Genomic DNA, 233,016 nt, shown 5'->3' on the forward strand with positions numbered 1-233,016 from the left:
AGAATCTGAAACAGGCTCCAGGCTCTGGGCTGACAGCCCAGAGCCCGACGCGGGGCTCGAACCCACAGACCACGAGATCATGACCTGAGCCGAAGTCGGACGCTTAACCGACTGAGCCACCCAGGCGCCCCAATAATTGCATTCTTTCTGAAGGTTCAAATTTAATCCCATTTGGCCAGTGGGAGATCCCTTCAAAACCGGTTCAATTGACCTTTGGAACACTCCTGTCAGTCTTCCTTGCTTTCTGTAATAAACTGCCCCACTTAGATTTCGGGATCAGCCCTTTCTCTAAGGAGCCCTGTTCCTTTTTGTGAGGAGTCATATTATGAGGTCAAGATCTGGGTGCTGCTTGTACTGACTGCTCCTACGGGCCACTGCTTCCGGGTCCTTCCAGTGGACACAGCTGGGAAATTTTTTTTTTTGGAATCATGAATTCATATTGATGTTTCCCAAACATTATAGAATTTTCTTAATTTCTTGGAGTTTATTCTTTTATCTCTTTGCTCTCATTTTTGTTTTGTATTTCCTCTTTTCTTCACAACAGGCAGTGTATGACACGCGGTGTTCTGCATCCTGCCCCTGTCATTTTCTCCTTCCTTGAGATCACTCCAGATCTGTCCATGGAGATCTTCCTCATTCTTCTTTTCTGGCTCAACGGCCCTTTCATTTTTTTTTTTTTTTTCTTTAACAGATTTTAAACATACACAGAATTCGGAGGGGATAGTGAATGAACCTTTCTGTGCCTATCACTGGGCCTCAACAATTGCCAATGTGCCGGTAATCCAGAACAGAAGGCCGTGCGGGTGGGACGAGGGTTGGGAGCTTTCAGACCAGTGACTAAGCGGGCAGGAACCACCTCTCCATCCCTGTCCCTCCAGTCACCTGGGCACTTGGGGCACAAGGTGGCTGACCACTCTGTCTCCACTCACAAGGAGAACAAGGAGACACGAGTGGTCTTGGCCCCCAACGTGTGCTCAGCCGTTACAAGGCACGGAGAAAGGAGTGATGAACGCCCAGGGGAGACCGGGAAGGAAGGCCTGAGCTGCATGTTAGTGCCTCATGTGCAGAGGTGGGGATGGTCAAAGGGCAGTGGAGAAAAGGAGCTGGAGGCCTCGGGAGGCTGGGAGTGGTGACAAGGCCACTGGTGTCCTTCCCTTGCCACACCGAAGGGGGACTCTTAGGGGGAAAGCAGGGGCCACGCGACCTGGCGAGAGTCCTGTGATGAGGGGGTGGAGGAGGAGGTGGCCAGATGGAACCTGGATGGGAGCGGGAGAGACGGAGAAAACATACAGACGAGGTCAGAGCAATCTGCCACAAGAGGGACGAGGGCCGGAACTAAGCAGGAGTGATGGCGACAGAGAAGGGGTTTCCGAAGTGGCCCAACACATGTGGGGACAGCACAGGATCTCAGGTGTAGAGCTCTTGGCCCAGGACAGATCATAAGGTCGTGCTCCTAGAAGCACAGGAAGAAGGCAGGGATGCCTGGGTGGGTGGGAGAGCTCGGTTGACCAGGCTGAGTTCTCTGCGAGCAGGGGCAAACCAGGCAGAAACCACTTGGTGCCTAGTGCCTGTGACACCGTTTCCACAGAAAGAAACTGGTCATTTGACCCCGTGCCACCCTCAGTGGGACTAAGGTGGGCAGGCACTAATCTTGTTTTACAATAAGAGTAACGTTCAGAGGGATTAGAGACCTTGATCCAACTCACAAGGCTTCCGGGGGGCTACCCTGGGGCTGCCCAACTCATTGGGCGAGTGGTCATTACTGCTCAATGGGAGGGCAGTGGGTGCCCAGAGGACAGCAAAGGGCCATGACCTTGGAGTTGTTTTTTTTTTTTTTTATCAGCTGTGGAGTTTCTGTCCTTGGTCTAAAGCAAGAAGGCACTGGACAGGCCAGCAACACGCACTTGCAGGGTCCCTCACAGTTTATAAAGCTCTTGCGTAAATCAGCTCACGGACTCCTCACAATCACCTTACAAAGCTTTATTACGGTGATTTGACAGAGGGGACTCACAGAGACAATGGCCCAAGACACACCAACCAACACACAACTTCAAGTTTAACCCAGGATCCGGGGCAGAGGGGCCGAGTCTGCGTCCAGTGCCACTCCCATTGTGCCACACAGCCTCCCGCGCGAGCCCCAGAGCCCCCACACTACGGAGGTGCCCCTGCTGGAGGCTGCAGGGCAGCCAGCCTTCAGAGACCCTCTTGGGACTCAGGGCACAGCAGCTCCTCTCCGGGGTCGCGAAGTCCCAGCAAAGGACGGGAGGGGGACAACGGACCTCCCTTGGTGCCCAAGTGTGTGTGGCTGGGGGGAGGGGGGAAGGGACCAATGTGAGTCCACTTTTCTTTTGGGGACGGCAGGGCAGGATCGCCACACTCCTTTGGTCATGCAACAGTTACCAGGTGCACTTTGAGGACCATCGTTCTAAAGCTCTGCCCGTGCCACAGAAGCAACCCGGCTCTTCACGGCCCGGCTTCCCTCTCCGACACGTAGCCCTTCCGCTGGACCGGAGAGCTGCCAAACAGCAAGAAAGGCAAGCGAATTTCCTCCCGGCTTTCGGGCTGACGGCGGCTGGGAAATCTGTTTTGGCCCCAAGAGGAGCCCGGCGGCCGCTGGCGCTGCCCAGATGCTGCTGTGGGGCAGAGATAACAGGCACAGGAAAGGTGGGGTGGCAGGGTCCTCCCAGGAGCCTGGCTCGCACGTAAACAATGAGCTGCCGCCGGCCAGCGCAGGAGGTGAGTCATGTCCCGCGCCGCGAGGAGCCTGCTGGCCGCGCTCGGCTGGCACTGAAGGACCGGGGCAACCTTGGCCAGGCGCTGAGGCCCCTCTGGCTGTGTGGGTTGGGGATCAAACCCAGGCCTTCTGGTAACCGGCTGACTTCAAAAGCCTGGGTGTGTCCAAAGAGTGGTCCGAGAGGGCTCAGTTGCCCCCAAGGGAGCAGAGGCCTCGGCTCTCGTCTGATAACCAGCCGGGTTTCAGGATCAGGGCAGCAGACAGCCGGGACACGGGGCCTCCCCTAGCGCCACAGGCTTCGGCCACTCCGTTACCTACCCTGAGGTAATAACCCCAACAGGGAAAAGGAGAGGACACTTGGAACTTCCACATGTGCCTGAAAACGGACCACAGCAGAGGCCACTGCATCCAAGATGCTGAGATGTAAGAACACAGCACTTTTAACAGGGCACCAGACCCCAAGCGGTGTGCGGACGCTCTCCGGAGCACCCGACTCCTCTGCGGCAATGTCCTTTTCCTGGCCGGGATGACACACGGAGGCTCCTCTTGGGGTGGCGTCGCGGGAGCAGATCCCAGTCCTGAAACATACAAAGCAGCACCTCTGTGCCGCGTCGGTCCCTGGGTTGCGCACTCTCATCAAGTCCTGGAGCGGCCCCTCCCCTCGATGGAAGGGAGAGTGTCCGAGCCACCCGGGCTGCTCCCTCGGGTCACTGCTTGGCCTTTTTCACGATGGTGCCCACGGCCGAGATCACCGTGGTCTTGGAGCCGCTGGCACTGGTGGTCACCGTGACGACGGCTGGCAGGGTGGCCGTGGTGGTGAGGATGGTTGGCTGGGCTATCGTTGTCACCGGAATGGCCGAATCCCACTTGCTCTTTCTCTTCTGGGCATCTGGAGGAAGGCAAGGGATGAGTCAGGATCAAGACAGACCAAAGAGCGACGCTGCCTTTTCTAGCAGGCGGCGGTCAGAGCTTCGGGGCCGCCTGCCACGGAAGTGCGAGGGGCAGCCGGTGAACCGGGGACCCCACCCCAGGCTCCCGAGAGGCCTCACAAACTCTGGGGTCAGGAAAGAAGCACAGCAAGGTGGAACCTGGGCCCAGATCCCCGTGGCCTCTGCTCCCCCAAACGAGGCAGCCTGCTACCTGCAACCGCTGTGCTGGCCGTGGTGGTGGTGGTGGCCGTGGCGTTGGTCGTGGTACCTTTCTTGGTGCCTGTCACAAACTCGATCTGGAGGGGGAAGAGGAAAGAGAGAAAACCCGTGCCAAGCTGTTTATCCGCATCCTCTGCCAGCGTCTGCTCCCGGGCGGCAGAGTCTGGCACCATACACAGGAGGCACTGGGAGGCAGCCCTGTCGTGCTGTCTGAGGGAGGGAGAGGCGTTGGAGGGACTTCTACCATTTCGAGGAGAGCCCTCCAAACTGACACGGAATGCTCCCGGTATCTCCAAGTTTCTGCACGTGCAGGGCACCCCGGCCCGCCACTGCGCCCGGCACCCGGGATGGAGGCGCACCCACCCGCACGGGAGAAGTGCAGCTTTGGTCCCCAGGCGCCGCAGACACGTCCCACACTAAGCCTGGGGTTTGGAATGGGGAGGGAAAGAGAGAGAGGGGCAGTTCACCAAGCGCTAAGAACGACAAGACCCGATCGCCCCTGCACCGGCTTCCAGAGGGCTGGCAGCCTTTCTGCTCAGGGGTCAGGGGCACATCCTGGAGGGCACAGCTGCTGCAGGAGGTCAGACCAAACCAAGGATGGGCAGAGCTGGTGCCCCGAGGCCCAGTGTTCTGTCTCGGAGACTGCTCACAAAGGGCACAAGTCTCATTTAGTCTCAGAGCCAAATTTCCGTTCCCCAAAGGATCCAGAACATGCTGCTTGGGAAGAAGTGGTGCTCAGAGCCCTAAAATGAGGGGTCACCCGGCCACCAGACATGGGACCTGCAAGGAAGCACTGAGGCGGACTGTGCAGATCCGATCTGGGGGCCAAGTAAGTACTCTTGGAAGGAATACACCTCTCAGGGAGGACACTGATGACACTAAAGAGAAAGCCACCGGGGCTCTGCAGCTGGAAGGGAGAGGCCAAGGAGGACATCGCGCAGCAAACCACAAGACCCCAAGAAACCAAATGGAAGTAACCGAGAGGCACCTTCAAGCTGAAGGTGGGGGGTGGTGGGAAACGACACCCTAGACACCTGCCTTTTCCTTCAGGGCCCTTGTCCACCACTTACTTTGGTTCGCTCCTTTTTGGCCTTTTCCAGTTTGTCCATCTCGATCTTCTGGGCTTTAGCTACAGAGACCAGAGAAGTTGTAACAAAAGCAGCCCTGGGACAGCTCCCACGTGAAGAGACACTCTAGGCGGAGGGACCCCACAACAGCACTTGTCACGCCCCCACCCCCGCACGCAGGTGGCCTCGAGGCCGCACAGTCTCACCGTCCTTTTGTGACCAGCAAAGGGAAGCGGCCTTAGAGCTACAGAGCAGAGGCCTCAGATGTAAAGGACCTTGTCTGGAGGGGTGAGCTGCCCCTGAGCCCTAGCTGACTGTCACTGTGCGGGGACGGGGACGCAGGCCCAGGGTGGAATACCTTCCCACTGACCAAGAGCAGCTGCGTTACGGATTTGAGGTAAAACGTTGGCAACTGATTCAAGTTAAAACGAGATAAGACGTGTGGGCCAAACGCAACACATCTTCAGGCCAGACCTGGCCCATGGGCTGCCGATTCAGATCTGTCTTCTGAGGGCCCGGACTCTGTAATTCCTCCCAGTTCTCCCTACTGGGACCCTTGAGAAAATGCTTTCTCACCGGCTTCAGAAGACTCCGTCCCCCTGCCTGGGACACGGTCTGCATCTGCCAGACTGGCCTCTGTACGTCTTCAAACCTCATCTTGAACACGGCCCCCACAGCAAGGCCGTCCCACCCCTTCGGCTGGCTAGATGGCCCTGCCTGGGCGCTGTCCCCCAACAATGCTCACTGCTAGGACCGCTCTGCCTTCTGTGCCGCATCATAAGCCTCCTGAGTCAGAGCGGGTCTGTCTTGTTCAACGCTGTATACCTACCTCCTCCGACACGGCCTGACACAGTGGGGACCCTGAAATACATGTTGGCTGACTGACTGGATGAACAGACAGGATAGATGGATGGACGGCCACCTACCTAATGCCTCATAGTAGGAGTCCTCGGACCAGCCATGGGGGTCAAACATATCCTGAGAAAGAAAGAGTTAATGCTGCAGCCAGCAAGGGTCACTGGATGACCAATGGTTTAGAAACCCAAGTCCCTTCTCCCCGAATCTTTCCATGGATTTTCCTGGCCTGGACTCCCCCTGCTCTAAGGGCATAGGGACTCAGATGTTATCCTGGGTTTCTAGCCAAAGGGGTGGCCAATTTGCTCTTGGGACTTTGAAGCAGGGACGAACCTGTTGACGGGCTGTGCCATCAGAGCACAGCCAAGTCCACTCTCACTGATCAGTTGGGGCTTGGGGCCGGGTCTGTCACCGCAATCTCTCCCCGGACTATTCCAGAGCAGTGGGGACTCCCAACAAGGGAGCGGGGAACCATGCTCTTCAGCCAGCACTGCCGCTACACGGGCCTTTCAGCAGCTCCAGGCTGAATCCAGCGAGGTGAGCACAGGGCCCTGGGTATCCTCCCCTCAACCCTCAGCCTCTGCACACGGGACGTACCTTTGGGTAGTTGGTGCCGAGCTCGTCAATTGCACAGAACTGGATCAGCTTCTCATAGATGCTGAAAGAAAAATGCCAGAAGGCACTGAGCAGGCCCTAGTCCCGTGGCCTGTGTGGCACCTGATTTTGAGAGGCCAGAACGGTCTAGTTCCTGGGCTCAGACGAACCCTTTAAACCCAGCTGGATTGTTGTAAACAGGCTTCCCGACAGAACGGGAAACGTCCACTGGCCTGACACGAAGTCACTCGTAGTCCTCCCCACTCCCAGAGAGATGGACCGTTAGCCAGGACGGGTATGGTGTCCAGGTAAGGGCCGTGGGCTTTTTTTTGTTTTTGTTTTTGGTCTTATCTAGACATCTGACCCTCAGTTTGTGTGGCCGGGTTGGGCCCACATAAGGGCCGGGGCACGTCCTTGAGGTCACCACCATACCAGACTTTCCCAGGTGCACCACCTGCTCAGACCCTGGACAGAGTAAGACCCAGACACAGCTCTGCTCGCAAAACCGGTGATCTGTACGCAGAATCAGTGACATTCTGGAAGTGAAAGAGGAACCCACGGGAATTGCCTAGTCCAATTCCCTCATTATAGAGATGAGGAAACTGAGACGTTGTGAGGCTGTGTGCCTTAGGAGTAGGGCGGGCAAGAGAACCCGGCCAGGCCTCCTCCAGCCCAGCTCAGGTCTCTCAGCATCCACTCCACACCCTGGCTTCCGTGTTACTGCAGTCTGGGCGATGGCCCCTTTGGACAGAGGGGGGATCTTAGCCGAGCCTCACCCTGCCACCTCCATGGGGCATCCCAGTCCCCAGTCCAACATCAGCGACTCAACTGACCCTGCAGGCCCACGGGAAACTCACCTGGGGTTCCGAAATTCTTTCTTCCTTTGGATAATGTAATTCATATCCATTCCCTCCTTTACCTTCCGCTCATAAAGCTTCTGGATCTTGTCCTAGGCGGAGAAACAGAAGGGCACTTATGACGCCACCCCCCCACCGACAAGCCCAGTCTGTGGTCACACGTGCTGTGTGGGGACACTTGGTCACAGGAGACCCACAGAGCCATGCGCAGCCCTACTCCAGCCACACTGTCTTTCTCCACCCAGCCTGTGACCGGCGCGGAGCGCAAATAAGACAGACTGAGATCAGTCTGTTTTTGTTTTGCTTTCTCCCTCTGGATGGCTGGCAGAGGGGGTGGTAAAAGGTCGAGGAAGAGAAACCGTGGACAAGACAACGAACGTATCCCCACCTGTGAATCAGCTCCTGAATCATCCAAAGAGGATTCAGGCAAAGAGTGGATGGGCAGGGGCTCCATGCTGGTTTTGAATTTAAACACCGGGTCAAGTCCTCAGTGGGAGACCTGGGAAGGCTAAGTTCTTGCGGAGGAAGGCAGGAGTAGAGTTTTTTGGATTTGGTCTCATAAGCTTCCTACGGTGTCCCTTGTAGGGAGGCTCACAGATGGCCAGTCCCCACCACTTTATGAAGAGGCACTGTCAGGGGTCAAGAGCTCATCTCATTAGAACTCCCCCCGCCCCCAAAACCCCTGCTCTCTGGCTCTCAACCGGCAATAGGAGGGTCACCTGGCAGGAATGCAGACCAGTCCCACAGGTATCTCAAGGCCCACAGATGATCCCTGCAGCAGATGGCCTCCACACTTTCCAGCGCGTGAAGAGGCCCCAGACACCCGAGTCTCAGGACAGAGCCACCTGTGAGGTGGACCAGTCTTACCCAGCAAGGCTGGTGCTGGCCCAGGGCAAGGTCTCTCTGCAGCCTCCCCCACTAGCGGCGGCTAAAGGCACAGACTCTCCAGAAGGAAAACATTTGGGGCACTCTTCACCTGCGACAGGAGGTGGGCAGGGCCGGAGGTCCTGTGTGACGCCCTTTGGGAACATCAGGAGAGGTGATCCACTCCCTTTGTCAGAAGGCTGAATCTTTCTGCCGAGACTGGCCAGAGGAAGCACTGAAGTGCAGAGAGAGGTTTGTAATACATTTACCACGGAAGAGACAACCAAGAGCCACAAACTTCAACGTTATCTCTTCGAGGGCAAAGGGAGGCTTTCCACAGAAGACCTGGCAAATGGAGGGTGACCTGTATCTTACAGATTACTTTTCTGGGTTTTCTGGGCCATCAGATGGGTTCTCCCATTTCAAGTCAACTAAAACGTTCACTTGATGTCGTGGTTTCCACGATTAGGAGAATCTAAAAATGAGAAATACACTGAACTTGAAGGCTGAGCCAGCCGGTTGTCTCTGTCTGGCAGATGGCCAGACTGTCCTTACAGGCTGCAGCTTGTTGCCTGGCAGGGAGGGGAGATGCTATCCTGGGGGGGGGGGGGGTGTGTGTGTGGACAACTCAGCAAAGGAAGGAGACTTCTGGGAAAGGAAGAGAATCTGTACTGTGCCCCCAACCCCGACTCTGGCCCTGCCCAGCCAGCTGCATTCCAGAGCCCCGGGTCCCCTTAGTCATCTATCCGTCAGGATGGTGCCATGGGCCTGTGGTGTGGCCAGAGGCACCAGCAGAATCTGTGGGATGAGAGGTAGAGCAGGTGGACCCGATGCCACTAGTGGGCAGCCCTGGGTGTCTGCCCTATGGTCTGTTGCAAAGTTCCACACACAGGGGAACCCCCAGAGGACAAGGGGAAACAATCATAGGGGCTGAAAAGGAGGTGCAAACCCCAGGGCCCCCCCCCCCCCCCTGAGGTCCTGCTCTCAACGGAGTAACTGCACGAAATAGTCTATCTCCTTGGGATTTCAGAACTTCAGGCCACGTCTGTCTGCGATTCTGTCAGACAAGCTGGTGAACTGCCACGTCAGGAATAGGAGCACAGGAATCTCAGGCACAGAAATGCTTGTGTTTTGGTGTTTCTACATTGTTTATCTTACATTTTAATGGTCCCTCAGTTTCTTGGCAAAGGTCCCCACTGGCTCAGCTGGGTTGCATGGAAGGTACCTTATTTTCTCTGCCTCGGCTTCAGACCTGAGGGCGAGCTAGGGGGTCCCAGCTAGAACAGCATCAGGTGATGAGGCAGAGGGTGGCGGTGGGGAAGAGCAAACTCCTGATGGCAGGCTAAGAGAGGTAACCAGGACTGCACGCTCCTGCCCGCCTGGCTGTTTCTTTTACGGAAGGGCTCTTAAAGTCGGACCAAACGAGACACTTGACCCAGGCTTTCTCATCTACACAGGCCTCATCAGCCGAGCTCTGTACTTACTTGTAAGTGATTTGAACATCTGCCAGGGGGTTCAGGTGGGATCTTGATTTCATCAGGCGACATGTTCCGGACTCTTTCAGAAAAGGAGGCTGTGGGAGGACAGAGAGAGAAAAATTCTGTGAGTGTGGATGTCAGGGGATGGCTGCGGGCGGGGGAAGGATCAGGGCCAGACATGAAGTTTAAAAAGGAAAAAAAAAAAAAAAAAGGGCACATACGTTTTCCAGGAGAGATAAAGGCTATGAAACGGTACAATGGTGTTCCCAGTGGCCTCTCTGCGGGTGCCATCTGAGTTGAGATCAAATGACCAGAAGGAGCCAGCATGTGCCAACCCGGGGGAAGAGGGGAGCCCAGCAGTTAACTTTGAAGGAAAGGGTACGTGCAGGGTGTGCTGGTAAATGTTTAACAGCCAGCTGGGGGGTGGGAGGTGAGGAGGGGAAGAGCTGTGATCTACAGTGTCTGCCAGATTCCGGGGTATTCGTTCTCTCGTCGCTGGACCGAGGCCCAGGTGGGGAGAGCATCACTGGCTCACGGAGTGAGCCAGCTCCAGCCCGCCCGGTTGTGTTCCTACAACACCATCCCAGGATTCTGGAAACTCGCAGAGTTGCTTGGTATGTCATCCTTCTCACCTTAGGCCATCCGACCCAAGATACAGGAGAAACAGAGTTCAGGGTTCCCTAGGCTCTGGGATTCAAAGCATTCAAAACCGCCCTGCGCATAAATATTTCAAACATTACCTGCTGCTTATTAGCTTAGTCTTTTAAAAACAAACCAATCAACTCTCTTTTGGTCCGCCTAGTTCTTGGGAACAAAGGGCCTGATTCTGATGTGAGGAACCACAACTCCCGAGGGCTAGTTCCCTCAGCAATCGGCCACTGCCCACCCAAGTTTCCCACTCTCCGCTCCCTTCCCTGTAGCCTCTGGCCACCCTGGGCCCGCAGAGTGTGCTCTGGGTCACTCAGACAATGCACTGTTTGTTGTAAGATTCTGTCTGCGCTCTTGAAAACATTCTCTCATGAAAAGGAGCATACAATGAGAGAACAGCAGGCGGAGTGGGGTGGGGCAGGATGAAGGGAAAGAATGAACAAACCAGCACCAAGAACACCCAGCAAGTACTTACGGGGTACCCACTGTGTGCCAGGCCCGGGGCCATACTATCTCTCAGCCCTGAGTGGCTGCCGGGACGGCGTGATGAGAGCCTAGCACAGCCTTCGCCTTCTTTTCTACCGGGGCTGGGTTAATGTTTTCTTAGCAGATAAGGTACTCTGATCTCCACTGAGTTGTGCTGTTACTACGAAGAACTCAGTGCCGAGAAGGGCTGAGGGTATGGCTCCACGGGCTTTGCCAGTCTCAACTGCTGCGAAACACCCTGCACTGAGGCTGGGGCGGAGTCTCATAACGCGCTACGCGTGCAGACTCCCACAGCCGGCAGTGGGTTCTCACTGGACGTGCCCGGAGAACAGAGCGCTAGGCGTGCCATTTTGGGTGAAGGCCCGAGGACCGACACGGGGCGACATGTCCTGCTGTGGACCCGGGACACCAGTGCGGCCTAGGAGCGGTTTCCGCCAGGGGCCTACGTGCTCCTCTTTGCCCAGCACCTTCTGTCTCCTGACGCCCGCAGCGATGGTGGCGCCCATTATCTGGCTGGAGTTCAAGTCTCGTCCTGGCTTCTCCCTCGTCTCAGCCTGAGGCTCATGCAGGCTGCAGAGGCCAGCTCAGAGTGGAATGAGCTGGGGTGAGCTGGCCCTCGTTATTTCCGGACGGCAGAAGCAAGGAGGGCCTGGGCAGGCTTTGGGCACAAGAAGGGGTGGAGAATGTATGTGTGCATGTGATGGAGAGACAAAGAATGCCCTTTGGCATTTGCCAGGAAAGGCTTTTGGAAAAACAGGGTGTGACACTGTTGCCACAGCAACCCAACCACACTAGGACTCAAACAGTATATAGTGTGACAGGGCCCCTCCTGAGCTCCCCGGTTAGAACAAAAGAACTCCTCCGCAGTAACTGGCAAGTGAAGGGATATAGTCAGAGAATTAGATAAACGTTTTCCCACAGCGTCCTTCACTGACTTCAGGAGCCATCCTTCAGCGACTCTTTCCTAAGTCCCAGGATGATCTAAAGTAGACGACATCAACCCCACATACATATGGTGATGTGGGCGGCCACAAGGCCTCAAACCATGCTCCCAGGAAATCCATGGAGAAAGGTGCCCAGGCCCTTGGGGGCAGCTCCCAGTACTGTGGCTGCCCGTGGGGTCTACTGGGGGCATTCTAGAAGGGCAGCCGTACTCAGGATCTGAGAAGTCTACCTCGGTGACTCACCCCGTGCACATCCAAGCCAAAAACGGTCATGGTATCCGTGACGGCCAGGTACGAATCTGAGCAGGACCAGCTAGTCGGCTGGGCTTACGTAATGGTGGGGAGAGAAGAAGTGCCTGGGGGGTACTGTAGGGAGGGCTGTAGGGAGGGGAGGGGGCAGTGGAGTGCGCTCTAGTTCACCAGAGACACGGAGAAGCCGACTGGATTACCGCCTCAGGCCACAGTTCCAGGCATGACGAGGGGGCATCCATTGGCTGCCTGGAGGGGACAGACTGGCCACGTGTGCTCAGTGCTGTCAAGCGGCCACAGTGTCGGAGGAACCCGAGTCAGGTGCTCTGCTTTCATTCGCTCCATTAAACGGGGGCCACCTAGGGGCCCCTTGGTGGTTCAGTCAGTTAAGTATCCGACTCTTGGTTTCGGCTCAGGTCATGATCTCACGGTTCGTGAGTTTGAGCCTTGCATCGGGCTCTGGGCTGATGGCACACAGCTTGCTTGGGATCCTCTCTCCCTCTCTCTGTCCCTCCCCTGCTCACTCTCTCTCTCAAAATAGATAAATACACTTAAAAAAAAATAATAATAAAAAAAATAAAGGGATGCCTGGGTGCCTCAGTCAGTTAAGCATCTGACTTCGGCTCAGGTCATGATCTCACTGCTCTTGAGTTCGAGCCCTGAATCGAACTCTGCTCGGAGCCTGGAGCCTGCTTCGGATTCTGTCTCTGTCTCTCTGCCCCTTCCCTGCTCGTGCTCTGTCTCTCTCAAATAGAAAATAAAACACATAAAAATTTGTTTTTAATTGCAAAAAAGAAAACAAAACCTGGAGCCACCTACATATAGGAAAATGCTTCCCATACCAGGGGAGCAACCCGAGAGTCCTATCTCCAGAGGCGTTTTATTAACAAAAGGAGCTGAGTTCAGGCAGACCTCAACGACTACCTCCTGAGTGAGAAACAGTAGGAGCAAACGAGACTATGAGCCTCCAATACCTACTGTGGTGCACAGATTAAATTGTGGCGGTAAATCCTACAAGAAAATAATGTATTTAGCGATAACACGAAATTACGGATACGCTCAATCACACAGAAGGATCTCAAAACCATATGGGAAGCGGAGGAAGCCAGACAAAAAGTAAGATGGCACTTTCATTTCTGTCAGTGGTTCTCAACTGAGGGCAATTACGTTCCCCCCAGTCCCCAAGGGGACATTAGGCAATGTCTAGAAACGTTTTTCCTTGTCACATGTGGCAGAGGGAGGGGAGTGCCACTGGCATCCAGAAGGCCGAGGATGCTAAAACACCGTGTAAAACACAGGCCAGGCCCCCACAACAAGGAATTATCCGGTCCAAAAGGTCAATAGTGCTAAGGCTGAGAAATCCTGCTCTTTATGAAATTCTAAAAAAGGCAAAACTGTAGTGAAGAAGGTACAACACTGCTTGCCAGAGGCCCAGGGAGGAAATCGTCTGTGAGGAGAGGTATAAGGAACATTTTGGAGCGAAGGAAATTAATTGTTTTAAACAGTAATTAGTCAACGAATTTTTAAGTAAGCTCTAGGCCCAGTGTGGGACTTGAAGTCATGACTCGGAGATCAAGGGTCATACGCTCCACTGACCAATCCAGCCAGGCGTCCCTGGAGTGACAGAAGTGTTTCATGGGGCTTCTGGGTGGCTCAGTTGGTTAAGAGTCCAACTTCAGTTTAGGTCATGATCTTCTAGTTCGTGGGTTCGAGCCCCACATTGGGCTCTCTGCTGTCAGTGCAGAGCTGCTTCAGATCCTTTGTCCTTCTCTCTGCCCCTCCCTTGCTCTCATGCACTCTTCCCTCTCAAAAACAAATATTAAAAAAAAAAAAAACCAACTTTACAAAGAAGTGGATCTTAAAAAATTCTTTTAATGTTTATTTATTTAAAAAAAATTTTTTTTAATGTTTATTTATTTTTGAGACAGAGAGAGAGCATGAGCAGGGGAGGGGCAGAGAGAGAGGGAGGCACAGAAGCTGAAGGAGGCTTCAGGCTCTGAGCTGTCAGCACAGAGCCCGACATGGGGCTCGAACTCACGAACTGTGAGATCATGACCTGAGCCGAAGTCGGACGCTTAACTGACTGAGCCACCCAGGCGCCCCTTAATGTTTATTTTTGAGAGAGAGAGAGCGCGTGAGTGAGCACGCACAAGGGGGAGGGAGGGGCAGAGAAGAGAGGGAGACACAGAATCTGAAGCAGGCTCCAGGCTTTGAGCTGTCAGCACAGAGCCCGATGTGGGGCTTGAACTCACAAACAGCAAGATCATGGCCTGAGTCAAAGTTGGATGCTCAAAAGACTGAGCTGCCCAGGCACCCCTGTACAGAAGTGTTTTACAGTTTATAGGTGTTAGAGTTGATAGTTTATAGGTGACTACACGGATCTGTCAAAGTTGATCAAATGGCACCCTAAAAATTGGCAAACCTCACCCTATGTAAGCTACACCTCAACAAAACTATTTTCACAAAACGGCAAGGAGAGAAAAGGTGGAAGTTGGGGCGGAGGTGGCTGATGTGCCCCCCAGTTCCACTGATTGCCGAGCACTGTGGGCAGAGCTCACTGCTGCATTGGGCTCCCGGCTGCTCTGACCCCACAGCCCCCTAGCCCCCATTTCTTGGTAGTTTACAGCAGGGACTGGTAAGACCAGGAAGGAACAGGAGACTGAGGCTCCGATCCATACATGCCCCTGTGCATTACCCACTGGGACGAGACTGTGCTCTGCTTCCTCTGTTTGCAAAGCCAGCTGGCACGTCCCCTACACGGCCATTTTCTAAGCAGTGAACTCTGAGGTCTAGGAAAATTCTGGGTTTTATAGGATTTGAAAGACTCCTACTGTGTTCATCACACAGAACACTCAGGGCTAAAGGCAGAATCCTGCTGAGGGTTGAGGCTGCTTATTGAGGGTTCCTTCCTACCCAATCCTTGCTCAGAGAACAAATGTAATGGGGTAATTTTCATCCTTTTAGTTAGGAACACAGGACAGGTTTCCACCTCCTATATCCCGTGAGAGGATCCTGTCCAAAAAAAGGATGGGCTCGAGGGCCTGCAGGCCACAAAGCCTCCATCTGGAAGCACAGGGGAAGGTTCCGTAGGCTGCCTTTGAAGCAGAACCCCTGCTCTGTGTAGATTAACAGAGCAGGCAGGGAGAGATGGTCACAGTTAACCACATGGAGGGAGGGTCGCCCTCTCCATGACGTTTGGACAGGCTGTGGCAGAGCTGTTACAAAGTCTGTGACCAAACTGACAGAGTCGAGGTACTTTCTAAAAAAGGATTAAGAGACCAGAGTTAGCATAGGGACTGGGATGCCACTTTTCGGAAACAGAACTGCCCTGGCCCACAAGCCAAAAGGGTCTTGGACTCTGGGGCTACGAGGCATGTTCCCTCCTGGGGACAGAGCAAAGTGCCAGCAGAGGCCACATATTTGCTTCTTGAGTACATGAATATGCCAGCAAAGCGGGGAGGGGGCGTACAAGGACAGAGGACAAGCCTAGGGCACAACTGGAACGAGCTCCCAGCTGAAAGGGGCCCTAAATCCATCTTGAAAACATTGGCAACTGACCACAGCCCAGTGAAATGCACCATGAATATGATTTTCAAAGAAGAATTGTTCCCTGGGCGTCTTACTCAGACATCTTAGGAAATGTCAAAGGCCCTGAGAGAGCACACGAAGAGACCAGGCTCTCAGCAGAACGGCTGCCTTGGCTGAAGCAGAGAGAAGCCCCATGCAGGGGTAGGCCCTGCATGGCTGGAAGCCAGTTTGCTCCGGGCAAGGCTCAGAAATCCGCCTCCGAGCCTCCCCCTGGGGTACTCACCAACTAATTCCTGAGGATCTCGCTTTTCTACTTCTGGGTTATCCTGCAGAAGAGAAATAAATACAAGGAGGTAAGCCCGGGGCTCCTGACCCACACAGTTACTTTCTTCACTGAAACCACTCAGGATTTTAAGGGAGGAGAAAAGGTAAAAGCAACACAAAGAACCTAAGAGTGAGCCGATGCTTTGGCGGCCTTCTGGGACCCCTGAACCTATTCCCCCTTTATGAGAGCAGCCAAGATGCTCTGGATGCCTGCTTCAGGCTCTCCTCCGCGGCCCCCAGTGGGGACCAATATCCCCCAATGCCAAGGAGAGCCAATGCCAGCCTTCGTCACCTGTACACCTGGACCCTGCCCGCCGTCTCCCCTGGGGCCTGGTCAGCCATCCCAGGACACTGCCACCCCTACCCAGTACTGAGGAAGCAAGAGGTGGCAACTTTGTAACATGAGAATCCCAAGACCAAAGCACAAAAGACTACCTGCTCCCAAGAGATTTTTCTTACTTTCAGTCTAAGGAAAAAAGAGAGACTTTATCGTAACGGGCCAGCTCGTGGAACCCTGGAGCAGGCATGTACTGTGCCTTTAACAAGCGACTGAACCAGGCCCCCAGAAAGGCCCTAGCACGGAGGCAGCTTCTCTCTTGGCTCACCTCTTGGCTCTTTACAATGGCTTTGTATCTCTCCAAAGAAAAGCGTTCTCTGATCCTTAGTGCAAACTTCCGCCCTGCAACGCCCACTTCTACACGTCCTTCAGTGCTGGCCGAGTGCAGAAACTTAAGAGCAAAGGTTTCTTATCAGACATTTTGCTGGACTTGCTCTGTATTTCACTGCTCAGAGTAAGTGCTTCATTTAAACCTGATCACCCTGGAGAAGGCGAAGGTCCCAGCCTCTGCAACAAGCCTGGGCAGGGTGGGGAGGAAGGCCGACCCTTGATTCCACTGCCCCAAATGTCCAACGGCAACAACATACCTGTCTTCCCCGTCTCTGGGGAAACCTGGCCCCTCACACACGCTCAGATCAGGGGCCTCAAGTGCACGATATGCTAATGATCACAGTGGCAGAAACTGCGCTCGGGGGAAGCTAAAGGACCTCATTTCTTTTCTCTTTGGTTGGTGGGGGAGGAGGTGTCTAAGACAGTAACGACTCTGGAACAAAATGGGCACATGGAGTCAGCAGCAGGGCTCTGGGTACTTTACTTCCGGGAAGAAATGTTACAGCAAGTTAACATTTCAGAAAGGAAGATGCCAGAAGCCCTCCCATGCAATGGCTCTGTGCTAAGAATGGTAGTTCTTAGCCCCCTTCCCCAAAAAGTCTCTCCTGATTCTGGGAAAGGCCCAAACCCCCTCGCTCTTCTGAACACTGCAGCTATTCATTCGACCGAAACAGGCATAGCGTCCAGGCCAGGCTGCTTAGCAACCTGTCTCCTCCAGCTACTCGCCCCCTGCCAGTCAGGTGGGCAAAGAGGAGGCAGGCCTGAGCTAGGAACAGAAGGGTTGGGAGGCCGCCTGGAAGACTGCCATGCCGAATTCAGGTTGGTCATCAATCAGCTGCTCTACAGAGAGTGCCCGTCTCCAGGGGCCCCACAACAATCCCTTTGTAGCAGTGACTCCGGAGGAACCAATGTTAAAAGAGTGTGGCGGCAACAAAACGTGGGGCTGTAAAAGGTCCTTAAATTTTCCCTCTAGGGGACAGCTTTCTGGGTACTAATTGTGGGAAAACATCAATTGGGTACATCCTACCTCCCCTCCGTGGCCAGTTGGCTGGTCATCCAAGGACTGACCGTTAACTATTCAAAGGCTCCCTGGGGGCTCCTTCCCAAAGCACCGCAGGGCGCCAGCCCCTCAGCCAGCCCGGCCGAGGAAGGAGGCACGATATCCACGATATCCACGTGGGAATGCTACTGGGGCTACTCCAGAGGCACAGGAAGTTAGTCACCAAACACGAAGTGTCTCTTGTAAGAGGAAAATACTTGTTTACCCGAAGGCTCCTGGGGCAGGGTGAAAGGCTGTCAGCCACTGCGGCCTCCTAAAGCTTGTGCCCCCAGCAATGGGAGGGACGGGGATTCCCACGTTTCACAAGGTTCTTGCCTGGCTGAGCTGAGGCTGCTGAGGCAGGTCTCAGGGAGAAAACCAAAGATGGAGCAAAGTCACCGGCGGGGAGGTATCCCTTCATCTCTCAGACTTTCCTTTTTTGGCTTAGTTCCTCATTCCTCAAATCGATCATTTTACACAAATACAAAAAGGAATAAAGTTGATGGTGGGTTTCAACTTGCTAACTAGTCTAGTCTTTTGCTTTTTTAATGTTACAACACGCATGTGCGCATGCACACACATACACGGATGGGGTGTGTCCAGAGTGTACCTGGAGCCCCACGGAGCTATGGGCTCTTACTCAATCCCAGACTCAACATCCCCAGGGACAAGCCCCTCCCCGCAGTGGAATTCAGCCCCATGATCCCTCCAAACAAAGTGCCAACCTATGAACCATCGATCTAACTCAAGTGCAAGATTCTCTGGCCTTAAGAGAATCAAGTGTATAAAGTGACAACATAAATGAGCCACCACAGACTGGAAGCCATGTAGTTCTGCACAAAGTTCTCCTGGAAAGACTTTGGAAACTGTGGTTGTTCAGATCCCTCCTCCATGTCACAGACACTGGTGGGACTCCTAAGGCCCCAGACGATGAGACCACGGGAATCTGTGCCTCCTGGTGGCCACATCTTGTTAGGCTTTAGAATATAATTCTTCTTTCCTCAGACACAAATAAGCCAGGTTGTGAGCCTGCTGAGCTCCCGGACACATGTCACTGTGCAAAGGTGCCCCCAAAGAAGAAAGCCAACAAGCCAGGTTCTTCTGGATCCTAAAGCAGTTTAACCCCACATCCTGCCCTGAGCATGAGAAGGAGGCTTGATTAAGCTCCACAATAAAGGGCCTGGAGCCACAGTCTCACGGGTTCTTCAAAGGGGGATGATTCCAGGACTTCAAACAATGCTGAAGGAAGGTCAGCAAGGAAGGAGAGTTCGGGTGTCTGGTGAGACCACGGAGGATGGCTGTCAAATACCCCAAAGATGCATAAATTTCAGGACCATTTACGCTCAACTGTCCATTGAGGCAAGTTTCATCCAATCAAAGCAGCCTCAGGGGAAGACAGGACTGAGGGCAAAGGTGGTCCACACTTGAGATGAAGACCCAGAGAGGCACCCTCCTACCAGACATGCCTCAGATACCAGGAATTCAGTACAAAACGAACCAAACACCCATGCTAGTTACCCTGGCAGCCAGCCAAGAAAACCATTTGATGAAGCATTTAAGACAGAGCTAAGGAGAGAGACGGAAGGTCCACATTATTAAACTGCCAGCCGTTCAAGACAGCAGTTTTAAAAAATTGGCTATAGGTTCTCACTATGCCCTTAAGGAGGCAGGAAGGGAACAGTTAGGATATAAGTAAAAAGCAACAAGAAACCACTGTTCCTTTTCTTGCCCCAAAGCGGTGTTTTGGAACGCACAGGGGGTGCCTGTCTTGACTTGTATGAATCCAACCCTCTGGCCTCCAGGTGGATATTCCCAGTTGGTTTAAGTCATGAACTCAGCCAGATCTATGCGCCAGACTATAGTCTGAGTCAGCTGGGAGGCATGGAACCCACAGCCCCACAGCCCAGAGACCTGGACAGACCTGTATACAGGAGAGCTTGGCCCCCAGACTCAGCAGGCCGAGAGGTTTCCCCCCAGTTCACTAGGCAGGCAAAAACAAAGCATCTCACCTAGCAGCTCCTGGGAGAAAAGGCCAGGTAAACACTTCAGCGTTCCAGTTCAAGTCCAATTAAGACAAAAAGAAAAATGAAACAAAATGCACAGCTTCTGAAGAAGCCACGTGAGACCACGGGAAAGGCACGAAAGGAGGGCTGAGCTGGTCAAAGAAACAAATGCTGAGGCAAGGCCTCACCTCCCGACTGTCCACACCCATCCAGCCTCCCCAGGCTTCACCTGAGCCTAAAGCCTCACTAGGGCGCAGGACATGAAGTGGCCTTGACCGGCCAGGGATGGCCCCGAAGAACAATGATCTGAACCTGCCAATTTTGGTTCCTTAATCAATTATGTCTGAGACCTGTAAGAACGCAGCAGCCACAACAGGGGCCTTGTTCTCAGGGACTGTAGAGTCTGGAATGTGGTTCCCCTGCAGAGAATACAAAAAAGTCCAGCCATCCAGAAACTATGACTGGAGCAGAGGAAGGAAGTAGAAACAATATGGCTCCATGACACGGGATAAGCTGCCATTTGAGCTGGGAGGATTTGCTCAGCAGAGAAGTACCAGATCCTGGTAGAGAGAATGGAGATTTATTTACAGCCAACAACACTTCATCAATCCTTCCCGAGCCAGCCCCACAAAGCACGCTCAAAGGTCCAGCGTCCAACTGGAGACAAAGCAATGTGGCCTCCAGCAGCTGGATTCTGCCAAATCTAAATGTTGCTTTTTTTACCCCAGCTTTGGAAGCATCAGGCACAGAGGAAGTACTCTGAACAGAGGGCAGAGGGCAGTCTCTCCGTGCTGCTGGGGGAAGAACACTACGGACTACGTTTTCTGATAGATGATGTAATCCTACATCTTAAAAGCAGGTGGCAGCTGGGGAGACAGATTAATAAAACAACGCCTTCTAAATCTTCTCTTCTCTCAGACCTGGCACTTCCCAAGTAGTTATTAAGTCTTAGTGAGATCTCACTTAAAAATGACTCCTTGGGGCGCCTGGGTGGCGCAGTCGGTTAAGCGTCCGACTTCAGCCAGGTCACGATCTCGCGGTCCGTGAGTTCGAGCCCCGCGTCAGGCTCTGGGCTGATGGCTCGGAGCCTGGAGCCTGTTTCCGATTCTGTGTCTCCCTCTCTCTCTGCCCCTCCTCCGTTCATGCTCTGTCTCTGTCCCAAAAATAAATTAAAAAAAAAAAAAAAATTTAAAAAAAAAAAAATTTAAAAAAAAAAAAAAAAAAAAAAAAAAAAAAAAAAATGACTCCTCACTGGGGCGCCTGGGTGGTTCAGTCAGTTAAGTCTGACTCTCGATTTCGGGTTAGGTCATGATCTCATGGTTCACGAGTCCGAGCCCCGTGGCAGGCTCTGCACTGAGAGTGCAGAGCCTGCTTGGGAACCTCTCTCCCTCCTTCTCTTTCTCTGCCTCTCTCTGTCTCAGAATAAATAAAACTTAAAAAAAAAAAAGTTTCCTTACTGTGGCCTGAGGCCCTGGGAGACTCCCAACAGGCCCTTTCAGCCTCCTTCTCCTCCTAGCACAGAGCCGGAGCAGGGCCCAGGTAAAGGCCCTCCCTGGAACACCTCCTCCCCACTGTTGCTGAAAGTAAGCCCTATTCAGACCTCAGTCCTCGGCTCAAGGAAGCCTTTATCTGCCCCACCCGCACCGGGCCAATGAGGACCTCGCTCTATTCTGGGCTCTTACTCACGGTCTTAGTTATCACTGTGTCCCTGCACCTGCAGGTTAATGCCCTGCCCACAACAGGTGCTCAAACACTGATGAAACGTGCGTGTGTGCGCGCGCGCGCACGCGCACACACACACACACGTACAAAGACATACTCTCCTTTCTAAGTGGCCAGTGGTCCATTTTTCAGCCCAGGTTAGGTGTTTCACAGTCACCTTCAGCTGCAGTGCGGTCCCCCTAGACTCCAGTTAGGCCCCAGTCAGCTCCAACATGCAACTCAATGTCGGAAAGGGAGGCAGCAGGACAGGAACTAAGAAGGGGCCAGATGTGTGATACAAGGCTGATGACAGGCAGAAGGAAGAAGGTGGTGGGGGCATCAATACTGAATTAAAAAACCCTTAAATCTAGCTTGTCGCTCCGAATCCTGAAACAAAAGACAGAATTACTGTAGAGTTAGTCCGTTTATTTGTTCCACAAATAATCGATTGAGCCTTTATTACGTACCAGGCAACGGGCCAAACACTGGGGATACGATGTGAGCACAACCCGATCTTGGGGAGAAATCCTGGGTGTTCCGCTAAGTACTTCAACGAAACATCACTTCACTGTCATCACAGCCCCATGAAGTGTGAGTGGACAACGCTGCGGCTTCAGATACGACTAGTGGGCCCAGGAAGCCCCCCTGACGGCATCAAACTGACACACGCGTGGGAGTCAGCTCAGGTGCTGAGAAAGCAGCAACGCTGGGACTTTTGTCAAAACACCTCCAAGCTGCAGGAAAAAAGTTACTGTGGTTTGACAGACAAGGGTGGGGCATGCTGAGGGCTGCCAGTAATCCCCGGGCTCAGCAGAAGTCACCGAGCCCCACGCTGCAAGGAGATAGCCCTCCATGGCACGGATGCCCAGCGTCCGTGCCCTGTTTTACCCCACACCACACACAGGGGAGCCTTTGAGAAAGCCGGTCGCCAGCACGTTTCCTTTAGTTGTATCCTGTTGGCCAGGACTGGGTCACTGCCACGGCACACTGCCTACCTGGGGATGGAGACACTCAATTTATCAGAAAAATGGGTGCAAGTTGGCGGGGTCACTTTGGATCCAACAGACTCACCTTCACCCCCAGCTCACCGATGGGAAAGACTCAGTTCCCCAAGCAGAAGTTTCTACAGGAAAGGGTGAAAGAGGCACCCGCTCAGACAAATGAAGCCAGCCCTAGAACTGGCCTTGTAGACTGAAGAAAAGGGGGAACGGTTTCTTCTGAAACATCGAGCTCAACAAAGCCGACATTGCTGTGTGGTGTGACGCTCGGCCACGTGAAACCAACCAGACTTCGATGTCAACGCGAGGCTCTGGCCAGCAGCCATCTCCAAAGGGGAGCCTTTGTTATCGGACTATCCCAAGTGTAATCTCACATTTGAGTCAAGATGTGAAGATTCTGGGTTTGTTGAAAGTCACAGAAGATGTTCAGAGAGGGCCATTCCATTCCTCTCTTAACACCTAGGGTGTCTGGGTAGGCTTGTGCTTAGGCACAGAGGTCACCTCACATCAAGACTTTGAATTAAGCCTTCAGTGGCGGGCCAGGGTGCACTTTTTTCTGAAAGGTTTTCCACAAAAACAGTGTCTCTGTGCTTCAGGTTGTTATCTGGGGGCAGGGGTGGGAGGATTTGGAGCCAGCCAAGACAAAGGGAAACAGCTTTGTGAGGCTGGGGACAGAAAAGTGAAGTCTTTGTGACACATAACAGGGCCACCAAATCACAACAGCACTATCCTGCTTGAGAGGTCAGCCACCAAACTGAGGTGTGAGATTAAGATATAAGGCAAAAGTTACTGAGATATCAGAAAGCCAGGAGATTAGAAATGCAAACTGGTCTCCATCCACACACTGGCAGGAACAGGAATGAACCATCTACGGGGCTAAAAGGAAAGCCAGTATCTTTCAGGCACTGCTTAGAAAAAATGTACCTAGCTCCAAAGTTAGGAATGCAAATGAGCAAAATTCTACTGAACACTGAACCCAGAAATTGCACGGCAGTATTTCAGGAGACAAGGATCAGAACACAGAAGGAAGGTGGGAAGTGCTGGATCCCGAAGGGCGGGTAGCTTGCTTTCTGCATCAGAGAATTTTTCAAAAAGATAAATCTTGACTAGGGAAGGAGGCACCCAGCCACACCTTGGTTAGTAATCCATGGCATGTGGGCCCGAAGGGGAGAATGATGCTGGGGCTTGCATGGCCGAAGGCGGGCCGACCGGGCATGCGCAGGCCCCGGCTGCAGAACCACAAGGAGCGGGGTGAGGCTGCTGGGAGTCTGATCCTCAGGTGACTAGGAGCGAGTGCAGTCAAGAGGGCCTGCTGGCAGTTCGGTGGAGCCAAGAGGGGAGGGGAGGGCAGAGGGAGACTAATGGCCGTTCCCCTCTGCCGGAGATCACTTGCAGCGATTCCCTTTCCACCAGCAGTGTTCGGCTTAAGATGCAGCCAGGCCTTCTTTGGAAGGCAGCTCGACACAGGACGTAGCTTGGAATTCTTTCAGTCTGGACAACAAAAGAGCTACTTCCGTAGCGTGCACCCTCCCCCTCTCCCAACCTCAGTCGCGTCTGCTTCTTATATCAGGTCACCACTTAGAACCACAGACCCCGGCTGGGAGCGTGTACTGGGGGGTGTTCTCCTCAGCATGGAAATTCTGTTGTCTCCCACCTGCGCAAGGGCGACCCTAGCCTGATTAAAGAAGGCCATTTGGCCATTCATTGGGACGAGAACGAGGAAACGTGAAATGTTAAGAAGGCTTGAGCATTCTCAGCAGTTCAGAGGTCACATTACAACTTCCAGCAAGAAGAGTGGATGGCTCCCAATCCAGCAATGGTCAAGGGCCATTTCCTTCTCTGGTCCTGGGTGAGTCATGCTGTAACTTTTTTTTTCTAATCAGCACTCAAAAGCATTATGGGGTACATATGGGAGGCAGAACGCGGGAGAAGGTAGGATGACAAAACCAAGATGGAGGGACCAAGTACACATTCTCGTTCACACACCCTAAACAAGAGAACTCACTAAAAACTAACATACGTTATCCAAAACTCCCAGTAACCCCACGAGGCAGATGTTAATTATTCCCACCTTACAGATGACTAAACCGAGGCAAAGCACAACAAAGCAGCTTCTTGCCCAGGAAGTGGCAATGCTGGGACCCAAACCCAAGTCTATCTGACTCTAAAGCCTAGTTATAACTGCTTCCCAACTTCTGATCTCCTTCTCAACTAAGAGGCAGCAGATAATGACAGTTTCTAGGAAGCCTCTGGTTCAACCACCGGGGAAGCCAACATCAAAGACCAAGAAGGAAAAAGACCTCTTCAGGGATGACTCTGTAGCAGGTCACAGGGCAAACGAAGTGTTAAGCTCTCAACTTAAGGGGAAGACAGCCGCAAGTTATTTTAACTATAACGATCAGGGCCAACAGCTCCAGAGGCCCTACTGCTCCAGTGAGTAATGTCTGAGTTGATCTGAATGGAACAACTGGTCCTGAAAACTTAATCATACAACCAAGTGGGTGCCACCACCCTTGTCCTTAGCCTAGGGACTTCCTGGGTGCTGACAGAAGGAATGCTACCAAATCCTGACTACCACTAAGCCCTCATCCCGTACTGGGTGAACAATCGTGATGACTGTAATGGGAACTCATTATTCCTTCTGACCCACGTAAAGAGCACGGCATGTATTCCGTCCACCAGAGTCTAACTGGAAAGAAACCGCTTACATGGTATTTTATTCAATAATAGCTACAAATACTTTTATTGCTACTCTAATGTACTATCTCTTATTTTATTCTATCTAGCTCCACGGGAATTGATGTGAAAAAGTGGGCTGATGGGGTGCCTGGGTGGCTCAGTCAGTTGAATGTCCAACTTGTGATATTGGATCGGGTTGTGATCTCAGTCGTGAAATCAAGCCCTACGTCAGGCTCCGCGTGGGGCCTGCTTGGGATCCTCTCTGCTCCTCCCCTGCTCGTGCTCTCTCAAAATAAGTAAACATAAAAAAAAAAAAAAAAAAAAGAAAGTGTAGGGGTCCCTGGGTGGCTCAGTCGGTTAAGCTACCGACTTTGGCTCAGATCATGATCTCGTGGTTCTTGAGTTCGAGCCCTGCATCGGGCTCTGTGCTAACAGCTCAGAGAATGGAGCCTGCTTCGGATTCTCTCTGCCCCTCACCCACTCACACTCTCTCTCTTGCTCTCTCTCTCAGAAGTAAATTAGCTTTAAAAAAAAAGAGTGTTTTAATGACTGGTCTCACTTCTAGAAAAAAAGTTGGTGGATCGCAACCTTTCCTTACTATTCCCGTTTAAAGGCATTTAGAAAATTACAAAAAAACAAAACCCTTTTTCTTGTAGCAGTTTCACTGAGATATAACTCACATCCCACACAATTTTTAAGTGGTTAGCTTTTTTAAAAAAGGTTTTTTAAAAAATATTTATTTTTGAGAGAGAAAGCATGCGCATATGAGCAGGGGAGGGGCAGAGAGAGGGAGACAGAAGATCTGAAGCTAGCTCCACGCTGTGAGCACACAGCCCCATGGGGGCTCAAACTTACAAACTGACTGTGAGATCATGACCTGAGCTAAAATCAAGAGTCGGCAGCTTAACTGACTGAGCCATCTAGGTGACCCTTTAAGTGTTTAGTTTTTTGTTTTTTTTTTTAATTTTCAAAGTATTTATGTATGTATGTATTTATTTGGGAGAGACAGAGACAGCACAAGTAGGGGAGAGGCAGAGACAGAAAGGAAGAGAGAATCTCAAGCAAGCTCCAAGCTGTCAGCACAGAGCCTGACATAGGGCTCGAACCCACGGAACCATGAGATCATGACCTGAGCTGAACTGTGAGTTGGACGCTCAACCACCTGAGCCACGCAGGCACCCCTAAGTGTTTAGCTTTTAATTTTCAGTTATGTCCTGCTATTATAATTGCTCAGACTGTAACAACACAGAAAACATTTAATATTCAGATAGAAATATATGTACGCTATCATACAGACAAACAAAAAGATGGAAGAAGGAAAATAGGACACCTGTTAGAGGACTGTGGAATTAGATGACTTTTTTTTCAAAATATTCAATTCTTGCTATTATAATAATTTGACAATAAAATCAAAACAAACCCCTGATAAGGTAACCACCAGAAAAACAGTACCATGCAATTCTTTCCAAGTCAAAGAACTCTAAGAAAAAGCCCAAGTTTTTGCTCTAACAGATAACCTTCGGTGTACCATCCTGAAAAATAATTCTCAGTAGACCATTCCACAAGTGTGGGTTCTCCCAGAGCTCACCCAGCAAAGGCACACGATGACCCATGCGTGAAGGCTACAAAGGGACTCGTGGATCCTTAAGCACACCATACAATCCGCCCCTCTGGGTGTCCTTCATGATGAACAGAACCCTATGTTGCTTGCTTATGAAAAGCCTGAGCATCTCCCTCTCTGATTTCAAAGTCCTGGAGGTAGAGTGAACACGCTCAAAGCCCAAATGGGAAAACGTGTGCTGTGGCAGTCCTGAAGAAGCTGGCACATGTTCCAGAGCCTCTTTCCTTACATGGTTGATACAGAGAATCGAGGGTTTCAACCGGAAGCGCTGCCCACGTGCAACTGCCGGCAGGCTCCTGAAAGTTCTCCGAAAAAAATCAGTGGTCTGTAACGAATTCGTCGGAAACAAGCTCCCTGGGCAGTTTTCAGTCCGCAGGCGTAGCATTCTGAAACTTGCAAAGATCAGTAACAATGCTGGGTAGGGGGAGAGGCTGGAGAAGAGAAGCAGTGGGAGATTACGGAGTCAGCTCTACCCCAAAGCAAATCCTTCCTCTAGACTGCAAGCCAATTAATAACACTTGGCGACTGACACTTGACCTTCTTAAAGGAATTCAAGTGTGTTATGTACAGTCACCAAAGGTGAGACCCACTTACTTGGCCAAGCCAAGGTCTCTGGGGAGGGTAAGTAAGGACTCATCAAGTCCCTTTGCTCTGGAACTCAGAGACGATCTACCAACACAGTCCCTAAACTGCCATCAAGGCACCCCCAGGGAGCTACAGGAAATTCACAAAGGTGCACACAACATGAAATTTCAAGGAAAACACAGCATTACTCAACATCTATCAGATACCACACAAATTCATGTGTATTTTTTCAAGTGGCTATCAAATTCTGAGGATTGTCGTGTTGATTCTTTAGAGCTAATTGTTAGGTATTTCTTTTGGCCTACGAGTTCGTTCTTTCTTTTTTTTTTTAAAGATTTATTTATAAGTAATGTCTACACCCAACATGGGGCTTGAACTCATAAACCAGAGATCAAGAATCACACGCTCCACTGACTGAGCCAGCGGGGCACCCCTGGCCTAGGAGTTCTGTGAAAAATTCCTGAGACGCCAAGGGTGCTACGAACTGAGAAAATGTGACAACTTCTGACATACGGGATGAGGACATCTGACCCGACTCAGTTTTGCCTAAAAGGCCAAGGAGTGCCAACAACTGCATTTTAGATTGTGAAAAACACGGCCTTATGCATCCTTTCTTGCAGCTATCCCATCACCTGGTAAAGCGGGCATCAGAGATGAGCCGAGGGCAGCCGAAGCTATGTGCCTGTGGTCCCACAGCTGGAGGGAAGCCAAGCCTGTGCTCGACCCAGGTCTTCTGAGTCCAAGTCCACTAGCCTGGCTCGAAGGTGTGAACTCACATTTCTGCACTAATTTCGGGGTCCAAGAATCTTAAAAATGTTTTGTCTTAACTAGGATTATGCATGCACATCTTTTAAAAAATGCCGGAACCATTTCTCCCCCACCCGATGCCACCTTCTTGACCCAGAGAGGCTATTTTGTTTTGACAGATGTTTGCTCTTTGGGCCAAGAGGATTCCTTCCCTGGGTCAAAGCTGGGACTGCAACACCTCAGGGAGGCCAGCAATCCCACCCCACATAGCGAAGCCAGCCCTCCCAGTTAGCTGGCAACGGGCTGCTCCAGCTTTCCCGTGCCAGGTCATCAATGCCCGTGTTTGTTTTCAGAGGAAGGGTGTGTCAGAGACAGTAAGCCAGTGGAAATACCTTCAGCCACAGGAACTGTGGGAGTGGGGAAAAAAATAAACAAGGGAAAACGTTCCAGGGCAACCGAGGTAGAACACAGACAAAGGAGAGTGGGAAAAGGAAGCCCATATGCCAAGGGCAAACAGATGGAGGAAACACTTAAGCCATCTGGCACCCCTGTCCCTGCATTAAAGAGCTGAACAGAGGTCTGCCACTTCCGCTCTGACTTTTTCTAGGACAGCAGTGCCACCTTCTGTTGAGTAGTCAGATCTGAGTCGGGCTGAGTCGGGTTGCTTACTGAGGAGGTAAGACCAGAAAATTGAAGTTAGAGGAAAAGACATGACGGAACAGAAGTGTCGAAGCATTCTGCCTCCCATGGAATGCTCAGCCACCATCTTTTCTCTAGTTAAGGGCAAACTCAGCCACCCAGAGCTCAATCCCTCCTCCTCAGGTGGATGGATCGGGACCAAAGGCTCTCTCTAGAGGTGAGTCTGGAGTTATCATTTCTTTTCTTCTTTAAGTAGGCTTTACACCCAGCACAGAGCCCAACACGGGGCTTGAACTCATGATCCTGAGATCAAGACCTGAGCTGAGATCAAGAGTTGGATGCTTACCTGAGACTGAGCCACCCAGGCACCCCGGGAGTTATCACTTCTTACTCAACCCCCCAAATATGGGACTTTGCATTCAGAGGTATCCCCAAACATCAGAGTGATAAAAATTAGGGCAATTTCCAGTCTTTGTACTCTACACTTGTACCTTCTAAAGGTGGCAGACAATAAGTTAGGGAACACTCAACTTGGCTTATCCGTAATACTCAAGCCAGGAAACTGTTTGGGGGGTTAGTCTAATCCCCAACCCCCAAATTTCTTTAGGACGTTCTTCACAAATGCTTTCTTAAAATTTGTCTTGAAAAAGGTCCAGAAACAGGGAGCTCACTACCTTAAAAAGCAGCTTAGCCCATGTTTGGTCAGAGATGACAAAAAGTTCTTCATGTGAAGACAAACGCGGTCCCTGTAATTCTTCTGTATGTTGCTTCAAGTTCAGCACGTGGCTTCCACCTCCCGTCCCTCTAGCAGACCTCCAAACAACAGATAACAATGCAGGCTCCTCCCTGGTTGCCTCTCCCAGCTCCCAGCTTTCATGTGATGTGGTTTCCAGTCCCCTCACCTTCATGATCGCTCTCCTCTGAGTGCATTCCAGTTTCTAAATGTGGAATTCGATATTCCCACACAAGCCCAATGACAGGGTGACCAGCCTGGGAAGCAAGCATAGGTCACTGCAACGAACGCTCCTGAACATGGACATGCCAACACTATTACCAACTCAGGTTTACTCAGTTAACTCACGTAAAATGAATGAGGCAGATTTTCTGAAGATGCCTGTTTTTGGGGCGCCTGCGTGGCTCAGTTGGTTAAGCGACTGACTCTCGATTTCGGCTCAGGCCACGCTCTCACAGTTTGTGAGTTCAAGCCCCGTGTTGGGCTCTGTGCAGACAGTGCAGAGCCTGCTTCGGATTCTCTGTCTCCTCTTTCTGCCCCTCCCTCACACTCTCTCTCTCTCTCTCTCTCTCTCTCAAAAAATAAATGTTAAAAAAAAAAAAAAAAGGCCTATTTCCCAGGTGGCAAACTCTGAGGTTAAGGGACTTCTCCAAGGAGAGCTGGAATTCAGATTCAGGTCTATGACTCCAGAACCTTAACTTCCACCCCAGAGGGGCTGTCTTGTCTTACTCTGGATACGCTACCCCCCTCACGGCAGCTCAAGGTCCCGCAGGGCTGACAGCTCACTGGACACTTACAGAGCAGTGGAAATAGTCACCAAACAACTACTTAGTATGACTGACCCAAAATTCTGGCTTCTGAAGAAGAGTGGTTTTTAAAGTTGATCTGTGGACCCCTGGAGGTCTGTAAGGTCAAAACTACTTTCCTAGTACTAAGACATCACTTGCCTTTTTCACTGTTCTACACTGGCAGGAGCAATGGGGGGCAACTGCTGGCCTTTTAGAACAAATCAAGGCAGCTGCACTGAGTTTTGGCCGTAGGGACACTCAGTTACCAAAAAAGCCAATTTCACTTAAAAATATCATTGGTGCTGGGGTGCCTGGGTGGCTTAGTCGGTTAAGCCTCTGACTTCGGCTCAGGTCATGACCTCACGGTTCCTGAGTTCAAGCCCCACATCAGGCTCCGTGCTGTCAGGGCAGAGCCCGCCTCGGATTCTCTGTCCCCTCTCTCTGCCCCTTCCCCGCTGGTTCTCTCCCTCTCTCTCAAAATAAATACAGTTTAAAAAATATATATATATACATATAGCCTTGGGGAAGCAGTAAAAATGATTCGCCTTATTAAGTCTTGACCTTTGAGTACAAATTTAATTATTATTATTTTTTTGCATTTTGTGTGATGACATGAGAGGTCACATAAACACCTCTGCTGCTCACTGAGGTCCAATGGTTACCTCAAGGAAAAGCACTTAAGTGAGGGAGTTACAAGCTGATCTAGTTGCTTTCTTCACAGAATGCCATTTTTACTTGAAAGAATGACGGTGCTTAGTCAGATTTGAGTAACTGGCAGACGGTTCCTAAAAAAATGAAGCAATTCAAGATCTCAGGTAAAAACTAGCATCTTAGAAAATGTATACATCCCCACTGGGAGCAGACAGCTTTCCAATACTTAAAGGCTTGTCTGATAAGATAGGTAATGTCATTAACAAATATAATTTTTTGGATATTGTAAGACAAAATGCGTCACTGGAGATCTCAGTGAACCAACACTTTCCACGTCACCAGTGCCGGAGGATGCAATACCAGTGTGGCCAAAAGAGCCACTGAGAGTGCGAGGCAGACCCGTGGAGGTTAACGAAGCAGACGACAGAAAGTTCACTGAGAAGGGTTCACATCCTACAGTGCAACTAATTTTTAGGAAACCACTGCCTGTTGAGTTCTGATCTAGTATCAAAGAAGAAGATTCACAATCACCTAAAGGGCTATTAAGATACTTGTCCTCTTTCTAACGCCCTGTGTGTGAAGCCAGATTTTCTTTAACTACTTCAACCAAAACAACGCACTGCAATAGACTGAACGCAGAAGCACTTAAGAGAACCTAGCTGGCTGTCCGTTAAACTGGATGTTAGACCTTTAGAAGACCCAATGCCTGTCTTTGTGTTTTTAGTTTCAGTTTCTTTGGTTTCAGCAATATTTTTTGTTAAAATGTGACTTGTATTAACATGTAATGGATTTAATTATTTTAAAATAATAAATATCTGGGGCACCTGGGTGGCTCAGTTAAGTGTCCGACTTGGTTTTGGCTCAAGTCACGATCTCACAATTTGTGAGTTCGAGCCCTACATCCGGCTCTGTGCTGACAGTGTGGACCTGCTTGGGATTCTCTCTCTTCCTCTCTGTCCCTTCCCCGCTCACTTTATGTCTCTCAAAATAAATAAATAAACCTCAAAAAAATATTTAAGGGGCGCCTGGATGGCTCAGTTGGTTAAGTGTCCCACTTCGGCTCAGGTCATGATCTCGCGGTCTGTGAGTTCGAGCCCCGCATCAGGCTCTTTGCTGACAGCTCAGAGCCTGGATGCTGCTTTGGATTCTGTGTCTGCCTCTCTCTCTGCCCCTGTCTCACTCACGCTCTGTCTCTGTCTCTCTCAAAAATAAACATTAAAGGGGCGCCTGGGTGGCTCAGTCGGTTAAGCGCCCGACTTCAGCTCGGGTCATGATCTCATAGTCCGTGAGTTCGAGCCCGCGTCGGGCTCTGTGCTGACAGCTCAGAGCCTGGAGCTTGTTTCAGATTCTGTGTCTCCCTCTCTCTGACCCTCCCCCGTTCATGCTCTGTCTCTCTCTGTCTCAAAAATAAATAAACGTTAAAAAAAAATTAAAAAAAAAATAAAATAAAATAAACATTAAAAAAATATTTAAAAATTTTCTCAAGTTAAAAAAAAAAATGTTATTTTTGAGAGAGAGAGAGACAGAGCACGAGTGAGGCAGGGGCAGAAACAGGGGCAGACACAGAATCCAAAGCACCATCCAGGTTCCAAGCTGTTGTCACAGAGCCTGACGTGGGGCTCGAACCCATGGACCACGAGATCATGACCTGAGCCGAAGTCGGACACTTAACTGAATGAGCCACCCAGGCACCCCAAATGTTTCTCAATTTTAAATGAAGTGATACTCTTTGGGATCCTCAGCTTTTAATTATGTAAAGGCACCAAAATGTTTTGAGAACTGCTGTAGTAAAAAATCAAAAGCAGATTTTAAAAAGCCAAGGCAGTCGGGGTGCCTGGTGGCTCAGTCGGTTAAGCATCTGAATCTTGATTTCAGCTCAGGTTATGACCTCACAGTTCATAGTTAAGGCCTTGTCGGGCTCCGCACTGAGAGTGCAGAATCTGCTTGGATTCTCTCTCCCCTTCTCCCTTTGCCCCCGCCCCCCTCACTTGCACTCTCTCTCTCAAAATAAATAAAAAAGAAAAAAGAAAAAAAAAGGCCAAGGCAGGAAGGAGTGCCATCTGGTGGAAAAGACAGTTATGACATCAATCCATTCACAACCAAAATAAATGACACCCCTAATCCATCCTGGTGACCTATTCTTATTGTTAGAAATTTCACATACCGAAGGCAGAAATATTCAAAATTCAAGTTGTGGAAGATAAAAATATTGTTAAAAGCCAATTAAATGCGCCAGAAAAGATCCGGAGTAGAGGGAGGGTTGGGAGGCGTTTGAGGTCTAGGCCACTACCTCAAGATAGTCTGATGCCAGTTCAGGGCAAGAGAGGAAGCCAATGCCAGGACTAAGGCATGGGAGCACAGAAGACTCATGCTGGGGACTGTTTCTAGTCCTTGGAGATGCCACTAACACTCATGATTTTTGGACTTGAGGATCTCTGAGCGGGAGAGCTCTGTCTGACCCCTTCCACACTCAGCCTCCAAAAGAACTATGTCAAGTTACTGTGAGAGTAGGTTCTGTCCTGTTCTCCAAGGGCTCCCTAAGAACAAAAACTGTCTCAGAAAGCTTTTCATTCTACAACCAGACTAAAAGTTCAAATGACTGAATGAAATACAGTAAAGCACATCAGTCAAGGGGTTAAGTATAAACGTGTCTTTCCAACCTTCATGTGGTTCCAAGAAAGACTGAGCAGAAGACACATCAACAAACTTCCCAATTCTGTCCCCCTCACCCCCAGCCCTGGCTGTTCTTCCTCATTCCCAGGGGATTTGCTGTTTTTTCCAGAAGGGCTGACAGTAAAGTACCTGCACCTTTCTCTCCAGCCAACTTCCCCAGGAGGCCTTTGAGCCTTTTGCCTCCGTTCCCTTCACACTGAAGCCCCAGCACTTGGCAGCTCCTCGGGTTCACTTCACGCGTGGGCTCTAAGGCCCACACACTCCCGACTACTAAGACAGAAGATTCCTGCTACTACTGGCCATTTTCCTTCTGCGAGCCCAAGCAGAGGTATGGCCACCTGTGATCCAGGCCACATGTCCACCCTCCTGCTCGTAGTGCTTGCGTGAGTTAAGCCTGGGTTCCTTACTTGGCACAGAAAGGAGTGACATTTGCTGTGCCTAGGGCTCAATATTCTCTTCTTTCTGCATGCTGATGCCCAAACTTCCTTTCCTGGTGAAATGTGTTATCTGCATCATCCACAGCTTTTCACGGGGTTTATTCCAATGGTCGCCACAGTTCTATCCAAACACAGAACCAGTTCAAATTTGAACTGTATTTTTGGACATACTACCATTTTGATTACAATTTGGGACCATTTTCTAGAGTTTCACTACGTTGCCTTGAAGGCTTCAGTTGGTTTCAAAGCAGTTTTTAATCACAAAAGTCGGCCCGTATTTCCCAGGCCTAGAGTGATGGAACTAAGACTTCCTCTTTGAAAGAGAAATGTTTCCTAAAGACTGCGTTCTTAACAAGCACAGTTATACTGATGCCCAGTGCATAGCACAGTAAGCCTACTTGCAGGGGACGGGGGCATGAGATCTTAACCATCATCACAATAGGTCAGGGAGCATGACAGGAAATGTCTTTAATTACTCTCAGCTGCTACTGGGAAGGAACTATCAGAAGGATACACCTGAAAGACCATTCTGTTTACCCAAGAGTGGATGGGTACCAGCCGGAGGAAGTAAGAGTTAGGTGCAGCTTCTCCAACAGCTGGGGAGACCTCACTTTGACCTAGATGACTAAAGAGTACAAAGGGCAGCCCTTAGGGCTTCCTGATTCTAGAAATATTCCCACGTCTAACCCACCTGCAGGGACAGTGACCCCACCAAGCTCACCTGGCTGTAGAGCACAGCCAGGTGGCTATACTCAGCCAGGCCTCTCCCCTTTCTAGTCTGGAGATAAGGCACTATCTGTGCTTCTGGAAATCCAAACTGCCTCAGGACTTCCTCATTCCATGGTGACCTCCAGGCTTCTTTAGAAAGCTAGTTTCATCCCAGAAAATTTACACGTGGTTGCAGGGTGTGTTAGTGGGACCAACCTTGACCAGACACAGGAACTGAGACATAATGTTACAATGCCTTGTTCACATCCAGCCACCCCACCACAGCCAACACCAAATACCTTTGGGTCATCAGCCTCAGGTTTTTCAGTCTCTGAATCGTCATCTTCCTACAAGACAAAGAATTTAGAGGATTAAGCTTAAAGGAGTGGGCCTTAGGGTTCTCACATGCATAACTAGGGGCTGGAGTAACTTACCCAGCCTGGGCCATCCCACCAAGAACCCCTCCCCTGCCCTATGACCCAGAACTAGAGAAAGAGAAGGGGAGAAGGAGATGTTCCGGGGGTGGGGAGGGAGGACATTAGCAGCTCAAAGTCGTTACTCCAGCAGTGCCACAGTCTACAGCGATGAAAATGCCTGAGATTAAAAATCACATATATAAAAATGGAAAAAGGCGGTCATGTTTCAGAAAAGAAGACCAGGCCCCACAGGATAAAAAGGGCATAGTGTTTTCAATGAAGTATCAATTATTTAAAACCAGGAACGTGAACCTTTCTTCCTTCTTTGACTTTCACACACACAAATATATTGGACTCAGATCTACCGTGACATTGTTCACGGTCGGAGTGCCATGACCCACGTATAACTACACCCCGGCACTCCAGCCCAGGAACATTCACAGCTACATGAACAGCAGGAAGACAGGCATCAAATGACCAGGGCAAGTGACCCAGGGAAGGACTAAAGAGCAACAGCCAGCCTTTCCTGGGTCTCAGCTGAGCAGACCCTGCCTCCATCCAGGCTCTCACAGAACTGCCACTGACCCGTTCTCCCCAGTCTTGTTCCTGATCCAAACAGCTTGCCTGACACAAAGCACCATGTGAACAAGGCATTCTCCAAAGCGTGCACTGGCCTCACACAAGCTAGCCCACCATTCCACTGAATGCCAGTGAAGGTCAACGATCAGCTACCCTATTAGGTAGCTATATCCACATCTGCTTCCAGAACACCCCAATGCACAAAAGCCTTTTAAGTTAACACCCAGGAAAAAAAATTAAGTTTCATTTGAAATTGCTTTTTTCAATCGAGCTACACCTTAACCCAAGCATAAATAGCGCCCTGGATGTTAACATAAACATCACCCGCGAGACTTGAACAGATTATACTGATGAGTTTGAGACTGAATTGTCCTGTCAGGTGCCAGTGAGTCCAAGGGTTTAAATGCAATCTCCATGATTTCCTTAAAATGAAATCAGTCACACCAAATAATCAGAGAAGTAGCTCAGCCAAAGACAATCACATTTTAGAACGTCTATATTGGAATTTGATGAGAGGACTTTACTAGAATATGAAATAAAGTGTAAATATGATGAAAATTCTAAGCAAAGCCAATGTGGAACAACACTTCAGAAACACATCATGCAAAATTATTGAAGAAAACAGTTATGGTGTTAAGCCAGTATGTGTGCATGTAAGAAAGTCAGGAAAAGAAAACAATTTGCAAAGCTTTTCTAAACAATTTTAGTCAATTCTGAATCATCAGCATTAATGGTGGGGCTAAGGGCACGAAAATATCTTCCAAAAGAGCATCAAATACAAAACGCATTTTTGTTTCATTAGAAAGCATTTTAACGCTAACAATTACATATCAATGCATAAGAAAGCTTTCAAACAAATAATAAAGTACACTGTTTCAATTGACGGTGTTGCTAAAGAGCCAGACTCTATATCCAGATTTCACTTAGTATATCTTTGTGCTAAGCCCCCGCTTGAACCCTTGTTTTCTCTCTACTTTTAAATTCTGGCTCATGAGGTTCAGGTGATAGTATATCGACAGGCTTTCCCGTTCATTAAGACAGCTTTCTTTGTTGCCAGCACATATTAAACGTCAGGCAAGATTTGTGCTCAAGAACCAAAGGCACTCTGATAAAAAGTGCCAAGTAAGATGTCAAGAAAGAAGTTCAGAAGGATCAAACCAAAAATAAAAAGCTAAACAGTTTTCCTTCCTAATCTTTTTAATAAGCTGAAAGATTTAAACCAAGATTAAAAATAACACAGAGGTTTTTGCAGATATAAATAACAAATCAGTTAGGAGGAATGTGTTGTCACAAATGGAATAAATTATCTTAGCAAAGAAAATGAACATGAAACATTCTTTGATATCTGGGTTAAACAGAATAGTCCACTGTCTTTTCCCCCCAATTTCAATTCAAAAGTTAATACAAAATGGTCCAGATGAAAACAAATTTCGTTTTCAGTTTTCAACTGATACCAAACAAAAAAAGGTGGGGAGGAGGGGAAGAGGGGGAAATGTCGTTGGCCATGGAATGGAACACTGTTGGTCCAGTTCAGAAAGTTTCTGACAAATGAAATGGTGCTTTGAACAACTCTGGATTTGGGAAGAGACTGACTTACCGACTGTTTGCTATTCTCATCCTCCTCTTCTTCATAACCATCTTCATCACCTCCAAGGCGAGAAAAGTCATCCTCTCCATAGGCCTCAGATACTAATCCACCTTTTTCCTCTGAAAGAGGGAAAAAGAAAAATGAATAAATGCATACAAAAATGAAAGACAACCTTTCAGTGGTTTGAATGGCCAGAACTATCTCTGAAGATCAAAGGGGAGCCTAAATCTCCCGTGAATAGGCCCAGAAACTGCCTTCGGAAAGAGCACAATAGATAAAGTCATTAAAAGAACATGGAAGAAAACCAACTACTAAATCCTTTCTCTCATGCTTTTCTTTTTTTAAGTTTATTTATTTTGAGAGTCAGGGTGGAGGAGGGGCAGAGGGAGAGAACCCCAGGCAGGCTTTGTGCTGTCAGCGCAGAGCCTGATGCAGGGCTCAAGCTCATGAACCATGAGATCGTGACCTGAACTGAAACCAAGAGTTGGATCCTTAACCGACTGAGCCACCCAGGCACCGCCTTTCTCTCATGCTTCTAATCCACCTCGTATGCCAACTGAAGGCTTCTCTTCTCTGAACTATTACTGCACATTGTTTAAAAACCTCTTTATCTTAATTTTTTTTTAATTTATTTTTTCTTTAGGGTGAGAGACAGCAAGGGAGGGGCAGAAGGAGAGAGAATCTTAAGCTTACACAGGGCTCGAGCTTATGACCCTGATATCATGACCTGAGCTGAAATCAAGAGTAGATGCTTAACCGACTGAGCCACTCAGGGGCCTGGAAAACCTTTTTTTTTTTTTAATTAAAAAAAATTTTTTTAATGTTTTTATTTATTTTTGAGACAGAGAGACAGAGCATGAGCAGGGGAGGGGCAGAGAGAGGGAGACACAGAATCCGAAGCAGGCTCCAGGCTCTGAGCTGTCAGCACAGAGCCCGATGCGGGGCTCGAACCCACGTACCATGAGATCATGACCTGAGTTGAAGTCGGGTGCTTAACCGAGCCACCCAGGCGCCCCTGGAAAACCTCTTTTGATATGTGTATCTCTACCTTGTATCCGAGGCACCAGAACTTGTCTTCTTATACAAGATAAAGACTCTGTTGCCGTCATTTTTGTGTTCTCCTTTAGGAACAGGAATTTTAACTGGGGGCACTGAGAGGGGTTCCCAATCATACCTACTTGAGAAGCAAAGTCTTCTATGTTTAAACCAAAACAAGCAACAACAAGAAAAATACAAAATGCTACAATTACTGGGAAACCACCAGAGAACCTCTTGACTGGAAGAGGGCATGCAAAACTGAGAGTAGCTAACCTCCAGATGAGGAAAGGAAGTCCCAGATATGTTAGGTAGCTTGCTGCCCTTTCTATGATGCCAAAGAAATCTGTTCCCATTTCCTAACATTGTGATTCTCAACCTGAGTAGGGCAACAAAATCACTGATGGGCTTCAACAGCCTACAAAGTACTGGAATCACTGAAGAGTATTAAAAAGCTACAAAATACCCAGATTCTACCCCAAATCTACAAATTACTCTCGCCAGCGAGACCAGATTTTTAAAAGCTCCAATATGAGTCTAGGGCACATTCCTAATGCAAAGTTATAAACTTAACAAGACACAACCTTTACCACCCTCCACGTACGTTCTACGCATCGCTCCCCCCATTACACAACGAGCCCAGAAGGAACAGGTGGTGGATCCGTAGCTTTGGATCCTCTCCATCTTTCGTCCATCCCTATGCCCAACACGATGCCCGGCATGGAGAAGACTTTCATTAAGTTACGGCAGAATAACCGAATCAACGGAAGGAGATGGTCCATTCTTACTCCAGGGCGTCCACGCTGTCCCAACCAGGGTCTCGATCGCGCTTCGGGGCTCCGGGGCCCGATACCTGGGGCACAATGACCATCTCTTTCCCTCCCGCCCTGCTAGGTGAGCAGCTTTCCGAGCAAGACACCTGATTCTCCCCTTCCAGCTCCCTACTCAGGCCTCACCAGCCGCGCTGCCCGCTGTTTCGACGCCAGCCTCGCCGTCGGACTCGGGCTCTGAATCTTCCGCGTAAACTGCCAGAGACGACAGAACATTCTTCTTCCCCGCCATCTTACTCCCGGCGCGCCTCAGTCTTATGACTCAAAGAAGCCGACTTCCGTGCGGAAAGGCGACTTTTTCCTATTCCAGGAGAACCCGCGCCGGTTCCTGACCAGAAACCAATCAAAACGGCCGTTTCTGGGCCTGGCCCCGCCCCTCCCGCCAGGCTGCCGTGACATCATCACTGCGCGACGGATGTAAGGTTGTGTGGGTTTTAGCTGACCCTGAATCCCCAGCCTTTTGGCTTCTCAGAGTTTGGGGTGGCATATGGGGGTCTTCGAGTAGTTCCCGACCAGCGGGCAACAGCGGCCCGGCAAGAGTCCTTCGTTCCGGGGTGGCCCACCGCCAGCTCTGATATCTTGGGGTGAAGAGAGGGAGGGTTCGGCTGGGGAAGGGAGAAAAGAGCTAACGGGGGTTTAGAGGAAGAAAAGCGATGAGCTCTCCTCCAGGAGGAGGTGGGAAGAAGGGGTCAGGGTAGAGTGGCCGTGATAGCAGCACTTATAAAAGGAGCAGAAGGTGGATCTTAGAAAAACAATTCCATCTTCTCCAAAGGATTCCAAAGACATTTGCGTTTCTTCTCGTGATCTGATTTCTAGCTCCGTGCCATACCGCGGCATAGCATAGTTCAATGTTTTTTATTTTCCTCAGCATAGAAGTGGACATGTTAATTGCCCAGGAATATGTTGCTTGAGGGTGTTCACCTGGAGCTATGTTACTTGGAAATAATATACCGCTTGAGAGTAATAAAGCAAATTTTACTTAGAGAAAAACAAGCAGTATTTTAAAAGCAGAACAGGGGGTTTTCATCGCAACCATATGCCTTAACTTTTGGCCACTGTCTGTCGCTAAGATGAGCACCCACCCTTCTTTTGACCCTGAACGTCGAGTCCGGAGCACGTTGAAGAAGGTCTTTGGGTTTGACTCTTTTAAGACACCATTACAGGAGAGTGCGACCATGGCTGTAGTGAAAGGTAACATTGCTAAAACTACCTGTGTTTACATTTGTGCTGGCTATACTGTAGCATTGCCATGGAGGGTACCAACACTCTTTCTGACCCTTCCTACCTCCCCACTCTTGGTCCATAATTATTGCTGGAAATCTTGTAGATTTGTCACTTAAAACTTGCGGTTTTATTGGTAGAATCACCCAGCTGTTCTGGTTCTTACATTTCATAGCTAGAGCTGCAGATTGTCTTTGAAAGCAGTTCATAGATTTCAGTTCATGTTCGTTTGTGTGTAGGCAGTAGTGGGAGTGGCAGGAGTGGCCTAATCCAGTCTTTGACCTTCTAAGCCCTTCGTTGAAGATTGAGTGGTCTCCGTCCCAAATAGGGAAGGAAGGAGTAATAATATTATAAATCTGATACATATTGACAATGGAGGTTATCAAGAGGGTAGTAACAATGTAACATTAATTACATTGTAACGTTTATAAACAAGTCTTTTTTTAATTTTTAAAAATGTTTTATTTATTTTTGAGAGAGAGAGAGCCAGTGGGGGAGGGGCAGAGAAAGAGGGAGACACAGAATCTGAAGCAGGTTCCAGGCTCTGAGCTGTCAGTACAGAGCCTGATGCGGGGCTCGAACCCACAAACTGTGACCTGAGCCAAAGTTGGACGCTTAACTGACTGAGCCACCCAGGCGTCCCTATGCAAAAGTCTTCTAAGTGATGTGGCTTCCATGTCTCCACAGGCATACCCACTCCATCTAGAAGTATTCAACTTTCATGGCTGTTTAATTCAATCATCCATATCCCAACAGACTCAGACTTTTCACCCTTATGGTTGTCATTGCCATTACTAGAAATGGTTTGTGCCCATTTCCAAATCTCTCTGGATCTCTGCCCTTAGCACAAGAAGGATGGGAAGGAAATTAGCATTATTACCTTTACATGTGCCCCTCTGCTAGGCGCTTTCCCTACGGTCTCATTTAGTTTTCAGCAGCCTTGACAAGGAAAAAGATAAAAGGCAGGAAGCATTTAGATATCATTATCTTGTATTTTTTCAGGTGACAAGGATGTGTTTGTGTGCATGCCCACAGGGGCAGGAAAATCCCTCTGCTATCAGCTTCCTGCTGTGTTGGCCAAAGGCATCACCATTGTAATCTCTCCACTCATTGCTTTGATTCAGGTGAGCCTTAGGGGGATGAAGATAGTAACCCAAAAAGTTTAGGGGAAGGTGGGCCTTTTTGTTTGTTTGGCTTTGGTTTTTGTTTTGTTTTGTTTTCCAGCTGGGAATGTCATGTCTCATTTGTTTGGTCTTTGGCCTTTTATTTCCTTTGATTTGCCTATTTCCCTTTCTATATCGGGTTTCTGAATTGTCCAAATGTGTCATCATCGCCACTAGTGCATATCACTCTGGCAGGTTATGAATGAGTTTTCTGTATTTTGATGGCCCAGAGTCTCTCCTTTGTTACCTTTCACCCAGAGGAGTGTGGAGATGTTATCTGTATACACATAGACACTGTGTCATGTACACACATGGGCACTCTTGACAGGATAGAAGATGCAGACGGGCAGAGAGCTAAAATGATATAAACTGATTGGGATGTTGTCAGCATCTGCTCTGCCCCTCTGGCTATATTTAAGGCTTGCAGATGGGCTGATAGAATCAGAAATGAGGAAGTGTGGCTATGTGGTTAAGAGTCATCCACCATGAAGAGAAACGGAATAACAGTGCTTCGTGAGTTTCACGAGGTCTCAGGCTTTGTGCTAAGTGCCTTAGGCGCATTCACTTCACCTCTGCAGTGTAAAATTTCACTTAATGCTAACAACTATCCTATTAGATAGTTACCAGTTTTACAAGAGGGAGGGATGGGGAGAGAGAGAGAGAGAACTGAGTCTCAGAGGCTAAGAGCCAGTCAAAGAGCATGTGGCGATTAAGTGAGCCAGGTCTGTCTGTCTCCAGAGCCTGTGCTGTCACCCACTTCACCCTCTGAAATTTTTGTATGCAGAGAGAAGACCTTGGAGGTTGGGGGGAGGGCATTTATGGCTGGGAGATGCCCAGCGAGTCAAGATGACATTTACCACTGTGTCCTCCGCTCTGTGGCCTGTTTCCCTTCTACCCTCAGGACCAGGTGGACCACTTGCTGGCCCTGAAGGTACGAGTGAGTTCTCTGAACTCAAAGCTCTCAGCACAGGAAAAGAAGGAGCTGCTCTCGGACCTGGAGCAAGAAAAGCCACAGACCAAACTTCTGTACATCACACCGGAGATGGCGGCTTCGGCCTCCTTCCAGCCTACCCTGAACTCACTGCTGTCCCGCCACCTGCTCTCCTACCTGGTGGTGGATGAAGCTCATTGCGTTTCCCAGTGGGGGCATGACTTCCGTCCTGACTACTTGCGTCTGGGTACCCTCCGTTCCCGCCTGGCACATGCCCCGTGTGTGGCTCTGACTGCCACAGCCACCCCGCAGGTCCAAGAGGATGTGTTTGCTGCCCTGCACCTGAAGCAACCGGTTGCCACTTTCAAGACTCCCTGCTTTCGGGCCAACCTCTTCTATGATGTGCAGTTCAAAGAACTGCTTTCTGATCCCTATGGAAACCTGAAGGACTTCTGTCTTAAGGCTCTTGGACAGAAGACTGCTAAAGGGGTGAGGGCCCTGAGGGCGGGGGGGCGGGGGCGAGAGGGGGGCCAAGATGCCTCGAGAGCAGCGAGCTGGTATCTTGCAGTGTAGAGGTGGATGTTGGTTTTCTAGGACCTTTGCTTTTTCTCGCCGCTTTAGCCAGAACTAGCTGCCGCCTCTTAAAACTTGCACTCTGAGAGTTGTTCCTTTGGTTTCCTGGCATTATTCCTCTTAATGGAGTCCCCTTGTCCTGACATTCTCCTGTGGGAGGTGAGCAGCCAACCCTGAGTGAGGCCTTTGCAGACCTATCCAAGGCTTCAGGACAAGAAGCAGAGGAGTTAGATGGGTTATGGTTTTGAGCTGCTTGATTACAAAGTGGCAGAGCCCTGCTGGTGGCCTGCCTCAGAGGAGCCTGTGAGACTGACATGAGAAGGAGGGAAACCTTCTTCTTCTTCTTTTTTTAATGTTTATTTATTTTTGAGAGAGAGAGAGAGAGAGAAGGGGAAGGACAGAGGGGGGGGAGAAAGAGAATCCCAAGCAGTCTCTGTGAAGCAGGCTCTGAGGGGCTCGAACTCACGAACTGTGAGATCATGACCTGAGCTGAAATCAAGAGTCAGACGCTTAACCAACTGAGTCACCCAGACACTCCAGAGCAAAAGCTTCTTTGAAAGCAGTCCGCAATGTAATGGGCAGATTGTTCTTTCTTCTCAGTGCTCACTGTCTTCCCATGTCTCCTCATCCAGTCGCTCTCTGGCTGCGGCATTGTCTACTGCAGGACCAGAGAGGCTTGCGAACAGCTGGCAACAGAGCTCAGTTACAGGGGTGTGAATGCCAAGGCATACCACGCAGGTAAGGGGCGCCTGGGCCACGTGCTCCTCTTCCCTCTCAGAGGCCTCTCAGTGGGTCTCTTGTTCTTTAAAGATCCTGGATAATCAGATGGTCCGTCATCTTTTTCCAGATACCCAGACAGAGCTAAAGCAATTCGCTTCCGTCCACAAAAAGGAGTCTAGACACAAATAAGATCTAAAATGAGGACTGTGACTCCTGAAGTCCTTTTCTCACCCTGAGCCCTCCCAGCAGCAAGTGATGAGTTTTTGTAAGTCTAGGTATTGGTGTTGTAGAGAGAGCACAGGTTTTAAAGGCCAGTGGACTGAGGTTTGAATCTTGGCTTAACACTTACTGAGCGCTGTGTGCCACACAGCTGGTAAGTGATGGACTGAAGGCGTGTGTGCAGCACCCAGGGCAGGGTCAAGCCCAAGGTAGATCCCAAGGAAGATGTGGGTTCCCTCTGACACCTTGCCCTCATTTACAGGGCTGAAGCCTTCTGAGAGAACATTGGTGCAGAACGACTGGATGGAGGAGAAGGTTCCTGTCATTGTTGCAACCATTAGTTTTGGAATGGGAGTGGATAAAGCCAATGTCAGGTGAGTGATGGTTCTTGCCTTTCTTTCCCAGTCAAGGCCCTGGCTCTGGTGGGTTGCCTGGTGCTGTGCCTCAAGGAGCAAGTCCATAGGCTCCTTCTAGGGCCCCAGGAGAGAGTGCCTGGTGCACAGCCCACACGGTGACAGGTGCTGTGCAGCCTACTCCCAGGTGACTGCATCGCAGGGTTCTGTCATCCCCCAGGAGAGGGCAGCACACAGGCCATCAGGCCCATCCGTAACGCAGCATGTGCATCTGGCACATGGTCCCTGTGAGGGGGTGGAATGAACTGTCTTAAGCTGCTCCCTGTGGGATATCAAAGTCAGTGTCTTATTCCCAGCCTTCCTTGTTACTGCTTTTTGACAGTCTAGAAGAGATGGGTGGGCCTCACCCCACCCAGCCTTCTAGTACCACCCTGGCAACTCTTGGGAAGTCTTTATCTCTAGCCCCCCCCATCTTCCAGAGACATTTTGCGCTACAGCCTAAAGCCGTCTGCTCTCATTAACACCAACAATAATGCTTTGTATGATGTACAGAGCACTTGGGCATACATGATCTCATTAAGACTCACAGGGACTCTGAGTTGGTCAGTGGAGGAATGAGTCTGTGCGCTTACATTTGAGAGAACACAGGCTTTGGAATCTGAGTTTGGACCCTGGGGCTGCGGTGGCTTGTTGGGGGCCAGCTTTGAAGTCAGACACCCGTAGGCCCAAATCTTAACCCCTGCTGTCCCCTTGCTATTTCACCTTGTATACATTTTCCTGAATCTCAAGTTCATTGTCTATAAAACAGGGTTACCTCACCTTATAGTAACTGTAAAATTAAATGAGACAAATAGATAAACTGGCTCATAGTAGGTGTTTAATAATGTCATCCCTTTCTCTCTTCAAAGAGGTTAAAGGATTACTCGAGGTTGGGCAGCTCATTAGTGGCCTACTCTTGTTGCTTTAAGCCCCAGTGCTTTTGCCTCTGGGCCTCTGTGAGTGTTTTTGGTTTCTCATGTGCTGGAATTGCCCCCCTTAACTCTGCTGTGGCCTCTAACCTGAGCCGTTCCATGGCCGGGAGGCCTGCTGATGGGGTGCAGGGGTCTTGGCCACATTTACTTGGAAGCTGCTAGCCTCCCTGCTCCTGGTCACTGTGGAGAGCTCTTCCCCTCGTCTCTTCTGCCACAGCTCATGCCGCTCATCCCTTTGGATCCTACAGGTTTGTTGCCCACTGGAATATTGCCAAGTCTATGGCTGGGTACTACCAAGAGTCCGGCCGGGCTGGCAGGGACGGGAAGCCTTCCTGCTGCCGTCTCTATTACTCCAGGAATGACAGGGACCAAGTCAGTTTTCTGATCAGAAAGGAAGTCGCAAAACTCCAGGTAGGTCCTGGGCAGCCTGGACCCTTTTCATCCAAACCCCCCTCTCTCCAGTTTCATGTAGCTTATTTTTGAACCCAGGTAGAGCTTGTGTAAGCTACAGGGGTGCTCCTGGGGTTAGAAGGTATAGCGGGGGGGGGGGGGGGGATGGTATACTGGTGAATAGACAGCTTGCAACAGCTGGGTTAGACCTTTCCATTTATATACGCAGTCTTTTGTGTGCCCGTTATTTTGCATAGTCAAGATCAATCCTGCTTTAATTAGCATCGTTACACAAGCATTTTCCCATATTGTTGAAAGTTCTTTGTTTTTGTTCTCAGTTGTTTTGTTTTGTTTTACGGGTTGTACATGTTTTGCACAGAGCCTAGAAATAGATCCAAGTACATAAGTGAGCTTGATGTATGAGAGGTGGCATTATAAATCAACAGGAGAAGGATGAACTGTTGAATGACTGGTGCTGGAAAAAGATAAGATCAGATACTTATTTCCTCTACCATACACATATAAGTTACGGGTGGATTAAAGAATTCAAAAAAAAGCTGTAAAATTGGGGGAAAATATCTTTGTTTCTTTGACAAAGGGAAGAGCATGTCAAGATTTTAAAAGTGGAGACTGTGAAGGAAGATGTGATCTGTTTGACTCAATTCAAACAAAAAATTTCCATATAACGAGGGATACCACTAACAAAGTGAAAAAAATGATCCATTGTCGGGGAAGAGATTTGCAATATACATAATTGACTGAATACACAGAGAAGTCCTACAGGTAAATCTGTAAAAGGCAGACAACTGCAGAGCAAAAAATGTGAATTTCACAAAAAAAGAGGAAACCAGGGTATCTAACAAAGGTATAAAGACTCGCTCAACCTCCCTTAGGAATCAGAGAAGTGCGAAGGAGATGAGCTGTCACTTTATGCCTGTCACACTGGCAAAAACGTACAGCATCTGTATAATCACTGCGGGCCAGGATGTGGGGAAAGGGGAACGCATGATGTCAGGAAGATGAACTGGTATGGCTGCTTTGAAGAGAGACAAGGTGATACCTATAGCGAGAGGGTACTGGTGCTCTGTGAGTCAGTAATTCCACTTCTAGGTAGACAAGTTGTCATGTGTACAAGGATGTACGTGTACGAGGCCATACAGGGATGTTTGCTGCAACTCCCGCATAATGAACTCTTTCTTCCTCCTTAGGGTATGGGATAAATAGGCTTAGTGACACAGTGGAATAGGCTAGAGCAGTTGAAAATGACACAGTAAATCTGCATTAATCAACATGCATAAAGTCACCCAAAGCATAATTTGTGAGGCTACAAATGGCTACATGTAGACTTTCCTCATAAGAACGGTGGGACCCAAGTACTTCTGTCTGATGTCTACCAAATGACAGTAAGAGGACAAAAATATATATAAACCCACAGGGACAAGGGGAACAAAAGACAAGATACCAGCAGGTAGAAATATCAACAGATGTCTGTCTAGAAAACCCCAGACTCTACTGGAAATCTATTAGAATTCATAAGGAAACCTGGCAAAGTGGCTGAATGAAAGGGAAATACTTTAAAAAGCCTAGCTTTTCTCCACATTACCATGAATACCTAGGAGTGGAAATGAAAAAATATTTTGTTTGCAAAAATGAAACTTATAAAATACCTAGAAGTAAATGTTACAGGCCGTTAACAAGAGACATTTTTTTTTTTTAAAGCTTCTCATGTGCTTTTGATGTATAGCCAGGGAGGAGGACTACTGATTTGAAGGAAACTGGTATCTCATTGAAAGAAAACAAGCTCTGAGCAGGTATCAAAAGTGAGTGAGAAGTATAAAGCTGTCAGTTCTCCTCACAGTTAATATAAATGAAGTTCCAGTTGAAATCCCAAAAGACTTCTGTTGGGAAGTAGAATCTTAGAATTCGTATGAAAGAATAAGAGCCCAAGAACAGCCAGGAAAAGTCTTAAGAGCAAGAATGGTGAAGGCGACGAGCTTAACCCAGTGTCAGAACATGCTGGGATGCGGCTATAACCAAATCCACGTAGTAGACTAAAGCAGTAGCACAGACAAGAGAATTAGACCTAAGTCCCAGAATGGGGCGCCTGGGTGGCTCAGTTGGTTAAGCGTCTGAGTCTTGATTGCAGCTCAGGTCGTGATCTTACAGTTTGTGGGTTTGAACCCCGTGTGCTGACAGTTCAGAGCTTGCTTGGGATTCTCTCTCCCTCTCTCTTTACCCCTCCCCCACTCACATGCTCTGTCTCTCAAATAAATAAACTTAAAAAAAAATTACTTTTATGTTTGACACAGTTTTCCTTCCTTCCTTCCTTTCTGTAGAGAGAGCAAGCCAGCAGGGGAGAGGAGCAGAGGGAGAGATAGTCTTAAGGAAGCTCCATGCTCAGCACGGAGCCTGATGCAGGGCTCATTCCCACGATCATACCTGAGCTGAAATCAACCGCCACATGCTCAGCCAACTAAGCCACCCAGGTACCCTGCATCCGACTCGACTTCAGTTCAGGTCATGATCTAAGGGTTGTGGGATCAAGCCCTGCATCAGGCTCCATGCTGAGTGCGAAGCCTGCTTAAGATTCTCTCTCTCACTCCCTCTGCCCCTCTTCCCCACTTGTGCACTCTCTCTCTAAAAAAAAAAAAAAAAAAGGGGGCGCCTGGGTGGCGCAGTCGGTTGAGCGTCCGACTTCAGCCAGGTCACGATCTCGCGCTCCGTGAGTTCGAGCCCCGCGTCGGGCTCTGGGCTGATGGCTCGGAGCCTGGAGCCTGTTTCCGATTCTGTGTCTCCCTCTCTCTCTGCCCCTCCCCCGTTCATGCTCTGTCTCTCTCTGTCCCAAAAATAAATAAAAAACGTTGAAAAAAAAAATTAAAAAAAAAAAATTAATGTTAAAGATGAAAGAAATGAGTCCCAAAACATGTGAGAGTTTAATATTTGATGAAGCCGATAGTTCAGTTTAATGGAAAACAAAGGGATCGTCTAGTGGGTGGTGCTGACATCCCTCTGGAGTAAAATAAAAGTGCTCCATTTGGCACCTTATATAGAAGGCAGATTAAGGACCTACATGTAAAAAATAAACAATATTTTACAAGAGATTTTATTCCAGTGTGTAACCTTAGGCTTGAAATAGTTTTGTACTGAAAATTAGAAACTCAGAAATCTATCTTAAAAAAAAAGTATTTTAATTGAAGTTCTTGAACTTCTGTAAATCCTCAACCCATGAAAAAGAATGTATGTGGCAAAAGATACCATAAACAAAGCCCGTAGATAAACAGATCTGGAAAACTAGTTACTGTAAAACCCATACCAGAGGTTGAAGTTGAGGATAAATGGAGAGCTTTCGCCAACTAACAGGAAGAAGCAAAGTGTATGAAAGCAAGTTCCCAGAAAAGCTCAGCCAAACGGCACGTCCAGAGATGTTCAAATTCAATAATAATCAGGTAAATGCAAATTAAAGTGACACACTTGTGAAAGGGCTCTAACACTTGTTGCTTGGGGCATGTGCAGGAGAGGGCTTGCACTTTGCCAGGAGAAAAAGGAAGTGTTTGCAGTCTTGGGGGAAGCACTCTAGGAGTATTATTACTCTTTAACATACAGGTACCCTTGACCCCAGATACCCTGTTTCTGGGATCAGATCACCTGAAATAAAAGTGGCAATGCACAGGCTCATGTGCTCAAGGGCCTGTGTGGTAGCATTGGTCATGAGGACTGCAGCTGGGGAACAAATTAAATACCCAGCCACAAGCAGTGATGAAATTATAGTACGTGCTCACTATGGGGCCATAGACATAGCTGAGGGCCCAGGAGAGCTTGTATCTTGCTTTAAAAAAAACAACAACGTTTCCCATGCACCCCAGTGTTTACAGCAGCAATGTTTACAGTCAACAATAGCCAAAGTGTGGCCCAAATGTCCACTGACTGATGAATGGATAAAGAAGATGTATTTTTTATTTTTTATTTAAAAAATTTTTTCTTAACGTTTATTCATTTTTTGATAGAGAAAGACACAGAGCTTGAGTGGGGGAGGGACAGAGAGAGAAGGAGACACAGAATCCGAAGCAAGCCCCAGGCTCTGAACTGACAGGACAGAGCCTGACGCAGGTCTCGAACTCATGGACTGTGAGATCATGACCTGAGCTGAAGTCGGACGCTTAACCGACTGAGCCACCCAGGCGCCCCAGAAGATGTGGTATTTATATACAGTGGAATATTACTCGGAAATCAAAAATAATAAATCTTGCCATTTACAACAACGTGGATGGAACTAGGGTGTATTATGCGAAGCGAAATCAGTCAGAGAAAGATAAATGCCATATGATTTCACTCACACGTGGAATTTAAGAAATACAACAGATGAACATAGGGGAAGGGAAGGAAAAATAAGATAAAAAGAGAGAGGGAGGCCATGAGAATCTTAAATACGGAAAACAAACAGGGTTGCTGGAGAGGTGCTGGGTAGGGGGATGGGCTGAATAGAAGATGGGCATTAAGGAGGGCACTTGGGATGAGCGCTGGGTGTTACATGTTAGTGATGAATCACTAAATTCTACTCCTGAAACCATTATTACACTCTGTGTCAAGTAAGTTATATTTAAATAAATTTTTTTTAAAATTTGTGAAAACAAACCCCATTATAAATAATAGTAAAATGTTGAAACTACTATTAAAAAGCAAAAAAAAAAAAAAAATCACTTTAAGTAAATCATGTTTATGATTTGGCATTGTAGATTTGCTTATTCTGTATCTGCTCTGTTGAAATGTAAATTCCATGAGCGCAGGGACCTTTAGTTTCCTGTGTATCTGTAATGCCCAGGTCAGTGCTGGGAACATGGTAAATGCATGATAAATGTTTTTTGAATAGATAAATAAATGAATAAATGGGGAGGGAAGGTGAATGCAAGTAGGGATTGGGAAGGAAGGGGCTTTGCAAGGACCAAGAATGATACTTTGCCATGAACAAAGGGGGTGTGATTAACTTGTCCCTTTTATCTGAAATTCAAATTAGACAAGGAAAAGATTTAATAAGGTGATTGGGTATAAGGTATTTATTTAAAACTTACGCAGTGAGTTATAAGAACTCAGACTAGACTCATTATTAAGACATTTGAGTCAAAGAGAAGATCAGAAAGCTCCCAGAGAGGTGATATGTGGAGGACTGGGGGCCAGAACAGCACCAGTTTTCTCCATCATAATTCCAGAAATGAGAAACTATGAGGCAGTGTCTTCCAACCTAGAAAATAAGCTGTTTCCAACCTAGAATTTCCTACTCAGCCAGCCAGTTTAGTGTGAAGGCAGGTTAAAGACATTTTCAACTTCCGGTTTGCTAAGCAGAGGCTAGAAGTGTTTGTTTTTAGAAGCTCTGGGAATGGAAGGGTGTTGATAATGGCGGGGCGGGGGGGGGTGTTACGGAAGTGCTCAGATTCTCAAGGCTGTGTAGGGATTTAACTGCCACCATATCAAGCAGAAAGGCAAACACCAAGACCACCAAGAAGCATCCGCAGCGTGCAAAATCCAACATGTTCTCCATGTCTGATCAGTCACAGACTCAGAAATTCAAAGAGGCCTTCAACGTGATTGATCAGAACAGAGATGGTTTCATTGTCAAGGAAGATTTGCATGATATGCTTGCCTCCCTGGGGAAGAATCCAACTGATGAGTATCTGGATGCCATGATGAATGAGGTTCCAGGGCCCATAAATTTCACCACGTTCCTGACTGTATTCGGTGAAAAGTTAAATGGCTCAGATCCAGAAGAAATGCTTTTGCTTGCTTTGATGAAGAAGTGACTGGCACCAGCTGGAATTACCTGAGGGCTGCAGACAATGCTGGGAGGCTGGGTTATAGGTGTGGAAGTGGAGTAGCTACACGGAGGAGCACCTGTGGACAAGAAGGGACATCCCAATTCCACTGAGTTCATGCCCATCCTTAAACACGGAGCCAAAGACAAGGATGACTGAAAAGAACTTCAGGTTCCAGCCAAACGTTCCTTGTTGCCACTTTGGGTATTTCTGAGACTTTCTCTTGGAGCCCGTTACATGCTCTTAGCTTTGCAGCTTTTATCTTTCTTGTTGTATTTATTCTCAGCCATTTTGGACACATGTATCTCTATAATCAGATGGGAATTGGGACTTTATATGATTTTCAGAATAGAAAATAGGGTGGTTTAACTTACCAGCTCCCTTCTCCCAAATAACTGCAGTCTACACACAGTCAGTATATGTTTTCAGAAAAAGTTATTTGCTCAATTTTTTCTGAACCATAGACTTTATGATTAAGGGGGAAAAAAAACATTTTCCGACACAAGATTTCAAGAAGCTCCCTCCTGTGGAGAAGCTACTGAAGGATGTCCCCCACCACAGAGGCAGTAATTGGAGAGGGAAAGATAGAGATCTGACCCCCAGCGAGTCAAGAGGAATGTCCTGGAACGACACTGAAGGGCAGTCTCAGTTGTGCTCCAGACCTAGAGGACAGCAGTTCGGGTTGAATCAGGGGGGACAAAAGGGCTCCAGGGGAGGAGTTTCTTAAAATAGAAGTGGAACTTACCATCTATGACCCTGTCGACATGCAGTTTTCATTATAGCACAACATCTGGGGGTGAAGTAGTAATATACTAAAATCTAAAAAATGAAACAGCTATTAATTTTAGGGAACAAAGTTGTACGAGAAAGGATATGTGATCATGGAAAATGTAAAAATGTAAATGGTTTAGCTCTGATCAATGTTGCCATAGTTTCCTCACTGTAGGGAAAATTAAGAAGAAATTGTGATATAAACAGATTGGCAGAATGAAAGAAGTACACGTATTTGTGTGCATTTGGGAGGTGGGGATGATCCACCTTCCAGAAGCAGAGAGTCAATAGATCTCAGATATCAGTATCTGTTTTATTTTCTTTACTTTTTGGGTTTTTTTTTCTGTAGTTTAAAAAATTTCACATTTTTTTTGAAAGGAATCTTTGACAAATAGACATGTACAAAAAGGCAAATGATGCACAATCCCAACACAAGAGATCACTTCTTTTTAATTTTTTTAATGTTTATTTTTGAGAGAGAGAGAGTGCACGCGCACGCACATGAATGGGGGAGGGGCAGAGAGAGTGGGAGACACAGAATCCGAAGCCGTCTCTAGGCTCTGTGCTGTCAGCATAGAGCCCGACATGGGGCTTGAACTCACGAACCGTGAGATCATGACCGGAGCTGAAGTCAGATGTTTAACATACTGAGCCACCAGGTGCCCAGAGATCACTTATAACACTGTAGTATTCATCCTTCCATACACACATAGATGTGTGTTCCTTCAAATCTAAGTACGCACACTTGTGTGTGTATTTACTACTAAATTTACTATTATAAATAGTGGATTGTATTGGGGCGCCTGGCTGACTTAGGTCCGTAGAGCATGTGACTGTTGATCTTGGGGATGTGAGTTCGAGCCCCTTTGAGTGTAGAGATTACTTAAAAATAAAATCTTTAAAAAAATTCAGATCATGTTACACAGTGGTTTCCAAATGCCAGTCTCTGGGCCCTTTGCATGAGAACCACCTGAGCAGTTTTTGAAAATAAACTCCCAAAAGCTCCAGTTTCAGAAAGTTCAATTTAGGTCTGGGTGTGGGCCCTACATGAGGGGCACCTGGGTGGCTCAGTCGGTTAAGCATCCACCTTCGTTCGGCTCAGGTCATGATCTAACGGTTCATGGGTTTGAGCCCCACGTCAGGCTCTGTGCCAACAGCTCAGAGCCTGGAGCCTGCTTTGGATTCTACGTCTCCCTCTCTCTCTGCCCCTCCCCTGCTCATGCTCTGTCTTTGTCTCTCTCAAAAATAAATAAACGTTTTAAAAAAAAAAAATTACCTGGGTGATTCTGATGCATGGTCAGGTTTGGGGACACCATGTTGTAAGTGACCTTTTTACTGTCATTTGATATTTTTCTCCCTCATCATCTTTTAGGCTGCAAGGTACGTCAATTATGTAAGACTTTTGCTAAGTGGTCGTTTCTTGTCTCCAGGAAAAGAGAGGGAGCAAAGCATCTGATAAAGCTGCTGTCTTGGCCTTTGATGCCCTGGTGGCCTTCTGTGAAGAATTGGGGTGAGTGACTTATTTCATATGTGGAGCCATGTGTTAGTGAGCTCGTTCCTCCCCCAGCACCTACTAGTTAACCAGCTAATGTAGGGCAGCTCTTGGGCGACTAAGGCACCTCTACCTGCTGAAGGCGACTGTGAGGGGTGTTGCCCATCAGGCAGCCTGGAAGTCAGTACCCTTCCCAGGAAGGCCCCAGAAACTGGCAGTGTGACGACATTATTTTCCACTTCTGGCGTGGCTGGTCCCATGGGTGGCTCAGTCATGAATCATGTGACTGGTCCTGTGCCATTAGCATGTGATCACCATTTGCCACTGGACCACTGAGTAGGGGTCACTCTTCTCCTGGACCCAAACAGAGCCGCATGGCCCAGCTTCTGTCTTGGGGGTGGATAATAAGCTTGAATAGAAGTCAGCTCTTCTGTCGTAATGCCAGCCCACCCACTTGGAATCCACTTCTGTATCTTATCTGTATGTGCTGGTGGTGGAGGAATGAAAGAGCCTGATGGCTGCTCAGTGACAGGCAGGTTGTGGCAGGACAGGTTTTGGACACAAGGGACACCCAGGAAGATTCTGGACAAGCTGGGAGCACTTTGCATGTGTGCAGCTCTTTGGTCAGACCTTGTTGGAAAATCCTGTGAGGTAGATGAGGCAGAAGGGACTGCTTCAGACTTTGAAATGAACAGACTGGTACCCAGTGAGGTCACAGTCATAGAGCTCACAGTAGACAGATACCACTAATCCTGGTATTTGATTTTTAGTGACATGCACATTTCATATACAAATCCCATCTTGGTTTCTGCAAGACTAGATTCTCGAAGCATGGAGCTGATTAGGTACATAGAACTGGTATCTAACAGATGTTTGGGGCTCTCCTCTGGAAATCAGAGAGGTACTTGCCTGGGCCACATGTTTTGATTCCCATACCCTCCGACTCACCGAAGAGTTGGTGGCTCCCGGACTGAGTCTCTCGTTGGGCCTCTGTGGCACAGCCGTGCCCAGCAGAGGTGGTTGGCCCCCTTGCCCACAGCGATCACTACCAGAGTCCTTCTCAGGCACTAGTACAGGGAGTTGTTAAACTAGGCTCTCTCGGGCTCCTTGAAGAAAGCACTCGTAATGAAAAGGCCGAGTGTCCTTGCTAATTGTCAGAGTCCCTTCTGCTGGAAAGAACCCTGCTGGGTTCTTTCCGGGGATGAGTTGGAGGCTCTGTAGGGCTGCCTGGAGGGTCAGCTCTGCCGTATCCCTCTGGGCTGCGGCAGCCCACCAGACAGCAGGACAGGTCCTCCTGGGGGCTCTGCCTTTATGTCTCCTGTGTCACACTCGGGAGTTGGGGCCCCTTAGTGCCCCAGGGGGTCTGGGCATCAGTGCGCTTCCTGCTGCGTCACGTGCGGCCTCATCTCCCCTACCTTGTTTGCCGTGTGCGAGGGTTCCGGATTCTAGGACTTCCCAGGATGGCATAAACAATGCTGGTGTAGCTGAATGTGGAATTGCTCTTTGAGTAAAAAGGAACATTTCATTACTACATAAATGGTGTATCGCCCCTTCTCCACCACATATTCGCTCCTTTTCTAAGAATAGTCCCAGTGTGTGGTTAAAGTTGAAGCAGCTGTTTGCTAAGGGAGGGCACCTGGCAGCAAGGGGCAGGCCACTATGGTGGCTCTGGCGGAGGCAGGTACATTTCTACAAAAGTGCCGTTGTAGGGTCTGGGGTGCACGGGCAGCTCTGGGACCAACAGAAAAGACACTCAGTATGAATGGGGTCAAGGTGGGGCATCCAGCGGTTTTCCTCTCTTTGCGTGCAGCTAGTTTGTCTGCACTGTGGCCGTGAAGTGTATCTGTTCCTTCGTGACCGCGCCCTGTACCTTTTAGTGTTGAAATGAACAGTAATTAGGTTTGAAGCAACTTCCAGCTAAGAGGCCTTTCTGTACCTTGTCTGAGACAGAATAGCTTTGTGTTTAGGCCTCAGTTGAATTGGGCTCTGTCCATCTGGGGGCTGTGGTCTAGGGGAGCCAACAGCCCAGCACCCTTCTGTTCATCCATTTGTTTGCTCGTTTATTCATTCATTCATTCATTTATTCAACCAGCAAATATTGTTTGAAATGGACTGTATGTGAGACACATCGGATATGGGCATACAATGGTGAGCAGAAACCCATCACCTGCTTTTGTGGTGTTCGGTCCAGTGGGGAAGGCAGGCACTTATCAGATAATATGAGTTAACAAATTAATTAATTACATTAATAAAAGTGTATAATTGCAGACTCTGAAAAGGCTTTGAAGAAAACGTACATGGTGTTTCGAGAGTATCTAACAGGTGGTCCCCTTCTTGGCCTCCAGAAAGTCAGGTCACAACTCTTCACACTGGTTGATGTTCTCAAGCGGAGGGAGAAAACCAAATACAATGGCAAACACAATGAGAAACAGGATCGTGGTGATGAATAAAATGATCACTACCAGGCCTCCCTGGTCCCAGGGGTTCTGCCAGAACTCATCATTCCAGATGTCCTGCTTTGTCATCAGTTTGTCCATGTGAACCTGGAAAAGAGGGGGACAGAGTCCTTGAGTGCAGGGGCTTCTCCCAGAGACTGTCTCTGTATTTTGAACAGCCCTGGTGTGAGCCAGAACTTGACCATCCCTGAGATCTACTCAGCTAGGATCTAAAATGCACCGCTGCAGATCCTTGCTGTTTTCCCTGCCTCAATTGCCAAACATTTGGGGAGAATTTTGAGAGATCGGCATAGGAGTTGAGGGGTGGACTGACTCCAGCTGAGGCCTCGGTAAACTCCCTTGGAGTCAGGTGGAAACAGAACCAGCTAATCTTGAAACAGCTAAAGTCGGCAGGCTGCAGGCCTATAGCCAGTTGGAGGGAGTAATGGTGAGAAGGCAGGCGTCACTACCTGATTCTGCTGTTAACACTCCTGTGTCCTAAGAGTGGGCCGATCAGGGTAATCCTTCAGGCCCTGCACTTTGGGGGCCGAGCCACGCCCTGACTCAAAGAAGCAACTCTTGGGAGGAAAAGGTGTTGGCATTGTCGAGTGTCCCTGATCAGACCTCATCGCAGTCACCAGAGCGAACAAAGGTGGGCCAGGGCCTGTTGCCTAGCAACTGTGTTCCTCTGCCTTCCATACTTACCTCTTCAGCTGCGTTCTGTTCTTTTGTGATGTCGTTTTGGGGGTTGCTCAGGGTACCTATGTTCTGGCGTCCTCAGAGAAGTCAGGCTTGGGGTAGGGTGGAGAAGGAGACCGGATCCAGGACCTTTGCCTCAAGCCACCGTCCGCCTCACCCGTGGCTGGGTCTTGCCTCTCTCTCCTCTCTGTCCAGCTGCTGACCTGTAGACCGGGAGGCCCCCACCAGAGCGCAGGAAGCCCAGGACTCCGGGAAGCCCTGGGCTGGAGCCGCACACAGGCTTTTCCCTGCGGTGCTAGGGTGCTGGTGAATGATTAACAAGCCTCCGGCTGGTGCCTCCTGGAGCCAGTTTTTTTGTGGAGGTGTTTACCACCATTAAGGCCTCAGGGTCCTGGAGGCTTAATTTCTCCCTAGTGCCTTTGCTCGCCTCCCAGGCATGACCTCAGCTGCTGCATGGGCAGCTAGAAAGTGGGAATGGGAACCTGGTAGCCACCATTTATTCCATAAAAGATAGGCTTCAAGTGCCTGGTGTGGCCAGGAACTGCGCGTGTCAGTTGTGAACCAAGGGAGGCAGGTCCTGCCTGCCCAGATTTCCATTCTAGCACACTGGTCCTCAGCCTTGCTCATTAGAATCATCTGGGAGCTTTTCTAAATACCTGTGCCCAGGCCCTCCCTGGTACCACTTCTTTCCGTCTGGGCACGTCAGAGCCCGGGTCTCTGTAAAGCTTGCCAGGCGATTCTAACGTACACCCAGGGTTGGAGGAGACAGATGACAAGGAAGTTCAGTAAAGTCCTTTTTACCTATCATGGTCCTACCTGATGCTTCGAGTTTCCCTCCTTAAAACTTACTGACTCATGCCTTTGATTGCTGAGCGCTCCCAGCCAGCAGGCTGGTCGCTAGCACACCCACGTACTTCCTCCTTCAGTTAAGTTGGATGCTTGTCAGGAGCCAGTAGTTTGTTCCCAAACCTGTTTGTGGCATTTGTACTTGTTATTGATATTACATAATTGCATTTGACATTACATAAAACAAGAAAATGGAGCAACAGTAATAGTTGAAACCCCAGTTTTACAGCTGGGGAACAGGCACAGAGGTTAAGCAACATGCCCAAGGTCATACGGCTAAGAAGTAACTGTGTTGGGATTTAAACCCAGCTGTTCAGCTCAGCTGCAGGGTCTGTACTCTGAAGCTCTGTGCTGCACCTCAAAGGGAGTGGAGGGAGAGCGTTATTTCTAGAAGCATCTATTTGACCACTTGGAATGACTTTGGAATCACTCAGTATTTCTGTCAAAACAGATGTGGCAAGACACATGGAAACGTTTTGTAAAAATCCAGGATTTCACACTCCGATTTCTTTGTGGATGTCTTTAAGTTCTTGTTCTGCTTTACAGTAACCACAGTTAGCAAATAGACAATTTAGGAACTCTGGCCGGCAAACCCACACTCAGAGAAAAGACCTTGGCCCTACATCAAAAAGATTGGCCAAGGAATGTGCATGTATATGTTTCTATTTAAAATGAGATGTGTGGGGAATGTATGTGTCACGTACACAGAAGTTGCTTTAGCCAACTCAGTCAATTGCTGGCCCTGATCGGAAGATTCTACAGAAATGAGTATCACAAAGGGAACGATATGGAAAGAGGTGGAAGGCGCTGGAGTATATGTGGCATAGCCTGACCTGGGGGCTGAAGGAAACCCTATGGGAGTGAGGTTTAGGTCAAGATGTGAAGACTACATAAGAGGTAGGATTAGGACGCAGTGTTTCATGGCAGGCAGCGGGTCCCGAGGAGGGTGAGGAACCTTTAAGAACAAAATTAATTTGTCTTCCGTTTTGTGTGGTCTGGATTTGTGTTACCGGCATGCAAATATGTCCTGAAGACTTTTTATTGTAGGTTGCTCTCAAATGTTAATGCTTGAGAAAACAGATTTAGGGGAAGAGTGTTTTATGTGCTCTCTGCCAGTTTTTGGTAATGAGATTCTTGCCCTGGCGGTTCTGTGGTTTCTGATAAGGCAGAATATACAGACGGTAAAATGCACAGATCTCCAGTGCAGACCTTTGGAGGAACTGAGAGACTACTGTGGAGGGGAGGCCTGAAGAGGCTGGGAAACCAGTGCGGCAGTGAGCGCAGGCAGACGTCGAGGGGAGATCGTTGCAGGGCGGCTGGTGGCAGGAATGGAGGCCTGTGATAGCCAGATGCTCTCTAGGGCTCAGACAGCCTACTGGCCTCCCGTTCCGTGGCCACCATGGCTATACCTCTCTGTCCTTTCCCACAATGGGAAGATTGCTGCTTCCTCTCCATGCCTTTCTTTCCGAGAAGACCTCTGCTGGGAGGGTGCCAGGCTGCTGTCACTCTGGAACAGATGTGGTTTGTTGAGCCCAATGGGATGGAAACCTGCCCAGGACTGCTGTGGGGAGCCATTAGTGGCAGGGCTCAGCGTGAACCAGTTTGATGCCTACTGGGATCCATCATATTTGGACTCAGCTGTTAAGCTATTGGTGCCTGGACTGAAAAGGGCAGTGGTTTCCCATCTAGTCCCTCCCGCCTTCCCTGTTTTTCTTCTGGGAGGGAGACCTAGTTGGGCCCCACCCTAGCTCTTACCTCTTGGGCTCGACCCACTCACCGGGAGATGATTTTAGCACACTTTAGGGTGTGGGATCTAGGATTGGTTGATGGAGGATAATGGGATCAGCCCCTTATCTGCCCCTGCAGGGGCTCTGCAGCTGGATGGGCTGTGCTGGGCTGGGCCCAGAGGCTGGCTCTGCCATTTTTAGCTGGTTGAACTTAGGCAAGTTGCATATTGTTGCTAGGGCCCAATTTCCTCATCTCCAAAATGGGGATAATGATGGTATCTCTGGCATTGAGGCTGTTGTGATGATACGGAATCACCTGCGTGAAAACACTTTAGGTGGTGGGGGGGCACACAGAAGCCCTCAGTAAATTTCCACTCACTCGATCCTCACCACCACCTTCCTCATCATCGTTATCAACGGTATCATTGTAATTCTGAATCCCCTTCTCGTAGGGTGGTGTGGGGTGGAGGGTGCCGGTTCTTGAATTTCTTTTCTTTTGTATGGAAGAACTTCCTCTCTGCTTCTTCAACCTAAACCAAACCCGTCAGACAAGTCAGTGGACACCAGGAAGTGAAACCAGCCAGCCAGTTTCTCTCACCTGCCTGCCAGCTGGAGATGGGGGGAGGGGCAGGGGCAGGGGCAGAGCCTGGCATCCCCCTCTCCGCTCCCTGGTTTTTGTATAGACGGGGCCGTGCCCCTAGGCAGCCAGAGCACAGGCTGGCAGGGCAAGATGACGGAGGCATGTAAAAACTGCAGACCTCTGTGCGGAAGGAGGGGGAGGTACTACGGGAGCTTTCTGCCTCCCCTACCCTAATTCCTGGGGTCCATGCCCCTCTTGTTTAGAGGAGCAGATCAGGACTAGCATATGCTCCGCGCCGTGCCAAGCACTCCCTATAGGTCACCTTAGTTTATCCTCATAAGCTCACCCGAGGAGGCAGCTACCGGGATTGGCTGCGACCCACAGGGGAGGAAACGCGGCTCTGGGAGGTCGAGTCACTAACCTATGTTCACGCAGCTGGTGAATGGCAGGGTGAGGATTTGGGGCCAGACAGCCTGGGACACAATGGGGGAAAGGACAGAGGGGTTGGGATGCAGGTTATAGGCAATAGTAGAGGCCTGACTTCTCTTACTCTAGAAGTTTGGAAAGACCCAGGGGCCTGAGCCTGTGGGTGTGGGGTGTTCAGGCTAAAGTAAATGGCAGCCGAAGCTGTTGAGTGGCGTTTCTGAGCCTAGCACCTGGGCAAACGCTGCCCCATCACTGTAGAGGGGGCACCTGTAGCCAGAGTTTGGTAGCAGCCAGTGCTGATGGATTTTCACCCTCTCCTTCCCCTGGTTCCCTCTTGCGTGGCATTCCTTCCTGTGTTTTTCCAGCGTTCGTGGGCACAGGGAGAATAGAGGCCTGGCAAGGACAGTCACTGGCCACACCCCTGGAATTCTGGCACCTTGCCCTTCAGAAGCACAGAGCCCAGGCCAGGGAGTCTGGCGCCACAGAAACACAACCAGAAAGCTTTTACTGAGATAGAAACGGGCAAATACCGGAATAGAATACTGACGTGCTCCCCTCCGGTGGGAAGCTTGGGGTCCAGCAGCTGTTGCACAGAGCCCCTCTGATTGGCCTGCTCCTCTGGGCTGGCTCCCCACCGCTGCAGGCTGTTCTCCTTCCAGGTATGGGGCCCCCACTTCTGTGTTTTGTTAGAAAGTGCAAGTTGGGAAAGAATTTCCTCAGGTTTTAAACAGGTGACTCCTCCTTGGCACCCAGCATTCACTGGCAGGTGAGAGTTTGGTGGCCGTACCAGCCCTTGTTTCCTTGATAAGGCTGCGGGTGTCGGGTTCCCGGGCAGGGCCAGGCTGGCACGCGGGATCCTGGCTTGGCAGCCTCCTCTCCAGCTTCTCCTCCTCGTCTCTGTCCCTCACGGTGGGCTCACGGGCCGCACTTGGACCTTCCTGCCTCTGCGCTCAGGGCAGCAGCAGTCCCTGCAGCAGCAGCAGCAGGCGATCAGCAGCAGCACCAGCACGGTGGCTGGGGGGTTAGGAGAGAGAAGCAGAGAGCACGGGAAGCTCAGGCAGGGAAGAGAAAGAACACACGCCTTACTTCTAAATGAAGCCCTCCAGAGGTGTGCGGAAAGGGCCTTTAGCCAGAGATCTGGCTTCGTCAGAAATACTTGAGAGTCTGGCAAGAGGTGTCGACTGTCCCCGTGCCAGCCGCTAGGCACTGACCTCCCTGTCATGCCGCCTCTGCTGCCCTGAGCTTCTCTCCCTTCACCCCTGGTTGGGATTTGGGGTTGCCTCTGCACCCCATCAGCAAATTGTCAAGGATTCGGGAAATCCTCTGGCTCCCCCCCAGGGACATCTGCCTCTCCTCTGTCTGGGGGACACCCAGCCACCTCGGCCAGTGCTCTGGCCAGCACTGTGGTCTCACCTTTCCCGGATGCCAGGAAGAACCAGGGGCGCTGGGGAGAACGTGAGAGCCTCAGCTTACCTGTGAAAAGGAGGATGACCGAGAAGGCCGCGATCTCCACAGGCTCGGCCTGGGGCAGCTTCTGCAGCTTGAGCAGCAGCTTCTCGCCCATGGAGCGCATCTCCTGCACAAAGTTGGCGGCTGCCATGGTGCATCGGGCTCCTGCCGGGCTCCTGCCGGGCCTCACTGAGATGGGGCTGGGAGTCCCCACCCACCTGCAGCCAGTGGAACGAGTTAGTCGGGTCTCACCCCTGTACCCCCGGTGGCTCATGACGGGGGAGGGAGCCATCAGGGCCCTCCACCCAGTGGTGGCCCTCAGCCCCCACCCGCCTGGCACCACCCGGACTGAGGGAGGCTGGTGATGGCAGGGAGCCTGAGGCCCTGCCGCCGGGGGCTGCGTGGCACTGCCAGACACAGGAGAGGTCTGCCAGCTGGCCACGGTTGGCCAAGGTTTCCGACCTCGAGGTGGGGTGGCTTCACTGTTCTACTCCCGGGTTTGCTGAGCGCCTTGGGCTGGCACAGCTCCCCTCGTGACTCCTGGGTCCTTCAGGACTTTGGTGCCTCCCCTGGGTTCCCAGTGGGGAGACCGGGCTTTAGGATTCCAGCCTGGTGCTCTTGCCTTTCATCATATGTGGGGCAGAAGGAGTCAGGCTTGTCCTCGAGTGGGCACATGGGGCTCCTGGCAGGGGTCAGCTGGGTGAGAACTAACTGGGGGAGGTGGTCTGAGCCCCTCCAGGGCCCTCCACTTCTCCCATCAGCTCAGTTTCTTTACTCATATGGTATTCTTTGAAGAGGCAGAGATGATGCCGTGTACCCCGCAGTTTTTCCCCAAGGAGGCCTCTCGGGACGGGATCACACATCCCATGGCTGGTTTACCAGGCCCTCCTCTGCTGGCTCAGACCTGCTCCTCTGGCCTGACCAGGAGAGTCCCTTGTGTCCCCACCCTCGCCCCAGGTATGTAGCAACTCAGCCTTCCAGGTGATGACTGAGAGCCTCTTCCTGTCTAAGGGTGCCCAATAGGCTGACGGTGAAGGTCCAGGCTGAGTCTGAGAGTTGGGCCAGCTGTACATCAGGAGTTTCTTTCCCCTTCTGCCTCCCCTGTGGGCATGAGGGAGCCAGTGCCTCTTCAGGGATGGACCAGGGACAGCCTGGTGCCAACCCAGCCTGAACTTGTTCACCAAGGCAGCTCTAATCCAAGGGAGCGTAACAGGTGGCCAAGGTCTTGTGCCAGACCTCAGGATCTAATTACTGCCGCCTTGTCCTGGGTCTCAGCCAGGCAGGTTCTTCCGAGATGACTGCAGTTTTGGAAGCTGGTCACTCCTGGTACTATCGCCACAGTATAGCTGTCTTGGAACTGCTTTGAAGGTCATCTGCTTGAACCCCCTTACCCTGTACCTGGCTCTCTGCACTCCCTCTGGTGTGCAGCCTTTGCTTGAGCCCCCTCTGGGTGAGATGGGGAGTCCCATCTGCTACGGCAGCTTGCCCTGTTCCTCCTTGGAGCAGCGCTGATCATTGGAAGGTGGAACCCCCTCCTGACCTCGTTGGTCCTGCCTGTGGTCACACAGGATGCTTCTACCCCACCTTCTGCCTCATAGTCCTTCCGGACCTGGATGGCAGCTGGCATGTGCCTCCTATGTCTCCTCTTCCACAAGGTCGCCTGCACCCCGTGGAGCATTGGATCATCCTGGATTTGAATGCCTGCCCCTTTCTGCTTTCATGACGTGGACGCGTCACTTTGTCTCTTTGAGTCTGTTTCTTTTCCTCATCTTACATAAGATGAGATAGCCATCCTTCAAGGCTGTTGGGAGGATTGACACCCGGAAGCACAGCGGCAGGAAGCACAGATCCTGGCACACGTTTGTGCTCAGCAGGTGGGCTTCCCCTCTTGCGGTGTGTGTCTGTGGAGAGGGGGGGTCTGGCCACCATAGGAAGCCTTTGGGGACAGTCACACCCCCACCCTGTACACTGTCAAAGACCCTCCCCAAACACCTTGGGGAGTTTCGTCTGTGTCTTTCATTCCCAGGATATCTGTGGTGTGTAAGGTAAAGGAAGGTGGGGGGGCGGGAGGGGGCAAGCTGGAGATGGGAGCTGTATTTTAAGCAATGTTGGGGGGAGCCGGCAGATGATGGGTCCATGGAGGATTAGAGGGCTTCCTGTCAGAAGTGGGAGTCTCCTGTTATAGCCTTCTGTCTTCTCTTATGCCCCATCCCGGGGTTAGCACATTTCCGTAATGGCGATCAAGATCCCAGTTTTCAAGTATACAAAGAGGCAAGAGATCCTAGAATCCCATGCGTCATTCATTCCTGCCTCCCTTTACATATGGGAAACAGTGATTCCTCTGAGGTTGCACAGCAGGATGAGGGCCTAGCCAGGCTCCCCTACTTCCCCATGCTGTCTCTTGATGGAGACCTGTCTCAGGCAGCCTGCTCTGTGGCTCGCAAGGTTAAGTCAGCCCACGGAGCAGCTTTCTGAGGACACTGCCCTCGCGGTGGGCCCAGTGCAGGGACGAGGGCCCCAGAACTCTTTGAACGCAGGTGTGCTCTGCACGATCAGCCCCATTCCACGCTCAGGAGTCTGGGGCACTGTCTTTATTCAGGCACATCACTCACGAGGCCAGGGCCACACCTGTTCTTTGGGAACCACATGTGACTTGTTGCCAAAGGGACAGATGGCACGTGTCTGTCTCAGGTTCACCAAACTCCTTCCCGAGCATGGTGCCCCTCTTCTCTGGTCACACTGAACAGCACCCCCCTTCTTTGACCGGCGAAGCTGGTTTGCACAAGGAGGGCGGTCCCCTCTCGTTCCGGAGCCTCTCTGCTCATCCACTTCCCGTTTCCAGGAGAATATTCCTCCGCATTCCTGGAGGAGGGAACAGAAGTGCCAGCCAAGGCCCTGGGGGAGAGTCTGCACAGGGCTCAGGAGTTGGGCTCCTCTTCTCCTCTCCGTCTACACTTGGTCTGGCTTTTTCAGCCTGTTTGGCCCCGTGCCTGCATTGCCTAATGTAGCACCAGAGACTCCTTGAAAGAGGAAGCGGGCGGAGGCCAGCCGGGCAGCAGGAGCTTTGTCACTTGTGCTTCCACATCCAAAGCCCCGGGGAGGGGTTATAGAGGGGAGGCCTCCGCCTGTGAGCGAGAAGTGGTGTGGGGACCCTGTCGGTCTGAGGGGTGTGATCTCCAGAGCAGGGAGAGGGCAGGTGGAGCCGAGGTTGCTCTGCCGTACGGGAAAGGTGGACTTTGTCGATCAGAAGCTTCGGCTCTGAAGTCGGCCATCCTCCGGGTGTTGTGTACTGGGGATGCTGCAGTCACACCCAGGGGCCCAGGCCCCGCTCCGGGAGGAGTGCCCGTCCACACAGAGGCAGGCCGTATGGCTGCGGACAGATGGCATCATGCTCCTGCGCCCAGGGTGCCTCTGGTGAACTGAATTGGCAAGCTGTACCAGCCCTGGGGTCTCACCCAGGGCTGCCCACTGCTTCCGTCCGTCTGTGAACTGGAATGGAGCCACCGGGCACTGATGTTCTGCCCCAAAGGCTGAAGGGGAACGCCCTTTGTTTTCCAGTTGATGTTTTGCCATTTCCAGCTTGGGCTTGAGCAGAAGAAGCCTTAGTGGGGACCGTGGGAGCTGGAGGGGCCTTGTGCTCCTAAGAGGGAGGAGGCACATTCCAGCAGGTCCCAGGCGCTCTTCCCAGTGGGCTATTTAAAGCGAGGCCCAGGGGGTGCCTGACGCCTGGTGCCCAATATAACCAGCAGTCGTCAGGTGACCCTGCGGCATGTTCCTTGGCCATTGCCCTGTAGGGAGTACGTGTTCCCAGCTGTGGTCTGGGGAAAGCGGGTACTCTGAGGCTGGCTGCCTCTTATCCCTTTTACTTTCCCAGGTTTGCAGGGAAGCCCAGAGGGGTACTGATAATTGTACGTATCAGTACGTATATACTGATATTGTATATATCTTTCTGGTCTATCTCACTCTGCCAGACTCCTTCCAAAACTGTACTTCCTGCCTGTGAATCAGGGAAATCCTAGTCCCTCCCGGCCCTTGCTCTGGAGTACTTTGGTCAGAGGCAGCCAAGCAAGTGACTTCCCACGGCCCCAGGAAGAGAGAGCAACCTTGGCTGCCTGCATGGCCCTTCCTGGAGCCTGTGAAGGGTGCTCTGTGGCTGGAATGGCAGCCAGTGGAGGAGGGAAAGTGAGCCGGGCAGAGATGAAGGCTGGAGGGGCTGGAGGGACCAGAAAACGTTCCTTTGTGTGGCATCTCCTGCCACAGGGAGCCTTGTGACAGGGCACACGGGTGACCTGCAGGCCAGACAACTGCCATTTGGTACTGAAGCTTCCCTGTTTCCTCCTTGCAAAACTGATACTTCAACTCCAGAGGCCCCTTGTGGAAGAGAACAGGCGGCTGGCGGGTGTGTTTGTGACTGATAAGTGGTGTATCGGTGGCTCAGGGCCCCAAGGGTTTCTTGCTCTGCCCCTGTCATTTTGTCATGGAGAGTTGTAGCCACCCTTGCTCCACAGGGCATTGTCTTGTTTGAGAAACAGCTGTCATGAGGCAAACTGATGGTTGTGGCAGATTTTCGGCGTCTGGGGGCCTGACCAGCAAGGCAGAGATGTCCACTGTGCACGGACCGCATCAGGCCTTCAGACGATGCCCTTTTCTGCCTTGGCTCCAAGTTGCCGTGGGAAGTAGCTGCTTGAACCCAGAGCAGTCCTGCTTTCCAGGACCGGAGGAGGCACCTCCGGCTGCTAGCGATGGTTCCTGTAGCCCCAGAAGCTAGGTATCACCCTCCCGTTCCAGCTCAGGGCCTGGGTTCAGGGGACCCCATCCACGTATGTCCTGTGGCCGCAGGGACTCTGATCCCCGCCCGCACGCCTGCCTGGGCCGTCTTACAGATCAGAGCCCTGGGCTCACCACTGTGCCCATCCCTTACCCAGTCCTGTCTGCTGCCTCCAACACAGGCCAGCGCCTGTCCCCTCTCTGCCTTGCATGGCCATCTTTGCAGGGCATTAGCCTCTCCAGCCACCGACTCAGGCCAAATCTCACAGACTCTGCTGAGCCAAGAACACTTGGACTGATTCTTGGTTTCCACTTTTCCCTGGATTGTTTTTCTTTCCTAGTAGATACTAGTTTGTTTGCTTTGGGGAAACATCTGGGGGGCGGGGAAGGGAGACTTTAGCCCTAGTGTGAGGACAAGTAGGCAGGAGGAGCAGGCAGCCTCCGTTCATGGGGCCCTGCCCAAGGGGGCTGCTCCCGGGGCTGCTGGAGAGCCATGCTGGGGTCAGCATTCCAATGGCGTGTCACAGGGCCACATACCGGGTGGGTCCTTCACCGGCCTCAGTTTCACCATCGCCTCCTCCCCCACCCCACCTTGGGTTCAGGGTCAGGCCCTCATGCTTCTGGCACAGCATTTGGAGAGACCTGGGGGGTCGTGGGATTCTAAATGGACCCAGGGAGGAGCACCCGGGCTTGGCTCTGAGCTAGGAACACCTGGCAACGAGCGGGCCAAGCCCCTCTCAAGGGGTGGCAGCTGCCACTCTGATGCAGGACACAGATGGGCAGAGCTGCTGTGGATCCTGCCACATCCTGAGGGGCACGAAGTGGCGGGGCAGACCCTGCCCTGAGCCTCCTCCACTGGGAGAAAGCAGGGACAGAGGGCTCTGCCTTGATTCTGGGAAAAAGGGAGGCCCAGAGAGCAGACAGCCCTTCTCTCCCAGGCCAGGACAGCCAAATCCCTTGTTTAAGCCCCCTGAATAGAAAAAGCTTAAACTAACTTGCAGAGTAAGCAGGCGCTCGGGGCCCCTCTGCCTGCTCAGCAAGCAGGGAGGAAAGCACTCTGAGCAGAGAGCTGCAGCCTCAGCCTGTGTCCCTCCAGTGCTGGATCCCCGCAAAAGAAGGGAGAGCCCAGATTGAAATGGGGCTGTCTGGAGACTGACCGAGTGCACCCCCACGAGCCCCTGTGATCGTGCTAGATTGTGGCTCTCCACCCTTGGGGCAGGGGGCCCTGGCTGGCCCCCTCACCCAAAATCTGTGGCCGGCACCACTCACCTGGGAGCTCAGGTGTTGGGTTGAGGGGCAACCGCGGATGCTGGGGAGCCCGGCAGCCTCCCTTGCCTGGCTTCGCCCGGCCACCACCTCTTCCTTCCTTCTCGGATGCCTCTTTCCTGACCCGCTGCTGGGCGCCTTCCTCAGAGGAGTGGAGCTCCTGGCTGCTGACAGCCAGCTGCTGTCTCGGCCTCAGCTTTTTTGTTGTTGGTCGTCCTGGAGATCCAAGTGTCAAATTACAAGGGGCGGCCACTGAAGCAGGGGAGCCAGTGCCACCGCTGCCCCTGCCCTGCCCCTGCCCAGCCGAGTGAATCCCTGCTGGGACCTCCGAGGGTGGCTTCAGACTCCTCTGTGGTTGCCCTGCCCCTGGGAGGTCTGCAAGGGCGAACCCGTCTCTTCTGTGCCTCCTCTTCCTCTCCTCTCCCTCCTGGCGGGTGTGTGCTAAGCCGTCGTGGGCTGGGCCTGGGCGGAGAGCTGATAAAAGAGGTCGGCTCTCTTTTTCCCTGGCAAAGATGCCCTCTGGGAGGCTCCACCTGAGCCGTGGAGTGAGGAGGGAGGGACGCCCCACAGCGCTCAAGTTCTTTGGCTCCCTCCCTACCCTCAGGAGGGGTTTGAGCCCATCCGCCTGACCAGCCAACCTGTCTCTCTCGAGACTCCCTGGCTGGTCCCACCCTCTGGCCCCTCCTAGGAAGTAAATAGTTGGGGGAGCAGCCGGACCACCCACGAGGCCAGGCCCTTGGGGAGGAACTTAGGGGTGACTTGAGAATGGCCTGCTTGCCGGGGGAAGTGTCTGGTGCTCCTCCACCCCAGGAGGGAGGACGCTGCCGATGTCCTTCTTTCCAGAGTGCTGGAGCTGTCTCTTCATTCCTGGCCCCGGCCTGGCCTGGCCCTGGCCGTCAGGGACCGGCTCCAGAGCTCAGTGGCTGGCAGGACCCTTTGACATTTGGTTGGTTGTGCCACCCCAGCAGACCAGGCTGTGCCCGGAGCAGGACAGGAGCAGGACAGGAGCTGACCCCAGCCCGCATCTGTGAGCTCTCAATGGAGCCCTTTGAGTGTGAGCACAAAACCCCAGTGAGTCTGGGCTTGAGGGAGGGGGGGGGGGGGAAGGAAGCCAACCGTGTAGCCACACCACTTGGGTGCCGGAGCCTCCCAGAGGCTGGACAGGCGGCCACTGTGCAGATGCACAGACTAGCAGTGGAAGGAGTCGCATGTTGGTTTTAGGAGTGGCAGGAACAGTGCCCCCTGGTGGCTGCCTGGGCCTCCTTGCCATCTGCTGCCTTCAAAGCTGCCTTCTCTGAACAAGGCAGCCAGACCTCACTCCCTAGGATCTGTGTAACATCAGCTCTCATTCCTGGTGCCTGTCCCTTAGGGTCTCAGCTCCTCAAAGTGTTTCTTGCGGTGCTCACGTCGAGAGGCATTCTGGCTGGAGGGTGACACCACCTATTCTTGTCCTCGGGACATGGTGCCTGGACAGCCCTGCCTCTGCTGCCCAATCTCTCGTGCTCTCCCACCTCATGCTACATTCCCGTGGCAAGACTGGCCCTTTGCAAGGGCCATGATTAGATCTGCACCCTACCCCCCACCCTGGGGGCCTCTGCACCTGTCTCAAGGACCAACTGTGCCCCCCTCCTGGGAGTCAGGGACAGCTGGAGTCTGGCACCCCAGCAGCGGGCTCATGGCAGTGGAGTTGAGGCGCCGGGCGATGTGACGAGACTCCTGCCAAGGCTGGTCTCCCCTTGCCCTCGGCGGCGACCAGCATACCATGGCAGCCCTCGGTGCTGCTGGTTCCAGCTCTTGAGCGGTCCCCCAGCCCAAGACTGCGTACGCAGGCACGGTCTTCTTGGGGATAAGGGAGAGGCCGTCAAGAGATGGCAGAGCAGAGTGCTGAGGCTGGTCCCTCCCTCCCCCACCTCCGGGCAAGGGCGAAGGTGCTAAAAAGAACCCTTGTTGTGTGTGCCAGGCCCCACGCCCCACGCCCCGGCCATGGAGCCGGCGCTCTTGCCGCGTTTCACGGCCAAGGACGTGTAGGCTTTGGGAAGTCAGATGCTTTCCCTAAGGAGGCAGCCTCAGCGGCAGAGTCAGCATCTGTACCCAGAGCTGGAGCTATTCCCGGGGCACCCCGCTGCCAGAGGACAGAGCACAGAGCGGGAGGCCGGGACCGAGGGGAGGAACCCATAGAGAAGCAGGACGGAGTGCGGGTCACACCCTGTCTTCTCCGGATTCCCCCATATGTTACACGACCTTGGGAACACTTCACCTCATTGTCCTCATCCGTAAAACGGGCAACCAAACGGTGCCTTGCTTGTCAGGCTCGCACGAGAGGAGGCGTACGAGATGCTGAGTGTGGTGCCCAGCACGTAGCGCTCCTCAGACAGAGTTTAGGGAGCGGGCGAGCGAACACTGGCCTGTCTGGGTCCCTCACCCCTTGCCTCTGTTGTGCTGCCTCTGCCAGGTGCCGCCATGCTGCCATCGCCAAGTACTTTGGGGATGCGCCTCCTGCCTGCACCAAGGGCTGTGACCACTGCCGGAACCCCGTGGCCCTGCGGAAGCAGCTGGAGGCCTTGGAGCACAGAAGCAGCTGGAGCAAGACTTGCATCGGGCCTTCCCAGGGGAATGGCTTTGACCCTGAGCTGTATGAGGGAGGCCGCCGGGGCTATGGGGGCTTCAGCAGGTGAGGGGCCGTGGAGTCAGGGGCTCCCAACCCACTGCAGATAGGCTGGCATTCTCCTCCTCGTGCCAAGGCCAGACCAGAGGCGCCCCAATGCCGTAGTTCACCCCTTGCCCCTGGGGGCCGTGGTGGAGCCAGGAGCTTGATGCTGCTGCCGGAGGCCAGGCCCTCGGAGACAACCAGCGCCCCGCCAGAGAGGCGTGACAGGAGGGCAGAGCCCAGGCCCAGGGCTGCTCACGCCTAGTCTGTCCCCTAGGTATGACGAAGGGTCTGGAGGCAGTGGGGACGAGGGCAGAGACGAGGCCCACAAGCGGGAATGGAATCTCTTCTACCAAAGACAGATGAGCCTACGCAAGGTGAAGGGGATGGGGGCCTGATGGTGTTCAGTGGCCCCCCGTTCACACTCTTTCGGCCCCTACCCTGGTGCTGGATGGGGGGCCATCCTGCAGCCAAGCAAGATGCCTCATAGGCCCTTCATGTCACCTTCCAGGGCAAAGACCCCAAGATAGAAGACTTCGTACCTCCAGGTCAGTACCAAAGTGTCCTCGGGGACTTTGGGGCTGTTCCCAGGGTGTAGATGCCTCACGGTGGGCTGGGGACTCCGCAAAGCAGAAAGTAGAGTGCAGTGACCCACCCCTCTTCCCCACAGATGAGGACTGTCCCCTGAAAGAGGCTTCCAGCAAGAAGATCCCCAGGCTCACTGTGAAGGTAAGAGGTGGGCAACTCTGTCCCCCAGACTCCTCCCCCAACCTTAAGGCTTAAGTGACAAAATTCCTTCCCCTGTGTAGGCCCGTGAGCACTGCCTGGGGCTTCTGGAAGAGGCTCTGAGCAGTAATCGCCAGGTCACAGGGACCGCCAATGGGTGAGTGTCTCAGGTCACGGGGGCCTAGGAGGCTTCTCCGAGCCCTTGTTCCTTTGCAGACCACAAGAGCCCCCATCCCTCCTGGCTTACTTGGGTACCCCGTCCCCGGATCGTGATGCATCCTGCTCCCAGTGGCAGCAGGTCTCACTGCCCCACCAGGGGGCAGGCTTAGCTAGGACTAAGGGGCTGCTAGCGCCTGCTGAAGGGCAGTAAGCCACAGGGTGCCCAGAGTCCGGGTTGGAATCCCTGTGCCCAAGGCCAGTCCCACCAGGCCGTGAAGCCATCTCCAGGGTCCCCAGATGGAATCCAGCAGGAGCTCAACAGAGAGAGGGCTCAGGCCCCCCTGACGCCTTATGCTTCTTCTTTTTTTTTTTTTTTTAACGTTTATTTATTTTTGAGACAGAGAGAGACAGAGCATGAACGGGGGAGGGTCAGAGAGAGAGGGAGACACAGAATCTGAAACAGGCTCCAGGCTCCGAGCCGTCAGCACAGAGCCCGACGCGGGGCTCGAACTCACGGACCGTGAGATCATGACCTGAGCCGAAGTCGGACGCTTAACCGACTGAGCCACCCAGGCGCCCCACCTTATGCTTATTCTTACCCTCAGACCCGATCTCCAGCCCAGGGCTGTGGAGCTGGAATATGAGATGTTCCGAAATGCCAAGGTGGCCAACCTGTACAAGGCCAGCGTGCTAAAGAAGGTGGGCCCAGGCAGGGTGTGCTTATGGGCTAGGGTGGGAGAGGCGGCCCCTCTACCTTCCCAGGCTGTCTGCCTGCCCCCTGCAAGGCAGCCACATACACAGGGGAGCCTGACCTCCCGTCTTTGCCAGCTGAAGATGTTTCTAGCCAACCCCTTGAGGACTAGAACTTGTCCAGTGTCCAGTGACCTTCAGCCACAGGCCCCAGAATCTCACCTGTGGAAAGCCTGGGTTGGGGCTTTCAGGAGCTAGTGGGTGCCACGGCATCCCTACCTGTCCATGACTCAGGTGGCCGAGATCCACAGAGCCTCCAAGGAGGGGCAGCTCTATGACATGGGAGGCGACACCAGAAGTCACAATGCCCAGGCCCAGCCCCCAGAGCCCACCGAGTATGACATCCGGCCGGCCTCCCAAGTGTACTCGGTGAGTGGTGTCCTGGCATCCACCCCAAACCTGGGTCTGGGAAAGGGGAAAGGCATCACTTCCCCTTGTCCTCAGCCACAGTATGGCCACTGGCCCTCTCTGGGCGCCGTAGCCCCGGCCCTAGGCACCCTGGGGCAGGCCCTCCAGCCTCCCTGCCCTCCCAGCTGTACCTCTGCAGCCCCCACAGATCTTCTCTCATCAGCCTGACCCCCTAGCAGTGTCCTGCCTGGTTTCTCCCTCCTCCGCTCCCAAGAGCCATTCCAGACCAGCCCGTGAGTGTCCTCGAGGACCTGGTGGTCAGAACCCTCTCTCCTCTTCTTCACAGCCGAAACCCAAGCGGGTGGGAGCTGGTTTTCCCAGAGGCTCCTGCCCATTCCAGACGGCCACTGAGCTGATGGAGAAGATGCGGGCCGAGAAGCAAGCCCCCCAGCCTGTGCTGGGAGGTGAGCGGGAGCTCCCCAGCCAGCCCCGCAGCCTCCAGAGTGAGGACTGCAGTGAGTGCCTCCCGAGGCCCAGAGGAGAGGCCCCTGGAAGCAGTGCTCATTGTGGGGGGTCCTCCCCTGAGAAGAAGGCGACAAGTCCCTCTAAGGGCGGTCCCCTTGCCAAGGCCCGGGCCAGCAAGAAACAGCAGCTCCTAGCCGCAGCAGCCCTCAAAGATTCTCAGAACATCGCCCGCTTCTGCCAAAGGGCCAAGAGCCCGTCTCCCCTCACCTCAGCACCAGGGACAGGAGGTGCCAGCCTTTCCTGTGAGGGAATGCGGGGACCCCCAGCAGTCCCAGAGAAGTGTGCAGGGGAAGATGGAGCCCTGGGGTGTTTGGCTGCATCCCCCCAGACCAAGGAGTGCACCAGTGAGAGGTCAAGGTAAGGGCTCTGATAGTTCTGAAATTCTTTGGAATCTCTTTTGCTAACTGGATCTCTGAAGCCCTGGCCAGGGTGTGCTCTGCTGGGCCAGCTGAGCTGAGGGTGCAGCTGGTGCCTGGAGCCTTTGACGCCTGCTGTCCTCCCTGGCCAGGGCCTGCCCACCCAGAAACCAGGGGTCCCCTGAAGGCCAGCCCACCCCCACGAAGGAGACACGCACGGGCAAGCGGCCCAGAACCCAGCAGGTACTGACAGGGATGAGGCCACAGGGGAGGAGGCCTGTAGACTAGGCTGGTGTCTGCTCTGTTCTCCCGATTAGGGGTTTGGGGAAAATTCCCTCTTTTTACATCCCAGAGTTAGATGGGCTGGACTGGAGGGAGCCAGCGGATGCTGAGGCCCAGTCTTCCAGAAGGAGGGGAGGGGCTGTGACAGGGAGCCCGAGAGTGATGCTCCATTTGGGTCCTGCACAGGAGAGCCCAGAGAACCAGGCTCAGAAGAGGCCTTGCCTCTCAGCCAACGCCTCCATCTTAGCTGAAGCCGAGGACAGCATCTTGGCCAGCAATCAGAACACCTTGAACCCTACAGCCCGAGGCTCCTGTCCTCTCCCAGTCCCTGGCATCTCCCTCAAGGAGGCTGCAAATGTTGTGGTCAAATGCTTGACCCCTTTCTACAAGGAGGGCAAGTTTGCATCCAAGGTAGGGTAGGTGGGTGGATTCTGCCCTCTCCTGGGCCTGGGATACCTGGGCGCAGGACAGGTCCTACCTATAGCCAGGACAAAGCGGGGCGGAAGCAGGCTAGGTCCTAAGGCCGGCTGCCTGCTTCCCTGGGTCCGCCTTGCCCTTGGGTCATGGCTATGGGCCACTGGTGGGGGCAGGGCAGGGGTCTGCACCCTTTGCTCCTGTCACCTTCCGCCTCCAGGAATTGTTTAAAGCCTTCGCCCGCCACCTCTCACACTCGCTGACTCAGAAGACTCCTCCCAGAAAGAGCGGTGAGTGCCTGCATCACCAGGCCAGGGAATTTGCGGGGCTCGGTGGTGGGGAGGGGACTGGCCCTCATGTTCCCCTTCTCAAATCTGTAGTAAAGGAAGAGGCCCAGCATTTCATCAAGCAGTTTTTCCATGGCCGGGCCCGGTGCGAGAGTGAAGCTGATTGGCACGGCCTGTGTGACCCACAGAGATGACCGGCTGCTGCCCACTAGGGCCAGAGTGCTCCCCCGGCCTCAACCGGGAGCCAACCTGGGCCTCGCTCAGGAATGGGAAGGTGGAAAGCCTGCAGCCATCAGGAGCATCCTCTTTGCTCAGGGTCCCTCCCCCCTCCAACCATGCTTGCTTTGGAGATGGCCCCAGACGCCTCCTAAATCAAGGTCGGAGGCCAGAGGCCAGCCACCTTTCTGCTTGCAAAATCTGAGGTCTTCTTCCTCCTAGCCTCCCTTCCTCTCTTGGCTGGGTTTTCTGAGCCAGATCCCCAGGTTAGGAGGTAGTGGGGCCGTGTGGCTGCTGCCAGGGGAACAGGAGGAAGGCGTGGTCCCTCCACCTCTCATTCTTAACAAGTGAAGCCCACCCGTCCGAGGCGTTGGCCCCTTCAGGTCCTGGGCCACTCCCCCCTTCCCTTGCGAGGCCAGCCTCCAGGCTGGCCCTGGGTGCAGAGCGCAGGAGAAGGGCAGCCTCCGCACCCTGCGCTCTGCTCAGTTCCTGGTCGGGAAGGCCGGGCCGGACTGAGACGTACCTGAGAAATAAAAGTCCTGTTGGTTTTGACACCCCTCCCCCGCCAAACACAAACACAGCCTTTTTCTCTTGGGAGTTTTATTTCCTCAGCATTTGCTTCTCCCAGGCCTGGGATCGTTCTGGTGTTGAGCCAGGGCCTGGCGCCATACGGGCATCTCCCCCAGGGTAGGCAGCATCAGCTGCCCAAGCGAGTTCCTGCAGCCCCCACTCCGGGAACCCCCAGGGGGGAGTCTTGCTACTCTCTTTCCCAGTTGATGTCACCATAGTAGCTCCTGCCTCATGGCCTCCACGTGGGCCAGGAGCTCCGTGCTGCGGGAGGTTCCAGAACAGCCGGGGGTGGGGGGGTGGAGTCCAAACCAAAATGGCCTGATGGCACCCAAGGGAGACCTTCCCAGTCAGACTTGGATGTGGGAGGGGCCCCTTCCTCGTCTCCTCCCCTCTCCCCACCTTCTTGGGTGAGGCCAGCCGTTAGTTGGAAGCAGTGCCGCTGTCCTTCAGGAAGGCGATGGTGTGTTTCAGCTCCTGGGCCTGCCGGGGCACAGGCACATGAGGACAGGGCTCCCCGCTCTGCACCCCCACCCCACGCCAGGCCTGGGTCACGCGTGCGCCGCCTTCCCAGGATGTCGTCGGAGGCCCTGGCCGCTCACCTTCACCAGCTCAAACCAGATGGTCTGGGGGTTGTCGGCAGAGCCGTAGTTGAGTTCCAGGCCAGGGGGCCCATCGCTCTCCAGGGGGCTCAGCAGGTGGAGTCTCTGCAGGTCCTTCAGGGCGATGGAGCAGTACAGTTTCTGGGGGCAGTAGAGACAGCAGAGCTTGGACCCTCTCAGGGGAGGGGTCACCGTGGATGGTGGGAGAGTGGCGCAAGGTGCTCAGGCCAGCACCAGGGCGGGAGCCTGGCCCACCTGGGAGCTGGGGTCCATGAGGATGAGGTGCTGGCGGTTGAGTCCCAGGAGGCTGGGTCCGGGCAGGGCCAGTTGACTGACCCGCAACACCACATAGACGGTGTAGCCAAAGAAGGGCAGCTGGCTCACAGCCTCTGGGAAGGGAGGGGCCGGGATAGCAGTTCTGGTCACTGTGGCCCTGGGACCTGCCCGACGGCCTCCAGGTTGGATGAGCAGGGCAGGGCAGGTAGAGAAGCTGCCCTGCACCTTCACCCCTTCCCTTCACGGTCTCCTGCTCCGGCCCTCGCAACCCCCAGGGCCCCAGACCCACCAATGAAGCTGATCTGTGCTTCTTGGGAGCTGCATGCTTGCATCCACCTCAGCTCCTGTTCCATCAGGTTCTTTATGGTTGACATGCTCACTTGCCGTTGCAGCGGCTTTGGCAAGTAAGCCAACAGGTCTTGCCTACGACACAGACTGGTCAGTCGAGGCTGGGTATACAGCAGGTGCTAAATAAACGAGCAAGGCTACTACAGGCAGGTGAGGCTGGGAATCCGGTCTTACGAATGACGTATGGGCCCTGCCCTTGAGGAGCTTGGGATGGGGAAGTCAGGTGTACACAGCCTCCACTACTCCAGGCCCATCACATTGAGGCCAGGAAGGGTACAGGTTGAGCGGCCTTGACCTTGGAGGATTGGGTGGGGGGCCGAAGGAGAGGCCCTTGGGTGCATGCTGAGGTGGGCCTCAGCACCAGCAGGGGCAAGGGGTGACGGGAGGTGTGGGGCCACCCTCACACTCACTCTGACAGCCGGTCCTCTTGGGTCTGGCTGCGGTGCTGCAGGGCGGCCAGCCTGGCCAGTTGAGTGTTTGCCTGGGGACTGACCAACAGCTTCCCCTGGAGATAGTCCCGCAGCACCTGAGGAGGGACAGCAGTGAGGGGAGGGGACAGCTGTGCCTCAAAACCCCCACTTGGTGGTGGCTCCTGGGGCTCGAGCTCGGTCCTGTCACCATCTCTTCTTCGGGGGAGGGAGGCTTGGAGGTCCCTCACCCCGGCAGGGGCTCGCTTGCAAGTTGCTGCCCGGGGCTGGGTGGGGGGCCCGGGGCCAGGGGTGGCAGCTGACCTGCTTGTAGTGGCTGGTGATGTAGGTGGGGTGATCGAAGTGCAGCTGGGTCTCCCAGCTGAGCCGCCAGCTGTGTAGGCTCACGTCCTGATCCAACACGCTGTTGAGGTACTCGTGGGGCCACAGGGGCCTCACCAGCTCGCCTGAGTGGGGAACCCAGGTCCACAGCTTGCCCTGCCATCCAGGGTCAACCCTGCCCCCGCAGGCCTGCCAGCCCCAGCGTGGGAACCTGCCTCACTCACGGGCACACAGCTGGCAGGTAAGCCACCTCCTGGAATCCAGCCTGCCCCCCCCCCCCCCATTTCTCCCCAGGCAAGGGACTCACCTTCCTTTTTGATGAGGAAGAGGGCGAATTCCTGCATTTCCTGGGGGTCAGTGATGCCCATCTGCCGGCACAGCTCCTCCAGCACTTCTGCTGCCACCTGGGCACAGAGACAGGGCCATGGTGGGGGACGAGACTTGGGGGGGCGGTCCCGATGCCACAGCTTTCCCATCTCCTCCAGCCCTTCTTCTTCAGCAGCCCCATGCTCACCGTGAAAGTCTGGATACTGGTTTTGTAATCCAGACCCCCTGGCAAGTGAATGAGAAGCGGGCGGACTGCTTGCCCTTTCTGCCAAGACAGATTGCAGGGTCAGTCTTCCAGTGGCCAGAGGTCCCAACTTCCTGTCCCCCACCAGGGAGTCCCAAAATGCCCAGCCACCTGTACCCCCTTCCCCCCCCCGCCCAGTACCAGGAAAGCCTGAATTTCACCCGGAGAGGGCAGCCGCCGGCGCCCCCCATATTTGACCGTGTGCTGGAGGTGCTCCTGGCTTTTCTGGGCCAGCTCTGCAGAGGGGAGGCAGGCTGGGGTCACAGGCATCTCCAAACCCCTCGCCAAGCTGTTGAGACCCCAGGCTGGAAGTCCCTCCCATAGGCACCTTGGCTTGGGCCTGACTCCTGCAGAAACTTGGTCACATAGGGCATCAGCGTGGTTGACGGGGGGAAGAAGCCTGCGAGGAGGCTGAGGAAGCTCCAGCCACGAGCACAGTGTTCCCTGCAGGGCAGAGAGCCTGGGCTTCAGGCTGGCCAGATCCCGGCCTCAGCACCGGGCTGTCCTCCCTGCTCCCCCCGGCTCAGCATACTCACCGCTGAGGGTGTCCTGTGACCTGTTTGATGACTTGGCAGTAAATCTCATCCCTGAGGTTCTCCTCCCGACACAGCTGTGGGGGCAGGGTGGCATGGGGTCTAAAGTCAGGGAGAAATCCTGCTAACGGCCACGGGCAGGCGGCCAGCTCTTGGTCTTTGTCACAGCTTGTGCCCGAGTGGTCACTTTCTAAATCACTGTTTTCATCTGCTTATGGGCTATGCTCGGCCCTGTCTTCTCTGCTGGCTCCCCTTATCCTTGACCTCTAGGGAACACCGTGCCCTCGGGCCTCTGTCTACGTGCCCTGATGATCTCAGCTGCTCCCACCTGCTGTCTGCTGGTGCCTGCCTCCAGCCTAAACTTCTCCCTTGAACCCAGGCCCCCTGCTTGGAAGAGTGGACCCCAGATTTCACATGCCCAAAACATTCCTGCACCAGCCCAGACCTGCTCCTCCCTCGGGCCTTCCTATTGAAGATGGTCACTGCTCTGCCCAGGGCCTCGGTGACACCCTTGGCCCCTCTCTGTCACACCCCCCATATAATTCATAGCAAACCCTGTTGCTCTGAGCCTTTTCCCCTCTGCTGCTACCTGTGGGCTCGGCCAGCAGCACTGCCCTCACCTGGTGATCGTGGCCATAACCTCCTCTGGCCCTTACACCCCCCTGGGAGGGGTGGCAAACAGCCAGAGCCATCTCAAAGTGTAAGCCAGTCCCTCTGCAACCTCCTCGAGTGCCCCTCCTCTTGAGAAATCAGAGTGCCAGTAGTAGCCTACGATGGCCTGCCATGACCTGGACCTGCCACCCCTCCCAGGCCTTATCCTCCACCCTGACCTGGCTCGCTGGGCTCCAGCCATGCTGGCTTTGCTGGTGCTAGAGACTCGCCCTGATCTGGACCGTCACCCCTGCCCCTCTCTCCGCCTGCATGTGTTGCCCGGATGCACACGTGCCTCTCTCCCCGGCTTCCCTCAGATCGCTGCTCCGGTGTCACCTTGTCACCAAGCCTCTGCATTGTAGCATCCCCTTCCCTTCTGTGTCATTCCCCACGGCACTTTGAACTCTTGGATACATTGTGTCATGGTTTTGCGACTGTCCTCTCTCACCAGATTGTAAGCTCTGCGAGGACCTGGCCTGCTTGGTTCACAGCCATGCCCCCAGCATGTAATGGGGACTCAGTAAATTTTGGATCATTTGAAAGACTAGTGGCCAAGGGAAAGGGGAATTCACTCAGGCCCGGGCATGAAGACCGGAACAGACCCTCGGGCACACGGTACCCGCCCCCCACCCCCTACCAGCTTTCAGCACACAAGCTTTTGCTTACCCTCAGCAGCTCGTAAAGGAGCTCCGACTCATTCTTGCCCCGGGGCTTGGGCTGGTCCTGCATGAACTGCATCAGAACTGCAGGCAGGAGGAGAAGCTGGTGAGCTGGGTGGGGGGCCTGGCCCTGGCTCCTGTCACCAGACAGGGCTTTCCCCATCGTCTCCTGCCTTGCTCTCGAAAATGCACGGGAGCCAGGCAGAGCAGAGCAATCTCCACATCAGCGATGAGGAGACAGGGCTCTGAGAGAGAGGGGTGCCGTGGGCACCTGTGGCTGCATACGGCCCAGAGCCAGCTGGACATACTGCAGCCTGTCCAGACCATACACGACCCACCACTCCTTAGGTGTGCGTAGAAGGAGGTGAGGGCTCTGAGGTACAGTAACCACCAGTGAGCTTCCCTGAGTTGACAAACTCGAGGAGGGAAGGAGACCTGGCCCCTAGGTCCAAGGCACCACGGATATGGGGACCCAGGATGCTGTGGCCACTCACCCTGGAAGCTTTCCACAGCCTGCCTGTTGGCATCCTCATCACTGAGGCTGATGAGCGATTCTTGTATGGGAGCCTGCGGCCGAAGAGACTGGGTTGGGGGTCTGTGGGGGCCAGAGGGCAGATCCGCTGGCCCGACCCCTCCCCACCTGTCCCCCTCACCTTGGTGTACTGCACCAGGCTGGCCATGGCCTTCTTAGCATCTCCATGTGTCTGGTGCAGCCTGAGGGGGCAGAGGGGAGGACAGCCCTGCTTGCTTGCCCCCCCTTCCCCCCATCGCAGGCTGTGTAGGGCGAGTGCTAAAAGCACGGGCCTGGTGGCTCTGAGCAGGAAGGCCTACTTCAGGGAGACTGAGGATGGGCAAGCAGAAGGGTGGGCCCGGGGCACTCACAAGGTCTGAGGCTTACGGAAGTGGTTCAGGGCAAATTCCTGCATGGTGTAGTTGTGGGATTCCGTGGACAGAGAGAGGCAGGCCGCAGAGTGGGTCGAGCTGGTGGCCTCAGAGTTGTCACTGTGTGTCCGGCTCCGGGGGTGGGCATGGCGCTGGGAACACAGGACGTCTCATGCCACCCGAGTGCCCACGGGCCTGTCCAGAGGCCATGCCCGGCCCCCACCCAGCCCAACCCAGGGAGAGCAGCTGGAGGGAGCACACCACCAGGAGGGTCAAGAGGTGTTTACTGAGCATCTTCTAGGGGACCACTCCAACACTGCGAGGGAACACAAAGGCCATACGGCCCAGGCCCTGCCCGCAAGGAGCTCACAGCCTTGCTGAGGAGACCAGGCAAGAAATTGGGAGAGGGCAGAGGGGCAGCATCAGACCAAGCACCACCCGCCAGGCGGCAGGTGGACCTGGCCACTCAGGGGCAATCAAGCCCTTTGCTTCCTCGACTCCTAGTTAGGCGTCGCCTTCCCCCGCCCCCTCCCCCCAATCTTCCTCACCTCCGTGGCCCTCTCCCACCGAGCCAGCCCTGGCTCTCCGTGCTGCAGCTGACTCATGTGCCGGCCACTCCTCTCTGGCGAAAAGGAAAAGTCTGGAGCAGCAGCTGGCTGAACCATGTTGGTGGGAAAGAGTCCAGAACGGCCCCCGGTGGAGCCGAACTGCCAACCTGGAAGGCACCCAAGCATGGTGGCTCGCCCGCCTGGCCCCTCTGCCCCTCAGAGGCTCTGCCATGGGCTGCCCTCCCTGTGCCAGCCACCCTGCTTGCCCCCCAAGGATACCGGGCTCCAGAGCGGCCACTGGCAGCAGCTTGATGAGGTCCCCACGGTGGAAGCTGAGGAGGCTGTGGTCATCGGTGATGTAGCTTCGCAGGGCGATGACATAGCCAGAGTCCTGCAGGCAAGAGGGCGGGCAGGTAAGGGAGCCAGGCTGCCTGTAGCCCCGGTCCTGCCCGCCTCACCAGCTCCCCCCTGTTGGCCTCGCCCGCCACCCACCCGGCACTCCAGAGTTCCGAGGACCCCTGGTGGCCTGAGGGAGCTCGACTGACCAGCCCCTGCCCCCACCCAGCCCCCTGCCCAGCTTGCGCTTGCCTTCTTGAGCTCACTCAGGAACAGCTCAATCGTGGCCTTGATGGCACCTGCCCGGGCCGTGTGCAACACCAGCTGCTCAGCCTTTAGTGACAGCTCCAGAGTGGAGCTGCCCAGGCACTCCACGCCCAGCACCTCAGCAAAGCTGTGCACAGGTGGAGGCATGAGCTGGGAGCCCTCTCACCCCTGGGGCCATCCACAGCCCAGCCCCCAGCCCAGGTTCACCTGTATGAGCAGAGAGTCTTCAGCTGGTTGAGGTGGACGCTGGGGCCTTGGGTCACCTTGAGCAGCCTCAGCCCCCGGTGGGACACGCCCAGCAGCTGCACGTCATTGCTACTTTCACCCTGCCCGGAAGGAAGGTGACAGGCTCCCGGTTCCCCACCGCCATCCAAGATGCCCCGGGGGGTCCTTCCATTGAGCCCACCCCACCCCCAGCTCTCATCCCTGCCACAAAGGCCCACGCAGGCCACGCTAGGAGCCAGCCCTACATTCAGCCTCACTGACCGAGACAGGGAAGATTCGGGAGAAATAATTGGCCCAGTTGTCCCGAGCGGCCACCACGATACGCTTCTTGACGTTGTCCTCGGTGGTACTGAGCGAATCTAGGCCCACCTCCAGGTCTCCTGTGGGCAGGAACGGCCCGAGACTGTCCTCAGGCTCCTTCACAGGGGGACCCCAGAGTTTGCTCCCCCCCGCCCCCAGCTCTTCAGCTCCCCAACTCCAGGGTCCCTGGACCCTACCCAGTAGCTCTCTCATTTTGTGCCGCTCATCCTGGGAGATCCGGATGCAGGACTCGGCAAAGGTGTCCCTCAGGATCTGGGGGGCAGAGCCAAATGGTCACCACCAGATCCCAAAGCCAGAGCTCACCGTGGAAGCAGCCACATGCGGAGGAAAAGCTAAAGAGCCCCGTGGGCATGGGTGGAGCAGGGAGGGACGTGGGGCTTCTGAGCCCAGGGCCGCCTCCGCCTGGAGCTCCCACTCGCCTCCCCACGGCCACCTGCATGAGCGGGCTGCTGTTCCTCAGTCACCGAGATAAATTCCCCCTGAAGGAACAGAACCTGGGGGAGGCGGGGAGGCTGCTCTGGAATTGGGGGGAAGAGCTAGGGTCCTGGGAGCACTCAGCGGTGGCAAAGAAGCAGCGGGGAGCGTCTGCCGGGTGCCGGAGCCCATGTTGGGGACTATATACGCTTGATTTTGCATCCTCCTTACAGGCCAGTAGCGGTCCTTACTCTTAGGGATGTTAAATAAAGGCAGGGCTCGAAACACAGCACCTGCCCCATTAGTACTGCTGTTCTCCTGCCTCTTGCACTGACGGTAACCTGGCCCAGACGCAGGAGCAGTCTGTCTGTCCATGTTGCAGGTGGCCCGGGCCCTCACCTGCTCACAGAGGAGCCGGAGGCAGTAGGGATGGCTGAAGTTTTCCCGGGGGTAGAACACCTGTCGGAAAGCACGGGGATGGAAAAGAGTTGGCAACGGTGCCCCTCTTTGGCCCCCCGCTTCCTCTCAGACCCAGAAGGAAAACCAGGCCTGAGGAGGTGGGTTGTGGGGAGGCAGCCCCAGTGTTCGTGTGTGGGGAGACGCTGGGCCCCCGCCCACCACCTGCCACCCCTCCGCAGCGGCCAACCCCCCACCCCCCGCGCCCACCTCCTTGCGTAGGAACAGCCTCCAGGGCGCACCGATGTAGGAGAAACACACGCTGCCAGAGGGCACGAGCAGCTGGGTGGAGACCCCCTGGTCCCCCATGGGCTCCATCAAGCCTGGCAGAGGGAAGGGCCAGAGAGCTTCAGGCGAGGAGCTGCCAGAGCCCGAATGGCAGGGATGTGGGGACAGAAGACCCTCACCTCCCTGGGGCCCTGCGAGGGCTCTGCCCACTCGACCTCTGCTGCCTCCGTCCTGCCCATGTCCCATTTCCTGCCTCCGTCTCCAGCCCTCCTCTTCCCTGCTGTCCTTCACCAGGTCAGCAGGGCCACTAAATTCCTGATGGAGCAGCCAGGTTTGTACTGAGGACACCACCCTGTGACAGTCCCTCAGGGCCACATGGGCCCCAGGAGTGCCCGGGCCCCGCCCTGGACGGGAATGAGGAAGCTGGGGCTCCAAAGTCCCGAAGCCTGAGCACCCCGAGCGGCCGACCTCAGCCATGAGTGCTGACAGGCCGCTGGGAACCCAGCCGTCTCAACGAAGCCCACCACCGAGGGACAAGAGGTTCCTCACCATGGGGCTCTGCTGAAAGGGTCCCTGGTTCCCCAGGCAGTGGGGGCGGTGGAGGAGGTGGGGGTGCATGGGCAGTGGGCGGAGTCTGGCCAAACAGACCCTGGTCCTCTTGGATGGAGTCGGAGGGCCCAAGCTGTGTTGGGACCTTGGGTCGAGGGGCCACAGGTGGCGGGGGGCCCTTCTTTGGGCTGGGGGACAGCACCTGGAGAAGGCACAGAGAATTTGCACAGCTGGCTCTAGGGGTGAGGCTAAATTTACCCCAGAGAGCCTTGGACTCCCAAGGTGAGAAGCCATGCCCTGGACAGGATAGGGCCTCACCGATGTGGATGTGTGGGCACCACTGATCCCCAACTTAGCCAGAGCCTCATCCTTGGGATTGTTTTTCTTCATGAAAGACGTTGGGGGCCTCCTGAGAGAAGGAAGAGGTCACGAGTCCACAGGGTGACTCCCTGGGGAGTGGCCAGCCCTGGTCACCCCCGGGACCCACCTGGATGGCTGCACTGGCACAGGAACAGGGCCCGGGCGGCTCTGGTACATGCGGATGATGTTGCGGATCTCCCTGCTGGGCTCTGCCCGCCGTCGGGGCGCGGGGTCCGAGCTGCGGACCAGGTCTCTGTCCTGCGCGGGCTCCGGATCACCACCAGGCCCCGCCTCCTGGGCCGGCTCAGCCTCAGCCTCTCGTGCGGCTTTGGCCCCGCCTCGTGCCAGTGGCTTCTTCACTATGGGAGGAGGAGGAGGGGATGGCACTGGCCAGGAGGAGAAGGAACAGGTGAGACCCTGTGCACACCCACAGGGCGGGCCCTGCCCACCCCCCACCCCCCCCCCCCCCCGTATTCCCCACCACCTGCTCTGGGCTCTTCCTCGTCCTGTTCCTCGTCCTGCTCCTCCTCCTGGGGGATCTGTATCTTGGCCGGCGGCTTCACTGTCTTCACCTTGATCTGCTGCTGCCCTGAAAGCGCCCCAGATGGCCCTATTACTCTCCACCTGGCCAGCCCATCAGCCTCCTGGACAGGCTACATTGACGCAGGGGAGCAGAATGTGCCCCACACGCCCTGGACAGGCTGGGGCGGACGGGTCTGTGCACAGGCCTGCCACCTCGAGCGCCCTCACCCAGTTTCTGGAAAAAGTCCTGTTTCTGCTGGAAGCTCTTGGGCCTCCGGGGCTTGTCTCGGGGCTCCTGGGAGATCTCCTGTGGGCGGGAAGGGGGAGTGAAGGAGCAGCCTGGCCAGCCAAGTGGCCACTCTCCCAGCACCTGCACTCCCACCCCATCTCTGGGGCCAGGGCCCCGGGCATCTTCTCATCTTCCTGCTCCCGTGGGGTCTCCCGGCCAGTCCTGGAGCCCGCTGTCTCCACCCCAGGCCGTGCCACCTGCCTGGCCTCAGCTCTTCACCCTCAGGCAAGCACCCACCGATTCTGGCTCCTCCCGTGGAGCCAGGGGCTTCTTGGGCTTGGGGGTGACGGCTGGAGGTGAGGTCGGGGCAGCAGCTCCACGGGTCTGGGCCTCTGCCTGACGCTGACGCTGATGCGTCTGCTGCTCCAGCGACAGGGTCATGGCCTGGGTGGTCATCTGCTGGGCCTGAAGAGGGAGGGGGCAGTGGGCCCGGTGAGAGCCGCTCTGGCTCTGCCCCGCGGACCTGTCCCCACGAGGCAATCTGCGGGCCCTGCCCACCCTCACCAGGATCAGCGCCTGCTGGTTGATGAAGTTCTGCTGCTGGGCCGCCAGCTGCCTCGGGTCCACACTGGGAAGCAGGGGCTGCGGCTGCGGCTGCTGCGGCACCACCATGGCTGCAAGTGGCATACAAGTGCCAAGCTTGCTCGCGGCCCTCCGCCCACCGTCCCCTCCGGGACCCTGGTCGGACCTCCCTTCCTCCGGCTCCTACCCGAGAAGGGACCCGGGACTCCACCTTACCTGGCATGGCAGGGACTGCGCCCACCGCCGGCATCATGGGCATGGCTGCAGGCATCATGGCCGGCTGGTATCCGGGCATCTGCATCATCCCTGGGTAAACTGAGGGCACAGGGCTTTCCCAGGTCGATTCCTGTCTAGGCCCAACGACCACCTCCCTCTAGCCCCAGACAACAAGAAGAGCAGGGGCCACGGGTGCTTCCTGCGGGGTCCCAGGCCATGCTTGCCTGGGGAGACCCCGGATAGGTGCTCAGCCCTGCACTCACCCATGGGGTAGCTGCCTTGCTGCATGGGCCCAATGGCGCCCCCTCCCTTCATGCGGCTGCTCAGAGCCCAGCCTTGCTCCAGATCCTGAAGGGACAAAGGCCATAGGCCGTGGGGTCAGAACTGGAGCCCTGGGAGAGATGGGAGAGGCATCGGAGTGGGGCAGGGGCGGGTGGGGGTCGGGTGTGTGTGTGCAGAACACTCACGCTGCGGCCTGGGGAGAGGACCGGCTCGAAGAGGTGGTCCAGGAAGCCGTCCAGACTCCCTGAGACCTGAGACTCGGCTGTGGGGCCAGAGGCGGGTTAGTGTCACTCTAGGGTATGGGGCTTCCTGCACCCCCATTCCCATCACGTGCCAACCTTACTGTGTCCATTCTTGCCTTACCTGTGTGGCTCCTGCTGGACAGTGTTGGGGGCGGACCCGGAGGTGGATCTGGGGGCAGTGAGGGGGCCTGGATGCCAGGGGCGGGGGGGATGTCCTCAGGTCTGCAGGAGACAGTGGGCCCAGCTAAGGGGGTGCCTCGGATGGGGGTGGTGCCCCGGCTGAGGCAAGGGATAGAAGCCGCTGTGGGGGGTCATCCCCGTGTGGTGGGAGAAGGTTAGGTTGGAGGGGGGCTGGCCCTGTAGCAGGTCCTATGAACCCCAGGGTGTGATGGGGTAGCTACGGGGGGTCACCTATGACAGATCTGAGACAGGAACAGGCTGGGGACAGGGGCGCTGGGCGGCACCTACAAGCCACGGGGGGCAATGGGGTAGCTGCGAGGACTGACGGGGTCCCCCGGGTCCTCAGTCTGGCCGATGAGGTCCAGCACGAAGTCACAGCCAGCCAAATCCTGCCAGGAATCCCTGGAGTGCAGTGACACAGACCAGCCACGGGGGGGCACCTCCAGGCCTCTGGGAAGGACAGAGGCAGCGGTCGGCCAGGAAGACGACCCCCCCAGGGAAAGGGCAAGGACCTGAGTGCGGGCCAAGCGGAGGTGGCTGGCGGAACCTGGGTTAGGAACTGGTTTCCTCAGACGGCTCTCCTTCATTTGCACCTCACAGCCTTCTACCTCTACATCGGCTCTGATGTGCTCATTTATTTATGGAGCCCACTTACCCCTCCATGTCCCCACCCCCACCCAGCCTCACTCCCCGGGGGAGCAGGCTCTGGCCCTGGGTTTGCAGGAGGCACCTGGCGGGACACAGGAGGATGGGACAGTGGTCAGCGTTGGCCACACTCCCCACCCCGGGCCCCAGTACCTGCTCTGCAGAATAGACCCAGCGAACCGCTCTCCCGTGGTCCAGGACTCCACCTCGGCTGAGTAGCACTCCTCTGCAGGGACAAGGGGTGGGGGGCCCGCGTGAGCGGCAGCAGGTCCTCCCTGACAGGAAGGGGCTGCTGTCCCCACGGGGCTTCCAGGAGCAGGACAGAAGGGAGATCAGGGTCACAGGAGGTGCCGCTGGAGAGCGGAAGGTGAGCATCACCATTGAACGTAAAGACGTCCAGTGCCATGCGGCCCCGCCGCCGTCCCGCTGTCCACTCGAGCTGGGTGGGCGGGTGGGCGCGTGCCATCCCGGGGGCCAGCCGCGTCTGCTCCAGGGCCCCCAGGAGCTTGTGCTGGCACAGTGCTGCCATGCCTGTGGGGGCCTGGTCGGACACAAACCTGTGGGGACAGCACGCGGCTGCTGTGGGGATGGGCAGCCCACCGACCCCGGTCACTGGGCCCCCGCGTGGCAGGCCCCTTACTTGAGCAGCGGCTTCTGCAGGGTGGGCATTGGGGGAAAGGCGCTGAGCAGCATGGCCATGAGGGCCCAGCTGCGCTGGCTCTGCTGCTCGTCCGGGTTGTGCCAGATCTGGGCCACGAGCTGGCTGAAGATCTCGTCCCGCAGCCCTGGTCGGCGCTGCCCCTGTCGCACCAGGTATTCGCCCATGGTCTGCTCCTGCCAGGAGGGCAGGGACCCGTCCCCCAGGAGCCGCAGCAGCTGTAGACACAGAGCGGGGACGAGTGCAGGATGTGCAGACCTCCCTTGTGCTCAGCCAGCACTTGGAGCCAGGGCCCGTCTCACCCCGTCCCCTCCCCGATGTGCCACTCACCACCTTGTTGATATCCAGGGCATGCTGAGGGTTCTCCCCGACCAGCCGGGTCAGGGGCTTGGTCAGTGGCTGCCCAGGGTGGGGCAGGGATGGCTCCTGCAAGCAAGGAGGGTGACAGTGCCTGAGCAGGTGCTGGTCTGTGCTGACCTGCTGGAGACAGCCCCCGGCAGAGCCCGGAGGAGCGAGCGCCCTCAGGGCGGAGGGGGCCCGGCAGGAAAACCACCTGCAACGTGCATCTTAATTGTTCTTTCTGGTTAGAAAATTGACACCCATGCATGCAGGAAACTCAGAAAACATGGAAAAGGATAAAGAATAAAAAAACACCATTAATATTTCACTGCTCGTCGTGACCACAGCTGACATTTTAGTCTGTCTTACTTTCTATGCATAGATAACACACATCACCCTCCCACACCTGTTATCACTGTCAACAAGATTGGGATCATACTCCGTGTGCAGTTTCGAATCCTGTTTCGTATCCAACACTGCAGCCCAGACGTTTGCCTCGTCATTACACACGCTTTAACCAGAGGACCTCAACGGGAGTGGCGGGGGGGGGGGGGGGGGATGCCACAGGGGTAACAAAGGTGAGGCATCCTGGATCTAAGTGACACTAGAGGGCTAGGCGTTTAGGTTCAACGGATAGTCTCCTAGAAGTGCAGCCACACCCATCACTCCCATGACAGAAGAGGTTGGGTGTGTTGCAGGGGAGAAGGAAGAAGAGACACAGCCCCTGCCTGGCAGGGCTAACATCTGGGGAGCCGTGGGGGTCAGCCGGGAAGAGCCGAGGCCTGGGGACCCACCTGAAAGCTAATGGATATGAAGCTGGAGAACGGAAACTGGTCAATGTCGGGGGGGAGGGTCAGCTTGGGCCGGACAGGCACTTCCGGGGGCATCGACTCCGTGATGCTATCAGCCAAAACATGTTGACGGCCTGGGGACAGCACGGGAGGCGTCGAAATACCAGGTCAGGCACCGGGCTGTGGCACCGCCTCCCCCACTCACCATCAGCCCCCAGCCCCCGGGGCAGAGGGAGCTCAGGGAAGCCAAATGCATCACAGGGAGGGACCGTGGGGTCAGAGCCACCACACTGCAGACAGACCGGGTGGGGAGAGGGGTCACGGCAAGAGTGACACTAATCAAAACTCACCTTCTGCCGCCTTCAGCATGACGGCCAGCTCAGCCGGGATCTCCAAGCGTCCCAGCTCCTGGCACAGAGGAGCAATTGACAAAGTGCTAAGGGAGGGGCTACGGGGACCCAGCATCCCTCCTCACCCCCAGGACTGTAAACGTCTCCAAAGACCGAGGGTTCTGGTCCTTGACACAAATAAGACCCCAGGAGCCCACGGAGGGAAAATAGGGCAGCCCAGGGCTCTTCTTAGGGGGTGCGTAGGATGCCCCTGAGAGGTAGGAGCCACGGTGGCTCAGCTGGGACCCCACACTCTCCCTTGAGCCACGCCAGGTTCAGTGGGTTCATAATCCAGCAGACACTCTCAAGCTTCCAGTCCACCTACCATTCCTGGCGCTTTCTCGGAGGTCCTCCTGCTGTGCCAACCACGCCAACGCCCAAGCTGCTCGGGGAGACGCAGGAGATGCTGGGTTCCCGGGGAGGAGCCTCCTCAAACCTCCCGGCAGCTCCTCCCTACCTCGGCAGTTCAGCTGCCCCCGCCAGCCCCCAGCAGAGAAACAAGCACAGACCCCAAGGGGCGGCCACCTGCCACCAGCCCTCCAGGGCCCTCACCAGCCTTAGTGCTGTGGGCGTCACTGCCCGTCTGCCAGGGCACTGAGGAGAGGGCAGGAAGGAATGATCCCAGGGGACAAAGTCCATCCAGGGAGGGGCCCCAGGGGAGCAGTATGTGGACACTGACCTTTGAGCTTTTTTATGGCCCTCACATTGGAATCATCAGGCAAAAGAGGGGAGCTGGCAGGCCCTAAGGAAGGCCTGGAGGGGATAGGAAGGCACCCCAGACGGACAGGGGAGAGTCAGACTCTGGAGGACGGGCAGGGATAAAGGAAGCGACCTCCAGGAGGCACCGGCCTACAGCAGGCAGTGGGGAATGGGAAGAGCCGGACCAGCAAGGCGGCCTAACTTCTACCCCGAGCTGCCCCACCCAAAAGCTGTACCTGCCGTCTCTGCCACCTCCAGAGCAAGGGACGGGCCACCAGCAGGATGGTGTTCAGCTGTCCCAGAGCCGCCCGCCGCCGGAGGTACCGCTTCCTAGAGGCCGGTGGGGGTGGGGGAGGAGGGCGTGGTGAGGAGTCCAAACTTAGTCCAGTACCTGAATCCCCCAGCCAAGACATGAACGTAAACACTGACCCCGGGCCAGCGCCCCCCCACCCCAGGTGCTTAACAGAAGCAGCAGGGAAGGGACAGGACACTTTGAAAGGACAGGTGCATTGAGCAGGCGTTCAGCGAAGGAGATTAAGGTCTTAGACAGCAGAGCCGACCACTGGGCTCACTTCCCTCCTGTTTAGTCCTTGCGGTCATGAGGAAGTTACTTTCCCTCTCTGTTTTATCCCTACCATCTGCAAAATGAGGATTCGTGTAATACCTGCCCCACCACAAGATTAATTGAATCAACCGACATGTTGAGAAGAGTCTGACATATTTTTATTTAAGAACTTCTAAAAACGAAAAAAAAATACTATCACTGGAAATCCAATAAGACATCACAGAAGAGATTGTGTCTTTGAGAATTTTCCAGATATAAGAAAGACCAGACTCTTCAGTAAAGGAGTCACAAGCAGGATTAACATTAAAAAGTAAAAAAATGTGGGGCGCCTGGGTGGCTCGATCGGCTAAGCGTCTGACATCGGCTCAGGTTATGATCTCGCGGTTTGTTGAGTTCGAGCCCTGCATCGGGCTCTGTGCCGACCGCTCAGAGCCTGGAGCCTGCTTCGGATTCTGTGGCTCCCTCTCTCTCTCTGCCCCTCCCCTGCTTATGCTCTGTCTCTCTCTGTCTCAAAAATAAATAAAACATTAAAAAAAATCTTTGTAAATAAAAAAATGTACAGTTTTGAGGTGCCCAGCTGGTTCCGTCTGGTAGAGCATCTTGGGGTCATGAGTTTAAGCCCCATGTTGGGGGTAGAGTTTACTTAAAAAAAAAAAAAAATAGGAGGCACCTGGCTGGCTCAGTCGGTGGAGGGTGTGACTCTTGATCTCAGAGTTGTGAGTTCGAGCCCCATGTTGGGTGTGGAGATTACTTAAAAATAAAATCTTAAGAAATAAAATAAATGTATAGTTTTGGGGCCTCAAAGAACACTATCAAGAAAGTGAAAAGGCAACCCACAGACCAGGCAGGGGAACGTTTGCAAATCACAGATTTGATAAGGGTTTAATATCCAGGATTTATAAAGAACTCCTACAACTCAGCAAGACAAACTGTACAATCAAAAGGCAGACAGAAGACTTGACTAGACATCTCTCCAAGAAGATACACAACTGGCCGAAAAACGAGATGTTCAACCTCGTTTGTCATTAGGGAAATGCAAATCAAAACCACAATGAGATACCGTTTCACGCCCAGTAGGATGGCTCTAATTTAAAAAGTGGAAAATAGGGGCGCGTGGGTGGCTCAGTCAGCTAAGCGTCCGACTTCAGCTCAGGTCATGATCTCGTGGTTCATGGGTCTGAACCCCGCACTGGGCTCTGTGCTGACAGCTCAGAGCCTGGAGCCTGCTTCGGATTCTGTCTCCCTCTCCTCTGCCCCTCCCCTGCTCGTGCTCTCTTTCTCTCTCAAAAATAAATAAATAAACTTTATAAATAAACAGTGTGAAATAAACATCAGCAAAGCTGTAGAGAAACCGTAACCCTGGCTCATGCTGCTGGAACAGGAAACGGGGCAGCCGCCATGGAAAACAGCTCCTCAAAACACGAAACATAGAATTACCACGTGATCCGGCAATTCCACTCCTTTCAATTCCCAAAGAATTGAAAGCAGAGACCTGAACAGATACTCGCACGCTCACGTTCCGAGCAGCCTTCCTCACAGTCGCCAAAAAGTGGAAACAGTCCAAATGACCACTGACGGATGAGCGGATACACAAGGTGTGGTCTGTGCGCACGATAGAACATTATTCGTCCATAAAAAAGAAATGAAGTTTTGTGGCTCAGGCGGTTAAGCAGCTGACTCTTGATATCAGCTCAGGTCGTGATCTCACTGTTGATGGGTTCAAGGTCCACACTGGGCTCCACACTGACAAGCAGGGAGCATGCTTGGGATTCTCTCTCTCTCCCTCCCTCTCTGCCCCTCCCATGCTCACACACTCTCTCTCTCTCAAAATAAATAAATTAATTTAAAAGAAAAAAAAAAACGAAATGAGGGGCACCTGGGTGGCTTAGTCGGTTGAGTGTCCAACTTCAGCTCAGGTCATGATCTCACCGACTGTGAGTTCGAGCCCCTCATCAGGCTCTGTGCTGACAGCTCAGAGCCTGGAGCCTGCTTCGGATTCTGCATCTCCCTCTCTCTCTGCCCCTCTCCTGCTCACGCTCTCTCTCTCAAAAATAAAAACTTCTTTAAAGATTTAAAAAACATGAAGTTCTGATACCGGCTACGACCTGGATGAACCTTGCAAACATTATAGTTAGAGCAGTGGGCCAGGTGTAAAAGGAAATACTGTATGAGTCAATTTCCATGTAATATCTAGAACAGGCAAGTTGGTAGAGACAGAAAGTAGACTGGTTACTAGGGACTGGGGGAAAGGCAAGCGGGGAATAATTGCATAAGAGATGCAAAGTTTCTGTCGGTGATGAAAACATTTTTGGAAATGGATAGCGCTGATGGGTGCCCTGCCTCGGAAGGCTTCCCTGGTGTCCACGGCACTGCCCTTACTTTGTCTCAGCACTTTCACACCACCTTTGGGGTGCCTGGTGGCTGGTTTACCGTCTGCACCTGATTCCCCAGTGAGCCTGGTAGGCACTATCTCTGCCTTGATCCCTGTGTCCCCGTGCCTGGCTGGGGCTGGTGGGGAGGGCGGGTGGTGATGGAGGAGGTCAACCAACAGCTGTTGGGTGAACGAGCAAAGACAGGCTGTGAAAGTGAATGGGAGTTAATTATGTGAGAAGGGGGAGGGAGTGTTATAGGATCAAGAAACCCAAAGAGCCTGGAGTATAAAACTCTGACCTAGAGGCTGGAGAGGCAGGCAGGGCCTCACACAGCCTGATTCGTGCTTTTATTTTATTTAAAAATTTTTTTAATATTTATTTATTTTTGAGAGAGAGGCAGAGACAGAGACAGAGTGTGAGCAGGGGAGGGGCAGAGAGAGATAGAGGAAGACACAGAATCTGAAGCAGTCTCCAGGCTCCGAGCCGGCAGCACAGAGCCCGACGTGGGGCTCGAACCCATGAACAGTGAGATCATGACCTGAGCTGAAGTCGGACGCTTAACCGACCGAGCCACCCAGGCGCCCCCCGATTCATGCTTTTAAAAGAGCATTTTTGCAGCGGAGTGAAGAACAGACTAAAAAACACTCAAGGAGTCAAGACTGCAGTTTTGGGTGGCCTTAGCAGGTAGTGGGCTTCTTGTGAGTAGGGGCATTCAAGCAGAGGTTGCAGGGGTATGGGCGGGGACTGCCCTGGGGCAGATAGACTTGCCGTGAGGCCCTACCCCTCCCACACCCTGCCCCACCAACTGAGAAGCCCCCCTGCCCCCTGCTCATCCCACCCCTGCAGACCTGGCCTGGAGCCCTCGCACGCGCGCCTGCATCCGCGGCAGGAGGAGGAGGCGGAGGCGCTGGCGAGAGATGCAGGCGCGCTGGCTGCGGCGCAGGGCAAGCAGGGCCTGGGAGCGTCGCCGGGCCCAGTGCCACTCCAGCTGCCGCCAGCCGGACTCCCGCAGCAGGACCTGGGGGCAAAGGGGAGGGCTCGGGCAGCCAGGGCCCACCCTGCTCTTCTCCTGAGGCCTCCGCCTCCTCCCTTCCAGCAGGACAACCCATTCTTGTGGGGAGCCCAGGACACCTGCCACCCAGGCCCACTCCAAATCCCGAGGTTGTCCCCGAACACTCCTCTCCCTTTCCAGCCACGCCTGCCTCTCTGCACACGTGCACCCACCTGGGTGGCTCCCAGGTGACAGAGGGGCGACTCAGCCCCCAGCACCTGACTCAGGATGGCGCCACACCTCTCCCGGTCTGAGGACTCTCCCTGCCCCTCTGTCCCCAGGGCCCGGAACCTGCCCCTCAGATGGAGAGCTGAGGTCAGAACAAGCACAGCGAGGACCTCCCTCCACCCTTGTTCGACCATCCCCCCGCCCCTCAGAGTCTACTTAGTCCCTAAGTCATTCAACAGCGATTTGGAAACAACCTACTCTGTGCCAGGCACCCAGCAGGGTTTTGCTGTATGGAGGAGGGACAGATGGAGGCTTGGTGGTGGTGGTGGTGGTGGTGGGGTAATGAACAGGGAAGGAGAGAGGGATGGAGGGAGAGAAGGAGAAAGAACAGCTCGAGGAAGAGGATAGAAGCCAGGCCTAAGGTCCCTAAGAAAGTGGGTCCATCTCCGCCCCAAAGGAACCCCGGCTGTGAACCAGCCGTCCCTGTGGGTCTGGGCCCGGAGGTCCCCGGGCCCTTGGCCGCCCCCATCCTGGGGCCCTACCTGGCCAAGAAAGCCTGGAAGGGCACACGCACAGGGAAGTTGGCACTGCGGGTACACACTGCCTCCAGGATGCCTGCCTGGAGCAGCTGCTCTGCCACATGTTCTACATCAAAGAGACCCGGAAGCTGTGGCCGTGGGAAAGAGCCAATGAAAGCTGGGGTTTAAAGCTGCAGGGGCCACTGAGAAAGGCGGGGCAGGTGGATGGGAAGGCTCCAGGGCCATGCACGGGGTGGAGGGGAGCTCACCTTTCCCGGGTTGGGGTTGAGGCACTGGATGAAATAGACATGGCTCCTGATGGGAGGAAAGGGGGTCATTTGGGCATAGACCAGCCCCCCTCCATTCAACTCCCTGGGGTCTCCTATGGGGGGCACTGTTCTCACCTGCCCAGCTGGGCTAGGAGGTCCTCCAGAGAATGCTGGAAGCGAGACGCCAGTGTGGGTTTGCCTCGCCCACCCCGGGACCGGGACTCTGCTTCCTGGAACAGGCTGCCCACCAGCTGCAGGGCAAGAGGAGGCTGAGCTGGCTTGCCCCCCAGGCCTCTCCATAGCCCTGCCCGTGCCCCGTCCCCACGGAGCTGCTGGGGTGGGCCTGCGCCCCTGTCCCTGCGGAGCTGGAGTGGGCCTGTGCCCTGTCTTTGCAGAACTGGGGGCAGGGAGCAGTCCGTAGCATCCAGACCCTGGAGAGCTCAGCCCATGGTCCAGAGTGCCAGGGGCTGCCCCTTGGGCAAGAGTGTCCAGGGCAGAGTGGGGGCCACAGTGTGGAGGGGTGGGGGCCCAGAGAAGGCTGGCAGGGACACCTGGAGCTGGCTCTGAGCAAGCATTTCCACCACGGCAGGGTCAAGATGATCCCGGTTTCTGTCCACAAACTTGTGAACCTGCAAGAGACAATGTGGAGAGCGGAGGGGAAACCAAGGAGGGAGGCTGGGGTGGAGGCTGGGGTCTTGGTGACGTAACCCAGCCTCTCCCCACTGAGCTAAAGGGCCTCCTTTGTCTCTTCAACTAGAGCCTCTGGGAAAACTGGAAATCCCCAGGCAAATGAATGGACCTGGGCTCTTATCTCACACCAGACATAGAAATTACCCCAAAATGAATGGATGGATCAAAGACTTAAATTTAAGAGGAGCCTGGGTGGCTCAGTCGGTTAAGCGCCAGACTCTTGATTTCAGCTCAGGCCATGATCTCACGGTTTGTGAGTTCGAGCCCCACGTCGGGCTCTGTGCTGACAGCGTGGATCGTGCTTGGGATTCGCTCTCTCCTTTTCTCTCTGCCCCTTCCCCCGCTTGCTCTCTCTCAAAATAAGTAAGTAAAATTAAAAAAAAAAAACAAGATCTAAATGTAAGACCTAGAACTCCTAGAACTATAAAACTCTTAGAAGAAAACACAGGGAGAAGCTTCCTGACATTGGACTTGGCAATGATTTGCTGAATAGGACACCAAAAGCACAGGCAAGAAAAAAAAAATAGATGCACTGGATTTCATCAAAATTAAAAACTTTTGTGGGGCACCTGGCTGGCTCAGTCGGTGGAGCATATGACTCTTAATCTCGGGGTTGTGAGTTCAAGCCCCATGTCGGGTTTAGAGATGACTTTAAATAATTAATTAATTTAGAAACTAAAACTTTCGTGCATCAAAAGACATTTTTGTTTTATTTATTTATTCTTATTTGAGAGACAGAGTGCATACATGCATGTGCAAGGCAGGGAGAAGGGGCAGAGGTGGAAAGAGAGAGAGACTCTTAAGCAGACTCCACGATCAGTGCAGCTCCGACGCAGGCCTTGATCTCAAGACCCTGGGATCATGATCTGAGTGGAAATCAAGAGTCAGACGCTCAATGGACTAAGCCAGCCAGGTGCCCCTCAAAAGATAACAGAACAGGGGCGCCTGGGTGGCACAGTCGGTTAAGCGTCCGACTTCAGCCAGGTCACGATCTCGCGGTCCGTGAGTTCGAGCCCCGCGTCAGGCTCTGGGCTGATGGCTCGGAGCCTGGAGCCTGCTTCCGATTCTGTGTCTCCCTCTCTCTCTGCCCCTCCCCCGTTCATGCTCTGTCTCTGTCCCAAAAATAAATAAAAAACGTTGAAAAAAAAATTTAAAAAAAAAGATAACAGAACAAAAAGACAACCCGCAGAGTAGGGGAAAATATCATGTGTCAGATAAGGAATTAATATCCGGATTATATAAAGAACTCCTACACCCAACAACAACGGCTCAATTCAAAAATGGGCAAAGGACTTGAATAGATACTTCTCCAGATGAGACACACAACTGGCCAAGAAGCACATGAAAAGATTCTCATCATGAGCCATTAGGGAAACATGAATCAAAACCACAGTGAGGCACCATTTCACACCCACTAGGAGGACTATCATTTTAAAAAATGGAAAATAAGGGGGCACCAGGTGACTCAGTTGGTTAAGCATCTGACTCTTGATTTCAGCTCAGGTCATGATCTCACAGTTTGTGAGTTCGAGTCCTGCGTCCGGCTCTGTGATGACAGTGTGGAGCCTGCTTGGGATTCTCTCTCTCTCTCTCTCTCTCTCTCTCTCTCTCTCTCTCTCTGCCCCTCCCCAGCTCAAGCTCACGCTCTCTTTCAAAACAAATAAATAAACTTAAAAAAATAAAAAATTTAAAAATGGAAAATAACAAGTTCTGGCAAGGACAGAAACTGAAGCTCTTACGCGCTGCTCATGGGAATATGAAATGGTGCAGCCATTGAGGAAGACAGTTTGGCGGCTCCTTGAAAAAAAGTAAACCTAGAACTACTTTTGACCCAGGTCTTCCACTCCTAGGTGGAATTCTCCAAGAGAATTGGAAGCAGAGACTCGAATAGAGACTCGCACAGCCGTGCGTTATTCGCAGAAGCCAAAAAAGCCGAAACTCAAGTATCCATCAACTGATGAACAGATACATGAAATGTGGTCCATCCATACAACGGATTATTATTCAGCCATGGAAAGGAAGGAAATCAGACACGTGCTACAATATAGATGAACCTTGGGAAAATATCATACTTAGTGCAATAAGTCAGACACAAAAGGACTGTGTGTGTGTGTGTGTGTGTGCACGCACACACACACACGCACTAAGATCTCACTTATCTGGAACAATTCTGTTCCATTGATGGCTCTGTTCCTTATCAACACCATACTCTTTCAATGACTATGTTTTAATATCGGGTAGAGCAAATTCCTCCCTAACCTTCTGCTTTTCATTATTTTATTGGCTATTCTCATGCAATGCTTTTCCAGGTAACACTTCAGAATAATTTTGTCAAAATTCGTTCCTCTTCATCCCATAAGAACCCGACTGGGGTATTGTCTGGAATTGTATTGCTTTTCTAGATTAACTGAGAAAGGAGGAACAGTATTGGGGCTCCCCACCAGCAATGTGGTTTGACCCTCTTTTTTCAGATTTTCTTTTGTGAGTTTCAATACAGTTTGTGGTTTTTCTCTATTCAATCTCCCTGTGTTTCTTTTTTTTCCCCAGACATGATTGGTTTTTTGGGGGGTGGTGGGGAGAGGTATAATTGACATAAGTCAACTCTTGGATAGTGTTTTCTTCTACAACCAAAGCATGTCACTTCCTCCAGGAAGCCTTCCCTGACTTGCCCTACTTCAAACAAGTCACATGGTCCTACCTTTTATATACCAGGCCCCTACCCAGCCTCCGTGAAACTCAGAAGGGGGAAAGGAGGGTGCCTTTGGTGGGCACCTAGCAGCTGCCTGACCATTTCCACATTATTGCATTCAATCCTCACAACAATGTTATAGGACAGATTCCCACTCCCATTTTACAGCTGAGAGAATGAAGGCTCAGAAGGAGGAGCAGAGGGACGCCTGGGCGGCTCAGTCTGTTAAGTGTCTGACTTCAGCTCAGGTCATGAAATCACGGTTCATGGGTTCGGGCCCTGCGTCGGACTTGGTGCTGACCGCTCAGAGCCTGGAGCCTCCTTCGGGTTCTGTGTCTCCCTCCCTCTCTGCCCCTCCCCTGCTTGTGCTCTGTCTCTCAAAAATAAATAAACATTACAAAAAAAAAAAAAAAAAAAAAGGAGAAGCAGACAGCCTGAGGTTATCAGAGCCAGGTCCCACACGCCTGCTCTGCCCTTCCTGGTCTTAAGGTTCCCAAGGCCTCCACTGCCTCCACCCCATCGTGCTCAGCCTGAGGTAAGTAAGTCACGCTCAGAACCGTGTAGCATTGGGGCGCCTGGGTGACTCAGTCAGTTGACTGTTGGACTTCTGGTTTGGGCTCAGGTAACGATCTCACGGTTCCTGAGTTCCGTGACTTCAAGCCCTGCATCAGGCTTGGGATTCTCTTTCCCTTTCTCTCTGCCCCTCCCTGTCTAAATAAATAAACGAATAAATAAACTTCAAAAAAATATTTTTTTAAAAAAGAAAACACTGCGTAGCGCCGAGGGCACAGGTAGAAACCTAACAGTCAAACCCTCGAAGGGGCCTCCCCTCACCTGCTCCTATTACCTGTCTGGTGACTCAGTTCTGGGGAGCAGACACCACTGATTCACACGGGAGTCTGTCTCTGATTTACCCTGATACCTGGTAGGTGACGGTCCCAGCGTAATGCCTCACGGTGAAGATAGGAAGGGGCAGCTGGGGCTTGGCATAGCAGGGGTGACTGCCATGGTGATAGTGGCACTTCTGGAGGAAGGCGTGGTCTGTGGCCTGATAAGGGGGATGAGGTTTCCTCAGGCCTTTGCACGTGACGTCGCCCTGCCTGGACTGTGCATCCCTTCCGGGTCCATCAGTTATTTGTGGAATGGCTGTACCACAGCCCTGAGGCTTGCCCTCTACCAGCTGGAGGCCCTGAGGGACCCCTACAAGCCCCACATAGGCCCTGTGCAGTCGCCACCACCCTGCCCCTTCTGCAGCAAGGACTTGAAGAACCCCAGAGAGGTCAGGTATCTTGCTCAAGGTCACCCAGAGACAGGATTTGAACCTAGTTTGCCCACTGCCTTCCCAAGCTCTGCTGAGAGGCTATAGGCAGGGTTTCTGGACCCCATCACCTTTTTGCTCCTCTGGGAGACCCTGATGGCCTTGGCCTGGCCACTAGGGCCCCCACCTTGTCCTTACCACTGGGGGCTCACCTGGGACAGCCATGTCTGGGCATCCAGGATACTCAGGAGGCTGTGGGGCTGGTCTATGAGGAGGTCCAGGCAGGTCTCCCTCACAGGCTGGGGAACGGGCACCCAGGGCAGCAACTCTCGCTGACAGGCCTCCTGGGAACAGCCAGCACTGGGCCAGTCACAGGGCATGCCCACATTCATGGGGGAGCTCATCGGAGCCAGAGCAGGGGTGGCTCTCCCATTGTACAGATGAGTAAAATGAGGCCCAGGAAGGCTGAGATGGCCCACAGCAGGGGGTGCTTTGGGGCAGGGCTCTCAGTTCAGCGCCCTTGGTTTCCCAAGGATGGCCTCTGCTCTGGGAATGCCTGGGTGCCCCCTCCCACCACCAGGCCCAGCTCCTCTTACCTCCTCCTGGGCCAGCAGCGTCTGCCTGGCGAAGAGCTGCAGGCGCTCGCTGGCAAGGTTATTGCACAGCTGTTCCAGGCCATTCACCCGCAGGGCCTAGGGGCATGTGGGCAGTGAGGTGGGCACCCACACGAGGTGGGAGCATGGGGCAGGTGCCGTGAGGGCCGGTGCTGCACATGGGCCTGGTGTCCTTCATTCTCCTCCCAGAACTCAGGGAGGAGTGGTGCCCGGGGGCTGATGCTGCAGCCTCCAGGGTCAAGTCCAAAGGCCTAGGCACAGAGTGTGCCCGCGCCTCAGTCCACACCCTTCCCTCTGCCTCAGCACAACTGTGAGCCTCCAGGCCTCTGGTCACAGCCATCCTGTGGCCTGGAAGGTGCCTTTTCCTATGGCCCAGTAGCTCGCTGGCTCTCAGAATCCCACATCCTCATAAGCAGGGCCCCAGGCTGCTGCCTCCAAGAAACCTTCCAGCATTCCTCCCATAAGGATTACAGACTCCTTCCTCTGTGCCCCCCAGCACTTCACTCACAAGCCCGGAAGAGGCCCCGCTCCACGCAGCTTTGTACAGAGAGCCCTGCCACACTCTAACACACACACAAGAACCCACACTTGCCACAAACATCCCCTGCTCAGAGAGGGCATGGTCCCCCAGGGCATGCTGGAGAGGAGAGAGCAGGAGCAGAGAACAGTGCCCGACCAGCGAAAGAGGCCACCTCCTCTTGCCCAAGCCCCCTCCTCCCTGCTTATGAAAACTCAGGGCCATTCAGGGCACTGTCCCTTTTCCTGCTCCTCTTGGTGCACAGGAGGTGAGACCCATCCTAGGGCCTGTGCCTTCCCGGCTGCCTTAGAGGCTCCTGTGAGACTCAGCAAGGCCAAGCAGGACAGAACTCTCCAGAAGCGATATCAGGGCTGGACCGAGCAGGGCAGAAAGGCCACACCCATGGATTATGTCCTGTCTCGTGGCTAGGCAGGCAAGAGCTCACGAGTGCCACCCTCAGGGAGAGCTGACCCCAGAAATGATCAGGATGAGGTGGGCACCCGGTCCTGGGCCCCACCCCAAGGGGTGACCTCAAAGCCATAGACGTCCACGACGGTGACGGTGTCCATGCTCTCTCCCTCCCCGGGTGGTGCCAGCTGCGCGTTGGTCCTCCCCAGAAGCCAAGTGAAAAGCCGTGAATACAGGGCCTTGGCCAGGGCGTCCCTGTGGGCGTGGTGAGTGAGCCAGTGCAGTAGCGAGCTGCGCCCGGCTATGGCTCTCTCCCACCCCTGGGGCCACCTGGCATCAATGGCGCTTTCCACCGGCAAAGATCTGCAGACCCAGCCATAGGCTGTCTCCTGGAGGGCAGGGGAGGTAGGTATATGCAGAACATCAGGTCTGAGGCTGACACGGGCCCACGCCAAGCCTGCGGGTGGTGGGGGTTGGCCCTGCCTCCTGAGGAGCCCCAGGGCTCACCGTGACCTTCCTGGTGACAGCTCCCTCCAGGCGCTCTGGTGGCACCAGCAGCAGCCGGGCTGCCGTGTGGATCTCGGCCCAGCTGGACACAGCAGCCACCTCCTGGGACTCCCGCTGGACAGAGAAGGGAGGGAACAGGAACAGCTCTGCGGGGGAATGGCCACATCCCACAGGTAGCTCCGGGCAGGTAGGAGCCGACTCTGGAGCCTGGGGACCCTGAGTGCGAATCCTAATTTTACTTCCTCACTAGCTGGCTGGCTCTGGCAAGATTCTTTTCCTCTCTGAGCCTCCACTGTCTTATTGTTAAAGGGGAAACAACGACCCTAAGTTCCAGCGTTGTTGTGAGAACCGAATTAGAAAACAGATAGAGGGGCGCCTGGGTGGCTCAGTCAGTTAAGCGTCTGACTTCAGCTCAGGTCACGATCTCACGGTCCATGGGTTCAAGCCCCATGAGGGGCTCTGTGCTGACAGCTGGGAGCCTGGAGCCTGCTTTGGATTCTGTGTCTCCGTGGCTCTCTGCCCCTCCCCCGCTCATGCTGTGTCTGTCCTTCTCTCTCTTTCTCTCTCTCTCAAAAATAAACATTCCCCTAAAACCAAGAGCACACTGTATATTAATCAATAAATTATATTAAAATAAATAAGCATTTAAAAACAATTAGAGGGGCGCCTGGGTGGCGCAGTCGGTTAAGCGTCCGACTTCAGCCAGGTCACGATCTCGCGGTCCGTGAGTTCGAGCCCCGCGTCGGGCTCTGGGCTGATGGCTCGGAGCCTGGAGCCTGTTTCCGATTCTGTGTCTCCCTCTCTCTCTGCCCCTCCCCCGTTCATGCTCTGTCTCTCTCTGTCCCAAAAATAAATAAAAAACGTTGAAAAAAAAAAAATTAAAAACAATTAGAAAAAGAAAACAAATATATAAAGTGATTTAGTTGGAGCCAGGTACATAGGAGCTACTCAGTTAGTGCAGGTCTCCCTTTCCAGGGTGGCAGCTTGGTGGCACTGGCATAGACGACCCAGGTCTCTGTTCTCGCATCTACACAACGAACCCGCCTGCTTCCCAGGGCAGCCGTGAGGCCTGGAGGGAGGCCCACAGGTATTCGGTATCATGGCTGCCCTGACCGTGCAGACAAGCCGCGTCCAGATGGGCCTCTGGCCACAGCGGGGGCCCACCTCTGAAGAGGAGAAGCAGACGTTGCCCAGCTGCAGGATGGCGGCCAGCATGGCCCAGGCTGCGGTCAGCTCCTCAGGGCGCGTGACCAGCACCTGCAGGGCCTTCAGAAGTCCTTCGAAGTCCTGGGCATCATCCTTGCCCTGGAGCCTGCAGGCCTGGCCCTGCAGAGCACAGCAGGGGTGAGGGAGCAGGGGTGAGGGAGCAGGGGTGAGGGGGCAGGGCCTGACCGCCCATAGCTTCCCTCCACTCCAGCCACTCCTTAGACCCCTGCTCCCAGACCTTTCCCCAGGCAAGCCCCACCCCCACCTGGTTCAGGTAGTAGTAGGTCTCCGGCCCTTGTAGGGAGAGCTGCTCCCGTGCCACAGGGTCCAGCCCCGCCAGCAACTCGTAAAAAACATGGAAGCTCCGCTCAGCCTGGGCCTTGGGGAGAAGGACTGGCTTAGGGAGAGCAGGGCTCTGGTCCTGTGCCTCAGGGGAGCAAGGACAAGTCCTGGGAAAGGCAGGGATGCAGGGTGGGGGGCAAGGGGGTTAGCAACCACACTCCCTGCATGGCCCCTCTCCCTCTCCCACTCTGGGAAGCTGGAGAGAGGCGAGCAGCAGCACAGGTCTTACCTGAAACACGACCCTCGAGGCCTCCAGCAGATAATGTGACACAGAAGCTCCCACGATGACCCCACTGTGGGCACGGAACAGTGGGCAGGGGGTGCCCAGGGTGCATGTGACCCAGGGGCCCTGCTCAGAACGGGACCCACTATGGGCTGGACCCAAGGGCAGCAGCCTCTGGTTCCCAGTAAAGGGAACCGATCGTGGGTGCCCCCCTGTGCCCACCAGGAACCCCTTAACTCACCGCTGCAGGCAGAGACGCAAGACCTGGCCGAAGCGACTGGCGTTTGCATTGAGGACTGTTTTGGCGTGGCCAAAGCTGCGAAGCATCAGCAGCACACCGTCCAGCTGCATGGGGGAGGGGCACTCAAGTATCCCCAGGAGTGGTAGCCGCGTCCATGATCAGGCGTCTCAGCTGAGGATACTTTGTGCCTAGGGGCTGTGCTCGTCCTTGGAGAGGGTCAGTCCCACCCCACCTCACCCTGCCCTCCAGGAGGCAATGCCTGGGGCTGCCCCCAAGGAGAAGCCAGAGGCCTGAAGACCGCCCACCTGGCCCAAAGGAGAAGGATGGTTCCTCTTGGACCCTGGGAAATGCCCGGCTGCCTATCACCTGACATCTTCTGTCCCTTGTTTGCTCCTGCTCCACGCTGCTTAGGAATTGCACAATCTTTTTGGCAGCTTCTGTCTTCCCTGAGCCACTGTGCCCACTGTGGGAGGGAGGGGCTGACAGGGTTTTCAGGAAGGAGCACATAAGACACCCCATGGAGCCCAGGAACTGGGGCATGCCCACCCGAAAGTGATTCCCACCCCCCGGAAATGTGGAAAGGTAGACCCAGGGCATGGAGACCAAGGAGAAGGATGATGCCAAGAGGCCACAGCCAAGGGGCACGTGCGGTGACTTCAGCCAGGAGCACAGCCCTCACAAAGTCCAGCGGTGCCACCCAGCGGGGCACCAGGCCAGCAGCTTCCAATGCAGACCCCACGTCCCTGCCTCCCAGCCCTCAGAGTGGCCCGTGGGTTCAGCAGGGCCCCACTGCTCACCCGAGGAGAATGCATGTGCCCTGCCCAGTGCTCTGAGACAGGCGATAGGCTGACGCCACGATGGCGAAGATGTGTCTGAGGGAAGAGGGTGGGAGCAAATGAGGTTGCCTGAGATGGGCATTTGGGCCCTCCTACATGTAGGCAGGACATGCCCTCGGTCCCCAGGATCTCAATCAGTGGCACATGCTGGGGCTTAGCCGCCCAGGGGGTGAGCAGAGGGTTGACGGGGGCAAAGGCACGTACGGGGTGGTGTTAAGGGCCTTCTTGGGGTGGTAGCTGGCCAGGACCTCAGCTGAGAAGAGAGGCAGGGGCCGGCGGGGGTTCAGGGAGAGCAGAAAGGGTCCCCCAAAGGTCTGGGGAAAAAAACAGATGCTGTCGTCACAGCATGTAGGAAGCAGGGGCTACAAATGGAGTGGGGCTGCTGTGCTCCCCAGCCCAGCCCCCCAGCCCCCCGGCTCTGCAGGTCCCCAGAGAGGGTTCAGCACCCAGCCCAGGGAGGAGAAGGAAGGAGAAGTTCTGGAAGTGCCAGAGAGCCCTCTGATCCCAGGGGACAGGCAATCCCAGCCCACCCACCCTCCCCAGGTGCCCCCGTACGTAGATTCGGCCCAGATGAAACCTCTTCTTGAGGCACAGCAGCACAGAGCTGTTACACACTGGTCTGTGGGGACAGCAGGAGGGAGAGGCAGGGAATGGGGGTGGGGTGGGCAGAAGGAGGTCTTAGGTTAGCACTGTAACCGGATGGAGAGATACTTTGGGCAAGTCGTGCATCCTCCCTGAGCCCCCGACCATAACACAGGGGTGTGGCTGCTCAGTGAGTTACCCGCTCCGTGGGGGCTACAAGCAGGACCAGGCCGCTGACCCAGAGGGCGGCTTTGTGCCACTTAGAGAACCTGATTTTCACCCCTCACCCGCCTCTTCCCGCGGGAAGACCTTTTGTAAGTTACAATACCATCTAAGGATACAATTTATAAAAATGGAGGTAGGGGTGACAAATGAGGAACTCTGACCCAGACAGGACAGGTTTGGAATTGCGCCTGCTCACCGCAGCCGAGCCAGGTCGTCCGTGTCTTCCAGGCCTTCCGCAAGGCTCCTGCCCTCCGCTCCCAGGGAGGGCGGTACCTCCAGGCCCGGCCCGAGGCTCAGCTCCAGGTCCCTCTCCAGCGCCTCCTCAGCCTCATCTTCTGGCACCCACCGCCCCCTCGGAGGCCCGCAGGGGCCCGGGCTTCTCTCCCACCACAGGTGGGTCTCCAAGGTGAGTCGAGGCAGCAGCGCGTCGTCGGTGTCAAGTCCGGGGTCCTCGCGGGGTTCCGAGCTCTGAGTCCAGTGGACCGGAGCCTCGGCCTCCAAGGTTTCCGGCCCCGCTTCACTGCTGGAGCCGCTCTCGTCCAGTGGGGGCTCGTCGCGGGGAGCAGGGCCGAGGAGAGAGCCCCGGCGGGGCCCGGCCACACTTTCTCCACTCGCCCTGCGCCCCTCCCTGTCCCCCGAAGCCCCTTCACAAGGCCAAACGCGTCCCCCCCGGGCTGGGGCGTCCGCGGACGCTTCCTCTGAGCTCCGACTGCTCGACTCCCTCCCGGTCCTGTGCCTCCTGGGGAACACGACCGCGAACTTGGGATCCGGAGTCCGGTCCTCATCCTCAGAAGGGTCCTCGGGAGCTGGGCTCTTCGAAGGCTGTGGGGAGCTCGAGCCGCCGCCAGGGGGAGGCCTGGGCCGCGCCCCCAGTCTCGCTACGCCCGCCAGGCGCAGCGCGAGACGGCGCCTCGCTCCCGGCCTGCGGCCCCGCCCCCCGGCCGCCCGCGACCCCGCCCCCCGGCCCTCGCCCTCGGGCCGCCGCAGCCGCAGCCAAAGCCACCGCAGCAGACCCAGGGCGCGCGCCACGCGCCGCAGCCGCTCTTTAAGGCCGGCGCGGCGGGGAGCCGAAGCGGCGGCCTGGGGAGCGGGGCCTGCCGGGGATTTCGCGCGGAGCCTGCGGAGCGCCACGAGGGCGGCCAGCGGCGCTGGGTCCCGGGGCCCGTCTCCCCCTCCAGCCCCAGATTCGCTCTCACCTGCCGCCACTTGCACCTCCCCCACCGCCTTTCCGACCTGGAGGCGCCGAGTCCCGGAGGCCTCGGCTCTTCCCGGCTCGGCGCCCTGCGACCCAGCCTCCGGCCGCGCCTCGCTGTTTCTTGTGTCCCGGGCCAGCCCGGGGTCCCGAGAAGCCCTCGAGCTCCGGGGGACGCACTCTGGGCTGCCCTCGAGGGGGCTGGGGGCCTTGGGTTTTTTGCCCGGCCTAGTCTCTTCGGCTTCGGTGGCCTGGCTCGCCGTTCCTGGGGCTGTCCGTGGGCCCCCTCCAGGTCCGGCCCCCTCCAGACTCGATTCCGTGTCTGTCCCGGAATCCTCCTTCTCTCCCTGGGGTCCCACCCCCGACGGCCCTTCCCGGCTCCGGGGTTCAGCGCTGCCCCCGCCGTCGCTGCTGGGGCGTTCGCCGGGTTCCAGCTCTGGCTCCGACTCGGTTTGGGTGTCTCCCGGGACCGTGTCCTTTTGCTCCGGCTTGGGTCGCAGCTCTGGGGCCCCAGTGCTCTGGCTGTCGCTCTCCTGGGCCTCGCGGGCTTCGCTGTCCGGGCAAGAGCTGCCCCCGTCTCCACCCGACGTGTCCCCATGCAGGCTCCGAGTCTCCCGGCAGCCCTGCCGAGCCGAGGGTCCCCGCCCTTTTCCTCTCCTCCTGCGGCGGCAGAGCTCACTCGTTGTCCCTTCTCGGGAGAGACTCTCTTCCTCCAGGCGCCCGCCACGGTCCTCCCGGGGCTCGCGGCTCTCCTTAGATCCGCGTCCCCGACGCCGCGCACTGCCTAGTCTCCCCTGGGCCTCTGCTGGCGGCCCAGCCCCTGACCGTCTGCAGCCGCCGTTCTGCTCTGCGGTGGGCTTCCGGCGGCCAGCGTGGGTCCTGTGGCTTCCCGCAGTGACCGGTTCCAAGACCGGTCTGGTCCTTCGGGCCTTACCTCGACCCTGTCCGCTTTCCTGGCTGGGTGCGCAGTGGGCGCTGCCCGACCGGGACTCCTGCTCTGCTGCGACCGGCCTCCTGGGGCCCTCCTGGCGCTGGGACGCTTTGCCCTTGCTCCCACCCATGGCGGGCCCAGTGAAGAGGGGCTTCTCGGAGTCTCTGTCCTCGCCCTGAAGACCTTAGCCCGCAGTGCCCTCAGCTCTTGGCAGCACCCACACCCGTTCTGCTCTGGCTCTACTGGCAGTCTACCCCCTGGGGGCTCCAGCCTTACTCAAGAGCATTAATTATGCAGTTGGCAGCGGGGTCCTGACCCCTTAGACCAACAAAGGAGTGGAGGCCGCCCAGGAAAGAGGAGACGCTTCAGCATCAAAGGCCGAGGACGGGGCAACTGTGCCACCTGGGAGGCACTGCCAGCCAGGCCAGCCTGGCACTGTGCCAAGCTGCAGGGACCCACGTGCTCTGCTCCCCTTTCACTGCTTGCCCCCCTTTCAATGAGCCTGTCTGGATCATCATCCTGGGGACTCTAAGGGATACCCACTCTCCTTCCTTCGTCCCCTTGGCCTCAATAGTATCAGCAAAGAGCTAACACTTCAGGGCTTATTATATGCCAGCCACTGTTTTAAACACTTTACTATGGAGTCATTTAATTCTTGGAAGCATGCTAAGAGGTGGGTGCCCTAAGGATTCCCGTTTTATGGCTGATGCGACTGAGGCACACAGCCAAGTGTCAGTGGTGGTCAGAGGTGGGACGCCAACCCAGGCAGTCTGGCTCCCAAGGCCCGCTGGAGAACAGGTGTGAGGGGCTACCATCAGCAGTAAACTTTACTTTCGTTGGCCCATTACAACGTATCTGATGTATCTCCAATCTCTTGCCTTCCTGGTGCCCTCCTCTCTGCCCTATTGATCCAGGCCGGGGCCTGTAGCTCACTCAGTTGTGTGGGTGTGGCCAGCTGTCTTCCCAGAGCCTTCCAGGGAGAGGGGACTCTCCCTCCAAGCCCAGCTTTCACCTCTGGCTCCCACTTTCCCCATTCTTTCCTTCACCTGCTTTGCTCCTCCAGTCTGTGTGAGTCCTCCTCTGACCATGCTCCACTCTCCCTCCCTCCCTCCGGAACCGTCTCCTCCTCTCCTGGCCCCTACCACCAGCCACCGTAACTTGGTAACTTTCACCTCCTTTGGTTGGGTGTTAAGGTGCCGAGCGATTTTACAGACTCTCATTTAATCCTTACCACCCTCTGAGGCAGGCCCTATGATTATGCCCTGTTTTATAGGTAAGTAAACTAGAGCACAAGAGTGAGGTCATCTGCCCAAGGTCACAGGTGAAGCCAGTGTTTGAGGACTGGGTCTGCCTGACTTCCAAGTCTAAGTGAACACTTAAGTCTCCCACCTGTCGATGTCGAAGACCCTCAGATCCAAGTCTGTAGACCATGTGCCCAGCTGCCTGTGGTACATCGGCAGGGCCTTTGGTGTCAGCAGTGACCTCTGCCACTCACCTTCTCCATCTGGCAGTGGCCCTGGTCAACCCAACCCCTCAGTATCTCCATTTGGCCACTATGGCCACCTCCCCCTGGACAGGAGCTGCAGGGCCCTCCAACCTCCCTCCATGCCGGCTGAGCTTCCATTAATCCACTTTCTAGACAGTGCCAAACTCTTCCACTTGTGCACACCTATCAATAAAAATTGTTGATCTCACACTCCCAATAGAATATTTTCCTAGAACCAAAACAGGCGAACAACCAACATTAGTTAATACTTTGTAGCCCAAAGTACTTAAGGCAATGCTCATCCTGAATGAGGGCAGAGGTAAATCCATTTTCAGAGTCTTGATACTTGTGTGTGTGTGTGTGTGTGTGTGTGTGTGTGTGTGTGTGTGTGTGTAGCTGTCCAGCTCTCTAGAAAGACTGAGGACCGAGTGCCAGTCCAGGATATACACAAGGCTTAATTTCTTTTATGATAAAAATAAAGATCCTGTGCATTCTAACATGTTCTCCCTGACCCTGAGAGAGGGTCACCCCCGTCATGAAACCCTGAACCTCGTGGACTCCCATGAACCTCACAACAGATCGTGAGGGGATACTCTTATCATCCCGTTCCCCCAGAAAAAACTGGGATGCAGAACAGGAAGGCAATGTGCCTGTCACACGAGTGGAACTTGCTGGGATTTAAACTACAGTGGTCTTTGGAAGAATGAACTTCATAATGGAACTTCTGTGCTCAAAGCCCTTCAGATGCTTCCAGTCTCAGGATCAAGTTCAGACTGTCTTGCAGGGTACGCAGCACTCCCCACTGTCTGTAGCTTTGCCTTCTTATCTACCCAGCATCCCTTCTTCACTGCTTCTGCGACCATGGTCTGTGTTCCTCTTCCCTTTGGGGCAACTACTCCCCCTCTTCCTTGTGGCTTTTGGGACTCCTGTCTCAGTAAGTGCCACCCTCACCCCCACTTCTAAGGAGAACAGGAGAGCTGGAGTGACCCAAGTTACACAATCCAGATTCTTGAGCTGCACATGCTTGGCGGGAGGGTGATGGGTAGGGTTCTCCCATGGCGTATCCATCCAGGGACCTGGGCCTGGACTCCTCTTCTGCCCTGTGCGCTAATCCATGTCCTTCCAACAGGCCACGTGGGTTCCTGGTGGCACATAGCAGTGCCCTTACCCTCGCCAGGCTCTAGGAGGTCCCAGTCTGGCCCCGGCCACTGGGTGGTCTCATTTTTTGGCACACTTCCTGCCAACTACCCTCAACTCTTAACACAATCCCACAGCAGGCCAACCAGTTCAAGTGCTCCTGCCCCTCTATCCTCTGTGTAGAACGGAGCACCCAGCCCATTCCTGGTCATGTCCCTGTCCCAGCTTAACATCACCTTCCCAGGCGCATCTCTCACAGGCCCCCGGCTTGCCTGCATCCTAAGATTTCCTGCCCTTGTTAGTATGGTGAGCCTCAGAGGGCAGGGACCACATTATCTTGGCCACCTCTGACCCCAAGCGCCTGGCATATAATAGGTACTCAACAAAGACAGGTGAATGAAGTAGAATCAAGTAGACTCAACCCCCTGGCTTATGAAGACCATAACAGTGGTCTGATCCAGCCCCTCATCTGGGGGTAAGAGCTTTCACTTCTGGGAACTGCCTCTGACCTCAGCAGCACCCCACAGTCGTTCCCTGAAGTCTGGAAGAAGCCACCAGGTCTGAGGTACTGTGAGTGTCTCCCCCTTCTGACAGCAAGCAAAGGCCGGTCAAAGGGGACTCCCTCTGCCCCCGACCCTGGGATGCAGCCATGCACCCTCAGGGTGGTTAACTCTGGCCGTTCGTTTCCAAAGACAGAAGACATAGTGTTCAGATACGAACAGACACAGTTTGCTCTGACTCAACAGCTTAAAAAACTAACTCTCCGGAGTACCAGCCTGGTCCAGCAACTGGACCCCAGGGGCAAAGGCAAGGGACCGCTACCAATCATTTGTGTCTATGTAGAAAATTTCTGCACAATTAAAAAAGTCAGTCATTGGACCAGTCCAGTGAAGAGGTAATAAGGTGTTTATTAAAAACTTTTTCACCCAGAGGCAGTTAAAATTTATAATTTAAAACCCAGCCCACTACAAAAAGGGGAGGGAGAAAAAACTGTGCAACATTGACAAAAGAACCAAGACAGACAAGGCCCAGGTGGGGCAGCCCCACGGCCCTGGGGTCCCTCCTCTCCGAGGCCAAGAGCAGCAGCAGGGTGCACACTGGGGTCCGCTCCAGTCCCTGGCACAGCCCAGTTCATGGGCCTCCCGGGACCGGGGGGGTAGCGCCCCAGGAAACGCCCTCAGTAGTGTGTGTTCATCGCGTAGCCTGGACCCGCGACCTGCTCACTCCGCTGTGGAAGGACACAGAGCAGTGGCAATTCGGAGGCCTCCTGGGCAGGCCGGGGGGGCCTCAGTCCCCCACCCAGGGGCGTGTGTGGGCTCACTCTCCTATCCCTCCCCAACTAGGAGGCATACCCTCCCAGCCTCCCCCCAGCCCTGCAGCGGTGCCCAGAGCCCCTACCTCCCCCATTGCTGAGGCTGTAACCCGTGGCCACTCGCGGAGATCGCCAGTCGCCATAGCTCCTGCACGGGCAAAGACAGGGCAGTTACCATCCATGGGGACCTCCGGGAGACCAGACGAGGACCCTTATTCCCAGAGAACTCCTGGCACCTCAGGGCCCACCCCTGCAGGCCCGAGCAGGAACTCACCCTCGGTCTCCCTCCAGTGTGCTCTGAATCTCCTTCAGGACCCCTGCAGGGTTGGGGAAGAGGCCTGCTGAGGCCGGGCCAGACACAAATGTTTCTCCCCCTTTTACTGGTGGAGTGTCGGACAGGTCTGCCTCCCTCAGAGTAACGGCCCTCGGTTCCACCCTGGCTTTCCAAGCCTCCCTCGGTACATCCCTCATGATGGCCCACCGACTCCTGCCCAACTCACTCTCGTCATTGAGCAGAGCGTGCTCCATCACCGGGCCAGGCCTCCTCTCTGAAAGGCAGGGGCCAGGTCAGGTGAGCCCTGAGACCTCCTCTGCCCCAGCTCCCTCCTTAACTAGAGCGGCAGTGCCGGAGCCCAGAACCCAGGACTGGAAGTGATGCCGTCTCTACTCTTAGCCCCAATACCACCTGCTGGCCTGGGGTTCCCTTCCTTCCCCTTCGGTCTGGGTCTGGGCCTAAGTATCACAATGTCTCTGCCCCCCCACCCCCATCCCCACCCCTGGGCACAGGGAACCCTGTCTTACCCTCTCCATCACTCTGGCTCCCTGAGTTCCTGTGGGGAGAGAGATGGTGAGGCCTGGGAGTCTCTGGGCTCCCCATTCTGGCTCAGAAAGCCCTGATCCCATGAAAAATGAGGTCAACTAACCTGGCCCACCTTGAGCCAGGGTGATAAACCAAGCTCTGCCCTGGATGGCAGCTTCCATGAGAGGGAGGGGCATATGAAGGGGGGCAGCGAGCCAGAGCCAGGAGGGTGGCTTAGCTCAGAGGAGAGGGGCCAGGGCAAAGGCCACCTGTCCTTTTACCGACCTGGCTGGGCCTGAGACCTTCTCTGGGCCTGATCTGTTGCGGGGGCAGCTGTGGCTCTTGGTTTCTGCTGAATCCACCAGACACCGGGGCTCAACCAGCCACTTGGTGGAGAGAGAGAAGCGCTCAAACTCCGAGGGTGAGATCAGGTAGAATCCTGGTGGGGGAAGGAGAAGCCTGGAGGTGAGGCCAGCCCACGGCTCCCAGGCCCTGCAGCGGCTGACGGGACTTGCCTCCCAGGAGGAACGAGGGGCCGGGGGCCTCCCTCAAAAGTTCTCTGAAGTCAGTCAGTCCACCCTGGCCTCGGCCGCAACACCCCATGCTGCCCTTCCCAGCAGCCCCTGGCCGCGCAGCGGGAGTCCCCACCCCGCCCGCCCCCGGGGGCCTGGCTGCTCGCCCCCGCCTGCCCGCCCCCGCTGTGCCCACCTTGGCCGTATTTGGTGAAGACACAAGAGGCAATGCCGCTGACATCCTCCCGGCGGATGCAGCTGTACCGAACCTGGGGCTTGAGCAGGGGCAGCGAGACCACCTGGACGTCACCCAGGTTGGTGAGGACAGTCAGGTGGTGCTCCCCGTAGTCCTCGGCTCGACAGCTGCCGAAGTGGGCCACGCTGACCCGCCGCACCCGCGAGCCCTCCAGAGCGGTCAGCTTCAGCTTCAGCTTGGCGCTCACCTTGGGCAGCGTGAACACCTGGGGGCACAGGGCGCGGCTCACACCCGTGGCTTCCGTGCCTGGTGCCGTCACAGGGCCCTGCTCCCCAGCAACGGACGCCCAGTCTCTGTGCCCGCTCAGTGCTCGGACATGCGGCCACTACGCTTTGACTGGGAAGGGACACCAGGGCTACTCATTTCCATGTCTGTGTTCTCCGTCCCCCCTATTGACACAGGTCCCGCTTCGGTGCCCCCGTGCTGACCCCGGGGCCCGGGATCTCTATCCCTCTCCTTTTCGGTGCCTCGGTAGTCTGTCACACACCAGCTGCAAATACAACTTTAAGTGAATCCCGGCCACTGTCATTTGTGCCCAGGATCTGCACTCCCCGGATGTCCCAGGGATCCCCAGGGAGCCCCGCCTCCATCCAAGCGACACCTTGAACTGTTCTTCCGACACCACAAGCAGCTGGTGGCTTCCCTGCATGTCTGGGCTCTTTGACAGGTCATGGGCCACCTCCAGGGGCTCAGGAAGGGGGACACTATGTCCATCCAGCACCAGGATGCCCACCACGGGCGCTCGGTGCATCAGCTGGATCTCCTTGGCTGCAGGGAGAGAGGCAAGTGGTGGTTGATGGTCGGGGGGAGGGTGAGACTACAGACCCCACCCCACCCCACCCCATCCCAGGCAGATAAGGACCCTCTGCTCTCCCCCTGCCCAGCACTCACCCTGCTCGGCCCTCACGGGCTCATCCATTCTCCGCTCAGTGGGGGGCACACGCAGGGCAAAGGCATAGACCGTACCACCGTTGGTGCCAGCCCACAGCGAGGGGCAGTGGCGGGAGCCTGCCAGGAAGCAAAGGTTTATATCTAACCCACAGTTTCGGGGGTCAGGTGGAGCCAGGTGACCTGGGCTGATGTCCCGGCATTGCCACTCACAACCTGTGTGACCCCAAGGTCAAGTTAGCAAACCTTGTAAGCCTGTTTTCTCCTCTGTAAAACGGAATGGCTGTGGGCCCTGCGTATTTCCTGGGGGTATAGACGGGAAGAGCTGGGAAGGCTCTCTGACCACTAAGGGACCCAGGCACAGGTGGTCTTGAACCCGGGACAGCTCAGCCCTGAAGATACAGCAGCAGATACCCCCACCCCACTCTTGCCCCGGTGGGCGGGCGGCAGGGAGCTTCTGCAGGGCACACTGGGTACTAGTAGGCACTCTTGGAGGAAGATATTCCTCCACTTTACAGGAGAGAAGCTGACCCCAGGTTTAGTGACATGTCCAAGGTCACACTTCTAGAGTGGTGGAGCCTGAGTAAGAAGCCAGGGCAACCTGCCTTGGAGACCCAGGCACGGCAGAGAATGAGGGAGGCAGAGGATCGGGTCTCCCCATGCTCCCAGTCAGGCCAGACAGCAGCCTCCAACAAGCCCTCGGGCCGAAGGGTGCTCTCCTGGGCCCCCCACACCTCAGGCTGGCCACTCACTGTCCCTCAGATAGGTGTCAGCAAAGTAGAGGGTCCGGACGAATCCCGTGAAGGAGTCCTCTGCTGAGCGAGCCTCGATCTTACGCTGCACAGGGGCCAGCTCCATGTTCTGCGTACCCGTCCGCTCAGCCCTGGCGCCTCCCTCCGGCACCTGCCGTGGGTTTGGTCAGGCTGAGGGGGGCTCTGGCCTCCCCTTCCTGGGGGGATCCGATTGCCCAGCACCAGTCCTTCCGGGGGAAGATGGCCACCGCCCACCTGGTGATACTAACTGAAGACTTAACCCTCTACACTTGGGGAAGCTGAGGCCCAGAGATGCAACGTGTGTGTGTCCGAGGCCACAGAGCTAGTGGGCGGCGGGGCAGGACGTGAGCCTGCTCGGTGCTTGCAGCCAAAGCCACGGGGGAGGGAGGGCTAGTTTGGACCTGCTGCCAGCCGCCCCGGGCTCGTGGCCGGTCTCAGCCTCACCTCCCCTGGGGGACCAGCTGGCCGCCGCTTCCGGCTTGACACCCGGCTACGCCGTATCCGGCGGAAGGACTGGCGCAGGGACTTCTTTAGGGACTTCACACGGGACAGGGGGCCCTCCAAAGCCAGCTGGTCACTGGGGTGCAGCGTGCACCTGGGGGGAACATCAGGACATCAGTGCTGCCAGGGCCCTAGGGTCCTTGCCCAGCACCAGCCCTAGACTCAGGCCCTGGCCACCCCGAGAGGGCTGCTCACTTGACAAAGACCTGCCGCCGCTGCTGGTGGTCAAAGAGGCCAAAACCGTGGCTTGTGCCAAAGGCCACGAGCCGCCACTCAGAGTGCAAGGCCAAGGAGGTGACCACGGCCGGGGGCTGGCACTGCACCAGCACGAAGGGCTGGAAGCCGGGCTCAAAACGCACGGGCCCCAGGCGGGCACACAGGCGCTCGTGGCCCTTCCAGCGGTAGCCCTCCTGGTCCTGCAGCAGGTCGGCCTCCACCTGCTCCACGGCATGCTCCGCCTCCTCGTCATTCAGCTCCAGCACCAGCACCTGGGGTGGGGGGGGTGGGGGGCAGGTGGGCTGAGCCACCCCACCCCCACCCCCCGCCCAGCACCAAAGAATAGCGGGACCACAGGGACCCTGAGAGTGGGAGAGCCTAGGGCCCAAGGAGAGCTGGAAGGCCTTTCCCGATCCCTGGCCCTTAATCCTGGTTTCTGGAGGAGAAACAATCATCCCAGAGGCCTGTCTCTAATGGGACCAGGCAACCTCTATCCACTGGGAAAAGCACAAGAGCCACAAGAGTCGGTGATGGTCCTGGCGACCTCTTCAGTGGGTGCCCAGGAGGCTGGTGTCTGTCCTTGCTGCCCCCCAATCCTTGGACACCGCCCAAAGTCCCCTGATCACTCCTCCTAGCTGCACCCCCTGCCCCAGCCCAGCCTGCTACCTGCCCTGCCGTGCCCGCCACAGCCAGGTAGCCACTGTATTTGCAGAGGAAAATCTTCTGGATTCCCAGCCTCGGATCATCACTGTAGGGGTCGAAGGAGCCCACCTGACAAGGGAGAGGAGGTCCGCGAGTGGCCATAAGCCCGAGACCCAGCCTGTCCTTGCCCTGCCTGGTTTCCAGGCTCCCGGCCTCACCTTGCGGAGCGGGGGCCACTCATCCTCGCCCTGGGCATTGAGGTTCTCGCCGGGCTCTGTGTCGGTGAGGAACACCCGTACCGTGCTGAGTTTGTAGAGTAGCCGTAAGCAGACACCGGAGGCGTCCCAGAAGCGCACTGTGCCATCCTCGTGCCTGCGGGCGGAGCCACCTGCCAGTTGTGAGGGATGCCAGGCCAGGGGTGCCCGGGAGGCCCGGGACTGGCACGCGCCCGCTCTGGGGTCTGTTCCCACCCCGCGTATTCTACTTGGCAGGAGGGAGAGCGCCATGAAAGTCACCTACCCTGTGAGCAGCAGGTCCCTCTGGGGAGGGGCTGGGGCCAGACTGGTACCACCATCGATGGGCCACTCCTAAAGAATGAGACCAAGAAGTCCATGGGAGAGCTTGGCCCGAGCTGGGGCCAGGGCCGGAGCCAGACTTACCATGGTGGAGAAGTGTGTGTGCTGCTGTCTGCCAGCGGCGACGATCCGCTCCCACAGCTTCAGGGGGATGTTGGAGACGTGGTGGGAGCAGGTGATGGCGGAGCAGTGAAGGGAGGCCAGGTAGGGAGGCTGGACTGGTGGCCAACCAGCCGCCTTCAGGTCAATCACCACTAGCTCCTCCTCGGCCAGCACCACCAGGGCGTAGGGGTCATCAAAGGCTGGGGGACAGGCCAAGGGTCAGGGGCTGCAGGAACCGTAGGAAGCAGTTTGCCCCAGCCCAGCCCTGCAGGATCTTAAGCTCTAGGGCTGGAGTCAGAGAATCTGCATTTTAAATTTTTTTTTTTTTTTTTTTTTTTTTACATTTATTTATTTTTGAGGGACAGTAAGACAGAGTAAGAGCAGGGGAGGGGCAGAGACAGAAGGAGACACAGAATCCGAAGCAGGCTCCAGGCTCTGAGCCGTCAGCACAGAGCCCGACGCGGGGCTCGAACCCACGAACCGTGGGATCATGACCTGAGCCGAAGTCGGACGCTTAACCGGCTGAGCCACCCAAGCACCCCTGGAGAATCTGCATTTTATTTTATTAATTCATTTTTATTACAAACAAATTTTTTTAAGTTTATTTATTTATTTTGAGAGAGACAGAGATAGTGCAAGTAGGGGAGGGGCAGAGACAGAGGATCCCAAGCAGGTTCCGCATTGTCAGCTTGGAGCCTGATGTGGGGCTCGAACTGACGAAACCGCGAGATCATGACCTGAGCCGAAACCAAGAGTCCAAGAGTCGGATGCTTAACTGACTGAGCCACCCAGGTGCCCCAGAATCGGCATTTTAAAAACAAGCTCCACTCGAGCCTCACTTCGGGGTGAGCTCAAGGCCTGCTTCCGGTGAGCAGGAGCCCCACTTCAGGCGAGCCCCACTTCTCTCTCTCTCCTTCTGCCCCTCCTGGGATTCTCTTTCTCTGCCCCTTGCTCACCTGGGCCCCCTCTTTCTCTCCCTCTCCCTCTCTAAACAAACAAACAAACAAACAAACAAATAAAAATGAGCTCCAGTGGCAGCGGGTGGCTCAGTCGGTTGAGTGTCCAACTTTGGCTCAGGTCGTGATCTCATGGTTCCTCTGCTGTCAGCACAGAGCCCTCTTTGGATCCTCTGTACCTTGCCCCCCACCCCTTTCCCACTCATGCTTTCTCTCCCCAAAATCAATAATAAATTAAAAAAATCTCCAAATCCAGAAACATATAGAGAAAAATCACACACCACAACCAAGTAGGATTTATCCCAGGTGTGCAAGATTGTGTCAACACATGAAAATGAGTTAACAGAACCCATCACATCAATAGGCTAAAGTAAAACACGTGATCATATTGATCCACGCAGGAAAAATGTCTGAAAAATCTGACACCCATTTATGATAAAAAATCTAAGTAGGAAGAGAGGGGAACTTCCTCAACTTGGTAAAGATCGTCCACAAAAAAGCTACAGCTCATGTGACTATAATAGTGCGAAACATGAAGCTTTCCTGCTAAGATCAGAAATTTGGCAGATGCCCCCTCTCTCTGCTTGTTTACAAGTCCTAGCTACTGCAGGGAGACAAGAGAAGAAAATAAAAGGGACACAGGTCAGAAAGGAAGAAGTAACGCTGTCTTTGTTCACAGAGAACGTGATCATCTCTGTAGAAAATCCTAAAGAATCGATGCCCCCCCCCCACCCCACCCCCATCCCCCCGGCATCCTGCATCGGGCGTGAGGAGGGAAGAGGCTGAGAAAGGAGGGAAAGCAAGTAGCCTTGTGGTGTTGAGGATGCACGGGAATACAGCCCAGGGTGTCCGGAGCAGGCCCGAGCCCCTCACCTGGAGGCCTTGGCTCGTGAGGCTGGACTCACCTGGAGGAGAGGCCCGCCCTCCTGGGAATCTCCCGCCAGGCCTCCGCTCCAGGTTTCGACATCGCCCTTTCTGGTCTTGCTTGTCACCAATTTACGAGGCTGACTCAGGGCTTTGCTGTCTTGGCCCAGCTCCAGGAGGCCCCACACGGCACCACTTGCCCCACCCCACAATGGGAGGGCTTCACGTGTCTAAGCCGGGACCTCTTTGCCTCAGCTAGGTAGCTGTTAAGCCCCACAGCCTAGATCTTCCTGCCTTGGGCTCAGTCCCATCAGAGCCGAGCAAGGGTGAAGAGGGTTCAGAGCAGGTGGGAGGTGTGGCCAGCAAGGATGAAGCCACAAGCAGGGGAAGGGAAAGGCACTGAGAGGGGTGCAGGGGGGCTGAGGGGCTCAGGTAGTGGTGCGTTTGGAAACGGACAGGCCACATCCCCTCAGCCACTTCCCAAGCCCACCTACCTGAAGCAGGGTCTGCCTCGGCAAGGACAGTAAAGTCAATGACACGGGAGGTGAAGTCGAAGGCTGTCTGTTGGCCGTCGTGGACCACCGAGATGCAGTGGCGGTCCCCATAGCTGGCCCGCGGCATGCCCCCCTGGAAGATGGTGAAAGGCAACCTGGCGGGCACAGAAGAGCCGTGGGGTGGGCTGGGGCTCCCAACAGTACCTCAGCCACAGGCTGAGCTGGCAGCTTAGACTTTCCAAGGACCAGAGTGGCAGGACCAGGGAGGGAGCCAGTCTCAAAGTAAGTGCTCATTCAAGGTCCCCAGAAGGGGTGGGGTGGACCGCCCTCTCTTCCTGACTGCAATAACCCAGGAGAACTTGGGGGTGAGGTGGGGGCACCCAGGCTGGGGTTCCTGAGCCTCTGTAGCCACTCCTGCTTTACCCCGGCTTCCACCCCCAGCCCACCCTACTGCTGTTTATGCATCAGGTTTCCCTGTATGTCTCTGAAGAAACAGGTCTCCTGCTGAAACAGAGTCTGAAAACGGCTGATCTGAATCACCTTTCCGGGAGGGTGGAGGGAAAGGTCAGAAATGTTTGCTCAGGAATTAGCCATGAGAGGTATGAATGAATAGCCCTCTCTCCCTTTGCTGGCATCTGAGACACCGATGTGGGACCCCCAAGGCACTCCCTAGACACCGCCTCCCACAAGCAGAGGCCAGAGTAGCCCCTCGGAAGGCTGCTGAAGGCTGGGAGGACAGAGCACTGATACCTACCCCTGCTTGGTGATCAGCCAGAAGATTTTGGTAATAGCTTTGCAAGGAAAAGGACCTACAAGACAAGGAACCAGCTTGAGTGGGCCCTCCACCCCTATGTCCATAGGGCCCAGACCCTTCAAGCCCATACCCATGCAGCAGATTGCATAGGAGTCTTGCTCTAAGCAGTCCCTCGAGAAAGCCATGACGGGCATCTGAAAATCTGCTGCACAATTTTGGACAGAGCCTTCACTTCTCTGGGCCCCAGTTTTGCTTCTAGGAGTTGGGCACCTACACCCCAATGTGGGGAAGACAGACTGGGAACAGAGGATACTGTTTTTGCAAGTGACAGGGCAGGGCCAGGCCCCATTAGGCGGACGGAGCACTGACCGTAAGGCACACAGTTGCGCAGGGGCTCCGAGTGCTGGGTGTCACTGGACACAGGCCACTGGCAATAGCTGCCGTCGGAATGGCAGCTGACAATCAGGTGGCCGTCCCGCTGCCAGCAGACGTTCTCCAGTTGCTTCAGAGGAAGAGAGGGAAAGCGCGCAGGCTGGGGTCAGGGTGGTGGTCCCGTACCCGCAGGTCTCAGCACAAGGGCTTTAGGTGATTCGGGGGCCTGAGAGCGCCACGTGGCACCCGCCACCATCCCAGGCACCGCCTACCTGGCTGCTGAGGAAATGGCCAAGCACGCAGCTGCCCCGCAGGTCCCAGACAACGATGAGGCCGCGGCTGTAGCCGATGAGGACCTGGTTGGGGTCTCGGGGGTGCTCCTGCAGAGCTTCCACCATCTCAAACACCCGCCGGTGGCGGGCGTCCTCGGGCAACCTGGCCGAGGGAAGCACTGTGAGCCCACGCTGCTGCCACCAACAGGGCAGGACGGAGCATGTGGCACAGTTGCTCACCGCGTGCAAGTGCCAGCGTGGGAAGATCGCAGGGAGAGAGAAGCCATGCGCACAAGAGGACAAGGATATATAGAAACCTATATATCCTGTATATCCATCCACAAACGCAGGCGGTTATACTACTACGAAGAAAGGCAAGGCAGTGGCTTCCAGAAGAGTTGATGCGGTGGCTACCTCGGGGGAAGGAGGGACTCGTGACTGGGAAGGACAGCGGGGGCTCCTGGGAGGCTGGCAAAGTTCTATTTCTTTGTCCAGGGGGTGGCTGCAGGGACGCTCACTTTACAAGAATCCATTAAACCGCACATTCATACTTAGTGCATTTCTGTATAAGTGGTGTTTCATAAGGAAACAGTTTTTAAAACCCACAAAATAAAACTCCCTACATTAGGTTGGTCTGGCCTTGAGCCCTGTCCCCCTCCTCCTTCTCTGGGCCCGGAATGCTGACGTGAAGTCTGGAGGTGCTGAAGCCAACAGAAGACCATGAGGTGGCAGGCAACGGACCAAGAACCCACACCAAAGAGGGAGAGCAGGAAACACAGACACCTGGACCCCTCTCTGCCAACCCAAGCCAAACCTCTTTTCATTTAGAACAGGATTTACACTGGTAGGAGGGGCTTCCCGGGGCACTCAGGCTGGGGGAGGCCCCCCGGCAACTAGACTCCCACCAGCACAGAGTCACGTGGGTGCCGGCAGGGCCACATGTGAGGAACAGGTCCTCCTGCTGTCCTGGCCACAGACGGGGCGCCCAGGCTGAGAAGCCACCATGCCTGCTGACCCGCAAACAGTCCTGCTCTGACCGTGGTCGTGCTGCCCTGACGCTACCCTGCCGGGTGGGAAAGACAGACGTTTGGGCTCAGGCGGAGCCAGCCCCAAGTAGGAATCCTCCCAAACCCAGCAACACTCTTCCTTGGACAGTGGGCCCTGAGCGATGTGAGCACGTTGGAAGGCCAGTCCTTTCGGGACCAGGGTCCTGCTCGCTTGAGCCTGAAGCAGCCCCACATCCCAGGACCCCGGCCTCCTCTCTGTCCCGTGAAATGGCAAAACATTCCACCACTGCCAGTGCTTCGTCTCCTCCTCCTTTGGACCCTGGCACCCTCTCTCCACACCCAGACCTGATCTGACTCCCTCTCTGTTGCCGACATCATCGTCATGGAGCAAAGCCTCCAGAGTGATCCGAAGAAACCTACAGGCTTATGGCTGTCCAAGAGCTTTGGCCATGGGGCCTGCATGCAAACGAAAACTTAGCACAGACTCCAAAACATAAATCTCACCAGGAGTTGCCCCACCTGATGTGGCAACACGAGGTTTGGGCCCCACCTGCCCCCCTCCGGAGCCCCTGGGGTTTTGAAATTCACATGATCAGCGTGAAGACTGCTGGACTGAGACTTGGTGACATTACGAAATCATTTTGAGCATCATTTTCCTCACCTTTAAATGAAATGACAGGTTACCCCCAAGACTCCTCAGAGTGCTATGGTGCTAACACATTATGGGGCGAGAGTCTCAAGTTAGGGGACAGGTTGGGGGCTGAGGGTCTCTTCTCCCCTCCCCGTAGACTTCCCAGGAGAGAAATTATGAGCTCCCAAGACACTACTGGGACTCAAGGGAGAAGGCCGCGCTCAGCTGGAGGGAACAGCTTCCTAATGGCAACAAGGTGTCCAGCTCACCCCTGCAGCACAGCGTCCGAGCCGATGGTCCGGTCCCCCAGCGTGCGGAAGGCCGGCAGCTGCACCGCAAACACGGTGCCACTCTCGGTGCCCAGGTAGAGGAGCTCGCGGGAGGAATGAGGCAGGACCACAGTGATCTGTGTGGCACTGGGGGCGGCCCTGAGGACGAGAATGGCTGCCTGTGAGCTGGCTGCCACTCAGGCAGGGGAGACCCCGGGGTTAGGATCCCCGACTCCCGGCTGCCCTCGGCAGTCCTGGGAAAGGCCGTGGCTGGGGAAAGCGGGCCTGTGAGGTCCTTTAACGGGGTCTGATGGTGTCTTGGGCCAGGACAAACATTTTGAGTGTCTCCTGCCAAGACAGAAGACAGATGGTAGAGAGCTTGGGCTAGGAGGCAGAAAAAACTCCCCAGAGCCTCCTGTGCAGACGGTGTAGGCGTGGAGGGCCCTGCTCCTCCAGAGCACCCGCATGTGGGGCTGTGTTGGCTCAAACAACTGCCAGGACCACCAAGGGCTCCACAGGACCTTCACAGGGTGATTCCACCCAGGAGTTGGGTGTGCCGGTCAGGCTGGCCGGGAGAAGACGGGTACCAGGTCCTTACCCTGGGGGGCCACGCAGCGTGAAACTCTCATCTTCCTGTAGCTCTGACACCCCGCCTCTGACCTTCAGGCTCCACAGGTGGAGGCTGTTGTCGTCCAGCAGGGTGACCAGCTGGCACTAGGGAGGGAAGGGGACAGGAACCAGGAGTGTGTGGTGTCGCTAACCAGGGAGGGCCAGCATTCACTGGGGCCCTTCACACTGGGGCGGCCCACCCCGCGCCGGTTGATTCAGGGAGCCCCAGAACCAAAAGACCCCTGGCTGCTCTTAGGGTGGTCTGTGAACCGCAGCTGGGGGAAGGGAGGTGGTCCCAGGCCCTCCTATCAGAACCAAACCCAGGACTACTAAACGCCTGCCTCTCCCCATCCCTTCCAGGTGATGTGAGAGTAGGAGGATGCGGAGGGCCCCCTCACCTGGCCAGGTAGGAAGTAGATCTGCACCACAGCGTTGTTCTCCCGGTGCAAACCCATGAACTCCACCCCTGGGGCACCATAGCTACGAGTGGCAGGCTCAGGAAAAGCTCCAGAAGGCAGGACACCACCCCTTCCCGCCCAAGGGCCAGGACCTCTGGGCCCACGTGGCAAGGAGTGTAAATACCTCAGCGTCACAGAAGGGCTTGCCCTCCTCCCAGACGGCAGTGACCGGGGCCTTGGGTTGGGAGGAGACGGCAGTGGCCCTGGCCCAAGGGCCCTTGGCCAGCGGTGATGTCACCCCGAGGTGGAGCCAGCTCCAACCAGGGAGAACTTTTCCAGCCAGGCAGGTGTGTGTGGAGGGGAGCGGGGGGGGCGGGCAGACACCCCAGGATGGTGGAGATTTATCCAAGTAACTGTTGGGCTGCTTCCTACAGTGCCCCCCGCCCCACCTGAGCTGCAACAAACCCATCAGCTACCACAAGGTGGCACCTGAGAAAAAGGGCACCCCCATGGGTCCACCCCAGCAGCTGTGGCACCGGGGACTGGTAACCAGGATGTGGCTGTAGCCTGGCAATGATTAACCAGCTGAGGGAGTGCTATCCGCCACCTCCAGCCTAGGCCAGCCCGCTAGAGGTGTCCCCGCCTCCCCCGCCCCTGCTGCATAAGAGGAACAGGAGGGAGCCGCAGCCTCACTGGAGGCTCCAGCCAGGCTCCCCATGGGTGGTTCCCCATCTCCCAGTACTCCCATGTCCCAACTGGCTCAACTCTAGGGACTCAGGGGGGATTTGGGGCTGGGGAAGTTCCCAGACTTGTAGTCCAGGCCAGAGGACCCAAGCGGTGATCCTTCATCATCCTGGAACCCTCGGGCTTGCCTCTGAAACGCAGAGTCCCCCGTGGCCCAGAACCAATGCTTTGGATAAAATGTGGCCCTTTCAGACCAATGTCCTGCCAACCAGGAGTCAGTTCTACTCTCTGATGTGCCTGTGTGTACATGGCAGGTGTGCACGGTTGGGGAGAATCTGGAAGGCTTAGCACTGCTCTTCAAACCCAAGGACACCCTGGTTTGGACAGCACCTTGGGCCTGCTACCCCGGGTCTACTAAGTGGGAGAAAGGAAAACAAAACAAAAAACTTGACTCCACCTCCGGCATTTGGGGCTGACTCCCAAGAGGCTACGCAAGAGGGTTCCCCAAGAGGGAACATCCCAGTACCAGGAGGGGTCATCTACAACTGACTTTTGTTTGAATCCCGCCAACGCCAGGGCCCCTCCCCCGGTGGGAGCTGGGAGGACAGAAAGGATACAGCTTGACGGCTCCGGAGCGGGTGCCAATGGCTAGGATGCGCAGAGATGGGCTGTAGCCAAGGGCGCTGGGCTGGTGTGGGAAGCCATGCTCCACCGTCTGGAACGAGAACCATGTGGGGATGGAACCTGCAGACATGTCCCCTCTGCCCCGCCACGGCTGGGGCACCAGGGCTGGACAGAGGAGTGCAGCACAGAGCCACCTCCAGCAGGAAGGAGAAATTCAGTAACGTTCGGGTTCCTACCCAGATACCTGAGTGCTGAGTCAATCCCAGACCCGTTTGTGACCCAGTCTTAGGCCCTGGGGCCAGCCCTGGGAGCGCATTCTCCCCCGACACCACACCACACTGGCCACTCGATGCTTTCCAGGAACTCTGACTTGGTTCCTCCACCACCCATACTGTGGGTGACTGACCCAGTCCTCCTGTGGGGGGTAAGGGAAGCTTTGTGGGGGGGAGGGGCTGCCACAATGGACCAGATGGCTCGGGAAGCCTGGTTGTACCACAGGTCTGGGGCAGTCCCAGGGGCTAGACAGAACCCCCCAGTAGCCTGTCCCAGCTCTGGGCCATCCGAGGCTCCTCCGGGGCCAAACACCTGCTCTCTTGCAAGTTTTTCTGTCGTGAGGTCTCTCCACTATCTTTCCAGAAAAGAAGCTTCTAGAGTTTTGTTGCAGACACATGCTTTTGCTCATTTCTTCTTATAGAAGTAATACACATTATAGAAAACTTGGGACATATGAAGGAGTTTGAAAAGGAACACAAAAATCACCCATACTCCCGCAACCAGAAGTGACCCTTGCTAACATCTGTGAGTCTTTGTGTTGCGACTATACACGTGTGTGTCTCTACTTAATACAAAGACCTGACTGGGGTTGTGCCACACGGATATATACGGACGTGCATAGCTTTGTCGCCCATTTGTCCGCCTGTATGTAGCGGGCCCAAACCGTCAAAGGCACTAAAGTAACTTTTAAACGGCTAAGGACTATTCCCCACATAAAGGTGCCCTAACTCACAAGGCTTTAGTTGTTGAACACCTTTGTTTCTGCGGGTTTTACAGTTGCCAATCAGTTGCATTGACGACCTTTCTTGGACTCCTACCTTTGCTTACAACTTGGAGTATTTCTTTAGGCAGAGGTTCCAGTTCTGGAACTCCAGGTTTAAAAGGCATGGGTGTATACACTACAGATCTGGGTTGATAAACCATCTTCAGGACGGTTTTTGGTTGTTTTTCTCCACCAGCCCTCCCCACCCCCCCACCTCCCACCCCAGGGGATGCCGAACCTGTAGAGCTAGATCAGAGCAGGGCAAAGGATGCCAGCCAGCTGCTTTACTTTTCGTTTTTTAAAGCAATGGAGACTCTGCCCTGAAGAGAAAGGTTGTACCAGTCAGGCGGCTCTCCTTAGGCCCAGGGTCCTCCTCTAGGCTTCCCTTGGCTGTCCCATCCGGCCTCAAAGGAGCAGAAAAGGAGAAGTCCTGACGACGGTGGGCATGATAGTTTAGTAAACTCAATGCTGTCTGTTGGCTCATCCAGTCCAGGATGGTGGTTCACAGGAGGAGGCCCTGAGCTGGGGCAGGCCAGGAACAAGAGCTCCACGGAGTCTCTATTCTGGGGACACATAAGTGGAAGGGCCCCCCAGGTCTGGCTCTTTGCCAGGAACTAGTCTGCCCTACAAATGGCTATACCTGGAAGGGATGGCCTGGAGAGCAGAAGTGACCCAGCTGGAGCCCCGCTAGCCAGCCCAGGTCCCAATTCAGCTATGTAAAAAATGCAGCGCCTGGAAAAGCCTTGGGGAGATAGCAGAGTGTCTGGAATGTAAACATTTCCCAGGAAAAGGGGGTGGGGGGCAGGGCATGTGATGGTGTTTGCGGGGATAAGCTCGCCCAGAGCCCCCTTCCGGCCTCAGCCAGTCTCAGATTGCTGGGGCCTCAGGAAATCAGCAGTCAGGGCTTGAGAAAAGTTTCCTGGGACGGTAGCATTTTTCGATCATCCCAATCAGCAGGAACACAAGGCCAAAGCCTCTGGAATTTGGAGGAGTCTGGGGAAAAAGTCCTGCAGGAAGGAGCCCTGTGCCCAGGAGGAGACCCGCGTTGCCAAGTAGGACAGCTGTGAGCTGCACGGAGATACGGAGCATTTATAATGTGGCCAGTGCCACCAAGGAACAGAAGTTTTCATTTTAATTAATTAAAAAAAATTTTTTTTTAATATTTATTTATTTTTGAGAGAGAGAGAGACAGAGATGGAGTGCGAGCGGGGGAAGGGCAAAGAGGAGACACAGAATCTGAAACAGGCTCCAGGCTCTGAGCTGTCAGCACAGAGCCCAAAATGGGGATTTGAACCCACAGACCATGAGATCATGACTTGAGCCAAAGTCAGACACTTAACTGACTGAGCCACCCAGGCACCCTTTAATTAATTTAAATTTAAGAATGGGCATACAGTTCAGTCACTGAAAAACTTTCCAGGTGAGTTCTTGGGTTCTAAAGGAACAGGGGCTGGAGTCAGGCAGACCAAGATGCAAATCTCCCAAACTCTAAGTACAGGGCACACAGTTCCAAAGAAAATTTTGTGTCTGAATTGAACTATGCTGTAAGTGTAAAATACACTTGGCGTTTCAAAGATTTTGTGTTAACAAAAAACCTAGAAAAACCCTCATTAACTTCTATTGACTACATGTTGAAACAATATTGGATGTTTTGAGTTAATAAACAAAATGTATTATCAGGGGCGCCCGAGTGGCTCAGTTGGTTAAGCATCCGACTTTGGCTCAGGTCATGATCTCACGGTTCGTGAGTTCAAGCCCCACATCAGGCTCTGTGCTGACAGCTCAGAGCCTAGAGCCTGCTTTGGATTCTGTGTCTCCCTCTCTCTCAGCCCCTCCTCTATTCACACTCTGTCATGTGTGTGCACGCACTCTCTCTCAAAAATAAATAAACGTTTTTAAAAAATTAAAAACAAAATAGATTATCAAAGTTAATCTCGCTTGTCTAAAAAATGTTGTAATGCAGCTGCTGGGACATTTTAAGTTACACATGTGGCTCATGTTATACTCCTGTTGGGCCGAGGTGCTGCCCTAGACAATTCTGCCTCAGGATATGGGCAAGAAAGTCAAGCCAAAGAGAAAACAGCATGCAGCTTTCTTTTTCTGTTAGCCTCTCCAGCCACACGTTATCCTACCAACCCACAGGCAGGAAGTTCTCCTACATCCCACCTGACTTACTCCTGCTGGTGGGTCTCTTTTCCTTAATCTGGAGGGAGACAAAGGTTGGACCCAGCCTTCAGTTTCTTGCACTTCTCATTTCCCACCGCCTCTCTCTACTGCCTCTCGTCTCCACCTTCTTTTCCATAAGCTGGTTTAGAAAGAATGGGGACTGGGGCACCTGGGTGGCTCAGTTGGTTAAGCATCCGACCTTTTTTTTTTTTTAGGCTTATTTTTGAGACAGAGAGGGGGAAAGAGAACGTGCGTGTGCATGAGCACAAGCAGGAGAGGGGCAGAGGGAGAGAGAATCCCAAGCAGGATCCACATGCGTAGAGCCCAATGCGGGGCTTGAACCAACAAATTGTGAGATCATGACCTGAGCTGAAATCAAGTGTCGGACGTTCAACTGACTGAGCCACCCAGGCACCCCAGCATCCAGCTCTTGATTTCAGCTCAGGTTCATGATCTCATGTTCGTGGGATCGTGCCCCGTGTTAGGACGGGGATTCTCTTGGGATTCTCTCTCCCTCTCTCTCTGCCCCTGCTCTTTCTCTCTTCTCTTTCAAAAAAGATAAACTTAAAAAAAAAAAAAAAAAAGAAAGGCACCATCATGGATGGAACGAGAGTGCATTATGCTAAGTGAAATAAGTCAGTCAGAGGAAGACAAATATCCTAGGACTTCACTCATATGTGGAATTTAAGATACAAAACAGATGAACACAAAGGAAGCAAAAATAATATAAAAACAGGGAGGGGGACAAACCAGAAAAGACTCTTAAATACAGAGAAAAGACTGAGGGTTGCTGGAGGTGGGGTGTTGGGTAGGGGGATGGGCTAAATGGGCGAGGGGCATTAAGGAAGACACTTGTTGGGGTGGGCACTGGGTGTTATATGTAAGTGATGAATCACTAAACTCTACCCCTGAAATCACTGTTACACTGTATATTAACTAGCTTGGACGTAAGTTAAAATAGTAATAAAAATAAAAATAAATACATACATACGTATCAAAAAAAGAAAGAATGAACAAATGGGGACTGAGTCAGGCCCACCAGGCTTTGAATCCCCTTCTTCCACTTAAAATGCCTTGGGACTTGGGTGAACTCTTTGCCTCTCTGAGCCTCATTTTACGTCTGATAAATGGGAGGATACCTACGACTGCATCGAGCAGGACCACCCGCAGCTTGAACAAAACCCTCAAGAAGACAGTGGCTGGAAGGTTCAGCCCACCCCCCAGAGCACAAAGGCCTTGCCCCCTAGAGCCTGCCTTCCTCCTGAGGCATCAGTCCCTGGAATTCCTCAGGATACCTTCCTCAAGGGATCATGGCTCCCTCAAGAACAAAATGAGGGGAGGAAGCATCATGGTGCCCGCACCTGGGCAGGGACCAAGAGAGTAGGTTCAAATGTAATTAGTGTGGGGACAGGGGATTCCCCAGGTCTGTGGAGGGGTGGGGAAGAGAGGCAAACCTGCAAATAAAGCCCACAAATCCCCAAAGGAGGCTGCAAACCTGAGTGCAGGCAGGGGGAGGAGGTGTGGCCCCAGACCAGTTCCAAGAGGCCTGGGGGTCTTGTTGGGAATGGGGAAAGAGGGGGTTTGGATTTGGGGAGAGGACAGAGGTCAGTTAGGGAGGAGCTAGAAACCCAGAGCAGCCTGGCCTCCCCTTTCCTTGGCTGTCCCATCCCCCAACTTCTGACAGCTTTTTTTTTTTTTTTTTAATGTTTTTATTTATTTTTGAGACAGAGAGAGACAGAGCATGAAAGGGGGAGGGTCAGAGAGAGAGGGAGACACAGAATCTGAAACAGGCTCCAGGCTCCGAGCAGTCAGCACAGAGCCTGACGTGGGGCCTGAACTCACATACCGTGAGATCGTGACCTGAGCCGAAGTCGGAGGCTTAACCGACTGAGCCACCCAGGCGCCCCTGACAGCTTTTAAAGACGCAGCCCCCCAGCAGAGTACAAGGTCGATGCGGGGCACAGGAAGTGGACTCAGCCCCAGGGGTGCCCTGCTGTGGGACTGCCAAGGCACACAGCAGCCCTGAATCATCCCTCCACCCAGGACAAGGGGTGGGAAGGGACCTCAGCCTAGGACAGCAGAGGCCTCCAGCTCAAATTCAAGCTGGGAGGTTGCCCCAAAGCCTGACAGCCACTGATGCCAGCCTCCCCTACCTCCTGAGCTCAGCATCCAGCCTACCTGGCCCTGCCCTCATCCTGCTACCTGGCTCAGGTGACCTCTGCCAAGGGAGGAGAGAACAATGAACTCTTTTGACAGCAGTTGGGAAAGGAGAGATTTGTAGGAGCCGCCAAACTGCAACATTAGCCTAGTGCGGGGAAGAAAGCCCCGTCTGTCTCTTGCTGGCTCCAGGACCCCATTTCAAGTTCTCGGAAGGGAGAGAGCAAAGGCTGTTGGTCAGAGACAGTGGGGCCCCTTCATCTTGTCCTCAGTGAGGGAGGACGCCGGCCAAGATCCAGGGCCTAGGATCTTGCTGGGGGGCTGGAAGGAGGGCTGTCTAGGGCCAGAGGGGTCACGCCCAGCCGCTGGGCTGGGTGGCACTGCCCTGTACTGGGTGTGGTCAGCTCAGATTCCTGGTGGTGGCAGCAACCTGGCCCTCCCTGTGTGGCTGTCACCTGACACCAGGGGCCCAGCCACAAAAAAGCCAAGACAAAACAACCTGGTCCTGGACAGGGGCAGCCGGTCAGGAACACACTGTTTGTTCAGGGCCTGGGGGTGGGGGGAGTGTGGGCGGGCTGGGCAGGAAGGGCGCAGAGCCGTTATCAACGGCTGGTTTCACCAGGGGAGGGAGGGGCCTCAAGTGATTTCCAAGGAAGGAGTTTCACTATGGCATGAAGTTTCTGTCCCCTTGGCATCACTTCCTCCCCACTGACATGTCCAGCAGGCTCCACAGTCCCCTCATCTTGTCCTCGATGGCTCAGAAGACTAGGTCAAGGGGAAAGAAACTGAGGCTTGGGAGGTGAGGCTGCCACCCTCAGGGGCCAGCTGGTAGGTAGATGGAACCGGGGGGACCTGGTTCCCAGCCGGCGCTACCACTTGCCATATACTCAGGCTGTGCAAACCCTAGAGGCCTCAGTTTTCTCACGTGCAGAATGGGAACGCCACCAGCTGTGAGGCACCGGTCACGAGGATGGGGTGAGGCACCAACTGTGTACCAGGCACCATTCAAAGCCATTTAACTTGCTTAGCGTGCCAACCTGGATGTAGAGACTATTACGATGCCCGCTTTATAGATGAGGAAATTGAGGAGCCGAGAGGGTAAGTAATGTACGTGTCTGCAGTGACTTAGTGAGAAAGCGACACAGCTGGCATCTCGACTCGGGCCGTCTGGCTCCAGCCTCCCTGCCCCTAACCACGGAACCACCCAGCCCCTTAGCTGGTTGGCTGAGGGTTCAGAGAATCCATCCGCAGGCACAGCTCCTTCCCAGAGACCACCAGTCTGGTCTGCACACTGCTTGCTGCACCAGCCGTAGGCACCCTTCAGAGGGCCCCTCACCTCCGTGTTAATAACACCTGCACTGATGGGCCACCCAAGGCTCAGAACTCCAGCTCGGTGTATCCATCCCCCTGTGTGCAGACACCCAACGCTTCCAAGGTTCCCCAGACTCAGTCTCGGGCCAGAGAAGGCCCATAGGGCTATGCTCCGAATCCCTAGCCACCAGCCATGCACAGCCTTGCAACTTAGACCTTAACTCATTTAACCTTCCCACCAACTCTCTGGGGTAGCTCCTGTCGTCTCCCCTGGACAGATGAGTGAGTTGCCCGAGGTCACCCACCTGGTGAACCTTGACACTCAATTCTGGGGCTGGCACCACTAACCCCTGGACCAAACTGCCTCTCAATAAATGGATAACCGTTGTTATTCTGTCCAAATTAAACGGATCACTTTCCCTTAACCTGCTCCTCACCTCTCCTGGGCTCCCCACCCCAGTGCCTGGCACCATTAACCGCCCGGGATGGCACCCCCACAGTCACGCTGGGCACCCACTGCCCTTCCCTGCCCCCCTGACTCCTACACCCCCATTGAGCACCAGGCCTCATGCCCTAAATAGTTCTCTAATCCAGCGGTCCTCAGCTAGGGGCCACTGGGCAGTGTCTGGAGACATTTCTGGCTGTACATCTTGGGAGAGCAGGGCCAGGCATGCCGCTAAACTGTTCTCACCACATAGCCAGCCCCAAATGTCAAGAGGGAGGAGGTTGAGAAGCCCTGTTCTATTCACACCTGCGCCCCCTCCCTCCTCCAACGGCCCAGGCCTCATCCAATCACTGCAATACTCTTCTGAGAAAAAAAAAAGTTCTTGTCTAAACTCTAAATGGGATCGCTCACTGTCCTGCTAAAAACCCACCACAGCTATGGTGTGTTGGGCCCTAGATTCCCAGGTTCCAGGCTCCCTCAAGCTGACTCCAGGGAAGCCTGGGGCCGGGAAAGGGCTGGCATGGGTGGGACCACCCAGGCTTCCAAATATTCCAGGATCTGGCCTCATCCCCCATTCCCAACCCTTCAGGGTCCACCACTCACTCAGTGTCTAGATGAGACTAAACCAGCCCACATCCCCCCCCTCCCTTCCTCTTCTAGTCCCAGGAAGTGGAATTTCTTTCAGACCATCAGCTCCTTCCCTCTTTCCAAACTATAAAAGTCCTGGAGGGCAAAGATGTTATCTGAGATCCCCACGGCCCCAGCCCTGGGTAGTAGTGCTCAGGGCAGGTTCCTAGCAAGTGAATGGAAGGAGGAAGGGATTCAAGGAGCCTCCTCTCTCCCTCTCCCCAGCCAGGCCTAGGGGATGGGGCAGCCAAGTTTGAAGGCCACCAGTTGTGGGGCCCTGGTTGGGGGTAGGGGGGTGGGGGGTGGGGGGAGATGATTTCTCTGCCCCAGCCCCACCCCAGCCCCACCCCAACACACAGTTGGAACTTGGGGCAGGGGTTCCTCCCTCTGCTGAGCCTGTCTGTCCGGTTTCTACTAGAATTGGCCACCTTTTTGGGGTGTGAGATCTCTCAGTGTCATCAGGGGCAATGGAGGCATACATAGGTCACCCAAGCCCCGAGGTGGGTGCTGATGTTCTGAGACCCCCCCCCCACCAAACTCACGGGTTACTTCCTTCGAACCAAGGGTGGCAGGCCCCCAGGGGCCCCGAGATCCCACATTCCCAACACCTGTACCCCGTTTCCCACGGCCCAAAAATCCTGCCCACAGCTTCCTTCTGACAGTGGGAGGAGGTACTCGTTTAGGGAAGCCCTCATCCCACAGGGGGGTGGCCTCACAGCAAAGCTCCATCGTGACACCTGCCACAGGTCAAGAAAATCAGAGGAAAATAGCAGGACACGTGGGGACTGCCACCAGCCTCAAACAAGCCCCTGGGAACTCTTTCTCCCTGGGAGGGAGCCTCTGAAGACAGACAGCAGCTAGTGTTCCTGGACCACAAACTATTTAACTCCATATAATCCTTGTAACATGTCTACGACATGGGTGACAGGCACAGGGTCACCCAAGTGCTAAGTGGCCAAGTGAGATCTGAAGCCCTGTCCATCAGCACATCCCAGAGGGGTCCCGGCGCCCCTGAGGAGCAGAGCACCATGGTCCTCCGCTTCCTGCAGTCCACCTGGTGGGGCAGAGGGAAGCTCAGGCTCGCAGGCCACGGGCCCAGATCAAAGCAGACATAAGAGAGGCTAATTACCCCGAAACAGGAGCAGATTGCTAGGTGGCTGCAGAGCCAATAAACCACGTTGTGCTCCTCCTGTTTACAGGGCAGCTCTGGCCTTCTCAGGCACCAGCCACCCTGGGGAGGCCCTGGGGAGCTTCTGGGACCTCAGGAGCAGCAGGTTTGGGGTTGGGGCAGCCAAATGCCAGCTGTGGCACATTGTCCCAGGCGCCTCTCCCCGCTCACCCAGGCCTAGAGCTGCCACAAGGAGCTGTTGCTTTGGGCCTACAGGGACAGCTGCATTTTCCTCTGGGGGCAACGTGAGGAGAAAGGGGACAGCCACAGCCTGTGGTCAGTGCCCAAGGAACCTGGCATCATGGGAACATAGTTACACCTTGCAGGGTTCAGCCTCCTTTCACCTTTCTTGTCCCTAAGCATCCTCAACAGCACCGTGAGGAGAGAGGTTGTTTTATCCTTATTTTACAGGTGGGGAAACTAAGGCTAGACGAAGCAGGGTGATTTGCAGAGGTCACACGGCCATGGGCACTCGGGACAGGGAGTCCTGATGCCTGGGCATCCCACTGCCCTTTCCCAGGAAAGCCTGCCAACCGGACCCCACTTCCAGAGTCACATTCCCAAGAGGGACTGCAGGCAGCACCGACTGAAGTACCTTAATCCAGGTAAAGGCAAGCTGAGTGCCCCAGCCCGTGGAGGGTGGACAATATGGTGCCTGCCATAAACACCTGGCCGCCTCTCCCACTTCCCCTTACCTTGTTAAACTGGAAAAGGTCCCGCTTGAGCCTCTCCCTCGCAGGGTCATGTCCTGGCCTCAGGAACCGTCTCATCGTGCCTGGTGTGCAGCCTCCTAGCGAAAGAGGAGGAGCCGCTGATCACCAGGGTGAGGCAGACGCACAGCCCCGGCCCCAGCGCCCATCCTGGCTCCCAGGCTCCAGCTTGGCCGGGCCCAGCCCCTCTCTCCGGGCCCACAGCGGCTTCACCGTCGACCCTCCTGCGCACCCTCGCTCCATCTGCAAAGTACAGTCGAGGGACCTCAGGGACTTCTGTACCTGGAGGTCCGGGGCTGGTTGAAGCTCTAACGCTTGCTCCTGGCCACCTGTGGCCTTATAAAGCCAGCGGGAGAAGCTGGGGGAGGAAGCCATTTCACCTGGCTTTATAGGAGTGGAGGCCCTGAGGTTAATTAGCTTAATTGTTAACCTGTTTTCTGAAAAACCATAAAAGCCCAGCTAAACAGAAAGGGAAACTTCCCAAGCCTCTCTCACGAGAGCCAGTTGGGAGGCAGAAATACAAAGGCTGTCCGCCAGGGCTCCCAGACCAGAACCCTAACAGGGGCAGGAGAGAGGCCCGGTAGCTATCTCTGGGGGCCAGCACCCCCCGGGCAGACCCTTCCTGCTGACCGCAGGGAAGCCTCTCCCACCACAACTGGCAGGAGCTTGAGTGGGTGACGTGCAGGGCACACAGTCAGAGGCCACTGGGGTTTCGGAAGCCGCAGCCCTCGCCCTGGGCTTCCCGGCTGCATGCCTCCCACCCCCCATCTCTGTCCATCCCGGTCCCAGCTCCCCTGGGCTCTAATGGGGTGCACCGTGACTCCCTTTCCCATGGGCCTAAGTGGAGCCTTATCAGAAGAAATCTGTTCCCAATAAAGAAACCAGCTCAAGGCCCCAAACCCATCAGCCCAAGCCATCTGAATGTAGAATGCATTCCCAATCCGAGGGCAACTATTTCTGGATCATCCTTGGGGGAAGGGAGAAGGATCATCTTCTTTTCAGTTTCCGGCTTCCAGTAGCACGGCCTCCCACTGACCACAGGACACCAAGGCCCGTCCTCAGGAACACAGGGGCTCAGGCCTACTCGGACACTATAAAGAGACTAAGCAGACCCGGCCCCTGCACCGGAGGAGGTGCAGATAAAGACAGGCCAGTGTAGCATGTGGAGTGAGTGTCCTGCCAGGGGGAACCAGGCCAGGGTGCAGGTTGAGGGCAGCCCCTGGCCCAGACTGGGGATCTGACTGGGAAAAGCCCCCGGCCCAGACTGGGAAAAGAAGGATCTGAGACCTGAAGGATGCCCTTTAGTTTCTGGCTTCTCAGGAGGTGACAAAAATTAACCATCAGGCCAGGGCTTTGCATATGAAAGGACCCTGTGTGGTCCAAGACTGGGGGCTCCCTCCAAGGCAAGTGCTTGGCAGAGGGGGGTGGCGGTGGTGGTCTTCTGGCAGAGCAACCAAGGGCTGGCTATGCTGGGAGGGGTCACCCCACTTGGCATAGACACACATCTTGGGGCAATCCAAACACCACCCTGGCTGGGAACAGGTAAAGACCAGCCCCCGAGGGCCATCACCTTCTGGGGCACCACAAAGACCGCCACTTGCAGGAGGGGGTGGGGTGGATGTGAGAGGTTTGGGCCTATTCACATTTTGGGGAAGCCAGGGCAGAATGGGGTGCCCCCCTTCCCTACGGCACCGCAGGTAGCCGGGAAACTGCCAGGTGCCCACGGGACCCGAGGCCCAGAGCAGATCAGGGAAGAAACATAGGTAAGTCCTGGAGGCTCTGGGGACCGAGCATGAAAACACTGCTGGGCCTCCCGGACAAACAGCTGAGCCTCGGCCCCGCATTCCAGCTGTGGGGGAGGGCGGCACAAGCTCATAAATCAGCACCAGCTCTGCTCCGGGCTCCTGGGGGCGTCCGCTTTCCCTGCCTGGGCCTAGGTCACTGGGTCAGAAGCCAGAGGAAGCTGGGAGCGGTGCCCTGGAGGAGGAGAGGGGCCTGTAGACTCCAGGGAGAGGCTGCTTTGGGCTCTGCCCTGAAGGATCCATGCCGGCTGTGGGGTCAGGACCAGAGGGCACAGGGCCATCTGTGCCAAGGACCCACACAGGCTCGAGGGTGACACGGCACAGACCCAGGGGGACGAGGTGCAGGGAGGAGGGAGGCAGACAGGATGTGGAGACTGGTGGGAGATGGTTGCCATGCCATCCACCCAAATGCCCCTCAGAACATCTGCTGCATACCAGGCGCTATACCAGACTCCTACGTGTTATTTTTATTACTTTTTAAACAGTTCGCTCAAGTAATCCCTGCTCACTGTAAAACAAAACAACAACAACAAAAAAAAAACAACCCAGAGGAGAAAATCCTCCCGAAATCCCACTACTCGTAGGCACAGTGGCATGTCGGTACATGTCCTGACCCTTCCTTTCCTTTGCACTTTTGTACAAGGTACACCTAAACCTCGTTCCGGATGTTTGTTCACCCTCCACGAGCCCCCCTGAAGTTGAGTGGAATATCTCCACTTGGCAGACAAGGGAATGAAGACCACAGAGGGTGGGGAGCTTCAAGGGCGCTGAGGAGAAACCAGCAAAACTTGGATTTGCCCCCAGGTCTGGCGCACTCCAAATCTAAGGACTCTGGGAGGCAGGGAAGGATGGATGCGACAGGACAGAGGGTGCCTAATTACATCCCTGCAATTAAAAGGCACGGCCACATGCAGACACACACACTCCCACGTGCCTTCAGCTCAGAGCCAACCATGCAGGCGGGGGCTTGGGGCCTGGTCGCTGCTTGTGAGGTGCTGGCGAGGTGCCACCTGCTCCACAGTGGGCTGGGACCTCAAGGAAGGGGGTAGGTGAGACGGGGGAAGCCAGGACCAAGACCAACAGCCACGTCTGTTCCTCACTCCAGCCAACCCCTCAACGTTGCTCCCAACACAGAAATAACTGCCCAGGTCAAGGCATAAAAAGCGCACCCCTTCTTGAAAGGGAACAGGTCTGGGACTGGCTGGATTTACACCTCCAGGCAAACCCTCAGCTCCCCTCACCCCCGATTAGCGGGTTCTCCAGAGAGAAGCTTCAGGAACCCAGACCTGGAGCTTCATGGTATGGGAACAGACCCTACCTACTCAGCCCACTCCTGGGTGGCGGGAAACGGGGGGGTGGGGGGTGGGGGGGTGCGTAAGGGAAAGAGCCAGGGCTTGGTACCAACAGCCAGGGCTCAACCACCATAGCTTAGCCCCTCCAAGCTGGGTGGCCTCCCAAGGTAGCTTCTCCAGGCCCAGCGAGCTCATCTGCAAAGGGGGATGCACCGGTCTGCTGGCAGGGAGCAGGCATTGTCCTAGGGCTGGGGACACAACAGTGACAAAGACAGACATGATCCTTTATGTCACCAAGTTGATATCTTTGCAGGGGAGACCGTGATGACTCACAAGTTCAGAAACCAGTCAGCGGGACAGTTTCAGATAGAGAGCAGGGCCAACAAGGAAACGAAGGAAGGGGACAAGACAGAGTGACCAGGGTATGGTGGTTGGAAGGACTCAGTGAATGTTCCCGCGTCTGGGTCCGTGGGTTTGCTGTTCCTTCTGCCATGGGATGCTTTTCCTCCAGATAGCCCATAGCCCACCCGCTCCCTCCCCTCTACTTAAATGTCCCTTTTTGGACATTCTCTTCCCAGCTTTGCTTTGCTCCTTAGCACTGGTCACAGTAAAACAGTCTCCCTACTAATCTTATTTGTTATCCGGGCAGCCCTCCACAAGGATGAGCCTTCTCATTCTCACTCAGGACTTCTGCCCTCTTTTTCACTGCAGCGCCCCTGCTAAATTGAACGAGCAGAGGTGGAAACGTCTCCACCCAGACCTGAATGATAGGAAGTGGTCAGCCGTGGTAAGGTGCAGGGCGTGTCAGGGGAACGGAACAAGCTTGCATCTTCCAGGAGGATGAAGACAAGCACAGGGGCTGAGTACCGGCAACAGGAGAGATGAAGTGGGTCAGAAAGGGGAGCCTGGCGGGCCACCGAGGAGAGTCTCAGTCCTAGTTCACTGGGAGCCGGCTGACAGTCCTGGGCAGGGTCTGCCTTGGTCTGCCCTCCCCCACCCCACGTGGCCCTGTGTTGGCCAACCCATCTGCTCAGCCCCCCACCCCAAGCTCCATCCATTATGGTCTCCATGTGTGCTTTCATCTGAAATAACCTTCGTGTCCCTCGTGCAACACATCAAAAATCATCTAGGGGCGCCTGGGTGGTGCAGTCGGTTAAGCGTCCGACTTCAGCCAGGTCACGATCTCGCGGTCCGTGAGTTCGAGCCCCGTGTCGGGCTCTGGGCTGACGGCTCGGAGCCTGGAGCCCGTTTCCGATTCTGTGTCTCCCTCTCTCTCTGCCCCTGCCCCGTTCATGCTTTGTCTCTCTCTGTCCCAAAAATAAATAAAAAACGTTGAAAAAAAAAAAAAATTAAAAAAAAAAAAATCATCTAAAAAGCGTTTTCTGAACCCATCTTGACCATTCTCCCCCTCCGCCCTGAAGGCTTGACCACACGTTATGCTAAAACGATCCCTAAAACCACCATGGACAAGGGCATCCATTTAGCTCCTCAAATGTTCTCCCCAGCCTTGTGCTGGTCGTTAAGCTCTCAGGGAAAATCAGGAGCCACCTAAGGGGCTGACAACGGGGAGCGGGTGAAGTGTGCTCAGCACCACGATGGAAGGCGTATAGTCAGTAAGGGGCAGAAGACAGTGGACATGGAAACGTGCACACGATGTACCCGAGAGCCAGGTAGACTCTTAAAAAATATTTACGTAAGTAGACAACACACTGGCAGGGTTATGGGATTAGTGGAGATTTTTTTTCTTCTTTTGGTTTATCTGCCTCCCAGGCAGGGCAGTTAAGAGGATCACATGTGAGAAGGGGCGAAGGCCCAGAGAGTGGTCAGGTATGAGGGGGCCCCTAAGCTCACAGGAGGCACTCAGTGCCATTGGTGGGATCACTCCTGCTCTCTTGGGGGCTGGGCTCCTCTCCAGCCATGTTAACCTGAACAGGGGAGAAGAGAGAGGCGGGTGGCACCAGCTGGATGACCTTGGGCTTCTGGGTCCCGGGACCTGGGGGTGAAGGACGTTACTACTTTACAGGCCACGCCCAATGGGGAGGCCAAGAAGAGACTGGGGCAGTCACTGGAGACGTGTAAGAAGCTCTGAGTGTCCTCCTGGCTCCCTGCACCAGGGCCGCCACATGGCCAGAGCATAACCCCGGAGAGGGGGCTTTGTAAGGAGAAACACCTCCATCCCCTGAACTCCTAAAGACTGCCCAGCCTCAGTGTCAGTTCCTGCCTGTCGCCCTCTCTGTCCTTGACGGCACTAAACTCCAAGCATCCCTCCTGGCTCTGCCCCCTGTTCCATTGGGTGCGGGCACTCAGGCTTTGGGGCTGGGCCATGTGAAGCTTGCTGACTGATGCCTGAGCTGTGTGGGTTGGGGGGTGGGGGCTGATTCTTACCCATTTTCCACACAGGTCTCTGCCTCATGTGTGGAACCAGCCTGTGAGTTCCCTGTGGGCAGCTGACCTGGTGATTCCCTTCCTTCCCTTCCTGCTGCTCAAATCACCCAACACTGCCACCGGCCATGAAACATGCCAGAGGCCAGGACTGGTCTCCCCACACCTGATGCACACCCTAGAAAAGACAGGAGAGTGGTCTCTTTGGCAAATCACACCCCGGCTTCCTTTTCCATCCTTGGGGGAGACGCCACCGTTGAGATGCATATGAACCCTGCATCTCAGGACCTCAGTAAAGAGACCAGGAGAGGCAGAGACAAAATAACCGAATGGGGCAGGCTTGTCTTGGCCCCTATCTCTAAGCAGATCTGATTGTGCTCGCAGGGAGGAAAAAGGGGGTCCCAGCCCAGACTGCTCACCCCACACAGGTGCCATTTGCCCAGAGGCAGAGGCTTGGCCAAGCTAAGCCCCGTCTGTCACGAACGTGTGCGATGGGACCTGAGAAGGTCCCTCAACAGCCTGGTCAGCTCCAGTGATCTGCCAGGAGAGGCTATGCCCAGGGGCAGGGCTCTGGACACCTAGGCCCGAGGGAAAGAAGGCCCCGGTAGCCACACTCAGCACCTGGCTGAGTTCCCCATCTCCAGGAGCACAAACAGCATGAGCTGGAGTCCCAAGCTCTTCTCTCCTTTCCCCTTTGTCTGCGCTCCCCACAGCCCCCTGCTGCTGCAGAGGCTACCCTTCCTTCCCCACGAGGGCGACAACGACATCCTGTGTGAGGCCCGCATGTGGCTGTGTCTTTCCGTCTGCCGGGTGTGAGTAAACCTCCTACCAAGGGGAGCGGTGGGGCAGGGCTCTCACCGACTGGGGCAGTTGTCTGTGCCAACTAAGATACCCAAGGCTGCTTTGCCGGCGTCCGTGTTGCCCAGGGAAACCCAATCTCCCAGAGGCACCAGACAGTGCCCTGGCCAGCAGCTTAGCAACCACACCTTGGCTGAAAGGGCGCGGGGCTAGGTGGGAGGTGGGACTAAGGAGAACACCCAGAGAGGGGACAGAAACCAGAGGGTTGTCACTGCTGGTGTTAGGTAATAACAAGGATCGAGACCCAAACCGTGGCCAGATACCATCGGAAGCACTCCACCTGCATCACCACATGTAACTCTATCACTTATGGAATAACCCATTCGGAGAGATATCAAACCCAAGCAGTTAGTGAGGGTACCAGCCCCAATCTGAGCTCCAACCTGACTGCACCACTCCCTGTCTGCCAAGTTCAGACCCCTCGTGCAGGGCAAAGCCTGGATGGGACAACCTGGGTCAGTGGCCAGAGCCTCCCCGGCTGGGCCCAGAGCAGTCGCAACCCCCAACCCCATCCTAAGGAGCCACAGGCCAATCCCACAATCCTGGGAGGGCCTTCCTGCCGCACCCAGGGCTCCTCCTAGAGGGTTTCCCTCCCGGAGGATGGGGTGGGAAGTCGAAATGCATGCATTCCCTGAACACATCTCCGTTCTGGAGGCCTCAGTCCCTTTCTGCAACCCAACATCAGACTTTCTCCAAGGAAGTGACAGACTGGAGTTGGCCAAGCCTGAGGAGGAAAGCCATTCTGGGAGGAGGTGGACAGCCATTCTGGGGTGGGAGGTGGCCTGCCTCATCCTCTCAGGCCCCATTCCACAGCCTCCTGCTTGCCTCAAACCTTGAACAGCTGACCCAAGGAGGTTCCAAGAGAGGTCGGCTCCAGGAGAAAGGGACAACGCCTGTCCTGTCCATGGCTGGATCCCCAGTGCTCAGTGTCCACCATGGAAGACGCTCCGATGTTATTTGAAGAACTCCCTCACCTCCTGCAAGTCTGTGCTCAAACGGGCGCCCTCGCTACCTCTCCAAGTTGCAACCCACCCCCCCACCCCAGTGGTCCCAATCCCCTACTTTTGTTCTTATTCTAAATAATTCGAATCAACTTTTAACACTTACTTTATTACTTATGCTCGTTTTCTGTCACTCACGCTCCCCACCCTTTACAACGTGAGTCCTGGGATGGCAGAGATCTTTGTTTTGTGTAAGGTTAATGGCTGGTGTCTAAACCACTCTGGGCACGTAGAGGCACCAGTAGATACTTATTACCTGAATGAGTAAACAGCTAGGACTGAATAGAGATCAACAAGGCAAAGGTCTTCTCTAGTTGGGAACCACTGACCCCAAGGAGTACTGGGTCTCACAGGGTCCCTCAGGGAACTTCCCCACCCTGTTCTCGAGTCTCTGGGTCAAGGCCAGGGTCATGTAGACATCATGCTTGGCACCCTGCTGGAGATACCTTTGTGGGCCCTGCCTCAGACCAAGGCTCCAAGACACCCCGCAAGGAGGCTCCAAGAATAATATTATTTGCTAGAATCAAGTAGTCCTGTGCCCAGATGTCCCTCTCATCAAACCCTGGGAACACTGAGTCAGGTGTCTTGAGAGAAGGCTCTAGTCTCTGCTGAATTCCTTAAGGGTAGAGTCAGGTACCTAGCAGCTTCCCTGTCCCCACGCCCAGAGGAGCCTCTCCTAGCTCAAGAATTCACTGTGGTTCCTGGGAAGGGGAAGGAGTAGGGTGACTCTTCAAAGTACCAGTTTCCTCTGAGAGGCAGGGCGGGGAAGGAAGGTCACCTCAAAGGGAGCTGAGCAGAGCCCCACGGTGCCAGGGCACAGGGAAGGGAGGGTGTCCCGGGGAACCCTGGGAGCCAAAGCTGGAGAAGTGCAAAAGAGCAAGCCGTACCGATGGCCCCCGGGGGACACCCCTCTCCTGCCCCATACCCTCCTCCTCCCTGAAGACTGCTCCTGGGAAGGGGAAAACAGAGTTGCCAAACAGACCTGGCATGCCTCGACCCAGGAGGAGCCCTGATTGTGATATCGCCTGGGTGAGATAAGAAGGCTTCTCGGTGCTGAATACTCAGAAGAAGTCCAGGCGGCCAGTGCCGCTCACGGCAGCCAACCCAGGAGCAGGGACCGTGGGCCTCTTGGGCCTCCACTCAGGTGTCTCAACAGCTGCCCCTCACACTTATGGAAGGACCAGCAAGGCTGGGGAACCCCACAGGTTTCCAGAGACTCTTGCCCGGTATGCTCGATGCAGACGGGAGGGATAGGAGGGTGGGGGCGTGTTACAGACTGTAGGAGCTCCACACTTTCTAGCTCCAGGTACCACTTCCTCTATGGGGGGAGGGGGGAGGGAACCGGGCGGGGGGGGGGAGTTGGGAGTGGGGGACAGACACAGAGACTTGGGGCCAGGAGCCAGAAGGACACCCCTTTCCTAAACGAAGTTGAAAGAAAGCACCATGGAGTTAAAGCTCCTTAAGGACAACAGAGCAACACAAGAATGTGATTGATCCCCCTCCACCTCCAACGGGGTACAAAACGTATACAGCCAAGCCCTCTGCTGAGCAAAAAGATTAGATTGTATACCCTCTTCCTCCCAGGAAAGGCCCCCAGCTGGGGTCTGGCTACCATGCCTCACTTCTGGCTTTTCCAGGAAGCAGGGGGAAGTACCAAGGGCCACAGAAACGCAAGGTGAGAAGTTAGAAGAGGCCACTGTCCTCTCCCTCTGCCTCCCTAGTTTCAAGGAACAATATTTGCTTTTTAAAAGTTCTGACTTCCAGAGGCTTTCAAAAATCAGGATCTCTTGGGGCGCCTGGGTGGCTAAGCGTCTGACTTTGGCTCACATCATGATTTCATGGTTCATGGGTTTGGGCCCTGTGTTGGGGTCTATGCTGACAGCTCAGAGCCTGGAGCCTGCTCCGGATTCTGTGTCTTCCCCTCTCTCTGCCCCTTCCTGTCTCTCAAAAATGAATAAATGTTCAAAGAAAATTTAAGGAAATAAAATAAAATATTTAAAAAAAAATCAGGACTTCTCAGCTGACGTCTGGACAAAGAAGCCGAATTCCCTCACAACTCATCAAGCATGTCCAAAAGGCTCAGGAGTCTGCCCGGAGGCCCACAGGTGACGCTTTTTATGCTTTATGGGGGAATTTAAGCAGCTCACACACACCCCCATGCCTGCTATAAACCAGGCCACGCGTGTTCGTGACATTTTTTTCATTCTCCTGTCAACAAGGCTCGCTGGGGCGTGGCATGGTTAAGTGCCTGAGCCAAGATTATGTATATGTAGCAAGAAATCAGCAAGGCATGATCCAAAACTACACCTGCTGTCCAGAAAGACACTAAAACTTAACACCATGTTTAAGGAAACAGACTGTGAGGCAAGAGGGAGTTATGTCTCTTATTTCACACTTTCTGAGATAAGACGAGATCGGGCGCTATGTCCGTAGACTATTTTACACTTTCTTTTTTTAAATTTTTTTTTTTCAACGTTTTTTATTTATTTTTGGGACAGAGAGAGACAGAGCATGAACGGGGGAGGGGCAGAGAGAGAGGGAGACACAGAATCGGAAACAGGCTCCAGGCTCCGAGCCATCAGCCCAGAGCCTGACGCGGGGCTCGAACTCACGGACCGCGAGATCGTGACCTGGCTGAAGTCGGACGCTTAACCGACTGCGCCACCCAGGCGCCCCTATTTTACACTTTCTAAAACATTTTACTTTCCCCACAATGGGCTCCTACTGCCTTTTGTTTTTTAAATTTTTTGTTTAGCGTTTATTCATTTTTGAGAGACAGAGCACAAGAGAGGGAGGAGCAGAGAGAGAGGGAGACACAGAATCTGAAACAGGCTCCAGGCTCTGAGCTGTCAGCACAGATTCCAATGTGGGGCTCGAACCCACTGACCGCGAGATCATGACCTGAACTGAAGTCGGACGCTTAACCGACTCAGTCACCCAGGTGTCCCAGGCCCCTACTGCCTTTTTAATTTTTTAAACTAACCGTTCATCTGGGATTACGGGCCTTTTTATTCTTTTAATGCCATTGTATTCAAAAGTTCCTAAGTGCTAAATTATGAAGTTATTGAAATTGTATCATTTTGCCACCAAAGGGGACACTCCATTGACTCAAGGAACAGTAGGGAAGCAGGCTGACCTCAGACACTGGCAACACTGTCCATCGGCCCCCACAGAGATTGGCCTAGTCTAACTTTGGAGAAGAGGAGTGAGCAGTGGTCAGAGCCCCCAGAGCTGGGTTAGAGTCTTGACTGCCATAGGTAAGCACTGTGGGCAGATCACTTAAGAAAACCAGATAAGATAAAGAAGTAGGACCATGTGTCCGAGGACCCGTCCCAATGCCTCAGCTCACACAGACACAGACTGTCTTCCTGGAAAGCCCTTGTGACCCCGGGTTGGGCCACAGCTATTCTAGACTACCTCTTCATTCTTCCCACCTGGGGGTTCCCGTATCCCTGACATTCATTCCCTCCCAGCTCCCCTCCCTGTTCACAATCCCCTCTGCGGCCTGACAGGACTTTGAGTTGTAAACTCTGCGTAAGATCCCAAGAGCCCCGGTTCAGACGCCCTGCATCTGGCACATGATCCCCACGGGAAGGGGCCCGGAGTCCAAGGCCCGCCGCCTGACCCAAAGCTCCTCGTATCTCAGGTGAGAGCCCGAGGGGGCCACGCCACGGTTCTCCCGGTTAGTCAGTTCTCACTGCCAAAGCTGCGCGTGTGTACAAAGTGTCCAGCGAGGGCAAACCGAGAGCACACTTTGCACGCTTTGGCAAGACCATATTTTTCACTCCTCACCAAGTCCCGACGTATCGCAACGCAACCCCACCCGCGTCGTTGTGGAAAACCTACTGGATCTCCAAACGTTCCCTTAAAGGTGTCCAAAGCCGCCAGACGCGGAGAAAGGCCCAGAGACCGAAGTCCCTCCCGCGGGCTTCCTGCGTCCGGGGATTAGGAGGCACAAAGGGCCGGCCGGGAGTGGGCCCAGATGGCAGGGGCAGGGACTAAGCCGCCGAGGTAACGTGCTCCGGCCGCTGCTCGAAGACAGCGGGCTACCTGAGGCGCGCGTCGCCGGCCTCCTGGGCCAGGCGCCTTGCACGTGGGGCCCAAGGCCCGGGGATCCCACCCCCGCCGGCGGTGACCTCCTGCACTCACAGCCCGGCCGGGCACTTGTTTCCCCGCTTCCCCAAGCCAACGCTACTGGGCAATTCCAAAGCTCAAATCGTGGAAACGCACGCGGCTCAGGCAGAAAAAAGTTCCCAGCCGCAATTCCTACAGGTGTCTTTCTCCCAGACGAACGGAGCCACGGGATCCAGGGCCAGGCGAGCGGACCTGTACAGCTCTCCCCGCCCCGCTCCGTGAAACCAGGGGTCCCGGCCCTCCCCAGCCTTCCCGCCCCGAGTGGAGGGCGCCCCGAGGGGGCGGGCCCGGCTAGGTGCTTCCGGGCCCGCGCCTCACCTGGAGCCCCAGGCCGGCCCCCGCCCGAGGCCTCGGCGTCCCACGGCTCCCGCCGCCGGCTCCGCTCACTCCGCCGCCGGCCCACGGGCTGCTGGGCGGCCGTCTCCTTCCTGCTCACCTCCGGCGCGGCGAGCAGGGGGCGGAGCCGCTGCTATTTACATAAAGGGCGAGCCGGGAGGGCTTGCGGGGCCGCGAGCGCCGGGCCCCAGCGGCCCGCCCCCGGGACTGGCCCCGCCCCCTGCATTTCTGCGCCGACGGGGCGGGAGTGCAGCGAGGGCGCCCTCGGGAGGCGGGCGGTGGCCGCTCTCTGGCCAATCCACATCCCGGGGGAAGGCGGGGGGGCGGGACCGCGGCCCGCGTGAATATGCACGAGGCGTTGCCGGCCCGCCCCCCGGCCTCACCTGCGTTCACCTGGACTCACGACGCACGCCGCGCCCAGTGTCCTGCCGCGTCCGGGAGGAGGAAATAGTCCCTGGGACGCGCCGGTGTCCTAGCCACCTCCCAGGCGGGGCCGCAGAAAGGAACCGTCCCTCCCCCACGCCGGCCCTAAGCGGCTGCGGGAGGGGCGTAGCCAGGCCGGCTCTTCCCGAGAACACCCAGCCCACTCAGAGCCGGTGACCCGCGGACAGGAGGCCAGTTTTCGGGGCCCTAGAGCGTGGTGGCCCGGGGACTGGGGTGTCGCCGCGAGGCGCCTCCTCTCGGAGCGGGCCCCAAGCCTGAACCCCCGTCTTCTGAGTTGCTGCTGAGGCAGGAAGGTGTCCGATGTCCCAAGGGACAGACAGCAACATTGACCAGAGTTTTTAGCACAAAGGGGGAGCGGGTTGGAGCGAGGAGGGGCGAACGGAAGGGGCGCGGAGGCCGGGGACACGAATGGCACGCTCCACACACAGCACGACTCGAAGCCGCCAGGGTTCAAGCCACATGGATATGGTGCCTCTCCACCGCCCTTCTGCCCAGATGTGGCTGCATTCAGGGAAGGCCCCATCGAGGCCAGCCTCCCTCTACGGACTGCCATGCAGTAAGCGGAAAAGACTAGGTCTGTGACTTCCCGTCCCCTGGTTGCAGGCCCTGACAAAGGTGCGGGGTCGCGTTCTTGCCCTCCTGAGTATTTCTCTTTGCTTCCGCACCAGAGAAGCCCTTGACTTCCCGTCCCCTGGTTGCACAGGCCCTGACAAAGGTGCGCGGTGGTGTTCTTGCCCTCCTGAGTATTTCTCTTTGCTTCCGACCAGAGAAGCCCTCGCTCTCTGTGGGTCTGCAAAGCAGAGGTGAGAGCCTTGGGGGATAGCTCCCACGGACCACAGGATGGAGGGAGAGGGAGTGTTGTTCTGCACTCCCAGGATCGGGCTGGGGACTTGTTCACTATCTCCAGTCACAGAAGAAAATGGATCTATTTTTTAATGGCTTTGGCTTTATCGCACGAAGCAGGCACCCTCTCATTTAAAGGCACAGAGTCCTCTCTTCTGCCCCACCCCGCTGGGTCTCTGAAATCTAGTCCTGAGTTCCAAGGGGATCACTGCAAGGCGGCGATCTCAGGCATGGGGCTATGGAAGCCAGGTAGGGGGCATGGCATCTTTCTCCTGCAAGCATCAGACACCCAGGGCCAAGGCCCAGACTAGCTCCTGAAGCTACAGGTCAGCGTCTGGGTATAGGAGGCAGCTGAGATGGTCCCTGAGAGTAGACAGTCCAGGTTCCCCAGGGCAGGTCCCAAGCCCTGCCAGAGCGGTGTGATCAGTGTTCCAGATCCCTGGGCAGCGTGAAGTCCCTGAAGCTGTAGAAGGAGATGTCTCCATGATCCACCAGGGCAAAGATCAGAGGAATGTCCCCACTCTGGTAGGACAACCGCTTGAGGGTACAGAGATCTGGAACTGGCTCATCAAATCTGTAGGGATAAAGTTAGACTGAGACAGAAACATAGGCAACCATAAGCTTTGAGACCCAGCCCTCTGAGGCTGCCAGGGAAGGGAGATGGTAAGACAGGAATTGGGGGTACAAGAAGTCTGGCGCTGGACTCTCCTGTCTGCAAACTGCATAGCTCTGGTAAGTTCTCCAAGAGCAACCCAGGGCCTTGGGTGGATAAGGGGTTAGGAAAAGTAGGGTTCTCACCACTCTTAGCCTGTGAATCCCTCTGATTCATATCCCTCCTACTGGGTGAGCCCTGCACTAAATTGGCACAGGAGAGAGACTACCAAAAATGCCAGGAATAAGGGCTGAGGATTTGGGAAAGCTCCAGTTCCTGTAGTACTAACTGGCTGTGTGGCCCTGGGTCAGTCACAGCTCTCTGGACCTCTGGTTTCTTTCAGATTGCCAGACTGCCCAGGGACATGGAGAGGACGTCCACTTGGTTTACAAGAGAACTGGCAATAACCTGAGGGTAGGGCTCAATGGTCTCATACCCACTAATGCACATCCGGGCGTAGGGCTTGCCAGGGTTATTCTTTCGGAATGTGGCCACAGCATCAGCCTGGTAAATGTCAAAGCTGATCTCCAAGCCTCCAGACTTCTCCAGCAACCTGAAGACAGAGTGAGAAACCTTAAGAAACAGGGAATCTCCTACTCCTCCCCCTTTCCTTTCCATGCCATGCTTTTCCTCCTCCAGTTCCAGGAAGAGGCCTCCTCCAGGGGGAACCGAGGGCCTGCTGTGAGGTGCCACTTAGGCAGAGGGAGGCTCAGCTGCCTATCTCAACCCTCGGGCTAAATCTACCTCTTGCCACTCATCCCTCCCTCTCCCCTAGAATATCAGCCAGGCTAAGGGTCCCTGGAATGATCCCCCAGCTCATGCGCAACTTTAGGAGTCAAATCCCAGCTGCCAACTCCTGCTGGCAGCCAAGGTGCTATGGAGACAGGCACTACCTGGAAACTCACCATGTACCTCCATCGGCGAGGTGTGTGGTCTGCAGCACAGAGATCTGTTGAAGCACTGTGGCTGTAAGGACATAAGGTCAAAATAAGATGTTGGAGGGGCGCCTGGGTGGCTCAGTTGGTTAAACGTCTGACTTCAGCTCAGGTCATGATATCGCGGTTCATGATCTTGAGCCCCACATTGGGCTCTGTGCTGACAGCTCAGAGCCCGGAGCCTGCTTCAGATTCTGTATGTCCCTCTCTCTCTGCCCCTCCCCTGCTTGCACACATTTTCTCTCTCTCTCTCTAAATAAATAAATAGCCATTAAAAAAAAAAAGAAAACGTGTTGGGGAGAGAAGTCCACCATCTACAGACTCCTCTGACATTTCTGAATGTGCCATCTAGTTTCTGATTGCCGGACTTAGATTTTTTTTTTAAATTATAAGTATGTCTCATGCAATATTTGCAATATACTTACACTAAGAAAAAGTTAGCTGTTTATCTGAAAGTCAAATTGAACTCATCTGGCAAACCTAATCTAGTTACTTGGAATCTCCCATGTTCTTATAAAAGATCACAGTCTCCTGAATCTGCTAATATAGTTGTTGCCCTGTCAGTTCCCTATTTTTTTCCTTCAAATTTTTATTTAAATTCTAGTTCATTAACATATAGTGTAATATTGGCTTCAGGAGTAGAATTTAGTCATTCATCACTTACATACAACACCCAGTGCTTAGTTCCCTGTCCTTAAACATGCAGGGTATACACAGTAAGCCTTCCTTTTATTTGGCCAAGATGGCACCTCCTTGTTCTCCTCTAACAGAGCTGGGAGAACAGGGGACCACAGCTAGCTGGTGGCAGAGCCATCCACCTGCATCTTATTATTTTTAAGGCCCTAGTTGTAGTTTTCATTCCTCCTGGCCTCTCCCCGGACACAGACTTGCCATTTCCAAACCTTCCCACGTGGGTCCTTTTGCTGCTTTCCAGAACAGACCGTCCTTGTGGGTTCCACTCCACTGACAGCTCTCTCGGTCCCATCTTTCTTAAGCCTCAATTAGTCGTGGTCAATCCATACCCCCTTTCAAAGCGTTAGGATGCCTCAGCTGCCAGGGGCCTGTGGGGCCATGGCAGGGTGAGGGGGTACCTGGGGAGTCTGCCTGGCCAGGACTCAGCAAGGGGTGGACCGGCTGGTCCCACAGGTGTGCGGGGCGGCTCTGGCTCTTCTGCAGGTGCCTCCGCTGCAGCAGCTGCTTGTACTCCTGCCAGCTGGAGCAGCACTGCACCTCGGGATCTGCGTTTACATCTTCCCGGAAGCGTTGGGCCTCTGCTTGTTGCTCCCGTTCTCGCCTGGAGAGCTTCTCCTTCCTTTGGTTCAGCTTCTGGCACCAGGATTCAGCATCTGTCTCCCGCCCAGCGACGTTCGCTGGGAGCAGCTCTGGGGCTGGGGCCAGCAGGAGGGTGTGGCGGCTGTCTGAAGCCATGTTGGGGAAGGAAATGTGCCCAAAGTTCCAGCGTGGCTTACGAACCCCCTTGACCCCATTCTCTACTTTGCCACTCTGCTGGCTGCACCCACCCCCCTCGTTGGCCAGGCCTGGCCAGGGCTCCAGGGCTCCCAAAAGCAGAGAGGGACCCGTTGGACCCTTTACAGGGCTCGACTCTTGAGGTTTCTCCTCTGGGCATCGGCTGTTCTGGTTGCAGGGAGGTGGGCTGGAGGTTGTCAGGCTCTCAGTTGTCTCATCCACCCCCTGTAGGGGATTCTCCAGGGCCTTGGCCTTCTTATTAATGGACCTGAGGGACGTGGGGAGGAAATCCAGCACATCTGCTCCCGATTGCTGAAGTGCACACGTCCCACGCACGCCTACTGCCTCCAGGGTCCTACGAGGGAGCCGCCCAAACCCAGCTCTTAAGACAATGCATTCTCCAGGGTTCCTAAAATGAGCATTCCCTCAACAGCTCCGCTCCCCAGAACTCCCTGGGGGGGGGGGGGGGTGGCCACATGGGGACATGGGGAGCATTACCGAGAGCTGGAGCTCCTCCTCTTCCTCTTGCCATTCCGATCCTCCAAGCACAGGGCACTGCCATCCAAATTCAGCTGTCTCTCATAAGGGGACAGGATGGAGCTGTGGGGTTGAGAATTGGGTAGGCAACAGACCGACTTCCTCACTTTGGAGTTCCCAGTGGAATCTGTGAGGCACTGGCCCAGAGGAACAAGTCGGTGGGCCAGGGTCAAAGCCACACGCCAGGGCAAAGGCCCTGGGCAGACCTGCAAGCGAGCTGAATGGGGGCAATCACAGGGGCCTGCCCATGCATCTTTGCCCAGGCCTCTGGGTCTCACCAATGGCACCTCTGAACAGAGACTTATTGGAACCCGGGCTCCTGCAGAGCCAGCAATAAATGATTAATCACTGGTGAGAAAAATCAAGAGAAAGAAAACTTGGAAAATACAGAAAGATAAAAATGAACAAAACCACAGATACCCCTGTAACACACATACTGTCTCCATATGTCTTTTTCTACAAAAAATGACATTGTACTAACATACTGCTATTTAGTCTTTTTTATACTTAAGAATATATATTACAGACATGGCCCCTTACCACTATAGCATTCTTCCCTGCCATGATTTTTTATGGCGCTAAGACTCCACTGTCCAAATGGCACCCACCACTAGCACAAGGAGCCATTAAGGTTAAATTTAAATCCATGAAAACTAGACAAAAATTCAGTCCCACAGTTGCAAAGCCACATATATTGGATGGCATAGACATAGACTGTTTTTATCACCGTAGAAAGTTCTATCAGACAGTGCCGCTCTAAAGGATAAACTATAATTTGTGTGACCATGCCTTCCCGTTGAACTCACAGGATGTTTCCAAGTTCACCATTTTGCAAAGTGATGATGCTTCATGTAAGGTCCCTGCTAAATGCAAATTCTGTGGGGGCAGTGATTTTGCCTTTCTTCAGCAATGAGCCGGAGCCTGGCACCCGGCAAGCGATCGACAAGTATTGTCAAATGACTGAACATTCTCGCAGGTGAACTTATGCACACATCTGTGACTATTTCCTTAGGATATATCCCACTTTCAGGAACGAAAGGACATGGCTGTCCCAGAGCTTTCGCGACGTACTGTGAATCAGCGAAGGCTGTACCAGTTTCCACTCTAAGGCTGATCATCTCTATGACTCTTAGCAATGCTGGGCTACTAAGGTGATGATCTTTAGAGGCCCCAGAAAGAAAGAACGTCTAACTTGGCAAAAGGTATGTGAGACCCAACTCAACTGTTAATTCCTCACTTGGTCCTTCATTCAGGCACGCCCTCATCAAGTGTGCTCGCACCCCGATTAAGGCACTGCTCTGGTGCTACAGCTACATGCCAGGGACCTGTCGTGAGCTGCAAGTGTTCACTTGTTACCTGTGGAGCGAACAGGCTGAAGATGGGGCTCAATGTGATAGCCCGGGATAAGCTGAAATGACCCAGATTTGTCCCAACGCGCCTCTCAATAGAGCATTTCCAACAGAGCCCATGTCTCCAGCCAAGGAGAGGCCATTTTCCACTTTGGGGCTTGTCTACCAGGTCCCAGGATTAGAACAAATGGGAGATGGGATCGGGATTTACCTTGGTTGGAATCGTCGAACCACATAGCCCAGTCTCTTCAGGTGGCTGAAGACCTCAAAGAGAACAAGTAAAGATCAGACGTCCACTTTTGAAAACACCAAATGGTTCCTCCAATCGGGAGCCATTCCCCACCCCCCTCCCCTGCCCCTCCTGCACACCCCGATTCCAAATCCTGGCATGGGTTGGACCATACTCCATTATACACACCCTCCCCAAACGAAGGTCTCAGTCTCTGAATTCCTGTCTCTTGCTTACCTTACTCTGGGCACAAATAACATTTAGCACTTTCTTGATTTAAATGTGGAATCCCCAAAAAACAATAGCTGAAGAAGCAGGAAATGAACTACACCCTAGAACGTTATGATGCCAAAGCTGTCCAGAGTGAAGCTCCTGACTACAACGGGAACAAGAAGGTGGCAAAGGTGGTAGACAGCCCACCCCCCACCCCTGCCACTCAGCCCTACACCTCCACAGACAGGGGTACAGTAGGAGTGGTTTTTGGTAAAGAACCGCACGTCCATCCTTGTGTTCTAATGCCTGCATCAGAGAGATGTATACAGGAGTGCCCCCATCCTGCTTGATCTCTCAGCAGCCTTCACCACAGCCACCCACTTTGTCCTTCTCTCGGCCTCTATGATACCACCCCTCCTGGTTTTTCTCCTGGGCTGTCAGACACTCCTCAGTCCCTGTTTCTGGTTCTCTATCTCCTCCCCCCCCCCCCGCCCCCACACCCCATCTCCTCACACTGGAGTGCTCCAGGTCTCAGACAGCTCTCTACTCTGGCTACACTCCCATACAGCCCTGTGGTTTTAAACACCATCCATGTGCTCGTGATGTCCACATTTGTCTCTAGCCTTGGGTTGTTACCCTGCTCTGTCTTCTTCCTAGCCTTTGGTTCTGTGAAGTCAAATCGTTCAGTTGATTTGCTCACTTGTTACCCATTGCCACTAGGATGCAAGCATCATGAGAGCAGAGCCCTCACCTGTCCTGTCTAGAACCTCATGGGTACTTACAAATCCTCACTGACTGGGTGGATGGGTGACTCCTCTCCTGGGAGAGGGTGGCAGATACCTGGTATTGCAGGAAAGTCATGGTGTCCTCACTCAGCAGTAGCTGGTAGGCCTCCTGAATAGACAGTGGCAGGTCTTGGTGGAAAAGCTGGATGGAGCCCTGGAAGTGGGGTCAACAGCTCACCTTGTGGCTGTGGTGGCACACCCAGTGGGGCAACTTCCAGGCTGGGATATATGGGCGCCCTCTCCCCTCCCCGCCCCCAGCATCACACGGCAAGAATATGGCCAACTGGGAAAGGAGGGCAGCACCACTGCTTTGGACTGGAATCCCTGCTCTCTACATGGTATTCTTGTCTCCGGCTCTGGAATTCAGGTTACAAGCTTCTTGAATACTCCGTTGCATCTACACTTTTTCTCCAATAAAACCGTCCTTTGGGTTCCTTGGTCCCAACCCTCCCTCACCCCCCAGGGGCCCCACTCACACACTCCAGCAGATATAAGGCCTCTTCGGGGTGAAGTCGCTGCCGGCCCTGCTCTGAGAAGCCCATGGTCTGCCAGAATTTACCCTGTGTAGGACCCAGAGCAAATGTCACAAAGGAGCCAGAAAGGCAGAGAAGGCAGGTCTCTCTCCCTGAGCCCGGCAGCTCACCGCTGGAGACTTCAATTCCACGAAGCCCTCTTCTGGTCTCCACTCGGCAGCCACCAAACTGCCCCTAGCGAAGAGTAGGGAGGAGTCGGTCTCAGTCCACCCGCGAAGTCTGCGCGGTCCGGCCGCCCCGCCTGCCCCGGCCCCGCCCCGGCCCGTCCCCCTTACAGGCGCTCCACGCGCTCCTCCGCCAGCAGCTGCCACAGCTCCTCGCGGCACTGGCGCAGCCTCTCGGCCTGGGCCGCCGAGCCGTCGGGGAGGAAGTCCTTGGGCCCATGCGAGCGCGGAGGCAGCTTCTGGGACCGCGAGCGGGCGGCGAGGAGCTCCCGGGCACTGGGGAAGGAAGGGACGTGGGGTCAGCGGCGCACAGTCAGGGCCGCCCGGTCCCGTCCCCCTTCCCCACGCCCTCGCCGCGTGACCCGCGCCTCCCTGAGCCAGAACGCACCTGAGCACGCGCCCGGCGGGAACCTCCACCTCGGCGGGCTCGGGCTCCATCGGGCCGAGGTCTGCGGCTGCGCGCGCACCGCCCTCGGCCCGCCCACCGCCTGATCTCCGCGGGGCCCTAGAGCCCGCGGATCCTGCCACCGCTGCGGGCTCCACCAACCGGCTTCCCACCTTCCTGTCTTACCGCTGCCAATAAACTTGTGCCTCGATTCCGGGGACAGAGAGATTGCAGGTTTCTGGATTTGTAGGAGCTCCTCTCCTCCCCAGCCCTGCCCTGGGCTCCTCTCTAGTAAAAATTGAGGACCCCGGCGTCTGAGAGTGTAGTATGGATAAATGAGTGATCTTCCCCTCCTTAGCCCTGGGACGCTTAGTCTCCACCACTCAGGCTGGACAAGGAGGGAAGAAAGGAGGATTTAGAGAAGGGAGAGTTGTGGGTTCTCGCATTCCAGCCTCGTAGACTGGCCATCGTGGGCTGTCAGATGCGGTCTGGGTAGGTTCGGAGTTCCTTCTCGGTCTACCATTGGGTCCCTTCCGAGGGGCTCAGAAGCCGGGTTTCCAGGGCCGGGGGCGGGAGGAGCTGTCCGGCCCACGATGGTGCTGAAGCGCCACTCCGGCCCGTCATTAGCACCTCCTGGAGGCTGGGGTCCCTGCAACAGCCACCGTGGGCCTCTCCGACATGGTCCGCTAGGTGGCACCATTGCTCTAACCAGCGACTTTGAGTCGGCGACTCTGGCCGTGGGCGGAGGTCACCGTGGGAGTCCCAGTAGGGGCGAAGGGCGAAAAGGAAGGGGGCTTCCCAAGTGGGGTCCCCACATCTCGGTTTCTAGACCCCTTCACATAACGTCTTCTCTGCCACCCAGTCATAAGCAGGGCATCTCGCCCTTAGGTCTGAACTCTAGGGCCCCAGGTGGCAGCGGCTCCGCACCAGGGACACCGCGGCGCGCATTCTCACCCCTCCCCGGCCCGTTCACCTGGGCGCATGCGCTGACCGGGCCAGCGTGCCCAGGGCGGACGAAAGCTATTGGGGGCGGGGCGGGGCACGGATGGGGGCGGGGCCGCAGGCTCTGACTGACAGTCCGACTGCGCGGCCGGGACGGTCCCTCTGCTCCCGATCCGGCGGGAGGGAGGGGGGAGGGGCGGGATTTCCTGCGGGAGGCGCCGAGCCGGCCTTGGAAAAGGAGGAGAAGGAGAAAGGGGCTAAGGGGGGCAGTGGGAGCCACGGTCCAGAGTGCCAGGGACTGAGCCAGGCCAGCCGGACCCCCGGCGGGGCAGCTGGGAGAGGTGAGACTGCGGGGCCTGCGCTGGTGGTCAGCACCTTTGAGGGCGGGCACAAACTAACTTTTCTTTCGCGATCGGCGGGCGCCTTCGTCTCTCTGCTCCTTCCGTTCTCCTCGCGCCCGTGTTGCGTCCTCATGCATCAATCCCTTCGGCGCTTGGCTCTCCCGGTCGCTCCCGCCGCTTTGTTCCCCGGGTCGGCCTGGCTTGGGCTGGGTTGGGGGGTTGCGCGGCGCTGAACTGGCATTCCGGGGGGCGGGGGAGCCAGCCCGACCCCAAGCTCTACCAGGGGCGCCCTCCTCCCATGTCGGCTGCGGGCAAGAGCAGGAGTGCCATCTGGGTTGGGCTTGGGACGTTCTGGGAGTAAGAAGACCCCAGCTAGGGCCCCAGGCCTGCGCGGGTCTCATGCCACAGGACTTGGGCAACAAATTCCTGGCCACCGAAAACTGACGTAAGCTTTTCTGCAGCGAATTCAGAGCTCCGGGCCTCAGGTTCAGGCTTGGGGGGCCAGGCAGCCCCATTTGCAAACAGTACCCCAGCTCTTGTCTCTGTTCTCTGCCCAGCTGCTTCCTCATCCCGTGCGAGGGTTGAGGATGGGTCAGCAACAGGTGCTGTAAAGCCTCCCTGTCCAGCAGGCCGACCCCGGCCAGAAATGGGGAGCTATAAGCTCTCCACCCCACCCTTTGAATTCATAAAGAGCCTGGGGCTAGGGCATCCAGCTATTATTGTAAAGCTTCGGTTGGGAGGAGTCTGGGGGCAGGCACCTTCCACAGGGAGTGACCCCTGCACGCCTGCCTGTGCCTGACCCTTCCAGGCTCCACCTCCTGGCCCACCAGTTGTCTGTGGGTGTCAGAGCCCCAGGCTGTGGAGAACAGGCTGCTGGCCCAGCCTGCCCGAGTGTGTCGTGCTGCCAGGGCCCCTCCTGCCCCCAGGTTGAGGTGCTGCCAGGTGCCCTGGGGCCTCAGTGACTCAGCCTCCCCCTCCCAGAAAGTCACCTCCTTCCCCCAAATACTGCTCTCATGCCTGGCAGCTGTCTCCCCGCTTTGAGTGGCTTGGCCCTTCCTTGACTCAAAAGGGCAGCTAGGGGGGCTTGGGGGGCTCCCTGGAAGCCCTGTCTTCCTCTTCTTCTGAGCCCCACTTCTGGGACCGTTGCAGGCCTGGCCCGCCTTCAGCAGAGGCACTGCACCTTTTCCAGACCCTTGAGATTTGTCCACTGCTGCTGCCCGAGGCCCGAGGGAATGCTGGCTGCTCTCTGGGTGGGCGCCGGTGCTCCTGAGCCACACTGGGAAGATCGGCGTGCCCAGCCCCAGCCCATCCCTGGGCCGTCAGACGCTGCAAGCAGATATCTGTCCAGATTTCCACGCAGCCTCCACCCCCTCAGAGATCGGTTTTCCTGCTTGTGGTGGCAGCTCACGAAACACCTTGAGGGAGTACCCATCAGTGCCTAACAAGAAGCCCACTGCCTGGGACACCAGACACACTCCCCCAGGACACCTGGCCCTCCAAAGGGCCAAAGCATGGTACCCTGAGACCTTGGCTTAGACCTAAAGTTTTCCTGCCTCTGCCCCGGACTCCTGATCCCAGATCCCAGCCCAGGGACCAGAATGGGTCGTGAACAGGACCTGATCCTCGCTGTCAAGAATGGAGATGTGACTGGTGTGCAGAAACTGGTGGCTAAAGTCAAGGCTGCAAAAACAAGTGAGTGCTTGGGGGTGGGGGGGTGACTGTCTAGCTGAGACCCTCCCCTGTGTGCTCAGAGAGAGGCTTGGGGATCACTGTGATCTGGGGACTTGAGGAGGAGGACCGTCTTATTCTGTATAAGGAATGCCTCTGTGAGAGAGCCAGAGAGGAAGTTGAGTCACCCCTTGCTGTGTAACCTTAGGCAAATCACTTAACTTCTCTGGGCCTCAGTTTTCTCACCTGTAAAGTAAAAGGGTTGAAATACATTCATTCAAGGGTTTTTTGAGTGCCTACAGTGTGCTAGGCTCTGTTCTAGGCACACCGGGCTGCAGCAGTGTATGAAACAGACCAAAATTCCTGCCCTCATGGAGTTGCCTTTAGCAGGTGGTTTTTCTGAAGAGGAGCCACGAGATTTCTGGCAGTGGGTTGGGAAAGACTGAATAGCTAGAGCTTCAGCCCCATCCCCCAATTCAGCAACTGCATCTCTGCATTTATGTCAGCATAGTGGGGATGCCTGTAAGATAGCTTTTAAAAAGAGATCTCTACTGCTTTAAAACAAGGTTCACCACTATCTCAGCTCTTGCTAAAGCCCCTTTCCCCTGGACTTATCTGTCTGTATCCCCTGGGGTGTGTGTGTGGCCAAAGCTAACTTTCTAGAGGTTTCTCCAAAGCCTGGGTCTCTAGTCTTGACGGGGTTACAGGGGCTCTATGCATGGGTGGCCACACCTGAGCCCCATCTCTTGGGTACCTCTGTGGTGAGACCCCTCCCCACCCCACTCCTCCAAGGAGAGTGGACCTCTGGACTTCAGGGCAAGCTCTCTGGGCAGTCCCAGGAGGACACTGGACTCGTTCTGTGTTCCTAGACCAGCAGGGGCAGGAGGTAGCCCCTGCCACCAGACTGGGGCTGGGTGTGGGAAGGTTCCTTCAGAGTGCTGGGGCTATAGCCCCAAGCACAGGAAGGGGCCCCCCAGACTATGTGAAGACATATAATTATCCTCACCCACACCTGGGAGTTTGGGGTGCCAGAAGGATGGATTTGAAGGGCCTGGGAGTTGTACACGTGTATGTGCACCCACTTGCACACTAGGGCAGGAGACCCAAGGTATGGGGAGATGGGAATAGTGGCTGGGGTGGGGGGCGCTGGCAGCGAGTGGTCTCTGTGCCCTGGGGAAGTAGTAGATGCAGGTTGAGCAGATGGAAGGAAGGTGCTAAGGAGGTCCTGGGAGGGCCCTGGAGGCCCAAGAGTGGGAACCACTCCCCCTCCTCCCCTCACCTCTGTGTTGTTTTTGGCGACCTGCCCAGTAGGGCCTTGGTTGAGCTGCTGCTGGCCTCACAGCTCTGGGGCCTCAAAGTGAGGCCCTCGGGAGGGCAAGGGGGTGGGGTCTGGAGGCTGGTGGCGGGAACCTCACAGCCAGACTCCTAGGCCCTGGGAAGGTGCCCCGCCCCAGGGAAAATGCCAATGGGGGAAGAGATCCCTTCTCTCAGCCCCCAAGGAGACTTGTACAGAATGTAGGCATGGCCACAGAGTGACAGAGTCCTGGGCCTCCTTGTGAGGCCCTGGCACTGAGCCTCCCCTCCCAGTCCTCTGAGAAGCTAGGAAATCTGGTGCAAAAAGGAGATCACAAGGTGATGTTTGCAGACCCCACAGTTTATGAGATGTGATAATCCCTCAATTCCCTGTGAGATGGGTATTTCTACATCTACCTTACAGATGAGGAAACTGACACTCAGAGAGATTCAGTGATTTGCCCAAGGTCACACAGACATTATGTGGCAGATCAGGGTCCCTGTCCTCCCTCCTCGCTCCTGCACTCAGCTGCCCGTCAGAATTACCTAGTGGTTTTTCTGAAAGTGCCAACTCCCTATTCTTCCTCAGAGTTAGAATCATCCTAGAGCTCTTGTGACTCTGCAAATCAAAACGGTCTCCAGGTGACTCTAAAACCGTTCTCAGAAGGGAGGCTGGGAACTCCTACTCCATATCACAGTGAGGCAGAGGAAACTGATGGAAAGGGAGGTGCCAGGGTTCCCCTTTATCCTTCTGGTGGATGGCTAGAACCTTCTGGCTGGCCAAAGAGAGGTGCTCCCTCAGCCTCCTCCATTTGATATCTGGTCACTGGTGGTTTGGCATTCCCTGCCCTCCCAGGTCCTCTTAAAGGAGCAGGTGGCTGGGAGGAGAGAGGAGCAGCTGCCCTGGCCTCACCCCTGCCCTCTCTCCCTCCCCTGCTCCCTTTTCTGAGCTGTCTCCTTCTCTGGCCAGAGGAAATGGGGTGGGCTGAGGGTGGCCCAGTGAGCTCACATCCTCTGGCTGAGCCTAAATCAGGAGTGACCCTTCTACCCCCAGAGCCAGGCCGGGGAAGAAGATTGTGATGCAGGGGAAGTGCCTGGAGCCACTGCCAGGAACCAGGACCCTCCGCCCTCCAGCCAAGGTCCCAAGCCCAGTCACTCTGAGCCTCTCCCCCACCGCCTTTCCGGCCATTGTTCTGGAAAGAACAGAGCCACCCAGCCTGCCCCTGCCCCTGTTCCTGTCCCTCCTGTCACATTGTCCTGCCACTCCCCGGAGGGGCTGTATCTCACCACTGAGCTGCCCCATTCCGGACTCTCCAGGCTGGCAGCAGGTGGAGGGACTTTTTGTGTGTCCTCCCCGCTGACCTCGTTGTCTTCACCAAAGCTTGGAGAGGTACCCTGGCTGGCCAGGGTCGTGCAGCCAGTAAGGGGGAGACTTTGGACCACACACTTCCTGCTTCTAAAGCCCCTTTACTTTCCATTGCCCTGAATGGTTCTGTGTGACAAGGGCTTTCCAAGGGGCCTCGAGGAAGGCTGGGAGGCCTATGTTTCTTTCCAGCAGCCCCACCCTTTCTCCCCTTCTGTCACTGCCCAGCTCTGTATTTACCTTTTCTGCATAGTACCTAGCTGAATTCGGCTCAGCCCTAAACGTAGCTGGTCCCCTCTCTCCCCATCCCATGCTCCTCACTATCGCGTCGATCCCTCCCTGTTGGAATGAAGCCCTGTCTTGCTGGGGTATTCAGGGGCCCACCAGGGCCTGGAGGGCAGGCCTGGACCAGCATGCTTGGCACCCTGCCCAGCCTGGGTTGAGCCAGGCCTCCTCCTTCCCAGCAAGGGTGGGTTCCAGCAGGAGGCAGGGGCCCGCCTGTGACAGACATTCCCCTTCCCCCTCAAGGACCGCCCCCTCCTGTGTCCTGGCCCCTGCCTGGAGCACACCTGCCTGAATCCTGTCACCATTCCTGACAGGGATGAACCAGCGGCCTGCCCGTGCCCCTGGCTCCTCTGGCCACCACCCCGTAGAGAGCCCTGTGCCCGGGGCGTGGACATCTCTGCTGGGGAGCCTGTGGGTGCAGAATCAGCAGTTATCTCCCTGACAGGAGCCAGTGGGGGGACTGTAGCAGTTTTGCTGAAGGACGGCATGTGGGCCACGATGGCTAACGTGTAAGGAGTCCTAAAGGGCAGCAGCTCCCATCTTTGGCGTGCAGACGAGGGTCAGGCATTATCCTCACAACCCTGGTGAGCCGGTTCCGTGACTGGCCCATTTTACAGATGAGGAGACTGAGCCCGACAGGTTAAGTGACTTGCTCAGGATCTCACAGCCGGTACGTGGCAGAGCTGGGCACAGCGCACGTTCTGTCTGTTGCCACCTTCTTCACCACGTTCCACTCAGGGATGTCCCCGGGCTTGGGCCCACTCCTGGCATCTGCCCCGCAACCCTCCAGCATCTAGTGCCCCTCTCCTTTCTCTCGCAGCCCCCCTCGGCCCAGTGGGACAATGAGACACTCCTTGGCCCTTTCAGGCAGGAATGCTAACCATGCATTCGTGGGCCTGTCCATTGAGGGCACGGCATGCCAGTCCCCCCCTTTCCCGCCCCCTTTGGCTCTATAAACAAGCTGGGCTGGGGGCCCAGGGAAGCCAGGCCACTGCTGCAGCAGCTCCCTGCACTGGGTGCCCTCAAGCTGATGGGCTGGCCGGCCGGGTGGGGAACCACAGGGACAGGATCACAGAAGGGCCATGGGGCAGGTGCTTTCTTGCACACCAAGAGGTCAGCTGGATCAGGGAGCAGGGCGGGGTGGGAGCGCTGGTTAGGATGCAGGTAAGGGCGGATCATTCTAACGTGTCCTGATGCCTTCTGCTCTGATCCCCCAGAGCTCCTCGGCTCCACGAAGAGACTCAACGTCAACTACCAGGATGCTGATGGGTGAGTGTGAGCCCCTGTCCCCCTCGAGAGCTGTGGGGGTGGGGGAGGGGTAAAGGGAAAGCCCTGGGCCCTAGAATCCCTTCCCCTCTCAAACTTGGCCCTTGAATGGGGTTTGCTGAGAGCTTTGGTTCCTGCCCACCCTCCTGCCTGTGGAGCTATCCTTGAGTGAGGGGAGGGAGCCCTGGTGCCTCTCTGAGGGGCCTCCGGGGTCAGATTCCTGCTAGGCCCCCTTTTTCTCCCCAGAGGGTAGGAGCCCTCGGGCTCCTGCTCCCACGGCCCCCTCCCCTGGGCTGGCTGGGGGGGGAGGCCAGACAAACAGGCCTCTCAGCCCAGACACTGAGCCCTTTCATGCTGTAGCCCGCTGCTCTGCGCTCCCACGGCAGGGCTGGCAGGGTGGGGGAGTGGGGGCACAGTGGGCAAGTAACTCATCCCTGCCAGCCTCCAGGATGAGTCTGGTGTGGAAGACCAGGATTTGGGGGGTGGGGCACCGCTTGCTAACACCCCTGCCCTGTGTCCCACCCACCACACCAGATTCTCTGCCCTCCATCATGCCGCCTTGGGGGGCAGCCTGGAGCTCATAGCCTTGCTACTGGAGGCTCAGGCCACCGTTGACATCAAAGACAGCAATGGTGAGACCCCGGTGTGTCCCCTAGCCAGACCCTGTGCTCAGAGTTCGCTCCTGCTACGCTCTAGCGATGCTAATGCGTGTTGGCACAGCTTCTCTGGCCTGCAGATGCTTGACCTCTTTAATCTTCACAGCCTTCTGGGGTCGTGGGTGGTACTAACACCCCATTCTCCAGATGAGGAGGCTGAGGTTACCTTCCTGTCGTGAGGAATCACCCATGGTGGGCAAGGTGGGATTCTGACTTCAGCCCCATGCAACCAGACACTTCCCTGACCAGACCAGCATCCCCGCCCTTGGGTCCGTCTCCCCCTGCAGCTAGGGTGGCTCTCCAGTCTGCTCAGTTCCCTCCCCTGACCCCACCACATCCCAGGACCTCCCCCGATCCGCCTTCCCTCCTTGCAGGCATGCGCCCACTGCACTACGCAGCCTGGCAAGGCCGGCTGGAGCCCGTGAGGCTGCTGCTGCGGGCCTCCGCGGCCGTGAACGCCGCCTCGCTGGACGGGCAGATCCCGCTGCATCTAGCTGCCCAGTACGGACACTATGAAGTGGTATGAGAGCCTGTTTGCCTGCAGGGGCGCTGGGGCCGGGGCGTGGGGGTGGGGGGCGCTGGCCAGGCCCGACGCCTCACTCCGCTCCCTACACCCCAGTCAGAAATGCTCCTCCAGCATCAGTCCAACCCTTGCCTGGTCAACAAGGCAAAGAAGACGCCCCTGGATCTGGCTTGCGAGTTTGGGCGACTTAAGGTGAGGCCTGTAGCCCTTAGGGTGCCAGGGCGTGGGCATCTGTGGGGTCTCAGGAGGAAGCCCAACCCGGGTGCTGGTTGCTGCAGGTGGCCCAGCTACTACTGAACAGTCACTTGTGTGTGGCGCTGCTGGAGGGTGAGGCCAAGGACCCGTGTGACCCCAACTACACCACGCCCCTGCACTTGGCTGCCAAGAACGGCCACCGAGAGGTCATCAGGTACCCACCACCCCCCACCCCCACTTCCTCATCCCTTTCCTGTGGAATGGGTGATGTCCCCTCGGTGCCCTGCCGCCCTCTTCACTCTCGCTCTGGATCACTCTCCCAGCCAGGGGCAGTCTGCTTCCTCCCCCGCCCCCACCACCCCCGTGACTCACCACCCTCCCTACGCCACAGGCAGCTCCTGAGAGCTGGGATCGAGATCAACCGCCAGACCAAGACAGGCACCGCACTCCACGAGGCTGCGCTGTATGGCAAGACCGAGGTAGTCCGGCTGCTCCTGGAGGTAAGTGTGGGCACCCAGGCAGCCCGCACGCGGGAGGGGGTCTCCACCCACAAGGTGGTGTTTGGGTAAGCAGTGGCCTTGTGACTGGAAAGCAGACAGACCTGGTTCAAGCCCCACTTCTGCCCGTCACTAGCTGAATGACCTTGAGTTCGTCCTTGATCCTATCTCTGAGCTTCCATTTCTTCGTCTGTAAAATTCGAAAGTAGTGGGTACCGTTCGCCTCCTGGGTAGTCACGAGGACTGGGGGAAGTGGTCAGTGAAGCTCTTAGTGTGTGCTCACACTGTGCACCCAGGGCGGGGTGGATGTGAACATTCGGAACACGTATAACCAGACGGCACTGGACATTGTGAATCAGTTCACCACCTCCCAGGCCAGCCGAGAAATCAAGCAGCTGCTGCGTGGTGAGTGTGTGTGAGGGGAGACCCAGCCCAGGGTTGGGGGAGGGGGTGGCCAGAGCCACTCCAGTGGGTACGAGGAAGTGGAGCAGGACCAATGTCCCAGGAGCAAGATGCCACACCCCCAAACCTAGGGCTGGTCAGGGGACTGCTGTAGCGGGAACCTGGGGGAGGGTCGTGAAAGGGACAGGAGGGGTGGGAAGACACCCTAAGGACCCTCAGATGATGCCAGCCCTGTATCTTCTCTCAGAGGCCTCGGGGATCCTGAAGGTCCGAGCACTCAAGGACTTCTGGAACCTCCACGATCCCACTGCTCTCAATGTCCGGGCAGGGGATGTCATCACGGTGAGGCCCCGGTACAGGTGGATTGGGCCGGATGCTGGCAGGAAGGGCAGAACTGTGGGTGCACTTGGGCATCAGCTCCTTGCGGGGAAAGGAAAAGCTGGACCATGGCTATAGGGCTGGCTGCCTGCCTTTGCTTGGTGCAGGAAGTGATCGATGCCATCACCCCCCCATGCCCCATCTGCCTCAGGTGCTTGAGCAACATCCCGACGGCCGCTGGAAGGGCCACATCCATGAGAGCCAGAGGGGCACGGACCGTGTGGGCTACTTCCCCCCAGGCATCGTGGAGGTGGTCAGCAAGCGAGTGGGCATCCTCGCGCCCCGCCTCCCATCGGTGCCCACCCCCCTCCGCCCAGGCTTCTCTCGGACACAGCAGCCCCCTGCCGATGACCCCCTGCACTCTCTGACCTATGGCCAGCTCCCTCGGGTGGGCCTCAGCCCAGATAGCCCAGGTACATCCTCCCAGAGGGCAATGCTGGGCACTGGAGTGGGTGTCTGGTCTTGGCAAGCTGCCAGTCAGCTGTTGGTGAGGCCAACTGGGGCTCTAACCCCTTTGCCTGTGCCCCTGCAGCAGGTGACAGGAATAGCGTGGGCAGCGAGGGCAGCGTGGGCAGCATCCGCAGTGCCGGCAGCGGGCAGAGTTCCGAGGGCACCAACGGCCATGGCACCGGCCTTCTTATTGAGAATGCTCAGGTAGGAGGGAGGGGGCTTTGGGGCTAGGACAGAGCCCTCCGCCCTGCTGTCAGCTCCCCGACGTGCTGAGTAGCTCCTGTCCTGTCTCTAGCCACTGCCTTCCCCCGGAGAGGACCAGGTGTTGCCAGGACTGCACCCCCCGTCCCTGGCAGGTAGGAAGGGTACATGGTACCCGGGCGGGCACTCCTCCATCCTGCCACCCCTGATTCCATTTCTTTCCCTCTTGAAGACAACCTGAGCCACCGCCCTCTGGTCAACTACCACTCTGGGGAACAGCTTTTCACCCAGGACGTGAGGCCGGAGCAGCTGCTGGAGGGGAAGGTGTGACACCCCCACCCCCCCCCACCACCACCACCACCCCTGCATGAGAAGTGGGCTGTGGGCCCGGCGTGGGATGGGCCTCAGTATGGACTCAAGTCCCTGCTCTGGCCGGGCCCCGAGGGGAGGCTGGGGTTGATGGCTGGGCCCCAGCCTCGGCTCTTCCTCCATAGACCCCGCTCTGTTAACTTCACTCTCTGCCCGCACGCCACAGGATGCGCAGGCCATTCATAACTGGCTGAGTGAGTTCCAGCTGGAAGGCTACACCGCCCACTTCCTGCAGGCTGGCTACGACGTGCCAACCATCAGCCGTATGACGCCTGAGGTAGGTGCCACAGCAGGAAGGCAGCAGAGGGCCCAGTGGGTACCGGAGGGGGCCTAACGGCACGAGTCTGTGTGGCAGGACCTGACGGCCATCGGGGTCACCAAGCCTGGGCACAGGAAGAAGATCGCCTCGGAGATTGCTCAGCTCAGCATCGCCGAGTGGCTGCCCAACTACATCCCGGTAAGCAGGTGGCTGGTGCCGGCACCCACCTTCAGCCATGGCTGTGTGGGCCCTTCCTGGCTTGGGGGCTGAGGCTGGCTGGGGACCCGGCTCCACTGGGGTCCTTTTCTAGGCGGACCTGCTGGAGTGGCTGTGCGCGCTGGGGCTGCCGCAGTACCACAAGCAGCTGGTGAGCAGTGGCTACGACTCCATGGGGCTGGTGGCCGACCTCACCTGGGAGGAGCTGCAAGAGATCGGGGTCAACAAGCTCGGTGAGGACTGCCCTGGGGCCTTGTGGCCGGGCCCCCACGTGCCTCCCAGGGTCTCTAAAACATTTCAGGGGTCAGGCCCAGAAGGGAGAAGGGGATCCCAGGGGGACCAAGGTGACCCTTTGTAGCCCCCACTAACCCTGTTGCCTCTACCCGTCCCCTCTCAGGTCATCAGAAGAAGCTTATGCTGGGAGTGAAACGGCTGGCCGAGCTTCGGCGGGGCCTACTGCAGGGGGAGGCCCCAGCTGAAGGTGGCCGCCGTCTAGCCAGAGGCCCGGAGCTGATGGCCATTGAGGGGCTGGAGAATGGGGACGGTCCGGCTGCAGCTGGCCCACGCCTCCTCACCTTTCAGGGCAGTGAGCTGAGCCCAGAGCTACAGGCAGCCATGGCTGGGGGTGGCCCCGAGCCCCTCCCCCTGCCCCCTGCCCGCTCTCCCAGCCAGGAGAGCATTGGAGCACGCTCACGAGGGTCCGGTCACTCCCAGGAACAGCCGGCCCCCCAGCCCAGTGGTGGAGACCCGAGCACCCCACAGGAGAGGAACCTTCCAGAGGGCACAGAGCGGCCCCCGAAGCTTTGTTCCCCACTTCCTGGTCAAGGCCCCCCGCCTTATGTTTTTATGTATCCCCAGGGCCCACCCTCCAGCCCAGCCCCGGGGCCACCTCCTGGTGCACCTCGTGCCTTCTCCTACTTGGCTGGTCCCCCCGCCACTCCTCCAGACCCACCTCGGCCCAAGCGCCGGTCCCATAGCCTAAGCCGCCCCGGCCCCACCGAGGGGGAAGCAGAGGGAGAGGCTGAAGGGCCAGTGGGCAGTGCCTTGGGGAGCTACGCCACCCTCACTCGGCGACCGGGACGCAGTGCCCTAGCTCGGACCAGCCCTAGCCCGACTCCAGCTCGAGGGGCCCCCCGCAGCCAGTCCTTTGCCCTTCGTGCCCGACGCAAAGGCCCCCCACCCCCACCCCCTAAACGCCTCAGCTCTGTCTCTGGCCCCACCACGGAGCCGCCTCCACTAGACGGAAGCCCGGGGCCCAAGGAGGGGGCCTCTGTGCCCCGAAGGCGAACACTAAGTGAACCAACTGGCCCATCAGAGCCCCCCGGCCCACTTGCCCCAGCTGGCCCCGTGTCGGACACAGAGGAGGAGGAGCCAGGACCTGAGGGGACGCCCCCATCTCGGGGCAGCTCAGGAGAAGGGCTCCCGTTTGCCGAGGAGGGGAACCTGACTATCAAACAGCGGCCGAAGCCAGCTGGCCCCCCACCCCGGGAGACGCCTGTGCCCGCTGGCCTCGATTTCAACCTCACAGAATCAGACACTGTTAAGCGGAGGCCCAAATGCCGGGAGAGAGAGCCGCTGCAGACGGCACTTCTGGCCTTCGGAGTGGCCAGTGCCACGCCCAGCCCCGCTGCCCCCCTGCCCTCCCAGACCCCTGGCGAGGCCCCCTCCTCAGCTTCTCCCAGCCCTCCCCGGCCTGACCCTAGCAGCCTTCCAACTCAGGGAGCTCCAGCCCCTCTTTCTTCCGGCTCCCCAGCCCAGCCCCCTGCTCCCCCCTGCTCTGGGCCTGCTCTGGAGAACTCGGCGGGCAGTTGGCGGCATGGGGAGACCGAGCCCCCAGCTTCCCCCGCTGCCCTCATCAAGGTGCCGGGTGCAGGTACGAGGCAGGGTCTGCGGGAGGAGGCAGTGTTCGCAAGGGTTGTGTCAAGCCCAGCCAAGTCACGGCCAACCTTTTTGTCTCTGCAGGAACAGCCCCCAAGCCTGTGTCTGTGGCCTGCACCCAGCTGGCATTTTCTGGTCCTAAGCTGGCTCCTCGGCTTGGCCCCCGCCCCGTGCCCCCTCCAAGGCCAGAGAGCACTGGAGTCGTGGGCTCTGGCCGGGCCCAGCAGAGACTGGAACAGACCAGCTCATCCCTGGCGGCTGCATTAAGGGCCGCAGAGAAGAGCATTGGCACAGAGGAACGAGAAGGGTGAGGGGTGCTGGGTGCCCGGTGGGCAGGGAGGGAGAGAAGGCTGCAGGGAAGGAACAGCTCCCCCTGAATCCTCTTCCCCGGGGTCCTGGGAATGTGGGAGGGGGCGTGGTCCCAGACAGATCCTTAGGCCCAGGCGACCCCTATTAAAACAGGAAGAGCCCTGGTTCTTAAGTTCCCCAGATGTGACCTGGGGGGAATCCTGGGGGCCATCGCTTAGAGGCACGCGAGCTTGAGCACAGCACTTCCTCCTGGGCCCCGGAGCTCTCACTTAATGGACACTAGCGCCTGCTGCCTCAGCAGGCTGGGAGAAGCAAGGGGCACACAAAGTGCTTGGCACCAGCCAGGTGTTCAGGAACAGCCCCTTGCCCGCCCAGGGCCAGCAGGGTGCATTCTGATCTGACCCAGTTCTTCCCCCGCTGCAGCCCTCCCGGCACCTCCACCAAGCACATTCTGGATGACATCAGCACCATGTTTGATGCCCTGGCTGACCAGCTGGATGCCATGCTTGATTGAGACTTTCTGGCAGCCGTCAGTGGTGCAGCGTCTGTTGCCTTTGCCCCCAGCAGGGTCCCCCCTGCTGCTCCAAGCCAGCGACCTTCAGCACTGCAGCTCTAGGGGGCGGTCTTCATGACAGGCTGAGGGGACCTGTCAGAACCTCACATGTCAGCAGGGCTCCCTCCCGCTGTGTCATCTGGCCAGACAGCCCTGCCCCCGTGGACAGGGACCCTGGTAAGAGCTTCCTCCGCCCTCCTACCACCTCCAGTGTCTCAAGTGTCTGTGCCGAGGACCTACTGACGCCTGCTGTGCCGTGCTGTCCTGGCACTCTAAAAGGCTGGAGAAAGCTGTGTGTCTGACCCAGTTCCCACAGGTATACACAGGACATGGAAATAGGCAGCCAGGGGCTTGCTGTCAGCGGCGGTGGCGGTGCCCAGGCCAGCCCCTGCTCCTGCTGCTGCCTGCCCTCAGTGAGGAAAAGCTGGCGGGCATGGGGGCAGTGGGATTGACAGATGCCCAAAGTCCAAACTTTTTCAACTGTAAATGTTATTTTTTAAGCAGAGAGAAATGCATATATTTTAAATGGAATTTATTCTATCTATAACCACCTGAGAGGACACAAGGGAAGGGGCTTCGAACCACAGCAAGAGTGCCCACTGCCCACCTCGGGGCCGGAAGCCTGATCTGGTTGGCCCAGGCCCCGGCTCTGTAACCATTAACCTCTTCTCCCAACTAACACCAATGAAAGTGTCATTCCACGTGATCGGGCTGTGTGTTTGGATCTGTGCCGTGGACCTCCGAGCCCAGGGTTCTCACCTGAGCCAGACCTGAGGGCTCTTGCCAGTGTGGAAGGAGGAAGGCTCGGGCCCTCCCCTCGCTTTCGGGGCTCCCTCACCAGCCAAAGTCTTGGGCGGGCCCCTTAGTGGCTGCCTCATGGACCAGCCACAGATTTTTCTTAGGCAATTTACAAGTTTTAATACAAACCAGTCTACATTCATTCCTAAAAGGCTCATTTCCAGTAAAAAATATACACCAGTAAAAACATTCTCACACGAGAACTACGGCAGGGGGCTAAAAGGAGCCCTGGGTCACATCCCCAAGACTGACGCTCGAGGCCAGCTTGAAGGCAGCACAGGAAGAGGGGCCAGGGCCAGGCGGGGGCGGGGCGGGGGGCGGGCTCTTCATCTTCAGGTCTGAGCGTGAGGCTCCCCCGTAGAAGGAGGGAGGGGAAACACTCAACCACGTCCAGGCTCCTGCCCCAGGAAGACAGGCTGGGGTGCAGGGAGGATACACCACCACCGCTGCCTTCGACAGTGGCCTGTCTGGACCTCCCACGGCTGCTACCACTGAGGTCCTGGCCCCACAGTTCACGGCTCGGCCCGGAGACCCCAGAGCAGAGGGCCCTGGGTTAAGAGCCCCTAAAGAGGGGGGCAGCCCACAGGTGGAGGGGGCTAAGGGCCCCTCTACTAAGTGCACTAGGTCATACATTCAAGACCAGACTGGCCTGATGCCGAGGCCACGGCTCACCAGCTCCTCCACGGTTAAGCCCCGGGGAGGGGGCAGGATGACAGCTGGGTCTGACACAGAGCTGGGCCTCCAGTGCCATGGGGCGCAAGAGGAAACCCTGAAACCTTCGCGATACCAACTCCCCAGACTCAGAAACTGGTCTGGCTTTAGCCCCAGGACCAGGGCAACTATGGGCACTGTGGCCGATGGCTCAGAAGGGGGAGTTCATGCCCAGCTTCGTTTCGAACTGCAGTTTCTGTCGCTTCTGGTAGCGAACCCGGACCCTGGTGGGGCAGGAGATTAAAGCACAGGTTAGAGCAGAACCCCAGACCGGGAACAGGGTAGGACCCCAGAGAAGGATGGAAGTCCAGGCAGCGGGCAAGTGCCCGGGAGGTGACAGGCTTGGGGAACGCGCCTGACCCTGGAGGGAGTGCCCAGTTGGCAGCTCACCGAATCTCATGCAGCTTCACGATCTCGTTGGTGACCACCACAAGGACCAGGGAGAGGCAGCCCAGGAGCCATGTCAGCAGAGGCACGTCCTCCAGGCCAAAGTGGACACGGCTGTCCCTGTGCGTCCACAGCTGTAGGTCCACTGCCGTCTGGCCCACCTGCCCCAGCAGGCTGCAGGGGGGAAGTGACAGCCCTGCGTGAACCTGCCTCTTCTTGCCTCCTGCCCTGCTTTTCCCAGTACGAGTAGCTCAAGGGGGACAGCACTCAACCTCTGGCTCAACTCCTGCCTTCGAGCCCCCTAGTCTCTGCCAAAGTCCCCTGCCCCTCCCCCACCTCCGCCCGGAGATACTCACACCACGGGCACCGTCACGGCCCACCAGAGGTTTGTCAAGGGGCTCTTTCTCCACAGGGGCTTGGTGCGATGCACGTGGGTGATAGAAATGAAGACTGGGGAAAACAGGGCCAGCGGGCGGTGTTAGACTTCCCACCGGCCGAGGCCTTGCCCCCGGGGTGCCCCACCGGCCGCCACCGGCCCCCTCCCTGGGAGCCTCTCACCCGTGTGCAGGACGGTCAGGGCCGCCGTGAGCTTCTGGGCCGTCAGCAGCCCGTTGGCAAAGTCGTCAAACCAGGCTGGAGCTGTGTCGGCATGACTGCCAAAGCAAGGGGTGGACTCAGCCCCCTCTGGGCCCCGGGAAAGTGCGCACGGGGCCCAGGGGGCGGGCGAGGGGGGGGTGGGTTCAGGACGCACCTGCCCAGCATGATGGAGGAGCAGTTGGTGAGGTTGCGGGCCCGGGAGCTGTCACAGAAGCTCTGCAGCGTGAAGCCAAAGCAGATGAGGCACGAGCTGACGGTGAGGCTGAATTTGAGCGAGAAGCAGAGCAGGAAGTAGTGCTGGGTCTGCAGAGAAGAGGGAGGCCGGTCACCCCCACGGCAGCGGCCCCTCCGGCACCAGGCGCGGCGGGCCCTCCAGGACACGGGCAGGCCCAGGCGCGGAGGACGCTTCCCGGCTCCACACCGCCACCTCCCCTGCGGTTGGCGGAAGTCCTGATGGAGGCCCCTACCTCTCCCCCGAGGCCCCGTCCCCTCCACGCACCCGTCCCTCAGGAAAGGCCCAGGCTCACAGGGCTCCACGTTGCTCACCTTCCTAGGAATGGACTGAAGGTTCTTCCCCGTGGCCATAGACATGACGGAGCTATGCGGGGGCTTTCCCAGCAGAGAGATGCTGAAAAGCAGGGACTTGGTGAAGCGTGGCGACTGTGGCCTTCTGTCCCCCGATTCCCACATGGGTAGCCTTTCGGGAGTTTTGGGACGCGAGGGGAGGCCTGAGCAGATGGGATAAGACGAAGGAGAGAGAGCCCCCCAGTGCCCTCTGCACCAGGAGACGTGAGCACTAAGCGGGTCTCACGGAACCCGGGCTCCTGGGGCTGCTCGGGGATATCCCAACCCTGCCTGCCTGGGCACGGAGGGGCAGAATGACTCTCACCTGAGCAGAGGGTAGCAAAAGCAGGACAGCCACAGGATGTCAGTGGTACTCAGCAGCGGTGGCAGCTGAACCAGACAAGACAGGAACTGGACCAGGAGAGCCCAGGAAGCATGATTAGATTCTAGCGAACAGTGTGATGCCTGGAGCCCCAGGACCGCCTGGCCCTGTGCCCAGAGAGGTGCCCAGGGGAGCCGGGGCCACAGGGGCCCCACTATTCTGCTGATGGGATCATTACCGAAAGCCCAGGGGTTTCACAGAGGCTCGGGGGCCCCTAGGCTGTGCCGCGTCCCCCGGAACTGCCACCTCAGACTCAACTGGCCCTGGGCAGGGGAAGCGGGCGGGGGAGGGGCAATGCCTGTGCCGGCCCCACCTCACCTGGATGACCACGAGAGTCAGCTGGCATTGCAGCAGGAAGAGGAAGCACTTGCGAATGCCATAGGTGGCGTGCCGAGCCTAGGGACCGGGAGGGACAGATTGTGGCCAGGCCTACAGCTGACAGATCTCAGCCAAGAGCCAGATGCCCCAGATGCTCCTGCTAGGAAAGGGTGGAGGCAAATAACAGTGCCCGGGAAAGGCTCTCTTGCAGGTACATCTGCCCCAGGGAGCCCAGGTGGAGCCTGTGTCACTATTCCCCACCCCATGCAGGCCCCACGTCCCACCGCCTTCCCGAGCCCCCACCTGCTCAATGAGACGGATGATGCTGATGGTCTCTTCTTGGCGAAATGTCAGGGAGCAGGGCAGGCTGTTGAGCTGCCCCGAGAGCTGCAGGGGAGAAAGGCCATCCGAGGCCTGGGCCATGCTGGTGCTGGTGGCGTAGCCAAAGGTCTCCCAGGAGCAGCGGGATGGGTACAGGGGATCCAGGGCGATGCTGCTCGGCGCAGGGGGAAAGCATACCCCTCAGCGACACTCCGCAAAGACCCCATCCCATCGCCCATAGGACTAGGCAAGCACCTGCTCCCTCTCTTTCCACCATGTCCAGGTCCCTCGGTCCCAATTAGGGCAAGATCAGCCGTGGAACATGCCCCAGCCCGTGTAAGCCCCCGCTCTAGGATGTCATCCTGACCTGATGTCGCTCTGGAGGAAAAGGCAACTGTTCCTGAGGTTGGCAGAGCTGCCCAGGCAGCAGGTCACCTCCCCATATTCCTGCATGATCTTGATCATCTCACACATGGCTGGGGTGGGGTGCAGTCAGGGGGCACAAGAGTCAGGTAGGCGGAGCCCTGGGTGAGGCTCTGGGAAGAGACCCACGGGGCAAGAGAGCAGGAGACAGGGGAAGCAGGCCCCTCTTGGGGACAATCCTACCCCCAGGAGGATGAATATCATGGAACGATTGTCACTTCTGACTCCCTAGAAAGGGCACACCCACAGCTCCAGCCCCCTGGATTCCCCAGCTCGTCCAGCCCAGATTCCTCTACGGTACTCACTCTCGGGGGTACAGTCGGTGAACAGGGGCACTAGCAGGGGCACGTTGTCAATGTTCTGCAGGTGGGGACGCACCTGGTGGATGCCTCGGGGCAGCTTGGCCTGGAGAGAGCAGAGATGCCAGGAGCCTCAGGATTGGGGAGAAGGGTCCGTCCCTCCCTGCCCCCCCTTCTCGGGGCCAGCGATTCAGCTACCTCTGGGGGTGAAGGGGCACAGACCCTGCCGTCATACCCGGTTGCAGTCCTCCAGGAAGCTGGGGAGGTCACTGTCTGTCGGCTGGAAGCTAATGAGGTCAGAGTGACCCTCCTCCTCCATCAGAAGGAGCCCTTCTGCATCGTCTCGGGACACTGTGGAGATGAAAGCCTGTCCTTCACCTTGGAGTCAGCCTTTCTGGGGGCCTTTCCTTGCCCTGAAGACGGCAGAGAACTTTCCTGCATCTGGGTCTCCTCTCCTTCGCTGTCAACTGTTGTTACCGCGGGGAGACGAGAGCCATTTTCCAAGGGAATGTACTTATCAGGAAGGATCTACGGAGGCTCTTTCTAGCTGTAGCTCCCAGGAGAGAAGAGCCCACACCCACCTCGTCCCCACCACAAAACTTCGCCCTTACCCTGATTCAGGTCATCATGCAGGGAGCCAGCATGGCTAGGGCTGGAGGGGGGGATCTCAGAGCCAGGCATGTCCCCATTGGGCGTGAGAGAGATGTGGCAGTTCCAACCTGTCTCCAGGCCCATCTTTTCTGCAAACACCTGCAAAAGGCAGATGGCCACGAACAGATGGGCCCACAAGCCCATGGGAGAAAGCATCAGGGGCAGCAGAGAGGGGTGGCTCTCCCCACCTTGCTTTTGAGCTCATCCTCCAAAGAGAAGTAGACGAAGCGGATGCAGGCATTGACCAGCCCGTCGATGAGGCGCACGATGTCCAGCCGGGCCTGGTACTGGGAGGACACCATGCCCATGAAGATCTGGCCGCTCAGGGCCTGCATACAGTCTTCCTTCTCCAGCACCTCCCCGATCCCTTCTTCAGGTAGGCACAAGGCACAGAGCCCGGCCAGGAACACCCAGGAACCAGCAGATTCCAGGAGGCGGCCCAGGCCACACACACAGATGCCACACCCAAATCAATGAGCACGTGGGCCCCGGGGGACCACACACAGCCACGCACACACACCGCCAAGACATACAAAGGAGCCAACGGACACAGGAGAAAAGACAACGAGAGGTACTCATCAGTCAGGTGACAATCCTCAGGAGTAACGATAGAGTCCAGCCCTGGTCCAAGGCTAGGGGGCTGCCCTCACTCTCAGCAATGGCCTCAATTCATGGTCTTTTGGGTCATAAGACCCCTGTGAGTCTGTCTGTTTGGTGGAGTGGGGAGGGGCAGGGTGGCTCTGAGTCCCTCTGTTTCAGCAGGGTTGTGACCTGGCCTTTTGTCTGGTTCAAGTAAGGCCAATGTTCTATAAATACTGCTATTTTATAACTTTCAAAGAAAGCCCTTTGCTATCCAGTACCCCACTGGAGTGTCACAAGAAACCTGTGAGGAGAGGAGACCAGAGCAAGCACCGACCTATCCACGAGAAGGCTAAGGGACTGGCCCACATCACCAAGCGGTGAGTGCCACCTTGATGCTGCGCCCACTGTCCCCTCTGCTATGATGGACTCCACGGCCCTCCGGAAGCCCTCCCCACTCGGGGCCCCCACAGGGACAGACGTGCACGGTACCGTCAGAGCTCCAGCTGTTGCGGCGGGTGCTGAGCTTGATGGGGACAGTGCTGGGCAGCTCGCACATGGTGAAGATGCTGCTTTGGCCAGGCGCCTGCACCAGCTCAATGCACTTGCCGTTGAGTTGAGAGGACAGGGCGCAGCTCATGGGCTTGTAGGCAAAGGCAGAGCAGTAGCCAGACAAGCAGGCTCGCTGGTAGAAATCCAGCACTTTCTTTCTGCCAGGGAAGCAGGGCAGGAGTGAGTCGAGCAGTCCTGAGATGCCCCCACTGCCCGTGGGCCGGCGGGAAGGCAGATGGTGGGGCGGTCTGCGACCAGCACTGGCGTGTGCCCCCTCACCCACCTGTCAGAACCCGAAAGAGGGTAGATGTCGGCCCCGTCCCAGAAGTCTGTGCAGGCCTCTAAGACCACGTCCGCCGTGCCATGGGACAGCATCTGTTCTGTACCTGAGGCAGGGAGGAAGAGGCCGAGCCGTGAGTGCCCCAAGCCACCGCTGCCCTCCTCCCGGCTCACTCACTCAGGGAACACCCTGCCATCCTCGAGAAGGGTGCTAAGGAGACCTTGGGGGTCTCCACACGATGCCCCAGGCTTGTGTGGGAGGTGCCGGGCTTGTGATGCAGACACTAGGCCGCCCGTCCTTCAAACAGTCCCGGCCCCTGTGGCCACGCCATCCCAGCCCCAGTCCCCAAATCCAATCCCTGCCACGTGCAAAGAAGACTCGGGACGTTATCTAGAGCTCATCTGCCCGGGCTGCCCCTAAAGAGGGATGCCTAAAAGAAGCTCCGCCCTGCCAAGCTCCAGGAAGGTCTGGCCTGATGCTGGTCAAGCCTGGAAGGCTCACTGGTGGTGGTGTCCTTGATGAAGAGGCTGATCATGTGGCTGAGGGGGGGGCGCCGCTTGGTGACACAGGAGAGCCTTCCCAGCGAGGTTTCCTTCACCATCTCGGCACTGGGGAGGCGGTAGAGTGCAAGGTGGTTTTCCTGTTTGAAGAGCTCCTTGGCCCCAGGAGTGAAGCCTGCAGGGGGAGGGATAGCAACTCAGAGTGTCCGGGAGGAAGCACCTGCACCGCCCTCCCTGGCACGGAGACAAGCCCAGTCAGGCTGGGCTGCTTCCTGTCCCCTGCTCATCCCTCTGTTGGTTACTTTCCCAGACGAGATGAGGAAGCACTGCCGAACGGTGCCTGGTTAAAGGGGGTGGTCAGAGCCTAAGAGGGCTGGGGCGCTGGCTGGCTCAGTTGGTCGAGCGTCCGACTCGATTTTGGCTCAGGTCATGATTTCACAGTTCATGAGTTCGAGCCCCACATCAGGCTCTGTGCTGACAGCACGGAGCCTGCTTGGGATTCTCTCTCCCTCTCTCTGCTCCTCCCCTGCTTGCATTCTCTCTCTCAAAATAAATAAATAAACAGTAAAAAAAAAAAAAAAAAAAAAAAAGAAGCTAAGAGGGCTGACGGCGCTCTCCATGCGGCCACGGGGCACCAGCAGGTTCGGAAGCGGCGGCCAGCGTACCTATGAGGCGGGCCAGCTCGCAGAGGCCCCAGGGTACGTGCACGGGCAGGACGGCGCTGTGGCTCTCCTGCAGGGCGATGTTGCACAGGTGGTCTGAGAACCGGCACAGCCGCTCCGTGACGCTGGCGTTACATAAGTTCAGCAGCACGTTGAGACCCAGGGGCTTCAGGGAGGTAAGGTGCAGCTGCCAGTTGGAGTCATCGAACTGGATGCAGGAGGGGTTCTGCTGGTCCTGTGACAGGCTCAGCATCTCCAGGTGGTAGTCACACACAAAGTCCTCCGCTTCATACGGCTCGCCCTCCAGCCCGGGCTGGGCCTCAAGGAAAACGTGGAGGGGAGAGGACAGCGTCAGACTGGAGGGTTCGTGCTCACGCTCTGTGCATCCCTCCCCGACACCCTCTCCCTGCCCTTGCTGGCCTTCAGCTGCTTCTAGTAGCTATCCCCAACGATGGCAGTACCCAGGCCAGGGAGAGAACAATGAAGGATCTCTTTCAGGCGAGTGGAAATATTTTAGAGGAAGCCGCCAGCTTTCTGTCTTTAGAAGGTGGTAACTAGGAGAAAGGGCCTCACCCCGCCCAATTACCATCTGCGAAATCCAGAAAGGGAGAAAGGGCCTACTTCCCGGAAGGGTCCCAGATGAGGCCTTGGGAGGCGGCCCTGCCTGGCCAAGCCTGGTGGCCTGGGAATGGAGGCCGTGACATCTGCGCCCCATAGCCTCTTCGGCAGGGAGGCCGGGACACCCCACGGCTGCTCTCCACCTTCCTCTCACCTTGCCAGGCTCTTCTTCACCACCCTCTGTGTCCCTGCTGAAGCTCACATTGGAGCCGGATGGGTGTTTGCTGCGGCCGTGTGCTTTGTGGTGAGAGTAGAATTCAGGGGGCTTGGGACCGTCACCGGGCCAGTCACCGCGTTCCTGCTCATTGGAAAGGTGCAGGGAAGTGTTCAGGGAGCCAGCCAGGAGGGCATCTCGTTCGTGGGGCTGAAGAGAACAAGGAGCACAGGCCTCGGACTGGGGTCCCAACAGCTGCCACGGACCAAGGAGGCAGGGTGGTTATGTCCCTTCACTGCTGGCTGTGGGGGCTCCGCCTCAACTGCCCAGCAGATCCTAATGGTGCTCGAGCCATCCTTCTCCCTCTTAGCCTCACCCTCCCCGAGGCCACCGGCCGGGCCCAGAGCTGGGTCCCCGGGAGCCGGCCATACCTCCTCCTCTACCTCGGGGTGGCAGAAGGAGCGGGTGGACAGGTCATCTGTTAGGTCCTCATGGCTGCTGTGTGGGGGCTCCACCTTCCCACTGAAGAACAACACGGTCTCCGGGCTGGGGTTTGGCCACGACAGGATCCCCTGTTTGTCCACACAGCATAGGACCTGCAGGGAGAGACAGGAACTGGGAAGGAGGCTTGGCATTCCCCAACTTGCCAGGGTCCACGTAAGTGGCAGAAAGGCACCCCACACATGGCCAGGCGGCAGGCCAGCTGAGGCGGGGTCCTCCCACAGGGCCCAGCCTCACCGTGACAGAGCCCAAGCTGTGCAACAGGCTGGAACTATGGCTCAGCGTCGGCGACGTCCCCTGGATCACCCGCAGGAAGTGACCCCAAATGCAGCGTAGCATTTCCTGGCGGAAGAGGCAAAGTCCAGCATTATTTCCCTAGAGATAGCCTCTGGGGCCAACAGAGGAAACAGTGCAGGGATGCCAGGAAGTTGGGGTTGGAGAGGCATTTGTCTGGGCAAAGCGCACTGCCCTCATGAGACAGGAGACTCAATGGCCACAAGGCAGGGGAGCCCCAGGGTTCCACAAGGGGCCAGCTTGAGGGAGCTCAGGTCGGTGCCTACGGAGGCCTGGGACCAAAGGTGTCCCAGGTGAGCATACCTGAGAGGAGACGGCTTCTGTATAGCTGCTGAGAGTGTCCTCCGAGAACTTGGCCAGCTGCGCAGAGAAGAGGGAGCCGGCTCAGGGGGCCACCCTCACACAGGCCTCCGAGCTGGAAGGTGGGGGGCCCCATGCCAGCAAGGCTCCCAACGCCGTTGGTAAAGGACACCCAGGCAATCCCCAAATCCCCTGTCTGCTGAGCGCCAGGACAGACGCTCACCGGCCTCTCCCAGGCCTGGCCTGGAGAGCTGCCCAAGTCCTGCCCACATGCCGGGCCCGCAGTCTGCACCCATTCGCTGGGCACCCGCTTTTTGCTCCTGGTTTGTATTCTTTTTGCACTGTCCCCCAGATGCCTTGGAACAACCTACCAAGGAGCTGGGAGAGGCCTTGCTCATCTGAGCCAGGACGCGGGCTTCTCCACAGGCGGTCGCCAGAACCCAGAGGGCTGGAAAGAGCAGGGGGAGGACAGGCAGGACGCCGTTCACCTGGGAAAGCGCGAACCACACTGAAGGCTCCCAAGGAGCAGCTGGCCTGGAAGGAGGGAGGGAGGGAAGGGCTTCCCCGGCCCTGAAGCCATTCCCTGAGTGGAAAGGGACAGCTGTCCAGGACAAGAAGAGAAGAGGGAAGGCAGGCATTCTTAAGTTTGAAGCCTGAGGGACCCTGGGGCCACAGAGAGGAAGGAACAGTCAGGGCGCCGTGAGGGGACCCAGGCGCCACAGAAAGTGCAAAGCACGACAGTCGGGATACGGTGGGGGTTACCTGTAGCTGGAGGAGGGTGTACTGCCAGGACGTGACCCCAGGGGCATTCAGCATAAAGCGCAGGGCGTTGGTGATGAGGAAGCCGGCCTTTGGGGCACAGGAGAGGTGCAGCCTTAGCCCCCGCCACCCAGAGAGACACTCGGGCTCTAAGGTTCCCTTTCCTCTGCCCACTCACACGCCCCCAACCCCAGCACTGGCCAGCTCACTCTGGGATCCCTGTCTTCACTCACACGCTCACCTGAATCTGGCCCTGAGGCTCCCCCTTTTCCTTGGCCCTCTCCCCTGCCCCGCGCGGCCCGCCTCACGCACCAGGACCACAGGCACAGCGTAGTGCAACATCACCGACTGCACCGTGAACCGCTCGTTGTCCAGAGCAGTGACTGGGCGGGACAGGGCCATGTCCAGGCACCACCTGCAGAAAGGGGTGACCCTACAGTTGTGCAAACTCTCAGGAAGAGGCCAGAAACATGCACCTTTACGGGGCATCACTGAGTCAGGCAATCTCTCCTATTCCCTGGCCCCCACCAAGTCCCCCGCCCCCCAAGAGAGGGGTCTGGGGCAGCCTCCAGAGCCGTCCCCTCAGAGTTCCAACAGGGGGGAGAGGAACAATCACCCAGTCTAGGAATGCTCATGAGACACTAAAGAAAAGACCCCATAGAGGTGCCTGCCCTAAGGGAACCTCAGCGTAAACAAGGCTCCTCGTCACCCACCCCCTGCCCCCAGCTCACAGAGCCACTAGGGACGAGGAGAAGTCAGGGGACAGAAGGAAGGCAGGGCAGCAACCCTACCTGATGTTGTCAATCACAGGGGTCTCAAGGACGCGGAAGAGTCGGTGCTGCTGGGGGTTCTGTGGCCCTTTCTTCACTTCTCCCCTGGGGGAAGGGGGTGGAGAGAAAGGGGGAAACAGGTCTCCGGGCTCTAAGACAATGTGTTCATCATCCTGCCAGGGAGGAAGGGGGAGGAGGTTGAGGGCAATTAACAGGTTCATTCGGAAGCCACCCTTCCTTGACAATTCCAGCTAAATGGAAGCAGTTCATTGGGTTAGGGACCATCAGTTAGCAAAGAGTCAGCTGTGGGGCGGAGGGCTGGGGGCAGCTGTGGAACTGGATTCCCACAAGCTTAAGGGGCAGAGAAAAGAAAGAACAGGCCAAGAAGGAGAAAAATATTCTAGCCCTTCTCTGTTCTCCTAAGAGCCCTTGCCAAGAAGCCTGTGAGCTGGCCAGGAAGCTTCAGGATTAAGCCCTGGGGCCCTCCCACCATTGCCTGTGGATGCTCCCATGGCATTTCCAGGGGAGGAGAAAAGTCCTGAGCTACCTTGATCCCCCTCAGAGAGGCGAACGATTCCTGGCCGGGCCTCAGAGCTATGATGTCTCCTTCCACCAACAGGCTAACTGGCAGGTTGACCAGATGTCCATCTCTGTACGCCCAGTGCAGGGACCAGGATGGTGCAAAGGGCATGTGGAGGTCTGGGTACATGGCATCCGGCCACTTGATCTCCTTGCCATCCCTGAGCGCATCTGACGAGAATGGAAAGAGGAAAAGCACCTCACCCACAGCCCCACACCCCAGCCACCCAGCAGCACACACCATGGAGCGCGGCCTTCTTTCTCCTTCCTTTCCCAGAAGGTTTGCTGCAACCCACACCATTCACTCCGACTCTCGCCCAAGGTCACCTCCCCTGTGAAGCCTTTCCCACCGCTCCAGCCCAGGCACCGCCAAGGCCTCTGAACACCTGAAGCTCTTCTTCTTTGTAGCCCCATTCCATTCAAAGACATTTCACAACCATGGCCGAGGGCTTTGAGGGGTGCAAAGATCAAAGAAGACACAGTCCCTGCCCTTGAGGAGCCATAACCGAAAAGAGAGATGCATGTGGGCAGATAACACCAAAGCAAGGCAAGCATGTGCTCAGAGTGTTAGGAAAGATCCCAGTGCTGCAGGGAGCACAGAGGAGCTGATGTGATCAGAGGTGGCTTCAGGGCAAAAGGGTGGGTCCTGAAGGAGGGGCAAGATCTTCAGTTAGAGCCTAGTGAGGGAGGAGCAGGGCAGGCAGGACAGCAGGATGGAGGCACAGAAGCAGGGAAGTCCGCAGTGGTTTTAGGACTGGGGAGTACTTTTCACATGAGGGTGAGTAGCAGGAGAAGAGGCTGGAGAGGAAGGTTGGAGCCTGGGCCAGAGTCTCTGGGATGCTTTGATGAGCAACAGGGAGCCATGGATGCTTCCTGAGCAAGAGACTAAGCTCTCGGAGGGCAGGGCCCATCTTTCTCAGTCACTTCCTGTGCCTGGCACATGGCTGCAACTCATTGGTCATTTCAGAATGAAGCAACGTCTTCTCACTTAGCATTTATTTATTTATTTATTTATTTATAATAATTAAAAAAAATTTTTTTATTTTAGATAGAGAATGCAAGTGGGGGAGAGGGGCAGAGGGAGACAGGAAGAGAATCTTAACCAGTCTCCATGCTCAGCACAGAGCTCGACATGGGACTCGATCCCATGACCCTGGGATCATGACCTCAGCCAAAATCAAGAGTCAGACACTCAACCAACTGAGCCACCCAGGCATCCCCTCGATTTAGCATTCTGCCCAGTACAGTTAGAGAAAGGTCTCAGACAACAGGTGTTTCTCTTACAAGACCACATGCCCTTGGGAAGTGGGAACCACCGTCTCTCAGAAGAACCTAACACCCCTGATCCATAGCTGGGGCGTAACCACTACCTGAATGAAAGGACAAGCAGAAATCTGACTGAGCAACTCCCTTCTTTAGGATCAGGGCTGCTCCATTTGGGGCTCCCGGCTCCGGGCCCCCACCCCTGATTCTTGCAGGTCTTAGACTTCTCCGGCCCATCTTCCCACCTGCCCTGGCCCAGTACCACTGGACAAGACAGACGTGGAAGGGAAAAAATCTCACTGTTCTCCTGCCAAGAGAGGGTCTTCTCTGTTAGTCTCCCACCGTTAGCAAGCCTGCGTGCCGTGCCCAGGCCACCACCTGCATGCGCCTAGCTGTCCCTGGCTACCACTGTCCTGCTCAAAAGAGGGCGGCTGAGCCTTCTCACTCTCTTGACACCAACAGCCGCCAGAATGCTGACCACCCGTGTGCCGGGCTCCTGGCTGGGACTCGGGAGAAGAGCTCACAGGGCTCCGACGCATCACAGGGCACTCTTTCCCGCCCGGCACGCCTGACCCTTGGCCTCACCTTGGATTTGGTCAATGATCCCTCGGAGCCTCCGCTCTACCTCCCTGCGCTTCAGCCGATCTTGCCGCCCGATGAGGATGAGGTTGAGGAGGAGCAGGAGGCACAGCGCCGAGGCGCTCACCAGCTCGGCCCCGTGGCTGGCAGGAAGGAGTGAAGGGGGTTCTAGCAGGGAGAGGGGCGCCCCGCCCCGGCCCCTTCTGGAAAGCGTGTCTGGTTCTGGTGCTGACAGCAGCCAGCCAAGGGACTGAGGATTCCTAACAACCCGGACTTGGGGGTGGGGTGGGGGGCAGACATGCTGAACCTGAGGCAGGGGTGGGGCGGCTCGGAGGAGGGAGGGAGCTCACCTGCCCGCCGGCTGGCCCCCGTGGCAGCCCAGCAGCAGCAGCACCGCCAGCAGCATGAGCGAGGCCCCCGGCCAGTGGAAGCAGGAGCAGCGGTTACTGTGGTGCAGGAAGCTGCTCCTCCACATCTCCTGAGGAGGTGAGGAGGGGTGAGGAAGGGCGGCGGGGAGCGAGGGCCCGGGGAAGGAGCCGGGACGCAGCATCCTGCTGGAATCTGGCCACCTTCCACAGCTGCTTGACCCTGCCCCAGCCCTCGGACCGACTGGCCGCTCCCCCCCCCCCCCCTCCTCCCCCCCAGGGCTGCCTCGGTCTCCTCCCGGGCTCCTGCGCCAAGTGCACCCAGGACATGAGTCTGCGAGGCAGCCCAGGGTCACCGGGAGAGTCACGGGCCTCCCACGCCTCTCCGCCATCCCACTCAGGCTCTGGGCTCCCTGTGAAAAAGCTTCCTTCACCTTCCACGTGAGACATTTCTTCCGTTCCTTCAGGTGTCCTTCCAGCACCGCCTCGAGCTGCTCCTTCAGGATGCTGAGGGCCTTCCGGGTGGACAGGCCCAGGGCCAAGGGTGGCTCGCCCTGGGAGGGAAGCAGAAGGCCCTCAGCATCTCTCTGGGCACCCCCCCCCCCACCCCAGTCACTGCCTGGAGTGGCCTTCCCTCATCCCTCCCCCCTGAATCCTCCCTCCTCTTCCTCCACTAGTCCCAGCCCTCAGGGTGTTGGCTCAAATCTCCACCACGTTAAAAATCCCCTACTCCTCAAGGCCAAGTTTAAAACAGAAACAGACCCGAAACTCTCTCTACTCAGGGTTTCCTAACCCACCTTCCAAGGCCATCAGCATCTCCCCACCCCTCACACCGATCTGGCCCCTCACCTCCCCTCTACCTCTGCTGCCGTCCTTATATTTCACAGGCCGAAACATAGTGTGTTTTTAAGCAGGGAGAGGATAACTAACAAAGAGACGCTGTCTCTTCATTGTTCCTAGTAAAAGCATTAAGAAAAAAACCCACGATCTTCTGTTTCCACCATTTCACAGAAGGGAGGATGCTCCAGCATCGGGAAGGACACAATCTCAGACAAAAGACAGCTGCTCCCAGGAAAGGGACAACTGTCACGTCACCGAGGGTGGTGGAACGGGGCACGGATGGGGGTGGTCCTGGGCAACACTGGGGACCACCCACGTTGTCCTGTGTGACCCCAGCCTGGCCTCTTCTTATTGACAGCCCCATTCCTGGGTTTCGCTCCTGTTTTCTCCTTCTCTGACTGGCTTTTCTTTCCTGTCCATCTAACCCCACAGCCCACCCTAAGGCATCTCAACAAATTCATATAAGTTTCCAGGGCAACCTCAGCCACCATCATGGAATAGTTGCTCATCACCACCAAGCTTACAATTCCTGAAGTTTACCTCTAGCCTGACCACTGCCCTGAATTCTGGCCTGTTTACTCAACTGCTGTACTACTGTTTCACAGGGCCCAGGAGTGGTTTCATCCAAAACCCTGGAATGTGGCCCTTCCGGGCCCAGACAGCACAGCTCCTGCAGTGACCCCCCCCTCCCCCCAACCCTACCTCCCCTTCCCCCTCTCCAGTCTCTACCTTTTCCAAACCAACTGTGACATCCAGCCACAGTAGCAGACATCAGATCAACTGACCGCGTTTATCTTGCCAATCAAGCCCAGACTCCAAAGCATGATCTGCGATCTGCTAGTTCTCCAGTCCCCTTTCCGGCATTTCTTCCACTCCTGACGCAAGCCATGCTCTCCTAGCTGATGGGCGAGTACCTTTCTGCATTTTCCTACCAACAACACCCTGCCTGCCCCAGACAACTCTTACTCCCCCTTCAAGACTCAGCTCAAAGATCACCTGCTCTGGGAAATTTTCCCAAAACCAAGGGCTGCACTTACAGGAGAGGTTTGTATTCCAATAGCACACTGGACAACCTGGCTCACAGTCTGCGTCATGGAGAACTGTCATTATAGATGTACTTGTCTGGCTCTCCCACCTGGCTGTCAGTTCCCTGAAAACAGGTCTGAATTCTTCCATCTCCACACACCCCTGCAGCCAACTGCTAAGACAGGGCCTGGCACACGGCAGCAGCTCAGTGAACACTTGCTGAATGAATGCACGCATGGATTCTGGGATCCCAGTGACATCTCCATCAGGGGTTGTCGGCCGGGGATCTCTAGCAGAAACACCTGCAGCTTCTAAAAAGGTGGATGCCCAGGTCCCACCCAAATCCACTGAATCAAAACTTCAGAAGTTGGGATTGATGCACGCATTGAATCTGATGCACAGATCCCCAGGTCGGGGGTCCTGGGAAAAAGAACACTCCCGGGGAAAGGAGGGCTGGGGGAGAACTGGGTCTTTCCCAGGGCCATCCCAAGAGCACCAGTGTGAGCTCCCACCAGGAAAGGTTCTTGAGTAAAAGGAGCAAAGCCCTAGACTTGGGGCGTCAAGAAAGGGACTGAGGTCATCTACTGAGTCTTGATCAAGGGTGGCTGAGCTGGTGACGCCCTGGCTGCCTCGGCCCATTGCCCTCCCCTACTCCACACCTGCCTTCCCTGGGGTCTGCCCTGGCTTTGCCCACTAATGTTCCAGACTTCCTCCTCTGTGCCTGTCTCCATATCCAGCCCTCTCCTTGGCAGCCTCGTCCTTCATAGGACACACGTCTCCATTACTAGAATGGGATGCTGCACAGGGGCAGTGTCCCCCGGCTGCAGACCCGCCCTGGTAGGACCCACCTGAGTGGAGCCCCAACACTGGCCCATTGCCAGCTTTCTCAGTCCGAGAAATGAGGACGGGCTCCAGAGCAAACCTGGCCCCAAGACTTCCCAGATCCCTTGCCTAAATCTCCCCTAATCCCCACTCTCCATGCTGGCTTTGGGGGATTATGAAGATAAGAGCTGCTTCTTCCCAGAGGGGATAACTGGGTATTTCAGCTCAGGAAGAAATGGCCCTCTGGGCAGAGGGCCCGTACCCTAGCAAGGGTAAATACTATACTCCAGAGCATCCACCTCCCTCTGGCAGAGATCCTGGGACCTTCCTGAAAAGCCGTGGTCCAGGACAAATGAGTGTCAGGTAAGGCTGAGGTCTGTACGTCTGCTTCCCTGACTCCTGCACGGGAGTGGGGGAGGGGAGGAAGAAAGGAAAAGGAGACCCGAGGCCTTCTCATGTCTAAGGGAATGGCCCAGGGGGTGACGCCTGGGCCAGGGAAGAAGAAGATTTGGGCCAGGGAAGAAGAAGTTGGGTACACAGGGCCTCCCACACCACCCCTCCACCCCTGCCCACTTCTCCCCCAGGAGCTTTATGAGCTCCCTCTCCGCAGGGGGGAGACGTGAAGCTTCCCAAGATGGACTTGCCAGGGCCTCCAGGAACGCTGCAGTGAGAAAACCTCCCGGAGGCAGGGAAGGGCTGGCCTGCAGAGGTAGAAAGGCTGCCCGCCAAAGAGATGGGGATTGGGCAGGACAGAGGGAGGGCTGGATAAATCCCAGGGGGCTGCAGGTCACATGGGAAGCTGCTGGGTCTGGGATGCGGACCATGCTCAGGAAGGCAGGCAAGGGCTAAGAGGAGCAACCAGGGAACCAGGGTGGCGCCCCTCCTCCAGCCAGGCTTTTAGACTTTGGACACCCGCAGTTCCCCTCTGCTTGCCCTGTGGCTGTCCTGACATCCGCTGCCTCATGCCAGGTGCCCCGAAACCCAGGGCTTCCCCTTCCACAACCCAGAAACCGATTTCCTTTCTCTCTGCACCCGGCTTCCTGGGACCTGCACACTGCTGTTCTCCAGGCGTCTCCAGGTGTGGGAGGTATGGGCCAGAGGGCAAAGTGCTCCTGGGTCAGGGCCAGCAGAGGCCTGCGGAACGGACTGTGTGTGTCTGCCCACGCGTGTTGTGTCTGGCCAGGAACACCAGCTCCAGACTGGCGATTAAAGACAGCATAGCAGAGGAAAAGTAGCCACTCTGTAATTACATGCTTCCTGAAGAAAGTGCCTGCCCGTACAGGTAGGCCCTGGGGCGAGGACACAGCCTTCTGGGCCAGCCTCCTCTGCCTGGCCCCAGCCACGCTCATCTAAATGCCATGGCCCCCTCGCTGACACGGAACAGCAACACCTCACCCTGCCTCCAGCGGGAGGGTCCCGGTTGCAGGGAAAATCAGTTTTCTCTCACGGCACCTTCCCTGCTGCAACGTGAGAGCCAAAGCCGAGGAACTTGGCGGAACTTGGGCATCTTCAAGGGAAATTAAGAAAGGGCCACGCGCGAGCTGGCCCTGCCGGCCTTTCTCAAGACACGAGTGAGGCTGGGCGCCGGGGGGGGGACCCTGTACACGGATGCGTATGGTTGGTTTGAGAAAGAAGGACCTGACTCGTACACACGCCACCCGAAGGTCTGCTTTTCTTGTCCACAGGGCCAAGAAAGCTGCCCCAGCCTTAAGTACCCACAGGGAGTAAGAGATTCTTCCTGCTTCCAGATGCTCAAAATCTGCCACTCCGCCCCACCGCCAGACACCTCCCAAGACGTTCCCAGGGTGAGGCAGGATGGCTGGTCGAGATCTCTACACCAGAGGCAGGCTCCTGCCTCCCCACTCACACCGATGCTTTACAGGTAGAAGCAACCCCATCCCGCCGTTTTAAATGTCAGACTCAAGTGGACCCAACAGAGTAGCTTGAGCCCCTACGAAACCCAGGCTCAGGGGATGCTGGCCACAAATGCCCCTCATGAGCTGGACTTCTCCTGCCTGCTCCGTCATCAAAGGGGGGGACACGGGGAGGGCATGGGGCTTTAAAGGAGCAGAAGGGTGGGGAAAGGACTCTATCCATCAAATCGAACTGTAAAAAAAACCCGCTACTGAACAGGACCAGATCTGCAGGGCCTGACGCAGAGCATCTGGGTCAGTCTAACAAGCCTTTCCAGAACTAACACCCCTGAGCTCTCCCGCACCACCTCGGTCAGGTTTCCCAGGTGGCCCGGAGCCACAAGTCCCTGGCCCCCAGCCCTTGTCCTTTCAGGACTCCTCATAGGTCCACACAGCTGCTCTTTTCCTTCCCACTCCACCTATTTGGGGAGCAGCAACCAGGTCCCAGAGGCTCAGGTGGATAGGTTACAAACATAGATGGGGACCCTTAGCCTTGACAACAGCAGATAGCCACTAATTAGAACTGGCTGGCCCTTGAACCAAGTCCCCAGGTCACAGCTTTCTTAGCCAGTGCAGGTGGGGAGGGGACCCACATAGTGCCTAAATCACTGAAGCTGGTCCTTTTTAGTAGCCACGATAAATCTCTTCCGAGCATGGCCAGACACAAATCAGCCTTGTCTTCAGCCAGGCAAAGCAAAGCCTCCAGCTTCTTCCTCTTCCAGGCGCATGCTGACCTTGGCACTTCGACCCATCAACCCATCTTCTTCCTCCTGCGACCACCCAGACTGAGGAAGAAATCAGCCTGGCCCTGGTTGCTCCTACCTCAATGACCCATGTGATCCGGGGGGAAAAAAAAAAAAAAAAGCCCCCTTGCTGGCCCCAAGGAGGGGTGGCTTCCAGGCCCAGGGCTTCCCATCACCTGTGCATGGAGACCCAGGTCCCAGCATAACTCGATAGGATGCCCTACTGGGACACTCAGCTCCAGTCCTACTCTGGGTGCCTTGGAAGCCTGGCTGGCAGCTCCCTGGACACACGGGCATTGTGGCTCCCATTCTCAGCCTCCTTCCTCAGTCCCAGCTACCTCATAATCTGAGCTGCCTGCGGTTCGGCACCCATCTTCAAGACTGGCGCAAATTGCTAAGTCAAAGCCGTGCACCCAAAGCAGAGAACAAGGCGTTTGTAACAGAAATATAAAACCAAGTTGGCATATACTCACTTTGGTGCATTTGCCCCGATGGGGCATCCATAGCTCTGTCTGCTTAAAGAGCATGGGGTAGAGCCTGAGCCACAGAAGTCAACTACAGAACTTCCACCACCACCCTCAAGCAGAGAGGAGAAGAGACAGGAAGGGGGAGAGGGAGAGGGTGAGAGGAGAGAGAAAGAGAGGCGAGGGCTGGGGAGCTAGGAGCCGGAGCCGCAGCGGATCCGGATCCGTGCAGAGTGGAGCTTCAGCCTGCTGATTAATTCAGCCTATTTCCAGTCACGCTGCAGATTTAGGGAGGGAGGAGGAGGCAGTGCTGCAACAGCGGCCGTGGGAGGGAGGGAGAGGCGAGCAGGGGGGAGGGAGGAGCCGGGCTGAGAGAAGAAAGTTTGTAGATGCTCTGCCAGATGCCCAGGAGCTTGGTCCACTCATCAGAGGCCACCGAGGGGTGAGTGCAGGGGCACCCGCGGCCAAGGGGCTGTGCATGCATGGGGAGGAGAGGCCGTGCAGGAGGTGGCTGCTGGAACCTGGGGGCAACCGTGGCCCCCGGGGGTACCTGGACTCTCCCCCTGGACCACCTCTCCTTGGCCCCCAACTCACTGGGCAAGGTGGGCGCCCGCCATCCATGAGAGCTCCCCCGAATCGCTCAGAGACTCCCCGAATGGAGCCACGCCAGCAGCAGCTCTTCCCACAGTTCTAGCTGCAGGAAGGAGGGGAGGGGGGACTTGCCAGTTATTAATAGCAGCACATCCGCATGGAGGGGAAGGACAGGCCATTGAGAAGCCTGGAGCCGTGGCTTCTAAGAGGCAGAGCACGGGGCCCGGAATCAGGCGGAAGAATCCAGTGCGAGAATCCAGCTGAAGGGGGAGGAGCCAGCAGACAGGAAGGGCTTCTGAGGATTCCAATACCTAAGACCTAACACCTTCCCACCAGGTTGGGGCGAGGAACCCCAACAGCAGAGATGGGCCAGCAGCTGATAATCACGCAGTCACATTTAGACATACCTGCCAAAGAGCTTCTGGGACAGGAGACCCCTGCGGACATGGGCCCTCATCTCCCAGCCAGTGACCTGGGGCTCCATGAGCACTGGGACCCCCGAATTTGACACACGGGCAGCTCTCAGCGCAGACCCTCAAAAGGCCTTGGGAGTGGACCGCAAATTTCTCGGCCTGCGTCCAGGCCACCTTTAGGAAGGGGCTGTAAAACCCCAAGGGAGACGAAGCAGCCCAACAGGTCCAATAACTAGAGAGCCTGAACACTTTTCTCCAGGGCCCTGTTTCCTAGACAACACCAACAACACCAACAACACCATCTCCAGCTGCAGGGAGGGGAAGAGAGAGCCTCGGCTGAGTTCAAGTCCGCCTCTCTCCTCCCCCGACCCAGCGCAGCCCCCTCCCCGCCCCCCCTCCTCTGCCAAATCCAGATCTGAACAGGAGCAGAAAAGGAGGGGCCAGGCAGTCCAGAGGTTAAGGGCGGGAAGTCTCCGCGAGGTGCAGGCCAGGGGGTGGAGGAGGCAGCAGTGCAGTGGGCCGTAGCCTTAGCAAACCGCCAGGAAGAGACTGGCATCCCCCTGTCCCCTGCTCCCAGGAGACACTTTCCCTTTCTGCTTTCTGCCAGGGCCCTGCTCTGTGGGCACCACAACTAAGCAAGCACTCTCCCTGCTGTGCGATGGGCCCTGGAAAGAACAGCTCACAGGGTCTAAGCCAGCGGCTCAGCGGGACCCCAATGAGGCCCTCTCCCACCCCGCCCCTTCCCACACTGCCAGCCTCAGCAAGTGAAAAGGGATCGCTGCACCCAAGAAACAGAAGCCCAGGCGCTCACTGCCACAGCACCTCCTCCACAGCGGACCCGGAACCGAGGAGATAAGGTTCTGACGGGGACAATGAGGACCAGTAGGTCATGAAGGGGAGCGGGGGGAGAAAAAAAATCAACCGGCAACAGCCAAGCTGATCCTGGGCTACAGCCAGGGGACGACGGGCCCTTTCCATCAACCTCTCCCATCCAGCTCTCTTTGTTCCCATGCCTCTGAGAAGCCCTGACTCTTGGAGGCCACCCGGGGTGATCTTTACAAGCCCATGTATACAACTCACGAGGAGGCGCCTCCTCCGGTAGGCCTCCTCCGGTAGAAACCGCCTCCTCCGGTAGAAACCGTGTCCAGTTCTATTTCTTAACTGCTTATACCGTCAGTTCCTCAGCTGGACTGTAAGCGTCTCCAAGCCAGGGGCTACCTCCCCACGGCCTAGAGCTCCACCAACCCAAAGGAAGGGTTCCGTGAATGCAGCTGATGATGTTTCTAGGACAGGACTCATCTCTCCAGAAGGACAAAGACGAGAATAAAGAAAAATTCTCTAGGAAAAATGACCCCTGAGACCTAACCATCTTGGGCTCTCAAGTGTTCTTACTCAGGCTCGAGAGAGAAGCCAGCCTGCTGGCTGGATCACAGAACTTTGTTTCCCCAACTCACTAGAAACCTGGTGTTTCAGCAACACGCTGGAACCAGAGGACAACACCGTCCTCTGTTTTGAGACACTCAGCCTCACCCAGGCAGGCCACCATATCACACAATATCAAAGCTTCAAGGGGGTGCTCCCTGGAATTGAACAGCGCACAGCTCTTACAGCTGTATACAGCACCCTTGCAGCCAGGCTAGTAGCTTTCCCTCTGTGCCAATCCTACCAGGATGAACCCCTGGAGAACAGCCAGAGGCATCTGTGAACAGGACGCTGAACATACCTGCTTCAAGTTCAGGCCTACAAGCTCTTCCACGCTGGCCCAGAGGCATGTGAAGCCTGGAGCTGAACGAGCGAGCCAGCAGTCAGCCAGGCTCCACCAGGGACCCAGCGTGCAGACCCACAGCTCCCTCTCCAGACCTTCCAAGATCTCTTTGGCAGGAAGATCACTATCCATAAGTTCAAGCTGATAAATATTTCCTAAGCCTTTGCTGCATGCCAGGCTCTATGCTAGGAGCCAGGGACACTGGGATCAAGTGGGACAGACAGGTTGTTTCAATACCGTGTGGTGGGCACAGTGGCGGAGGGACTATGACTGCTGGAAAGAGGGTCCTCTGGAGGGGAGGGAGGACTTATCAGGAGAAGGTGATGGCTCTTGAAGAAAGAATAGCAGGAGTTTGTCAGGAAAAAAAAAAAAAAAAATAGGAGCCTAAACATGGACGGTGTGCCCAAACTCTGAAGCATTCAGAATTACTAGTGCTAAAGACCATGGCGGGGGAGGCTAGGGACACTGGGCCAACAGGCAGCAGTGGATTACGGAGGGCTCTGCCCACCACACCCAAGGTTTCAGCAGGTGGTGTGGACCCACTGGTGACTTTTAAGCAGAGGGGACAAAAGGCCATCTCTGCATTCTGGATACCTTCGTCTGACAGCAAGTGGAAGAAGGAGATCAGAGACAGAGGGACCCGTGGGAAGCTGTGGCAGAAGTCCAGGCAAGAGACGGAAGGACCTCTGCCGGGGTGGTCTCCGTCACGGGAGAGGGATACTCTGATCGACGGCAGACCGATGCCAGGAGAAGGCAGTGTACCTGGAGGCTGGGAGGTGTACCTGTGTCAGGCAATGAGGAGGAAGGGGGGGGGCCGACCTCGCAGATGCCTGGGCCTCCTGGCTCTCACCTCCAGCTGGTTACGCAGCTGTGTTTGGAGTCTGACTGGGGAGCTCTTCTCTAACCACACAGAGGGTGCCCAACAGTACTCAACATGGCTCAGCAGGTTGGGGCAGAGCCCTACGAAGAGCAAACCAACGAAATTACACACCCCTGGGCAAGAAGTGGAAGACTGGCTTGGCGCCAACCTGAATCAGAAACCTGCTCCCATGCCGCTGCGCTAACCGGTCGACCCCTTGTCCTGTGCTCCCGGCTCCCGGAGCGCTTCGCAGCCCAGCGACAGCACCCTCTCAGGGGGGGTCACCATCCCGTACCCCAATCCTCAGAGCCACACACCCCCTGTCACTTTTGGCTTAAAGCCTCCCCCAGTGAGGACCCCCCAGGCAAACACAAGTAGGGAGAGTCCAACAGAGGCACACAGACAATACCCATAAGGGAACCGAGCATGGCCTACCACGTGCTTCTCCTTCAGATCCATGGGCCCAGAGTACTGCAGGCATGCCCAGATGAATGTGATCACCCCCAAAAGGAAGGCTCCTCCCCAGCATGTACAAGGCCCAGTGACTCTGTCACAGTCACGGCATCTAGGGAGAAAGACGGAAGAGATCCCATGAGTCCAGGTTGTTGAACAAGCAGCTACTGAGAAACACGACGGTGTCGTCTATACAACAGAGCACTACATGGGAAAGACTTGACCCCTGGGCACCAGAGCCCGGCCGGTCCTGCCCAGGCCACGCCGGAGGGGTGAAGTTTCCCCTCTGTGAGCCCTCATTTTCGGAGGCACACTGTGTTTTGCTCCGCATGTACTCTAACTCACAGGCTTCCGGCAAGCAGGAAAAACGTTGATTTCTCAGCTTTTTAGAAAGTAAAGATGAGAGGGGCGCCTGGGTGGCGCAGTCGGTTAAGCGTCCGACTTCAGCCAGGTCACGATCTCGCGGTCCGTGAGTTTGAGCCCCGCGTCAGGCTCTGGGCTGATGGCTCGGAGCCTGGAGCCTGTTTCCGATTCTGTGTCTCCCTCTCTCTCTGCCCCTCCCCCGTTCATGCTCTGTCTCTCTCTGTCCCAAAAATAAATAAAAAACTTGAAAAAAAAAAATTTAATAAAAAAAATAAAAATAATAATAAAAAAAAAAAAAAAAAGAAAGTAAAGATGAGGGATACCCGGCTGGCTCAGTTTTGAATTCGAGCCGCGCGTTGGGTGTAGAGATTACTGAAATAAATAAACACTTAAAAAAAAAAAAAAAAGATCAGGGAAATTCATTTATTCATTCATTCATTTTAAGAATAAATAAAAGTTAGGGGGCGCCTGGCTGGCTCAGTCAGTACAGCATGCAACTGCTGATCTCAGGGTCGTGAGTTCAAGCCCCACACTGGGCGTGGAACCTACTTAAGATTTAAAAAAAAAAAAATTTTTTTTAACAAATAAATAAATAAAAGTGAGCATTAAGGTAACTGGAACCCCCCCACATGCCCACAAACACGCCCCCCCCACGTACATGTATGCCCGCACATACATGCCCACACACGTGTCCACACACACGTGCCCACGTGTCATGTAGCGGAACGTCTCGTGTGCTTTGCTGATAGGGCAGCGCTCAACGGGCACCCGGGCACACACCTACCAGGGTGGGTGATCCGATCTCGACGACAATCTGGAAAACGAAGGCTAGCCCTACCTCCCCACACAACCCCTGACTGTCACCCATCCATCCTGGCAGCCGGCACACTGTAAAGGTTTCAGACCAGGGAGTGTTTGGGTAGGGTGCCACTGAGTCATCTGGTTCGGTGCCCAGTGACTCCTTGTGGAGTAAGCACCAACCTGCTGACTAGGGCAGTTCTTTCTGGGGCCTGTAGCAAAGCCTTGTTAAGAGGAGCTGGTCAGAAGCCTGGGAAAGATGATCCATAAAAGAGCTGTCTAGAAACAAAAAAAAAAGCTGTGTCCAGGGGACCCCAGCCAGGAGGCCTAGGCTCTGCGGTCACCCACTCCACTCTAGGACCCCGTGTGATTCCTCTCATGGCAGCACCAGGGCTGACCTCACACGTCTGTGCTTCCACACCTCTCCCTACGCCTGCCTTTGCAGCCGAGGCTTTCAGAGCCGAGTGAGCCAGCCCCAGAGGGTCAGAGACAGACAGTGACACTGGAAGTGGCCTCGCAGTGCAGTGACATTTGGTCCTTGGCAGCCAACTGAAATGGGATCCTGAGCGGCTGAATCCACGTCTCCCCAAGGCCGCTCTGACTCACGCAGCCCAGGCCATGTTTACGAGTACAGCGTACAGAGCAAGCTCCCCATACGCCCCATCCCAGCAGGGGCTGGATGAGGTAGTTGCCACACAGAACAAGGCACCAGAAGCCAGATGGGGATTGTGCTTAACTCCTTCTGCCAACACGAGAGTGAAATAACTTTGCGGCCAGCTGGAACCACAGTGTTCAGAGAGGGCAGCCAGGAGCAGGACATTTTTCTAAGAGTCTCTGTTTTCCCATCACTCCATACATGGGATTCTGGGAAAGAATGGTCCTCAACTGCCTGATCTGAAACCAGCAGCTAGATCCTTAAAGGGCCAGTTCTACCCCTCGTCCAATGTGAAAGAAAGCACAGGCTTCAAAGCCAAATACCCCTGGTTCAAATCCTGGCTCCAACATGTATCAACTGCCAAATCACCTTGGCCAATTACTTGTCTCTCTGAGCCTCAGGGTCCTTGTTCATAGAATGATGCCTATTTCACAAAGAAGGAACAAGAATTACATAAAATATTATATGCAAAGGGTCTAGTACAGTATTTAGCATATGGTAGGTGTTAATAAATACTTGCCATTACTATCACCAAGAAATAAGAAATATGAACAAAGTGCCACCTAGGTGAAGAATAAAGACTCAGAAGTAAGGAGAACAGGGGTGCCTGGCTGGCTCAGTCAGTAGAGCGTACGACTCTTGATCTCGGAGTCATGAGTTCAAGCCCCACACTGGGCCTAGAGCTTACTTAAAAAAAAAAAAAAAAAAAAAAAAAAAAGGAAAAGAAATGAAAGGCATAAAGATTGTAAAGAAATATGTGAAACTGTTTTTATTTGCAGAAGGCTAGATAATATATGAAAAAATTCTAAGGAATAGAACATATAAGTGTGCAAGGTTACAAGATACAGGTCAAAATACAAAATACAAATATAAATTAAATTTGTACGTGCTATAATGAAATATAGAAAAATAGGACACTTTCAATATCACTTACAATAGCACCAAAAAAAAACCCCACAAAATACTTAGGGATGACTTTTTAAAATATATATGTAAGGGGCCCCTGGTTGGCTCAGTCAATTAAGCATCCAATTTCAGCTCAGGTCATGATCTCACAGTTTGTGGATTTGAGCCCCACATTGGACTCTGTGTTGACAGCTTGGAGCCTGAAGCCTCCTTCAGATTCTGTCTCCCTCTCTCTCTGCCCCTCCCTTGCTTGTTCTCTCTCTCTCTCTCTCTCTCTCAAAAATAAATAAATAAACATTAAAAATTATTATATATGGCCTATACACTATTGAGAGAAATTCAAGACCTAAATAAATGGAGAGATATACCATGTTCATAGATTGGAAGACTCAATATTAACATTTAATGTTTAAATAATTAAATGTTAAAATTTATATTAATATATTCATGTTTATCAATATTAATACCCATACATACCCTATTGGAATGCCTAAAATGAAAAAGACTGACAATATTTAGTGTTGGTAAGGATATGAACCCATAAATTGTTGATGGGAATGTAACATGGTACAATCACTCTGGAAAACATTTTGGCAGTTTCTAAGAAAGTTAAGTATACATTCACTATATATCCTAGTAATGAAAACATACTTCTTCAAAAAGAACTGTATACAAATGTTCATAGCATCTTTATTCAAAATAGCCCAAAACTGGAAACAACCCAAATGTCTGTTCACATGTGAATGAACTGTGGTATACCCATACAATGGAATTCTGCCCAGAAGGAGTGACCAGAGGAGTGACTGACACATACAACAATGTGGCTGAATCTCAAAAACATTTGCTGAGTGAAAGAAGCACAAAAGAGCACGTAGCATATGATCCCATTATATAAAATTGAGAACAGGTGAAATTAATCTATGGTGACAATAAGCAGGGAAGGGGTTGCCTAGGGTCATGGGGAGGGAAAGACTGCAAAGGGCACAGGGGTCTTTTGTTCAATATCTTGACTGTGGGTGGCAGTGACGAGGGTGTATAGTTTTGTCAAAACTCTTTGAACTACAGGGGCGCCTGGGTGGCGCAGTTGGTTAAGCGTCCGACTTCAGCCAGGTCACGATCTCACAGTCCGTGAGTTCGAGCCCCGCGTCAGGCTCTGGGCTGATGGCTCGGAGCCTGGAGCCTGTTTCCGATTCTGTGTCTCCCTCTCTCTCTGCCCCTCCCCCGTTCATGCTCTGTCTCTCTCTGTCCCAAAAATAAATAAAAAAACGTTGAAAAAAAAAATTTAAAAAAAAAACTCTTTGAACTACATACTTAAATAGGTGCATCCTATCTTGTGGAAATATTGCGTCAGTAGAGTTCATTTCTAAAAAGTAAGGTGGGATCTGAGATCCAACTAATCAGCTCTACCAAGCTCTAAAATGCCTAGCACACGCAAGATATGGTGGATATAAAAGAGAAGGGTTGATGAGGGAAGTGAACATTTATTAAATGCCTACTGCACATAATAACTGTATATATTTACTAAGCATACGGAATGGTCCTGCTTTGACAAAAGTATAAGATATGGTCCCTTCCATAGAGGGATTTATACTATAGCCAGGTTTTGAATATTATGAGAAAACATAGCTAAATATTCACACTGGCATTGAAATACCAAATGAGAATTGCAAATGGGGGCTGGCGGGGCCAGGGATCCCTTCCTGGAAGAAGCCAAGACCCAAGTGGTGCACTCAGGAAAGCTTAAGGGTGAGAAGAGGGAGAACAAGGAGTCTCAACAAAGCCACCAAGGAAGAAATGGACAGAGCCTTTTTGAAAGATGGTGATCTGATCTGTTCGATTAGAGCAGAAGACCTAAGTAAGAGAGAAGAAATGAAAGGCCACATAGAGAGGGGAATCAGGAGCTGAAATGCATAGGTGCTTGAAGGCCAAAACAAAGTGACCCTGGGGAGTCGCTGAAGGTTTCTGAGCAGGTCCCAGTATTTTAAGAGGGTAGAGAACGGATCAGAGGGGGAAGGGAAAGAAATTACAGGCAGAAGAGGTAGACGAAAATTACAGTAATTTTGGTTTGCCATGACGAGTATCTAGACAAAGGCAGCATAGTAGCCATGGAAACAAAGGGACAGATGCTTCCTGGTGCCAAGTTCAGATCCAGCATCAAAAAGAGCTAAGTGGATGCCCAAGGTTCAGGTGGAGGGCGAGCTGAGGAGTTGGCTGTCCTTCTAATCCCTTCCAGTACAATCTTCATTAGCTCTGCTTATACTCTAGCCATACCCAACACCCAGAAAACACAATGCGGGGGACTTGTATTCAGCTGAACAGCTGTGCCCAAAGGGTACTAACTGATGGATTGATGTTCAGCTGGAAGGAGGTTTTTTAATAACAAGCCTCAGGGTTCTCTCCTTGGTGGCATCCTAATCAATATTTTTATCAATGACTTGGGTGAGAAAACAGATGGTGTGCTAATCTCAGATAGCATAAATCTGGAAACAAGATAAAAGTCAAGATCCAAGAAGATCTCAACAGGCTGCACCTAACAGATTCAATTTAACTGTAATAGATTCGATATTATGTCCTACGCTTAGGTTCAAAAACTATTGTATAGGGGCGCGTGGGTGGCTCAGTTGATTAAGCGGCTGGCTACTGATTTCAGCTCAGGTCATGATCTCACAGTTCATGAGTTCGAGCCCTGCATCAGGCTCTGTGCTCATAGCTTGGAGCCTGATTCGGATCCTCTGTCCTCCCTCCCCCACCCCCGCCCCCTCTCTCTCTCAAAAATAACTAAACATCAAAAACTATTGTGTAAAACTACTCTAAGTGGCTTAATTAAGTGCAATTTCAATACAGGTGACATGGCCACCCCAAGCTCATTCACAGTTAGGCTGCATTAACAGACATGTTAATTAATTAACATGCCACATCCCCCAAAAACAGAGAGGTAAGTCTGATTTTTGTACCTATCAGAGCACACCTGGAATATTTTGTTCATTTGTCCATCACGCACACTGACAAAAGTGGGGAGCTTTCTGACAGCAGCAGAAAGGTTGAGGAAATTCTGATATGAGAAATGCTGGAAAGGATTAGCCACTTGGCCAAAGCACACTTGGTAAGAGCCGTCTAGAAGGGCACAATGGCTGCCACATGAATGGAGGGCCAGACTTACTCCAGGGGGGACAGACTGGGACTCAACATGAGCGATATCTTTTACATAATTAGAACTGTATAAAAAAATGGAACAGGCTGCCCTGAAAGGCAACGAGCTCCCCAGCACCGGAAGGATCCAAGCAGAGGCTGGGAAATTATGGAGATAATAAATACATCAGGGAGCAAATAAGAAAGGAATAACCTTTTATAATGTCTTCTAACCCGGAGAGATCAAGAAATCCAGCAGCTTCTACATAGGAAAAGATGCTCAGTTCCACTTGTAATAAGAGACATTCACATTAGACTACCGCAAAAGAACAAAGTTTGGAAGGCTTTCACCATCCAACTTCAAGGTTTGTAAAGCCACAGCAATCAAGGCAGTGTGGTATTGGCCTGGTAATAGAGAATCCAGAAATAGATCCAGATATATTTGGTCAATTGATTTTTGAGAAGCCTGCAAAGGCAATTCAGTGGAGAAAAGTCTTTTCAACAGACTATACTGGAAAAATTGAACATTGAGATAAAAAAAAAAAAAAAGGGGGACTTGGAAATACAGCTTGCACTATATACAAAAATTAAGTAAAAATGGATCCTACACCTAAATGTAAAAATATAAAATTTCTAAAAGTACATAAAAGAAAATCTTTGTGACTTTGGTTTAGATTTCTTTCCTTTTTTAAAAAAAAATTTTTTTTTAATGTTTATTTATTTTTGAGAAAGAGACAGAGACAGAGCACAAGCAGGGGAGGGGCAGAGAGAGAGGGAGACGCAGAATCTGAGGCAGGATCCAGGGTCAAAGCTGTCAGCACAGAGCCCGATGTGGGGCTCAAACTCATGGACCACGAGATCATAACCTGAGCTGAAGTCAGACGCCTGAGTGAGCCACCCAGGTGCCCCAAGCATCCAACTCTTGATTTTGCCTCAGGTTCAAGTCCCATATCAGCACAGAGCCTGCTTGGGATTCTCTCTCTCCCTGTCTGCCTCTCCCCCAATCATGCATGTGTGTGCACATGTGCACGTGCACTGTCTCTCAAAAACAAACATTAAAAAAAATAAAAAATAAAATGATCGATTTTATCACAATAAAAAAACCCCCACCAACTTCTGATTCTGATTTTGCTATTGGATCTGGCTTATATTACTAAGCAATACTCCCCCTTTTGAGTTCCATGTCAACTTCAGGGATATTTATGCTCTTTTAAACACATCTTTGATTTTCTCTCCAGTATATATCTTTTCCAAGTACTTCCCAATAGTTTTCTGTTCACCTCCCTACTAAGGAATATTGCTATTATGAATGTCTTTTTCAAAAGGATCCTGAAATTAATAAAACTGGGTTCAGGGGCACCTGGGTGGCTCAGTCAGTTAAGTGTCAGCCTTCGGCTCAAGTCATGATCTCAAGATTCACGAGTCCAAGCCCTGCATCAGGCTCTCTGGCTCTCTACTGTCAGCGCACAGCCCACTTTGGATCCTCCTTCTCTGCCCCTCCCCCACTCTCTTGCTCACTCTCTCAAAAATAAATAAACATTTAAAAAGAAAAAAACAACTGGGTTCATATAATTACACTGAGATTTCTGGTTTCCCAAAGGCTGCTGTAAGCCCTGGAAGGGTCTCCTTCCCTTGGGCACCCCTGACTCCCCCACCACGTTGGTCTTTGGAGCTAGGGAAACCCAAAGCAATCAGCGTGAGATGTGCCGAGCTTGAGGCAGGCATCAGGCCGGGTTTAAATCTGGCCCTTACCCTACTTGCCACACCATGTGACCAATACTGTTTACTACTGTCTCAGCAGCCACAGGCGAAGCTTATTATTATACAAACCCCTGATCACCAAACCACACATTCTGGATGGCGGGTCAGTTCCGGAAGAAAAACATTCCTGTTACAGCTTTGACCTACCCTTTAGCTCACCTGTGCTACTAGAAACAAATCCAGGCTTGGAAACCAGGGTTCAAACAATATTTTTAAAGGAACCTAGCTTTTAGCTAAAGAAAGACAGTCTCAAGGAAACGACACTGACACAATAACAAGATAAAAAATATTGACACACATTTACCAGTGGAGAAGTGCCAACCGTGACCTGGGACTTTCTCACTTGGAACACCAGGAATGGGTTTAGAGGTTTTGTGTCTTTCCAACTCACTATTGTAAGAGCTCAGACTCAACTCACCAGGTAAGGTTCAGTGAAGCCTTGGGTTTAGGTAGTATTTACATTAGCGCCCTTCCCCCTCCTCATAGACACTGTTTCCCAAGCCCAACATTAGGGAAAGGGCAGTGGGACAGAACCAAAGTACTGTGACCTTCACTTCTCATTAGTTCAGCAGGAGTTAAGCTTTCCAAAAGGCTGATTCTCAACACTTGGAGCTGGCACTCCCTAGCAACTTCTCAAAATAGAATTGTGAAGGGCTTTCTGTTTTCTTCCATCTCACCGCCCAGCCCCGGTTCTCCCGGTCTAATCTTCTGATGTCGGGTCACCACAAACAAGGGGCAGGGTAGGGGTGGGGGTGGGGGGGAGTTCAAGGGCAGTTAACTCTCAATTGTTTGGAGGCTGATTATCAAGGGGATGGTTTGTACTTCACCTCCCCGGTCAAGGAAGCGGCTCCGTGGTATCCACCAGTTTCTCTATTTGAAGTTCTAACAAAAAGAACCAGTGAGCAAGGATGTTAAAGCTAACAGGGCAGCCAATATAAGACTTGCAGATAATTTGTGGATTTTATTTGAACACGCTGCCCCTGTTCCAGGGTTCATAATAGGCTACATTCTGATGTGTTCTGATCTTTAGAGTGATTTTCAAACTTTTTTATCCCATGGACCATTTTTATTTGACTCTTCAGATGATATGCCTTATCTGTGCCATTGCTTAAAAAAAAAAAAAATTAAAACCACCTGTTGGAATACGAAGATCAGCCCTTCTTTTGCCAAGATTACCACAGAGACATACCACAGTAGTATTTCTTCTGCAGTGGTTCCCAACCTCTTTCTGCCTCTACACTGTTCTTCTTATAGGAGACATATCCCTGTCAGTAACACTACAATAACACAACAGTTCTGTCAAAATGGAGGAAGAGGTTACGATGCTTTGCCTCCATCCCTTCCTGCTCTCTCAACTGAGAATCACTGAAATCATTTGGCCCCATATAGAAAGACCACAGTAAATATTAATGCAAGAAATCCGCCAGTGAACTACCTGTTGGTTACTTACAAATAACAAATGCAAACGTGTATTAACAACCTAGTAAGCGCTGGTACCTATGCCATATACACCTATCGATAGAGATCCTCCGTATACTCTCTCGTTTAAGGCCCTCCATCACCCTGCAAGAAGCTCAGAGAAGTTAAGGAACTTGATTTCTCACTCTCACCTAGGAAACAACTGGTGTAGTGGATAAAGAACTGAAGCATCTGGACCTCAGAGTTCCAGTCCTGGCTCCAGGTGACCCCGGCCCCGCCCCTTTGCCCCTCCCAAAAGTTACTCTCCACATTTGTAAAATAAAAACATTACAGCTCCTCCTTCCCCACTTCCGTCGTCGAAGGGTGCCCGGGGAATAACTGAAGGATGTCACTGAAGCTGAGTGTGTGAACAAAGCATGAGAAAACTAACATCTCCAAAGCTAAAATTACATGCCTGAAGGGAAACAGATTTCAGTGCAAGGCTTCCTCCTTTTTTCTTTTTTTTTTTTTTCCCTAGAGCCACACAAAAACTCGGAAGAGAGGGTGGGATGTAGCAGCACGTGACCAAAATCAACGAACACGCCAAAGTGCAGCCTGTGGTTCCACACCAACGAAAGGGCAAGGTTTCCCTGGCATCTGGCACCGGGCACCCGGCAGGGGCTCACGCCGTGGCACGCGAGGGACTGTGAGACTGGACTTCTGGGGTGTGCGGCAGGGGAAGGAGGGCACAGCACAGCAGTCGGTTTGCAGGATGGCAAGTACTGTGTTCCTATAGTTGCTTCTAAGGAGTCTTTAAACGTTTCTGGAAAGACGGAAAGAAAAGAAAAGGAAAAAAAAAAAAAAAAAAAAAGGCAGGGCATGCTCAAACTGCACCGTCGCCGCTCAGGGTTTAGCCCCATCCGGTTCCATCCACCTGGACACGGGACGCGGTCAGCACGAGGGCCCGGGCGGCAGCAGAGAGCGCGCGCAGCGGGGACAACGGTCTGAACTGGGGCTGGGGGTGTGGGCCCCCAGAGGCCTGTAAATACACTGGGCTTCGGCGCTGGAAGCCCCCCTGCGCCAGGGCCCAGCCACCACAAACCTGGGGCAGGGTTCTTTGTTGGCAGGAGGCTTCGATCTGACGCGGGACCCCCAAGGGGCCAAGCCAGGACCAAGGACAAGTGTGAGCACCTGGGGAAAGGAAATGGCCAGGGGCTGGAGGCAAGAGCCCGTCCCTTGACTCCCCCTTCGAAGAGGTCCCCCGAGGCCATTTCCTGGGTGCAGACCCCAGACTCCTCTCTCCTTGGCCAAGAATCCAGAGGACGTCGAAGGCCGAGCCCCACGCCCCCTTGCTTCCCTGCTCCCCTTGCTTCGGGCCACTGGCCTTCTCGTACTTACCGGGGCCCAGGGGGCTGTCTTCCTTGCTCGCGTCCTCTTCCCTCCCAGCCCCCTCCTCACTTCACGTCCCCTCCTCCAGGGGCCGCGGCCATGTCCGTTGCTGGCAACTCTAAGGGGGCTTGCCTCCTTTCTCGGACAACAGGGACGCCGCTAGCAATCTAAAGTTCTGGACGCCGATTGGTTGAAATCCGAGACGGGTGGAGAGTCCTGGCTTCTTATTGGCTGCACTGCGCGCTAGACTGTAGCTAAAATCGTCCCTCTGGGAGCCTGGCGGAATTAAACGCCGAGTGATGCGGGCGGGAGAGTAGGAAACCCCTGTCCATCCTTGGGCATGTTGCTCTGGCGCTTTCGGGTTCACAGGTCCTGACTAGAGGCGAGGGCACGGCTTCCACCTCAATTACTTTTCCTACGTAATTATCCAAAAAAGATGGACAGAGACCTGCCCCAGCCGCCTTCTTTCTTTCTTTTTAAAATCAGCCCTTTTGCAGAGCACCCGCGTCTCCTACTTCTTCTAAGTAAGCTCCCTTCTTGTTGCTGTGAACACCTGGCTCAGAGACTAATACTGCAACCAAACCAAAGCTGGAGAATCTAAGGCGATACATCAGTTTTCCCTTCAGCTTAGCTGTACTCTAAAGGGAAAAACAAGTTAACTTTTTTCCCCCTAGATAATGAGAGAAATCGTCTAGGAGAGCTCTCTTGGGAAAACAAAGCAAGCCTGTGTCAGTATTTACTTCTGTTTTCCCAGAGATGGAAGTCTGGAGACTTAAGTTTTTTTGTGTTTTGTTTTTCAATCTGTTTATAAAATCGGAAGAGGGTCATGACTGGCCCTGGGAAGTAAGAGCCCCTTTCCCCTGTTAATGAATTATGTAATTAAAACCTCCCTTCTCAAAAAGGTATCCTTTTGGTACCTAATCATGTGTGTTTCAACTGTTTTAGCCCTTGCTTAAGACAGTGATTGAATTATGTTACCGTTCTGCACACAAAAATCTTCTGCAGTTTATCCTTGCCTGTAGACAAAGTCTGTATCTCTCTGCTTCACATTCAAAGCCCCTCATAAATCAACTCAGATATAGGTTACCAGGCTAATTCCCCACAGGCCAATCTAATCCTGCAGCTGCATAGATTCAGCATCCATTTTTAGGCTCCCAACGTGGGGCTTGAACGCATAACTCTGAGATGAAGACCTGAGCTGATATCAAGAGTTGGAGGCTTGGGACACCTGGGTGGCTCAGTCAGTTGAGTGTCCGACTCTCGATTTCCACTCAGGTCATGATCCCAGGGTCATGGGATCAAGCCCCAAGTTGGGCTCCATGCTGAGCTTGGAGACTGCTTGAGGTTCTCTCTCTCTCCCTCTGCCCCTCTCCCCCACACCCTCTCTAAAATTAAAAAATAATAAGAGTTGGATACTTAACCAACTAAGCCACTCAGGCACCCCAGATTCTCCATCCTTAAAATGCGTCTGAGACCATCCCACCTCTCTGCTCTTTAACCCAAGAGCTTCCCTACCCTTTAAAGATTCCCTTCTACCAATAAAGCCAACCTTCAAATATACACACATCCTGAAAGTTCACCTCCAATGCTCCCTGCCTCAAAGCCTTCCCTGACTTTTTTGGTCATTGAAATTCTGTGTAGTGCTATGCCTCTTTGTGTCTCCATTGATGCCTTTACAAAAATAATGCTTTGTACAGCACTATTTTTGTAAGATCTGAAGCTCCCTGAAGGCAGCCGGCTTACCCTGGCAGTCCCCACAGCACCTTACTCAGAGCTTGTGCCCAGTAAATGTTTGCTGAATTGGACTAGCCAATTGCCTATACCTTACGTCTTTCCACCTCATCCCAGAAGGTTTACGTGGCTACATTTGGAAAGTTAACAAATGTAACAGTCATCGGGCCTTGCTCTACCTTGTACCCCTGTCTCCTCTAGCCACACTTGTTTCTCTGCTCCACTGTGTTTTATGAATATCACCCAACAAACTTGAACTGTGCACCTACCAGTTTCAGGGTCTGTGCTATACTCCTTTTACCCCCTGACCATTCCCTCTGTCAGTACCCCCAGCCGTAAAACTTTGCTGAAGAAGTAAATCAAATCACTCAAGCCAAAGCATACCAGTGGACCCAATCTAAGTTCACCCTTGGCAAGACTTTTGGCAGCTCTGAGGTCAAAGTGGTCATGTCTTGATGGCTGTCTAGCAATATCAGGCAGCTGTACCAACCCTTCATTGTTCTGGAGCCTCCTCTGTCTCCCTTCTGAAATAACCTAGATGAAGAAATCAAGGCCTTCCAGTTGGACATTTCTCATCTACTCCAACTACTTCTATTTCCTTCTCAACGTGCCTCCAAAAAAGAGAGACCCCTCTTCCTTTCCCCATCTGTATCCTCAGTCCCTTCCGCTACCCCAGCCTCACATGCTATTTGCCATCCCTAGCCCTTAGCTTATCCTGTTCACTGTGCCTGAAATGCCTCTTACCGCCTTTCTTCCTGGCTAACTCCCTATCGTCCTTTATGATGATGGTCCTGCTCTGTTTGTTCCGAATGCCCCTAGATAACCGTATCACTTCACATACCACAGGAAATAATAATAATGCACTAGTGTCAGCTATATTTCAACTAAGAAATTACAATTCATAAGAACAGTAACAGTAATAATAATGCGTGAGTATTTCCAGTCTCTTTTCTCTCCTCTTGCTTGCTAAGGAGGATTCTGTCTGTGCTTGTTAGATTCCCAGATCATTGCCCAGCAGTAGATTAATAGGGGAAGGGTAGGACTGAGAAGGGCCAAGTCTTGAATGACTTGGTTTAGTTTGGATAGGAAGAGGAGTTACTAGCTGATGAGAGCAGACGGTTTTAAAAGAGGGGAGGAGCAAGCGAAGAGAAGAGCCAAGGTGGTGTGGATTCTAGAAGAGGTGGAAGAAGTTTGGAGCAACGGAAGAGAGAAACTTTAGGGCAGAGTGAGAAATACCTTAGATGGGGTGCCTGGGTGCTCAGTCGATTAAGCATCCGACTTTGGCCTAGGTCATGATTTCATGGTTCTCTCGAGTTCGAGCCCTACATTGGGCTCTGGGCCTACAGCTCAGAGCCTGGAGCCTGCTTCAGATTCTGTGTTTCCCCTCTTATCTCTGCCTCTCCCCTGCTCACGCTCTGTTTCTCCCTCTCTCTCTGTCTCTCTCTCTGTCTCTCTCAAACACTAAAAAAAAAATTTTTTTTTAAAGAAATACCTTAGGTGAATAGGTAAAATGCCTTCCCCTATTATTCGATACTATGCAATGATCTGGGAACCTAATAGGTAAAGACAGAGTCCTCCTTAACAGACAGGAGGAGGGAAAGAGAAACGAACAATAGGAGTTTAAGAAGGTTTCTTGTGAACCATGTATGGAATTCCCCCTTTGGCATTTTTCTCAAGAGAATACAATAATATTTGAAGTTGCTTTGTGATTACTTCTGGGTGCCAGCTAACATTTCTTTGTATATAATTATGTGTAAAGAATGGATATGCCCATTGCTAGGTTTCGTATAGTTAATAGCATTATCTTTTCGTATAGTTAATAGCATTATCTATGTGACATTTCTCTTCCTGTGATCCCCTCGATTCCAAGCATTGTGTCTTACTCATCTGTGTGTCAGTATTGATTAACAAAGTGCCTGGCTTTGTTTAACCATAGACATCTGATGCTTGTTGAATAAATGAACTGGTGCCCAATTATCCTGTCTCTCTTGCGTTTTTAGTTGCTTCCTTTCAGTTCTTTCCCCCCAGCTGTATAAACACTCATAGTTCTCTCCTTAAAACAAAAGGGGAGAGGCAGTAGAGGGAAAAGAGAAGGAGAAAGGATGAAAGCCTTCCATACTCCATGGTCTGTCCTATGTGACACTCTGCCATATAGCTAATGGATCTGCCAGCAGGAAGTTCCCTCTCCTTTATTTATTTATTTATTTATTTATTTAATGTTTTATTTTATTTTTGAGAGACACAACACAAGTGGGGAAGGGGCAGAGAAAGAGGGAGATACAGAGTCTGAGGCAGGCTCCAGGCTCCGAGCTGTCAGCACAGAGCCCAACGTGGGGCTCAAATCCACAAACTGTGAGATCATGACCTGAGCTGAAGTCAGATGCTTAACCATGGAGCCACCCAGGCTCCCCCCTCCTTTTCTTTTTAATGTTTATTTATTTATTTTGAGAAGGTGGGGGGTAGAAAGAGAGAGGGAGAGAAAGAATCCCAAGCAGTCTCCGCACCGTCAGCACAGAGCCTGACATAGAGCTCAGTCTCCCCAATCGGGAGATCATGACCTGAGCCGAAATCAAGAGTTGGTCGCTTAACTGACTGAGCCACCCAGGCGCCCCAGCTCCTTCTCCTTCTGCGATGCAATGTCTCTGTTATACTAGCCAGTAGTAACACCTAGTGACTTCACCTTAGGTAGTATAGCCAACAGAAAATCACTGCTTCATTCGTTTTGCGACCCTGTGGAATATTTAAGAGATGGAGCTGAACATTTCAGTGTAATTTGAATTTAAGAAACATGTTTCAAATCAGCCCAAAATAAACCTCAGCTTGAAACTGACCAACGACATCATACTATGTTGACCTACCTGCCAATTGGTCAGCACATGTTTGCTGAGTTCCTTGTATGTGCCAGGACCGGAACTGGATGCTGGGCATACGGTGGTGAAGAAAACTGACAGGATCCCACCCTCAAGTCACTAATATTCTAGTGGAGGAGACAAGGTGTTAAAGAAATAATTACTTCATCACAAGTGTGCAAAGTGCTGCAAACAAGCATCTCTCATGGCATCTTAACATCTCGGTTGGCTGGGGCAGGCTTTCCTGAAGAAGTAACGTTGAAGCTGAAATCTGAAGGATGACAAGTTAGCCAGACAAAGGGAATGAAAACAAGCATCTCAGAGGGAGAGGTGGAAGGCGTAAAGGCCCTGAGGAAGGAAGATATGAGACCAAGGAACTGAAGGGGATTCCTGCATGACTGGATCAGGGAAGGGGGAGAGTGGAATGGTGGAGACAAAGCCAGAGGTGTCAGGGGGCAGCTCATCCGGGGTCTTCTGCAACACGTTGCAGGTTTTGAACTTTATTCTAAGAGCTCTGGAAAACTCATGGATGGTTTCTTGGTAGGGGGGTTGGTAAGTAATCTCCACAGTCAGCGTGGGACTCGAACTCACGAGCCCGGGATCAAGAATTCCCTCTTCTACTGACTGAGCCAAGCAGGCACCCCTCTTGGAGGGTTTTCAACAAGAGAGTTGAACAACAAGAGAGTACCACGGTCCAATTGGCATTTACCAAAATACTCATTTTGGGGGCGCCTGGGTGGCTCAGTCGGTTAAGCATCTGACTTCAGCTCAGGTCACGATCTCACAGTTCACACATTCGAGCCCTGCGTCAGGCTCTGCGCTGACAGCTCAGAGCCTGGAACCTGCTTCTGATTCTGTGTCTCCCTCTGTGTCTCTCTCTGCCCCTCCCCCGCTTGTGCTCTCTCTACCTCTCAAAACTAAATAAACAAACGTATTTTTAAAAATTAAAAAAAAAATACTCATTTCGGCTGCTGAGTGGGGAATGGATTGCAGAGAAGCAACAGCAGCTTGGAGAAACCTAGAGAGAAGGCTTGGCAGTAATCTGTTCAACGTAGCCCCTGTTAAGGGGGTAGCAGCCAGCGTGGCAAGAGGTAGATGTGTTCAAGAGATATTTAGCAGGTAGAGTAGGCAAAAGGTAGTGATTGATGGGACGTAAGGTCCGAGGAGAAAAAGGGACGAATGATACCTAGGTTTCTACATGCTGGACCTCACATGGCATCAGTTCTAATGGCAAGGTACTTCTGCTCAGCCCCAGATGCCTCGAAACAGCCAGTTGAGAGCAAAGCACAGAACAAAGAAGCACCATCCAGGAAACAATTCTGACTGTTTATGAGACTTCACTTCATCTAGATGCAGATCTGAGGGGCGCCTGGGTGGCTCAGTCGGTTGGGCGTCCGACTTCGGCTCAGGTCATGATCTCATGGTCCGTGAGTTCAAGCCCCACGTCGGGCTCTGTGCTGATAGCTCAGAGCCTGGAGCCTGTTTCGGATTCTGTGTCTCCCTCTCTCTGACCCTACCCCGTTCAAGCCCCTCCCCCTGTGCTAGAACATCCTTCCTCCTGGCCTTTCCACCTAATCATTTGTTTAAAGGTGGCAGCATGAGATGGTGATGGTCGAAGATCTCTGGGCTGAAATTCTTTTAACTCCACTGAGCTAAACACCGCAATCAGAATCAAGAGTCCTTTGTCAGAAATCAATGGCGGGGTCCACATCCTGCCAATCGCTAAGTACCTCTATTGCTCTGAAGTTTCAGACAGACCTCCAGGCACTTCCAGGCTCTTTGGAAGGGTGGACCAAAGGATCAAAGGACGTGAGCGGACAGTTTACACAAGAAGAAACTGAATATTAGGAATTAGTTTTGGGGGGAAAGGGTTCGATCTCACTAATAAGCAAAGAACATTACCTTAAAACAAACACAGGGCCGCCTGGGGGGCTCTGTTGGTTGAGCATCTGACTCTTGATTTCAGTTCAGGTCATGATCTCACGGTTCATGAGTTAGAGCCTCCACCTCGGGCTCCATCCTGACAGTTTGGAGCCTGCTTGGGATTCTCTGTCTCCCTCTTTCTCTGTCCCGTTCCCCTGCCCCCGCTCCTGTCTCTCTCTCTCAAAATAATAAACACTAAAATAATAAATAAATAAAAGTAACACACAGGTGCCATTTCTCACCTATTAGATATAATAATAAAATTTAATAACGCTGAGGCTATGGTGAAATTTGTATGTTTATACTTTTTTTTTTTTTTTTTTTTGCATTGCATCGTACATGGTTACAATATTTTTGCTGGCCAATCTGACCGCGAAATGATCAACTCTCTGTCTTGATTATCTCTTTCCATGGTAATGCAACTTTAGGAAATAGTTCCAAAGCTGTGGGTGGGTGGGTACACCTTAAACTTACACAATGTTATATGCCACTTAGATCTCAATTCTTTCAAGGGGGAAAAAGCAAGAATAGCCTAAGCAATTGGATGGGTTATCCAAACAGGGTCATGGTAGAGCGTGGAGCAGACTGGAACATGTGGGGTCACAGATGATTGCCAGATGGCATGCCCTTTGAAAGGGAATTTTCATGAGGAAAAAAGGGAATGGTCTGGAATTAGGCACAAAAGCAGGGAAAACGGGGCTGCTGTTTCCCAGCCCCGAGGTACTTGGTTTTGGCAGAAGTGCTTCTTCTGATCAGGGACCGTGGGAAAAATGACCCTTTATTTATTTAAAAAAAATTTTTTTTAACGTTTATTCATTTTTGAGAGACAGAGCATGAGTGGAGAAGAGAGAGGGAGACACAGAATCCGAAGCAGGCTCCAGGCTCCGAGCCGTCAGCACAGAGCCTGACACGGGGCTTGAACCCACGAACCGTGAGATCATGACCTGAGCCGAAGTCGGACACTCAACCGACTGAGCCACCCAGGCGCCCCGAAAAATGACCCTTTAATGGGAAGGTCACTCCTTGGAGCAAGGAAGCAGAGAGCAAGAGGGTCCTTTGAAGATCCCGAGGCTCGAGGCTCGTGGAGATTTTCCTCACAAAAACACAAGGGCTTCCGACAGCACAGCAGGAAGGGATGGAAGGAGATAGCAGGGGAGGAAAAAGCCATGAGGAAATGGCTCAGAGGCTGAGAAAGGGGGCAGATGCCAGGGCCAGGCCTCTGGGGCAGATGCCAGGGCCAGGCCTCTGCAAACTGGAAATGGCCTGAATGTTGATTATACTTCTTCTTTTTTTAATGTTTATTTCTGAGAGAGAGAGAGAGAGAGAGAGAAACAGAGTGTGAGCAGGGAAGGGACAGGGAGAGAGGGAGACACAGAATGAGAAGCAGGCTCCGGGCTCCAAGCTGTCAGCACAGAAGCAGAAGCGGGGATTGAACTCGTGAACCATGAGATCATGACCTGAGCCGAAGTCAGAGGCTTAACAGACTGAGACACTCAGGCACCTCTCTCTCTTTTATTTTTTTTTAAGATTAAAAAAAATTATTATTTAAGTGGGCTGTATGCCCAGCATGGGGCTTGAACTCACAATCGTGAGATTAAGAGTCACATGCTCTACTGACTGAGAGAGCCAGATGCCTCCAAAGATTTTTTTAAAAATATTTATTTACTTTGGGGAGAGCACAAGCAGGGGAGGGGCACAGAGAGGGGAACAGAGGATCTGAAGCAGGCTCTGTGCTGATAGGCTGGCAGCAGTGAGCCCTATGTGGGGCTCAAACTCACGAAATCACGACCTGAGCCGAAGTCAGACACTCAACCGACTGAGCCACCCAGGTGCCCCTAAAGATTTTATTTTTAAGTAATCTCTACAGTCAGTGTGGGGCTCAAACCCACAACCCCAAGATCAAGAGTCTCATGCTCTTCCGACTGAGCCAGCCAAATCTTGATCTCAGCTCAGGTCTTGATCTCAGGGTGGTGAATTTAAGCCCCATGTTGGACTCCACGGTGGGCACGGAGCCTACCTTAAAAAAAAAATCTGTGGGGCGCCTGGGTGGCGCAGTCGGTTAAGCGTCCGACTTCAGCCAGGTCACGATCTCGCGGTCCGTGAGTTCGAGCCCCGCGTCAGGCTCTGGGCCGATGGCTCGGAGCCTGGAGCCTGTTTCCGATTCTGTGTCTCCCTCTCTCTCTGCCCCTCCCCCGTTCATGCTCTGTCTCTCTCTGTCCCAAAAATAAATAAAAAACGTTGAAAAAAAAATCTGTGTATTTTAGTGTATTTAAATTAATTCAATAAAAAAATACATTACCTCAATAAGGCATAGAGAGAGAGAGAGAGAGAGAGAGAAAGAGAGAGAGAGAGAGAGAGAGAGAGAAATAAGAGACAAAGGTATATGTATATGTATACAAAACAATCTCCTCTCTCAACTGAGGCGATTTTGCCCCTAGGGTTATTTAGCAATGTCTGGGGACACTTTTGGTTGTCACAACTGGGGACTGCTACTGACATCTAGTGCATAGAGGCCAGGAATGTTACTAAATGCCCTACAATGCACAGGACACCCCCCACACCCAAGAATGATCTGGTTCACAATGTCCATGATGCCATTAGTGTATCACCTTGCACTGATCTTTGGGATTCAGTGTAGGAGGGGCCTCTATTTTCTTTGCTTTCCAGAAATAACTAAACAGCATCTCACTGACATCCAGGTCTTCTGCATGCTGCAAAACAGCTATTTTTAATCTTCCAGAATAGGAGCCATATTTCACTGCTCATCGATAGAAATTGAGCCTAACCTAGCTTGCCTGTTGTGGTCAGAGAGCTTGGAGCATTTCGTGGAGGGACTATTTTGGAAAGTCCTTCTAGAGGAGGTTGGAGCCGTTTTCTGAAGAGCCAGTATTAACTCTCTGAAGATAAAGGAAAACACCCTTTCCCCTGTTACTTTTATATATTTTAAAGTACACTTTTTAAAAAATGTTTATTTATTTTGAGAGAGTGAGAGAGAGTGTGCGCTTGTGTTGGGGAGGGGTGGAGAGGGAGAGAGAGAATCCCAAGCAGGCTCGGCGCTTCCAGTAAAAAGCCCAACGTAGGGCTCCATCTCAAGAACGGTGACATCATGACCTGAGCTGAAATTAAGAGTCGGACGCTTAACTGATTGAGCCACCTAGGCACCCCTCCCCAACACTTTTAAATAGAGAAGTTGATGCAGAAAAAGCATTTGACAAAATACTGCATCCTTTCTTAATAAAAACCCTCCAGGGGGCACCTGCGTGGCTGCTCAGGTCATGATCTCGCGGTTTGTGGGTTGGAGCCCCGCTTTGGGCTCTGTACTGACAGCTCGGAGCCTGGAGCCCACTTCGGATTCTGTGTCTCCCCGTCTCTCGGCCCCTCCCCTGCTCATGCTCCGTCTCTCTCTGTCTCTCAGTAATAAATAAACGTTAAAAAAAATTTTAATAAAAACCCTCCAGAAAGTCGCAATAGAAGGAACATAACATCATAAAAGCCATATGTGAAAGGCACACAACTAATATCATCCTCAATGGGGAAAAACTGACAGCTTTCCCCCTGAGATCAGGGACACGACAGGGATGTCCACTCTCACCGCTGTTGTTTAACATAGTGTTGGAAGTCCTAACATCAGCAATCAGACAACAACATGAAATCAAAGGGATCCATTTTGGCAAAGAAGTCAAACTTTCACTTTTCGCAGATGACATGATACTCTAGGTGGAAACCCAAAAGACTCTATCAAAAAACTGCTAGAACTGATACATGAATTCAGCAAAGTCTCAGGATATAAAATCAATGTACAGAAATCAGTTGCATTTCTGTGCACCAAAAATGAAGCAACAGAAAGAGATATCAAGGAATCTATTCCATTTACAACTGCACCAAGAACCATAAAATACCTAGGAATAAATCTAACCAAAGAGACAAAAAATCTATACACTGAAAACTATAGAAAGCTTATGAAAGAAATTGAAGAAGACACAAACAAATGGAAAAACATTCTATGCTCATGGATTCAAAGAACAAATATTGTTAAAATGTCAATACTACCCAAAGCAATCTACACATTCAATGCAATCCCAATAAAATAGCACCAACATTCTTCTCAGAGCTAGAACAGACGATCCTAAAATTTGTTTGGAACCACAAAAGACCTTGAATAGCCAAAGTAATGTTGAAAAAGAAAACCAAAGCCGGAGGCATCACAATCCGGACTTTAGCCTCTACTACGAAGCTGTCCTCATCAAGACAGTATGGCACTGGCACAAAAACAGACACATAGACCGATGGAATAGAATAGAGAACCCAGAGTTGGACGCACAAATGTGTGGCCAACGAATCTTTGACAAAGCAGGAAAGAGTAGCCAATCGGGAAAAGACAGTCTCTTCAGCAAATAGTACTGGGAGAACTGGACAGAAACATGCAGAAGAATGAAACTGGACCACTTTCTTACACCTCACACAAAAATAAATTCAAAATGGATGAAAGACCTAAATTGGAGACAGGAAACCATCAAAATACTAGAGAAGAAAACAGGCAACAACCTCTTTGACCTCACCCGCAGCAATTTCTTACTTGACAGGTCTCCGAAGGCAAGGGAAATAAAAGCAAAATGAACTTTTGGGACCTCATCAAGATAAAAACTTCTACGCAGTAAAGGAAACAGTCAACAAACTAAAGGCAACCAACGGAATGGGAGAAGATATTTGCAAATGACATAGCAGAGAAAGGGCTAGTATCGAAAGTCTATAAAGAACTTACCAAACTCAACATCCAAAAAACAAATAATACAGTGAAGAAATGGGCAGAAGACAAGAATAGACACTTTTTTAAAGAAGACATCCAGATGGCCGACACATGGAAAGATGCTCAACATCGCTCATCATCAGGGAAATACAAATCAAAACCACATTGAGATACCACCTCACACAGGTCAGAGTGGCTAAAATTAACAACTCAGGAAACAACAGATGTTGACAAGGATGTGGAGAAAGGGGAACCCTCTTGCATTGTTGGTGGGAATGCAAACTGGTGCAGTCACTCTGGAAAACAGTGTGGAGGTTCCTCAAAAAACGTAAAATAGAATTACCCTACAACCCAGCAATAGCACAACTAGGAATTTATCCAAAGGATACAGGACTGCTGATTCATAGGGGCACATGTACCCCAATGTTTATAGCAACACTATCAACAATAGCCAAATTATGGAAAGAGCCCAAATGTCCATCAAGTGATGAATGGATAAAGAAGATATGGTATATATATGCAATAAAATACTACTTGGAGATGAAAAAGAATGAAATCTTGCCATTTTCAACAACATGGATGGAACTAGAGGGTATTTTGCTAAGTAAAATAATATGTCAGAGAAAAACAGATATCATATGTTCTCACTCATATGTGGAATTTGAGAAACTTAACAGAAGACCATAGGGGAAAGGAAGGAAAAATAAGTTACAAACAAAGAGAGAGACAAACCATAAAAGACTCTTAAATACAAAGAACAAACTGAGGGTTGATGGGGTGGGGGTTGGTGGGGGTGGGGAAAATGGGAGATGGGCATTGGGGAGGGCACTTGTTGGGATGAGCCCTGGGAGTTGTATGTAAGCAATGAATCATGGGAATCTACTCCCAATGCCAAGACTACACTGTATACACTGTATGTTAGCTAAATTGACAATAAATTATTAAAATACATACATACATACATACATAACGAAGGAGAATAGACAGTCAGGGGCACCTTGAGGGGCACCTTGCTGGCTTAGTCTTAGAGCATGTGACTCTTGAACTTGGGGTCAAGAGTTCAAGCTCCACGTTGGATGTGGAGATTACTTAAATAAAACTTAAAAGAAAAAAAAAAGATAGGCTTGGGAAGAAGAAAGATATATTAGTGGAAAATGAACTAGGAAGAGGACAGTGCACCTGGGTGGCTCAGGCAGCTGAACGTCCAACTCTTGATTTTGGCTCAGGTCATGATCCCAGGGTTGTGAGATCGAGCCCCTCATCAGGCTCTACAATAAGCACAGATCCTGCTTAAGATTCTCTCTCTCCCCCTGGCCCTTCCCTGCTCGCACTCATATACACACACTCTCTCTCAGAAAACAAAAACAAAAACAAAAAGAAACTAGAAAGAGGAGCCCATGGAGACAGGGAGCCAGCCATCCTCACCTCCCACCCCAACTTCAGGAACCTTCTCCAGCACTTTATTTCCCAAACACCAGCTCCAGACTTCTCTGCCTGGCATTTGGGACTCATTTTTTACACTGCTTCTTAGCACTTGGGTGTAAAGACAATTTCATTAACTACATTTACGCCCTCTGGGAGCACAGACAGTGCCCTTCTGCTTTTAGTTCCTCACAGATTATCAGAGTGGTTGTTTACATATACGTTTGTGTCCCAAGAGTAGCACAAAAAAATGATAGTGAGGACACTGTCTTTGCTTAGGAAAAGACTTGATATGTGTTTTAAGGAAAGACGAGGCCCCAAATGCCTAGGTCTGCAAGCGCCAAAGTGGTAAGAGAGTGCACCCAAATGTTCTACACTGAAAATCGAGCCAAAAATCTGGAGCTGGACAAGAGAGGAAAGAGCAGAGAGGAAGGCTGAGCAATGTGGCCGGGGGTTGGAGCCTGAACTGTGGAAACAGCAAGGGACTTTCAGGAAAAAAAATGTCCCTGATAGGAATTTAAGGTTGTGTTTCTACAATGTAAATCCCCACACCTCCCCAACCCTTCAGTGGAGACATCTACGTAGATAGATGCCTGTGTGAGGGGTTGGTTTGGAGAAAATTCAGGGGCAAGGGATGGTTCACATCTCCATCAGTGCCGTTGGATGAGGCACCACTCCAGTGGGATTGTGGGAGAATCCCTGACGCAGTTCAGCCGGGACCAGAAGTGACCATGACCAGGCTACATCAGTCGAACAGGATGCAGAGCATCAAGGAAACAGTCAAACCTCTTGCAGAGAAGAGCTCTTTGTCAGTGAGCAGTCACCGCCCCTCCTTCAGGGTAACAGACAAGCTTCCTGAAACTTACATGGTACTCTGGGCCCACCCCTCACCCTCTTAGAAAGATGGCCTGGATGGTTCATTCGGTTAAGCAGCTAACTATTGATTTCCGCTCAGGTCATGATCTCACAGTCTGGGAGCTCGAGCCCCACATTGGGCGCTGCGCTGACAGTGCGGAGCCTGCTTGGGATTCTCTCTCTCCCTCTCTCTCTGCCCCTCCCCCACTTGTGCTCATGCTCTCTCTCAAAATACATAAACTTTAAAAAGTTTTGTTTTTTTTTTTTTTAAATAAGACTTTCCTTCTGCTTCTAGGTCACCGCTCTGTTCTGGTTCCTCTCCCACTCACTGCTCACCCCTCCCTAGTCCCCGTGCTGGCTCCCCTTCTGGATATTGGCATGAGGAGGGCCTCCACTCTTCTCTGCTCAGGTTTTTCTCTAAGCCCCTGGTCCTGAATGCTGGATATATTCTGAGGACTATCCACATTTATATCAGTCTTTTTTTAATGTTTATTTATTTTTGAGACGGAGAGCACAAGTGGGGAAGGGGCAGAGAGAAGGGGACAGAAGATCCAGAGTGGGCTCTGTGCTAACAACAATGTGCTAACAACAACGAGCCCGATGTGGGGCTCAAACTCACGAACCCGTAAGATCATCACCTGAGCTGAAATCAGACCCTTAACCACTGAGCCACCCAGGTGCTCCTTGTATCAGTCTTAATCTCTCCCCTAAACTCCAGATTCACTTAGCCAATTGCTTACTTGACATCTCCCCCCGCCCCTGCCGGAGATCTAAGAAGCATCTCAGACTTGGAACATCCAAAACATGCTCATGGCCTCTCCCTGGAACAGCTTCCTTCCCCCCCACCCCCTTGCAGTAAACAGCATGAGCAAACACTCACCTGCTCCAGCCACAACCTGTCAGGTTTGAGTCCTGCCCTTTCCTCACTATCTGTATTCAACTACCAGCAAGTTCTGTGGACTCTAACTCCAAATTACAGCCCTAATCTTTTTTTAACGTTTTTTTTTTGAAGTTTTATTTAACTATTTTGAGGGAGACAGAGAGAGAGAGAAAACGAGTGGAGGAAGGGCAGAGAAACAGGGGAACAGAGAGGATCCAAAGTGGGCTCCGTGCTGACAGCAGAGAGCCCGACGTGGAACTCAGACTAACGAACTGGGAGATCATGACCTGAGCTGAAGTCAGACGCTTAACCGACTGAACCACCCAGGAGCCCCTATTTATATATTTTAAGAGGGGGCAATCAGAGGAGAGAGAGAGAATCCTAAGCAGGCTCCATTCTCAGTGTGGAGCCCGACGTGGGGCTTGACCTCACCACCAACAGATCACGACCTGAGCCCAGATCAAGAGTCAGACACTTAACCGACTAAGCCACCCAGGTGCCCCCAGACCTAATCTGTCCACTTCTCTCACTCCCAACTCTACCAGCGCAGTCCAGGCCACTGCTAGCACCTGCCGTCCGGCTGCCATGATTCACTGCCAAACTCAGTTCCTGCTGCTTCTCCAGCTTCCCCCCACCCAGTCTCTGCCCAGTAGCCACAGGGACCTCCTCATGACAGAAGTGAGATCATGTCACTCCGCTGCTGGAACTCCTGGAATGGCCTTGTGAGCAGAAAATTGTATCTATTTTGATCATTACTATCTCCTCAACACTTAGTGCCCAGCCCGCATTAGATGACTTTGACTAATGAGTGCATAAGGGCCTTCCAAAGGCTGTGAAGTAACCCACAAGAATATCCACCGGCTTCTGACTTCGTGCTTTCTAAGCATTAAGGACCAAGTACTGAGTACTGACTACTAAGCATCCTTCCGATTCATTTTCCTGAATAGTTCTAAACCAGCTGGGTGATGCCCTGGGGGACACACGGGATCGATGACAGTGTCAGCAATAGTTAACCTTTATGCGGGGTTACTATGTACTCTGCACTCTTCTAAGTGCTTTACGTAACTCATACTAACCCTATTAGGCTAGAAATACTATCATTTCCACTTCAGAGATGAGAAAAATGAGGCCCGTAGGGTCCAAGTAACTTGCCAGGTTCCAACCAGGCAGTCTGGCTCTAGAGGCTAGGTTCTTTTCTTTCTTTCTTTCTTTAACAGCTTTACTGAAATATAATTCACATACCATACAATTCACCCATTTAAAGTATATTATTCAAAGGCACCTGGGTGGCTCAGTCGTTTCAGTGTCTGACTTCTTTTTTTTTAAACATGTATTCATTTTTGAGAGAGACAGAACGAAAGCAGGGGAGGGGCAGAGAGAGAAGGAGACACAGAATCTGAAGCAGGTTCCAGGCTCTGAGCTGTCAGCATGGAGCCCAATGCGGGTCTCGAACCCACAAACCATGAGATCAGGGCCTGAGCCTAAGTCGGACACTTAACCGACTGAGCCACCCAGGCGCCCCGAGCGTCTGCCTCTTGATTTCAGCTCAGGTCATGATCCTAGGGTCGTGGGATCAAGCCCCATGTCAGGCTCTGTGCCGAATGTGGAGCCTGTTTAAGATTCTGTCTCTCTCTCTCTCTCTCCCCCTCTCCCCCTAGGGGTACCTGGGTGGCTCAGTCAGTTAAGTATCCGACTTCGGCTCAGGTCATGATTTCGCGGTTTGTGAGTTCGAGCCCTGCATCAGGCTCTGTGCCGACGGCTGAGAGCCTGTAGCCTGCTTCGGATTCTGTGTCTCCCTCTCTCTCTGCCCCTCCCCCACTTGTGCTCTGTCTCTCTCTCTGCCTATCAAAAATAAATAAAATGTGGGGCGCCTGGGTGGCGCAGTCGGTTAAGCGTCCGACTTCAGCCAGGTCACGATCTCGCGGTCCGTGAGTTCGAGCCCCGCGTCAGGCTCTGGGCTGATGGCTCGGAGCCTGGAGCCTGCTTCCGATTCTGTGTCTCCCTCTCTCTCTGCCCCTCCCCCGTTCATGCTCTGTCTCTCTCTGTCCCAAAAATAAATAAAAACGTTGAAAAAAAAAAATTAAAAAAAAAAAAAAATAATAAATAAATAAATAAAATGTAAAAAAGTAAAAAAAATTAAAAAAAAAAGATTTCCTCTGCCCTCTCTGCCGCTTACACACACTCTCTCTCTCTCTCTCTCTCTCTGTCTCTCAAATAAAACAAAATAAAATAAAAATGAATAAAGTAGGGGTGCTCAGTCAGTTAAGTGTCCAACTTCGGTTCAGATCATGATCTCACTTTCACGAGTTCTGTGCTGACAGCTCAGAGCATGGAGCCTGCTATGGATTCTGTGTCTCCCTCTCTCTCTGCCCCTACCCTGCTTATACTCTGTTTCTCTCCCTCTCTCTCTCTCTCCAAAATGAATAAACATTAAAAATGAAGAAAGTTATCATTCAGTGGCTTTTAGTATATTGATAGATATGTGCAACCATCCTAACAAGTGACTATAGAACATTTTTAGAATCCGAAAAAGAAACCCTATCCTCCCTAGCAGTCATGGCCATTTTCCCTCCACCTCCTCCTCCAGCCTCAGGCAACCACTAATCTACTTCCTATCCTATGGACTGTCTATTCTGGACTTTTCATATAAGTAGATTCATAGAACACACGTGATCTTTAGTGACTAGCTTATTTCACTAAACACAATGTTTTCAGGATTCATGCACATTATAACATGTATCAGTACCTCATTCCATTTATTTATTTATTTATTTATAAATGTTTATTTATTTATCTTTGAGAGAGAGAGAGAGAGCGAGTGGGGAGGGGTGTGCAGAGAGAGGGAGAGAGGGAGAATCCCAAGCAGGTTCTGCACTCCCAGTGCAGAACCCAATGCGGGGCTCCAACCTGTGAACCGTGAGTTCATGACCTGAACCAAAACCAAGAGTCAGTAGCTTAACCAACTGACCCACCCAGGTGCCCCAGTACTTCATTCTTTTTAGTTGCCAGTAATATTCCGGGGCTCCTGGGTGGCTCAGTCGGTTGAGCATCTGACTTCTGCTCAGGTCATGATTTCATAGTTCGTGAGTTTCAGCCCTGCATCAGGCTCTGGGCTGAAAGCTTGCTTAGAGGCTGGAGCCTGCTTCGGATTCTGTATCTCCCTCTCTCTCTGCCCCTGCCCCACCCGCGCTCTGTCTCTCTCAAAAATAAATAAAATTTAAAATAATAATAAGAACTAGTCATAGTCTAAGGATAGACTGCATTTTGTTTATCCATTCACTCATTGACGGACGTTTGAGTTGTTTCCACTTTCTTTGGCCATTATGAATAACGCTGCTGTGAACATTTGTGCGTAAGTTTTTGTGTGAACGTGTGTTTTCATTTCTCTTGGGTATTACCTAGGAGCAAAATTGCTGGGTCATGTGGGATACAGAGACAAGTTTGTCTCTTTTATTTTAATTTATTTTTAATTTTTTTTTTTTTATTTTTGAGAGAGAGACAGAGAGCAAGCGGGGGAGGAGCACAGAGAGAGAGAGAGAGGGACAGAGGACCCAAAGCAGGCTCCACACTGACAGCAGAGAGCCTGATGTGGGGCTTGAACTTGCAAACCTCAAGATCATGACCTGAGCCGAGATTGGACTCTTAACTGACTGAGCCACTCAGGCGCCCCTAGAGACAAGTTTCTTAAATGCCTCTCTAATGAGCCTCCTGTAGTGAAGGATCCTATGAATCAAATGACCAGTTTGGTGTTAACATCAGTCTTGAGATTCTTTGCATAGTTGGCACCCGCCTGACTTTTTGGGTGACCTAAAACCCGAGCGGAGAGGGATTGCCTCTGAGAATGACAGAAAATGTCCCCAGAAGAAAAACCCTTGCCAGTTGCAGATTCCTTATGTCAGGTCATTCCCTGACAAGGTTGATGTCACTTCCTTTCTAAAGGGAGACATGAGTTTGTATCAGTTCACCTGCTCCCTTTCATCCATGGCCCTTTCTGTTCAAGGGCAGAAATTTGCAAGGGGACTGGTTAGTGTCTGGATGTGTTGTTAATACAGAGGAATAGAATATTCCTAAGTTTAAAAATAGGTCATTTTGGGGCCCCTGGGTGGCTCAGTCGGTTAAGCGTCTGACTTCGGCTCAGGTCATAATCTCACAGTTCGCGGGTTCAAGCCCCGCATCAGGCTCTGTGCTGACAGAGTGGAGTCTGCTTGGGATTCTCTCTCCCTCTCTCTCTGCCCCTCCCTGGCTCGCAGTTACTCTCTCTCTCTCTCTCAAAATAAGTAGATAAACTTTAAAAAAATTGGTCACTTTAAGGGGACACCTGGGTGGCTCAGGTTGAGCGTCTGACTTCGGCTCAGGTCACTATCTCACAGTTTGTGAGTTCGAGCCCCGCATCCAGCTCACTGCTGTCGGTGCAGAACCTGCCTTGGATCCTCTGTTCCCCTCCCTCCCTGCCCCTCCCCCACTTGCGCTTTCTCAGAAATAAAAACAAACCTTAAAAAAATAATAATAATAATAATTGGTCAGTTTAGGTATCCAGTGTAACAGAAGTCTCATGAGTACTTTTCCCAGCCCTTCAGCTCATGCGTGCACCCCCTTTCCAGCCCCTCAGCCCTGGAGGTTGTGTCCGCTCAGAGAGATGGGTCTTTCTCCCCCAGGGAACTTGTCTCAGGGCGTGCAGATGAATGGAAGTTAGCTGTGGAACCTGCGTGGCCAACAAGCCCCACACAAAGAGCAGAAAGGTTTGAGGGGGGATTGCTTCGGGACTTGCCAGAGGACAGCACCTAAGATTCTTCCGGTTTCTCTGCTGAAGTCCCTTGCCGGGCTGGTGACACCGATGACTCAGCTGTCCCCTCTCCTTCTACACTACCGTTTTCCCCACCTCAGGGGGACAGCCTCGGGGGCCTGTGGGTGCAGTAATGGCTATGGGATCAATGTCAGCTAATAAACACCGGAGGCCTCGCTGGGACAACACTCTGCAGGTGTTCAGAAGCCAGCCCTGCAGCTGAGCAGTTCATCTTGAGTGAAAAGGCCAACCAGTGTCGGTTGTTGCCTTGGTTGTGTTTAGATTTTATCCTGGGTGTGGTTAGTGTGTTACTCAGTGCCAAACAAACTTTCGTGCTCCCTGAACGTCTTCATTGGACTGAAGTTCAGAGCTCTTTGCTGTTCTCGTAATAAAGCCTTGAATTCACTCACTGCCTTTCCTTGGGGTCCTCTCACAGCTGCTTCCTGAGGTCCTACCTCCCTTCTGCCTAGGACATCCCCACGAGATGGGCCGCAGTCCGCAAAATCGTAGCCATATTCTCCAAGGCAAAATGGTAGGACAACCACGCTAAATGGTTTTGCTCAGGATCACACAATAAATGGGCTGTGGGTTGAGGCTGAAAATAAAGTCCTAAGCTTGTCATTCATCACACCCTTCCCTCAGCGGGTGAGCTTAAAGCGCCTCTCCACTGGCCTCTGAGTTTTCCAGGGGAGGGGCAGGTTCTATAGGGGGCAGATGCCTGCTGCACAGCCGCCTGGGGATCCCAGCCACTTGGAACGTGCCCTTCCAGCTTCTGGACTAGAAGGGAAAATCCAAGCTGAACTTGAAGGTACAGTATGTTTTCTTCATCCTTGATAAACAGCCAGGCCATGCCAGGCTATTCCAGGGTTGCAGAGTTACAATTTGGCCAATGCTGCTGATATGTAAGCTTCAGATTTGGAAACTGAAAAACTGATTAAGACCAAATTTACCTTGCGGGGGTGGGGAGGGAGGAGAAAGAAAGAAAGAAAAATTCAAACAAGAAAAAATATACAACAAACTTCATTTTCCATTCAGCATTAGAATACTAGTTGCTTGGTATAGCTCATAATTTTCTAGTTAAAAATAATGCATGGTGGGGCGCCTGGGTGGCTTAGTCGGTTAAGCGTCCGACTTCGGCTCCGGTCATGATCTCGCGGTTCGTGGGTTCGAGCCCTGTGTTGGGCTCTGTGCTGACAGCTCGGAGCCTGGAGCCTACTTCTTCAGATTCTGTGTCTCCCTCTCTCTCTGCCCCTGCCTTGCTTGCGCTCTGTCTCCGTCTCTCTCTCAAAAAAAAAAAAAAAAAAAAAACATTAAAAGAAGAATACTTTGTGATGAGCACTGGGTGTTGTACCTAAGTTATGAATCGCTGAATTCTACTCCTGAAACCAATATTTCGCTGTATGTTAACTAACTAAAATTAAAATTCAAAAAAAAAAAAAGAAGAAAAAGAAGAAGAAGAAAGAATGCAGATATGGCCATCCAGGAAAAAAATATATCCCTAAAAGATAAACATTTGAATTTCCTCTATGAAATGCATTCTCTCCACAGGACTAATATTGCCCCTAAAGGGGAATAAAGAAAATTGGTTTTCAGAAGATGAAAAAAACTGTACATATTCCAATTGTTGGTGAGCCTCCAAAGCTCATTTCTGCCCAACAAAATCTCATTTCTTGGTATTTAATTTCCCTCATTAAGGATTATTTGAATTCAATTTACTTTTTTTCTTTGGGGGGAAACAATGAAATCCTGAAAGGGTTTAAAACACTGCTTTATGGGAAGGTTTGCTCTCTCCTACAAACTCTCCGTCAGTCATGGCCTACCATTAGCTCTTATCGTTTCTAGAAGTCTTAACTATCTATTTTTTTAAGTCTAGTACTTTTTTCTTTCTTTCTTTCTTTCTTTCTTTCTTTCTTTCTTTCTTTCTTTCTTTCTTTCTTTCTTTCTTTTGAGAAAGAGAGAGAGAGAGAGAGTCCTAAGCCGATTCCAAGCTCAGTTACAGAGCCCGACTCAGGGCTCAATCCCACGACCCTGGGATCATGACCTGAGCCAAAATCAAGAGTCAGATACTCAACCGATTGACCACTCAGGCACCCCAAGAAGTCTTAACTATTAATTGGGAGCCAGATTCCCAGGGAGTCTGTTGGGATTTGTTGGGCAGAGAAGTGTGAGCACTGGGGAAGAACATGTCTCATGGCTCAGGCTTGTCTCTGTCCCCTGTGCTTCTCAGCCACATGGCTCACTTGGGTGGTTGCTTGTACCTGGAAGTGATTAATTGCAAGAACGTCATAAGTGCAAACTTTGAAAAGGAAGGTGGGAGAAATCTCTCTTAAATTTTGTTCCAGTGCCAACGCTGAATCACCTCAAGCCACATTGTTTAAAATCAAGTATATGGCCCCGAGGGGCGCCTGAGTGACTCAGTCCGTTAAGTGTCTGACTCTTGATCTCAGCTCAGGTCTTGATCTTAGGATCGTGAGTTCAAGCCCCCATTGGGCTCTATGCTGGACGTGGAGCCTGCTTGAGATTCTCCTCCTTCTCCCTGTCTCGTGTGCTCTCTCTGTGTCTAAAAACAAAAACAAAAACAAGCAAACAAAAAACCCACAAATTAAAGTCAAGGATACAGCCCCAAACACTTGACCTTAGAACCTGTAGACCTAGAACCTCACCTGCTGCTGCTTCCCAAGGTCCGCTCTTTAAAGGCAGCATGCCAGGGGTGCCTGGTGGCTCAGTCGGTTAAGCGTCCGACTTTGGCTCAGGTCATGATCTCACAGTTTGTGAGTTCAAGCCCCACATCGGGCTCTGTGCTGACAGCTCAGAGCCTGGAGCCTGCTTCACATTCTGTGTCTCCCTCTCTCTCTGCCCCTTTCCTGCTCATGCTGTGTCTCTCTCTGTCTCAAAAATAAACAAACATTTAAAAAAAATTTTTTTTAAATAAAGGCAGCATGCCTAACGTGGTTGCTTGTTGGGGGCGGGTGTGGAGACAGAAGTTGGTGGACCCCAGCACTGGGGAGAATGAGGACCCTTGCCTGATCGCATGAGATAGTGTATGTGAAGATGCTTTTGAACTGCCAAGTCTAAAGTATATCATAAGTCTTCCTTCTAACTATGTGAATAAGCTGCATGAAGGAAGGCATGTTTATTTAAGGACGATGACCAGATCCTTGCCTTGATTTTTACCGCACAAACCTGAAATAATTGATGACTGTTTATAAAAGCCCTTTTCTATCTTTGGGCGGCAGGGCCTTCATGAGAGCGTGTGATATATTATCAGCTGTTTTTCCACCTGGCCTTCTGCAGCCTTGTCTCAAATTGCTGGCTGCTTACTTATTTTTCATTGCAATCCTGTCCTTTCTTCTTGTGTCCATAGAAACTGCCAGTAAGGCAGGGACTTGTCCTTTCAAGGGGCCTCTGAGATTCTCACAGCTTTGCTCTGAACCCCAGAGCTTTCCCCACTTAAACCAGAAATAGAGCTGGTGTATCTATTGGTGGTGTCTTCTAACTCAGACCAAAAGTGTCCTCTTTCCCATCTGAATGCTGCTTATGACGTGTCCCGCTGAGAGGGCCCTTGCTCAGGGTTTAGCTGCAGGAGATCAGAGGCCTCATACTTCGATAAGCCGGCTTAGTCAGTTATCATGCAGAATGATGTGCCCCCAACATGAAAAGGCACAGGTACTGAAAAACCCAGCTTTGCTATCAGGGAAAAATGTGCATTAAATGCTTTTCATCACTTTTGTGCCTTTTAAGGGTTTGGCTGACAAAGGAATTTATGAGAAAGTTCACAATATTTTTAAATATTTTTAATTAATTAATTAATTAATTAATTTTAATTTAATTATAGAGAGAGAGAGAGCACGTGTGCATGAGCAGGGGAGAGGTAGAGAGAGAGGGAGAGAGAGAGAATCACAAGTAGGTTCCATGCTGTCAGCTCAGAGCCTGATGCAGGGCTCCATTCTAAGAACCTTGAGATCATGACCTGAGCCAAAATCAAAAATTGGGATGCTCAACCAACTGAACCACCCAACGGCACCCCCCCCCCCAATATGTCTGATGCACTTTATACTTCCGTGTTCTAATTGCTACTGAGGCAGGATGTTTGGGGGTTGTGTTGGGCCTAGCCAGATAAGCCCAGATTTGAATTCTACATTTGATACTTACGGGCTACGGGACCTCTCTAAGCCCCAGTTTCTTCATCCGTAGAAGCTGGAAAACCAGGGAACCTTCTCATTAGCTTGCTAAGCGACATCACGAGGTAATGGTCAGGAGATACTGAGCACAGCACTCAGTACATAGTAAGTGGTTGGTACCAGGTGGATGTGGCTATCGTGACCGTCAGTGAAATGGGGAGCTGAATAAGAAAGGGAAAAAAACCTGCTTTGGAAGAGAAGGAGCCAAGTTAAATTCCACACAGAATTTTACAAACCTTATGTTTAAAAAATTATCACACTTATTTTGGAATAGGTAATACATGCAACTTAAGTCACTCAAAGGAAACTAAGAGGTATACAGTGAGAAACAGGTCCCTTTCCAGCCCTGTCCCTTCCTTCCAGGTCCCCTCTCCAGAGGCAGCTAATATACCTCTCCAGAGGCATCGACAAGTTTCCTGAGAATCCTCCCAGAAATTGTCATTATTGAAAAAATTCCTTGTGAGGGACATTAGTTTTTATTTATCTATTTTTTTAAGTTTTATTATTTTTATTTGAGAGAGGGAGAGAGCAAGCAGGGGAGGCATAGACAGAGGGCGACAGAATCTCAAGCAGGCTCCACATGGCCAGCACAGAGCCCGATGTGGGGCTCGAACCCACAAACCACAAGGTCATGACCCGAGCTGAAGTCAAGAATTGGACACTTAACAGACTGAGCCACCCAGATGCCCCTTGTTTTTATTTTTTAAGATTTTTATTTATTTTTTATTTTTTTAATGTTATTATTTTTATTTTTGAGAGACAGAGAGAGACAGAGCATGAGCAGGGGAGGAGCAGACAGAGGGAGACACAGAATCCGAAGCAGGTTCCAGGCTCCAAGCTGTCTGCACAGAGCCTGATTCCAGGCTTGAACTCATGAACCGTGAAATCATGACCTGAGCTAAAGTCAGGCGCTCAAGCGACTGAGCCACCCAGGCACCCCTCATTTTTATTTTTATTTATTTATTTACTTATTTATTTATTTTTAATGTTTATTCATTTTTGGATAGACAGAGACAGAGTGTGAGTGGGGCAGGGGCAGAGAGAGCTGGAGACACAGAATCCGAAGCAGGCTCCAGGCTCCCAGCTGTCAGCACAGAGCCCGACGCGGGGCTCGAACTCACGGACCGTGAGATCATGACCTGAGCTTGTGTTGAATGCTTAACTGACTGAGCCACCCAGGCGCCCCTCATTTTTATTTTTTAAGATTTTTGTTTTTATTTTTTTAAAGCTTATTTCTTTAGAGAGAGAAAAATAAAAAAGAATCCAAAGCAGACTCCATGCTGTCAGCGAAGAGCCCATTGAGGGGCTCAATCCCATAAACTGTGAGATCATGACCTGAGCCAAAACCAAGAGCTGGATGCTTAACTGACTGAGCCACCCAGGCACCCCGGATTATTTTTAAGACTTTAATTAAAAAAAATTTTTTTTAACATTGATTTATTTTTGAGAGACATAGTGCAAATAGGGGAAGGACAGAGAGAGAGGGAGACACAGAATCCAAAGCAGGCTCCAGGCTCTGAGCTGTCAACACAGAGCCCGATGTGGGGCTCAAACCCACGAACCGTGAGATCATGACCTGAGTCGAAGTCGGACAGTCAACTGACTGAGCCACCCAGGCGCCCCAAGATTTTAATTTTTTTGAAGTAACCTCGACACTCAGTGTGGGTCTCGAACTCACAACCCTGAGATCGAGCGTTACACGCTCCGCCGACTGAGCCAGCCTTATACCCCAGTTGAGTGAAATTCGTTTTGATGAGCATTGCAATGGAATACCTTGCTAAACACCAGACAGAACAGTTTGATAATAAAGACAGCTGTCTGTGTGGTCTTGTTGGATCCCAAGCTTAGGGAGCATTTTGACAGTATAGCTAGTTGTCTGCAGCCTGAGCCAGACAGGATAAAGTCTTTCTAGCTATAATAAGACACATGGGCTCAGAAAAGCAATATGATTCAGAAGCAGGATTCGTAGCTCCCAGAGCAGAGAGCCCCTCATCTGCGGTGGAGGACGTCAGGGCAGGGCAAAGCCACACTGTGGGATCTGAACTCTGCACTGTGGACTCATTCCCGACATTCCGCATTTGCCAAGCCCACATTGCTGACATTCCCCCAGGGCTTAGGGTCTCTGCCTTCCTCCTGGGCAGAGATACTTGAGGTAGCCTAGCTTTGCCCTCAGCTGCCGGGGGGGAGGGGGGTCCGAAGCACGGGTCAGAGAAGGCAATGGGCAGAGTCCGGGTGGAACGAGCAGGGATCCCTTCCTTCCTTCCTTCTCTCCCTGGCCTGCTGGAGTCCGGTGTCTCTTTTCGTAAAATCCAAAGATCTTATATTTATCCATGGTCGACTTGGTGAATTTAAACCTGCCCAAGTCCTAAGATGCACCTGTTTATTGGATAAACAGGGCTATTTGTCACCACACAGTTAGTAGGGTGAGTGTGTGTATATATAGAGCTAAGAGAGCTCACTCACTTGCCTTCAGTCTTCTGTCAAACAAACGAGTATTTAATCACCCCAATTGAAAGAGATTCTGTGACCTTGGCAACACATTCCCGTACTTAACTCTATGTCAGGAAGTTCCCACTTGGATCTAACCCCAGTTTGCTACAGCTGCAGTTCCTCTGGTAGCCAGTATGTAAGGAAAATAGTGGTGATCGTCTTCTGTGTGCTTGAAGACACTAGCTTTTGTCCCTTTAATTCAAAAATCTTTTAATGTTGATTATTTTGGGGACAGAGGGAGAGACAGACAGACAGAGTGTGAGGGGTGGGGCAGAGACAGAAGGAGACACAGAATCTGAAGCAGGTTCCAGGCTCTGAGCTGTCAGCACAGAGCCCGACGCGGGCTTGAACCCACAAACCGCAAGATCCCGAGCTGAGCTGAAGTTGGATGCCTAACAGACTGAGCCACCCAGGCGTTCCTGTCCTTTTAATTCTAAGTGAAAGTCCATCCAAGTTCCTTCATCTTTCATTTACATTCAATTTCTAACCCCTCAGTTACTCCTTCGGTTCAGGTCTGCGTGTTCTCTCCTTTTCAGGGCCTCCGAAACAGGCCAGGGACTCCTGAAGAACTTTCCCTCCACAGAACATAGGGAAGGATCCTTGAGGTGGCATCTATTTGTCACTTCCTACAAGCATCCTCTTTCCCTGCATCCTACAAGCCTTTGGAGCCACTTGTCTGAATTCATCTTTGGCCTGTGTGTGTATAAGCACAGCTTTATAAAGCAAAAGATTTTCTGACTTTCCGAAATGTCGGAGTGAGTGAATAAAGACACTCCCTTCTGGTCTCTAGGCAGTTCTGGTATTTATATTGATCTTAGCTCACGGTGATGCTTACAGAGATTTCATGTTCCTAAAGCCCAAATATTCGTGTTAACTTGGGAGAGGATGGAAGTTTGTTTTCTTGAGCAGAGCCAAAGACTCAGGAACTCAGCAGTTGACTCCTAGCCCCAGAAAGGCTGCCAGCAAGACTTTGAAATGAGTTGCTTTATTTCTTTGGGGCTCAGAGCAGGAGAACAGGAGGGCATCAGTAAACTTCCCCTGTGTTTTGTGACAGGATAAAGTCTCATAAAACCCTCAGCTAGACAAAGTTGAAGGAGGAGGAGTTGGAAGAGGAGGAGGGTGGAGGAGGGGGAGGAGGAGGAGGTGGAGGAGGAGGAGGAGAAACCGGAAAAACAAAAAGCATTAGAATTACTTTACAAGCAATCCTCTTCCAAATGAAATGAGCCTAAAGAAAGCAAGAAAATGCACTTTATCAACTAGTCCTCATAACACCCCACGTTCTTAAGGCCGATGGCTCTAAAGCCGTCATAGATGAAATATCTATGCTATATAAGATAGCTTATCTCAGGGCGCCTGGGTGGCTCAGTCGGTTAAGCGTCTGACATCAGGTCAGGTCATGATCTCGTGGTTCGTGAGTTTGAGCCCTGCATCAGGCTGTGTGCTGATAGCTCAGAGGCTGGAGCCTGTTTCAGATTCTGTGTCTCCCTCTCTCTCTGCCCCTCCCCTGCTCATAGCCTGTCTCTCAATAATAAATAAATGTTAAAAAAAATTTTTTTAATTAAAAAAATAATAAGATAGCTTATCTCATAGATAAAATGGTCCAAGCTCCTAAAACGTAGTTGGCACTCAGTTCAAGTTGTGTCTCTTCCTGAGTATATTGCTGATAACAAGAAAGGTTAGAGGAGCCATGGAGTTGACATTATTCGAGTTGCCAGTTAAAACCCTTAGTTGTCATACAAAACACAACCAGTAAACGGCATCTGTGATTGAACTGCTCAGGGAGAGTGATTCCCGGTGACAATCTAGTTTGGGCTGTCTGGCCACATTGGGAGTGGCTTTGCAGTGACAATGAATCCCTGCAACCAGTCTTGCTCCTCTCAGTCCCAACTATTATCTTAATGTCATGGTCCAGATGCCACGATAATAGTAATAACGGTAACAGTGAACATTTCTTAAGAGCTTACTGAGGGCCAGGCTCTGACTTAAACACACTACGTGCATTATTACGTCTAGGCTCCTGAGACAAAATGTTCAGACACCGAGGATACTTGCCAGAAGGGAGGACACCACAAACCTTGCAGTGGAACCATGTCAATCTGAAAAAGTTTGAGAAGAGAGGATAAGTTCCATAACGCTCTGCCCTCAGGCCATAAAACCAAAAGAAGAGTCTAGCGGAGACGGAAGGCATGTTTCACACAAAAAGGGAGGGGGATGCAGCTTTGGGGTTTATTAAATAAACGGGAAAATATTACTTCTATCCTTTGGTAACCACAAGGGGTTGAAACTTGTGGTTACAGATTTGGGGGTCAGGAAGAGTGAGAGGGGAGCGGAGTCTTGTTCATTCCTGATTTCTGTTTTGGCTCCAGGGAAGTAGGGTTTCCATTGCATAGGGTGCAACTGGATATTTCCTCCACGCTCCATCGCTGGGACCTGGCAGGCGACATTTCCTGGCATTCAAGAGCAGCTAGTCCCGGCAGCAGCGAGGTCAAATCCATTTTTGGAGCCAAACACCAACATTCCTTTACAGTTAGTGCTACAACCTCTGAGGAAGCTCTTGCCTGTCTAGATGGACCTCTACTGGCAACCAGAGGGAGTTGCCCAATTTTCCAGCCTATGCAAGAGATCCCCTTCGAAACGTTGGACTCCTCGTCACAACAGAAGCCTCTTGCTTCTTTCCCTTGCTAATTGCCCTGTGGTTGATGATGACAGGTAGGGTTGACGACATGAGCAAGTTGAAATTATCCCACTTGCTGGGGCGCCTGAGTGGCTCAGTCGGTTGAGCACCGACTTCAGCTCAGGTCACGATCTCGCGGTCCGTGAGTTCGAGCCCGGCATCGGGCCCCTGTGCTGACAGCTCAGAGCCCGGAGCCTGTTTCAGATTCTGTGTCTCCCTCTCTCTGACCCTCCCCCGTTCATGCTCTGTCTCTCTCTGTCTCAAAAATAAATAAACGTTAAAAAAAAAATTTAGAAATTATCCCACTTGCTAATTAAATCTGTGAAGTACGCTTTCCTGTAAAACATGAAACCACTGAATGTTTGGATGCGCCCAACCTCCTGGCCTTGGCAGCGATTGTCTTGAATTAGAATGAGACATGTGTCTCTCAGGGGTACCATCTGGCCAGCTACAGGGTGGTGGTGAGATGTTTCCTCTCTAGAAGAGCCTTAAGGCTTTTGTAGGAGACACTGCACCAGTGCTCACTTATAAAAGAATGTCCTGGGGGGACCTGGGTGGCTCAGTCAGTTGAGCGTCGGACTGTTGATTTCAGCTCAGGTCATGATCTCAGGGTTCATGTATTCCAGCCCTGCATTGGGCTCTCTACTGCAGAGCCCGCTTTAGATCCTCTGTCCCCCTCTCTCTGCCCTCCTCTGCTCTCTCTCTCAAAACAAACAAACAAACAAATTAAAAAATAAAATAAAATAAAAGGTTATGACTAAGGAACATTTTGCAACAGATAAAGGAACGTTTACAACAGATTATCTAATTTTGCTTCATTTCCGTGACAGCTCTGTTTTGACTTGCATTCCCCATTTTTCCAGACAAGAAAATTAAGTCTCGAACAGGTCATAACCCCCGTCAGAGATCACACAGTCACTTAGCAGAAAAGCTAGCATGAGAACCACTTCTCCCATGCCAAATCCTGCTCGTACTTCACTGTGTCTCCTGGGTCAGTCCTCCCGTCCTCGAGCTGGAAGCCCGGGAGTCACCCTTCCTTCCCGCTGTCACTCACCTCTCCCTTCCGATGCAGCAACGTGCAACCACACGTCTCCACACTCCATCACTGAAAGCTGTGGTTTCTCCAGCAGTAAAGATCCCAAGCCCGGCCATCCCACAGCCCCTCTGGCCATCTCTGACTCAACAACCTAGTCCAAACTCACTTAAGTGGTTGCAACAAGCTTCTGAAATTGTGGTTTAAATATTTATTTGTAGTTTTTTTTAATGTTTTATTTATTTTTGAGACAGAGAGACAGAGCATGAATGGGGGAGGGTCAGAGAGAGAGGGAGACACAGAATCGGAAGCAGGCTCCAGGCTCTGAGCTGTCAGCACAGAGCCCGACGCGGGGCTCGAACTCACGGACCGCGAGATGGTGACCTGAGCCGAAGTCGGACGCTTAACCGACTGAGCCACCCAGGCGCCCCAAAGACTTTATTTTTTAAAGTAATCTCTACAACCAAAGAAGGGCTTGAAACCTCAACCCTGAGATCAAGAGCCCCGAGCTCTACGGACTGACCGAGCCAAGCACCCCTATCCCAAAACTCTTACATAAGAACTGCTTTTACTTGCTTGCACTTCCTTGCTTACATAGTTTCTCTGTCCCCCAGTTCTTTATCCCCTCCAGTCAGACTCTCACCCCCCAGCTCCGCTGAGATTCTTCCTGTCCATTTCACCAGCAATCTC

At 54.0% G+C, this 233,016-nt stretch overlaps 10 protein-coding genes across 37 annotated transcripts; 2 read left to right on the forward strand and 8 right to left on the reverse strand.

The window, feature by feature from the left end:
- Positions 1-1,965: 1,965 nt before the first annotated feature.
- Positions 1,966-39,171, reverse strand: SAP30BP (SAP30 binding protein). Of its 3 annotated transcripts, XM_058704428.1 has the most exons (12): positions 39,020-39,171; positions 37,038-37,147; positions 34,745-34,792; positions 16,382-16,504; positions 15,736-15,778; positions 9,604-9,692; positions 7,256-7,347; positions 6,402-6,462; positions 5,876-5,927; positions 4,953-5,011; positions 3,875-3,959; positions 1,966-3,623 (listed from the first exon to the last, which is right to left on the reverse strand). In XM_058704428.1, the coding sequence occupies exons 1-12, from the start codon at positions 39,123-39,125 to the stop codon at positions 3,442-3,444; spliced, it is 1,050 nt and encodes a 349-aa protein (XP_058560411.1). In that variant the 5' UTR covers positions 39,126-39,171; the 3' UTR covers positions 1,966-3,441. The 3 variants fall into 3 exon arrangements, with proteins under 3 accessions (XP_058560411.1, XP_058560412.1, XP_058560413.1); XM_058704429.1 differs by lacking the exon at positions 16,382-16,504; XM_058704430.1 differs by lacking the exons at positions 16,382-16,504; positions 34,745-34,792.
- A 112-nt stretch (positions 39,172-39,283) lies between these two features.
- Positions 39,284-74,986, forward strand: RECQL5 (RecQ like helicase 5). Its single transcript, XM_058704427.1, has 20 exons — positions 39,284-39,467; positions 39,950-40,084; positions 41,117-41,238; positions 42,179-42,697; positions 43,414-43,519; positions 43,983-44,094; positions 45,293-45,455; positions 53,440-53,519; positions 70,149-70,367; positions 70,621-70,720; positions 70,855-70,891; positions 71,014-71,072; positions 71,153-71,226; positions 71,834-71,927; positions 72,213-72,347; positions 72,673-73,208; positions 73,360-73,450; positions 73,676-73,900; positions 74,124-74,193; positions 74,284-74,986. Exons 2-20 carry the CDS (start codon positions 39,964-39,966, stop codon positions 74,382-74,384), a joined length of 2,964 nt encoding a protein of 987 aa, XP_058560410.1. The 5' UTR covers positions 39,284-39,467; positions 39,950-39,963; the 3' UTR covers positions 74,385-74,986.
- On the reverse strand, positions 55,545-61,794 carry SMIM6 (small integral membrane protein 6). Of its 6 annotated transcripts, XM_058704437.1 has the most exons (4): positions 60,745-60,935; positions 60,210-60,261; positions 59,588-59,738; positions 55,545-56,044 (listed from the first exon to the last, which is right to left on the reverse strand). In XM_058704437.1, exon 4 carries the CDS (start codon positions 56,036-56,038, stop codon positions 55,856-55,858), a length of 183 nt encoding a protein of 60 aa, XP_058560420.1. In that variant the 5' UTR covers positions 56,039-56,044; positions 59,588-59,738; positions 60,210-60,261; positions 60,745-60,935; the 3' UTR covers positions 55,545-55,855. The 6 variants fall into 6 exon arrangements, with proteins under 6 accessions (XP_058560420.1, XP_058560421.1, XP_058560418.1 ...); XM_058704438.1 differs by lacking the exon at positions 60,210-60,261 and having other exon boundaries at positions 60,762-60,935; XM_058704435.1 differs by lacking the exons at positions 59,588-59,738; positions 60,210-60,261; positions 60,745-60,935 and adding an exon at positions 61,688-61,794.
- Positions 60,926-68,341, reverse strand: SMIM5 (small integral membrane protein 5). The gene is made up of 3 exons (XM_058704431.1): positions 67,700-68,341; positions 61,688-61,881; positions 60,926-61,228 (listed from the first exon to the last, which is right to left on the reverse strand). The coding sequence occupies exons 2-3, from the start codon at positions 61,812-61,814 to the stop codon at positions 61,119-61,121; spliced, it is 237 nt and encodes a 78-aa protein (XP_058560414.1). The 5' UTR covers positions 61,815-61,881; positions 67,700-68,341; the 3' UTR covers positions 60,926-61,118.
- A 3-nt stretch (positions 74,987-74,989) lies between the features above and the next one.
- MYO15B (myosin XVB) lies at positions 74,990-100,908 on the reverse strand. Its single transcript, XM_058704439.1, is given in 52 exon segments — positions 74,990-75,456; positions 75,576-75,716; positions 75,831-75,964; positions 76,141-76,274; positions 76,610-76,725; positions 76,931-77,073; positions 77,256-77,352; positions 77,463-77,540; positions 77,661-77,755; positions 77,848-77,963; positions 78,056-78,129; positions 79,370-79,446; positions 79,857-79,929; positions 80,016-80,076; positions 80,245-80,396; positions 80,793-80,959; positions 81,072-81,183; positions 81,381-81,522; positions 81,603-81,721; positions 81,882-82,000; positions 82,118-82,193; positions 82,755-82,814; positions 83,022-83,134; positions 83,589-83,790; positions 83,907-83,997; positions 84,076-84,334; positions 84,433-84,537; positions 84,699-84,777; positions 84,979-85,164; positions 85,264-85,373; positions 85,498-85,596; positions 85,761-85,845; positions 85,965-86,041; positions 86,143-86,243; positions 86,490-86,651; positions 87,000-87,072; positions 87,225-87,403; positions 87,487-87,722; positions 87,835-87,930; positions 88,638-88,768; positions 88,985-89,042; positions 89,349-89,405; positions 89,959-90,052; positions 93,508-93,677; positions 93,884-94,001; positions 94,421-94,545; positions 94,666-94,711; positions 94,801-94,916; positions 95,217-95,294; positions 98,967-99,114; positions 99,490-99,646; positions 99,899-100,908. Coding segments are annotated over 52 exon segments (6,255 nt in total). The 5' UTR covers positions 100,257-100,908; the 3' UTR covers positions 74,990-75,396.
- Positions 100,909-102,824: 1,916 nt separating this feature from the next.
- Positions 102,825-107,256, reverse strand: LOC131498101 (RNA exonuclease 1 homolog). The gene is made up of 7 exons (XM_058704966.1): positions 105,200-107,256; positions 104,752-104,815; positions 104,401-104,510; positions 104,158-104,232; positions 103,727-103,823; positions 103,361-103,464; positions 102,825-103,189 (listed from the first exon to the last, which is right to left on the reverse strand). The coding sequence occupies exons 1-7, from the start codon at positions 107,254-107,256 to the stop codon at positions 103,042-103,044; spliced, it is 2,655 nt and encodes an 884-aa protein (XP_058560949.1). The 3' UTR covers positions 102,825-103,041.
- A 3,381-nt stretch (positions 107,257-110,637) lies between these two features.
- LLGL2 (LLGL scribble cell polarity complex component 2) lies at positions 110,638-145,866 on the reverse strand. Of its 5 annotated transcripts, none has more exons than XM_058703050.1 (26): positions 145,667-145,849; positions 133,865-133,959; positions 124,253-124,350; positions 122,952-123,033; positions 122,543-122,658; positions 121,945-122,103; positions 120,038-120,200; positions 119,763-119,895; positions 119,394-119,448; positions 118,640-118,794; positions 116,308-116,525; positions 116,168-116,235; positions 115,867-116,020; positions 115,673-115,777; positions 114,986-115,278; positions 114,734-114,884; positions 114,269-114,419; positions 113,520-113,636; positions 113,230-113,396; positions 112,569-112,833; positions 112,146-112,299; positions 111,863-111,891; positions 111,562-111,609; positions 111,336-111,378; positions 111,148-111,209; positions 110,638-110,977 (listed from the first exon to the last, which is right to left on the reverse strand). In XM_058703050.1, the coding sequence occupies exons 2-26, from the start codon at positions 133,937-133,939 to the stop codon at positions 110,970-110,972; spliced, it is 3,069 nt and encodes a 1,022-aa protein (XP_058559033.1). In that variant the 5' UTR covers positions 133,940-133,959; positions 145,667-145,849; the 3' UTR covers positions 110,638-110,969. The 5 variants fall into 5 exon arrangements, with proteins under 5 accessions (XP_058559033.1, XP_058559035.1, XP_058559036.1 ...); XM_058703052.1 differs by lacking the exon at positions 145,667-145,849 and adding an exon at positions 134,162-134,262; XM_058703053.1 differs by lacking the exon at positions 145,667-145,849 and adding an exon at positions 134,112-134,132.
- Positions 145,867-147,047: 1,181 nt separating this feature from the next.
- On the reverse strand, positions 147,048-154,353 carry TSEN54 (tRNA splicing endonuclease subunit 54). Of its 2 annotated transcripts, none has more exons than XM_058703590.1 (11): positions 154,224-154,353; positions 153,947-154,111; positions 153,782-153,845; positions 153,615-153,698; positions 153,194-153,292; positions 152,123-152,175; positions 150,524-150,625; positions 149,650-150,293; positions 148,529-148,589; positions 148,060-148,176; positions 147,048-147,545 (listed from the first exon to the last, which is right to left on the reverse strand). In XM_058703590.1, exons 1-11 carry the CDS (start codon positions 154,271-154,273, stop codon positions 147,395-147,397), a joined length of 1,590 nt encoding a protein of 529 aa, XP_058559573.1. In that variant the 5' UTR covers positions 154,274-154,353; the 3' UTR covers positions 147,048-147,394. The 2 variants fall into 2 exon arrangements, with proteins under 2 accessions (XP_058559573.1, XP_058559572.1); XM_058703589.1 differs by having other exon boundaries at positions 149,650-150,380.
- A 1,020-nt stretch (positions 154,354-155,373) lies between these two features.
- CASKIN2 (CASK interacting protein 2) lies at positions 155,374-168,970 on the forward strand. 4 transcript variants are annotated; one of them, XM_058705540.1, is made up of 20 exons: positions 155,374-155,503; positions 156,653-157,195; positions 161,330-161,381; positions 161,913-162,010; positions 162,409-162,554; positions 162,654-162,749; positions 162,836-162,966; positions 163,144-163,252; positions 163,546-163,654; positions 163,899-163,993; positions 164,181-164,442; positions 164,562-164,683; positions 164,775-164,835; positions 164,913-165,004; positions 165,216-165,326; positions 165,405-165,506; positions 165,619-165,757; positions 165,922-167,397; positions 167,487-167,709; positions 168,135-168,970. In XM_058705540.1, the coding sequence occupies exons 2-20, from the start codon at positions 157,102-157,104 to the stop codon at positions 168,223-168,225; spliced, it is 3,609 nt and encodes a 1,202-aa protein (XP_058561523.1). In that variant the 5' UTR covers positions 155,374-155,503; positions 156,653-157,101; the 3' UTR covers positions 168,226-168,970. The 4 variants fall into 4 exon arrangements, with proteins under 4 accessions (XP_058561523.1, XP_058561524.1, XP_058561526.1 ...); XM_058705541.1 differs by having other exon boundaries at positions 155,376-155,503; positions 157,082-157,195; XM_058705542.1 differs by lacking the exons at positions 155,374-155,503; positions 156,653-157,195 and adding an exon at positions 161,097-161,225.
- On the reverse strand, positions 168,780-202,895 carry TMEM94 (transmembrane protein 94). Of its 13 annotated transcripts, XM_058705528.1 has the most exons (34): positions 202,768-202,895; positions 202,472-202,560; positions 192,342-192,471; positions 191,898-192,007; positions 182,905-183,024; positions 182,456-182,583; positions 182,112-182,248; positions 180,232-180,434; positions 179,706-179,857; positions 179,227-179,329; positions 178,918-179,004; positions 178,527-178,643; positions 178,159-178,215; positions 177,799-177,903; positions 177,492-177,656; positions 177,061-177,270; positions 176,292-176,607; positions 175,628-175,801; positions 175,130-175,232; positions 174,787-175,004; positions 173,904-174,085; positions 173,676-173,814; positions 173,300-173,415; positions 173,071-173,170; positions 172,710-172,818; positions 172,325-172,514; positions 172,022-172,099; positions 171,647-171,732; positions 171,304-171,385; positions 170,912-171,060; positions 170,719-170,813; positions 170,517-170,610; positions 170,164-170,334; positions 168,780-169,997 (listed from the first exon to the last, which is right to left on the reverse strand). In XM_058705528.1, exons 3-34 carry the CDS (start codon positions 192,433-192,435, stop codon positions 169,925-169,927), a joined length of 4,263 nt encoding a protein of 1,420 aa, XP_058561511.1. In that variant the 5' UTR covers positions 192,436-192,471; positions 202,472-202,560; positions 202,768-202,895; the 3' UTR covers positions 168,780-169,924. The 13 variants fall into 13 exon arrangements, with proteins under 13 accessions (XP_058561511.1, XP_058561515.1, XP_058561513.1 ...); XM_058705532.1 differs by lacking the exon at positions 202,472-202,560 and having other exon boundaries at positions 177,061-177,204; positions 177,504-177,656; XM_058705530.1 differs by lacking the exon at positions 202,472-202,560 and having other exon boundaries at positions 177,504-177,656.
- Positions 202,896-233,016: the final 30,121 nt, after the last annotated feature.

This window comes from Neofelis nebulosa, chromosome 16 (assembly GCF_028018385.1).
Source record: "Neofelis nebulosa isolate mNeoNeb1 chromosome 16, mNeoNeb1.pri, whole genome shotgun sequence".
NCBI classification, from domain to species: Eukaryota; Metazoa; Chordata; class Mammalia; order Carnivora; family Felidae; genus Neofelis; species Neofelis nebulosa.

What these genes read in the sequence shown, in the direction of transcription:
- SAP30BP (XM_058704428.1), bottom strand. Translation starts at nt 39,125, where the DNA reads ATGGCGGGGAAGAAGAATGTTCTGTCGTCTCTGGCAGTTTACGCGGAA. An exon ending in AGATCCTCAGGAATTAGTTG is followed by an intron (nt 9,693 to 15,735) that starts GTGAGTACCCCA and finishes GTCCTCCCACAG; the next exon opens with CCTCCTTTTCTGAAAGAGTC. An exon ending in CTCCTACTATGAGGCATTAG is followed by an intron (nt 5,012 to 5,875) that starts GTAGGTGGCCGT and finishes TGGTCTCTGTAG; the next exon opens with CTAAAGCCCAGAAGATCGAG.
- RECQL5 (XM_058704427.1), top strand. Translation starts at nt 39,964, where the DNA reads ATGAGCACCCACCCTTCTTTTGACCCTGAACGTCGAGTCCGGAGCACG. An exon ending in GACAGATGAGCCTACGCAAG is followed by an intron (nt 70,721 to 70,854) that starts GTGAAGGGGATG and finishes GTCACCTTCCAG; the next exon opens with GGCAAAGACCCCAAGATAGA. An exon ending in AGGGCAAGTTTGCATCCAAG is followed by an intron (nt 73,901 to 74,123) that starts GTAGGGTAGGTG and finishes TTCCGCCTCCAG; the next exon opens with GAATTGTTTAAAGCCTTCGC.
- SMIM6 (XM_058704435.1), bottom strand. Translation starts at nt 56,038, where the DNA reads ATGGACAAACTGATGACAAAGCAGGACATCTGGAATGATGAGTTCTGG.
- SMIM5 (XM_058704431.1), bottom strand. Translation starts at nt 61,814, where the DNA reads ATGGCAGCCGCCAACTTTGTGCAGGAGATGCGCTCCATGGGCGAGAAG. An exon ending in GGTCATCCTCCTTTTCACAG is followed by an intron (nt 61,229 to 61,687) that starts GTAAGCTGAGGC and finishes CTAACCCCCCAG; the next exon opens with CCACCGTGCTGGTGCTGCTG.
- LOC131498101 (XM_058704966.1), bottom strand. Translation starts at nt 107,256, where the DNA reads ATGGGTGGGAGCAAGGGCAAAGCGTCCCAGCGCCAGGAGGGCCCCAGG. An exon ending in TTCATCTGGGCCGAATCTAC is followed by an intron (nt 104,511 to 104,751) that starts GTACGGGGGCAC and finishes TTTTTTCCCCAG; the next exon opens with ACCTTTGGGGGACCCTTTCT. An exon ending in CAAGGGACAGAAGATGTCAG is followed by an intron (nt 103,465 to 103,726) that starts GTGATAGGCAGC and finishes TCCCCCATGCAG; the next exon opens with CTGGACGGTGTGCTGCTGAT.
- LLGL2 (XM_058703050.1), bottom strand. Translation starts at nt 133,939, where the DNA reads ATGAGACGGTTCCTGAGGCCAGGACATGACCCTGCGAGGGAGAGGCTC. An exon ending in TCGGACGCTGTGCTGCAGGG is followed by an intron (nt 120,201 to 121,944) that starts GTGAGCTGGACA and finishes TCCCTCGGCCAG; the next exon opens with GTTGCCCGAGGACGCCCGCC. An exon ending in CGAGGCAGACCCTGCTTCAG is followed by an intron (nt 116,526 to 118,639) that starts GTAGGTGGGCTT and finishes CCTGTCCCCCAG; the next exon opens with CCTTTGATGACCCCTACGCC.
- TSEN54 (XM_058703589.1), bottom strand. Translation starts at nt 154,273, where the DNA reads ATGGAGCCCGAGCCCGCCGAGGTGGAGGTTCCCGCCGGGCGCGTGCTC. An exon ending in TGGAATTGAAGTCTCCAGCG is followed by an intron (nt 153,699 to 153,781) that starts GTGAGCTGCCGG and finishes GGTCCTACACAG; the next exon opens with GGTAAATTCTGGCAGACCAT. An exon ending in CCTTATATCTGCTGGAGTGT is followed by an intron (nt 153,293 to 153,614) that starts GTGAGTGGGGCC and finishes CCCCACTTCCAG; the next exon opens with GGCTCCATCCAGCTTTTCCA.
- CASKIN2 (XM_058705540.1), top strand. Translation starts at nt 157,102, where the DNA reads ATGGGTCGTGAACAGGACCTGATCCTCGCTGTCAAGAATGGAGATGTG. An exon ending in TGACATCAAAGACAGCAATG is followed by an intron (nt 162,011 to 162,408) that starts GTGAGACCCCGG and finishes CCCTCCTTGCAG; the next exon opens with GCATGCGCCCACTGCACTAC. An exon ending in GGCACAGAGGAACGAGAAGG is followed by an intron (nt 167,710 to 168,134) that starts GTGAGGGGTGCT and finishes CCCCCGCTGCAG; the next exon opens with CCCTCCCGGCACCTCCACCA.
- TMEM94 (XM_058705527.1), bottom strand. Translation starts at nt 192,435, where the DNA reads ATGCTGGGGAGGAGCCTTCCTTTTGGGGGTGATCACATTCATCTGGGC. An exon ending in CCTCTCTGAGGGGGATCAAG is followed by an intron (nt 179,858 to 180,231) that starts GTAGCTCAGGAC and finishes CCTCCCTGGCAG; the next exon opens with GATGATGAACACATTGTCTT. An exon ending in CAGAAGCCGTCTCCTCTCAG is followed by an intron (nt 177,904 to 178,158) that starts GTATGCTCACCT and finishes CTCTTCCGCCAG; the next exon opens with GAAATGCTACGCTGCATTTG.